This window comes from Rana temporaria, chromosome 3 (genome assembly GCF_905171775.1).
Source record: "Rana temporaria chromosome 3, aRanTem1.1, whole genome shotgun sequence".
Taxonomy (NCBI): Eukaryota; Metazoa; Chordata; class Amphibia; order Anura; family Ranidae; genus Rana; species Rana temporaria.
The window spans coordinates 166,920,385-167,208,742 of NC_053491.1; the positions used below are offsets into that span (position 1 = coordinate 166,920,385).

The 288,358-nt window shown below is 42.9% G+C and overlaps 2 protein-coding genes across 3 annotated transcripts; both read right to left on the bottom strand.

The window, feature by feature from the left end:
* Positions 1–120,891: 120,891 nt before the first annotated feature.
* Positions 120,892–202,489, bottom strand: CAV1 (caveolin 1). 2 transcript variants are annotated; one of them, XM_040343775.1, is made up of 4 exons: positions 202,389–202,489; positions 199,011–199,245; positions 169,491–169,655; positions 120,892–121,989 (listed from the first exon to the last, which is right to left on the bottom strand). In XM_040343775.1, exons 3-4 carry the CDS (start codon positions 169,587–169,589, stop codon positions 121,648–121,650), a joined length of 441 nt encoding a protein of 146 aa, XP_040199709.1. In that variant the 5' UTR covers positions 169,590–169,655; positions 199,011–199,245; positions 202,389–202,489; the 3' UTR covers positions 120,892–121,647. The 2 variants fall into 2 exon arrangements, with proteins under 2 accessions (XP_040199709.1, XP_040199708.1); XM_040343774.1 differs by lacking the exon at positions 199,011–199,245.
* Positions 202,490–217,241: 14,752 nt separating this feature from the next.
* On the bottom strand, positions 217,242–233,504 carry CAV2 (caveolin 2). Its single transcript, XM_040343776.1, has 3 exons — positions 233,302–233,504; positions 229,547–229,734; positions 217,242–217,552 (listed from the first exon to the last, which is right to left on the bottom strand). The coding sequence occupies exons 1-3, from the start codon at positions 233,446–233,448 to the stop codon at positions 217,402–217,404; spliced, it is 486 nt and encodes a 161-aa protein (XP_040199710.1). The 5' UTR covers positions 233,449–233,504; the 3' UTR covers positions 217,242–217,401.
* Between the last annotated feature and the right edge of the window lie 54,854 nt (positions 233,505–288,358).

A 288,358-nucleotide genomic window follows, 5' to 3' on the forward strand; every position in this document is an offset into this window, starting at 1 on the left:
TCACCTCCGTCACTCCTGAATCATTATTCTCACTGACTTCCTGGTTTGCGGTGCGCATTCATTCTTGCTACATCACGGCCTAATGGGAACTATAGTTCCCATTAGGCTTAGCCTCCATGCCTGTGAGGGATAAGAGAGCATCTTCACGCAGGGCTGTAGTCATAGGGAGGGGGTGAGCACATTCTGCTTTCCACCATGCAAAACGGCTCAGATGCTGGTGGAAAGCAAGAAGAGGAGTGACAGGAAATGGCATTTTCAAACCTGGATTACTGTATTTTGGAGGTCAAAAGGAAAAACGAGGTAAGTGATATTTAAATGCTCTAGCTTACAGCAATCAATTGATCTAATAAAAAACGAACCTTTAGTGTTCCTTTAATGCCAAATAAGTTCAATTTTGGTCTCATCTAACCACAGCACTTTCTCCCAATCCTTCTCTGAATAATTTAGATGTTCATTGGCATGACTGTACATGTGCCTTCTTGAGGAGGGGGACTCACTGTGGTTGGACGAAGAAAAATGCTGAATATAACCCTAAGAACACCATCCCTACAGTCAAGCACAGAGGTGGAAACATTGGGGTAGATTCACGTAGAATGGCGTTACTTTGTGCGGGCGTAACGTATCCTATTTACATTACGCCTCTGCAACTTTTACAGGCAAGTGCCGTATTCTTAAAAGAAAGTTGCGGCGGCGTAGCGTAAATAGGCCGGCGTAAGCCCGCCTAATTCAAATTGTGAAGAGGTGGGCGTGTGTTATGTAAATCAACCCTGACCCGACGTGATTGACGTTTTTCACGAACGGCGCATGCGCCGTCTGTGGAATTTCCCAGTGTGCATTGCTCCAAAGTACGCCGCAAGGACGTCATTGGTTTCGACGTGAACGTAAATGACGTCCAGCCCCATTCACAGACAACTTACGCAAACGACGTAAATTTTTCAAATTTCGTTGCGGGAACGGCGGCCATACTTAACATTGGTGCGCCGCATATACGCCTCATATAGCAGGGGTAACTTTACGCCGGGAAAAGCCTAACGTAAATGGCGTAAATGTACTGCGTTGGTCGGGCGTACGTTCGTGAATTCGCGTATCTAGCTGATTTACATATTCTAGGCGTAAATCAGCGTACACGCCCCTAGCGGCCAGCGTAAATATGTAGTTAAGATCCGACCGGCCAGACTCAGAGATATGATGGCGTATCTGGAGATACGCCGTCGTATCTCCTTTGTGAATCTACCCCATTATGTTTTGAGGCAATTTCTCTGCTAAAAGTACAGACTGACTTTGCCGCATTGAGGGACCAATGGATGGGGCCATGTATTGTAAAATCTTGGATGAGAGCCTTCTTCCCTCAGAACAGAACACTGAAGAAAAAAAATGATATGTGCATATACCGGTAATTTTTAACTGGCTATCTATCTGGCTCTTTGGATTTTTATAACTCTAGGCAATTTGCTTATTTTTTTCATAGGCTCTTTTTAAATTGCTGAATTGAATTGCTGAATTGTTTGGATAGGAAAAAGATAATATAAAAGGAATAGGATAGGAATTGGATAGGAATAAGATAATATAAAATGAAAATGCAAAAGAAGAAAAATTAGGAAAATTATTACTTGTTTTGTTTTATATGGAATTTAAAAGATAACTACATTTCATGTTTACCTTGTGGCAATTAAACTTATCTAAATAAAAGTAATTTTGTATATTGCAGTAGGATACACATTTCTTGTTCTTTATGCAGCTAATGTGACAGCTCACACAATGAAAAATCTGAGATAAACGTAAAGCTGAAATATCTTCTAATTTCAGCGACACATACTCTTGAACTGTCAAGTCAATTTATAAGTTAAAAACCTGAATATATACAGTATTCTGCACTTAAGGCAAAGCATTTCTTACTCTCAATCATTCAAAGTTACAGTCATCAGAAATCACTATTTAGTAGATGTGTGGAAATATTTAAGGATAAACACATTTGTACTTCTTATTATGGTACTTTAGTTAATTAACATAATGCTGGCTCAGCTAATATTAAATCATAACATAACTGCCCTATGTGTGCTTTAAATACATTTTTGCTGATATCCAAGATTTGTTTTCTGTAACATCGTCAGACCTGACTGTGTCTGCAAATGTAGATGAAGCAGCTTTAGAGTAAAATGGTATTGATCTTTTCCTAGCAGCTGCCATAAATGACTCAAACTTTTATTTTTATTTGATAACAGCTCTAAGTGGGAGCAATGTGTTGGTAGGCATTCCCTTGTGCAGTACTAGGGAGCTGTTGAACTGCCATCACAGGTTCAGATAGGATGACAACATTTTTAAATTAAGCTGTGCAGGACTAATAATGTTGAAGTTGATACTTTTTAAGGTGTAGTTTGGCTGAAGAAACTAATACATTATGAAATTGACATAGAATAGCATATATAATTGGAAAATAGAGAAAACTAAAGTTTCGTTTTTTTACCCAATGACAACTTATTTTGTAGTTTGTGCAAAGAGCAATGGGAAAACGCAAGCTACAATATGCCAAAGCATTCATTCAGATTTTAGCTTCCAGTGGCAAAATCCTTACCTGATACATAGCCCAATGGTCAACCAAAGGAGCCCACCCAGGAGGTTGACAATGCTGCTGCTAATTGTGTGGCACTATCTTAGCATTGTCAACCTACAAGAGGAAGTTATGTTACTAGCAGCATCTCCAGGTAAGAAACTAAATTAAAACGAATTCACAAAAATAATTAGTTTAGAGTGTATTTAAGGCAAACCTTTGTTTGTTTTAGATAAAGTAGGGAGGAGTCAAACCCTCTATCAATTTTGCAGCCTGTGTCCCACTGGAGAGATTTCCCCTCACTTCCCACGTTGGCAACGCAATAGAAAATTAGATGACTAAGTTAGAGACCTGGGATTTTTCCTCACCTTTCTCTATGGTGACTATTCTAAGCTTTTGGAACACCCATCACTTTTGGTCTCTGTAACAATGGTCAGTAGGACAAACCAAGCATCCAACCCTTCTCTACTCCCCCCTCACCCCAAGGAGCCATTACAGGATTATTACACAAGGGATGTAGACACCACAAAGGCTGCTTATACACTTCCTGGTATTCAAGGAGTAAATCAAGCTCACGGCTGCTGTGTTTTGGCAGATTTACAAAAACAATTTCAAGTATTCGAAAACAGTAAAAACATCCATGAGGCTGAATATATGTCATGTTTGTTCAAGTGGCCTAACAAGGTGAGTAGAAAGAGAAAACGATTTTACTATACATACTGTACAATATAACTATCACCACTTCAGATCATCTTTGCAAACAAACACTATAGTAGCTAAACAGGAACAGAATTATTCTCACAGCATAAGAACTGGACTAAACCACCGTAAATTATATATATATTGTAATTGAATGTGACAGCAAACAGATCTACTTCTTCCTTGTCAGAGAACTATGACAGCAAGCTCAAAAATTCAATGATGCCTCCCTTGAGTTCAGTCCTATATAAGACAGAACAGAACAGCTGTTTTACTGTTCCTAAGTTAGAAAGTAAAGTCATTGTACCGTGCATTGGTGTTACTTCAGAAACACCTATTGGGAAATTCACTAATAGGCTGTTTACTTTGCAAAGGCATGTTCCTCTAGCTTAGTAAATGTGGTGAAAATTCACTTAGCGAAGAATACCAATAAAACAAGACAAAAACAACTTATTCTTTAAGCTGTGTGAATATTCTCTTGCAAAGGGGAAATCCTATGCAAAGTGAACAGACTTTTTAGCTTTCATAAATCAGCCTCTAAAGTTAAGCCACAAACAGACCGGTCTGTCAAAAGAACATACCTATGGATTAAGACCCAAATAACATAAAATGGACATTTCTGCCCTTTATGAAGCATTTTCTTAACTGTGAAATCCGTTTTGTCAGTCACAAAGCCCCTCATAAAACATAATTTAAAAGATTCAACCTGTTTTTTATCTTTTCATAAAAATAAAAAAAATGCAGGGACCCTGGCCTAAGTAGGAGAATCCCTAGCTTTAATTTAGTGTTGCAGCTAGGCTGTAGTCAGCCCAAGCCTAGATTGTTACAGTTCTTCTTTTGCTGGGTTTCCCAAAGCTTAGGCGAAGGCCCCGTACACACGACCAGTTTCCTCGGCAGAATTCAGCTTCCGACCGAGTTTCTGGCTGAATTCTGCCGAGGAAACTGGTCGTGTGTACACTTTCGGCCGAGGAAGCCGACGAGGAGCTCGACGAGGTAATAGAGAACATGTTCTCTATTTCCTCGTTGTTCTATGGGAGCTCTCGTCCCGCCGAGCTCCTCGGCGGCTTCAGGGCTGAACTGGCCGAGGAACTCGATGTGTTTGGCACGTCGAGTTCCTCGGCCGTGTGTACGAGGCCTAATGTTTACTTCTGCCTGATGCAGGGGAGTTTTCATAATAGATAGAGCAAAAAGGTACAATAACATTGAGTTAGGACTATTTATGTCTCTATGGCAAATCACCAGGAGATATATTGTCAGTGGGAGGGAGGGGATTTGAGTGAGGGGATTAAAAACTTGGGGTGACCTTCCGGAAAGGTCCTTGCCTCATGGGCCCTTCCTAGAAGAGGGAATGTGTGGATGGACTAGGTTTTCCAGTCCTGGTGCTTGGTGAGGAGGAAGCTAAGAGAAAGCCTGTGTTATATGCGATCTTGCTGGAGGATACATCCAAAGTGGTTTAGGAAAATGGGTGTCTATATGAAGTATCCTAAGAAAAGACATCATTGCTGAAGAGTTTCCTAGAGAGCTGAATATACAAATATGCTGCGATAAGCATCGCAGGAAGTCAGAGCTGTTCATTCTAAAGGTATTTGCGCTGCTTGGAAAAAAGAAATGTTCCTGGACTGCCGCACTCGCGATTTATTGAAACAAAATGAACAAAGGATAAAATCCAAAGCTGTATAACATTGAAAAAATTCATGCAACACTGCAATCAATGGTAGAAAATGGACATAGGGGACAAAAAAGCTAACATGTTTCATATCATGGATAGATGCTTAGTCATAGCTGTATTTGTGCTGCTTGGAGATGTTTTACAGTCTAAAGATTACAGATTTCTGGTTTTGGTATAAAGGCCCTTGTCTCAGTATGGGCTGTGATTAAAAGCCTGGAGTTACATTTTGCCTTGAGTTTTTTCTGCCTTAGTGAACACTCTTTTAAGTGTTTCTTTCACACCACAACGAGTCAAGCTTTTCACCCTGTGGTTTGAAATGCTAGCCCACCGAGCCATCTGGGGATCATCATTTGCCTCTGTATGGGGGGTTCTAGGCTAACATACAGTTCTCTGAATGGCACTCATTCAGAACAAGCTGTAGGGCAGCCACTTGGCACCAGATCCAGAAGCTATTGGCGAACATTGTAGATGTGACGCCTACTAAATTGATATTCAGCTTCCACAGGAATTGGCCAGGTATGGAACTATGCAAAAAAAAATCACACACGACTGACCAGAAACATTTGCAATCTGCCATGAGCACAACTCTTTTGAAACATCTAAAAGTGAAGAAATACATTAAGAAAAAAATTGTAGGAATGCTGTGAGAATAGGAACACATAACAAACATAGTGTGATTTTCTAAATTTTGACTGCAAAAGTGGAAATATGATTTAAGTATTTGAAATCAAATATCCTTTATAACCTTTACCAACAAACAGAAGATATATTGTGAGTATATTACAAAATATAACCACAAACATACTGAACACAGCAATGCTGGAAATGATTTAATAAAAGGGCACTAAACACATCTTCATGTTGTATTGATTATTTACTGCTACCATTACCAACCTTGAGCCTATTAAGGATGCTCTACATGGTTGGATTTTGATAAATAGTCCCATCAGCAATCACGATAAAGTATTTAATTAAAAGAATGAAAAATATTTTAAAGGCACTTCTACATCATAATTCTTCAGGCTTATTACTTTCTTTGCTATTTTTGCAGACAGTATAACTGCAGCACGCTCATTAACAAGAAGACATTATCAAAGGACCTCTTCTAATTTTAAATTGAATTCTAAATTGCTAAATTCTCATACTGACATCTACAAATGATTGTTCATCTAATTGCCTGGACTATTTTAGCATTTTTGTTAGCATCTACTTAATGCCTGAAGTAAAAATCTATTATTCAGTTTCATTTATTTTAATCCGTTGAATTATACTCAATATCACAAAGATGTATATAACTACAAATGCTTTGTTATTCAGGTAGCACACATCATTTCTGATTGTTAAAGGACACATCCTGTATTATTATTATGCAACACTTAAAACACTTTTGAGGGGGCATGAAGTTAACTCTGGGTAAGCTTCCTCTGAATTTATTTATTGTCCTTATAAGTTCCATTGTTGGCACTTCTATATATTAGGTAAGGTGCGTGCATTGCATATATGCTTTATGAATGCATGCAATTAAAAACTAAAAGGCTAGGTAGCTGGCAATATAAAAAAGTTAGCAGTAACAGCGTTCATATTTCTCACAGTAACAGCTTCCCTAAAAATGTTACAAATGAGTTTCATTATTTTCTCCAAACTGGCTGGTGGGCTGAACTTTGGAATATTCTATGTTATGTTCTTGCTGCAATTTGCATCTTGCTAGGTTTAATCTGATTGAGTTACTTGTCATATTCTGCTTTGCTGTGGATGGACCTAAGGCTTGCATGCAAACGTGTTATTTCCAATTACATATTTAGTAAATGTACAAACCTAGCCTTTTCAGTGGAGGACTGTCATATTCTGGTCCAAAGATACTATGCAAAGAAGATCCATTGTATTGAGCATTGTTTAGCAGTTTTACCTAACTGAAAGGAAGACTCAACTTGATATCCGCCATATGATTATCTAGTTATCTAAGATCAAATACAGTAAATGATAGACATGTGCACACTGAAATATTTTGTTTTGGAATTTCGTTTTCATCCGAAAAATAAATTTATTTAGTTACTCCCGAAATTCGTTTTTATTCATTTTGTTTTTCGTAAAGAAAAGCATTCGTCCAAAAATCAAAATTGATTAAGGTCGAATCTGTCATTGAAGGCCTATGGTGTCTGTCGAATGTTCTAAGAAGATTCGACGAAATCTTAAAAAAAAAAAAAAAAAAAGAAGATTTGACTGAATCTTAAAAAAAAAAAAAAAAGAAGATTCAACAGAATCTTTAAAAAAAATTGAAAATTTGACGGAGCAACGAAACTGTACGGTACCGCAATCGTACATTTCCGGTCGAATGTTCCGCCTACAAGCTATAGAAGAATTCTAATGTTGTATGACTAATAATAATTATATTTATTAATTATTATTACTAGTCAACCAACATTAGAATATAGCATATGGGCAGAGCATTTCACCATAAATGTCCGCTTGCTGCGACCGTATGTTTTTAGCTACTTCGTCGAATCTTCATATCTCTCTATGTCAAATCTTTTCTCTCTATGTCGAATATTTTCTCTCTATGTCGACTCTTCTTCATGACTCTATAATGTTGAATCTTTTCTCTCAATGTCAAATCTTTTCTCTTGATGTAGAATAATATTGGACTTATAGAGTTAAGGTTAGGCACATTCGACCGCAACGAAAATAAAGCATTTGTTTATGTCGGATCTTTTGTTTTTCGTTTTCTGTGCTTTCGTTATCATTTGTTAAAACAATAACGAAAATACTTGAAATTCGTACGAAAATGCATTCGGAAGAAAAGGAATGCACATGTCTAGTAAATGATCATATGTTAACATATTTCTCAACTTTATCCCTTAAGTATTTCAAACACGGGATATTTTAGGATTTCTCTCAATGGGAGCAGCTATGCCAATTATTATACAGTGCTAATTTACTGTCCCTAATTGAATCACCTGTGCAAAGATAAAGGATCTTTGAAAACATGACCTACTGGGGGGGGGGGGGGGGGTTTAAAGATTAGAGGTGAGAAATATTGTTTTATTCAATGACCATGAACAGATACATCCCAGATAGCAAGAATAATTTTAACAAAGAAAGAGTAAAGGAGGACGCCCTCCTTTCCTCTTTCTTTGTTTTAAGGGCACCCATTGTTCTGAGGAGGGCAGCAAGACCACAGGCATTTCATCTGTTATCCAGAGGGATGGTTGCACCACTTATCTATAGACTGGCCCCCAAGCACAGCAGATTGTGTTGTGTTGAGCAAGAATAACTTGCCACACATTAGTGGCAGTGTTGAATTGTAAGACTGTTAGCTTGCTTCACATTTTCACTGGCAAGTTGTACACTTGCAGGGCACTTGAAGCACAAGTTCTAGTTGACACTTTTTCAATTTGTAGCAAATTTGCATGGTAAGTGTCTAGCAAGAGCAAAGTTGCAGTGGTGAGTCTACAGCAAGTCACAGTGACCCCTATGGGATGACTATTGCACAACACAACTGAACCAGAATTAGCAGCAGACTTGATCTGGAGTCATGCAATGCGGACTTGCTGCAATTGTGCAACAAACTTGTGAAGCCTGGCAAGTCTAGCAATAGCTTAGCAAGTCATTTTCAAACTTGCAGCTCAATTGCTTGCTATCTGGGATTGATCATGATCAGCAGTTAAATGTGGCTTACTCTGTCTCTTAAAGCCTCTGAGATTACTGTGCCAGGTACACACTATTAGGACCAAGAACAAAATGTATAGGGTGTATTTTTTAAAGCAGTTGTTACCCTTTATTTTTACCTGGCAATTCTGTCAGTAACACACTAATGGCCCCTACACACGATCCGAATATCGTACGAAAACTGTCGTCCGAGGAAGAATCGTACGATAATCAGATCATTAGTACAAAGCTGATCACGACAATTTATCCAATATTATTTGATCGGACAAGCACGAAAATGTTCCTCGTTTGATACCAGATCGATTTTACGTCCAAAAATACAATACAAATACATTACAACACATGACATCACTTCCGGTGATCTGTCGTCCGATTTTCGGATCGGGTGAGAGGTTGATTTACTAAAACTGGAAAATGTAAAAGCTGGTGCAGCTGACCATGGTAATCAACCAGCTTCTAACTTCAGTTGTTCAATTAAGCTTTGATAAAAAAAAAAACCTGGAAGATGATATGTAGAGCTGCACCAATTTTTGCACTCTTCAGTTTTAGTAAATGAATCCCTGACTGTCCAGGGTGTTTTGCTTTGCAGAGGAAGCTTAGATCTCTGTAGTGTATTAATGCTTTTACTAAACAGGATAGAACTGCACATATAACTGTGAGATATACAACACACACAAGCCAATTATCCTTTCTAGCAAAATAAGCATGTACAATATGTAAACTAAGCAGTTACTCAACTTCCATTGATGAAGCTATCTCACAGAGTCTTCTTCATGTGTCTTTGCTCAGAGTCCAACAGCCTTCAACATGTTGTTCCTTTGCCTCCCAAAACAACTCTGTCCTTTGTCTGACCACATGCCTGTTTGAAGTTCTCTCCTCCCCTAACTTCCTCTACATCATATCCTGTAAAGAACTTCCTCTGCTTGGCACATTAAACCAGTCTGACTTGTTCATTTGTATATCAATAGGGAGAGCCTAACTTCTTAAAACCACCACATGTTCTTAAAGCAGGGGTGCCAAACCTTTTGAAGAGTGAGGGTCACTTAAGCAACTTGGTAACCAGTCGCGGACCACAATAAGCGGAGCGGACAGATGACAGGTCACAGCTACTCTATAGACCCTCCGATCCGCCCAGATGGAAGGGTTCAAATGTTTTTCAGATTGGAGGTAGGCGGGCGTAAACGGACATCTGTCACTCTGTAGAGGTGAATTGAGGGTCCCATTAGGTCGGGCTGATCGTGTGAAAAGGGCTTAATGCCGCGTACCCACGATCGGATTTTCCATCAGAAAAAACCTTGGATGGTTTTTCCGACAGAATTCCGCTCAAGCTTGGCTTGCATATACACGGTCACACAAAAGTTTTCTCAATATTCGACCATCAAGAACGCGGTGATGTACAACACTATGACGAGCCGAGAAAATTAAGTTCAATGCTTCCGAGTATGCGTCGAATTGTTTCCGAACATGCATCGGAATTTTTCATGTCGGAATTGCTACAGACGATCAGAATTTCTGATTGGAATTTTTTCAGTCGGAAAATTTGAGAACCAGCTCTTAAATTTTTGTTGGCGGAAATTCCGATAGGAAAAGTCCGATGGACCCTACACACGGTCGGAATTTCCGACCAAAAGCTCACATTGGACTTTTTTTGTCGTAAATTCCGACCGTGTGTGCGGGGCATAAGGCCTGATTCACACCTATGCATTTTTAGTGCTTTTTTCATTGGAAACCATGTTAAATGGACTGTAGTGCAAATCTGCAAAATGCAAAAAGGACTAAAAATGCATAGGTGTGAATCAGGCCTAAGACTGCTTTCACACCGATGTGCTGCGGTTTACCCACACCGCGAGTGCAGCTGTGTCCATCCTGCGGGTTAGCTGAATTTTGCCATAGACTCCGCTCATAGCAACACACCAGGGTGACAATGCTCTGTTCTGTTACTCTGTTCTGTATCTATGGAGCAGCGGTGTTGTAACCTTAAGGTAGAAAGTGTGTTAGGATGACAGAACACCCCCCTCATCATCTTTAAAACATAGAGGGTTGTTCTGTAGTCTACAAAAGAGCCATGGGCAGGTTTGATTGGTTGGAATTTTAGTGCAGCAGTGCGCAGGAAGCTAAGAGGAGTATTTCTGGCAGGATGAACATGTATTTTTATATACTTGGAGCCAAAACAAGATGGAATGTGACACATTCTAGAGATGCACTGATTTTTATATTTTTTTATTAGAAATACGATTTAAGACATGAATGTAACAAAAGCAACATTCTGCATTCAGACAAAACAACAGCAATTGGAACTTAACAAAGGGAACTAATGCTGTCAAAAGCTCTACTCTTTGCTTTTTACTTCTTTGGAGGCTGCAAACAAAGTGGGTCTAATACAAAAATGTAATGGCTAACCATGACTTTTTCAGTGCCCACAGAACAATTTAATGTCAATAGACAGTTTATTTCTATTAGTACTATGCATTATATTGTAATAATTTGAGCTTGTGAAGACATCTGTCAGCTTTGCAAAGATATATTTTTCCTCGTCTCCTGAACCTTGCTGACCACATTGTATTTGTGTGCCAAACAGCAGGATAATATTGTACATGTGCACATCAATGTATGACATACAAGAGGAACTTTAGTGTTTTGTTAAAAGCAGAAATATGACCAAGTATGTGATCTGTCTGTGTGCTGTGACTGTGTGTAGCTTCTAGGTGAGTGGAAGCCAGGCGTGCGGTCTATATATGCTGTAACTGATTGTACGGCTGGTTCTTGTGTTTGTCACAAATGTGCATACTGGGTTGATGCATATGTCACAAATGTTTCTGCCAGGCAGATGCTGGTACCGACCAGTCCCAAAATCTTGTTTTTGCAAGTTAAGGGTTTTTAAAAAGTTATCTTAGCAAAGACGTTTTTCTTGTGATAATGTGTTTATCACTGTGGCCCACAATATTGCTTACTCATTCATCTAAATAAGATCATCCCACACATAACTTACATTTCTGATTTTAGTGAATATTGTTCAGTTGAATCACCCATTGGATGCTGGTATCTCTCAAGACCATTATTGGCGATGTCTCCATGTTATAGTTCTTGACTCATTTTTCTAGCTGTGGGTGGGGGGTCCTACTGCATTATTAACAATGTAAAAATTCTAGCAGAGCCTGGGAAAACAGTTGGAGGAAAGCTACAGACTTGTGAGTTTTATACACAGTATGTAAACTATATGGATTAGAGCAGTGTTGCTCAACTCCAGTCCTTAAGGTGCCCCAACAGGTCATGTTTTCAGGATTTCCCTCAGATGAAATAGCTGTGGTAATTACTAAGGCAGTGAAACTGATCAAATCACTTGTGCAAAATAATGGAAAACATGACCTGTTGGCGCGCCTTAAGAAATGGAGTTGAGAAACACTGGATTAGAGCACATCCATACTGTTTCTCAAATTCTTTTGCATAGTGCAGGTCAGTGACCAGGCCTGAGTCTGTTACATTACTCCAACTATGTATGCCTGTCATATATTGGCATTATATGTCATTTAACAGGTGTTATAAGTAAGTAAGTAAGTAAGTGGCATTTTCTGCAGTAGGGAATGGCCAGAGTGGGATTGCTTTTACACTGTTGGACAGTTTTCAACTTGTATTACAATCTATGCAAACCAAGAACCAGTGTTTTTATGCAAACGTTTATTAGATATATGCAATGATGCATAGTAGTGTGCAAAGGGTTAATGTAGATTTTTTTTCCACTTACTGCCACTTCAAGAGAAAGTCCAGTGGCAGCCTTCACACCAGAGTCTGCCTAGTAAGTTCTAGTGAGTTAAGCAGTTATAGGTGGGGGCAGGGGCCATTTGTTTCTTACTGATGTATGGTGAGGGGACACACTGGATACCCTTTTCTGCCATTGTGCTATGTGCTGGGTGTCCAGTGTGCTCCAGTGCCTTTAAAGAGGGATGGGCTACCTCTAGGCTCACCTGCCCTCTATTTAATCATTAGAATGCGTGTGCTTCCATTGTGGAGACATATATAATTTGAAGTGGCTCTGCAGCTTACGCATGCGTTTGCAAATGTGTGCTAACTAAACCCCCTTTTTAACCCAAACAGGGGTTTTCTTTTACTTTCACTTTCAATGATAATGGTAAACAGGACAAAAGAAGAGCAACAATGTTAAAATAAAAATAACAATGGCCCAGATTCACAAAGCACTTACGCCGACATATAACAAGTTACGCCAACGTAAGTGCAAATGTGCGCCGTCGTAACTGTGCGCCCGACCCACAAACAGATATTCGCCTAAAAACAGGTTACACCCGCTGACGTATCTTGCTTACGCCGGCGTAGGGTGGGTGCACATTTAGGCTGGGTGCATGTTGCCACTCCCATTGATTAGCCATTCAAACATGCAAATGAGGGAAATGCGGTGATTCACGAACCTGCTTGCGCCCGACGCAGGCTACGTGAGGTGCGCGTAAGTTGTACGTCCAGCGTAAAGTTATTCCCCATAAAGAAGGTGCAACCCAGCAGCAGACATGCAAAGATCTGCACCAGGGAACACAAGCCGGCGTATTTTACGTTGGACGTGTGTCTAGCTGGGCGTAGGTTACATTAACGAGGTACGCAGTGATCCGGCGTAGTTTAGGCAGTTGTTCCGACGTGGTTGTGAGCAGGGGCATGTGTCCACGTCACGGTGCATGCGCAGTTCGTAACTGTTTGGCACTCGGCCCATCATTTGCATTAGTCATGCCCACTTCCACCTACGCCGGCCTGCGCCCTCGAAACCTACGCCACGCTGACGCAGCGTTGGGGGCAATAGCTTGCTGAATGCAATGCTTGCCTCTCCGCGCTACGTTGGTGCGGCGTACGGCGTTTGTGCTACGGCGGCGTAATGTGCGCCCACACTCTGTGAATCTGGGCCAATATCTTTTACTTTCTGCTATAATAAATATTTCAGTGTTTAAAAAACAAAAAACAATGTTTTCCTCAGTTTAGGCCGATTTGTATTCTTCTACATATTTTTGGTACAAGAAATCGCAATACGCGTATATTGATTGGTTTGCGCAAAAGTTATAACGTCTACAAAATAGGGGATAGATTTATGGCATTTTTATTATTATTATTTTTTTACTAGTAATGGCGGCAATCAGCGTTTTTTTTTTTATCGAGACTGCGATACTGCGGCAGACAAATTGGACACTTTTGAGACATTTTTGGGACCAGCTAAATTTATACAGCGATCAGTGCTTTAAAAAAATGCACTGATTACTGTATAAATGTCACTGGCAGGGAAGGGGTTAACACTAGGTGGCAATTAAGGGGTTAACCGTGTTTCCTAGGTGTGTTCTAACTGTGGGGGAGATGGGACTGACTAGGGGAGGAGAGAGATCGGTGTTCCTACTTAGTAGGAACACATGATCTGTCTCCTCTCCCTTGACAGAATCGGGATTTGTGTGTTTACAGATCCCGGTTCTACCTCTGTCAACAAAGGGATTTTGGATGCCTGTCGGTCATCGCACCTACCGGGCACTCGCATCGGCTCCGGAGACAAGCCTCTTGCGCGCGCCGCCGGAGGCGTCTTAAAGCTACGTACAGCTACGATGGTTCGCGCAGGGGAGCCAACCTGCCGCAGTATAATTGTGGTGGCTGGTCCGGAAGCGGTTAATGGGGAGGAGAACAGCAGTGAAAACAGCGTTCTAATCCCTCTCCACCCAAAACTAAAAAAAGTTTTGCCTCTAGTTAAACTTTAAATAGATGTTCCGCCCCAAAAAAACAGCATTAAAAGCCAGCAGCTACACATACTGCAGCTGCTGGCTTTTAATAAATGGACACTTACCTGTCCTGGAGTCCAGCAATTTCGACACGCTGTCGGGTGCTCCGCCGCCATTGCGGGTATGGGAACCTGGCAGTGTAGCCTTTGGGCTTCATGCCGGGAACCCTACTGTGCATGCACGAGGCCCTGCTCCTCTCTCCTATTGGCCCGGTGGCCGGGGGAGGAGGAGGGAGCCCGGCGGTGACGTCACAGCTCCACGGCAGGAAATCCCGGAAGGTATCCTGGCCCCCCCCTCAGGTGCCAATTGTGGCACACCTGAGGGGGGGAATAAGATGAGCGGAAGTTCCACTTTTGGGTGGAACTTCGCTTTAAGTCATACAGGCAGTGCACATAACAGATGCCTAAACATAACAAGGTGAAGTAATGTAATGGAGGCTGCATGTTACGAGGTGAAACTATGTGTATGCCTGGCATTTTTTAATGCATAATGTGAGCTCAGCTTATTACAAGAGAATACAACATTAAAATTATGATACTTGTTAGTCTATAAATGTGAGCAGGTAACAAAGTTATGGAAAATATGCAAATATAGGTTGATAGAAATATCTATTCTTCATGGAGAGCGTTAAAAAGGATATTTCTCTGAAGACAACAGCAAGTTATTTTGTTTCTGACATACCCTCCTTCCATAAGGAGATAAACATTCCGAATATCTCAGCAAACCTTATACGGATAAATGATTTCATGTTGCAATACGGGGTGATATATGTACACAGTGCACCTTTTATGACACCCATTATGTTTTTTTCCAAGGAGTAGAAGTTCCTTTTTAAATGATTTACTTCTTTCTTAATGTAAGTCATACTAATATATCTTTAAGTATAGCGAACCTCTGTCCTAAGCAGATACATCACTGTGCTAACATAACCATGCTTGCTTTACATTAACCCTTGTGACTAGGCTGCTTGAAAGACAAGATATATGATCCCTACTCATGGTCTCATCTACTATTTACTGACCATTTTTTCCGTTCCTTCATTGTGCATCACAGGCTCTGACAGTCTTTAACGCTAGATTCACATGCATGATTTACTTACATTGTTAATACCTACAAACTGACTTTATTAAATTTGGCCACAATCCAAACATTTGGCATTTCCAGCATTAATACAGTGCGGACCACACAAAGAATATCTTTAACCTTTATTGATTGCCTCAGGTTGATGCATAGAATTAAATGTCTGCATTACTGATGCGTAGGGGATCACTTTTTCATTCTTTCATCCACCATTGCTTCAACATCAATCACATATCCCAAATAGTCCATTCTTCTGCTGTTTTACTGCTCACTCATATTGACCTCTTTTTAGCCAAGACAGAATATCTTCTTCTTGAACGCAGTCAATTATCCCATCTGGGACATTGATGTTCTGCCAATGAGCTCATTAAACATTATTGAGGTGCATTTATCTATCTTGGTTTAGAATTACTTTTTATGAAGCCTTTTATAAACTTCTCATTAGATCATATATTCAGATAAAATGCCAAAGAGATAGTTAGAATGAAGCATGAGAAGATAGCTAAGGATATATGTCAGTGACCTTTGGATTCTTCATCTTTTTAATGCACTGATAATGTAGCTGAATATGATGTAATGTGCTGGATTTGATGTGTGTACTATACAAAACAGTCCTCAGTGGTAGGGGAATGGTCTTTCAATTTTACATACAACATCAAATGAAAAGGATGCTCTCATTAAACATTTGACAAGCTCCAAGAGGACTATATATTTGGGGAGTTTTGGTTCTGTCATGCGAAAAACAAACAATTGCCATTGGCACCAGAAGGTGGAGAATGCTATTATGCTTCTGCTTTCAACATTCAGTATTTTATCAAGCAATAATCCATTGTTTCATTGAGCAACATCAATTACCATGACTAGAGTTGAGCAGACACCTGGATGTTCGGGTTCGGGTCCGAACCCGTACTTTAAAAAAAAAGTTTGGGTTCGGGAACCCGAACCCGAACTCCGAACCCCATTGTAGTCAATGGGACACGGACTTTTAGAAAAAAAAAATGAGCGGAGGCCCCCGCAAATTCAATAACCAGACCCTTTAGGTCTGGTATGGATATTAAGGGGAACCCCACCGTCAATTTAAAAATAAAATGACGTGCGGTTCCCCCTAAATATCCATAACCAGACCCGTTATCCGAGCACGTTGACCTGGCCGGCCGCAGAAAAGAGGGGGGGACAGAGTGCGCCCCCCCCTCTCCTGAACCGCACCAGGCCACATGCCCTCAACATGGGGAGGATGTCCCCATGTTGATGGGGACAAGGGTCTCATCCCCACAACCCTTGCCCGGTGGTTGTGGGGGTATGCGGGCGGGAGGCTTATCAGAATCTGGAAGACCCCTTTAACAAAGGGGACCCCCAGATCCTGACCCCCCCCCTGTGTGAAATGGTAATGGGGTACACTGTACCCCTACCATTTCACGAAGGAAGTGTAAATTCTTGTAAAAAAAAAACACACACCTTAGAATAAAGTCCTTTATTAATAAAAAAAAAAGAAAAAAACTCCAGCGGTGATAATCCACTTGTTCCCGGCTTCCTGCTCCAACGTTGTCCTGATCCAGCGACGGGTGCGGGTGATCTCCAGCGATGAGAAGATCCAGCGACGGATGCGGGTGATCTCCAGCGATGAGAAGATCTATCCATCCAGAGAGCAGCATCGCCGACCTCCTCTAACCGCTGGACACAGCCCAGCGAATGACGTGCTGAAGCTGTGACATTACTTATATAGGGGAGGCAGGGCCACCCGTCACGTGACCCCGCACCCTCTGACGTACCCTCTGCTACGTTACTGGGGAAGCCCAGGAAGAGGGAAGACTGGGCTTACCCAGTGACGTAGCAGAGGGTACGTGAGAGGGTGCGGGGTCACGTGACAGGTGGCCCTGCCTTCCCTATATAAGTAATGTCACAGCTTCAGCGCGTCATTCGCTGGGCTGTGTCCAGCGGTGAGAGGAGGTTGGCGATGCTGCGCTCTGGATGGATGGATCTTCTCATCGCTGGAGATCACCCGCATCCGTCGCTGGATCTTCTCATCGCTGGAGATCACCCGTCGTTGGTTTAGGACAACGTTGGAGCAGGAAGTCGGGAACGAGTGGATTATCACCGCTGGAGTTTTTTTCTTTTATTAATAAAGTACTTTATTCTACGGTGTGTGTGTGTTTTTTTTTACAAGAATTTACACTTCCTTCGTGAAATGGTAGGGGTACAGTGTACCCCATTACCATTTCACACAGGGGGGGGTCAGGATCTGGGGGTCCCCTTTGTTAAAGGGGTCTTCCAGATTCTGATAAGCCTCCCGCCCGCATACCCCCACAACTATCGGGCAAGGGTTGTGGGGATGAGACCCTTGTCCCCATCAACATGGGGACATCCTCCCCATGTTGAGGGCATGTGGCCTGGTGCAGTTCAGGAGAGGGGGGGCCGCACTCTGTCCCCCCCTCTTTTCTGCGGCCGGCCAGGTCAACGTGCTCGGATAACGGGTCTGGTTATGGATATTTAGGGGGAACCGCACGTCTTTTTTTTTAAATTGATGGCGGGGTTCCCCTTAATATCCATACCAGACCTAAAGGGTCTGGTTATTGAAATTGCCGGGACCTCCGCACATTTTTTTCCCCGAACTCCGAACCTGGACCCGTACTTTTTCCAATTATTCGGGTTCGGGTTCGGGAAAAACCCAAAGTCCGTACCAAACCCGAACTTTACAGTTCGGGTTCGCTCAACTCTAACCATGACCAATATGGAAGCTGATATGGGTTTTCCAAAGTGTATGCCCAGCAAAATGTTATTTCTAAGTTTTGGATACAGTGGGGAAGGAATACTTCCGCACTTCTTATCTGACTGACAAAGACTGGAAGTAAGAGTAGCTCTCCAGCAGCAATACAGGCGAAAATATTTTTTTGTTAACAGGACAGGGAATAAGGGTAAACGCCCCTTAGGCCTCGTACAGACGAGCGGATCTGTCCGATATAAATGGTCCGCGGACCGTTTTCATCGGACATGTCCGCTGGGATCATTTGGTCTGATGGCTGTACACACCATCAGACCAAATTTCCCACGGACAGACGACGCGGTGACGACGCGGTGACGTGGCGGTGACGTGGCGGCAACGATGACGCGGCGACGTGCGCGAACCCGGAAGTTCAATGCTTCCACGCATGCGTCGAATCACTTCAACGTCATTTGCGGGTTCTCGGGCCAGCGGACATGTCCGATGAGTCATACTGACCATCGGACATGTCCAGTGGACATGGTTCCAGCGGACATGTTTCTTAGCATGCTAAGAAACATTTGTCCGCTGGAAACCTGTCCGGTCAGCTGGAAAATTGTCCGGTCGGCCCTACACACCACCGAACATGTCCGCGGAAACTGGTCCACCGGACCAGTTTCAGCGGACATGTTCGGTCGTGTGTACGAGGCCTAACAGATGCCTGGATAGCAGTAGAAACCCAACAGGAGTTATAATCGTTCCTCATTCATTTAAAACTAGAAACATTTTTTTTGGTTTTACATACACTTTAAAGATATATGACACCTATATTAACCATCTTGATAGAACAGGACTGTTGATAGATACTAAATTATATCTTGATGCCTCGTACACATGACCAGTTTTCCTGTCTGGAAAACTTCCATGACAGCTTTTGGCCAGGAAATCTGGCCGTGTGTATGCTCCATGGCAGTTTCCCGACAGGAAAAAAGAGAGCTGGTTCTCTTTTTTTCCCTGCCGGGATTTGCGGCGGTTTTAAAACCCAGCAGTTTTCCTATGGGAAACATTGCTGTGGAGCATACACACGGCCGGGATTCCCAGCCAAAGCTCTCACCGCAGTTTTCCCAATAAGAAAACCTCTCGTGTGTACAGGGGTAAAGTTACCAAGCAGGTTCTCGTTTTCCCCCTGGGATTCCCAACGGACTTTTTACCGCCGGGAATACCGGTCGTGTGTACTGGGTTTTAACATTTGCTGATCACAAATGCCTAGATACTATATTTCTTTTGCAAAAAGAAGTACCTGCAGAGAGTAAAGTATATACTTGTGCTGCTGCCTCTGCTGCAAAACACCATTCCATTAAAAGAAATTCTCCGCCAACCCAAGTTACTCTGTACACATATGGTGGTCATGCCCCAAACTTTGCTTTCTAGCCCAGAATTTTTGGATTGCTTCAAACCTTATTCAATTTGATAGTCCCTAGGGGTGCATGAATGACCCTCCTGGCCACATAAATGTTTCTGCTAGCAAAACAAACGATAGCTAGACCTGGAAGAAAATACTCAGTTTCCTAATCATTGATGCTGATTAATGAAAAGTTTTCGTGCATCCTTAAAGTGGTTGTAAACCCTTATGTATACCCAGTGAAGTGAACAGCCTTAGGTGATACACAGAGATGATACATGTCCTCCTACATAGGTTTTACTTGTTTATCTGCAGTCTTCTGTTAAAATCTTTCTTTGTCTGTCAGGAGCACAGAGAAGAGGGTAGAGAGGGCAAATAGGCTGCAGTAACAGTGTGTGAGAGCTAATTGGAGGAAGTGCACAAGCCCCCATCCACACAGCAGAAGAACTGTGTTCTGAGTAGACAAACTGTCTGCTGAGCCCCCCCCCCCCATACACATTTGTCTCATGTGTCAAGAAAACTTCTCAGAAGTGACTCATTCTGATAACAGAGGAACGAAGCACCAGTGAGAAAAGACTCTTAGAGCTATGGTGAGAGATAAGTAAACACTAAAGATATACATGTGCTTTGTTGTTTACAACAACATTAATGATTCGCAGTCTATGGGCCAGATTCTCTAAGATCCTGCGGTGGCGTCGCGTAAGCTATTTACACTACGCCGCCCCAACTTACAGGAGCAAGTGCTGTATTCCCCAAACACTTGCTCCGTAGTTTGCGGCGGCGTAGTGTAAAAGGCCCGGCGTATCCCCGCGTAATTCAAAGGGGGCGACTTGTATTTACATTAAGCGCGCCCCCGTACCGAGCAAACTGCGCACGCGCAAAAATAGTCCAGTGCGCATGCTCCAGTTCTCGACGGAAAACGTCAATGACGCCGACGTGTGCGTCATTGACGTAAAGTCGTATTCAAGAACAACTTAGGAAAACAACGTACCCGACGGGAAAAGACGACGCGGCCCCTGACGCCATACTTAACATGGCATACGGCGGACTGGCGTAAGGTTACCCCTCAAATAGCAGGGGTAACCTTACGCTTACGCAAACGACGTAAGCGATGGCTACGCGGCGCGAATTCGTTCGGGAATCGGTGTATCAGGCTCATTTGCATAAACAAATGAGACCTGAACGTAAACGCCACCTAGCGGTCAGCGTTGTATTGCATTTAGGATCTGACGATGTAATTGATTTACACCAGTCGGATCCTCGCCTAAATCCGTCGTATCTTGTTTTGTGAATACAAAACAATGATACGACGGCGGGAAATTCGAATTACGCCGGTGTATCAGTAGATACTCCGGCGTAACTCTTCTGAGAATCTGACCCTATATTCTTTAAAACATGGGAACCTTGGCTTATCTGTGCTCTATATTCCTTGAACCTCTCTAGCCTGAGCATCCTAAAAATAATTTGCTCTGCTCTCCTGACCCAAGTCTTTGGAAGATATATTTAAATATACCCCTATTCCTCTTTTTTCCTAGCTTTCCACTCCTCCTTATCCCTCCTTATCCTGTTTTTTTATTCTGGCTTTAACGACTGCTAGAGCAATCCAACCTGGTTGCAAACTGTAAATAGGTAATGCATGATACTATTGGTGATCATTTTGTGCAAACAACATTTTATTGCTTTATATATTCATCCTTGTTCTAGTAAATATAAATACTCTGTCCATTTGCTTTAGCCCCTGTGTGGGCAAACTGTTTGTTATCTCACAGTAGTGATGTAGGATGACTGGGTTGAACTACTGAAAGCAGAAGGCACAGGAGACTGATACTGTTCAAAATGTGGGTTTTAGGAGAGATTTCTGTTTTCCTTATTGGAGTTGTGTTCAGTGGCAGAGAGAGGTGAGATTTTCTTTATTCTTTGATGGCACAGCTATTTTCAGCAAGTTATTTTACTGTATAGAGACACTTTACAGTTTTGTTAAACTTTGACAAGTTCTACAAATGTTGCTCTAGACTTGCTTGTAACTTGAAAAAACACAAAAAGCAGTTTGAGCTGTCAGTTGTCAAAAATCGAATTTTAGACTTACTAATATTAATTACTGCTAATTTCCTATTAATTCATTTTTAACTGGAAGGATTTACATATACACATTCAGAGTGGTTTAAAAAAAATATATTGGTATTGTGTTTTTTCTGTATTTTTCCTGTCTGGTTCCAAAGGGGAACATTGTAGAAATAAATGTAATTTCTTCAGTGACCAAAAGAAAGTTGTCACTTCTTTTCGAAGTTCTTGTCTATCCTAATAGTGTCTCCATCTCTTCTCCTAGATGTTTTGCAGCGACATGTTTGACATATGTCTCTTATAGGATTTCCATGTAGCTGATTCAGCTTTTAACCTCCCTGGCGGTCTTCCCGAGACTGACACGGGGTTAGATTTTCTTGCTACTATCGGTAACCCCGTGTCAGTCACGGGCTTGCCTCGCTAGATCCACAGGCACTTTTTACTTACCTTGTCCCTGGATCCAGCGATGCCACCGCGCTGTGTGAGCGAGCGGGACCTCGCTCGATTCACATAGTGCCTCCGTGTGCCGCCGATCTCCGTTCCCTGCGACGTTACGACGCACGGGGACGGAGAACGGCGCCAAATTCAAAAACGTAAACAAACACTATACACACAGTATACTGTAATCTTATAGATTACAGTACTGTATGTAAAAAAAACACACCCCCCCTGTCCCTAGTGGTCTGCCCAGTGTCCTGCATGTCATTTTATATAATAAAAACCTTTTTTTCTCCCTGCAAACTGTAGATTGTCCATAGCAACCAAAAGTGTCCCTTTATGTCAAAAATAGTTTTAGATCAGCTAAAAAACAGCGATAATAAATTATAATCACTTGCAGAATTGTGCGATAGCGATTTGTGGGGAAATTCGTCATAAAAAAATAAAAGTAATGACAGCGACAATTCTGCAACTGAGCAAATTTCAGTGATTTTGATTTGATTACATTATTGAATAATTTTTATTATAATTATATTATTATTTGTTATAATTATTTATAATTATTTATTATATTATAATTTATAATTTTGTTTTTAAAAAAATGTAATACACGGGATGCCTATTAGAATCTTGTTTGGTCAGATTTAAGTGAGTTATTTCTAAAAATTACAGACCTACAATATAAAACGCCAAATTTCCTTGCAAATAATGGTACCGCTTTTAGCATGTTTTTTCTGAAAGAATCATACCGCCAGGGAGGTTAATCACTGCAATAGAAACAGAGAACATTTGCCAGATCAGAAGCTGTGGGTGGCTTTTTGACTTCTAAATGATACTTGGGCACTACATGTCATTGCCATTGAAAAGCAGGTATAATTACTTTTGGAATTACTGCCAGCATGGGTTTGAGGTGATTACTGTGTGCTTAATGGGTTCAAGTTGATGCAGAATTTTGGTAAATTTTACCAGCCCAAATTCTTTGTAACCATAATGTACTACATGGCCTTTGAACAGCTAGCCTGTGGGGTTCAAAAATGGGAGTTTTTCTATGTACCGGAAGTCATTTATCAATGTGTGTTGAAGTCGTTTAGTTAGAGCTGACATCTTATGTAGTGCAAGTTAGTCTTGTGCTAAACAGTGCTTTGCTGCATTGTGCTCAATTATTGTCCATTGCAATGTGGTAGGCTACATACCGTGACTTGCAAATGTATTCACCCCCCTGGGGTTTTTACATATTTTGTTACATTACAGCCTTTAGTTTTTTTTTTATCTGAATTATATGTGATGGATCAGAACACAATAGTCTAAGTTGGTGAGGTAAAATTAGAAAAATATATACATACAACAATTTTTAAGAAATAAAAAACTGATAATTGCCATGTGCGTATGTATTCATCCCCTTTGTTATGAAGCCCATAAAAGGCTCTGGTGCAACCAATTACCTTCAGAAGTCACATAATTAGTGAAATGATGTCCACCTGTGTGCAATCTAAGTGTCACATGATCTGTCATTACATATACACACCTTTTGGAAAGTCCCCAAAGGCTGCAACGCCTCAGAAAGAGGGACCACTGATCAAACACTGCCATGAAGACCAATGAACTCTCCAAACAAGTAAGGGACAATGTTGTTGAGAAGTCAAAGTCAGGGTTAGGTTATAAAAAAAATCTAAATCTATGATGATCCCTAGGAGCACTATCAAATCTATCATAACCAAATGGAAAGAACATGGCACAACAGCAAACCTGACAAGAGACGGCCGCACACCAAAACTCACGGACCGGGAAAAGAGGGCATTAATCACAGAAGCAGCACAGAGACCTAAGGTAACCCTGGAGAAGCTGCAGAGTTCCACAGTAGAGATGGGAGTATCTGTACATAGGATGACAATAAGCCGTGCGCTCCATAGAGTTGGGCTTTATGGCAGAGTAGCCAGAAGAAAGCAATTACTTTCAGCAAAAAGCAAAATGGCACCTTTTGAGTTTGCAAAAGGGCATGTGGAAGACTCCCAAACTGTATGGAGGAAGGTGCTCTGGTCTGATGAGACTAAAATTGAACTTTTTGACCATCAAAGAAAATGCTATGTCTGGCGCAAACCTAACACATCACATCACCCAAAGAACACCATCCCCAGTGAAACATGGTGGTGGCAGCATCATGCTGTGGGGATTTTTTTCAGCAGTCGGGACTTGGAAACTGGTCAGAGTTGAGGGAAAGATAGATGGTGCTAAATACAGGGATATTCTGGAGAAAAACCTGTACCACTGTGTGTGATTTGAGGCTAGGATGGAGGTTCACCTTCCAGCACAACAATGACCCCAAAAAACTGCTAAAGCAACACTTGAGTGGTTTAAGGGGAAACATGTAAATGTGTTGAAATGGCCTAGTCAATTCCCAGACCTCAATCCAATAGAACATCTGTGGTCAGACTTAAAGATTGCTGTTCACAAGCGCAAACCATCCAACTTGAAGGAGCTGAAGCAGTTTTGCAAGGAGGAATAGGCAAAAATCCCAATGGTAAAATGTGGCAAGCTCATAGAAACTTATCCAAAGCGACTTGGAGCTGTGATAGCTGCAAAAGGTGGCTCTACAGTATTGACTTTAGAGGGGTGATTAGTTATGCACATTGACTTTTTCTGTTATTTTGTACTATTTGTTGTTTCTTCACAATAAACAAAATCTTCAAAGTTGTGGGCATGTTCTGTAAATTAAATGATGCAAATCCTCAAACAATCCATGTTAATTCCTGGTTGTGAGGCAACAAAACACAAAAAATGCCAAAGGGGTGAATACTTTTGCAAGGCACTGTATCTTCATCTAATTTCCTGAGCTCACAGTTTTGAGACCCATCATTTCTTTTTTGGACTACCTTTTTGTGTATGTCTGCAACAACTGCCATTGCTGTTAACCTACTGGGCACCCTTGTAGTCTTTTTTTTAATTCAATTTAATTTTATTTTATTTTATTTTATTTCACATTTAACCATTATTAAAATTTTTGCTACATAAAAAAAATCATTGGGGTTTAATGTTTATCTTATTAGAGGAGATTTATTTTTTCATTTTCTTTTGCTGGGGTCTTTTATTTTCTATCCCTGGCATACATTTGTTAATGACACTGGCAAAGCTGCTCTTTGCTTGCAGCATGTAAAAGCATACTTGTGCAATAAAATAGTGTGCACATATATATTCTCCCTATTACTATCGCTGTCATTAAATGTAGACAATTCCCTTTATTAAAAATGTCAGGTAATCCTAAAGGGAAAGTCAAAGATTTGTGAAGGTATTAGGGGGAAAGCTGGTTTTGTAGGACAAATCGAACATTGAGCCGCATCATCTAGAGACATTTGCTTTCTCTTTCTCAGAGTGGTCATACAATACCGCCACATCATGCACAGAAGTTAGGCTGCATTAGTCGGTCGTTCGGCGTTTTTTTCAGCGTTTTTTTCCGGCATTTTGTCGCGCATATTCATGCTTATTTGCGCGTTTGCATACAGCATTGTCCGAAGTTTTTGTACTTTGACGTTTTTTATTTTAGCCAATAGGAAAAACTATCATCTTTTCATCACTTGTTGCTATGTTGGTAGATTTTTTTAATCTTCTGCATGGGCGACAAGTTCTATTGATTAAATCGACGAAACGCCCGTAGCAAACGCCCGTTGTCGCGCAAGTCGCTTGAATCGAGCGTTTCCATTACTTTCTATGGGAAATGGAAACGCTCAAATACGCCCAAACCGCCCGATACGCGCGACAAAAAAGGGTCCGGAACTTTTTTTGGCTACAGGCGATGGGCGTCAGGCGCATCAGCGTTCAGATGTGAACCATCCCCATAGACTTTCATGTATTTTGGTCCCTCTGGCGTTTGTGAGCGTCGCGCTACAGGCGACAAAACGCCTAGGTGTGAATGGGCTCTTAGTCAGGAGTAGGGATGGGCTATCTGTTTGAGTCGAACATGAGTTCGACTCGAACATTGCCTGTTCGCCATTTGCTGAACAGCGAACAATTTGGGGTGTTTGCGGCAAATTCGAAAAGCCGCGGAACACCCTTTAAAAGTCTATGGGAGAAATCTAAAGTGCTAATTTTAAAGGTTTAAAAACTGAAGTTTTTTCGGGAGCAGTGATTTTAATAATGCTTAAGCTAAATCAATAAAAGTGAAATGTCCCTTTAAATTTCATACCTGGGAGGTGTCTATAGTATGCCTGTAAAGTAGTGCATGTTTCCCGTGCAGTTCCCGTTGCATCAGAGGGGGCGGAGTCACTGTACACATCACTGGGAAACCCTGGCCTTTCCCCTTGTGTGAGAGGGGGACGGGATCACGTGACGGGTGGCCCCGCCCTCAGCTACATAAGAGCTGTCAGCTGGTGCCGCGTCATTGGCCAGGTGGAGGCAGGATCGTGTGTGTGTTCATCGCTGGAGATCACCCATCGCTGGAGAACGAGAATTGGATTACATTGCTGGAGATTGAGGATGGATTTATTGGATTACATCGCTGGAATCTCTTTTTTATTTTTATTTTTTTAATAAAGGACTTGTCCCAAGCTGTCTCCTGTGGTTTTTAACATTTTGACACTTTTTTGACACTTTTCTGTGAAATGGTAGGGGTACAGCACCAATTCACATAGGTGAAGGGCCAGGATCTGGAGGTCCCCTTTGTTAAAGAGGGCTTCCAGATTCCGATAAGCCCCTGCCCGCACACCCCCACAACCACCGGGCAAGGGTTGTGGGGATGAGGCCCTTGTCCCCATCAACATGGGGACATCCTCCACATGTTGAGGGCATGTGGCCAGGTTGCATGCTTGGATAAGGGACCCCCACACATTTGTTTTTAATTACTTTTATTGACTTTTATCTGTATTGCCTGTGTCTTGTGAAGCTAGTTCCTTCATCGATATGGTTCCTGCCTCGACTGCGCAGGCGCAGTAGGAGGCCACGTAAATCTCCGACCCTCAACAGCTGATTGTCAGCTTAGACAAGCTCGCTCCCGCTGCCTGAAGCCTGCTTATACACTAGTACACGCCGCTCTAAACAGCAAGGGGCGGATGTGATATTGAGCAGTGCTTTTTTGATTGGTTATCCACGCCGCTCTATACAGCAAGGGGCTGTATCACATCCGCCCCTTGCTGTAAAGAGCGGCGTGGATAACCAATCAAAAAATCACTGGCCAATACCACATCCGCCCCTTGCTGTGTAGAGCGGCGTGTATAGAGTGTATAATCAGCCATCGGGAGCGAGCGTGTCTACAGCTGATGAACAGCTGTTCCCGCTCGGAGGTTTCCGTCAGCTCGGGAACCATATCGATGGTAGGAACCAGCTCGCCAGAACACCGGGACCCGACAATTCATTATAGCCACGAGTAGTTTTGAATGACTTTTTTTCTTTTAAAAATGTCATTTTGTGCAGGGACTGTTATAAACACGGGAAACATGCACTACTTTACAGGCATACTATAGACACTCCCCAGGTAAGAAATTTAAAGGAATATTTCACTTTTATTATTAAAACCACTGCTCCCGAAAAAACGTCAGTTTCTAAAACTTTTTTTTTGCATTGATACATGTTCCCTGGGGCAGGACCTGGGTCCCCAAACACTTTTTATGACACTAACTTGCATATTAACCTTTAAAATTAGTACTTTTGATTTTTCATGTTCGTGTCCCATAGACTTTAACATGTTCACATGTTCGAAAAACTTTTTTGCCTGTTTGCATGTTCTGGATGTGAACCGAACCGGTGGGGGTGTTCGGCTCATCCCTAGTCAGGAGCAGAGCAACCAGTTGTCTGCAAAGGATGCTAATACACCCTCTTCTGCCTCCTCCTCTTTTTCTGCTAATTCCATCATAGTCTCACAAGCTGCCAAAGACAAATCAGTGGAATTGTTGGATCACATGATCCACGATCTTGGTCATGCACTAGCAATCTATTGAGGATGAGGAAGATAGCACCAGGATGATGGGGGGGGGGGGGGTTATCAGACAGGGAACAGCAAGAAGTAGTGATGTTCATGTAGTTAAAACTTACTGCCATGTGGGCTCCAGCAATGAGCAGAGGGTGGATAATAAGATGGCATACTGTCTGTCTGTACCATTGACTGGAGAGGAGAAAAGTTTTAAGGGAGGAAAAAAACAGCAGGGAGGTTTTGTCCAAGAGCAGCTTGTGGAGAACTGGAAGGAGCAATCATCCTAATCAATCTGATGGGACTACCGTACAGATACAGGCCACTTCTGTCCCCAGAGAAAGTTCACAGAGCTCTGCAGTCTGGTCATTTTTTTATAAATCTTCTACCAACAGAATTGCTGTGACCTGAAGCCTCTGCATACAATGCATCAGTAATTGCAACGAAATTGTCTCATATTCCCCAAGTGCACCAGAACATATGCAACATTGCAGGCTAACCACTGTCATGCTACAGTATGTTGCACCTATTATCCCTGCTGGCAGCTCTCCAGGCCCAGATAGCAAGGAGGCTGACCCCAAACCACCCTGCACTAACCTGGAGATCCTTTTTCAAGTCAGAAGGGTTTATGGCCACTTTAGACAGTCATAACTGGTAAGTGATAGCCTGGAAGAAATGCAAGGCTTTAATAAGCCAACCACCTCATTAGCACATGCTGTAACTCAATATTGGCCCTGCTGCATGCACAATAACTTCAATGAGTACCATTATGGTAAGAGGACAAGCTCTGTCTTTTCACCACAACATTGGTTCATCATTCAGGGTGCATGCAGCATTTTGGGGCCTTTTAAAGAGACCAAAATGGAAAGCCACTATGGGGTGGGGATTAGTGATACAATTCCTCTCATGTTCCTCATGGAGCACTTAGTCTTTGATCTGATAGACCAGGCTCTGGGGGCACAGAAGTATGTGTAAGCGGAATACTTTGTCTATTGTTTTCATGTTAAAAAGAGATAGCAGGAGGCATAGAAGAAGACGAAGGTAGAAAAGCAGGAGGGTTGGGGTGCTGCCAGGGAGGAGGAGGAGAAGGAAGTGGGGCAGGCTTCAAGCGGGACATTTCACTCACTTTTTTGTGAAAAAATTGGTCCTTTGTGTTCACATTCCTGTGCAAGGATCCCTGTATTTATAGCGAATATCTATCAAACAGAGATACAACTATTGGGTGACTACCCTATTAGATCGAACTGGAGCCCAAATGTTGTACTTTGAAGAGGTGCTGCGCAAGAACACAAGATCTGCATTTCCTAGTGGCAGGATATCCTCTGTTGATCATAATGCCTTTAATCCTAAAGCAAGGGTGGCCAGCTCCACTTTTAGAGATTTTTTTAAATCACACTGGTCTGGCAGGCCACAGGCAGCACTTACAAACTTAGCTTGGACAATGTGATTGATGACCAAATGGTATAGGACTGATGCACACACTCTCAGGCCGCGTACACATGGTCGGTCAAAACCAATGGAAACGGACTGAAGGACCGTTTCATCGGCACAAACCGATGGTGTGTGGGCCCCATCGGTCAGTTATCCTTCGGTCAATAATTTTAGAACTTGCTTTAAAATTGAACCGATGGACGCCTAACCGATATGTCAAAACCGACGGTTAGTATGCAAAAGCATCGGTTAAAAACCCGTGCATGCTCAGAATCAAGTCGACGCATGCTTGGAAGCATTAAACTTAATTTTTCTCAGTTTTTTTAACTGATGGTGTGTAGGCACATCAGACCATCAGTCAGCTTAATCGGTTAACCAATGAGAACGGTCCTTCAGACCGTTCTCATCGGATGGACCGACCGTGTGTACGCGGCCTCAGAGGTGAGGACCAAATGGCCTATTGGGTGGTAAGACTGGACCACTGACCAGAATAATACAAAGTATACTCTGCAGCATCTGGCTAGCCCCACAGTCAATATGCCTGCCAGAGAGGGGAATCCCGACAATTGATAGTGTGAACTGTGTCAAAATTAACCTTGGATTACCATTGAGTACAAAACCCCACCTGCTGATAATACAGACTAAGGGCCAGATTCAGAAAGACTTACGGTGACGTATCTACAGATACGCAGCGCAAGTGTACAGATGCGCCGTCGTATGTATGCGCCTTATTCTCAATACTAGATACGCCTAAATTCTGGCTTAATACGACCAACGTAAGTCTCCTACGCCGTCGTATCTTGGGTGCATATTTACGCTGGCCGCTAGGGGGCGCTTCCGTTGATTTACGCGTTGAATATGTAAATGATCTACATACGCCGATTCACGAACGTACTTACGCCTGTCGATGTAATCTACGCCATTTACGTAAGGCGTTTTTCCGGCGTAACGATAAACCACCAAATAGCTGGTCTAAGTCATGTTAGGGTATGGACGTCGGAACTGCCGTCGGATTTTACGTTGTTTACATAAGCCGTACGTGAATGGGATTGGGCATAGGTTACGTTTACGTCGTTGCCATTGAGCCGTCGTATCTTAGGGCGTAAATTTGACGTGATTCTGAGCATGCGAGCGCATGCGCCGTTCGTTCGGAAATTCATTTACATGGGGTCACGGCTAATTTTAATACAACACGCCCACTACCTTCATAATTCGAATTAGAGGGGCTTACGCCGGCCCATTTACGCTACGCCGCCGTGACTTAGGGAGCAAGTGCTTTGTGAATACTGTACTTGCCTCTCTATGTTACGTCGGCGTAGCGCATATGAGCTGCGCTACGCCGGCACAAAGATACGGGATGTACCTGAATCTGGCTATTTGTTTTTAAATGTCATCCAGCTCCCCCTCCCCCAAAAAACAAATTGATACATGCCACCATTTTCAGCTTCTGCTACCTCTTCTTACCTATTTTGGTGCTCTGACAGTGGCATATACATCAGACGGAACACACAGCTCACCCCTAATTCTAATATACGCTACAGGGTAAATCCTGTGTTGTGCATCATGTTGGCAGCATATTCTGGTGTTCCAGCATGCAAAAATATGTGTGACTATTGTCTCTCTATTTATACACTGTAGTGCTAATTTCAATAGAAAACTGTCCTATCTCATATATTATGGCCTACCAAGCTGCCTACACACTGTCCATCCACTGTACAAGGTTTGTGACTATTCACTCCCAGATAAAATACACTAATGTTTATTTCAAGATAAAACCTGCCTTGTCTCTCCTTCTTAAAATGCTGCTTAACCAAGCTGCTTACACACTGTTTATCCACTATTCTTCTCATGTCAACCTGGTTGTGGCATATAAGGACCCTCTCTGTCTGTGTGGCATTTTAAAAGTAGCCCTTTTTTGATAATAACTTGCCTTCTATAATTTTGAGTTGAGTTTTATGCTAAGTTTGAGATTTTGGATTTCAAGCATGATTCAACGAATCCCCATGATGAGATAATCTACTTTAACAAGGAAGTCACCAATCACTGTGAAGAGACTGTAAAGAGACCTTCAGAGAAGAATTTGGACATAATAGTGATGTTGCTGGCTGCACTACATGTCTTCATCATGACCAGGAAGGGAATTCCACAACAGCAAAACAGCAAAAGTTTCCATTTAGCCAAGGTCAAGGTCTTGCATCATGAATTCATTATTTTTGAATATTTTTTTGGGGACCCCCCAGGTGGAAACACTTTCAATTTCTTTATCAAACCTACTCTTCCACTGAGAGAAGGTTCTGGTTCTCCTATTTATGTACAGGTTTAGTGCAATACAGGCATACCCCACTTTTAAATAAACAATGGGGTTTATTTACTAAAGCTGAAAAGTGCAGAATCAGGCTCACTTCTGCATATAAACCAATGAGCTTCCAGGTTTTATTACCAAAGCTTAATTGAATAAGCTGGGGTTAGAAGCTCATTGGTTTTTATACAGAAGTGAGCCTGAATTTGCACTTTCCAGCTTTAATAAATAAACCCAATTGTGTACTTAAAAGTGGGGTATGCCTGCAGGCCCGGCCTTTGGGGTGTGCGAGCTGTGGGCAACAGGGGCGCCATGGGCAACAGGGGCGCATCCAGAGGCGTACTAAGGGGGGGGGCGCACCGGCCCAGGGTACCACACACTGGGGGGGTGTCAGACCGGTACCCCCCTCCGCGATTGTATTACACCCGTGGTGGCAGCGCCGCGGGTTTTGGCAACGGCACACTGGCACAGGCAGGGAGAGACGAGCTATCTACATTGGTGAGGGGGAGGGGGTGTGCGGGGGGGGGTTGTGCAGGGTGACACCACTGCACCTACCATCCCCTCCTCTTGCGGCCATGGCCGCCTGTCTGTTCGATCCCGGATGTCACACAGGCGCAGCCTAGTGAAGCTGCCTCCCCCTCCTCTCTGTTTATGTGTAAACAGGGGGAGGGGACCTGCTGTGCATGTGCTGCCACACTGATCGGAGGTACTGAAGGGGGGGCTGCACTGAACGGGGGGGCTACACTGAAGGGGGAGCTGCACTGAACGAGGGGGGGCTACACTGAAGGGGGGGCTGCACTGAACGGGGGGCTGCACTGAACGAGGGGGGCTACACTGAACGAGGATGGCTACACTGAACGGGGTGAGGCGACACTGAATGGGAGGGGGCTACTCTGAAGGGGGGCTACTCTGAACGGGGGGCTACTCTGAACGGGGGGCTACTCTGAAGGGGGGTCTGCCCTGAACGGGAGGTCTACATTGAAAGGGTGGATACACTGAAGGGGAGTTTCTGCACTGAAGGGGGGTCTGTGTAACATGCAGGGGGTCCAGAGCTGTAGGGTTCTGTGTAATGTAAAGGGGTCCAGTGATGCAGGTGCTGTGTAATGTAAAGGGGTCCAGAGGTGCAGGGTGCTGTATAATGTAAAGGGGTCCAGAGCTGTAGGGTTCTGTGTAATGTAAAGGGGTCCAGAGATGCAGGGTGCTGTGTAATGTAAAGTTAAATTAAAACAAATGATTTGTTACAAATATTTTTTTCCTCTTTGTGTATGTTTAGGTGACCAGGGGGCAAGGGGTGAAGATGGGGGCGCCACAGGATTAGCTCGCACAGGGTGCCTTAACACCTAAGGCCGGCCCTTTATGCCTGTATACTGTTTGGGGAGAGTCATGTCTCAAAAACGTTGCTCTTGTTTGCACAATCCCCTCTCCTACACCAGCATCCTAAAGATCAACATTTTTGCACCATAAAATACCAGCACTTGGTTCCCGGAATCAATTATTTCAGGCTAAACATAAAATGACGAAATATAGATAAACGTATCTTCTTTATAATGTATTTGTGCTACAAATTCCAATTAACATTCACATCACTGAAGCCGATTTTAAACTCACAGCAAAAGTCATCGAAAAGGTTGAAGTGACAGAATACCAATATTGTGTCAGTTATATTATCTAGAGCATTCTAAATTTCACCGTTATTTGTTGCATTATTTATGTAAATGGATAATCATTTATCCAAGGATTTTGCAGCTTGTCAGTCTCTATGTAAAGCACACCATTCACAAATACAGTTATTATAAATACATGCCCTAATCTCCTCTCAGTGTGATTTTAAACACAATTTATCACCCAAAAGACCACTTGCCCGTAAAACAGTTCACTAATTAGATAGAGGAACAAGCTTCTGTAAAGTCTGGCAGTGTCTGAACTACTATGTATTGCTGAATTCATTGTGGTGATGGCAGCTTTAAATAATGCGCCAAAGAAGCCAAGCACATAGCAGCCCCTGGTCCAATACATTCTACTGCTATACTGACAGAGGGCCAGATTCTCAAAAGAGTTACGCCGGTGTATCTACAGAAACACCGGCGTAATTCGAAATTCCCGCCGGCGTATCATTGTTTTGTATTCGCAAAACAAGATACGCCGTAATTAGGCTTGGATCCGACTGGTGTAAGTCACTTACACCGTCAGATCCTAAATGCAATACAACGCTGACCGCTAGGTGGCGTTTACGTTCAGGTCTCATTTGACTATGCAAATGAGCCTGATACGCCGATTCCCGAACAAATTTGCGCTGCGTCGTCGTTTACGTCGTTTCCGTAAGCGTAAGGTTACCCCTGCAATATGAGGGGTAACCTAACGCCAGTCCGCCGTATGCCATGTTAAGTATGGCGTTGGGTCCGCGTCGTCTTTTTCCGTCGGTTACGTTGTTTTACTAAGTCGTTCTTGAATACGACTTTACGTCAATGACGCTCACGTCGGCGTCATTGACGTTTTCCGTCGTGAGCTGGAGCATGCGCACTGGGCTATTTTTCAGCCCGGCGCATGCGCAGTTCAATCGGCGCGGGGCGCGCTTAATTTGAATACAAGCCGCCCCCTTTGAATTACGCGGCCATACGCCAGGCTATTTACACTACGCCGCCGCAAATTAAGCAAGTGCTTTGCGAATACGGCACTTGCTCAAGTAATTTGCGGCGACGTGGTGAAAATGGATTACGCTACGCTACGCCCAAATGTATGTGAATCTGGGCCAAAGATTATAATAAAAGAAAAAACATATATTTTTCCATTATAATTTCTCAAAGCAAAAGCAAGTATAACAAGAAAACCATTAACACTCATTATTTTAGTCTATTTTACATCCAGTTTTAACAGTACAACTTTAATTTTGTACAGTATACACTACAAAGATTTTAATCAATCGTTTTTACATCTTCATAGCTTATACTATTCAGAAGAATGCTGTTTTGTCCTTTCTCAAACTGGTTTCTGAGTGGGAGAGTCAGCATTCATTTCAACACCTGGTGGCATCTCAGTGGTGACTGCCACCAAACTGCCACCCTTTGCTTGCTATTCCATCCACTGACACCAACAATGGGGCATAATTCCTGTCAATGACACCAACAATGGGGCACTATTCCTTCCATTGATACAAATGATGGGACACTATTCCTCCCACTGACACCAACAATGGGGCGCAGTTCCCCCCACTGACACTAATGATGGAGCACTATATCTCCCACTGACACCAACAATTGGGCACTATGCCTTCTATTGATACCAATGATTGGGCACTATTCCTCCCACTGACACTGATGGGGCATTGTCTATTCCCATCGGACGCTAGAACATTTTCTACTCTCACTGGCTCTAGTCTAGCCCCCCCTAAAGTCTGAAGGACAGTAAACCGGCATTTTGTTTAGAAAGCTTGTTGACCCCTGTTTTAGAAGTAGGCATGATGGCAGGTGCAGTTAGCTTGCCTGCCACTAGATGGCTCTATTGCCATTACTGCAAGGTAAAGGAAATAGTTAAAAGTAGATGTTAGCTCCCCATTTAGAGAAATTCTTCCACTAGTGATGGGATCTGGTTGCATGCCCATCTGGGTAGAGCTTTAGAATAAACACTGGGAGACACGCATACTAATGGGAGAACTTTGTTCCCCCTGACCATCAGCTGTGCATCCTGTGACTTGGTGAGGGAAAGTCCAGCTGTGGACTTGGTATACATGGGTATATTATCCCAATACCGTGGTGCTCCCAAGGAAAGTAATGGAAGAGAGGGAAGATAGTTTAACTAAAAGATGCGTGCTGGTGCTCTGCATTGAAGTGACTGCTGCAGAATTTTTAGCCTTGCATGTGGCGTTTCGCACTGAACATTCTGTTAATATGTCAAATGTGATATGTCATGGAAAGTATTGTAAAGATGAAAAGTTTCCATAAAGTGTTGGAAATGCATTCATGTGTGGACATTCCTTTTATTCTGAATATTAAGGCCTCAGGCCAGGGATGTTTTGAGCAGGCCTCTGGCCAGAAGTATGACACAATATGACACAATATGGCGGAACGTCACTCTTAACAACATGTGAGTGATTATACTATCCGAGAGGGTGGGGACTTGCACAGTTTGGTGTTAATTCCTGCTCAATCAGCTGTCCCCTTACAAGGAAGCCTTAGGGAATATCTTACCAAAAAACAAAACTCCCTAGGAATGCCTAAAGTTTGACTGTTTCTCAGGGCAGACTTCTGCGAAAGGCAGGGAGCCAATCACACAAGGAAGAAATGAGACTCCAGGGGGCACTCTGTTGACCAGGCATAGGCAAAATTTCAGAGGTTGAGATCTACTGGGACATGTAGGATATCAAAGATCCCTGTGAGAGGGGGGAGGGGGAAGGGGGATAGTGCCACTCTAAAAAAATAAAACTGTTAGCCCACAATAGTGTCTTCTTACCCCCTTCACATCAACCCCCTCACACAGTAAGGTACTCTGCCACCCCACAGTAAGGTCCACTACTCCGATGCCCCTCCATACAAGCTTCTGGGGTATCTGTCTAGCCATCTGTGCAGTGTTGGCTGAGCTACTTGGGGTTCACCTCTGGTCTCAATGACCCAGTATCTGCTCCTGTGCGGCAAGTAGGTGGCATATTTTTCCCTCTGGGAATATCCCTACTAAGGAGGAGCGGTGGCATTCTGTAAGCTTCTGGTTGTGTGCTGCAGCTTGCAATCTCCACCAGGGGCTGTTAGGTTTGGTCCCCACAGGCTCCCAGGACTTTCCAAGTAAGGCTGGACCATGCTCCTCTACCCTCTAACTCCCAAGACAGCGGGTGCAGGAGGAGGATGTGTGCACTGAGTAAAATGGACAGATTTACTGGTCCACGTAGAAAACACCTGTGTGCCTGTGTGTAGTGCCAGACCTCAGAGTCTAAGAGCGACTGCTAAACTGCACACACACACTCACATCTCTGTACCAATCTCCCCGGGATAAAGCAGCAGCTAGGGAGTAAAAAGAAACTGCAGGGTATACACTGCACTGCAAGCTTCATCTTCTTACAGGATCATCTTCGACACGCCCGAATACCAGCTTAGCCAGCTGGTGATTGGTTGCTAAGACTGCCCATCATTCTAACAACCAATCCCCTGCTGGCTAACTTGATCGGTTAAGCAAGGCAGCTCCCGCTCCTGCCCTCTGTCCAGTACTGTGCTGCCTCCCCGCATTGCTCTGCAGTGGAGATGAGAGTAAAGGAGGCACAGCGGGAGGATTGGCAAAGCAGAAACATGTTAATGATCTACCCATCAGCTGCCCGCCATTGACTGGTAGATCACAATCAACGGGTTGCTGACCCCCCGCTGTAGACCAACTATGCACAGATTGCCTTCTGGATGACATTGCAAGAAAAAGTAAAGAGAGAAAGAGCCTGAAAGTAAACATATTTTGCAATATTTTCTCTTTAGATTGCCCCCATTGCTCTTGGCTTCCTAAATTGTGGGCACAACATTTATTTGTAAGCAAATGTTTTATAGCAATAGAAAAAAAAAAGGATTTATGACAGCTTAAAAAAAATATTAAGCTTAAATAAATATTTTTTGATGGAATAGAAAAATAATGAAATTGCTCTTCAGTTCACCGACAATTTGCATCACTCATAGACTGACAGCAGCATTTCATCTAAAATGATTGCACCCTTCATCAGGTTAAATATATGATGCCATCCTCATGCAAATTTTGTTTAATCTAGAAGACTAAAGTATATAGAAAGTTTGTGATGTGCATTGCCTACTGCAGCTGCAGTATTTTTTGCAGTTTTTCCATGTGTCTTTTTTATACTTTTTTTTGTCAGCATGCATATTATTAATTAGCATTTTACACTAATGCCCCGTCCACACGATCTGATATTCCATAGGGACAAACTCCGACTGATTTTTCTGACGGAATTCCACTCAAGCTGTCTTGCATACAGTACACACTGTCATTCCAAATTCTAACCGTCCAAAACGTGGTGACGTACAACACTACGACAAGCAGAGAAAAATGAAGTTCAATGCTTCCGAGCATGCGTCGACTTGATTCTGAGCATGCATGTTTTTTTCTCCGTCGGAGTTCCATACAGATGAACAGAATTTCCATCGGAAAAAAAGAGAACATGTTCTCTTTCCAAGTCTGTCGGAATTTCTGATGGAAAAACTCAGATGGGGCACACACATGGTCGGAATATCCGATGAAAAAATTCCGTCTGACTTTTTCCATCGTGTGTACAAGGCATTACATGAACATGAACATGAACCACAGCAACGTATTATAAATTATTTTTAAAAAATTGCATTAAATGGAAAGCCCTTAATAAGCGTTAAATGTTTGGTCTAAGAGCAGTGTCTACTTCTTGCATGTGTAGTCTTTCTTCCTTCACACTCCTATTATCTAAGGTCAAGGCATTTTTTTGGGGGATTATTCAGAAAACCAAGACACCTACAGGAAGCTCAAGCAAACATGGAAAGAGGATGCAGACTACATGCAGATAATGCTTCTGGTAGGAAATGAACAAATAAGTGCACTTTAAGACAGTCTTATCCTATCCTTTTTGCACCTTTGCCCAGACCTAACCTATCCTCTCCCTCATACTTGCTCCTGCACTATCCTAGTCACACCACGCCCTTAGGAAACAATGGTCTCACTAATATCCTGGCCACACCTACGTTCTCAGAAAACAGCTCCATAGAAGTCTATAGCAGGGATATGCAATTAGTGGACCTCCAGCTGTTGCAGAACTACAAGTCCCATTAGGCATAGCAAGACTCTGACAGCCACAAGCATGACACCCAGAGGCAGTTGCATGATGGGACTTGTAGTTTTGCAACAGCTGGAGGTCCGCTAATTGCAGATCCCTGGTCTATAGGGTTCTAATATGCTGGTGTAGCCAGGACAGTCAGTCTTGCAGCATTGGATGTTAAAGCGGGGGTTCACCCAAAAAAAACATTTTTTTTAATTGCATCTAGCAGATCCAGCATGTTAAGGACATTACATTTCGGCTTTTTTTTTTTTTTTTTCTCGGTACATACCTTTATATCCTGATGTTGTCCAGGGCTTCCGGGTTCCGATGACTGCTTGACTGGGCGTTCCTATCCTTCCGTACGATGATTGACGTCTTGTGAAACAGGTGACCTGTCGCACAACGCGCGTCACCAGACGTCGGGAAAGAGCCGAGCTGCGAGTCGGCACTATACGGCGCCTGCGCAATCAGCTCTACACGGCGGGCGCAGGCGCCGTATAGTGCCGACTCTTAGCTCGGGTATTTCTGGAAATCTGGTGACGCGCGTTGTGCGACAGGTCACCTGTTTCACAAGCCGTCAATCATCCAACGAAAGAATAGGAACGCCCAGTCCCGCAAGCATCGGAAGCCTGAAGCAGGGATATTAACGCCCAGTCCCTGAGTCGTCAGAACGCGGAAGCCCTGGACAAAATCCGGATATAAAGGTAAGTACAGAGCAAAAAAAAAAAAAAAATGCCGAAATGTAATGTCCTTACTATTGTACTTTTTAATGTAAAAAAAAGTTTTTAGGGTGAACCTCCACTTTAACAAACCCTGGAGGCCACAGGTGTAGAATCCAGATAAGTATGCATCTGGGGTACAAAACAAAGACACCATAAGGACACGTGCACTTATCCCTTATATCAAACACATCAGTGCCACATGCCATTAATTAGTCAACAGGAAACCACTATGCATGACTATGCTTTACCTTAGATATTAATTATTCTATTTTCTTCCATGGCTCAGTTTTGCATTAAACAATATCACAATACTGTATAGTGTAAAGAGCCACAAGCCAGTTCTATGTTAAGGTTCTAGCACTGAACATTGTATATTGCTGTTTTGTAGCAAATCCATCAATACTTAATACACAAAGGTTCAAGTCTGACATCTAGTGTTGTATTTTGGTACTTCTGCTAGTAGCAAAGTGTTGTATTGTGCTAATTTAAATCAGTGCTGTAGAGTTAGAATTTAGGTGATATTCAATAATGGCTAACTTAAACACAGAAGAGGGCATGTGTGATTACATGGGGAAGTTCAAGTTGCAAAATGACAAACTGTGACAGACGGGATGTGGCCTCCATAAGTGCATTTTAGTGTGAATTTTTTAAAACATAATCACTTGACAAGTGGTGGAGCCTGTGTATTAAGTTTTTTTAATTTGTGAGGAAGTATGATGTGTAAAGTGTAAGTTCTGGTTATAAGCAATAGTAGAAGCAGATACAAAATATGTAAAGTAGTTAGTACTGGATCAGAGTTACTGATTAGTAATTGCTTGTATATTGCTTTCCCTGGGTAGACTGTATATGCATGTAGACTGCCCAAGGTAAAGCTCACATGTAATGATGATCCTCCATGTTTGAAAAAATGTAAATCTAAAGAAGGAAATGGGTGAGTTTGCCACCTCCACTTTACCTACTTGTTATACAGTATTTAAAAAATAAATAAAAAATAGCTTGGAATTCTGCTTTAAAGTGTATTTCTACTTTTGCAGTCAATGTGAGATAACACCTACGTTATATTTGTTACATATCCCTATTAACATAACATACTAAAAATAAATACAGTGAAACCTTGGATTATGTGCATAATCCGTTCCAGGAGAATGCTTGTAATCCAAAGCACTCGCATATCAAAGCGAGTATCCCCATAGAAGTCAATGGAAACAAAGATAATTTTCTTCTATGGCATGCAATACCACATTTAGCAAGAGGTGGGGGGGGGGGGGGCGCTGGAGAGTCTCGTAAATACTCGGCTCTCAGTGTCACTTGCGCCCCGCACCTCTGGCCAAATGCGGTACTGAACACCCCATTAGCTTGAATTATGCTCGTTTTGCGAGACAACACTCACAAACCGAGTCAGGATTTTAAAAGAAAGTTGCTAGTTTTTTCAAAATGCTCATTAACCACTTAAGACCTGGATCAAAATGCAGGTAAAGGACCAGGCCCCTTTTTGCGATTCGGCACTGCGTCGCTTTAACTGACAATTGCGCGGTCGTGCGACGTGGCTCCCAAACAAAATTGGCGTCCTTTTTTTCCCACAAATAGAGCTTTCTTTTGGTGGTATTTGATCTGCGGTTTTTATTTTTTGCGCTATAAAAAATGCAATATTTTTTACTTGTTGCTATAATAAAAATCCCCCAAAAATATATAAAAAAACGATTTTTTTCCTCAGTTTAGGCCGATACGTATTCTTCTACCTATTTTTGGTAAAAAAAAATCGCAATAAGCGTTTATCGATTGGTTTGCGCAAAATTTATAGCGTTTACAAAATAGGGGATAGTTTTATTGCATTTTTAGTAATTCTTTTTTTTACTACTAATGGCGGCGATCAGCGATTTTTTTCATGACTGCGACATTATGGCGGACACATCGGACAATTTTGACACATTTTTGGGACCATTGTCATTTTCACAGCAAAAAATGCATTAAAAATGCATTGTTTATTTTGAAAATGACAATTGCAGTTTGGGAGTTAACCACAAGGGGGCGCTGAAGGAGTTAAGTGTGACCTCACCTGTGTTTACAACTGTAGAGGGGTGTGGCTGTAGGTCTGACGTCATTAATTGTGATTCCCTATATAAGGGAACACACGATCGATGACGGCGCCACAGTGAAGAACGGGGAAGCCGTGTTTACACACAGCTCTCCCCGTTCTTCAGCTCCGGGGACCGATCGCGGGACTCCAGCGGCGATCGGGTCTGCGACCCACAGCTGGGCATTATACAATCACGTACAGGTACGTGATTGTGCCCAGCCGTGCCATTCTGCCGGCGTATATCGGCGTTAGGCGGTCCTTAAGTGGTTAACCGCATTACTCGCAAACCAAGGTTCCACTGTAAATAAATAAATAAATAATAGTTGCTTCAGAACATGCGCTCTTTGCATTTGCTGTGACTCCTGTGGGCATGCGCAGGAGGGACGTCATCGCAGCTTGGCTATTCAAGCGGCCGGAGCCCACAAGCGTGGATGAAAGACTGAGGGAATGCATACTAGCACATTACAGGGGGAACTTTACTACAACTTAAGGTAAAAAAAAACAAAACATTTGCCTTTACAACCACTTTATTTGTTTCTTACTTGCTTAATGGGTTAAAGCTAATCTCCATGTTTCATTTAAAGGTATTATTCACCTTTACCAAAAACCTGCTTATGCAGATAAGGGATGTCTGTAGATAGCATCATGGGCCCCTGGGCAAAGTAATGCTATGGGGCCCCTACAAGGTTGCCCCAATTTACGCACCTACTCTCAAGAATGGAAGTACAATATTTATACTTTACAGCGTGTCACTTGTCACCGTCCCCTGTTACCAAATTCAATGTGCCACTTGCCACCTTCACCTGTCAACAAATTCAGCGTGTCAATTGCCACCCATCCCCTGCCACCAGATTCAGCGTGTCACTTGCCACCTGCCACCAAATTCAGTGTGTCACTTGCCACCATCACCTGTCACCAGATTCAGCATGTCAATTGCCACCCGTCCCCTGCCACCAAATTCAGTGTGTCGCTTGCCACCCGTCCCCTGCCACCAGATTCAGCGTGTGACTTGCCACTGTCACCAGATTCAGCATGTCTGGAAGTGGGGGGGAGAAAGAGGGAGGAGAAGGAAGGAGGGAGAGAAGGTGGGGGAAGGAAGGGGAGAGAAGGAAGAGGGAGAAGGAGGGGGAGGGAGGAGAAGGAGGGGGGGAGGAGAAGAAAGGGAGAGGAAGGAGGAGGAGGAGGGAGAAGGAAGGGGTGGAGAGAGAGAAGGAAGGGGTAGAGAGAGAAAAGGAAGGGGGACAGAGAGAGAGAGCGAAGGAAGGGGGAGAGAGAGAGAAGGAAGGGGGAGAGGAGGATGGGGGGAGAGAAGGATGGGGGGAGAGAAGGATGGGGGGAGAGAAGGATGGGGGGAGAGAAGGAAGAGGGGAGAGAAGGAGGGGGGAGAGAAGGAGGGGGGAGTGAGAGGGGGGGAGAGAGGTGGGAGAAAGAGAAGGAGAGAAGGGAGAGAGAGGGAGAGAAGGAAGAGGGGAGACAAGGAAGAGGGGAGAGAAGGAGGGGGAGAGAAGGCGGGGGGAGAGAAGGAAGGTGGGGGAGAGAAGGAAGAGGGAAGAGAAGGAGGGGAGAGAAAGGAGGGGGGAGAAGGAGGGGGAGAAGGAAGTGGGGAGAGAAGGAAGAGGGGAGAGGGAGGGAGGTGGGGGGGAGAGAAGGAAGAGGGGAGAGAAATAAGAGGGGAGAGAAGGAGGGGGGAAGGAAGAGGGGAGAGAAGGGGGGGAGAGAAGGAAGAGGGGAGAGAAGGAGGGGAGAGAAAGAAGAGGGGAGAGGAGGGGGGAGAAGGAAGAGGGGAGAGAAGGAGGGGGAGAAGGAAGAGGGAAGAGAAGGAAGAGGGGGGGAGGAGGGGGGATTAGGGGGGTCGGGTCACAGTGCTCACTTACTTGAATGGTCCCCAGGGGCTCTCAGTCAGTGACTTCTCTCATTGTAGTCTTTGGCTCCTTAATCTTCCTGCCCCCTCATCCCCTTCACAGAAGTAGCGGCACACATGCAGGGAGAGAGGGGCGGGAGAAGGGATGTGTGTCATGCTGGAGGGTACAGGACGGAGCAGCGTGGAGATCCCTTCCAGGACGGCCAAACCTCCTGAGCCGCTTGTCACTGCACACTGAGCAGTGAGCATGGAGCGGCTCAGCAGCCATGGAAGGGGGGGAGGAGAGGAGAAGCTGGATTGAACTACAGGTTTCCTGGCCATTCCCAGGTGTGCTGCGGATGTTCCGCGAGCGACGGAAGGTGCTTCTGAACTTTCTGGTGCTGCTGTGGAGATCCTTAGTTAGCTGGTATCTTCGGCGGTGATGTGGAGCTGTACACCGCTGAAGATACCAGCTAACTAAGGCTCTCCACAGCAGCACCAGAAACACCTTCCTCCACTCGTGGGACATCCGCAGCACACCCGGGAATGGCAAGGAATAAATGCACCCTACCAAGCTCCCTCCCTCACTTCTTTCCTCCTATAGAGCGGCCGACTACTCATTTGCATTCAGCGCACATCGAGCGCATCAACCGACACTTCCCTGGCTAAAGCTTGTCCAGCTCTGATGGGGCCCCAGATGAACGTGGGGCCCCCGGGCTGTGCCCAGGGGTGCCCGCTCAGAAAGACGGCCCTGCTGTAGATAAAATTCACCATCACAGGATGCACTTTGTCTCCCCTGATGCAGTATAAAAGTTCACTCCTGTGATAGTGGAGGTGAACAGTTACAGCTTGGCCTATATTAGCAACATCCTGTGAGTTTTCCATCCAGGCTTTATAAAGTATGTTAATTGCCTATACCTTTATTAAGGGCATTACTCAACTTTCGCCAAAGCTGCACAGTTTGTTTCTATCTACAGGCACCCACAGTTTGCTGGTAAAAGTGAATTAACCTTTTAACTTTAAAAAGTTTGTTTGGACAAAGTTGGTCCAAACTAAATGCACATTAGAAAAGAGAGCTGAAAAATATATTAGACAGTTGTCACCACCATCTGTGGACTAAGGGTATACCAAAAGGCCAGTTCCTAAGATAGAGGAGGAGCTGTACAAATGTAACCATCTTTATGAAGCAGCCAATAGGTTTGAAACTAAGAAATCTTATATAGAGGCACTGAAAGTTGGTAGAAAAACTCTTCTAGCAGAGAAAGAGAGAGAGAGAGAGAGAGAGAGAGAGAGAGAGAGAGAGAGAGAGAGGGGGGGGATAATGAGGAAGAAACCCCCATCTCAGGGTCATCTTTAATGTTGATTGGACCCTGGGCAAAAAAATTCTAGCCCCCCCCCCCCCCATGCAATTTTGCTCTCCACCTGCTCTGAGACATACAATAAATATCATCTAGACATAAAGTTAAAATCAGTTTACTGTATCAGATCAGGCAGTGATTGTGATTGGTTGCCAGAGGTTACAGCATATCATTACCACTTACTCACTTACTGACTGGTTGCTAGAGGTTACAGCACACATTACGGCTCACTGATTAGTTGCTAGAGGTTACAGCACATGATTTCTTCTTGTTGATTCATTGCTAGCGATTACTGTACAGTAATACCCATATTGAATATAGTGGTACCCTCCAAAGCCTGGTCTTTACCTGGGTCCCTACATTGAGAGACATACTGGTGCAAAGTTTCATTCAAGATAAAAGGCCCCTTTATGAACTATTCTAATGGGAAAAGGGCTTTAGACGATGCAGAAGGTGATATTCCACATACTAAAGACAGCATGAGGATTAAAAAGACTTTTAGTTTTGACCCACATTAAAAGCAATACAAGATAATAGATATTCTCACCTGTAACAACACACATGTTATCTATTTACTTGAATGTAGTTATCGGTATGCAATTTATGTGGGATGCACTTAGCGCACATTAGCAAAGATAGCTGAAGAACATATTAGAAACATTCTCAAAGGGAAAATGGACCACAGTGTTCCACCACACTTTAAATTGTGCCAGAATTGCAATCCAAAAAATCTAAACATTTTGACCATTCAAAAAGTGACTCCGAAATGGAGGGGAGGGGATATGATATCCCTGTTAGAACATAAAGAAGGGGAAAGGATATACTGGTTAGGTACTTTGTCTTCCAGGGATTTGATTGTAAATTTTAACATTAATTGTTTTTTTTATAATGCTGTGACGCTGAAGTTTGTGTACATTTTATTACTTCGATTAGGGATCCGAGTTGGGTCCTCCTAAGAATAGTTTTAGTCTTGTCCTATTTTATCATGTTTTTATTTTATTGTATACATTGTTTTATATAACTTGTAAAAATGATGACTAATATTAAAAATGTGTGGAAACAAATAACTTGTACAAAAGTACAGTACATACATTTCATACATAATACAATAATTGATATAAAAATACATTAAATAAATAACAGTCCATGACAACATATATAGCCACATAGAGGTTGGGCATAACCACGCAATAGGTGAAGTATAAAATGTAAATAGATCATAGAAGTACTGGTTGATCAGAATGGGTCCCATAAACGCATATAGCTACATCTTTGTAAGCCCGACGCGGCGTTTCGTGTATATGAAAAACACTCATCAGGGGCGGATGTAGTGGGATATCTGGAATACAGATTTGATTAGTGGTCTTAACTGTATTTACATTACCACTTTGACATACTATGTAAGTAACCAGAATTGACTTACTACCTCTTTTTTGGTGGATCCAATTTTAATACCTTGATCACTAATCAAATCTGTATTCCAGATATCCCACTACATCCGCCCCTGATGAGTGTTTTTCATATACACGAAACGCCGCGTCGGGCTTACAAAGATGTAGCTATACGCGTTTATGGGACCCATTCTGATCAACCAGTACTTCTATGATCTATTTACATTTTATACTTCACCTATTGCGTGGTTATGCCCAACCTCTATGTGGCTATATATGTTGTCATGGACTGTTATTTATTTAATGTATTTTTATATCAATTATTGTATTATGTATGAAATGTATGTTCTGTACTTTTGTACAAGTTATTTGTTTCTACCAAATATTCTACTTTCTCAATACATGAACATTTCATCTATGGCTTGTTTCATTACTTTGTCCCCATTCAGCCCACTGTTTCATTTAAAGTCCCAAATTCCCTTTGTTGCAATTTTCCGCATACGGGATGGAGATATAGTATGGATGTAATCTCATATAAAGTCCAAGACACAAGGATGGAGATACATCACATACGTATTCTCATTTAAAGTCCCAAACACCTTCGGGTGGTCCCCCCCTTTTTTCTAATATTAAAAATGTGTGCCCTATTCCTTTTTCTTGAAATCCGTCCTCTTTGCCATTGTGTAATATGTCCCTTGACGTTTTAGTAAAGGGACAGGTTTGTCTATTTTGAGTTATGAAAGGAGTTTGAAGGGGTGAAGACTATGTGTGGTAATATGGGGAAGGTTTACTAGAAGGAAATGGAGGGTAATAATATTCCAGTGGTTATGGGACTCCTACCCCCTGCTGAAGAAGGACCAAATAGCCTTTGAAATGCGTTGGATTGCTGGTGGAATTGAGGGAGAAAGCAGCATTTCTACTTGGCGATCTATCACCGAGTGCAGGCCTTGGGCAGGAATTATCAGTGAAGTTGTATCCCTTTAAATGCTTGTGACAAAGAAGGTTTTTTGTAAGTAGGATTCACTTAATAATAAAGTAAAAAATAATAAGAATTTGTTGCGCTATAGATCTTTGATATCAGTTGGTTCAATAAGATATCAGCAGCCAGCACAATATTGAAGGAAGTCAATAACAAGATATATATGGTAAGTGTGCAGCGGTTTAAATTCCAAAAGGACAATCCAGGAACAAAAGATCAATAGTGGTTCAATCTGCGATATGCTTCACCAGCACCCGACACTGCAGCCGCTTACCCAGTGATTCTCCAGTGATGCTCTAGTCTCCACTCAGTCTCCAGCAAGGAACGAAACCCCCATGATGCGTAAGAGGGTGCAGGGTCACCCGTCCACGTCATTGGTTAACCCCCGGCTTTCCCCAAGAAATCCGGGGGTTACCCAATGACGTGGACGGGTGACCCCGCCCCCTCCTACGTGTTGAGAGAGATAGCCAGGAGACAGGCATCACTTACATCATGAAAGGAGATTTTTCAAGTAGGCTTGCACTGGATTTTCAAAAATAATTATTGCTTTACATTGTATTACTGTTACAATGCTGATAGACTTTGAAACTTCTTTAACCACTTCAGCCCGGACCAGGCCACTTTTTGCGATTCGGCACTAAGTCGCTTTAACTGACAATTGCGCAGTCGTGCAACGTGGCTCCCAAACAAAATTGGCATCCTTTTTTTCCCACAAATAGAGCTTTCTTTTGGTGGTATTTGATCACCTCTGTGGTTTTTATTTTTTGCGCTATAAACAAAAATAGAGCGACAATTTTGAAAAAAAAACAATATTTTTTAAATTTTGCTATAATAAATATCCCCCAAAAATATATAAAAAAAACATATTTTTTCCTCAGTTTAGGCCAAAATGTATTCTCCTTCATATTTTTGGTAAAAGAAATTGGGGACGTACAAGTACGTCCTTTTGCCTGCCCGTGCCATGCTGCAGACGTATATCTGCCTGCGGCGGGCGGCAAGCGGTTAAACACCAATCAGGTTTTGTGCTTTAATTTGCAGCACAATAACACCAAGCTAATTTAAGATACACCTGTAAAAAAAAAAAGTAAAAATTTATAGCAATTACAAATTCAACTTTTTAAAACTTCCAGTCTCACAGTTCAATCAGAATGGCACAGACTATGGGATAGTCTACCATCATCAAGGAAAAGTGAAGCAGTCCTCATCAAATTTGTTTCTTGAATTTTAACATTTAGCATACATAAGTACATATGGTGGCAGCAAAATAAAATATCACATACAGTTGTGCTCATAAGTTTACATACCCTGGCAGAATTTATGATTTCTTGCCCATTTTTCAGAGAATATGAATGATAACCCAAATACTATTTCTTTCACTCATGGTTAGTGTTTGGCTGAAGCCATTTATTATCAGTCAACTGTGTTTACTCTTTTTAAGTCACAATTTACAGGAACTGGAGGCTTTTTGCCAAGAGGACTGGGTAGCTTTACCTTCTGAGAAGATAAAGAGCCTCAGCCACAAATACCACAAAAGACTTCAAGCCGTCATTGATGTTAAAGAAGGAAATACACAGTATTAAGAACTGGGGTATGTAAACTTTTGATCAGGGTAATTTGGGTAGTTTCTGTTCTGTTTATGATTTAAAGAGTAAACACAGTTGATTGATAATAAATGGCTTCAGCCAAACACTAACCATGAGTGAAAGAAATGTTTTTGTGTTATCGTTCATATTCTCTGAAAAATGGCCAGGAAATCATAACGGCCAGGGTATGTAAACTTATGAGCACAACTGTATGGTAATAATATTGATTTGTAGTTCCAACATAAACTAAAAGTAGTTTAACTAAAACAATTTTAGCTTGGATCTAACTACTCAAAATATTATGTCATACATTCTATAAGAAAGGATAAAACCAAAGTCCAGGTTTCTATAAGATGACCTCAGATAAAAAAAAAGGTCTTAATTATTATCAAGAGTATAGTTTTTAAATAGAAAAAACAAATAAAAAATATTATAGAATCTAAAATCTTTTACTACATTTTCGAACTGTACAATTGGTATAATAATAACCAAGGAAATAAAAGTTCTGCTTGGGAAGCAGTCCTATGAAGCACACCACTCCCTCCTCTCCACATTCTTATGGGTCACTAGTTTGTTTTTTATATATATACATATATATGTATATTTGTTGGAAGGTATCACTTTCAGGCAGCACGGTTTTTTCCTCCTAAGGCCCCGTACACACGACCAAACATGTCTGCTGAAACTGGTCCGCAGGGGGATTTAACTGGCAGGCCCGCCCACGTCGCCGCGTCATCGTCGCGGCGACACCGCGGACACGCCCCGCGTATTGTTTATGCGCAGATTTCTGTACGATGGTTAGTATGGCCAACGTACAGAAATCCCCGGGTCGGGCATGTACGGTGAAAACGGTCCGGCGGACCGCTTTCATCGTACATGTTTGGTCGTCTGTACACGGCCTAACAGTCATTCTTTTCTGAAGAAAACTTTGGCCTCCTAGGAAAGGATGTACTAGAGAGTGTCACCTACCCCTTTTCACCTGACACTGAATAAGTGTAGTGTGTGTACTTTACTTTTCTGATATCCCACTAGCCATATTACTATTTATGCCAGCACTCATTGGTTTATCTGTTGTTGGCCAGCGTACCGCTACTCCCCACATTTTTACCTTTATGAACTGCTATTATTTTAATCTGCCATACCACTACCCAATAAATGAGTCAGCGTTTCAGTATTAAAAAACTAGGGCTAGCTTGGAAATTGCTTACAGTTCATTCCATATCTAGAAATTTTGTTTGTGCATGCAAACAGCCTAGTATTGGAAGCCTGAGGTTTATACTTGTAGCAGGTACTTCTCCAGACTGATTTAATCTATCTGTCTGCTGCAGCAGCGTGGGCTTTTTCACCCCCTTTCTCTCTTCACACACAGGCACTCAGGACTGCTTGTCTGTAAACTCTCTATTGGAAGAGCCTGAGCCAATCATGAGACAGCAGCAAAGGACTGTGGGAGAGGAGATAAAAAGCCAGAGGAACTAGGCCAGAGCCTCTTTTTGCCTGCACCCTATCAGGAGAGCATCTGCACTCTATGTGTTGTGTGGAATCGCGGCCTACCAAGGGGCACACAGCCTGCAACTCCAGCCCAGAGGAACAGATTGTGCATGCAGCTCCAGCCCAGAGGAACAGATTGTTCATGCAGCTTCAGCCCAGAGGAACAGATTGTTCATGCAGCTCCAGCCCAAAGGAACAGATTGTTCATGCAGCTCCAGCCCAGAGGAACAGATTGTTCATGCAGCTCCAGCCCAGAGGAACAGATTATCCATGCTAAAGAAGGACACCCTGCAACAGCTCAAGGACTGAATGCCACTGCGACACACCTGCATCTAAAATCGATCACTCAGGGGAGGACCGCTGACTGTGTACAGGATTTGGTGAGGGGGCTTTGCCCAGGAACCTTTAATGTTTTTCATAGAATACCACATCCAAATATTGTCCTCAGAGCTCCTACATTGCCGGTGAAGATAATAAAATGCAAATTTTTGCTTCCAGAACATTGCCACTGTTTCTCTTAAAGGGGACACTCCATGGGTATTGAGATTATTTCGCTGGGTGTGTACTAGAGGTGTCGTAGGCCGGTCTGGGGTTCCCCTTTAGCCACAGAATCACACACACACCAAAAGTTATTGGGGAGTCTATTTAATCTGTACATATTGTTACCTATTGCTTTTGTTGTTTTCCTATTGTTCCTGACTGTTTTCTTTAAACTGTTTCAATTAAGTCTTGGGTACATATACAGGTCCTGGTTGACTAATGTTAACCTGAATTTTACTTTTCTTCAAGTAAACTACAAGAAGAACTGTGCTGTGTATTCCTGCTGAGTTATTCCATTACTCACTATGCTAGGTGTGCCAGAGGGGCTGGGACAGTTCATTGGCGTTGAAAGGCAGAGTAACGGACTAAACAAACTAAAGCAGCTCTCTCGGGGTCTGCTACATACTCATTCTAGGGACATCCATCAATAGGGTGTCAACCAGTCCAAGTTTCAAATCTCCACTGCCACAATGTCATGAGGGAAAGGGTAGGCAAATTATTTTAAATGACATGCCACTATGGAAATGGAGAGGACAATGTACAATGATTGTTTAATTTATATTCCTTCACAATCCATCTCTTCTTTTCCTCTGTATACATATTGCCAGTTATCTTTACACACTTTATTGCTGAACTTAATAGCAAGTGAGAGGGTTTAGGGGTTCAGGATACCCCAAATAATACAAAAGAGGGCATGTACTCTGAAGTAGCAATAGTAGTAGCAGTATGGACTTTAGGAGCAGACAGGCAGATCTATGACCCTGTAAGTGCAATCGCGGTCTTTTGTTTAGGTTGCACTGGATCTCTCTCTCTAATAAATGTGTTTGTTGATCATTTGATAGCAGTGAAATATACCTTGATCTGTGGGCAATTAATTATTCTTGCAATGTCCAGACAGTAGCTTCTACTAACCAGCTCCTCAACGACACTCTGAAGATTTTTTACAGATGCTCCCACTTGGCTGCCATCTTCATGTCCAGCTTCCTCTGGGTAACACCATCCAGCAGAGCAGCTAATGTCCAGAGCCCCAGTACGTTAACTCAGGCCAATGCTAGGCCCAAGTAGAGATCCTGTTAAACACATATCCTCTCTCTAGGCACAAACTCAGAGCTGGAGAGAGCCCTGGAAAGGCTCCCCAAATGTTTATCTTCTCCCAATCCATACATCTGGATAAGGACTACATAGAATGGTTGAGTCGGATACACACTGTGCTTCCCAAAACGTCCTCCATTGTAACAGCCAGAAGCAACCACTCAGCAGAGTCTAGAACAGTGGTTCTCAACCTTATAGTGCCGTGACCCCTTGATAAAATTTCCCAAGTTGTGGGGACCCCTAACAGTAAAATTATTTTAGTAGTGTGGGTTGTCAGCACCCAAGGCAAGACAAGGATTTTCCGCCCCTAACCCATGGATATTTAGCACTTGCTGAGTCCCTTCCACTCATACAGTATTAAAACCCCTTATGGTACATTTTAGGATGTACCACTCTTTCTCTGTTCTCCTTTCTTTCTCATTTAATTCCCTCTATCCTAATTTATTGTTTTTTCCCCATCCCTCTCTCTAACCATGTTTCTTGTTCTTTCTCTCCATTTTTCTTTATTCCTCCCCCTTCCATGTTGTAGCGCTCACCCCCAAAGGAGGCGCTGGTTATAGATTGGGATGGCGTGTTACCTCTGTGAGCGTCTAGGGGTAGATGATGAGAGCAACAATGATGGAATGTCCAAACAGCAGGTGTCTTTTCCTGTGCTTTATTTTACCCAACACGGTAAACAATAAACTTGAGGTAGACAGCAAAGATGGATGAGGAGGAGAAATAGCAGATTCAGGTTCAGTAATACAGAAGCAGTCCTGCTTCCCACAACACTTTTACTTTCGTCGCCACTCCAGCCGAAGTGGGTATAGTGTACCTGGACAGGCCTCTCACACCGACCTGGCAGCCAGGGTATCACTCGGAACTTTGAGGAAAACGAGTCTCTGCCACAGACCCTTTCCTAGGACGTAGATAATGGAGAAAAATCCTCTTCAGTAGTATTTGTGCCTGAATCTCCCTCAGGTAGTTCTCACTTAGGTCACCAACTGACAGGTGGCTGACATCCAACCTTTCAGTGTCCGGTTACATTGATCCCCGATGGATTGTCGAGGCCCTATTGGATTGCCTGCCTCTCTTGGCTATCCTCAGGCTGACTCCCCACCGAACAGCACTCTCGCTTGGGATCTTTTCCTCATAATTTGGGGACCCAGGCGATCACTGGGGCCCCGCCACAACTTCAGACGCTCCGGGCCAACATGGTCCCGGAACCAGGAACACCGCACGGCACGCGCACCCCGGCCTGGTAGGCAATCTCGCCCGGGGCCGTGATGTGCCCAATGGCGTCTGCTCCAGAAGTACCCTCTCCCAGCATGCCCCACGAGGGAAAACCCCTCCTGATTGGCTGCTGGCAAGAGGCACCCGGGCCTGGACTCCACTGGCGCCCCCTGCTGCTCCGGGGTGGTATAGCACCCCAGCAACAACAGAATGAGCCCACAGTACAGGCCAGCTGAAACAGAGACCCAATTTAGACAAATCAACTGGATGAGAGCTAACTAACTCTCTCCATCCCCCTTAAATTTAAAATAGCACCGGTACTGAAAGTACACAGGCGCTACACATGTATTCTATATTTTTTTCCTTCTCTTACTCCTTGGTGGGGGGGTCGGGGAATGGGATGAGTGGCAGTGCTGGGGGGAGTTCTGATCAGCCAACATAGGTGCTCTTCATCAAGGTCATCTTCTGATCTGAGAACTGTAGTGGGGACTTTTAATAGCAACTATAATCACAGGTAGTGTTACTCACAGTGTCTCCGAGGACTTTGTGGTGTCTCACAGCAGTGACACCTATGCCAAAATCGGAGGTCTCCTCCAGCCCCTCCCACTTCACATTCCTCACCAGTTAACTGACCTCTAGTCTCAGTCTCACAGCCATGGCGTGAATTGAAGAGGCTGAGTGGGCGGAACAGTTCAGCTGGGTGCCCACAGGTTCCAGGGATAGTCCAAAAAGGCTGGGAGGGCGGTGCGAGCTTCAGGAACAGCCCAGGATTTGGTGACCCCTGGTAAATCATAATTTGACCCCCAAGGGGGTCCAGACCCCCAGGTTGAGAACCACTGGTCTAGAAAAAGGTAATCAACAGCTCAGGCTGGTTACAGCCTAGCAACAACATACACCACATTTAGCTAGGGACACAACTGCATAGGGAAGGATCCCTACATTTTCTTTTTAGAAGGCCTTTGACAGTCTCAGATATATCCATTCAAAAGTCGCATGTACCAGGCCAGCAATTAGCCTAATATTTGGAACCAGGAGCTCCAATGGATTTTCTAGCACATTGTTTTTTCAACCAGGGTTCCTCCAAAGGATGCTAGGGGTTCCATGAGTAATGAGCATATTCTGCCCACTGACACCATTGATTTTTTTTTTAGCTATCTGTAAGGCCGCGTACACACGGTCGATCCAAACCGGTGAGAATGGTCCAACGGACCGTTTTCATCGGTTCACCGCTGAAATGGCCTGATGGTCTGATGTGCGTACACACCATCAGTTCAAAAACCGATCAGGTCAGAACGCGGTGACGTAAAACACACAACGTGCTGAAAAAAACGAAGTTCAATGCTTCCAAGCATGCGTCGACTTGATTCTGAGCATGCGCGGGTTTTGAAATTATGCTTTTGTGTACTAACCATCGGTTTGAACCTATCGGGGCAGCGGCCCATCGGTTTGATTTTAAAGCAAGTTCTAAAATTTTTGACCGAAGGACAACGGACCGATGGGCCGTACACACGGACCGATGAAACTGGACTTCAGTCCGTTTTCATCGGTTTGGACCGACCGTGTGTACGCGGCCTAAGGGGCTAATTCTACCCAATGCCCACAAGTGTAAAGAACATTCTTCCCACTGACCCTTACACTATTGTATAATGAGTTGTAAATATAGTATTGTTTAGCAGGTGTTCCTTGAGACCGGAAAGTTATTTCAGGGGTTCCTCTGTGTTAAAAAGGTTTGGAAAGGCTGAACGCATAATGTTCCTGATGTGCATTGTATAAAAAGCCTCACTAGTCAGGGTAAAATAATAGAGGCTTCAGATGCTCAGCAGCCCCAAGAGAAGCGGATCCTGTCTCATAAGCACAACAGATTGCCTGTCACCTGCCACATTAAGGTAGCCCTACAAGGTTTAAACAAGAACAATTAACTCAATCGTTTATTAAAGTTGAAGTTTAGACAACTGAAAAAGGGGAACTATTATCCATTCTAACTGCTCAGGTTGCATTGGGAATAGGAAACAAGAAACCTTATTAGCTGATCTTCACTTTTGATCAAGTTTTATCAAATAAATTCACTTTTTCTAGGATTTGTTCCGATGAATTAATGCTATAAATGACATGTTGTCTTTATCATTGAAAGTGCTTATTTCATATCACGCTGCTGGTTATTTGTTTCTGGCAATAGCTCTTTCTTTGTCAGACTTCTTTGCCTCACTTTTCATAAATCAAGCCTATGTTACAGCATGGCAATTAAAAGAAAATCATTCACTTTTAATATAGATATCCAGTAGATGGCAGCATTTACGTAACAATCAGTTTACAATGTAACTAGTAAAATATTGACTTTCCTAAAAACATGTGGATACTTGTATCTTTTGTAGGTTTTTTCGCTAAGCACTTTAAGGATTAGTATATTTATGTGTGTTTTGTTATTATACTGAAAACAGGTCTAGGCAAATCATTATATAAAAACATTGGTTCTGATACAGTACTATCTGTAGTATTATTAATATTCTTAGTATTAATATTACCAATAATTCACCAAATTTTTATAGCACCAACATATTAGATTTGCAACCCCCCCCCCCAAAAAAAAACATACATTAACAAACACGAATATTGCTGGTATATATACATAAGATATTGTTAATATGAGAAAATATGCTTATGGATCTTATGCAAACAAACAAAACAAAAAAACAATAACTATCCTTATGTACCATTAATACTGCACAAGATAAATTGTAACCTACCCATGATTTAAAAAAAATATAAATATACATAAGTAAAAACATTGGGCCAGATGCACAGAAGAATTACGCCGGCGTATCTATTGATACGCCGCGTAATTTCAAAGTTCCCGCGTCGTATCTTTGTTTTGTATCTACAAAACAAGATACGACTGCATCTGGGCTCGATCCGACTGGCGTTCATCTTAGTACGCCGTCGGATCTAAGGTGCATTTTTCCGCCGGCCGCTAGGTGGCGTTTCCGTCGAATTCCGCTTCGAGTATGCAAATTGGCTAGATACGGCGATCCACGAATGTACGTCCGGCCGGCGCATTTTTTATGTCGTTTTTCCGGCGTATAGTTACCCCTGCTATATGAGGCGTATCCTATGTTAAGTATGGCCGTCGTTCCCACGTCAAATTTTGAAAATGTTAAGTCGTTTGCGTAAGTCATTCGCGAATAGGGCTTTGCGTAGAATGACGTCACCGTCGTAAACATTGGCTTGTTCCGGTTTAATTTTGAGCATGCGCACGGGGATACCCCCACGGACGGCGCATGCGCAGTTGAAAAAAAACATAATTTACGTTGGGTCAAGACGCATTTACATAAAACACGCCCCCATCACATCCATTTAAATTGCGCGCCCTTACGCCGCCAAAGATACACTACGCCACCGTAACTTACAGCGCGCATTCTTTGAGGATACAAAAAAAAGTAAGTTACGGCGGCGTAGTGTATCTTAGATATGCTACGCCCGACGAAAATATGCGCCAGGGTACGTGGATCTGGCCCATTCACATTAGTCCATGCCCCAAAGAAGCTTACAATCTATCATGCCTTCCAACCTCACGCAACAAGACTGGCTATACATACTTAAAAGACTGACTTCAAGACTGTGGGCCAATGGGTGATCTCCAGTTTGCATTACTTTTTTTTTATCATGTTCTAAAATAATCTAGGGTATGCTTGCCGGTTTTTATTTTTTTTATTTATTATTGGGGCCCAAATAAGTTCTCCTCACTTATAGGCTATTACTTCAGTTGGCATGTTGGTCTGCTAACAGTGACTATACAAACAACATTGGTGACCTTGCCAAACACATTCTACAGGAGCAGACAAATGCAGTTTTGTGAGGATTAGACAAAACAAGGATTTTTGATTTCAATGCAGAGAGATGTACATACAAAGGCTCGGATTCACGTAGCACTTACGCCGTCGTATCTACAGATACCCAGCGTAAATGTGTGCCGTCGTATCTATGCGCAATGCCCATAGAACTAGATACGCCTGAAAATAGGCTTCACCTGACCGATGTAAGTTTCCTACGCCGTCGTATCGTGGGCGCATATTTGCGCTGGCCGCAAGGGGCGCTTCCATTGATTTACGAATCGAATATGCAAATGAGGGAGATACGCCGATTCACAAACGTACTTGCACCCGGCGCATTCATATACACAGTTTACGTAAGTCGTATGTCCGGCGTAAAGTTAAGCCTCATAAAGCAGGGGTAAGTCATGTTAAGGTATGGACCAGGGAACGGCCGTCGGATTTTACGTTGTTTACGTAGTAGTACGTGAATAGGGCTGGGCGTAGGTTACGTTACGTCATAGGCAGTGATTCGACGTATCTTATGGTGAGCATGCGCACTGGGATGCGTCCACGGTACGGCGCATGTGCTGTTCGTTCGGCCCATCATTTGCCATCATTTTCCATCATGGGGTCACGCTTCATTTAAATGGATCACGCCCACCTTCCAGCTACTTTGAATTAGGCGGGCTTACGCCGACGAAATTACGTTATGCTGGCGCAACGTTGGGAGCATTTGCATTGTGAATTCGGTGCTTGGCTCTCTGCTTTACGTCGGCGTAGCGCATATGAGATGCGCTATGCCCACCTAAAAATGCGCCGATCTACCTGAATCCGGCCCAAAATATTTAGGGTGTCTAAACCTTGACTGTGTTGGATAATTTATTTTAATCATGGCCCTTTTAGGAGGTAGGTCTTGAGGTACAAAGCAGGAGACCTCTAGCTCTTGCTGACAGGGCTGGTGCAAGGATTTTTGACACCCTAGGCGTAAACTAATTTTGCCGCCCCATTGACTCCACCCCTGACTCCAGCCTCTTTGCCCTGCCCATGTGACAGAAGGCGCCGCTATACAGGAAGCATTGGCTCTGCTTCCTCTAGCGCTGGCTCCAGTGCTGTGCTGCAACTCTAATTACACTACCAGTCGGACTGAGTTAGTTACATGCTGCAGCCTGCAGAGCATACAAACTCAGAGGGAAACCAGCTGCCGTGTGCCCCTAGGCAGCAGTGCGCCCTAGATGACTGCATGGTTTGCCTAGTTTTAGCACCGGCCCTGGGTGCTGAAACATGGTTTGTGTAAATCCCTTGTAAGATGCCCTGATACTCTGATGCCCTGATGTTCAATCATTATCCAATGTGCTAAATGCACATCCAATGTGCTAAAAGGTTCGACAAAATCCAGGCGCCCGGTCGCAATTGCGACTAGAATTAGCGACCTGGCGCCCGGGGAAGCTTAGGCCTGCAGAAGGCCGCAAAGCCATGTCCTCAATTACCGACCGGCGCGGCCCCGACGCGATCACGCGGCGGGAGAGGTGGGGGTGCATGGAGACACAGGATACCCCATCCTGTGTCTCCATGCTCCCCCACCTCCCCCGCTGTGCGCCATCTTGTGGTGGCTGTTGGCATTAAAAAGTAAACCAGCAATTCTAATGAAGCGTCCACAGTATTTTCACTGCCATCTCCTTCCCTCTAATTAGAGCCCCCAAACATTATATATATTTTTTATTCTAACAGCCTAGAGAATAAAATGGCGGTCGTTGCAATACTTTCTGTCACACCGCATTTGCGCAGCAGTCTTACAAGCACACTTTTTTTAGGGGAAAGATACACTTTTTTTAATAAAAAAAAAATACAACAGTATTGATAACTAAATTGATACCCAAATTGATACCCAACATGTCACGCTTCAAAATTGCGTCCGCTCGTGGCATGGCGACAAACTTTTACCCTTTAAAATCTTCATAGGCAACGTTTAAAAAATTCTACAGGTTGCATGTTTTGAGTTACAGAGGAGGTCTAGGGCTAGAATTATTGCTCTCACTCTACCAATCACGGCGATACCTCACATGTGTGGTTTGAATACAGTTTACATATGCGGGCGCTACTCACATATGCGTTCGCTTCTGCGCGCAAGCTCGGCGCGACGGGGCGTGTTTTCTGGCTCCTACATTTTTTAACTGGCTCCTAGATTCCAAGCAAATTTGTCAAACCTTGAATTAACACTTGTAAGTGGGAAGAATATAATGTAATGTAATGTACAGTAGCTAGATCGCACTATTTTCCTTCTTAAACTGAATCGACAAATCCTATAAACATTTTATATATTAAGCGCCGTCCTCTATTTCTTCCTAACATAGCAGAAATGCTTAAAATATAGGTCACTCTTTATATATATTTTTCCTTTTTTTCATACAATATGTACAAAATAATAATGCACTGTGTTATGCCTCTCTTTCATATCGGGAATTTATTTTATTCTTCAAAGAGTGGAGGGTGTTCTGGGCCAGGTTTCCCATGAATATGACCTATATATATTTGGCTTTTTAAGAGGCTATTGAATATGTCTGTATGAAATTACAAGGACATGGTTATACAATAAATAGTGCAATCCTCAAGCCTGGATAAACAGTAAGGTTTTATGCTGACTGGAACGCATACAGAGAACAGAAAGCCGGGCCTTTGAGAAAGTCTTCATTCTGTACTCATGGTGAGAACACGGGAGGACACAGTTGAGTGCCATTGATTTATGAGCTATTACTTGTGATCTCTTCACTCTTCTTATATTGTTTTCTTACCTGCTGTAGTGTCTCATGCAGTGAACATTTACTGAATCAAAGAATCTTCGCATGCAATGCAACAGTATTTTGCTAAATGCACAGCTAGCTTTTAAGAGGGTCAAAGAAGGTGCCTCTCTACCAATATTATACAAAGATTTCATTCAAATAATAAAATAGCACAAACATAAAAAAATATATGTATGGAAGCATTGATTAAAAAAAATAAAATAATATAGATTCGATTTCAAATAGTTACCAAAAAAAAGCATCTTAAAATAAATGTGAAGGAGTTAAATCTCCAGTGTTCTCCAGAGCGTTTGCCATAATCAGGGAGGAGCAAATGTTTACTTTGTGGGGCGTTCATCAAACTAGCATGAAGCTTTAATAGGGGAGCAGGGTCCTGGACTGCGTTCAAAATGCACTGCATTTGCGATCTGCAGCAAGTGTCTGTTTAAACTTAATGACAACCCAAATTCAGGTCGCAAACGCAGTGCCTTTGTCTACATCGGATTACATGGTACAGTATTACCATGTCATCCGTTTGTTGTGCATTTTTTACAGTAGTGCATACACTGGGGTGGATTCAGGTAGGGGCGCGCACTACTACGGAGGCGCAGCGTACCGTTTTTACATTACGCCTCCGTAAATTACCTGCGCTACGCTTCATTCACGAAGCAGTAGCTCCGTAATTTGCGTGTGCGCTCCGGAAAACTGCCCGGCGTAAGCGCGCATAATTTAAATGATCCCGTAGGGGGCGTGGATCATTTAAATTAGGCGCGTTCCCGCGCCGAACGTAGTGCGCATGCTCCGTCGGGAAACTTTCCCGACGTGCATTGCGGTAAATGACGTCGCAAGGACGTCATTGGCTTCAACGTGAACGTAAATGGCGTCCAGCGCCATTCACGATTCACTTACGCAAACAACGTAATTTTTAAAAATCGTGACGCGGGAACGACGGGTATACTTAGCATTACGCAGAAACCGACGAACGCAAACAACGTAAAATGCGAACGCAGGGCGCGCGTACGGTTGTGAATCGGCATGAGTATGCAATTTGCATACTCTACGCTGACCACTACGGGAATGCCACCTAGCGGCCATCGTAAGAATGCAGCCTGCGATACGACGGCATAAGAGCCTTATGCCAGTCATATCTTAGGCTGCAGTCGGCGTATCAAGCTTTCTGAATACAGAAAAGTCGATACGCCGGCGCAACTAAGCAATTGCGCTGCGTATCTATGGATACGCAGACGCAATTGCTTACTGAATCTACCCCACTACTTTTAGTGCAGTCGTCCTCTGCGATTCAAATGAATGGGCTGAAATCCCATTGCACCGAAATTGCATGTGAATCGCACAAGAACACACAGCCTATGCGATTCTTAATGTGAACCGGCCATTAAGAAACAGCACAATTCTCAAGGACAGTGTCAAGGACACCGTCTTATGGAATAATATTTTACTTTCTTATAGATTTTTTTAACTGTTACATTATTGTTTGGAGTAAATACAGCAGCAGCACCCAAATCTGATTCATTACAACTTGAAAAAAGGCTTTATTTATATATTAAAGCTCAAAAGCTTCCTCTTTCACAGTACCACACTGCATTGTTTATTAAAATGTCAAAACAGGATGCACGAAAAACCTTCAAAACCGACAATCCTACAACTCCCTATCTCCATATCAATCTACATTCAGAAAAAAGAATTCAAGTATATGTTTGGTAGGTCACGTCAGCATGCGAGTACTTAAATAAGCAGCATATAAAAAGGGCTCTGCAGTGTGGACTTTTTTAACATATCTGCTGCTGACAGCACCATTGTGGCCCCTCATCCTCTGCCTGCTGTGTATTAGCCATGGTAAAAGTACCAGCTATTTCTGTACCAAATACATGATAAAACACATGACTATGCATCAAAGAGTGCAATAGGAGCAGCACAAGTTATGTACTCCTCCTTCTCCTGGGCACATAGCAGTCACTTTTTTATGTGCTGCTAATACACCAAATTCCTCCTCCTTCTATCCCTAAAGGGCAGATAGCAGACCTTGTTTGGGCCTTCTAATGTGACCTTTTCAACCTACTCCTCAAGGTTGCATAGAAGCCACTTTTTAAGAGCTGCTAATTCACCAAGTTTCTCTTCTTCTCCCTTATGGGTATGCATTTTAGCCATATCTGTAGACTCCTACTGCAGCCTTTTCCTCCATCTCCTCTTCTTCTAATTCTACTATACCTCCAATTCTCCATCAGTTGGCTATGAGGATTAGGCAGAACTTTTGGGATACTATCAACAGGGTTGGTCCATTGAACTCTGAGGTGCTGCAGTCTCTAGTGGAGGAGTATCTGTCTTAGGAGGTAATAGAGGGAACAGGGACCGGAGGATAGAGTGGTAGCGGCTGCTATTACCACATACACCAATGACTATCGCCCAGAAAAGGATTTTTTTAAATATGGACTTTCTCGGTACTGATGACACAGATACAGTAAAAAATTCATTTATTTTACATAAAATAATACAAAGTTTAAAAACAGAACCATATCAATCAACCTCACACTGGTTACAGCAGTATATTATTAACAGAAAACCGTATAGTATCTGTTGTTGTGAGGCGAGATCAAAGGAAACCTCTACCGGTTTCACGGAAAGACCGCTTCTTCAGGAGGTAATCTGTATAATGAATAACATAATATCAAAACTAGCAAAAAAAAAAATGAAAAATGGTAACAAGACAACATTAATAAGTTGCAAGAGATCAGGTGTGCAAAATCATACAGGTCTGCTTACCAGTAGAGGGCCAAGGACCACCATGGAGCTCGCCGAGTAATAAAAGGGTTAGAGTAATGGTGATGAGGGTTGGGGTGTTAACTGTGAGGAGGAGGCTTGGTGGTACTTGAGGTGAGCAGAAGGTGGAAATTGGTGGGAGGCTCCAAAGGGGGATTTACCCCTTCCTAATACCAGAAGAAAATCTAGGGGATCTAGTGCCACCATCCCAAAGAGATGCAAACATGACCCACTTTAATGATGTGATGTGTGACAACCTTCTTGACAATGTTACTGAAGGTGCAAGAATGCACTGGAGGCATAGCTGCAGGGAGTAAACCTATGCCCATAGGTTGACCACCCTTCCACAATGCAGACAGGAAAGCAGGCAATAACAAATGGAGGGGGTAAATGTTCTGGTTGCGGAGAAGGGCAGGCAGCACCAGGAAGCTATATTTAATTTTCTTTTACTTTGAACTCTAATCTTTTCAGGTCTTCGGCAGCTTTCACGTGTTCAATGCACAGGCAAAGCTGTTCTATGTTTGCAGGTCACGGTAAACGAAGTAAGCGCCATATACAGTATCATATACAGTATTTATCACCCCTATTGTCATAGCTGTCATTAAATTTCAGGAAGGCCTAAAGTCAGAGGAAAAGGTTCTGCATGAGGAGGTAATATTTTTTGTTTCTTAGCAGGAACAGCATTGTAACCTGGGTACTCCCTTAAAAAAAGAAAATAAGAAAGTCCTAAGTCTATTCACCACCTTGTCCCTGTGAAAGAATTAAAAAGATTTCCTAGCCTTTAAAGCCCTGTACACACGATCGGGAATCCCGTCAGGAAAAAAAAACATTGGTATTCCCGAAGGGATTCCTGGCAGGCTTGACTTGAAAAGCCGTGTATACACACGGCCACACAAAATCCCACATCTTGCTACACCCCACACTAACCTTGTATGCTAACGCACATGCGTTGAAGTGTTATCGAGCATGCATGGTTTTTCACCCATACAGACGACCAGTTTTCTCGGCAGGAAACACTCTGCCAGGAAACCTGACGAGAAAATAGAGAGCAGGTTCTCTATTTTCCCATTGGGATTCACGTCTGTTTTCCTGATGGGAAAACTGCTAGGGAGCATACACACGGCCGGGATTCCAGGCCAAAAGCTCTCCTGGCAGTTTCCCCTCGGAAAACCGGTCATGTGTATGAAGCTTCACAGTGCAAGGGGAAAGCAGGCAGCAGAAAATGGAGGGGGTAAATTCAACAGCCAGAGGGAAGGGCAGGCAGTAGCAAAAAATGTAATTGTAGAATCCTATAAAAAATGCTGCCTGCTCTTTCACAAATCTTCATTTTTGGTCAGAAATATCATAAAGATGGAGTGGACACCTTTGGAGAACTGGGTTTTCTTCTACCCCACCAATGATAAATGGTGAGGAAGGTAGGCAACTGTCAGACAACTCTATTTTTAATTCTACCAGGTGAAGAGCAGCCATTTGCTTGCAAGCACTGCTATTGCACCCTTTTACTCCTCCTCCTTGGTGTTTATACTAGCCATTTCTATGGAATTCTAATGTAGCATTTTCCTTCTCCTTTTGGGCACATAGCAGCCATGATGTTGAGCCTGTTAATGTGTGCTTCTCTTTCTTCTTCTCCTCCACAGATTTGTATATCAATAATTTCTATGGACTCCTAATGCAAGCTTTTTCAACTCCTCCTGAAGGGTGCATAGCAGCTATTTTGTATTGGACTGCTAATGTGCCCTTTTTTAGTGGACTGTGCTACACCATAGTAGCAGGTGCCCAGCTGCCATTATTTGGACCAGAAGGTTCTCAGCCAGCACCATTATTTTACACAGAAGATCATACCTGCCATCTACCAGCACATGGAATGCTATGAGACTGCAGAAGGCAAAGGAGAAATATAAGGAGGAGGAGTGATGGGGTGCTGATGGTTAGGAAAAGGAAAAGTGTTGGGGTGCTGGCAGTGAGAAGGAGGACATTTTTGTGGAGGCTTCAGGGGAGTGGGGGTGTTTCACTCCTCCCTGATATAAGGGGAAAACTTGTTAGGGGATCGACTACCATCATCCGAGAGTGGGTCTAAAACAACCCACTTTGAGGCTGGGGTGCAAATAAACTATTTGTTTGCCGCATTTACTAATACAAGTGGAACACTAAGGACATAGGCTGACTGCCCTTTTGCAGTGTTAGTTTTGTTTGACACTTGTTGCTGACCCAGACAAAGCTGCCCTTTGTGTGCAGTACATCATTGTATACAGTACTTGTACAGTATAGTTGTGCACCAAAGCACCCCTCCCCCCATTTTTCAAAGATGCCATTAAAGTTAGTCAATTGATTCATTTATTTTTACTTTTTCACTTGTTTCCTTTGCAAGGCCACCCCTGCATTGTTAAAGTAAACAAGCAAGCAAGAACAACTATGCAACCTGGGTGCCACCTTTTAAAAAATGAATGTCCCTATACGAAATAAAAATGGGCTTCTTGCAAGATAAGGCCACCAGCTCAGACACTGGCCTCACAAGGACAATGATAGCTACAAGGGGTTCTCTTGGTATTATCTGGTGTAAAAGCAAGTTATTGATTTGAACTCAACTACTTCCTTTTTTTGCCAATGTGGAGGAGGAAATTCATAAGATGAATGAAGTTGTTATGCCTCATACACACGATCGCGATTCCCGAAGAGAAAAGTGCGATGTGAGCTTTTTGTCGCAAATTCTGACTGTGTGTATGCTCCATCGCACTTTTTCTGTCAGAATTCCTGACAAGAAAAAAATGAGAGCAGGATCTCAAATTTCGTGACAGGAAAAATTCCTATCGGGAATCGTGATCGTCGGTATGCAATTATAACGTGAAAAACCCTGCGCATGATAAGAATCAAGCAGAAGAGCCAAACTGCCTATCGAACTTCATTGATCTTGGCTCGTCATACGTGTTGTACGTCACCACCTTCTTGATGGTCAGAATTTCATCCAAGATTAGTGTGACCGTGTGTATGCAAGGCAAATTTCAGCTGTTTGCCTGCTGGAAAAAAAACCTCTGTTTTCTTGTCGGAAATCACGATCATGTGTGCGAGGCATAAGTCTCACTCTAGGAACCCAATGAAAGAGAACGGGAAATAATAATTAACACCTAAATCAAAGAAGATATTTATTTTTGTAAGTCCATTAAACAAAAAGTGTTTATCCAGTATTGGTTTGAAAAAAAAATATACGGTTGATCAATAAAAATCAAAATGTGAATAATTTAATGGAAGCTAGTCAAGAAGCTACAGTAATTGAAAGGTCAGCTGAGGTGGAAGCTGCTACAAAGCACCAACATGGGAGAGTCAGATAAATAAAATGAAAATGTTTAAAGTCCATTGTCTTGCAGAAAATAAATATAACACTGGATTGGCAGAGTATATCCACTTGTACGTGAGAATAGAGAAAGGAATGACTCTAATGTGGTAAAAAGGCTATTTCTGAAGCGTAGAGAGAACCAGATCACAGAAAAAATAATAATTTTTGGACACTGAGGGAGGTGTGACTCATAGGAGGAAAGAGGCACAGAGTCTAAACACACACACTAGGAGCTAGATTCACGTAGGACTTACGCCGACGTATCTCGAGATACGCCGCGTAAGTCAAAATGTGCGCCGTCGTATCTGTGCGCCGTACCCACAGAACTAGATACGCCTGAAAATAGGCTTCTTCCGACCGACGTAACTTTCCGACGACGGCGTATCGTAGGCACATATTTACGCTGGACGCATGTTGCGCTCCCATATTATTTTCTATTTAAATATGCAAATGAGCAAAATACGGCGATTCACGAGCGTACATGCGCCCGACGCAGGCTACGCGCGGTGCGCGTAAGTTGTACGTCCGGCCTAAAGTTACCCCTTATAAAGCAGGGGTAACTCAGCAACAGACGTGCACAGGTCAGCTGGAGAGCAGCTACAGCAGCACCGTTATGAACGAGCTGAGCAACCCCACTTGCAGGACAACACATTAGTATGCCAACATGCCAGGGGCAGCCATGGTCATAGCACTACTACTGTGTCCGCCGGCACGTAGGAGGGCACGGGAGAGCATATACCGAACGCGCCTGAACGTCTTTGGCATGGGTGATTCTGAGGTGTTTCGCATCTTCAGATTCAGCCCTGATGCCATCCTGGAATTAGCCACAACCCTGCATGATGACATCACCAGCAAGACACAACGCACACATGCAGTGCAGCCACTGGTCAAGGTACACATACATACCCGTGCAGTGGTGGAACGCACATTTGCCCTCCTGAAGTCCTGTTTCCGATGCCTGAATACGTATGGGGGGGGCCCTGTTGTATTTCCCCAACTTTGTGTGCCAGATCATCGGTGCATGTTGCGTGCTGCACAACTACGCCATGAGAAAGGGCCTGGAGATTGATATACGTAATGACCTGACACCCCAACCACCCAGTCCCCCCCTAACCAAAGCTACCCCATCTGCCGAGGGAAGAGCAGTCAGGAGTTGCCTCGTGGAACGCATTTTTGAACGTTAAACACACACATTCATCATGGCACAAGGAGAATGCACGCATGCACACCACTGTAGTCCCTAGCTCACACACACCACATCCACCTCACATTGGTTTAGCCCAAGTCCACCATGCAGGACTTAGGAGCAGCAACGCCACGCCAAGGCAACAAGAATGTTGCTGACCATTCATACCACATTCACACGGTCGTGGGGATAACTTCTCCCCGACGACCCAGGGTGACACCCCTTGCTGGCAAGAATGTCACCCCCACATTCACACACCAGTCACACTGTAGCCTGCACTCCTCACCGTGTGCAGGAACTTAAAACAAAAAAAAAGGGTTCATGCCATTGGCAGCCATGGCATGCCCTTATCTGAGGATGGCACATCCTTCTGTGGATGTAATTTAAAAAAATTAAACAAATCATAATCTGAGCAAATAAAAGAAAAAGCTCATACTCTGAGCAAAATCCCCCAAAAAAGAGCACTCATCTGCTCTGTCGTGGGCCAAGCCTGGTGCCACGGTTGCCACGGCTCTGGCTCCTCAGTTGTCTGGAGGAAGCCTCGGCTTGGGGGGGTGGGGAATTAGGAGGAGCATCATCCCCTGCTCTGTCACTCCTGGCAGGTGGTGGCTGCCTGCCCTCCATTGCAACGGCGAGGCGGGTGAGCACCGTGTTTGTATGAGCAAGCATTCTCAGCTTGCGGGTGGTGTTGTGGTGCTGGTGCCGCCTGGTCTGCCTCCCCTCCACCTCCACAGCAGCAGTGTTGGCCTCTACAGCCACTGCCAACCTCCTCACCTCCGCCGTGAGGACTGCTGTTGCGGCCTGCTGCTCCCCCATGCAGGACACCATGGCAAAGCAGTTTCCGCTCACATCCTGCAGGCTGTCAGAGATGGAGTTGCTCTGACCAGCCTGCTGGGTGAGGGACTGCTGCACAGACTGGGCCAAAGAGGCCAGGCTATCTGCTACACGCCGCAGGTCACCCACCATAGCACCGATATGGTGGGTCTGCCGGGGCCTGCTCCCTCTGCAGCCCTTCTTGGAGGGCTCCAGGTACACCCCTGGTCTTCTGAAGAGCCTTCCTGGGGGAAGGAGAGGCTTGGGCCCGTCCAGACGGGCTAGACCTGGAGGGGGAAGACCGGGAGGGGGTAGACTGGGAGGGGGTTCCCCTGGAAGGGGTTCCACTGGATGGGATTCCCCTGGATGGGGTAGACCGGGAGGGGGTAGACCTGATGGGCGGGGAGGTGGCTGAGGGTTCTGGGATGGTGGAATCCTCCTCATAATATATACAGTCCTCCTGGTGGAGATTCACTGACTCCTCAACAACAACCTCTAGCGGAGAGGTATGGACACTCCCCTCCACCAATATGACTGTACTTCCCAGGGGGTCAGACTGAGCAACAGGATGTTCCGGGGATGGCATGGGTCGAACACCGGCCGACGATGGCCCAGCTCCCTCCAGCACATCTGTGGATGACACAAAACATTCACATGTTGGTGGACCCACACACTTGTCACATGTTCCCTTCCACCCCCTCACATGCTACACACCAAATGGAGGATAAAACACACTTGCCTGTCCCCAAGTCCAGATCAGTGGAGTCATAGCCCTCAACGCTTTCCACCTGCTCCTGCGAAAGACACCTGGCGACAATCTCCTCCTCAGGTGTCAAATGCAGAGATGAGGTTGGTCCTCCTCCCGTGCCCCTGGCATGCTTCTTCATGAGGGCCAACTTGTCACGGACCCGACGTCTCATGTCATTGATTTTTTCTGGATGTCATCAGACGTCCGGGTCTCATTGCCAATAGCATTCACATCGAGGGTGATCTTGGCAAGAATCTCCCTCTTATGTGCCTTGGTGGTCTTACCACTGTGGGCACCATGCAGGTAGGCATCGTATTTCGTGATTGCCGCCAACACGATATTAGTCTCCTCAGGATTGAAGTTTCTCTTCCTCTTCTTATCCTTGCCCACTTTAGGAGGTGCCATCTCTCTACAAAAGTACCTTGCTTCAAGGGGGGAAACAAGCAAACGGATGTACTTTTGCGCCGGACGGGCATATGTCTGGGCATATTTATGCACTCGGCGTAAGCCAGGAAGTTGCGCCGGCATAGTTGTGAGCATGCACACACGGGTGCGGTCACACTTCCGCGTCACTGCGCATGCTCCGTACATCACTGCTTCACGTCCGGAACATCATTTGCATGGGGTCACACCCACTTCCTCCTACGCCGGGTTACGCCATTGAAATTTAAGCCACGCCGACGCAGCGTGGGGAGCACTGGCTTCCAGAATTCCATGGTTGACTCTCTGCGCAACGCCGACGTAGCATATATTCGTTACGCTACTGCCGCCTAACTATGCGCCGAGGTATGTGAATCTAGCTCCATATCTTTACCAGAGCACACCTCAAACAGCGATGGACTTCACCTGTGGATGTATCAGGCTATGGCATACCTGTGCCGATGGCAACGGAACAAAAATAGAATCAGAGCATGCTAGTTATTAGACAAGCAAAATCTGCTTTAGACCCCTTTCACACTGAGGAGTTTTTCAGGCGTTTTAGCGCTAAAAATAGAGCCTAAATACCGCCTGAAAAACTCCTGCCCTGCAGTCTCAGTGTGAAAGCCTGAGTGCTTTCACACTGAGGCGATGCTAGCAGGATCTTTGAAGCGATAAGAGGAGCGGTATGTTTACTGCTCCTCCACCGCTCCTTCCCATTGAAAACAATGGGACACCGCGGCTATACCACCGGCAATGCGCCTCTGCAGAGGCGCATTGCCGGCGGTATTAACCCTTTTTTGGCCGCTAGCAGGGGTTAAATCCGCACCGCTAGCGGCCGAATACCCCTGCAAATCCACTGCAATTCCGATGGTATAGTGCTGCTAAAAATAGCAGCGCTATACCGCCACCACACCTCCCGACCCAGTGTGAAAAGGGACCTTACTGTTTGCCTGTGACACAGATTAAGAGGCGTGAGAGGTCAAACAAGATAGAAAGGATAGGAATCCTAGCTTTGATAGTGCTGAGAGCCATATGCTGGTCCAGACCCAGCCATTTCTCTACCCTCCACTTCTACTTTTTATGTCTATAATTTTTTACAATATTTGTTTTTCTCCTAAGTAGACATGTGCATTCGTTTTCGTCCGTATGCATTTTCGTCCGAATTTCAGGTATACAGATACTCTAGTTGGAGCGCAGCAAAGAGCCACATGCAAAGTATTGCATCAAAAACTGTAATTGCACGCCGCTGTTTAACAGGGGCAGAAAAATTGGGCCTTAGCCACTTGTGGCAGTGCCCAGAACCAACAATGTTCTTACAAGCTATCAGCAAGATCATTGAGGAGGAAAAGGATATTCAGTCAGCATAACAGGATAGTCACTCAGCATCAGCATAGAAAGTCTCTAAGGGATCTGACATTTCAAAAAAAATATTCAGTTAAATCAGCATCAGGTGCTTGGTAGCTGGTGGTGATCCAAGCCTGATTAATTTTTATGAAGGTCAGTCGATCGACAGAGTCGGTGGAGAGGCGCACCCTGTGATCGGTCACAAAGCCTCCAGCAGCACTGAATGTGCGTTCTGAAAGAACGCTGGATGCAGGACAAGCCAGTAGCTCAATTGCGTACTGTGCAAGCTCTGGCCAGTGATCCATCCTCAAGACCCAGTAAGCCAGAGGATTTTCGGTGGGAAAGGTGTGCAAGTCTGATCTTGCCCCTAGGTATTCCCGCACCATGTAAAAAGAGACGCTGGCGATGGTTGCTGGAACCGGTCATACCTTGGGGCTGCGGACTAAAAAATTGTCTGAACGCATCGGTCAGATAGCCACCTTCTCCACCGCTCCTTCTGTGACTCACCGAAGCCTCAGCAACACCTTGTCCAGAACCAGGATTTGGTAACCCCCCAGTCTCTGGGAACGCGTTACACAGACCTTTCTGCAAGGCCTCCAGAAGATGTTTCATCCTCTGGTCCCTCTGTGCCGGCAAGATGAGGTCCGCAACCTTATTCTTGTAACGTGGATCAAGGAGAGTTGCCAGCCAGTAATGACCCCTCTCCTTGATAGCACGAATACGAGGATCCTTACGCAGGCTTTGCAGGATCAGGGAGGCCATGCAGCATAGGTTTGCTGAGGCATTCGTGCAGACTCCTCTGGGTCACTGAGAACGACAGGATCCGCAGCCACCTGATCCCAGCCACGTACAAGTCCATGGGTTCCTTGGGACTGTAATTGATCCCTTGAAGACTGCTGCTGATCCTGATTGCAAGGCTCCACCCCTATGCTGACACAATCCTCCTCCTCCTCCTCCTCCTCCTCTTCCTCTGTGTTAGGCGGGCAAGCAGGACCACTGTCTGGATAAAGGGGGCCTTGAGAGGTAAGGAAGTCCTCCTCTTCCTCCCTCTGTTCTGCCTCAAGGGCCCTGTTTATTATTCCATGCAGCGTGTGCTCCAACATGTGAATAAGAGGGACAGTCTCACTGATGCATGCACTGTCACTGCTCCCCATCCTCGTGGCCTCCTCAAATGGTGACAGGACAGTGCATGCATCCCTGATCAAGGCCCACTGGCGTGGGGAAAAAAAACAAGCTCCCCTGACCCAGTTCTGCTGCCCAATTTGCACAGATACTCATTGATGGCCCTCTGCTGCGTGTGCAGCCGCTGCAGCATGGCCAACGTAGAGTTCCACCTGGTGGGCATGTCACAGATTAGGCAGTTCTTGGGCAGGTTGTATTCCCTTTAGAGGTCTGCCAGCCGAGCACTGGCATTATATTACCTTCGGAAATGCACACAGACTTTCCTGGCCTGCTTCAGGACATCCGGTAAGCCCGGGTACCTGCCCAAGAACCGCTGCACCACCAAATTAAGGACATGAGCAAAACAGGGCACATGGGTCAGTTGTCCCTGTTGCAGGGCGGAGAGGAGGTTGGTGCCATTGTCGCAAACCACCATTCCTGGCTTAAGCTGACGTGGCGTCAACCACCTCTGAGCCTGCCCCTGCAGAGCTGACAGAACCTCTGCCCCAGTGTGGCTCCTGTCTCCCAAGCACACCAGCTCAAGCACCGCATGGCATCTCTTTGCCTGCGTGCCTGCGTACCTGCGTAGCCCCTTGAACGCCTACGGAAAACCGCTGGTTTCGAGGACACATCAGCACAGGAAGAGGCCACAGAGGAAGAAGAAGAGGAGGGGGTGGAAGAGAGAGGGGTGTCACAACCAGTAGTAGCATTTTGGAGGCGTGGTTGTGGAACAACCTCCAACACTACTGTACCTTGTCCTGGGTCCTTCCCAGCTGCCAGCAGAGTCACCCAATGCGCCGTGTAAGATAGGTAACGTCCCTGTACATGCCTGCTGGACCATGAGTCAGTGGTAATATGCACCTTACCACTGACCGCCCTGTCCAGCAAGGCATGGACATTGCCTTCCACATGCCAGTAGAGAGCCGGAATCAGCTTCCATGAGAAAAAGTGGCGTTTGGGAACTTGCCACTGAGGTACCGCACATTCCACAAACTCACGGAAGGGGGCAGAATCTACCAACTGAAAAGGCAGCAGTTGAAGTGCTAGCATTCAACCGCTGGGCTAGGCTAATAGTAAGTTATTAAAAATGAGTTGTAGTAGCAATAGTAATAACCATAACAATATTTTATATTATGATATAATTGTTTGTACTTCTGCACACATTTACAATTACCTTAATACAAACTTTTTCAAGAAGTGTATATTTTTTTAGCAGAATTCAAAACAACTCTAGGATTTTTTAAGCCTGTGGAAGATAGATACTAGGCCTACAGGGTGTAGTTTAGTCTTGGCATGAAAAAAGCCTTCCAGTGTTTACAATTGTCAAGTGATCTGGTGTGATTGGTCACAGTGATTACATGGTACCGGCAGTGGCCGGGTAAAGTGATCTGTCATCGGCTGTGTGCAAAGTGTGTTCTGGGAGGACATCATATGACATCCACCCAGAACGAAAAAGGCCCCGCCTGGCCATCATTTAACTATAGCCCAGGCGGGAACTAGTTCAAATATATGCCAAACCTGAAGGGTCCATACCGTGACCTGGGACTGGGAGAGCATAGATCATGTCCATGTAAGGTCAATGACATCACACAGGTGACCCCACCCCTGTGTATATAGCAGCTGTCATCCACCAGAGCTGTCATTAGTGGTTGAGCAGTTGTCAAGTGCACAAGTGTGCCGACAAGTGCCATTTTTTTTTTCAGTGGGCCAGAGTGAGATGGGCAATTTGATTTATGTGGATCAGTATCAATTATTTTCAAACTGTGTTTGTGTTTTTTTTTTGTTCACTTTCTTTGTAAATGAGTAGGGGTACTGTATGCGCTGTTTTTTTTATTTTATTTGGTACATGCTCCCCAGGACAGGGCACAGCCTTCTACGCTATTTGTTTAACAATCTCACCTATTAGTCCAGTAAGTGGCTAGAATGGTTTTTAACATTTTGTTCCCTTTGACTTCAATAGGGTTTGAATTCAGCAACTGAAATGTAGTTATGTTCGCCGAACCTTCCCCCAACCTAACTCGGGTATGTTTAGCTCATCACTACTAGCCAGGGTAACCAGGATTTTGAAGGGCAGCAAATCTACACTTTCTAAACAATTTCCTTTTACTGTGCTGCTAAGGACTCCCATGACAGGAGTCTTTCTCGATTGTGAAGTATAGATGGCTGGGCTTTATTGTCCTTCTGGTTGTTTCCAGGGTTTGTCCTCAATATACGCTCATATGGGTGTTAATAAATGGCAGAAAAGAAGGAATATAGTGTAATTCTGCTTATTTAATCCAATAAAACATATAATATCCACTCACATGTTAAAACGCTGTAAAACATCGACTTGTCTTGTACATCGACTTTCGTCTCACCGGAGGGACGGTCCACTGACGCGTTTCGTCCCTCCCTCCCACGAGACATTATTAAAGGATCCTTTGATAACGTCTTGTGGGAGGGATGAAACGCATTAGTGACCACGTGTGGTGATGTCATTTCTGGCCAGTCAGACGCACGTTGATAACGTCTCGTGGAAGGGACTAAAGGCGTCAGCTGACCGCAGTTGGTGACGTAATTTCCGGCCAGTGAGACGCAAGTTGATGTACGCTTCCCGCTTCCAGTTTTTTATGTTTTACTGCGTGTTTTAACATGTGAGTGGATATCATATGTTTTATTGGATTAAATGAACAGAATTATGCTATAGTCCTTTTTTCTGACATTTATTAACACCAATTTGAGCGTAAATTGATGACAACTTGGGAAACAGACAGAAATACAACAAAGCCCAGCCATCTGTATTTCACAAGTGAGAAAGACTCCTGTCATGATAGTCCTTAGCAGCTGGTGAGTGAGTGGGCACACAGGAGGGGAGAATGGATCGCACTCAATATTTGTTTCAGCACTTGCCACTTTTTTTTTGCACAATGGAAATCAGAATTTGCACTATGGAGATTGAGAAAGCTTTATGAACTTCGTGTGGACTTGTATTAATTGTCTTTTATTGAATTGTATTGATTTTGTAAGTTACAATATGTTGCACAATGGTTAAACAACTGTAATGTAGTTATATGAGTTTAATACACACTGAATTTTGTTATTGGGTATCCCTCTTACACTGATCTTCACAATTTAAAGGCATAGTCATCTTATAAGAGCAGTCACCTAAATTTTGCACTTATTTTGGTTACTGGTAATTTACACTTATTCCTTAGCGCAGAAATTTATATTGGTGTATATACACATACACAATTATATGCTTATCGATTCATTGCAAATTCCTTTTACGGCATAGCCTTGAACCATTTATTGTTCACCATGTTCATCACTGACTGCTCAAACATTCTCAGGGAAAAAAAAAGTGAAGTGGAATGCAAGAAATTAACTTTATGATTTCAAAAGATCAACTGCTTTTTTGGTAGCCATTTGCCGTATAATTCTCCAAGAAAGTCTTGAAAGACAACCTTGCTATATTTTCAGCTTAGTTCATATGGTCCTATATTTCACATCTGGAAAGAAATTCCCCAATAAGAGGTCCCAACCTTTTTTTTCTTCCTTTGCCTTAGAACATCACTAATCCTAAGAATTTTACTTAATGTGCAGAGGAGGGAAGTACACTTTTTCAGGGCCCACAAGGGGTGTGTTGATCACATTCTTCTTTCCTGGAGTCAGTAATGTCCGTTTTGGCCACTGTTTTTGGGTGTAATGAATTTTCCAGTCTCTGCTGTCCCATTCGCGTTCCCATTCAGCTACAGCCAGTAAACTCTGACAAAACAGACTTTCTGTAAAGTCTTAACAATATTCGCAAATAGAAATAAAACATTTTTGCTTCAATTTAATTTTATAACACCAATAAAATCCTTATAGATATTTAGATACTATCAATATAGCATACAAATTATGTCACTCAAAATCTATGGGTGATATCAAAATTCTGAATAAATAAAATCATAACAAACAAAATACATAGAAGATTACTTCTAGTTGTTGTGTTGCAACATCTTTGCTGATTATTGTGATAGATATACAGTAGAGCTAACTCTTTATCTGAACCTAATATAAAGACAGGAGATTATGGCCCAGGAGTCACAAGTGCTGCACAACCTTCCCATAGAAGGCAATGGCTGTATGCAAGCACACGACAGTATTTCTGTGTGCGAATGGACATCTGTGTTTATGCAAGTACCAGTGTATGTATGCATACAGCCATTGCTTTCTATGGGCTACTGTACGTAGCACCTTTAGCAGGTAGCTGTGTGTAGAGTCTTAAAATAATTGATGGCTACTTAGAAAGCAGCAGCTCTTGGGACATCAAACATTTTTGTCAGGAGAACATAATGTACAATCAAATCTTACTAAGTGCAACAGTCAGGGTTATATAATGTACAGCACATCCTACAGAGTGCAGGGGACAGGATCATATCTGCAGTATGCACTTTGTAGAATAATTGGTGTAGTATTCCCTTATATTAATAGTCAGTGAAGAAGTGTGTAGGCAGATTGCCTACTGTTTTCATGTTAGCCAGACTAGTGTGGCTGCCCAGGTTAAGGGGAGAAGAGGTTAATTCTAAAGTGTGTAGAATATGGGATGCTATCCTTGGAAGTGCATGCAACACTACACACAAGTGGCTCATCTCTGAGTTAGGGGATTGCTTTAATGTTTGACTTTCACATGATCACAGCCCTTGTCTCGTCTTGGCACTAATGATCATGCCTTCAGGCAAGGTGTTATCTATGTGCTATAACAACTGGCCATGCTTGCCGCCTGGCATAGAGCAGAAGAACCTACCCTGGGGGAGGCCTTCTGTGTGACCCTCACTTGACATCTAATGAGTTAATGGGGAACATATGGAGGAGATGTCATCTGTCTATCACAACACTCACCCTACCCTTACAAGTGTCTCTTAATCTGGTGCTTGGAGGAGAAAGGTCTTTACATTGGTGGCCACTGTATTTCCCCTTCATTAAGATTATTGTCACTGGTTACTTTCACAAGATAAAAGAGACTTTGCTGCTCCCACAGCACTGGCTTTAGCTCTGTTGCATGATGTCAGTGCTGAGGCTATGCAGCCACGTTAAGATGGAAAATTCCTCTATGCAGTACTCCCTGCTAGCTGGCAAGTAGTCTTTTGGTCTAGGGGTTCTTTTACATTGGTGTTCAGTGGTAAAGGCAACTTACATTGGCCTTCAAAGGCTCATGCCGCGTACACACGATCGTTTTTCGGGTTCTAAAAAATTACGTTAAAAACGATCGTGTGTGGGCTTCAGAGCATTTTTCACGATCTAAAAAATGGCCATTAAAAATTTCGAACATGTTCGATTTTTTCACAAAGTTTTTAACGTTGTCGTTTTTAAGGTTGTAAAAAATGGTCGTGTGTGGGCTTTAACGACGTGAAAAAAACACGCATGCTCAGAAGCAAGTTATGAGATGGGAGCGCTTGTTCTGGTAAAACTAGCACTCGTAATGGAGTAAGAACATTCATCACGCTGTAACAGACAGAAAAGCGCGAATTGTCTTTTACTAACACAAAATCAGCTAAAGCAGCCCAAAGGGTGGCGCCATCCGAATGGAACTTCCCCGTCATATTTGTTGTACGTCACCGCTCTTAGCTAGAGCAATTTTTTTCACGATCGTGTGTAGGCAAGGCCGTTTTAATGATCGGGTTGAAAAAAACTTTGTTTCGACCCTTAAAAACTTCATTTTTTAGAACCCGAAAAACAGTTGTGTGTACGCTGCATAAGAGTCTCTTTATGTTGTTGGTCAGTGGTAAAGAGCTAGTTTATATTGGTGTTCAGTGTAGTGCCCCCTTACATTGCTGGTCAGTGGTGAAGTGCCCCTGATGTTGTTGGTCAGTAGGTATTACTGAATCTGCCAAGGATTGGATCACAAACAGTTTTTCTAAAACTTGCTCAAAGTTTGGAAACTTTGCCGAGAACCCCATTGAAGTTTATAATGGCTGAATGTTGTCATTCAGTTTTGGTAGTTTGTAGGGCTAATAAGCAGGCTTTTGTCAAACAAAACGTATGGGAAGCTAGGCTTTGTGATGGGAACATGTACCAATGCCAAAATAAAATAAAAAAATAGTAAAAATAAAATAGAAAAAAGAATCGATTCCTACACTGATTTGTCAGCTTTCCTGATAGCTCCCACACACACCAACAATATGGTTGCTGTCAGCCCATCCTTTTATAGAAAGTGGGTTGGATTATTTATTCCTTCAAATTATTGCCTCTTGTAACTAAGTTGATCAGGGGCAAAGGATATGCACAACATTATAGGTGGTTCCTTATTATTGAAACCAAACCTGCAAGGTTTTATGTCAAAAGTTCATGAATATTAAACTTAGGTGCTCCCAAAGATTTGTCATGAACCCATGGCAGCAGTGAACCTGAACATCGTGCATAGTGGTTGAAGTTGAACTGCCCCCTTATGTTAGCGGTCAGTAATGAAGTGTCACCTTACATTGATGGCCAGTGGTGATGTTGTTAGTCAAAGGTGAAGTACCCACATTGTTGGTCATTGTTGTGTCCCCTTACATTGATAGTGAATGGGGACCCCCCCTTACATTGGTGGTCAATGATGAACTGCCCCTTTATGCGTGTTTGGTTAGTTGGTAAAGGGTCTGACTGATTCCAAACATCTTTACAGGTGTACTTGTTAAGCTAATTTCCAAAATCCCTGCACTTTCCCTCATCATTGTTTCGTAAGCTGACCACACACAAGTCATTTTTTTTCGTTCAACCTACTGGTTGAACAAAAGAAAATGACTTGTTCCTCCATATACATCGGGGAATCCCTTCGACTGAGCCTTTGTATTTTGACAGAAGGGAGATTTTCTTACTGTCAGAATACATTCATCTGCACTGCCGGTTATAGCCAGCAGCACTAATCTAGGGACATTTTCCAACAGGCTAGTTGTACAGTTTGCTCTCTTTGCACAGGAAATTATATCAACAGTGCAGCTGTCCGGCCACCTGACAGGCCAGGTGACAGATGCACGCCGTTGGGGTCAGGAGTGCACTGCTAAGGTAGTGGACCATGCGGCTGACTGCCGCAGATGGGGTTCTGGGTGGTTCAGGAAAGCAGGTTCTCTGGAGCACCTACACGAGTCACACTGGGATCTAGAGCATGAGTATCCACAGGGTGCGGAATCTAAGAGCCAGCAGGTGTTCACCAGAGCCCCTAGTGGTGGGGATAGACTTCGCTGAAACTGGCTCCAGGTCCCGGCCCCCAGGGTCTCCCAGCTCACGCTGACAGTAGGCTACTGAAGGATAGAGAGGAAGCAGCAGACCGTGACAACAAGGGATAGTCAGGAAATAAGCCAAAAGGTCGGGGCAATGAACAGACAGGGGTAGTCAAAGAACATGCCAAACTTCAGGGTATGAAGCAGACAAGGATAGTCAAGAAGAAGCCAAGGACTGTAAACAGAATCAGACATAGAGCACACGGCAAGACACACCCAGGAGCCAAACACACATTGATCAGCGAGGCTGGCTTGCAATGCACAGGTTAATATAGTGTTTCCAGTTATAGGCTGGTAGAGCCATGTTTGAAGGAAGATTACTTAAACAGACAGGTGTGGGAGTGCAGGCTCTAAGGCTGATACACAACCAGAAGAAAGCAGAGAGACAGGGCATGAATGTATTACTGAAGATTCATGACAGCAGCAGCTTGCACATTCATTGTTCTCATACTATGGAAATGTCAGCTTTCAGGAATGCGATAATGTTAAAGCGGTAAAAAATTAAGTCAGCAGCTACAAACACTGTAGCTGCTGACTTTTAATAAGCACACTTACCTGTCCAAGGTGCCCGTGATGTTGGCCGCCCGAGGCTGATCCATCCCTCGGACCGAGTCCCGGCGGCGCCATCCTCACTAAGGGAAACAGGCAGTAAAGCCTTGCGGCTTCACTGCCCATTTCCTACTGCGCATGTGCGAGTTGCGCAGCACTTTGTGAATCGACGGCTGTCTCCTGGGACACACACAAGGTCCCAAAAGACATCGCTCCCCATTTACCAGGAGGCAGCGCGAGGAGAAGAAGAGAGAAGACCACCACGGAAGAGGAAGTGGCAGATTAGGACGATCTGCCTAGCAACAGCCATTTGTTGTAAGTATAAAAAAAAATAATAATAATTTTGTAGCCTTTTTGGCAATTTTTTTTGGACCTCCGCTTTAAAAAAGAATCAACCCAGGTGGATATTCTGGAAGACTAGATAACATTCATTAACAAAACCAACTCATTAGCTTATGCTCAATTCCAGAAACAATTTATAATTTTCAAAAAGTAACTCCAGGAAACAGAAAAATTCAAAGAAAAGTGAAATTTGAGGAGTTGAAGCATAAGCCTATTATTATAGCCAATGCATATATTAGATTTATTTTCATTGTAGCAAATGTTTTGCAGGAAAAAAAACAGTTATTAAAAGTTTCTTGATAGGTACTACTTCTGTCATGGATGAGTGAGCAGCTGCATGTTTTGCATAATTTTAATGTAACAAATATATTGACAAGTGGATAGAAATACTAGACACAAGTTAACAGACTATGTTACTGAAACACTTGATGTGAACAGTGTCTCTTATAACTTTATTATTGCAGCTGGAGGTTGCTTTAAAACGATTTATATAATTTGTTTTGGTACCCAACCCCAACGCAATGTGTTTCTTTCCATTTTCTCTTCCAGGTTACATCTACAATTGAGTGCAAGGCTTTTCTGCTTATCACAGGGTGTAACACTCCACAGCCATGGAAAATGATGTCCTCCTGGTGGGAAGGAATTACTGGACAAACACTTATCTTCTGTAATAAACGTCCTCTGGTTAATCAGAAAACTATTCATTTAATATTTCAAGTTAATACATTAAAAAAGTAATGCACTAGCAACTTGGAAAGCAGGTCAGATTTTGCAGTTTGATATTTTTTTAGCAGACAGGGAATAATATGGCGGTCATTGCAACTTTTTATCTTGCACGGTATTTGCTCAATAATTTTTCAAACGCCTTTTTTTGTAAAAAAAATGGTTTCATGATATAAAAAATAACAAAACAGTAAAGTTAGCCTAATTTTTTTGTAAAATATGAAAGATGATGTTACGCTGAGAAAATATATACCTAACATGTCATGCTTTAAAATTGCGTACACAATTGCGCCAAACTTTGTTACTTAAAAATCTCCATAGGCGACGCTTTAAAAATGTTACAGGTTACCAGTTTAGAGTTACAGAGGAGTTCTAGTGCTAGAATTGTTGCACATGCTCTAACGCACGCGACGACACCTCACATGTGTGGTTTGAACGACGTTTACATATGTGGGCAGGACTTATGTGTGCATTCGCTTCTGAGCGCGAGTTACCGGGGACAGGGGCATTTACATTTTTTTTTACACTTTTTTTTTTTTTGATCGCTTTTATTCCTTTTACAAGGAATGTAAACATCCCTTGTAATAGGAATAGTGTGTGACAGGTCCTCTTTAAGGAGATATGCGGGGTCAATAAGACCCCACATCTCTCCTCCAGGCTGGAAAGAATAAGATTGTGAAAAAATATTCACAGATCTCATTCTTACTAGCCGCAATTGCGGTTTGTTTACTTATGGGTACCTGGGCGTGACGTCATCACATCGCACCCGGGCCTCCGACGGTCATAGAGATGACTGGTGACCCTCTGGTCACCAGTCATCTCTATGCCTCCCATCCGGCGCACAGCGATCATCTCTCTGGGCCCCCGATGGCACGGGAGAGCCCGGAGAAGCACCGGATGGTGGCGGGAGGGGGGGGAGTCCCCTCCCACTGCCTATAAGAACGATCAAGCGACGGAACCGCCGCTATGGTCATTCTTATGGTGCGCAGGATCGCCGCCAGAACAAAATGATATCTCAATGATGCCTCTAGGTGCAGACATCATTCAGATAGTATCGCACAAAGTACAGGATGTCATATGACGTCCACCTGGGATAAGAGATCCCCCTTTTTGGACGTCATATGACGGTGTGCGGTTTTGAAGTGGTTAAATAAGAACTCCAAGCGGCTACATCTGTTCTGTTTCAAATGGCGCTTTATGCATTTACAGTCAGTTTCGACCGCATGGTCACCTGCTGACTTGGCACTATCCACAGGCAGCTTAAATCTTCAATAAGACAAAGAAGTTGAATCCACAGCAATTTCCATCCAGCTAATTATACTACAGAGGGTGTTTTTCCGCTTTTAAGAAGACAATACATTTCCTGACCCCTGTCTCTGTGAAAAACTAATACTGGCTGAGGCAACATGGAAGAAGTGGTGAGGGTCTAGCTAAGATGAAACTAACTAGCCCTAAACAGGAGTTAAGGACAGATCAAGATTCCAAAATTACATTAACCACTTGCTTACTGGGCACTTAAACCCCCCTCCTGCTCAGACCAATTTTCAGCTTTCAGCGCTGGCGCATTTTGAATGACAATTGCTCGGTCATACAACACTGTACCCAAATTACATTTTTATCATTTTTTTTCCCCACAAATAGAGCTTTCTTTTGGCAGTATTTGATCACCTCTGCGGTTTTTATTTTTTGTTAAAAAAAAATACTGATTTATTTTTTTTAATTATATTTTTTTATGTTTTGTTATAAAATTTTGCATAAGGGTAATTTTTCTCCTTCATTTATGTACGCTGATGAGGCTGCACTGATAGGCACTGATAGGCGGCACTGGTGGGCACCGATAAGGCGGCACTGGTGGGCACTGATAGGTGGCACTGATGGGCATTGATAGGTGGCACTGGTGGGCACTGACAAGTGTCACTAAAAGGTGGTATTGAAAGATGGCACTGATAGCTGGCAGTGATGGGCACTGATGGGTGGCAGTGATGGGCACTGATGGGTGGCAGTAATGGGCACTGATGGGTGGCAGTAATGGGCACTGATAGGCAGCACTGCTAGGTGGCACTGAGGAGGCATTGATAGGTGGCACTGGTGGGCATTGATAGGTGGTACTGGTGGGCACTGTGAGCAATTGCAGGTGGCACTAGCAGGGGCTACTGGCGGCACACGAGGCAGATGTGCCTCCTTCCTCTTGATGTCCCTTGCACATTAAAATGATTACCAATTTTTGTTTACATCACGTGATCAGCTGACATTGGCTGACAGCTGATCATGTGGTAAGGGGCCAGGACCAGCCCCTTACTCAGATCCGTGATCACCCGAGTCTCAGCGACTCGGGTGATCACAGCGAGCGCCGCGTGCACCCTGCAGGGGCGCACGGAGAGAGCGCAAAGGGGAGGACATATATTGACGTCCTCCCCAGCATTTGGGGTCCGCACTCTACCCACCATTTGGCTATGGCGTGGGTGCCAAGTGGTTAAACAAGTTGCAGTGGTCAAAAAAAACACCACTGGATGTCCACATACTACAGAAATATTATAACCTCACGCAAATTAACACAAGACATGAAATTCATAAAAGTGTTGCAGAATAACATGATCGCTTCTAGTTATACTATACTATAGTATACTATATTAGTTATATATTAAATAAAATGTAATCTGTGATTACAGTCAAAACGATAGAGGAGAGTTAGATAAAAAAAAACTGTCAGGTTTTTATTGCTTTCTGTGTCTCTGATAGTTCAATTTTAATTCTCTTTTTGCTCTGTTGATCATTGTCACCAAGTCAGACAGTAATGGAAAATCCAATATTTCGAGTTGTCACTAGAACAAGAGATGAGAGAAAACCTTCCAATGGGGATATCTACTCAAGTGAGGAGAATTCCCCTCATTGTATTGAGATTTTGTCCAGGATAAGAAGTAAAGATAAATATCCCCAATGGGACACAGACACAAAAAACATAAATATACTGACTGATGATCCATCTCTTCCCCACTCTCTCCGAAACATTAAAACGGTTTCACTATATGTACACCTTAATGTGGACCTGAAGACAATACATTCACTATGTTATTGGAAACATTTATTAATGTTAACTGTTCCTTGGCAGTTTCTTGAAAGATTAACATTTTCTTTTGAATTCCTCCTAAGAAATGGCAGTGCACTTCCTGGTATGGGGGGGTTCCTGTACTCCTATACCTACAGCCTTATTATTGTATATTTGCAGTGTGAGGCAATGTTGCCTCTGACTGGAAGTCCCAGGAGATTTGGGGTGAGATTTTGGAGATTTGGTGATGTTACTACACTTCTGCTTACTGTTCTCCTTGCTGGAGGCTTTGACATGAGGAAGCAAAGGCCTGCCTCTTCCAAGATGGCTGCCTACAAACTGACACAGTGCAGGAAAAAAACATAGTAATTCAGTAATGATGAAATATCAGCTGCAGGGAGACCAACGGCATTACTGGTGACTGACGAATCCTTTTTCACCTGTCTGCTTTTTCTGAGCACAGCTGGTAGAGTTCAGTTAAGAGTATATAAGCATTTATAATTTTTATGCATATTATTTACTCGTAGAAGTCCCCCCTGGGTAAATAGCTAAAATCCCTGACACTGCAGCTGGCCTCCATCATCTTGGATGTGATTTCAGCAGCCCCAGCAGACTCTGACCCCTTTCACTCTGGTGCTGTGGGCACCTTTGCGGTAAAGTGATGATCAATTTAGCGGTGCTTTACCGCTGTTTAACCTATAATAGTGATAGTTATACATAACATTCAGCTTTTGCTAAACGGGCAAATCTTCAGGCATTCGCCCAATCATGTGAACAGCCATGGTTTGGTCCTCGCTTGTGTTCAGACCAGACCTTAGGCTCATCCTCAACCAACACATACAGTGCTTATGGTTTTTATTTATTGTCACAGAACCAAAATACAATTTATTTTTTTCAGACAGTTTAAAAGAATGTATTTATCTTCACTTTTTCATATATATATACTCAGTTGGTAAGTCATTAGGGACAACTGCTTGGTAACCATTATTTGCAGCAAGGGCTGCGGAAATTAACATTAATCACATGAAGACCAGGCTGTTTCTGGAACTTTTTGTTTAAAAGTTTAAATCAGTATTTTTTGCTAGAAAATTACTTAAAATCTAACATTATAAATATTGTTTTAGCAGAAACCCTAGAGAATAAAATGGTGATCGTTGCAATATTTTATGTCACACAGTATTTTTTGGACAAAGGTACACTTTAATGAATAATAAAACCAAAAAAAATATATTTACCCCACTTTTTTTGTATAATGCAAAAGATGTTACGTTGAGTAAATAGATACCTAACATGTCATGCTTTAAAATTGTCCACGCTCTTGGAATGGTGACAAACTACAGTACTTTAAAATGTCAATAGGCAACACTTTAAACATTTTTACAGATTATCTGTTTAGAAGTAGAGAGGAGAATGCATTAGAATTATTGCTCTAGCTCTAACATTTGCGGCTATACCTCACATGCGTTGTTTGAAAACTGTTTACATATGCCTGCATGACTTATGTATGCGTTCACTTCTATGCACGAGCACAGAGGCATAGGGCGATTTAAAAAAAATATCATATCTATTTAATTTTTTATTTTTACACTGTTCCTTTATTTATTTTTTGATCACTTTTATTCCTATTACAAGGAATGTAAACATCCCTTGTAATAGAAATAAGAATGACAGATATGCTTTATATAAATCTCTCATTTACCTTTAAAAGTAAAAGATAAAAAAATAATTACTTTTGCTTTAAAGTGGTTGTAAGACAAAAGCATAATGAATTACTTACCTTAGATCAAAGCCCCTGCAGCGGTCCTCATAACTCCCCTCCGGCCAGCCACATCTCTCCCGGGGGTTACTTCTGGGTATTGCGGCTCCCTCGGTGTGCTTGGCCAGGGCCGTAATGACATCAATCCCTCGCATGCGCACTGGAGCCACCGTTAACGGCACACAGACTGTGTGTATAACAATGACGTATGTTCTATCTACAGTCAAGTTGGATGCCACCAGCACCGACAGCTCTTTCCAATTACCAGTTTACATTGAAGTACATACCGGGCCCAAAGAACATGGGAGCAGATGCCCTATCAAGTCGCCCAGGGTTGGCCCCTATATCTGAAAGAAATGTCTGGGAAGAGGGCCCTGGCCCTGGTTTGGGGCCCTGTGTGCTACAGCCGCAGTTGTTAAAGATAAAGTGGCCTTTTCTGAGACACGGCTCGTGGACTGCATGGGTAGTGGTCCAGAAGCTGTAACTGATATGTTCGCTTACCCTGCTACACTGGGGTCATTTGAAAGATGAACCATAGCCCCCCAGCGAATGATTAAAAGTCATAAGTCTAACCCTTTTATCAGGCCTTTGTACAGAGCAGTGAGTGCTAAAGATCCAGAGATGTCGAAGAAGTCCCTGCCCACTGAGCATGGTCCTTTCCTGAGGGATTGGGAAAAATTTGAGATAGACAAAGGACTACTCTATCGTGTGGTATTGTATCATGACCACCCTGGGAGTAGTCAATTAGTGCTCCCAGAATGCTTCCGCAAGATGGTGTTCAAGAGTCTGCATGACTATCATGGCCATCTGGGGCTGGAAAAGACTTATGGTCTCATCCAAGGCCGATTTTACTGGCCTAAAATTAGAGAAACATTGTCGATCTTTGCAGACGTTGCCTTTGATGTCTTCAGAGGAAAGCTCTGCCAGTCCATGCTGCCCTAATGAAGCACTTACAAAGTTCAGGTCCCAGGTATCAGGTCTGTATCGACTTTCTATGTATTGACCAAAATTCCAGAGGGACGGGAAATGTATTAGTGGAGACCGATCACTTTACTCGGTACGCCCAATCTTTCCTTACCAAAGATCAAAAGGCAGTAACGGTTGCTTGAGTGCTTTGGGAGAAATATTTTATCCACTATGGCCTCCCCCATACAATACACTCCGATCAGAGTCGGTTTTTTTAGAGCAAGTTGATCAAGAAATTGCTCCAGCTGCTAAAAGTTCACAAGAGTCGGACTACACCTTATCACCCTGAAGGTGATGCTTTTCCTGAAAGATTTAACAGGACCTTGCTTGATATGCTAGGCCTCCTACAGGCTGATGACAAATGTACCTGGAGTCGTAGGGTTGAAGCCATGGTTCATTCATAAAACAGTACAAGGCATGAGAGCACCGGGTTTTCCCCTTACTTTTTAATGTTTGGAAGAGAGCCCAGATTACCAATTGACCTTCTACTAGGGGTCTCCACTGATGGGATCAGTCACCAAAGCCACTAACAATATGTGGCTGGATTGAGACATAACCTTAAGTCTGGTTACCGCCTGTCTGAAGAAAATGTGGCCAAAATTAATGAAGAAACAAACAATGGTTTGATCTTTGGGTGAGATACCGAGACTTCAATATGGGCGTAGAGTATTACTACGAAACCTCGGTGCAACGGGAAAGCATAAATTAGCTGAAAGATGAGGAATGAAATCTTCACAGTGGTGGATAAGTTACCTGGGATCCCTGTATACAAGAAAAAGGGGCCAGAAGGATGAATAAAAGCTTGGCATCGCAATCATTTACTGCCCCTTCCTCAGGTCAGTGATGAGAAAATCACAGATGACACTCCAGTGAATGACCAACCTTCTATTCAGGCAAATGCCTCATCTGATCTTCCTGATGTCAGTGAGAGTGACTGGAATGTGATCCCTGATGTTGCCAGCACCAACATTCCTTCTCCTTCCCCAGAGACGGTAGATCCTGGGTCTCCAGAATTTGTGCCCCAGTCAGTGCCTACATTCAGTCAGAGGCCTAGTTCTGACTCACAACCAGTTCCATTCCTTCCCATGACTCCAAGTCCTAGTTCAGGGCCTGGGAGCACAAGTTTACCTGAAAGAGAAGTATGAAGAGGAGAATGAGCTAGGCATCCCCCACCCATCTTGACTTATGATAGTTTGGGGGATCCCAGATTCATTACTCAGCCTCACTTGCATCATGCCTGGGTAGGAGCAGTTTTTAATATGGTCAATATGTTGCCAGTTTTTGCTTCACCTGGAATGATTTACTAACTTGCCTTCTCCCTCAGCAACAGATTGTAATAGAGAGAGGATCAGCGTTGCTTCTTTGTTGGGATGTTTGCATATATACAGTATCTCACAAAAGTTAATACATGCTCACATTTTTGTAAATATTTTATTATATCTTTTCATGCGACAACACTGAAGAAATTACACTTTGCTACAATGTAAAGTAGTGAGTGTACAGCTTGTATAACAGTGTAAATTTGCTGTTCCCTCAAAATAACTCCACACGCCATTAATGTCTAAACAGCTGGCAACAAAAGGGAGTACACCCCTACACATATGCTGGAGCCCTGTTCTAGGTGGAGGCACTGACAATTATGTATTCAAAGTCCATTCTTCCTTTAGCCCAGGGATGCCCAACCTTTTGAAGAACGAGGGCCACTTAAGTGACTTTGTAACCGGTCGCGGGCCACAATGTGTGAAGTAGGGGCGGATGACAGGTCCGTGTCCACTCTGCATATGGAGAGCGGACATGGACACAGCCCACTTTACCCTATGGGCCCTTCAATCCGATCCGCCTAGGTGAAAGGGGGTGGATGCCTTCTGTTTTTTTTAGCGGATAGGATTGGAGGTAGGCAGTGCACCTGCGGATCAGTTTGAAAGCAGCCCAGTAACTACTGCAGAACAGATATGCCCTTATTTGGTATCACTCTGCCTGTGACAGGAGCCAGCGCTATACCGGAAGCATCGGCTTATGTTGCTCTGCTCCGCAGCCTCCTGCTTTCTCTGCTTCATTAACACGAATGCGCAATCCACGATCTGGGCTTGCCAACCAGCCATCCCAGAGCAGTAGGTTGCAGGCCACATCAGAGAGATCTGTGGGCCACATGTGGCCCCGGCCACTGGTTGGGCACCCCTGCTTTAGCCTGTTTGGAGAGGTCAACTTCATATGACCCCCCCCCCCAATAACAGGGCTACATAAATATAAAAAATAACTTTTAATGGTAAATTTAACAGACCATGGGGAACCAAATACTATAAGGTTAGGGTTTACATACAATCTTAACTGAATTTAGCCAATGCTTGACAATTGTCTCTACAAAGATAGGCACATTGCCTAGCTCAGAGAAAAAGCATATTCAACATTATTATTTTTTCTATTGAGACTTCAGACATGTAGCCATCACCACTAACAAATTTCTGTCTCTGTGCCAACTATTGAGTGCCCCCTCCTCTGTTGGCTGGCTATGTGTGTATGCTTTACTTGCTATACTTCATATTCTGTGCATCCTGACACTGCCTCTACCCTATCCTCCCCTTTCATGTCTGACTGTGTCTCTGGTAGAGTAACTATCAGACACTTTGTGCACTTTGCTTGCTGTGCTCGATACTGATGTGATTTTCAAGGATTGAGCAGTCCGCCACTATCCCCCATAGCCTCTTTTTTATTATTTAGCAGCTTGGGGCTGTTCCATTGACATTTGTGAGTTTTGTGCATGAGTGAATACTGAGGTCACTCAGTAGTCACTGGTACATTCATTGCTTGGCATTCTATATTGTTTTATGACATACTGTAGGGGGGTTATTTGCAAAAGGCAAATCCACTTTGCACTACAAGTGCAAACTACAAGTGCAAAGTGCACTTAAAATAGCACTGAAAGTGCACTTGAAAGTGCAGTCGCTGTAGATCCGATGGGGACATGCAAGGAAAATAAAAAACAGCATTTTAGCTTGCACATGATTGGATAATAAAATCAGCAGAGCTTCACCTCATTTCAGATCTACCCCTCAGATTTACAGCGACTGCACTTCCAAGTGAACTTTCAGTGCAATTTCTGTTTACAAAAGTTTATTGTAAAGTTCAGTTTAGAGAAAAAAAAACACATATGGTGGTTTACAGTTAGATACAGACGATGATTAAGACAAATATTTTAACAGGGTTGATGATTGAGAAAGGAATATAAAATAGACATATATTGCATATGAAGATATTGCATAGTGTTGGAGAAATATGTTGCTCAGTAGGATAATACTAGTTAAGGCACATCAAGGAATGAATAAGGCATAGTTAATTGTACGGTGGGGTGTTCCAACATGACCATTTTGTGTTGTATACTTGAATACTGTCATTAAGCGTATGATACACCCTCTCGGATAACTTGACCGATTCCATTCTTTCCAGAACCTGTGACCAGGAGACTACATTGGATCTCCAGTTGAGTGCAACCATCCATTGAATTGAACTACACAATGAATGAAATAGTCTGGTGGAATGGGTGGGGATTCCCGGTATTTTGTCATATAAAATACATATTTGAGGGGTGGGGGTGAAAGTATGACCTGAAGAGTTTATGAATCTGGTAACTGCATGGTTCCAGATATGTTTCAGGAGAGGGCAGCTCCAGAAGGTGTGTATTAGGGTGACTGGTTCTGTGCAGCCTCTAAAACAGTTTGGGGAGATTGATTGATAAAATGTGTGTAACTTGGATGGCGTAAGATACCATCTAGTGAAAAGTTTCATTGGGGTTTCTCTGAAGGAGATGGCCTTGTTGCATGTTTTTAGATTTTCTGCCATGGAGTACCAGGTGTCAGTGGTAATGGTAATATTTAGATCATTTTCCCAGTGAAGCATTTGATTAGATTTGTCTTGAAGATTAAGGGAATTGAGGTAAGAGTATAGGCGGGAAATCATCCCTCTATCTCTGGAAGATGAAATGCATATCCTTTCAAAGACTGTGTTTGTGGAGGGGATAGTGAGAGAGAAGTATTGGACATAGAAGGCTCTAATCTTTTCATAGTTTTCAAGTTCTGATGGGGGGAAGCTTTTTTCTTTCTGGATTGTTGTAAATGGCTTAAATACCCATTTATTCATAAGTGAGGAGAGTGTGGTAAGATTGTTTTGGATCCAAAGGGAAAATTCTTGCCTGTTGTCGAAAGCAGGCTTGAATCTAGGGTCCCCCAGGAAGGAGGTGAGGGGGGAGATGGGTGAGGAAAGGAGGTATGTATCTCTGATTTTTAACCAGAGTTGGATCAAGTGTGCCACTATTAAATTAAGTTTAGAGAGCTTCTTATATGTAATGTTATTGGACCATATTGTCCCTTGGAGATGGAAAGGGAGGATAGAGATTGTCTCAAATCTCTTCCATGGTAGGTCATTTGAAGGAGGGAACCATTGGGAGATCTGAGTTAATTTGGTAGCTAGGTAATAATGCCAGAGATTTGGAAGTCCCAGCCCACCCATAGTTTGGGTACGGTGTAGAAGGGCATAACCATACCTTGGTTTTTTGTCCGCCCATATAAATTTATTTATTGTCCTTTGTAAGCCCTCTATCTTAGATTTGGGGACAATTATAGGGAGGGAGCGAAAGTAATAGAGTATTTTAGGGATTATAGTCATCCTAACCGCACAGATTCTGCCCAAAAAGGAGATATGGTATGATGACCAGGATTTCAGGAGGCCCTCAATCCGAGCTATGATGTAGGGAAGGTTGGCTTTATAGAGGAGTGTGTGAGAGGGTGTAATGTTAATTCCTAAGTATTTAAATGAGTGGGAGCACCAGATAAAAGGGAAGTTATGTTGTAATAGGGTTTGTACATCAGGAGGAATGTTAAGCGAAAGGGCAGAGCATTTATTGGTGTTTATTTTAAGGCCCGAGATAACATGAAAAGTCTTTAAAGTGTCAAGGAGAACTGGAATGGACAGCGAGGGTTCTGTTATGAAGACCAGGGCGTCGTCTGCGTATAAACTAATTTTAAATTCTAGATCTTTTTTGGTATATCCCCGGATATCTTTATTATTCCTAATGGCGTGTGCCAATGGCTCGATGGCCAGGGCAAAAAGGAGTGGGGACAATGGGCAGCCTTGTCTTGTACCTCTGCCTAGTGGGAAGAATTCCGAATTGTTACCCGGGATCTTTATACGAGTCTGGGGAGAATGATATAAGGCGTTAAAGCCTTGTAGAAATTGGTCTGAAATTCCAAATCTAGGGAGTAAGTCATTCAAATAGGACCAGCTGACGCTGTCGAAGGCTTTGTGGATATCTAGACTCAATAGGCAAGCCTGTCTGGAGTTCAAATTGGCGTCTTGGATAATGTTTGTCACCAGTCTAATATTGTCAACAATTTGTCTGCCTGGTATAAACCCAGTTTGGTCAGGGTGAATGAGGGGAGTTATGACTTTAGCCAATCTATCTGCGAGCAATCTACCAAATATTTTTAGATCGTTATTTAGGACTGATATGGGGCGATAGTTTTGAGGAAGGGTATGATCTTTGTCAGGTTTGGGGATTAATGAGAGATTCGCCAAAAGCATCTCCTCAGGGAAGTTGTTTCCCATAAGAATGTGATTGAAAAGATTAGTTAGGTTGGGAGATAGAAGGGGGGAGAATTTTTTATAATAGGAGGATGTGAATCCATCCGGGCCAGGGGTCGTGGATGTTTTGAGAGTTTTAATGATCTGAGAGATCTCCTCTGTAGTACAGGGCCTATTTAGAGAGTCTATTTGATTTTGATTCAAGGAAGGGAGATGGAGGCTATCCAACCAAGCTTTGGATTGGGGATTTGGTCTACCACCTGAATCAGAAAGTAGATCCTTGTAAAATGATGTGAAAATTTTTAAGACCTCTTGGGGGTGTGAGATGAGGTTTCCCTTGTTGTCTTTCAGTTTATATATATGGGTAGGGTTACCATCCTGTTTTAGTTTTTTGGCAAACATGGTTGATGGGGAATTACTGTGCAATAAAAATTTGGCTTTAGAGAATCTTAAGGACCTTTCAGTGTTGGCAGATAGGATTAAGTCGAGCTCTCGACGTTTCGTTTGTATTTGATCAGTAATGTCTTGGGATGTAGAATGTTGCAGTTTTTGGTATAGTTGGTTCAAATCATTTGTTAGCGTTTTGATTCCCGTTAATCTTTCCTTGTTTTTGGCTGCCGCAATTTGGATAATATGGCCCCTCAGGACCGCTTTATGAGCAACCCAAAGGGAGGTAGGAGGGGTGTGCTCATTAATGTTCTCTGAGAAGTAATTCTCGATATGGTTGGTGACCAAGTTCTTAATGTTAGGGTCTGTCAGAAGCGAGTCATTAAGACGCCAGTTGTATATAGAGGGGACAAGACCTATGTGGGAAGTTTCAAAAGAGGATATGTCGTGATCTGACCAAGGGCATGGATGTATCTGTGCCTGTGATGAGTTGGCCAGAAGAATTGGGGTGCAAAATATGTAGTCCAGCCTGGCGTAGCAGTCGTGAGGATGTGAGTAGTGTGTAAAAGATTTGATGCCCGTGTTATGTGCTCTCCAAGAGTCGATGAGCTGGAATTTGTTAATGAGTTTATTAATTGTTTTAGAGAATGCTTTAGAGGTGGGGGAAACCTTGCTCCTGTCTAGGGCAGGGTGTGCAGCCAGGTTGAAATCTCCACCAAGAATAACATGAGGGGCTTGGAATCTATCAAGTGTGAAATGTCAATCAAGATATTAAAGTGTATGTGATCAAAGTCAATTAATCAAATAATCAATAATCCAAGTGAAAGGAAAAAACAGGAGCGTGACGCCCCGGGCGGTGAATAAGATCTGGCTCCAATATGGATAAAATGCAACTTGCTGACCCTTACCACAAACGAAGGTCCCAACGGACCTAGTCAAGCTGGAATCGCTGAGTGTATTGAAGAAAAGGACTAGTCAGTGTAGAAGGTCCCTCCCGAGGTCATAAATCCATAATAAAGCAACCAGAAAAAAAAGAAAACTCATATAGTGTAAATCAGAGCATAGGATCCATCAGGATCAGTCAAAGCATAGGGAACATACACAGTGAGCAGCAATGGAGTATCTCGGCCGATGTTGGAGCAGAAGATGCAGTAAATCCAAAATATAAGGGGAGGAAAGAGAACTCACATGGCGTGATATCGTACAGATATTTAATAAAAGAAATAGTATCACTTACAGTTGGGTACAGAAATGTCAGCAGAGAGAAAAAGCCGGCCGGCGTAACAAAACAAATCCTCAGTTTGCGGTGACGTCAGCACGTCGCCTCCCTACGTTTCGTCTGCTCTTAGACGTGGTCACGGGAATGAGGAGACGTTCTGCGTCACCGCATAAATACGAAAAAAGGGCGGGGAATCAGTCAGACAACAGTCTCTGAAGATCACCCGTCCGCCATCTTACTTGAGGGCTACAGTCAGGGAAACAGATATTATTGCATATAAGAGAACCTAAGCTGTTATAGGAACGTATCCTAACACCGGAACCCTGGATATTATCTCTTCAAGGGACCGTGAAGGGAATACTAAATATGCAACACTCAAAAAAAATATATATATAAATAAACAAAAAAAGGGGGATGGTTTAAAGACGGTAATGTACATCCTCAGAGACTGATGTCCGTCCGGCCAGCGCCATGACAACATTATTATAAAATGCAAACAGAAGATATATAATCAAAGAGGACATGATAACAGTCCAAACACTGCCAGAAAAAGCTGACACATGTCCTCTGACTCTGGTGCTTCATTCAGTAACCTAAATAGCACCATCATTAATAACTATTAATGATATTGTAAATGATATAAGTACAGTAAGACAAGTGTAAACGGACCATTGCTTGCCAACAATGACCCAGTTAAAAAAAAAAAACTGCAAAAAATTGGACTGCCAAAAATTGAAAATATGCAGTATTTCATAAAAAACATATATAAAACGTGTGAAACATATTATATTATTAAAAAGCATATAAAAAAGGTTAAAAAAAGGACTAAAAATATTCAGATATGTAAAACCAATGAGGTGGGTGTCCTGCACCTAAGCGTTATCGATGAAACAATTAACGTCCACCTCTATATTCATACCATAAGGTTCATAACATTTTAATTGGTGAATCCACTTCATCTCAGATCTTGAGATACTCCTCACCAAATCACTCCCTCTCCAGTGTGCCTGAAATTTTTCAATACCTAAGAAGATAGTCCCCACAGGATCCTTATTGTGAACCAACAAATAATGTTTGGACACAGAATGATTAGGGAAACCATTGCAGATGTTCGTGAGGTGTTCATTCAAACGTATGTGGAGGGGACGTTTCGTCCTTCCCACATATTGGAGTCCGCAAGGACATTGAAGTAGGTATACCACTCCCACCGTAGAACAGGTGATGAATGTTTCTATTGGGAACCTCTTATTTGAATGTCTGGAGCCAAAGCTGGTTGTTTTCTTAGAGATTTGACGATTGACCGCACAAACATTACATTTGCCACATTTGAAAAAACCCACAAGACCAGATAAAAACATGGAAGGGATCCTGGGTGGATCCAGGACATTAGGGGCCAGCTTATCCTTCAAGGATGCTGAACCCCTAAAGATGACACGGGGTTTGTCTGGTAATATTGCACCCAAAATCTTATCACTCTTGAGCACATGCCAATGTTTACTGATGATATGTTTAACATTGGCATGTTGACAGCAATAATCTGTCACAAAAGGAGTTTTGTAACTACCACTTTGATCATCTCGGGGTTTAATACGGAGTAAATCTTCACGATTAGTTTTGGTCACCAAATCCAAAGTGTCAATCAAGGAACCACGATCATAACCCTTTTCAACAAAGCGTTCAGTAAGGACCTTAGCCTGATCAAGGAAAACGTTATGTTTGCTACAGTTCCTTTTCAAACGAAGGAATTGCCCCTTGGGCACAGCTCTAAGCCAAGTGACATGATGACAACTGTCACTTGGTATAAAGGCATTTCTGTCAGTACTCTTAAAGTAGGTGGCAGTGGTGAAAACATCAGTGTCTGCAGAAATGGTAAGATCCAAAAAATTAATCTTTTGCTTACTGGCCTCATATTTAAGTATAATCCCCCTGTTGTTGGTATTGAGGAATGTCATGAAGGTGGACAACTCATTCTCAGACCCTGTCCAAAGGAGGAGGATGTCGTCTATGTACCGTGCCCATAACCGAATATGGGGCCTAGTACCAACACAGACGACATCCTCCTCCCATTTGGCCATAAATAGATTGGCCAGACTAGGGGCATATTTGGCCCCCATCGCCACTCCCTTATCCTGCCTGTAATACTGGCCATCATGCCAAAAAAAGTTGTGAGATGCGGCATAATGCAGTAACTCCATGATGAAAGAGATTTGAGCAGTCGGAAGACCTGAGTCTCTTTCAAGAAAAAATGAGACAGCTTCCAATCCTAGATCGTGTGGGATCACCGTGTACAAGGAAGTGACATCTGCAGTCACCAGCCATAAATCTGGTGTAGGTTGAATATCAGACAACAGATTAATGACCTGTCTGGTGTCCTTTAGATAGGAAGGCATATTTTTCACCAGAGGCTGGAGAAAGAAGTCGATGTATTTGCCCACCCGGGACGTCACGGAATCAATTCCGCTTACTATAGGGCGTCCCGGGGGGCAAACGGGGTCTTTATGTATCTTAGGAAGGTAATACATTATAGGCACCCGAGGAGCCTTAGGAACCAAAAATGCTTTTTCCTTTTTATTCAAAATGTTAAGACGAAAGCCTTTAGTTACAATCTTCACCAAAGCTTTTTTATATCTGTCTCCCGGATTGAGGGGGAGACGGGTATAAGTATCACCATCATCTAGGATACGTCTCATTTCCAATAAATAGTCGTCTTTGTTTAAGACTACAATACCACCCCCTTTGTCCGCAGGACGGATGACAAGATTCTTGTTGGCGCACAAGGACTTAATACCCTCCTCCAAACTTAATTTGCATCTTACTTTCTTGGTATTCAGACTGTCTAAATCTTTGAGTGTAAGATCTCTAAAGACTTTTAAAGACGCCGGAAGATGACCCGGTGGGTTATAAGTAGACGCATTGGCCAAACCTGAATGGACATAATTGGAAGTCATAGTGGTTGATGGATTAAAAGGGTTTGAGGAGACATAACGCTGAATGTTTAGTTTCCGAATAAATTTATGAACATCCATATATGCTCTAAATTTATTGATGTTTTTTGGAGGGGCATATTTCAAACCCTTATCAAGGACGTATAGTTCTGAACTAGACAAAACATGGGAACTGAGGTTAAAAATGCCGGCCCCTGTTACGTTTTCGGCCTTTTTGGGCTTAGTATGTTTGCCCCCTCGGCTCCCTCTTTTAGTTCGGCCATTCTTTTTGTTCCCTGGCCAGCCTTGTGAAAACCCCAATTAGATTGAGTCAAATTAGAATAGCTGGGATACCCCAGTTCAAAAGGGGCTGGGGATACAGTTTGGCTGGTAGAGGGCTCATTAGAAAAATTATGACTCTCAATGTTCTCTAAATTTCCCAATGGAAGAAAGCTGTTGTGGGTAAGCACATTATAATCTGGCTCAAAGGTTCCAGTATAGTGCACTACCTCATTGTCAGTGTATCTCTGTGTCACATTTGGGTGAAGGCCTAAATTATATGTGTTAGAATGTCCCAAATCGTGAGAGATTGGTTGTCCACCAACAAAGTTTGGTGGATAACCTGGGGGCGGAACATTAAAGGTACCCCGACCCCGTGGGTCAACAGTAGTTGGTCTCCCCAAAGTGCCTTGTCCCCATGGCTGACCATAGTACGAAGGTGGTGGGCCAAATGGTCCACGCTGGTTACCCCTCCCTCTCCCCAGATTGGGGGCATAAGGTGCTGTCTGTTTTTTGGGTCTCTGGTGTCCTTTAGGGGTATTGTTAGGATTAGTGCGACCTATACCTCCTCGCCCCTGAGGCACATTGGACCCACTATTGGTATTGCTGTTTGAATACCTCAGTTCCCATGTTTTGTCTAGTTCAGAACTATACGTCCTTGATAAGGGTTTGAAATATGCCCCTCCAAAAAACATCAATAAATTTAGAGCATATATGGATGTTCATAAATTTATTCGGAAACTAAACATTCAGCGTTATGTCTCCTCAAACCCTTTTAATCCATCAACCACTATGACTTCCAATTATGTCCATTCAGGTTTGGCCAATGCGTCTACTTATAACCCACCGGGTCATCTTCCGGCGTCTTTAAAAGTCTTTAGAGATCTTACACTCAAAGATTTAGACAGTCTGAATACCAAGAAAGTAAGATGCAAATTAAGTTTGGAGGAGGGTATTAAGTCCTTGTGCGCCAACAAGAATCTTGTCATCCGTCCTGCGGACAAAGGGGGTGGTATTGTAGTCTTAAACAAAGACGACTATTTATTGGAAATGAGACGTATCCTAGATGATGGTGATACTTATACCCGTCTCCCCCTCAATCCGGGAGACAGATATAAAAAAGCTTTGGTGAAGATTGTAACTAAAGGCTTTCGTCTTAACATTTTGAATAAAAAGGAAAAAGCATTTTTGGTTCCTAAGGCTCCTCGGGTGCCTATAATGTATTACCTTCCTAAGATACATAAAGACCCCGTTTGCCCCCCGGGACGCCCTATAGTAAGCGGAATTGATTCCGTGACGTCCCGGGTGGGCAAATACATCGACTTCTTTCTCCAGCCTCTGGTGAAAAATATGCCTTCCTATCTAAAGGACACCAGACAGGTCATTAATCTGTTGTCTGATATTCAACCTACACCAGATTTATGGCTGGTGACTGCAGATGTCACTTCCTTGTACACGGTGATCCCACACGATCTAGGATTGGAAGCTGTCTCATTTTTTCTTGAAAGAGACTCAGGTCTTCCGACTGCTCAAATCTCTTTCATCATGGAGTTACTGCATTATGCCGCATCTCACAACTTTTTTTGGCATGATGGCCAGTATTACAGGCAGGATAAGGGAGTGGCGATGGGGGCCAAATATGCCCCTAGTCTGGCCAATCTATTTATGGCCAAATGGGAGGAGGATGTCGTCTGTGTTGGTACTAGGCCCCATATTCGGTTATGGGCACGGTACATAGACGACATCCTCCTCCTTTGGACAGGGTCTGAGAATGAGTTGTCCACCTTCATGACATTCCTCAATACCAACAACAGGGGGATTATACTTAAATATGAGGCCAGTAAGCAAAAGATTAATTTTTTGGATCTTACCATTTCTGCAGACACTGATGTTTTCACCACTGCCACCTACTTTAAGAGTACTGACAGAAATGCCTTTATACCAAGTGACAGTTGTCATCATGTCACTTGGCTTAGAGCTGTGCCCAAGGGGCAATTCCTTCGTTTGAAAAGGAACTGTAGCAAACATAACGTTTTCCTTGATCAGGCTAAGGTCCTTACTGAACGCTTTGTTGAAAAGGGTTATGATCGTGGTTCCTTGATTGACACTTTGGATTTGGTGACCAAAACTAATCGTGAAGATTTACTCCGTATTAAACCCCGAGATGATCAAAGTGGTAGTTACAAAACTCCTTTTGTGACAGATTATTGCTGTCAACATGCCAATGTTAAACATATCATCAGTAAACATTGGCATGTGCTCAAGAGTGATAAGATTTTGGGTGCAATATTACCAGACAAACCCCGTGTCATCTTTAGGGGTTCAGCATCCTTGAAGGATAAGCTGGCCCCTAATGTCCTGGATCCACCCAGGATCCCTTCCATGTTTTTATCTGGTCTTGTGGGTTTTTTCAAATGTGGCAAATGTAATGTTTGTGCGGTCAATCGTCAAATCTCTAAGAAAACAACCAGCTTTGGCTCCAGACATTCAAATAAGAGGTTCCCAATAGAAACATTCATCACCTGTTCTACGGTGGGAGTGGTATACCTACTTCAATGTCCTTGCGGACTCCAATATGTGGGAAGGACGAAACGTCCCCTCCACATACGTTTGAATGAACACCTCACGAACATCTGCAATGGTTTCCCTAATCATTCTGTGTCCAAACATTATTTGTTGGTTCACAATAAGGATCCTGTGGGGACTATCTTCTTAGGTATTGAAAAATTTCAGGCACACTGGAGAGGGAGTGATTTGGTGAGGAGTATCTCAAGATCTGAGATGAAGTGGATTCACCAATTAAAATGTTATGAACCTTATGGTATGAATATAGAGGTGGACGTTAATTGTTTCATCGATAACGCTTAGGTGCAGGACACCCACCTCATTGGTTTTACATATCTGAATATTTTTAGTCCTTTTTTTAACCTTTTTTATATGCTTTTTAATAATATAATATGTTTCACACGTTTTATATATGTTTTTTATGAAATACTGCATATTTTCAATTTTTGGCAGTCCAATTTTTTGCAGTTTTTTTTTTTTAACTGGGTCATTGTTGGCAAGCAATGGTCCGTTTACACTTGTCTTACTGTACTTATATCATTTACAATATCATTAATAGTTATTAATGATGGTGCTATTTAGGTTACTGAATGAAGCACCAGAGTCAGAGGACATGTGTCAGCTTTTTCTGGCAGTGTTTGGACTGTTATCATGTCCTCTTTGATTATATATCTTCTGTTTGCATTTTATAATAATGTTGTCATGGCGCTGGCCGGACGGACATCAGTCTCTGAGGATGTACATTACCGTCTTTAAACCATCCCCCTTTTTTTGTTTATTTATATATATATTTTTTTTGAGTGTTGCATATTTAGTATTCCCTTCACGGTCCCTTGAAGAGATAATATCCAGGGTTCCGGTGTTAGGATACGTTCCTATAACAGCTTAGGTTCTCTTATATGCAATAATATCTGTTTCCCTGACTGTAGCCCTCAAGTAAGATGGCGGACGGGTGATCTTCAGAGACTGTTGTCTGACTGATTCCCCGCCCTTTTTTCGTATTTATGCGGTGACGCAGAACGTCTCCTCATTCCCGTGACCACGTCTAAGAGCAGACGAAACGTAGGGAGGCGACGTGCTGACGTCACCGCAAACTGAGGATTTGTTTTGTTACGCCGGCCGGCTTTTTCTCTCTGCTGACATTTCTGTACCCAACTGTAAGTGATACTATTTCTTTTATTAAATATCTGTACGATATCACGCCATGTGAGTTCTCTTTCCTCCCCTTATATTTTGGATTTACTGCATCTTCTGCTCCAACATCGGCCGAGATACTCCATTGCTGCTCACTGTGTATGTTCCCTATGCTTTGACTGATCCTGATGGATCCTATGCTCTGATTTACACTATATGAGTTTTCTTTTTTTTCTGGTTGCTTTATTATGGATTTATGACCTCGGGAGGGACCTTCTACACTGACTAGTCCTTTTCTTCAATACACTCAGCGATTCCAGCTTGACTAGGTCCGTTGGGACCTTCGTTTGTGGTAAGGGTCAGCAAGTTGCATTTTATCCATATTGGAGCCAGATCTTATTCACCGCCCGGGGCGTCACGCTCCTGTTTTTTCCTTTCACTTGGATTATTGATTATTTGATTAATTGACTTTGATCACATACACTTTAATATCTTGATTGACATTTCACATCAGCCTTTTGTCAACTGGAGGCCTTCAATTATTATTTTCTAAGCGCTACTCCACATTTTTTGTATAAGATTTTATGTTAGTATAACATTTTTGAGTTAGCAGCTGGTTCACTATTGTATTTAATTTTATTGGTAAGCGCACTTTTTTCCCTTTTTTCACATTTACTGTCCGTATACACACTTAGTGCAGCTACTTGGTGTTTGCAATTAGCACTATTACTATAGCCCTTATGGATATCTTTACTTTCAGAGCCACTCGTGTGGTCAATTCAGAGGGGGTATTTGAGACCTTTAAAGAGGGCGATAATGATTTGGGTGGCCTCTTCATGAGGCTAAAAAATCTAACCATTGCAGAGCTTCATACCCAGTGGGACGTGGTATTTTTGGATGCCTATATCAAACAGGAAATGGTCCCCAGAAGTTTGAGATGGGAAATTGCCCCCCAAAAAGGTGACACTGACTTGGAGGGGTGGTTTAAGCATTTTAATGATTCTGGTCTGAATTTACTTAAATTCTTAGGAGACCGCAAAACCACTAAACTCAAAAGACTGGATGATGAGATTATTCTTATCAAGGAGAAGTTAACCCCTTTCATGTCTAGTGAGGAATATACAGCTAAATCACAAAGTCTCCTTAAGATTCTTGAAAAAGAGGAAAGGGAGCAAAAAATCAAAAAAAAGAAGAAATTCAACAGAGACTTTGGAGATTACCATAGTAATACTGTCTTTGAGTGGCAAAAGAAACTATTGGCTGAGGCCACTGCTTCTCTGAATCCAGCAATGGAAATTACCCCTGTGTATTCTGTGTCAAACAGCAATACCAATAGTGGGTCCAATGTGCCTCAGGGGCGAGGAGGTATAGGTCGCACTAATCCTAACAATACCCCTAAAGGACACCAGAGACCCAAAAAACAGACAGCACCTTATGCCCCCAATCTGGGGAGAGGGAGGGGTAACCAGCGTGGACCATTTGGCCCACCACCTTCGTACTATGGTCAGCCATGGGGACAAGGCACTTTGGGGAGACCAACTACTGTTGACCCACGGGGTCGGGGTACCTTTAATGTTCCGCCCCCAGGTTATCCACCAAACTTTGTTGGTGGACAACCAATCTCTCACGATTTGGGACATTCTAACACATATAATTTAGGCCTTCACCCAAATGTGACACAGAGATACACTGACAATGAGGTAGTGCACTATACTGGAACCTTTGAGCCAGATTATAATGTGCTTACCCACAACAGCTTTCTTCCATTGGGAAATTTAGAGAACATTGAGAGTCATAATTTTTCTAATGAGCCCTCTACCAGCCAAACTGTATCCCCAGCCCCTTTTGAACTGGGGTATCCCAGCTATTCTAATTTGACTCAATCTAATTGGGGTTTTCACAAGGCTGGCCAGGGAACAAAAAGAATGGCCGAACTAAAAGAGGGAGCCGAGGGGGCAAACATACTAAGCCCAAAAAGGCCGAAAACGTAACAGGGGCCGGCATTTTTAACCTCAGTTCCCATGTTTTGTCTAGTTCAGAACTATACGTCCTTGATAAGGGTTTGAAATATGCCCCTCCAAAAAACATCAATAAATTTAGAGCATATATGGATGTTCATAAATTTATTCGGAAACTAAACATTCAGCGTTATGTCTCCTCAAACCCTTTTAATCCATCAACCACTATGACTTCCAATTATGTCCATTCAGGTTTGGCCAATGCGTCTACTTATAACCCACCGGGTCATCTTCCGGCGTCTTTAAAAGTCTTTAGAGATCTTACACTCAAAGATTTAGACAGTCTGAATACCAAGAAAGTAAGATGCAAATTAAGTTTGGAGGAGGGTATTAAGTCCTTGTGCGCCAACAAGAATCTTGTCATCCGTCCTGCGGACAAAGGGGGTGGTATTGTAGTCTTAAACAAAGACGACTATTTATTGGAAATGAGACGGATCCTAGATGATGGTGATACTTATACCCGTCTCCCCCTCAATCCGGGAGACAGATATAAAAAAGCTTTGGTGAAGATTGTAACTAAAGGCTTTCGTCTTAACATTTTGAATAAAAAGGAAAAAGCATTTTTGGTTCCTAAGGCTCCTCGGGTGCCTATAATGTATTACCTTCCTAAGATACATAAAGACCCCGTTTGCCCCCCGGGACGCCCTATAGTAAGCGGAATTGATTCCGTGACGTCCCGGGTGGGCAAATACATCGACTTCTTTCTCCAGCCTCTGGTGAAAAATATGCCTTCCTATCTAAAGGACACCAGACAGGTCATTAATCTGTTGTCTGATATTCAACCTACACCAGATTTATGGCTGGTGACTGCAGATGTCACTTCCTTGTACACGGTGATCCCACACGATCTAGGATTGGAAGCTGTCTCATTTTTTCTTGAAAGAGACTCAGGTCTTCCGACTGCTCAAATCTCTTTCATCATGGAGTTACTGCATTATGCCGCATCTCACAACTTTTTTTGGCATGATGGCCAGTATTACAGGCAGGATAAGGGAGTGGCGATGGGGGCCAAATATGCCCCTAGTCTGGCCAATCTATTTATGGCCAAATGGGAGGAGGATGTCGTCTGTGTTGGTACTAGGCCCCATATTCGGTTATGGGCACGGTACATAGACGACATCCTCCTCCTTTGGACAGGGTCTGAGAATGAGTTGTCCACCTTCATGACATTCCTCAATACCAACAACAGGGGGATTATACTTAAATATGAGGCCAGTAAGCAAAAGATTAATTTTTTGGATCTTACCATTTCTGCAGACACTGATGTTTTCACCACTGCCACCTACTTTAAGAGTACTGACAGAAATGCCTTTATACCAAGTGACAGTTGTCATCATGTCACTTGGCTTAGAGCTGTGCCCAAGGGGCAATTCCTTCGTTTGAAAAGGAACTGTAGCAAACATAACGTTTTCCTTGATCAGGCTAAGGTCCTTACTGAACGCTTTGTTGAAAAGGGTTATGATCGTGGTTCCTTGATTGACACTTTGGATTTGGTGACCAAAACTAATCGTGAAGATTTACTCCGTATTAAACCCCGAGATGATCAAAGTGGTAGTTACAAAACTCCTTTTGTGACAGATTATTGCTGTCAACATGCCAATGTTAAACATATCATCAGTAAACATTGGCATGTGCTCAAGAGTGATAAGATTTTGGGTGCAATATTACCAGACAAACCCCGTGTCATCTTTAGGGGTTCAGCATCCTTGAAGGATAAGCTGGCCCCTAATGTCCTGGATCCACCCAGGATCCCTTCCATGTTTTTATCTGGTCTTGTGGGTTTTTTCAAATGTGGCAAATGTAATGTTTGTGCGGTCAATCGTCAAATCTCTAAGAAAACAACCAGCTTTGGCTCCAGACATTCAAATAAGAGGTTCCCAATAGAAACATTCATCACCTGTTCTACGGTGGGAGTGGTATACCTACTTCAATGTCCTTGCGGACTCCAATATGTGGGAAGGACGAAACGTCCCCTCCACATACGTTTGAATGAACACCTCACGAACATCTGCAATGGTTTCCCTAATCATTCTGTGTCCAAACATTATTTGTTGGTTCACAATAAGGATCCTGTGGGGACTATCTTCTTAGGTATTGAAAAATTTCAGGCACACTGGAGAGGGAGTGATTTGGTGAGGAGTATCTCAAGATCTGAGATGAAGTGGATTCACCAATTAAAATGTTATGAACCTTATGGTATGAATATAGAGGTGGACGTTAATTGTTTCATCGATAACGCTTAGGTGCAGGACACCCACCTCATTGGTTTTACATATCTGAATATTTTTAGTCCTTTTTTTAACCTTTTTTATATGCTTTTTAATAATATAATATGTTTCACACGTTTTATATATGTTTTTTATGAAATACTGCATATTTTCAATTTTTGGCAGTCCAATTTTTTGCAGTTTTTTTTTTTTAACTGGGTCATTGTTGGCAAGCAATGGTCCGTTTACACTTGTCTTACTGTACTTATATCATTTACAATATCATTAATAGTTATTAATGATGGTGCTATTTAGGTTACTGAATGAAGCACCAGAGTCAGAGGACATGTGTCAGCTTTTTCTGGCAGTGTTTGGACTGTTATCATGTCCTCTTTGATTATATATCTTCTGTTTGCATTTTATAATAATGTTGTCATGGCGCTGGCCGGACGGACATCAGTCTCTGAGGATGTACATTACCGTCTTTAAACCATCCCCCTTTTTTTGTTTATTTATATATATATTTTTTTTGAGTGTTGCATATTTAGTATTCCCTTCACGGTCCCTTGAAGAGATAATATCCAGGGTTCCGGTGTTAGGATACGTTCCTATAACAGCTTAGGTTCTCTTATATGCAATAATATCTGTTTCCCTGACTGTAGCCCTCAAGTAAGATGGCGGACGGGTGATCTTCAGAGACTGTTGTCTGACTGATTCCCCGCCCTTTTTTCGTATTTATGCGGTGACGCAGAACGTCTCCTCATTCCCGTGACCACGTCTAAGAGCAGACGAAACGTAGGGAGGCGACGTGCTGACGTCACCGCAAACTGAGGATTTGTTTTGTTACGCCGGCCGGCTTTTTCTCTCTGCTGACATTTCTGTACCCAACTGTAAGTGATACTATTTCTTTTATTAAATATCTGTACGATATCACGCCATGTGAGTTCTCTTTCCTCCCCTTATATTTTGGATTTACTGCATCTTCTGCTCCAACATCGGCCGAGATACTCCATTGCTGCTCACTGTGTATGTTCCCTATGCTTTGACTGATCCTGATGGATCCTATGCTCTGATTTACACTATATGAGTTTTCTTTTTTTTCTGGTTGCTTTATTATGGATTTATGACCTCGGGAGGGACCTTCTACACTGACTAGTCCTTTTCTTCAATACACTCAGCGATTCCAGCTTGACTAGGTCCGTTGGGACCTTCGTTTGTGGTAAGGGTCAGCAAGTTGCATTTTATCCATATTGGAGCCAGATCTTATTCACCGCCCGGGGCGTCACGCTCCTGTTTTTTCCTTTCACTTGGATTATTGATTATTTGATTAATTGACTTTGATCACATACACTTTAATATCTTGATTGACATTTCACATCAGCCTTTTGTCAACTGGAGGCCTTCAATTATTATTTTCTAAGCGCTACTCCACATTTTTTGTATAAGATTTTATGTTAGTATAACATTTTTGAGTTAGCAGCTGGTTCACTATTGTATTTAATTTTATTGGTAAGCGCACTTTTTTCCCTTTTTTCAAATCTATCAAGTGTGTCGAAGAACTTGGAGAAGAAAGTTGTTTGTGCGTCGTTTGGAGCATAAACCGATGCAATTGTGATTGCTCTGTTGTTGATGGTGCCCTTGAGAATAATGAAACGGCTGTCTGGATCCTTAAAAATGTGTTGAATGTCAAAGACAATTGTGTTTTTAATAAATATCGCTACACCTCTGGTTTTATTAGTGAAGGTTGTGTAGTAATGTTGATTATATGACCTATTAAAGAAGGTGGGGTGTTTAGAAGTGGCAAAATGGGTTTCTTGAAGAAGAATTATGTCCGCACCTAATCTTTTGTAATGTTGGAATGCTTTTTTCCTTTTGTGGGGGGAGTTAAAACCTTGTGTGTTATGGGATATAATTCTAAGACCCATGGAAAATTATTACAGGAAATATCAACTGAAAACATATCCTCATTGTGTACAACCAAGGGGAAAGGCCACAGTCGCAGCCGAGCCCAGATATGGGCACCAACAGGAGTGCGGTCCCTTGCCCCAAGAGAATCTGAAACCACCTAGAACAATCAAGGACATTGATGAGCAAAGTACCATATAGAGAGCTGAGGCAACAATAGTAATATAATGCAAGGATATACATGTCTTGTAAAAAGTAAACCACGTTGAACAAAAGATGATTTTTGCAAGCCTCTAAGGGGCGTATCACAGAACTATTGATAAACTTATAACTTGTGGGGACAGAAAAGGTTCTGTCACTAAAACAAATGTCAAAAAGGAACAAAAGGAAGGACAGGAAGTCCTTATCCCAACAGCCAAACGGGGGACACCCCATAGCAGGATGGGGTATCAGCCGGGTGTAACTGTAGGGGTGGGGTCAATCTAGCGGTGGCGGATGCGTCGGGCATTTTGATATCTTGTGAATGGTGCCATAAGATTAAACTATGTGTTACAAAGGGGTTGCCTATTGCATCATCTTATGTTAAAGAAAATGGAGTATAAGTTTCAATAAAGATAGTTGCATTAGAACGAGGAGAACTAGACTCAGCAACTAGACTCAAGACTCAGCATTAAAGTTACAATAAATTCTCAGGTAACCATAGCAATGTTTCTGCTAATGAATATATACAACATCCAGACCAAAGATGGGAGTTATAAATTTCTGTCTCTGTGTGGAATCAAACAGTATAAACAAGCTGATTATAAACCTGAGGAATCCCCAGAGGAGAGACAGTCGGTATGCTGGAAGATATATCTGATAACATTCAATTGTCTCTTGTGAGCAGCGCCATCATGAGAATTGTAGACTATGGCACCATTATTTCAGGGAGAGAGGAAACCTCTCTGGGTCCCCAAGTCAAATTTGAAAGTTGCATTGGAGCATATTATTGAGGGTTTAGATGTGATAGGGAGGTGGAGTTGAGGGGCAAAAGCCATCCGATCCAATTATATGAACAGTACTTTGCTCCCCATCATGTCGAGTACCTATATAGGTGACTGTGTACTATCACCCTCAAATAGAATCGTGTAATCCAAACAGAAGGGGTTTGAAAAGTTCCCAGGAGGGTAGGTGCTGTGCTGGAAACAGCGTTTGAGAAATCAAAAAAAAAAGAGTCAAGGAATCAGAAATGCATTGCATCATACACGGTATAGTTAGAAGCGTTGGTTCTGCAGGGAATGAATTAATCTTCTCTGATCCCTCGTACTGCGTCTGGAAGACGGGGTGGACCATATTGGGGAGGGCCTGGGTGTAGTAGGAGGGCGTATTTGAGGTTCTTGAGCCAGCAGGCCCAATTTTATGAGCAGCTCTTTACCCTCAATCACATTGTATACTGTGTATGTGGAACCGTTATGCGGGATCGTCAATTTAAATGGAAATCCCCATCTATACTTGATCCTGGCCGCCTGCAATACATTTGTTACCTCCTTCATCCTGCGCCTCCTATCCAGGGTAGCAGGGGATATGTCTGGGTATATTTGAATCCTCTTACCCTCCATTGTGAGGTTAGGTGTATTCCTAGAGGCACGCATAATGTCTTCTTTTACCAGAAAGTCTCTCATATGCATGATGATGTCTCTGGGGGGGTTGTCAGCAGGGGGTTTAGGACGGAGCGCCCTATGTATCCTGTCACATGAGAAGGCAGATGGTGGTCTGTCTGGCAGGAGGCCATGGAAAAACCTTGTGACTGCAGGCATTAGGTCTATGACTGTTTCAGGGACTCCGCGCAGCCTAATGTTATGGCGGCGGTTTCTGTTGTCAAGGTCCTCGACCTGTGCCTGCATAAACGCAAAGTTGTCGGCCAGATTTTCAAAATCTTTTCTAAGGTCGTTGTGGGCTAGGGAAAGCTCATCATGCTTTGTCTCTAGTAAGTCAGTGCGGTTACCAATATTAGCTATCTCCTGCGATAGGGCTGCTGTTGAGCTATGAACCTCCTTTTCTATTTTGTCAACCAGCTTGTTGAAAATATTGGTCAGACTGGCATCAAGGTCTGCCTTGGATAGTGGGGTCTCGTACTCACTGTACTGATGTGCAGATGGGTCCGGTGAGGGAGAGGAATCCCCGCAGACCTGTGCCTGTATTCCCACGTGCTGTCCGGCGCCATCTTGGGACACCTTGCTGTGTCTTTGCTCCATGTCAATGGGGAAGTTCGTTAGGCAGTGGTTAGAGCGCCGATTCCCCTTTTTCCTCGCTGATGGCATGCACCGGGTGTTCCCTCAGGGATGTTGCGTGAAATCGCCGCTGAAAAAGCTGCTTAGCCCTGGGTAATCCGCCCGATGGGTCCGAGACCGACGGAGCTTGGCTCAGGCGAGTCTTCCCAGCATCGCGCCGCGCATGCGCCCCCTTTCAGTGCAATTTCAAGTGCACTTTGCACTTGTAGTTTGCACTTGTAGCGCAAAGTGGATTTGCCTTTCGTAAATAACCCCCATAGTGTCTTTGGGCTATGAAGATGACTGTGTGAATTACTTTTTCCTGGTATGTGCTTGCGTGCAGCCTTTTGTTATACTGCAAACTGCTTCTGTGTACGTCTTATTAGCAGTTCTGTTTGACCTCAAGAATTGTTAGGTTTAGACCTTAAAAATCGTACTCTTGTTACAAAGTATTATACAAGTCTCCACTGCCTTCCTACTCAGTATATGCTTCCCACATTGCGCCCCTTTGCATTATTTACCCACTCTGCAAACCATGGCATGGGCACAAGAAGGCATATGCAGACACCATAATTGAAAACTGATTTTTACAATAGTAGTGGATCATCCCAGCAATAGCCCAAGAAAGTGGCCACTGTTGTAGGCAAGAAAAATATAGCACATGCTCATTACCTCCAAAAAATACAGCACTAGCACCTGGCCAACACTCATAACAACCAATTGCACATGTCTATATTTGCACCATTAGTGTCCCAAATTTGACAGTATTGTGGGTAAATAGAAGCAACACTACTGAGGTTGATTTCCTATTACTGGAGAGTTCAAAATCTGGTGCAGCTGTGCATGGTAGCTTCTAACTTCAGCTTGTTCAATTAATCTTTGACCCCAAAAAAATGGAAAGTGGATGGTTTCTATGCAGAGATACACTAGATTTTGCACTCTCCAGTTTTAGTAAATCAACCTCTACTGTTCCATTGCTTCTGTGCAAGAGCACCCAGATTTGACCCTGTGTCTAAATACACTCACTTTTATTATTTACATTACATGAAAGCCCAATTGAAGCCTCATACCTTTTTAACTCTATTTCAGTACCCCACGTGTTATTATGTCTGACTTTTACTTGAAATGCCTTAAACCAGTAGTCAAGTCTGCATTGTGATTTTTTACCTACAGGTAAGCTTATACTAAAGCTTACCTTTGGGTAAAATGAATATCTCCTAAATGTGCTCTGTTTAGGAGATATTCAGTCTTTTTGCAGCCAGTGACGTCACCGGCGCATACTCTCTGAAGGAAAGGTATACCTGTGTCCCGTTCCTTCAGATTGCTGTGCTGTGGCTCAGGGCTCTTATGCACATGCACGGGAGTGATGTCATTCCTGCTCGGCAAATCAAGCTGCCGGGGCCCGCAAACCCCGAAAGAAAACTCGGTGAAGATGGACGCCCTGTCAGCGGTGACAGCGCACTGAGGAAGGGCTTCGTTCTAAGGTAAGTATTTCATAATGTGCTAGTATGTGATGCACACTAGCACATTATGCAATTGCCTTGCAGGAGATTTTTTTGTGTAATGGCTGCATTTTATTACTGTTTTAAAATAGTGAAAATGCTGCTTCCTTTCATCCAACTCCAGTGTTTTATGCTGATGTAGCTGTGTAACAGTCACACCCCTCATCACAAGTGTACAACTATATTACATAAAAGGGGAGGCGTGTAAGGTCTGTTACTCAATGCTGATTACACTATTTAAAAAGCTAGCCCTGCACCCAGCCTATAGGATGAAAAAATAACAGATTCCTGCATCCACATTATACAGCACAGATGGATGAATTTCCCACCGCGGGAAACGCTTGTCAGAATAACAAAGCAGTGGCTGCATATGATTGGACGCAGCCATTATCCAATTAATAATATTTTGTCTGGCTCCTGGATTTTTAAACTGAAGGATATCAGGTGGGAGAGTGTTGGGGACCAACCAAAATTTATTTAGCATATGGGCAGCTTTTTTTCTGATTCCTACATACTTGCACATTTATATTTAAAGTGGATGTAACCCCATTCTCATCTTTTCTAAACTACTGCCATTGTGGTTATCTATAAGGATGTACATGCCTCCTGCTTGTATAATTACCTGTCAAATGTATCCCCTCTGTCTGTTATGAGACCCGAAAAACTGCAGATTCTGTGAGTGGGTCTGTTGTCTGCAGCTCGATGGGTGGAGTCGTGATGTCAGTATACTCCCCGCCCACCTCTACACACCCCTTGTCAACATGCATTTTTCTCCTGTGTATTTCTGAACTTCTGCTATGATCAGTAACATCCAGTCAAAACCCAGAAAAGTCACCACATGACTTCAGCATGCCCAATCATGCTGAGGTGTGGAGCAGCCAATCCTGGGAGCGCTGGAGAAGAAAAGAGGAGGGGATCTGAAGTACACAGAGTGCCTATCTCAGGCTTGTGCATGAGATACAGTATGTAAATCATCTGTCACTCACAGCAAGGGGAAGAACTGACTCCTATTTCTCTGTGTCAGTTTTTATCTCACTGAAAAAAGATAAGAGGATTGCTCAGAGTTGGATTAACTCTTAGTGGCTAGACTGGGTACAGATGACATGAAATCCTATACTGTACAATGTGCAAGCCTTATTTAAAAAAAAAATGTGTTTACATCCACTTTAAGCATGCACAGCAGCTCCAACAGGAAATTATAGGTACGACTATAAAAATTAGAGGTGGTTAACACAGTATCTATCTGACTGCTTATATATTTCTGAGATTTCAGCTTTAACACCGCCATTCAGAATTAATTATTCAAGAAAAAAATGTACCGCACATATTACATATATATATTTTTTGCTCACCTTTGGAATTTCTTTTTAGTTTGTTGTTTTTTTAGCTTGGTTTTGTAATTTTCTTTTCTAAAACCTTTTATTATAGCTTCATCCTGTTCCAAAATAGATGGATTTTCCAATTATGGTCTGTTCTATAAAGATTCCTTTATGCCTCTGGGTAACATTACCCTTGATGATTAGAGACTTCTTAGACTCTCTAGTAACAAAGCCAAGTTCTGCTTCACAAAGATTGTCTTAGAGATTTTGTTTGAATCCGGTCCTTCCACATTACTTGTTCTTCTCCGGAGTCTGGTCTCAATCTTTTGCAGTTTGTTTTATATGAAAGGAACAAACATTTTATTGGGCTTATTTTGGCAAATACATGTATTACTTCTTAAGAGCTATAGAATGTTTCTAAGTATTGCTGGGCTGCCTAAACTGGCACCTGCTTAACATTTGCTATGCATGACACTCATGCAGTGTTATAAACAGCCTTTTACAATAATGCACACTGTGACTGCCTGATCAGTTTGCCTTTTTCCCGTCTTTTAAGTTTTTGTATTGACCATATTAAAAATAATTAGGTAAAAAAATCAAAGGACAGGATGAGATATGCCAAGGATATGGAATAAATTATAAAGTACTGGTAGATAGAAAATATAAAGATAGTTGAATCATATATTCAAGCAATACGTGGGGTAGATATTTTGTTCTGTCACAATACTACTTTAAAGTGGTAAAGGAAAAATTGATAAATCATGTTGAATATTTATAGTTAAATCTAAAGTCTAGCTTTACTGTTTTAATAACTGAAAGAATACTCAAATAATTGTTATACTGACATGTACTGTACTTAATATTGTTCTGTGTTATAATAATAAAACTTGTATGAAATATGACCACATGTCATTCATAGTGGGCTCTCTGGGGGCATCTTCACCATATCTTAATATTACCTATTACTAGATACATTGGCCTGGATTCAGGTAGATCGGCGCATCTTTCTGCCGGCGTAGCGCATCTCATATGCGATACGCCAACGTAACACAGAGAGGCAAGCAGAGTATTCACAAAGCACATGCTACCTACGTTGCGCAGCGTAACGTAAATTATTTGGCGTAAGCCCACCTAATTCAAAGTAGGTGGACGGTGGGCGTGATCCATTTAAATGAACTTTGACCCAATGCAAATGATGGGCCGAATGAACGGCGCATGCGCCGTTTCATAGACGCTTCCCAGTGTGCATGCTCAGAATCACATCAGAACGAATGCCTAAGATACGTCGAATCACTGAATGTAACCTACGTACGCCTTGCGTAAACAGCGTATATTTCTGCGACGGGCGCAAGTACGTTCGTGAATCGGCGTATCTCCCTCATTTGCATATTTGCAATGAGGCAGCCAGCGTAAATATGCGCCCAAGATACGCCGGCGTAGGAAAGTTACATCGGTCGGAGGAAGCCTATTTTCAGGCGTATCTAGTTCTATGGGCACGGCGCATAGATACGACGGCGCACATTTACACTTACGTGGCGTATCTCGAGATAAGCCTCGTAAGTGTTACGTGAATCCAGGCCATTTTTGGTATCTTACCCCCCAGGTCCTTTTGAATTACAAATTATAATAAATTCTGATATATCATAATGAGGCAGTCTTAGTGCTAAAAAAAAATGATATAGTAATCATTCACACAAAATTAAAAATGAAATTTATTATAGTAAGAAACATTGTGGCGTGTGTAGCACATGCCAACATTGTGCTGGTCAGTGGACATGCTTAAAGTGGCATTATTAAATAGAATCTATGCCTTTTTGCTGGATATATACATTTTTATTGTCCTTATACTCACAAAAGATGCCCTAATTACTGTGTCACCAGTGAGAGTAACACAGACAGAATAAACTTTAATTCAAAAGATAATTTAACTATTAATGCTATTAATACTAATAATGGGTAAGAAAAAAACAACAAACGCAATGAAGATTTTCTTTATGTGAATGATTTATTATTTTAAGATAAAAAAAATACAATTCAAGGTTGTAAGCAGTGCTCCTACTGCACAGTTGTAGAACAGGGATAATTAGCCTAGGTTCACACCCCTGCGTTGGTGCAGACACTGTAGCCCATGCATTTGAATAAGCTGCTGTACCTGTGGGAAACACAGGGCCCAAACCCTTTTTCCAAAATGCACCAACAGGGCAGCCACACCGAACCGTATAGTGTTGTGGCAGCATGCGATAAATGGTACCCCTAAATAGCAGCACGTTTTGTCTTGGGGGTCTGGTACCAGTGCGTTTATGCACTAGTTCAAAACCCCGAATGCATTAAGATAAAAAACCTTCTGCCTATACAACCCCTTTAAGTTAAAAGGGGTTTGTAAAGTCTTGTTTTGTTCTTTCTTTAAATAACAAACATGTTATACTTACCTCTTCTGTGCAAGGGTTTTACGCAAAGTGGCCCAGAACCTCCTCTTCTGGGTTCCCCCAGCAGCGCTCCTGGCTCCTCCCCGTATCGAGTGCCCCGAGAAGCGATTTCCCTGGGGGCACTTGTGCGGGTACACTACCATGTCTTACTGCTGCATCCATTGACACAGACAGCAGGACTCGCCCACCCCAGGCTCCCGCATCATTGTATTTGATTGACAGCAGCGGATACCAATGGCTGCGCTGCTATCAATCTATCCAATCAGGACCCGAGACACCGGCTGGAGCTGGTGTGCTCTTCCCAGTTGCTGGAAAGACCATTGTTCAGGTAAGTAAAAGTGGGGCTCTGGGGGGCTGCTGCATCACAGGAGGTTTTTCACCTAATGCATAGAATGCATTAGGGTGAAAAACCTTGAGGGTTTACAACCTCTTTAAGGTCTTTAAACTACTGATTTTAAGAGTCCCATCAGTTACTTTTCAGATGTTATTTTATCAAAGCTGAACATTTTATTCTGACTTCTCAACTATGTGAAGTACAGTGAGAACTCTGCTACATTTCCATAAACGTAGAATCAGTTCCATGCTTTGCCTTGCACTTAACGCTTTGGAAGAACTTGGAAGGTTATTCAATTATCTAAACCTTTTGTTAACATTACTCACCAACCAATCACAACATGACCATCTTGTACTTGTCTTTGTATACTGTGAATTATTGAAGAACTCATATCCCTCAGGAACAAATGGTGCTGACATTTCTTTAATTAAACCACGGCAAGTTTCACACATTTATCAAATAGTGTACACTGAAACGCGTTGATCCTTTTATTGTGCACATCTTTAGTTTGTAAATTACATGCAATGTGAGTTATACAATTTTGGTATGTTTACATCAATTGAGTCTGCATGTTCATTACACTGAATTAAAAAAAAATAAAAGTACATTACAAAGAAATTTTGCAGAGCACCTGTTTTATTTTGATAATTTATTTAAAGTTTCTAAGACTGGTGTTCACAGACATACAGGTTAACAGTAAAACACAGCAAGCATTTTTTGACTGGCAGTTAGATGTAGACAGGATTTTTCGGCATAGAAAACCTTTAGTAAAACATCCCCATTATGTTTTATCTGTTAAAGGACTCTTTCATTAAAAGAAAAATAGCTTTCTTATATTCTTATATACAAAATACAAAAAGTCAATTTGAAATGTCATCTAATCTGTAATTTAGCCTCATTCCAATTTTGCCAGGAATATATATATATTTTTTTAAATAAAAAAATATAATATCACAGTTTAAATTCACACAATATTGCATTCGGAGTTGGCAAAGATCGATATAAAAATGAATAATCCGTTCAGACAAATAATTAAACTTCTGTACCACATCCCTAAATTTGATGTATCAAAACTATATTAATAGTGTAGGTATGGGACTTTTAAGGCACAGCATTTTTGATTAAAAATACAATTTATTCAAATTTAAAAAAAAATGATAATATTCAGTCCATATTATAACAGACTACAAAAAAAAACAATTGCATAAAACCAATCGATCGATATTTGTAGTAATTGCGTATAGTAGTCTTTACAGCTCAAGGCGTTTCTCGGACAAGGTCCTCTTCATAAGGATTTATCAATATAGACTTTCTATAACTGCCATCTAAATAGAAATTGTATTCTCATGTTTAATAATTTTTTGACACTTTTTCACGTGGTGATTTAGTTTATATTATTTACATGTTTTATATATGTTTATATGATTTATGAACACAGCGCTACAAATTTCTTATTTAAATGTTTGCATATATATATCATACCTTTCAAGTAGCAGCTTTAGGAATATATATATTTTGAGTAAATATATTTGCATTTATTTTTCCTGTGCGCAGTGGTGGTTTGAGAAGGTAAAGGGTCGCGTATACTATCTTTAACCAGAGTTTCACATCTAAATAGAATGACAAACTTTTAATAATATCATAATACAATAAAAATGTATATAACACATTATACAACGGTATTCCCTCAGGGATAGAGATGCAAGGGTCCAGACACACATACATATACTAACCACCCACAGGGTCCCCAAACATCCCGGTGCACTTGCCGGACGTTAAAAAGGTCCTGCAAGCAGCATCTTTGCAGCGCTTTAGGAGCGGTGTATAAACTAATGGGCAGCACCGCCAAATCGCCTGCAAAGTGCTGTGGGAGCGCCACTTTTAACCCTTTAACCCTTTATTCAGGGGTTAAAAGTGCCCCGCTAGTGGCTGAAAAGTGCCACTAAAATGACAGTAATGGCCGCTAAAAAAAAAAAGCGGCACTTTACCGCTGACGCCCCCAATGCCCGAGTGTGAATGTGCCCTTTAATATAATCTTTGTAATATATGAAAGCTACTTAGAAGAAGTACAATAAATAGGACTATTTTGGAGGTTAGAAGAGGAGGGAAAGAGGGGGAGAGGGAACCTTTGGGGACTTTGTGGGTGGTTAATATATATGTGTGTGTGTGTCTGTGTGTGTGTGTGTGTGTGTGTGTGTGTATCTGGGCCCTTGAATATCCATCCCTGAAGTAATACCATATTGATAGCTTCTGATGAAGAGGACTTTGTCCGAGAAACGTGTTTCTATAAGACTACTGTATGCAATTACTACAAATATCGATCGATTGGTTTTATACAATTGTTTTTTTTATTGTAGTCTGTTATAATATGGACTGAATATTGTACAATTTTATTAAATGTGAATACATTTTATTTTTTATCAAAAATGCTATGCCTTAAAAGTCCCATACATACACTATTAATATAGTTTTGATACAAAAAAACAAACAAATAAAATGTCAAATGTTTATATTTATTAAACATACAGAAAAATGTATATGTGAGATTAAAAAGCACATTTTAAATGCTTTATTGCTGATCTTTATTTATATCTTATTGTAAACAGGTGTGTAAGATGTATACAACTTTTTTTGCATGGATTTCAACTACTTTTTGTTGACATACAGTTGTATTTAGTGGTATGTGATCTGTGAAGTTAAATACACAGTTGTTTCACAGAAGAACTGTTCCATAAACATACACTATTACCTCTGATAAGTGTGTGACTGTTTATGCACTGAGCAGACATTTATCTTTCCTTGAGATAACGGCAGTAATCACCAAAAAATTTTGTTTGGACAATGATTTTATTTGAAAAGTTGGCCATAGGGTGACTACAGAGATTGCAGAGAAATATAGTAGAAAGGAACACCAAAACCAAAAGATGAGAGAGTCCAAGATACTTTTAATTGTTCACAATTCAATCACATAAAACAGCTAGATACTCATTGTTGTTTGCCACTAAAATGACAGTAATGGCCGCTAAAAAAAAAAAGCGGCACTTTACCGCTGACGCCCCCAATGCCCGAGTGTGAATGTGCCCTTTAATATAATCTTTGTAATATATGAAAGCTACTTAGAAGAAGTACAATAAATAGGACTATTTTGGAGGTTAGAAGAGGAGGGAAAGAGGGGGAGAGGGAACCTTTGGGGACTTTGTGGGTGGTTAATATATATGTGTGTGTGTGTCTGTGTGTGTGTGTGTGTGTGTGTATCTGGGCCCTTGAATATCCATCCCTGAAGTAATACCATATTGATAGCTTCTGATGAAGAGGACTTTGTCCGAGAAACGTGTTTCTATAAGACTACTGTATGCAATTACTACAAATATCGATCGATTGGTTTTATACAATTGTTTTTTTTATTGTAGTCTGTTATAATATGGACTGAATATTGTACAATTTTATTAAATGTGAATACATTTTATTTTTTATCAAAAATGCTATGCCTTAAAAGTCCCATACATACACTATTAATATAGTTTTGATACAAAAAAACAAACAAATAAAATGTCAAATGTTTATATTTATTAAACATACAGAAAAATGTATATGTGAGATTAAAAAGCACATTTTAAATGCTTTATTGCTGATCTTTATTTATATCTTATTGTAAACAGGTGTGTAAGATGTATACAACTTTTTTTGCATGGATTTCAACTACTTTTTGTTGACATACAGTTGTATTTAGTGGTATGTGATCTGTGAAGTTAAATACACAGTTGTTTCACAGAAGAACTGTTCCATAAACATACACTATTACCTCTGATAAGTGTGTGACTGTTTATGCACTGAGCAGACATTTATCTTTCCTTGAGATAACGGCAGTAATCACCAAAAAATTTTGTTTGGACAATGATTTTATTTGAAAAGTTGGCCATAGGGTGACTACAGAGATTGCAGAGAAATATAGTAGAAAGGAACACCAAAACCAAAAGATGAGAGAGTCCAAGATACTTTTAATTGTTCACAATTCAATCACATAAAACAGCTAGATACTCATTGTTGTTTGCCAGCCACCTGACCAAAGCAAGTGAGCTCATTTGAAAGTCTTCTTTGGCTTTATTGCATGAATATGTTTTGAAGTCTCAGCACCCTTCCAATATGTCTTTACTGAGATTGCAGAGCAATCATTGATATATGATCATTTCCTAATATGGCAGTTATCAGACTGATTAGGCAACAATCATTTCATGTCTATGGGTGTTTCATCAATAGAGCCAAAAAATATAAGTTTAATTGTGATATCAAATGCATGCCATTTTAGGTTTCTACTAAATCATACTAATATAACCACTGAAAACTTCAAAGAGACCATGTACAGACCTAAATGCTAAAGAAAAGCATGCATGAGCACAAACTAGCTGTGCATTGGGAGATAATTGCTTCCAAAAGAGTTATCAGAGACAGGTATATTGCTTTATGTCAGATTCTCTTTAACGGTAGTTTTACTGGGACAAAAAAAACCCTTATCTACTTAGATCTCATCTGTGAAGCAACAAATATGTCTTACGCTAAAGTCCTACACAGAGACCCCCTTTTTCATTGCTGTTTTCAGTGTTTGAGGACTGACCTCGCACTAGTAGCACAGAAGGTCTCTGCGTTTTATGGTCACAGTATAATACCTGATTTTACCAGGAGGCAATGCTTTAGATGAAATTTTAAATGCTTCAGCTGAAGTCCTAAATTACATTTTCCATCCCTGGTGAAATCAGAATGCTAAGTTGAAGATGAGGTATGACGAGATTTGTCTGTGTTACTGCACAGAGGAGTTCCAAGACAATAATGTTACAAGAAAATTTACTTCGAAAGTTCTTTTAATGTCATTTGGCTATAGATAATCCTTAAAAAAAAGCTAATTGATTACAGGAATATAATACCTAATTTATATTATATGTATTCTAAAGCCCAACTATGATCTAATGTGTTTAATACAAGCAGTGCATCTCTACAGGTCACATTTTTATACTGCTACTTTAGACCCCATTCACACCTTCGCGTTTTGTCGCATGTAGCGCGACGCGAACAAACGCCAGAGGGACGAAAAGCAATGAAAGTCAATGGGGATGGTTCACATCTGAACGCTGATGCGCCTGACGCGCATCGCCTGTAGTCAAAAGAAGTTCTGGACCCTTTTCTGTCGCGCAATACGCGCGATATGCGCGTATTTGAGCGTTTTTGGTTTTCCATTGAAATCAATGTAAAACGCCAGATACGCGCGTATTGCGCGACAACAAGCGTTTGCTACAGGCGTTTTGTCAATAGAACTTGTCGCCCAGGCAGAAGATTTAAAAAATCTACCAACATAGCAACAAGTGATGAAAAGATGATAGTTTTTCCTATTGGCTAAAAAAAAAACGTCTAAGTACAAAAACGTCGGACAACGCTGTATGCAAACGCGCATATTAGCATGAATACGCGCGAAAAAAACGCCTAAAAAAAACGCCGGAAAACGACGCTATTGCCTACGCCTAGGTGTGAATGCAGCCTTAGAGTGCCCACTGGCAACATTTCATGAAAATCATTCTCTACAGCAGAAGTGTACAAGGTAGTGCAGCTGAACCATCTCTGTGATATTACATCACATGGTCATGCATAGAGAGTGCATAGGAGAGTTCCTTGCACTTGGCAGGCTTCCTGCACAACTATTCTGTGAATGGCAAATTATTTTTTTGGTGCCTCACCTGGGGAACATGCAAGGGCAGAAAGGGTTTCACATAGTTGCGTGGTTGGATCCAAATTTGGGGTTAATTTGTTCCACTGATTCAACTCAGACCCTTACCTATATAGCTATGCCGCTGATTGATTACCAGCTTCAAAACAGCACACTGATTATTCTTTTGTAAATTGTCAAAAGCATAATATACTTGGATAGTTTATTCATTCTTGGCAAGTCCGGTATTATTAAAAGCAGTGCCATATACATATTTTATTTTATAGTGTGAGAAACATGCAAAAATAACAATAAACTATATATATATATATATATATATATATATATATATATATATATATATATATATATATATATATATATATATATATATATATATATATATATATATATATATATATATATATATTGATTAATAAACACATTATATCCAAAACATCAAGCTATGTCTGAGCTAGACAAAAGTAGACAAATTAGAGTTTTATATTTAAAATTAAATTGAGCCACATACACAAAAAGTTGTCTAAACCAATTAAACTAATCAACGTAGGATCAATTGAGCAATCGTATAGTATTTAAAATAATTTTAGATAAATGCTTTACAGTGTCTAATCTTTCTAGTAAAACATACATATTTTGAAAATCATATGACATTTTTCAAGAAAAGAAAAAAAAACACAGAAGGAACCATTAACCATTAAATGTCTAGACATTGGGGGGGGGGGGTTAATAAAGCTGCTGTGCCACTTTTCTGAGGTTAATCTCTCTGGTTCATGCATTCAAATTCATGAAACATATATGATACTTTTGGTTCTGACAGTGGCTCATGCGCCAAATTCAGGTAGTACTAAACTGTGGCACTTTTATATTGTGGCGCAATGAATATGCCAAACTCAAAATAATATACAGAGAGCTCACACTCTATTGATTTTGCTAAAGTGTCTCACATACAGGCATACCCCACTTTTAAGTACACAATGGGGTTTATTTACTAAAGCTGGAAAGTGCAAAATCAGGCTCACTTCTGCATAGAAACCAATGAGCTTCCAGCTTTTATTACCAAAGCTTAATTGAACAAGCTGGGGTTTGAAGCTCATTGTGTTTTTATGCAGAAGTGAACCTGATTTTGCACTCTACATCTTTAGTAAATAAACCCCATTGTGTACTTAAAATGGGAGGTATGCCAGTACGTTCTAAAAATGGTGCAGCATGTGCTAAAGTCAAATACAAGTTCTAGACAGGTACATAAATTTGGTGCATACTGCACCAATTTTAGAAGGCATGAGAGACACTTTCACAAAATCTGTCTGCGGCAGTCTTTATGAATTCTTGGGATTGTCTCCTTCAGAAAAAGTAAGTGGCAGTGATGTATTATCAGATCTGACACAGATTGGGCCTATTAGTAAATTAAGTATCTAATGATCTTGCTTTATTACAGAAAGGCATCTAGAACCATAAAACAGTTTTTTTAATTAAATGCAACTTGTCTTTGGCAATTCAACATTATGCCCTTTATTGATGAAATAGTGTTTGGTACTTTTTCATATTTTTAAAAACTTAGCTTTAATAAACGCCATTTGCTTAATGTCCATTAAAACAATACAAATGCTTTAACAAAAAAGAACAGACTTTCATCAGAATCCATGAAATGTTAAAAAAAGAATGTTCGTGATAAGTGGTTACATTTACACATTTGCTATTTACTGAAAACTCTTGCTATTACAGTAGGCATAGAAATAATCAAGCTTCTCCGTTAAACTGAGCTACAGAGCTTCCGTTAAATACATTTACGGTATATACATTTGACAAAACTGCAAGCATCTCTCAGTATGTTTGCGTTTGTTGCTTTTGAAATAAAAAATGTGAACTGTCTCAGCTGTAGTCTATTAACATTCTTTTACAGACCTGCATCAGCTTGAGAAATGAACCAAATAATACAATCTTCATCAGTTCGTTGTTAATCAGATACCTGCCCACCTATTGCTTGCATCCTTTTAATTATAACATGTAAGCAATTTGTGGATAGAAAAGCAAAAATACAGTATTTCACAAAGAGACAACAAAACGGCATGTAGCTGGTAACAGAAAAAATGTATTTTATCACAAAACAAACACTCCTTTATACTTAAATCTTCTAAAAGGGTAAAGATTTTGCCCCAGGATACATACTCTAGTTACTGATCCTGTGTCAGTGCTCATAAAATATTGACACATTTCTGACATATAACTCTGTTTGGATGTCACCTATACTTCTTTGCGTACAGTAATTCGAACAAAGCTGAACACCTTGCCAATGGCTTCAAACAATGGATCACAGAATGTGTGGATGCAGATGGAGTAGACTCGGCTAATGCACTGAATTTCAATCAAGTAGCTTTTTATGCATGGAACTACAGCCCAGATGTGGAGGAATGAAAGGATGGCAAAATAAATGCCCCAAATAAGTGACAATGGTATTCCAAAGATTGCAGACAGTAAGCGGTAGAACCAGTATTTAGTCACTGTGAATGTAGTGAAGCTTGCTTTCCAAATCCCATCAAAACTATGGGTTCCCTCAGGTTCAGCTATCACATCTTCAAACTCAATCTGAAATAAAACAAAGAAAACAAATTAAATGTAATACCAATTTTACTAAAGCAGAACTATTGCATATACATCCATGGTAATGTTATTTATATTATCATATGGATGAAAAACACATGTTGGTACTACTATTGTAATACATGAATCTACCAGGAACAAGCTTTAACATGAACATTAATTATGCTCTACTTATCTATTTTATCTGTTCATTGGAAACTTCTTGTCTTAAGCTTGTACTATATGGTATGGAACTTCAAGCCTGATCTTATCCAACTGTTTAGTATGAGTAACAAGAACTTATATCGTTCATATTTTTTTCTCTAGGAAGGACATCAACTGAAAATCCACATGTAGTGAACTATTTATTGCATAAAACATTCTTCTCAACCACACCAACTATTTCTCCCCCTATTACCAAAGATCCAGCATTGTTTATTCCCACTGGGCACAGTCCGGCCCCTATAACGTCTGAAGGACAGCAAACTGGCCTTTTCTTTAGAATGCTCGGAGACCCCAAAGTATTGAAAGGTGACTCAGGCCTCGTACACACGACCGAGGAACTCGACGGGCGAAACACATCGTTTTGCTCGTCGAGTTCCTTGTTAGGCTGCCAAGGAACTTGATGTGCCGATTTTCTCCATTCCCGTCGAGGAAAAAGAGAACATGCTCTCTTTTTGGCTCGACGAGTTCCTCGACAGTTTCCTCGTCGAAAAATGTACACACGACCGGTTTCCTCGGCAAAAAAAAAAAACAGCAAGTTTCTTGCTGGTTTTTGCCGAGAAACTCGGTCATTTAGAAATGTTGTGTAGGTCTTCATGGGACTAATGAAAATATTATAGACAAAAATTGTAAACTCACGAAGGAAATGAAAAGAGGAGGATGAAGGAAAATATATACCTTTATAGTGAGATATACTTACAAGTTGGTCCAAGACTCTAAACAAACACACATACATACACACACCTATAGAACACCATACATTTTTAGGAAACACAATATTTACTGAGTATTTACCCTTCCTTTGTCGTTGGTGATTAACACTTTAACTTTTTTCACAACACCTTAGCAAATACAATTTAGTTGATAATGATAACACTTCCAAACTCTTCATATTGTGTTCTTACACTTTCACATTATTTTCTATGCTGATGACTATTTCAAAGGTTACAGAATTGCATTTCAAAATTATACTGCGGGAAATCATTAAAAATGGCATTGCCATAATCATCTACAAAAGTTAGACTCATCTGATATTAAATAAGTAAATCTGTATAGCAAATAGAATTGCAAATAACCCGGTTGCACATGTGGGAACTACTTTTCGCTTGCAAATGACTTTCTATCCAATTTTAAAGTTACATCTCAGATAGAATGCTTCAGAATTTACATATATATTTTCCTCCCATCAAATCCTTAGTTTGATAATATTTTTCATGATGATTTACTGAAATGAGTATCCTTCAGTTAGTTAACGAAGATGGTCTAAGGGCCTCACCTCAATCAGCATAGGTAGTAACTCATATGTAATCAGAATAAGACGGCACATTTTGCCCATCAGCAATACAAGGCATCTCAGTAAAAATTATTTAAGTTTGATAGAGTGGGTGAGCAATATAAAACAAGCTGTTATATTGGGTAAGGGAGCTGTCATTTCCTGGGAATGACATCAAAGGAATTCTTAGATGAATTATTCCTCGGAATTGCTACTGATGTTTTATTAGTAAGAAACCTTTACATATTTCAATTTATTAAAAAGCCTAATAACATTCAAACATGTCGAACCCTCTGACATGCTATCTGCATTTTAATATCCAGTTAATGGAATCGAGAAAGTTAATTCCAAAATAAATAAAAACTTTTATTTACATGTACATGGTTTAACGGAGTGTCCATTCAATTATTCATGCATATAAATTATTTAGTAACAAAGTTATCAGAGTAATTCACTAAATAAAATGGTGGCTCTGGACGCCATTGTACATCCAGTGCATTAACAAAATACATTGCCCTATAAAATGGCAGCTTTATAAGTGCACAATATCTTGTGACTACAGGATAGGGAAAAATTAGAGGATTTGTAGAGTCTCTTACTTAGTCTACAATAAAAACATCAGTGGAAGTACCTTTGCTCCAAGATGGGAAAATTGATACAACAAAGAACTAAAGGGTAGGGGCAGGGTTCAATCCAGCTGTATGTAGATTCAAATCATTCCAATTGCATTAACTCAGTGACATGACATGAACCCAACTTGACTTAGCTAAAGCAATATTCTGCTCCCATAGAAAATGAACCCCAGTGTGTCTGGTATTGCATAACATCATAAAATATAATAACGTACGAATTTAGAATGGTGTGGTGAGAGAACCACTGTCAGGTTTTTACTACTGTCTTTGGGCCAGATTCACGTAGAAGTGCGAGGGCGTAACGTATCGTAGATATGTTACACCGCCGCAAGTTTTCATCGCAAGTGCCTGATTCACGAAGCACTTGCAATGAAAACCTACGCCGGCGGCCTCCGGCGTAAGCCCGCGTAATTCAAAGGGGCGTGTGCCATTTAAATTAGGCGCGCTCCCGCGCCGGACCTACTGCGCATGCTCCGTTTCGAAATTCCCGCCGTGCTTTGCGCGGAGTAACGTCATTTTTTCGAAAGGCGACGTGCGTAGCGTACTTCCGTATTCCCGGACGTCTTACCTAAGAATTTTTTTTTTTAATTTTGAGGCGGGAACGACGGCCATACTTTACCATGGGCTGTGTAAAGTTAGGGCAGCTAAAACGACGACTAACTTTGCGACGGGAAACTAGACTAGCAGCGACGTAGCGAACGCGAAAAAACGTTGTGGATCGCCGTAAGTACTAATTTGCATACCCGACGCTGGTTTAAGACGCAAACTCCCCCCAGCGGTGGCCGAGGTATTGCATCCTAAGGTCCGACAGTGTAATTCAATTACACCTGTCGGATCTTAGGGCTAACTATGCGTAATTGATTCTATGAATCAGTCGCATAGTTAGGAAGCCCCTAAAACAGAGATACGCTGTCGTATCAGGAGATACGCTGTCGTATCTCTTTTGTGAATCTGGCCCTATGTTCCCATCAGGGAGATTCTCTCTCTAACTTTCCTGATCACCAATGCTAACAGGGAATTAAAGTCAGTAAGGTTGAATCCAAAATTTTGAGTTACCACCAAACCAGGAATAGTGGGGAAATCTTACATTAGAAAGCTATATGCTGTTGACAGTACATGAAGGGAACTATCTCTCCCCTGTGAGACAATGGGGTTGATTTACTGAAGGAAAATAAGTTGTTCAGTTTGCAAGGGATTTTTCTATAGCTTAGTGAATGAGGTGAAAATTCACTTTGCAAAAGAAAACCCAATCATGTGCAAGGAAAACATTTTTCGCTTGCACAGGATTGAATGATGGAAGTCAACAGAATTTTACTTCATTCACTAAGCAATGCTCTCGCACAGAGAACAGCCTATTGCTGACAGCAGTTCTAACCGTCTCCTACTCTATCCAAAGTGAAAATAAGTTTTCGATTTGGATTTACTTTAACCACCTCAACACTTTCACCCCCTTCCTGCCCAAGCCCTTTTTTAGCTTTCAGCGCTGTCACAATTTGAATGACAATTGCGCGGTTATGCTACACTTTACCCAAATGAAATGTTAATAATTTTTTCCCCACAAATAGAGCTTTCCATTGGTGGTATTTGATCACCTCTGCGGTTTTTATTTTTTTTCGCTATAAACAAAAGAAGAGCGACAATTTAAAAAAAAAGCAATATTTTTTTAGTTTTTGCTATAATAAATATCAAAATATTTAAATATATATAAAAAAAGTTATTTTTTCCTCATACGTATTCTTCTACATATTTTTGGTAAAAAAAATCACAATAAGCGTATATTGATTGGTTTGCACAAAAGTTATAGTGGCTACAAAATAGGGGATAGTTTTATAGCATTTTTATTTTTTTATTTTTTTTACTAGTAATGGCGGGGATCAGTGATTTTTATCGTGACTGTGATATTGCGGCGGACACACCGGACACTTTTGACACTATTTTGGGACCATTCACATTTATACAGTGAACAGTGCTATAAATGTGCACTGATTACTGTGAAAATGTGACCGGCAGGGAAGGGGTTAACACTAGGGGGCGATCAAGGGGTTAAATGTGTACCCTAGTGAGTGATTCTAACTGTATGGGGAGGGGACTGACTGGGGGAGGTGACCGATCTGTGTCACTATGCACAAGGGATACAGCATCGGTCTCCTCTCCCTGACAGGACGTGGATCTCTGTGTTTACACACAGAGAACCATGGTCCTGCTCAGTTACTGGGCAATCGTGGGTGCCCGGCTGACATTGCGGCCGCCGGGCACGCGCACGGGGTTCCCAGTAACGCAGCGGGTGCGTGCGCGCCAGCGGGTGTGTGCGCGCCAGCGGCGGCGCGCACGCCCCCCCTAGTGGCTCAGCAAGGTGAGGACGTCATATGACGTCCTCTCAGAACAAGAGAAATTGACGGTGGCCGGTAGTAAAGTGGTTAAACTTGACAGAACCATGTGGGGAAAAAAGTACAAATTTTGATGCCGTGATGAAGTTATTCCATACACATAAAGCGCAATACGCTGACTTGAGTGGTGCTTACATGGTGTTTCTCAGTGTAACACAAATCTAGAAATACTACACTTTAACTATTATTTGTAGTAAAATGGGCATTGTTTCTTTTTGTACATTTTGATAACTACATCTACTTGTGCTTTATGGCAAACTAATAGTTTATGCTGACCTTTTTGAGTAAATTATCTTATCAATAAACTTACCAACCTCTGTCACTGGGCATAAAAAAATTAGGCTCCACAAACTAAATAATGGAACTTTGCCACAAAACTATAAGGTCTGTGGAAGAACAGCATTATAAGCAATCATACCAGGAGGAAGTTCATTGTTTATCTCTTTCAGAACAATCCCTGGCTATTGATGAAACAAAATCTCAAGCAGAGGCTTTAGAATTTAGCCTTCCACCCCATTTTGTATATATTTGCAGACCCGAGGACTTTGTAGTTCTATTATCTAATATTAATCAGAATTTAAATATGGTGCAGGCTATGTCTGTTCTTTCTTCTGGGGATGTAATACAAAGATAAAAAAACAAACACTCAGCTGGAACATTATCATGAATTTGAATTTAATTATGCAAGCCAAGACATTTTGCTGTGCTGTTGAGCTTTAATATATACGGATCAAAGGTGATAAAGAGATACCATGGTGTCAATGCTTTTTATGCAAATCACAGGCCAAAATCCAACCAGAATCAGTATTTTTCAGTTCTAAAATGTATTCGTGGTCGGTGATCCCTAATTAGCTTTCAGGCCACTTGTTTCTTACAGTTTTAGCTGATGATACTAGTAGTTACCTCTCAGCAGGTGATTAGTACATGTATCTAGGAACCCTTGCTGAATTTTATTATACATCAGAGTAAAAAATATATTGTGTATTAAAAAGAAGAATATGGCTTGTGCAAATATATGGGATGGCAGCTCAAGATTAAGGCCTCGTACACACAACCGAGTTTCTCAGCAAAAACCAGCAAGAAACTTGCTGGGAGAATTTTTTTTGCCGAGGAAACCGGTCGTGTGTACATTTTTCGACGAGGAAACCATCGAGGAACTCGACAAGCCAAAAAGAGAGCATGTTCTCTATTTCCTTGACGGGAATGGAGAAAATTGGCTTGTCGAGTTCCTCGACAGCCTAACAAGGAAATCGACGAGGAGAACGATGTGTTTCGCCCGTCGAGTTTCTCAGTCGTGTGTACAAGGCTTAAGGCTACCAAGACCTTTGGTCAAGAAACAGACATGAAATCAGACGTCTCATTTAATGTCTGTTTCTTGACCAAAGTTCTTGGTAGCCTTAATCTTGAGCTGCCATCCCATATATGTGCCAAAGCCATATTATTCTTTTTAATAGGCAATATATTTTTTACTATGTATGTATGTATAATAACATTTATAGTATTTTATATTTCTGGTTTTGGAGTTATTTTGTTTGATGTGTCCAGAATAGTTCCTACTCCATTGGAGGCTATGTCTATGTTGTGTTTAGACTGGGATGATGGCACCCTCACAACTCTCTACCATATACATGCTTGTTGAATTAAATATATGTATTAAAACCTGAAGCAAAAGAGAGTTTGTTTAAATTATGTAACTTCATTAACATATTTAGCTATATTACCAAAGTTTGTAAGATATTTCTTGGGCCACTTACTAAAATCAGACTAAAACAGTCTTATATACCATGTTCCATTAGGACAAAATGTCAGAAGTAATGCAGCTAAATGTTTCCTCTATTTGATAATCACATCTCAGACCTACACTCCAGTTACAACTGAAATCAAAGCCTACAAAAAATATAGCCCACCTGTCCATTTTTTTTTTTTTTATCCAGGCACCATATCCTTCTAGTAGCAACCTGGTAATCTGGGAACATGCCTGCTTTGGATGTCAAATTCAAGTTGGCTCCTTAGGGCAGGTGCTTTTTTTTATTAATTGAGGAGTATGAGTTAAAGGTATGGATGGACCATAAAACTTCTGTTCTCTCTTCGCCTGAGGTGGTCTGTGAAATCTGAAGCTGTAGCATAAAACACTCATATTTAGGTCATGTGCATCTTTAAAAAAATTCCCAGCTAAAAACCTTGTTTTAGACATATGCTATGGCATGATGCCAGAATGGTGTGCAGCACCCTGCTCCCAAAGATGGGGGCGCTATTCCAAATTTAGTTGGGCCCAGACCTGTTAAATTGTGTATACATTTTCCTCTGTTCTGGCTGTGGTACTGCCTGGTAGTATTTTTCCTTTGTTGCCTGTGGGTAACGTTGCCACTTCAGGCCCATGTTGAAATGCAGGTGTACCATGGTGTATTGAGTGTTCCTCCTTGGCAGCAGTACGGTGTGAGTGGTGAGGAGGGGATACTTAAGGGGCAGACGCTGTTTTTCGGGGTCCTTCGCCTCGTGGCCCTCCTGGCCCTGGGTTTCCTCGGCAAAAAAGCTCTCCCACCAAGTTTCTTGATGGATTCTGCCGAGGAAACCGGTCGTGTGTACGAGGCCTATGGAATCTTTTTGGTAAATTTAAGTTTGCAAGAAAAAGTGAAAGAAGGTCAACCGCAATTTGCTTTCATGGAGGGTTTTCAAATATTTATCAAAAAAAGATATCCCAGTAATTCATAACACCATAGAAAGCCCATTCAAAGGGGAAAGCTGATAACATTTAATACATCATAAAACCTCTAATTTACTGTTAAATTATAAAATAGATGTTCATTCCTATCTGCTTGATATTAGTAAAAGTCTACTCATAGTCATGGGTTAGCAATCTGCCCTGACTCTCCAGTTCCATAAATTCCCACTCACATATCTGGCCTGCATCCCAAAATAAATACCAGGGCCTGGGAAAACTGTCAGACTACCTAATATCACTTCACAATATGTACTGAAAGAGAACCAAACTCAAGTTTTACTTCATTCTATGTTAGTTATACATATGAAAGAATAGGCGTTAGAACATTTTATTTATCTAGAATTCCCCCTATTATCAGTTTTCTTTTTCTTTAAAGCTCCTGATTATGTGTAACTCCACTGCTCCTTAAATTATGGCAATAAGGCCCTTTTCTCAAGTTTGACTGCGAAAGTGGAAATACACTTTAGGTCAAGTTGCAGAGCGTTTCCTGCATTATCCCTAAAATGTTACCACAACAAACTCTTTCATCTTTGGTATACCCTCAAAGGCCTCTCTTAAAAGTCTAGAGCAGGGGTGTCAAACTCCATTTCCTTGCAGGCCACATCAGCATTATGGTTCCCCTCAAATGGTCGGTTGTATCAGCACCCTGCCCCCCTTACATCAGATGTTAAGAGCCCCCCCACCATCAGAAGTCGAGCATCCCCCCCACTATCCCTTACAGCAATGCATCCACTTGCCTTGTGCTGCTACCAGGAGGGCTGGACAGAGAAGTGCAGGATCTGGTGGGGGAGTCCTATCTCTCTGCTGCTGACTGCTGAGACCAGGTGGGGGTGGAGACAAGGGGGGGACCACATGAAATGGCCTGAAGGGCTGGATTCGGCCCGCGGGCCTTGTGTTTAACACCTGTGGTCTAGAAGGTTGCCAGGGTGCATTGTTTCTTACTAAAATACTGGGCTGATCATGTCATCACAATAATTTCACACATTTCATTTCAGTGCCCCAGTCCAAACCCCAAAATACATCTAGAATCGTGCTCTGTAATAGATTTAAAGACTTGATTGTAAATGTCATGTTAACAAAACACTCAAAGGAGAACTGGATCAAAATTAATATGGAAAAAAAAATCTTTCCCTCCAAATTAGGGTATAGTTTATGCTAGACATTCACGTCTTTGTCAGCTAGTGTACGCAAATCACAGGGCTTACTTTTAACAGCCAAACACTGGGATGTAGCTGGCCACCAGTATAAAACAAAAGTGTTTGTTTAACTTGCATTCCCTTTGCTCACAAATGCCAACATCTCCTTCTAGAACACTTTTGGACTGCATCTGCTAAGCTATTCAATGCAACTTAAAGGAAAAACACACTAAAATCTATATATTTAAATACTACATTGTATTCATTTTTTTAAAGAAAAATTGGAAAGAAAAAAAAAATATCTAAATTTGCAGCCTGCAGTCAAATGCCAAAAAATCTAATTATACTTCCTTGCAATCATGAGAACTGTACACTGTGTACAGAACAACCCAGAAATCGCACTCTCCGGTCATGTAATCATTTAGAACTTGGGAAGAAATTTAAAGCAACAGTGGTCATTAAAGTGAATCCAACCCTGAAAACAAAAAATGAAAAATATTGCAGCTTACCAGTTACCTGTCACCAACCACCTTCAGAACATTTTCAGCAAGTACAGAAATACCTGTTGGTCTTGCTAGAAACTAAATGTACTTGTCACATCTTGTGAGCTGCAAAATCAGCATAAACAATGTTATCATTCTTTTGTAAAACTGCTACTCCCATCATTCACTACATAATGGAGATAAACAAAGGCAGTCATATTTGAAGTCCAGCCTATGCAATAACCATGGCTGCTTCCATAGATGCCATGGAGAAGTGAGTGCATAGGCGTGCGCAAGAGGTGTGCCTGGGTACACCTTAATCCTGGGGTTGGCAAACCATCATTGGTCGAGCGGGTGACAGGAAAACCACAATACTTCCTTGCTGACCCTCATAACCTGGACAGGAAAAGCCTTGAGGGTGAAATTTTGTGGAACTGATCTGTATTTTCCTCCTGCAGCAGCCGAAAGTGGGCTTCTCCTTATCTCCCTCTCGTCGACATTCAGCTGCCACTGTAGGAATATACAGGGGATAGGAACCAATATATGCCACCCCCAGCACCCCTCCTGTCCCTGTTACTCTTCTTACTGTTGCCTGGGTCCCCTTGTGTGCTCCCTGGCTCCCGCTTCATCCCATTATTTCAGGATGGAGTGTGGGGAAGAGGCCGGTAAATATGCCAAACGCATATGTGTGAGCTTTGGGGTGCACACCCTAATGCAATAGGCTGCACTCACCTATGAGTGAGTGTAAAGCCTGGTACACACTATTCACTTTTTTGCATTCAACTGTCAGCTCGGGTAGGTGCCACTGTAATAACGATTCGACTTTAGTACAGCGATCTCCCCCACTGAACTGTTGTGTTCTGACAAGGGGCCCCCTTCACCCTTTATTCCCCCCCACCCCCACCAGAACACTCAGATCAACACTCTCTGCCATTGTCTGAGAGCGCTGATCGGGAGTTGGTCGGCTGCTGGTTTTCCAGCATGCTCACCCGACAGAAGCCGGTCAAGCGGCCGACTTCTGTTGGATAGGGTGCCATACACATGAGCTGAATGTCAGACGATATTTATTCTGCAGCATTTGGGCCTGTGTGTATGGGGCTTTACCAAGAAGTTACAGGAAGTTTGTTATTCATAGCATTACCAGAACAAAATAAGGGAAAACGCCTGAAAAAATATGCTTATGCAGTTTTTTGGGTTTAGATATGAATTAAGTTTACTGTAGTGAATCCTCCATCACTGGTAAAATACTTGTCCTATGTCTATAGGCGTGGTGACAATGTTGGGTATGATGACAGCACCGGGATTGCATATTCCCACTTAGCACTTTTTTTTTAGGAAGTTGCTGCAATGACATGTCCCAGTAACAACAGAAGCAGGAAAGAATTTTCAATGATGTTTGCTAAATTCCAACGAGTTGATTTACTAAAGGCAAAAAGGCTGTTCATTTTGCAAGGGAATTTTTGCTTTTTATGGGGAATTTTTCCTTAGCTTATTAAATTAGGTGAAGATCTGCTGTCTTCAATCATCTACTTATGTTTGGGTAAGAATGTAGTTTCTTGAAATGTTCCTTGCAATATGATTGGGATTTCTTAGCAAAGTGATCTTTCACCAAGTTGACTAAGTTCAAGAGGGGATCTGCCCTGGTTAAAAATAATTAAAAGTCATCATACACATACTGTAGCTGCTGACTTTTAATATTAGGGCACTTCCCTGTCCAGGGAGTCCGCAATGTCAGCACCCCAGCAGATCTTCAGATCGACTCCTGGGTGCTGCCGCCACCATTTCTGGTAAGGGAACCCAGCAGTGAAGCCTTTTCAGCTTTCGGCTTCACAGCTGGTTTCCTACTGTGCATGTGTGAAGCGCGCTGTGTTTTTTCAATTGGCCTGTCGACGGGGGAAGGAGGAGGGGGGGGCAAACTTCTGGGAGATTGCGCCCCATCAAAAATAGGTTACCGTTCCCCCCTCCCCCCTGAAAGGTGCCAAATGTAGCACCGGAGGGGGGAGGAAGCATAAAAGCAGAAGTTTCACTTTTGGGTGGAACTCCACTTTAAGGTAAAATTCCTTTGCAAAGTGAACACCATATTTGCCTTTAGTAAATCAACTTCCTGGTATCCAATCATGTGCAAGGGAGAATACATTTTTTTTTAAATAGAACATAAATGGATATTCAAAGCATGCAAAGGGGTGTATTTACTAAAGACATATAGGCTGTGCACTTTGCAATCACAGTTGCACTTATATTCCTCAGAGCTTAGTGAACATGGTAAAACTCTGTTGGTTTCCATAATCCAATCATGTGCAAGCAAAAATGCCTTTTTTTTTTTTTGTTTCCTTGCATCTGATTGTGTATTCTTTACAAAGTGAATCTTTACCGAATTCACTAAGCTCTGGTGGAAAGTAAGTGCAACTGCACTTCCACAGTCTATTTGCCTTTAGTAAATCCACCCCACAGCTTCGCTAATTTCTTACCATTTACGTAGCAAAATTAAAATGCAGAATAACTACAGTATATACATTAACAACTAGGCCTGTCTTAACAACATCCTAGCAATGTCCTGGGAGTATTTCAGTCAGGCTTCAGGACGTACGTAATGGCCTACAGTTACACCTACAGCAAGGGCATTATTCAACTATAGTCCCAAATTTATGTTGTATTGTCCCAGGCAACCATGAGAAAACGTAAGTTCTTCTGTGAACAATATATATTTTCTCTACCACTATTTTTTGATAAAGCAAAATCTTTTACCCTTGGGGGAATATGGCTGACAATGCGATGCTCCCCCAGGATTTGAAGGACACCAATTAGTGATTACATGGCCCTCTGTATCAGGCTGGGTTCACACTGGAAAACGCAGCGGCTCACAGCAGGAGTCCGGTGCGTCTCCATTCACCATTTCAGGTGCGATTTCAGCCAAAAATTTTGGTCTGAATTCGGACCTGAAACATTTCCACCGGAGCCGCAGCGGAGGTGTGTGAACCAGCTCCATAGAGAGCCGGTCACATTGGGAATGGGAATTGGATGAGGGGAAACGCGCATTCAATTTGCAATAGTGTGAACCCAGCCAGTCTTTTTTTTGCAGCATAAGATGTCCACTCTTCTCCCAGCCACCACACATCTACAACAGGCAAACCTCTCTCCCAATGCTCTCTCTAACTGAGACAGAGCTCACCAATCACCAGACTCTCAGCCTGTTGGACCCTTTAAGAGGTGAAATATGTCTTCCTCTAGGAGTGTATACACTCCTAGAGGAAGACATATTTCACCTCTTAAAGGGTCCCAATATCTACTGAACAGGAAATGATGGGAAATCTCATCAGAAGACATTTATTTTTTAGGCTCTTCAATACAGGTCTGTATCTATCAGTTTGTTGAGGACAAAGAAAAAATAAAGAGGCTTTTCATTATGAAAAAAAAACAAGTACTGGCATACTCCACTTTTAAGTACACAATGGGGTTTATTTCCTAAAGATGTAGAGTGCAAAATCAGGTTCACTTCTGCATAGAAACTAATGAGCTTCTAACCCCAGCTTGTTCAATTAAGCTTTGGTAATAAAACCTAGAAGCTGATTGGTTTCTATGCAGAAGTGAGCCTGATTTTGTACTTTGCAACTTTAGTAAATAAACCCCATTGTGTACTTAAAAGTGGGGTATGCCTGTAGCTGTATAATGAATACTGTAGCTGTTGACTTTTAATAAAACACTTACCTGTCCAGGGATCTCACCTAGTTCTTCTGTACTCTTTGGGTTCCCGGCATCTTAACTGTGGGCATCCGGCTGTGCTGCTTGCGGCTTCATGCACACGTGCGGCACTTTGTGAATTCCACCGGCTCAAGTAGACATGGGGAGGGAGGGGAAAAGGAGAACTAGGCAATCCAAGCAGACGTGGGAGCCGGTACCTGTGAAAACCAGGTACTCACCCCCCCTAAAAAAAATGATATGCCAAATGTGGCAGAGGTGGGGGAGAGGAGGACTAAGGCTCCATGCACACTGAAGCTGATAAACTGCAGTTTATTGGTGTTTTGGCTTTCTTTTTTAAAGCCCATAAACTGAACTCTATGTTAGCCTATGTGCCCATGCACACCTGGGCGTTTTTTTAGTGTTAATGAGCTTTGGAGTTTATTGTCTTTTTTCTGAACGCCCGAAATTTGCGTTCAAAGTGCTAAACGCTAAAAAACGCAAAACGCTGAAAAACGCCGAAAAACTCAAAAACGCAGAGGCCAGCGTTTTTTAGCGTTTAAGAAAAAAAAGGCTACACTGAAAAACGCTGATTAAAGCTATTGCAAAACCGCTAAAAAACGTTGAAAGGCTTCCTGCAAAGCTACTGGCGTTTTTTAATAGCTTTTATCAGCTTCAGTGTGCATGAAGCCTAAAAATGGAAATTCCACTTTTGGTTGAAGTTCTGCTTTAACTGGAGTTTTTATATGAACTTTTTATTTTGGAACACAGAATATGTATAACTGATATTTTGTTAACATATCTCTGTATAGCTGAAGATATGTTATACATACATGCCAACATGCTGGAGAGAAAGGCATGATTCTAATATTCTCATGACACACTGGGTTATTTATTGCTATACTAGATTAGGCAGTTACTGACAGTCCTCCCATCCCGCTGAAACATTGTCTGTGATCTCTGAAGTGCCAAATTCATTTCTTATCATTCTGCAATGGGGGGAAAGGAACACATTCACCTTAAGCTGTTATGGAATGTTCTTCCTTTCTATTCTAGATTAAAAGTTTATCAGCAGACGAAATTCCTCAAATGTTGTCATAAATAACATTTTTCTTAGCAACATTACACAACAGTAATAGGAGAGCACTCTGAATTTGATAATAAGAATCCTTAAAAATATAAAATTCTGCCAATCTATAGAAGTAAAACAATCACAAACACTAAGCTATATACCCGACAGAAACACCACATTTTCTGATCACAGTCCCACGTTTGTAAAAATCATGACTTTACTATATTATAGTAGTGGGACATATATGTGGAATGTGGAAACCTTGCAAGAAGATCTGAACAAATTAATGGTGTGGGCAACGACATGGCAAATAAGTTTTAACCTGCCTGGCGGTGTTCCCGAGTCTGACTTGGGGTTAGATTTTCCTGCTGCGAGCGGTAACCCCGAGTCAGACTCGGGCTTGCCTCGCTAGATCCACAGGCAAAGTTACTTACCTTGTCCCTGGATCCAGCGATGCCACCGCGCTGTGTGAGCGAGCAGGACCTCGCTCGATTCACACAGTGCCTCCGTGTGACGCCGATCTCCGTTCCCTGCGACGTTACGACGCACGGGGACGGAGAACGGCGCCAAATTCAAAAAAGTAAACAAACACTATACATACAGTATACTGTAATCTTATAGATTACAGTACTGTATGTAAAAAAAACACACACCCCTTGTCCCTAGTGGTCTGTCCTGTGTCATGCATGTCATTTTATATAATAAAAACGTTTCTTTCTCCCTGCAAACTGTAGATTGTCCATAGCAACCAAAAGTGTCCCTTTATGTCAAAAATAGTTTTAGATCAGCTAAAAAACAGCGATAATAAATTATAATCACTTGCAGAATTGTGCGATAGCGATTTGTGGGGAAATTCGTCATAAAACAAAAAAAATAATGACAGCAACAATTCTGCAACTGAGCAAATTTCAGTGATTTTGATTTGATTACATTATTGAATAATTTTTATTATAATTATATTATTATTTGTTATAATTATTTATAATTATTTATTATATTATAATTTATAATTTTGTTTTTAAAAAAATTTCATACCCGGGATGCCTATTAGAAGCTTGTTTGGTCAGATTTAAGTGAGTTATTTCTAAAAATGACAGACCTACAATATAAAACGCCAAATTTCCTTGCAAATAATGGTACCGCTTTCAGCATGTTTTTTCTGAAAGAATCATACCGCCAGGGAGGTTAATGTAGAAAAATGAAAAATAATGCATTTGGGTGGCAAAAATATAAATGCTATTTACTCACTAGGGGGGAGAAGCTGTGGGGGAATCTAGGATGGAAAAGGACCTGGGGGGTCCTAGTAGACGACAGGCTCAGCAATGGCATGCAATGCCAAGCTGCTACAAGCAAAGCAAACAGAATATTGTCATGCATTAAAAAGGGGATTCCCTCCAGAGATAAAACGATAATTCTCCCAATCTACAAGACTCTGGTCCGGCCACACCTGGAATATGCTGTCCAGTTCTGGGCACCAGTCCTCAGAAAGGATATGCTGTGACTCAAGAGAGTCAAGAGAAGGGCAACAAAACTAATAAAGGGAATGGAGGACTTTAGTTATGAGGAAAGGTTATGAGCACTTAACTTCTTCTCTCTGGAGAAGAGACGCTTGAGAGGGGATAAGATTTCAATGTACAAATACTGTAACTCCACCCCTTTTACCTATGCTATTTTTGTTTGTATAAACATTTTGAGTTTGCAGCTATCAACTTACTGTATTAGATAAGCGCACTGTTTTTTCCACGTTATCACAAATACTGTACTGGTGACCCCACAATAGGGATAAAATGTTTCCACGAAAGAGAATTTAATAAGACACGTGGCCATTCACTAAAATTAGAAGAGAAGCAGTTTGACCTTAAACTACATAGAGGGTTCTTTACTGTAACAGCTGTTAGGATGTGGAATTCTCTTCCACAGGCAGTGGTTTTCACAGGAAGCATCAATAATTTCAAAAACTATTAGATAGGCACCTGAATGACCACAACATACAGGGATATACAATGTAATACTGACATATAAACACACACATTGGTTGGACTTGATGGACCTGTGTTTTTTTTCAACCTCACCTACTATGTTACTATGTGAAAACAGATGGCTGTCTTTAGATTTTTCTCAGAAATAAATGTATTGCCTTACAAAAGCTTCTCTAGTTAACTAAGAAATAATTTGTTCCTACCGAGTCTACAGTAACAGTGGCAGTGATCCGCTACCTTTATCTCATTTGTTGTAGGGTGAGCAGAGGGGTGTATCCTGGCCAGCTAACCTAGAGCTTCCAACTTGCTTGGCATTTCACAAGCTTGTTAGCCAGATTCAAGATTAAGGGCCAGATTCACATAGAAGTGCGGTGGCGTAACGTATGTCATTTACGTTACACAGCCGCAAGTTTTAAGCGCAAGTGCTTCACAAAGCACTTGCCTGTAAACTTGCGGCGGCGTAGCGTAAATCCGTCCGGCGCAAGCCCGCCTAATTCAAATGGGGCGTGTATCATTTAAATTAGGCGCGTTCCCGCGCCGAACGTACTGCGCATGCTCCGTTTTGAAATTTCCCGCTGTGCTTTGCGCGAAATGACGTCGCACCGACGTAATCTTTTGAACGGCGACGTGCGTTACGTCCTTTCCTATTCACGGACGACTTTTTTTTTAAATTCTACGTGGGAACGACGGCCATACTTTAACATGGGCAGTCTAAATATAAGCCACGAAATAGCAGTTGTAACTTTACGCCGGGAAAAGCCGACTAGCGACGACGTAAGAGAATGCGACGAACGCGCGTACCTTCGTGGATCGCCGTAAACAGCTAATTAGCATACCCGACGCGGAAAACGACGCAAACTCCTCCCAGCGGGCGCCGAAGTATTACACCTACGATCCGAAGGCGTACGAAGCCGTACGCCTGTCGGATGGAAGCCAAAAGCCGTCGTATCTTGGTTTGAGGATTCAAACTAAAGATACGACACGGCAAATTTGAAAATACGCCGGAGTATCAGTAGATACGCCGGCGTATTTCTACTGTGAATCTGGCCCTAAGTAATTAACAGCAACATAAATTCCACATTAATCTAGATTTCTGCAATGATGTAACTATTACATCATTCACCAAATTTGGTCTTACACTTAGCGATGTCACAAGGAACCATTATGCTGCTGATATTGTGTAAGCATGGGCAAGGAAAATATTGGTACATTAAATGATCTTACAATTTTTATTTTTAAAACAACCTTTTTTTTTAAATGGGTGTTTTTGTTAACTCCCCAGAAAACACATGACTTCCTTTTTTCTGGTCAACGAGGGTACTGAAACACCTGTGCCTATCGACATCAGACACAGGTGCTTTTGGAGGCGCTGCTATTATTTTGGAATCCCTCTCTATATAGTGATATTAGAAATCAAATTAAAGCATAAAGTAAAAGGAAAAGAAAATCCCAAATTTTGGGTTGTCCCCAGAAAAGTAATAGCGAGGAAATATTTCAACAGGGACAGTAGTTCCAATGACCTGGGGGTGCCCACGGAATTCCCTTATTTGTAAGGATTTCGTCTCATTTCCTGTTTGGCTATGGGACAGGAAGTGAAGGGAAATCTCAGCAATGGGACACAGATGGCGGAAAAAAATCTGACAGGGGTTTTAACCCTCCCTTACTCTAGCCAAAATTAGAAAAAAAAGATTCCCTTATAGTTTGTTAAACCCCTGCCCCCCCCCCCCCCCCTCCCCGGCACTATGGAGAGCACTATGGTGAATGTTATGACCGTGTTTCCCCGAAAAATAAGCCTGGGTCTTATATTAATTTTGGCAACAAAAGACACAGTAGGGCTTATTTTCGGGGTAGGTCTTACCATGTAATGTACAGTCTTCACTCTCCCTGTCTGACAGGAATCCCCAGTGTGAACCGAGTCAAAATGCTTGGAAAATCCTATAATCAAGTCTATTACAGTAGTATACAAGGTACAATGTGTGTGTTTCTTTAATATAATTGTGCCAAATACCTTCATTATAGCGCCGTTTTGCGGTTCTGTGACCCACTGGAGCTTTCTTTCTTACAATTATATTACAGAAACACACACATTGTACATTATATACTACTGCAATAGAGTGAATTATAAGATTTAACAAGCATTTTAAACTAGGGCTTATTTTCGGGTTAGGGCTTATATTGCCACCCTCCTGGAAAATAATGCTAGGTCTTATTTTCGGGGTAAATATGGTAGCAAATGCATGTCAGATGTTGGCAAATTCTCACCAGAACAATCTGTAGGTGGATGCTTTGCAAATACACACATGGCTATAAAATTGTAGATTGTTCTGAGAGCCATGAGGAATATTTTGTTCCTAAACTGGAACATGTGAGCTTTTTTCCCCTCCAACAACTACCTAGATTGCAAGAGCAAGTACGTTTTACACTTTTACCCACTTTGTACTGGCAAGGTATTAAAATATTTGGAAATAGTTTTAAGAGCCGCGGTTCACACTTCCGCGGCACGACTTCAGAGGCGACCTGCAAAACGACTTCTGTATAGAAGTCAATGCAGGTCGCCCCGAGCCGCCCCCGAAGTCGTGCAAGAACCTTTTTCTAAGTCGGAGCGACTTGCGACGCTCCTATTAGAACGGTTCCATTGCATTGAATGGGACGCGAATCGTCAGGCGGCTCAGCCGCCTGACGAGTCGCCCCAGTGTGAACCGGCTCTTAGGGTATGCATATGCTATAAAGTCATTGGAGAGAAGTTATTATAAGATACATTTTGGACAGGTATACTCTCAATATGTTTAAACACATGAAATACTTTTCTGATGGTTACAAACCTGGCCTATTTTTTTAAGTATTTTCCTAGTTCAAGTCATTTTTTTAAAACAGGATACTTAAAAAGGTATATGGTTAACAATTTAAAATTTTCTTGGCTTAGCCAAATTCCACCGTCTCGGATTTGTATTTTGTAAATACCCTTATGATGTAACATTTTTTTTATAAAATACCTTCATGTACAATATTCACCATACCTAGTCAAAAACGCGAGCCCTACTAGAACTAGTCACAATATATACGTTTACCCATATGAGGTATGTTATTACATACTTGTGATGAGATTAGATTAGGCTGTTGGTTGCTATAACAACATAGCTACATTACAGACTGCTTTTATCATCCACAGTCATCAAACAACCAAAAAATGTGTATGAGAACATTACTTCCATATATGTGTAACAAAACCCCGACAAAATGCAGTTTTAGAAATGTTCAACATATACAATGTGGATGATTTACTAAATGAGCGAAGCATGTTCGCTTTGCAGGGGAATTTTCATTTACTTTACAGCTTAGTGAATAAGGTTAAAGTGTTACTAAACCCACAACAGTAAAATCAGTCTTCTTTTACTGCCACCAATCCATCTCACGATAGTTCAAAGCCTTGGAGGCACTCTGTTCATGCTCAGTTTGGTGTATATTGCTTGAGTTTTTTTGTTGAGAGGGTGCATGTGATCATCACAGGGCTAATCAGCACTGTCCAGACAGAGGGTCAGGGGTCCTACAGCATCGTAGGACAGTCAGAGGAGAATGAAAACTCCTCCTACAAGCTTTAACCAGTGCTCGGTTGGACACTGATAGAAGTCACAAGACTGCAATATACTGCTAATGAGAAAAGGTATTTAGCAGTTTATATTTACTAAGATAATTGAATTTCCATGTTCTGTGTACTGTCTGTGGGAGACCAGATATAATGAATGCAGGGTCCAAGGTTTAGTAACACCTAAAAGCGGAGTTTCAGTCATTTTTGTGTTTATTGTGTGTTTAACCCTTGCTTCTCCCCCTCTTCTCTCTGACGCTGGCATCACAAGTGTGACAGTTTGCGGCTTAAGAGCTGGGTGCACACTGCGCATGCACGAGTCGCGCTGTGCCTCTTCAATGGCCGTGCAATCTTCTGGGACCTGTGATGTGTCTCAGAAGATTGCAGTAAGGGAGAGAAGAACTTCTGGCTTGAGTCACCTAGGCAGCCTGGGCGGAAGTAGGAGCTGGGTATTTGTCAAAACTATGGTACCCATTCCCCCCCCCCAAAAAAAATGACATGCCAAATGTGGCATGTAAGGGGGTGAGGAATTCCTTAAAGCAGGGGTAGGCAACCTGTGGCACTCCAGCTGTTGCAGAACTACAATTGTAACTGCAAAACTGCCAACCCCATCATGCCTCTGGGAGTAATTGTACCTGCCAACCTTGCAATGCCTCATGTAGTTCCAGAACTGCTGGAGCGCCAAACGTTGGCTACCCCTGCCTTAAAGTATAAGTTCACCTTAAAAGAAAATCTGTACCTGAGGCTGGCAATCACCCCAAGGCTTTGTTTCTTTTTCTCCCCCGCTGACAGGATGGGCTAGATGTGTTCTGATTGGTAGGCGTCGTCCATGTGACAGCGCAGACCAATTAGAGTGCCTCCTATACGCATCTTCATGTTTGAGAGATTAAGCCGTGGGGATTTTAAATGCCCGGACCGGTGAAGTGGCCTCCCGATGTCTCCCAGCGAGTGATCACCGGCCTCAGGTACAGCGGGACTGGGAGGGGAGGGGGTCCAGTGTAACTTCACTGTACAGATTTTATGTAAAGGTGAACTTACACTTTTAAGCCTTGTACACGCGATCAGTCCATCCGATGAGAACGGTCTGATGGACCGTTTTCATCGGTTAACTGATGAAGCTGACTGATGGTCCATCGTGCCTACACACCATCGGTTAAATAACCGATCGTGTCAGAACGCGGTGGCGTAAAACACAACGACGTGCTGAAAAAAAACGAAGTTCAATGTTTCCAAGCATGCGTCGACTTGATTCTGAGCATGCGTGGGTTTTTTACCGATGGTCGTGCCTACTAACGATCGTTTTTGTCCTATCGGTTAGCAATCCATCAGTTAAATTTAAAACAAGTTGGCTTTTTTTTAACCGATGGTTAAATAACCTATGGGGACCACACACGATTGGTTTTGACCGATGAAAACGGTCCATCAGACCGTTGTCCTCTGTTTAACCTATCATGTGTACGAGGCCTAAAGCAGAACTTCAATTTTTGGGTGGAACTTCGCTTTAAGTTGTGCTAATTTCTATCATCCAATCATGTACAAGTATAAATCCTATTTTTTATTTTATTTTCCTTGCACATTATTGGGTTTTCTTTGTAAAGTGAATTTCCATCACATTCAATATTCCTTGCAAAGTAAACAGCCTGTTGCCTTTGGTAAATCAACCCAACAGACTCGTAATCGGATACTGCCCAATGGGTGAAGATGGTGAATTTTGTCATTTTGCCCCCCTTTGTTAACAGCAGATCCAACTAGAACTGTGTCCACTCCAAAATCCTTTTTAATTTACAACAAATGAATGTAGATAATTTTGAATAAACATTTTATTTTATTTATCAGCTTAATTGGCTGTCTATAATTAATACAAGCAAGCCTTTCTCCTTTGAAGACCATACTTTCCTTGTAAAGCCAATTGTTGCAGAATTCTATTTGGGATCGAATGTAAAACTGACATTCTTGAGCTAAAACTGTTTTTCATTAGATGTTTCCCATAAACGGATCGTATTATTTCTATAGTGAGTTTAGTTCTGGCCATTGCTTTGCCTTTTGCTTCCAAGTAAAAAAAAAAAAAAGAAAAGATCCAGTACATTTGCCTGCAGCTGCCTAACAGTTGTTTGGGAAAAGTCTGCTCATACAACTGAAGCTCTGCAGAAAATTGGAATAAGTAGGTGTAAGTGATTAAAAATAGCAAATGAGTCATCTTCAAGGAAAACTATAGCTAAGACACATGCTGACATATGTGAAAGAGCTACTTGTTTCACGTACAAATCAACACGGACCAATCTATAGAAATGAGACCGCAATGAATTAGGCTTCATATGGCAGGCAATGATTTGTAGTCATTTTCTGATTTCTGAGCTTACGAAGTTCTATTCTGTATGCAGCCTGGTTATAGGAATTTCTAGGTCATACTGAAAGAATGTCCCATACTGCAAAGTGTAAGACATCAGTCTCCAGGAAAGGTATTCTGTACTTGTCGCCTGTCCGTGTTTCTGAGAATGAGGAGAGGTTTATCTTATGATTGCGTGGGTCTGGGTGAGGCTTATCCTATGCAATTAGTGTTCCTTCACTCAAATGGTGCAGAGAAGTGCTAGAAAGTGTTACTAAACCCAGGACCCTGCATTCACTATATCTGGTCTTCCTATACGTGTGCGCACTGCTGTGTCTGGGCACACCCTAATCACCCCCGTGTGGTGCAGATACCCCCTGTTTTGACCCATGATAGATCCTTAACCAAAGCCCCCTAAAGGAGCTGCTAAAAAAATTGTAAAAAAAAATGGCCGTATATACTCGAGTATAAGCAGAGGCACCTAATTTTACCACAAAAAAATGGGAAAAACGTATTGACTCAAGTATAAGCCTAGGGTGAAAAATGCAGCAGCTACTGGTACAGTAAATTTATTTAGTGTTCTAAGCAACCAGCATCCAGTATTTGACCTGGTCAGACTTATCCCCTCAATTCCTCTGCAATATAAGTCAGAGGCATGTGCGGACATGGTACAGGGGGTCAGAGGCATGTGCGGACAAGGTACAGGGGGTCAGAGGCATGTGCGGGCATGGTACAGGGGGTCAGAGGCATGTTCGGACATGGTACAGACGTCAGAGGCATGTGCGGACATGGTACAGGGGTCAGAGGCATGTGCGGACATAGTACAGGGGGTCAGAGGCATGTGCGGACATGGTCAGGGGGTCAGAGGCATGTGCGGACATGGTACAGGGGGTCAGAGACATGTGCGGACATAGTACAGGGGGTCAGAGGCATGTGCGGACATGGTCAGGGGGTCAGAGGCATGTGCGGACATGGTACAGGGGGTCAGAGGCATGTGCGGACATGGTACAGGGGTCAGAGGCATGTGCGGACATGGTACAGGGGTCAGAGGCATATACTCGAGAATAAGCAGAGGCACCTAATTTTACCACAAAAAACTGGGAAAACGTATTGACTCAAGTTTAAGCCTAGGGTAAAAAATGCAGCAGCTACTGGTACGGTAAATTTATTTAGTGTTCTAAGCAACCAGCATTCAGTATTTGACCTGGTCAGACTTATCCCCTCAATTCCTCTGCAATATAAGTCAGAGGCATGTGCGGACATGGTACAGGGGGTCAGAGGCATGTGCGGGCATGGTACAGGCATCAGAGGCATGTGCGGATATGGTACAGGGGGTCAGAGGCATGTTTGGACATGGTACAGGGGTCAGAGGCATGTTCGGACATGGTACAGGGGTCAAAAGCATGTTCGGACATGGTACAGGTGTCAGAGGCATGTGCGGATATGGTACAGGGGTCAGAGGCATGTGCGGACATGGGACAGGGGTCAGAGGCATGTGCGGACATGGTACAGGGGTCAGAGGCATGTGCGGACATGGTACAGGGGTCAGAGGCATGTGCGGACATGGTACAGGGGGTCAGAGGCATGTTCGGACATGGTACAGGGGTCAAAAGCATGTTCGGACATGGTACAGGTGTCAGAGGCATGTGCGGATATGGTACAGGGGTCAGAGGCATGTGCGGACATGGTACAGAAATCAGAGGCATGTGCGGACATGGTACAGGGGTCAGAGGCATGTGCGGACATGGTACAGGGGTCAGAGGCATGTGCGGACATGGTACAGGGGGTCAGAGGCATGTTCGGACATGGTACAGGGGTCAAAAGCATGTTCGGACATGGTAAAGGGGTCAGAGGCATGTGCGGATATGGTACAGGGGTCAGAGGCATGTGCGGACATGGGACAGGGGTCAGAGGCATGTGCGGACATGGTACAGGGGTCAGAGGCATGTGCGGACATGGTACAGGGGTCAAAAGCATGTTCGGACATGGTACAGGGGTCAGAGGCATGTGCGGATATGGTACAGGGGGTCAGAGGCATGTGCGGACATGGTACAGAAATCAGAGGCATGTGCGGACATGGTACAGGGGTCAGAGGCATGTGCGGACATGGTACAGGGGTCAGAGGCATGTGCGGACATGGTACAGGGGGTCAGAGGCATGTTCGGACATGGTACAGGGGTCAAAAGCATTTTCGGACATGGTAAAGGGGTCAGAGGCATGTGCGGATATGGTACAGGGGTCAGAGGCATGTGCGGACATGGGACAGGGGTCAGAGGCATGTGCGGACATGGTACAGGGGTCAGAGGCATGTGCGGACATGGTACAGGGGTCAAAAGCATGTTCGGACATGGTAAAGGGGTCAGAGGCATGTGCGGATATGGTACAGGGGTCAGAGGCATGTGCGGATATGGTACAGGGGTCAGAGGCCTACTGATACCATTCACTGCCCTACTGACAAGTCCATGTTTTAATACATTTGGGGTGCACACCCTAATGTAATAGGCTGTGCAAACCTATGGAACTGCTAAATACCTTTTCTCACCAGCAGGACATAGCTATCTTATGGCTTCTATCAGTGGATGAGTTTTCATTCTCCTCTGAATGTCCTCTGAGGCTGCAGAACCCCCGACCCTCTGTCTGGACAGTGCTGATTGGCCCTGTGCTGATCACATGCACCCTCATCCCAAATAAAAAAAAACTCTAGCAATGCACACCAAACCGAGCATGTGCAGAGTGTCCCCAAGGCTCTGTTCTATCAGGAGATGGATTGGGGACTGTGGAAGAAGGAGGGGGGCGATCAGAGAAGACCAGATCAAACAGCCTTTTTACACAATACAGAGGATTAACCCCTTAGGTTCCACAGTGAGTATAACAAGCATTCTTTACTGCATATACACACTGATTTTACTATTCTTGGCTTAGTAACACTTTAATGTGGTATTAAACTTAAAGCATACATTTATTATATTGCAGCTTAGCAATTGTTAAATGTGATAGCTGCATTCATTTTCTTTCTTTTATTTTCACCTGCTGATTTGGTCAGTAAGTCTGTTGTTTTCTCAACAATACAAGCTGTCCTGGAGATGTATAAGTTAGAGGGTTGAGACAAACCATTTACCACTGACAGGGGTACTTACAATGATCTGCTTCTGATTATTTATGCAAACCTTTATTCCCAAATCTGAGAGATGATTGGAGGAAAGCCCCCCCCCCCCCCCCCCACACACACACACAACACCGGAACAAAGCTGAGGTTGCTGATCATTTGGAGCTCCCTCCTCTGTCACCATTGTTCTCTTGGTGTGCAGAAAAAAGTGTCACTTAGGGTTGATTTACTAAAGGCTAGTACATGAGCAGAAGCTCTGCTGACTTCCATTATCCAATCACGTGCAAGCAAAAATGCTGTTTTTTTCTATTTTCCTTACATGTGATTGGGTGTTCTTTGCAAAGTGAAGCTTTACCTAATTTAATAAGCTCTGAAGCAACTACACTTGCAACTGCACCTTGCAAAGTGCACAATCTATTTGCCTTCAGTAAATCAACCCCTTAGTGCTCTTAATTGAGACAAATACACACCACAGAGGGATATGCTTTGTTCATTTTTTCATATTTCATGTCTGAGGTTTACAACCACTTTAAGCACTAGGGGCCCGCGCTGTAGTCGAATGGCGGCTACAGCGCAGACCCCAATTGCCAGGAGGACCCTTACCACGTGATCAGCTGTCAGCCAATGACAGCTAATCACGTGATCTAAACAAAGCTTGGTGATAGTATTTTTTTCTCCTCGCGCTGACAGCATGAGGAGAAAAAAAAGACGATCACCGGCTGCTGTGTAAGGGACATAATTTCCCAGTGGATAAGGCAATTCTGCCTCATTAGTGCACACAAGTACTGCCTGCCAGTGCTCCCTGCCAGTGCCCACAGTGACCACCAGTGCCACCTGTCAGTGCCAATCAGTACCACCTATCAATAACCATCACTGCCACAGTGCCACCTATCAATGCCCACCAGTGCTGATCAGTGCCCATCATTGCCACCCATCAGTGCCCATCACTGCCACCTATCAGTGCCACCTATCAATGCCACCTATTAGTGCCAATTCTCAGTGCCCACCAGTGCCACCTATCAGTGCCCATCAGTGCAGCCCATTGGTGCCCATCAGTGCCGCCTATCGGTGCCCATCAGTGTAGCCTCATCAGCGTACATCAATGAAGGAGAAAAATTACCCGTTTGTAGAATTTTATAACAAAATATAAATCTTTTTTTTGAATTTTTTTTTTATTCGGTCTTTTTTATTCTTTTTAACAAAAAATAAAACCCGCAGAGGTGATCAAATACCGCCAAAAGAAAGCTCTATTTGTGGGGAAAAAATGATAAAAATGTTATTTGGGTACAGTGTTGTATGACAGCGCAATTGTCATTCAAAAAGTGAGAGTGCTGAAAGCTGAAAATTGGTCTGGGCAGGAGGGGGCTTTAAGCGCCCAGTAAGCAAGTTATTAAAGGGGTGTTCCAGTCATTTTTAATGTTTATTAAAAGTCAGCAGCTACAAAAAGTGTAGCTGCTGGCTTTTAATAAACATACACTCCCCCCCTCTCCGGCCGGCGTCTTCATTCTAAGTGTGGGCACCTGGCCGTGACAGCTTTCGGCTTCAAGGCCGGGCACCCACTGCACATGCGCGAGCGGCGCTGCGCCATCCGATTGGACAGGCGATCGCCTATCTACCTCGGGGTAGATATGCAGAGCATGCAGCGTGCGCTGGCTTACCTTCTCCTGGATCCAGCGATGTCACCACGCTGTGTGAGCGAGCGGGACCTCGCTCGATTCACACAGCGTCCTCCTGTGCCGCCGATCTCCGTTCCCTGCGACGTTACGACGCACGGGAGCGGAGATCGGCGCCAAATTCAAAAAAGTAAACAAACACTATACATACAGTACTGTAATCTTATAGATTACAGTACTGTATGTAAAAAATACACACCCCCCTTGTCCCTAGTGGTCTGCCCAGTGCCCTACATGTTCTTTTATATAATAAAAACCTTTTTTTCTGCCTGAAAACTGTAGATTGTCCATAGCAACCAAAAGTGTCTTTTTATGTCAAAAATGGTTTTAGATCAGCTAGAAAACAGCGATAATAAATTATAATCACTTGCAGAATTGTGCGATAGCGATTTGCGGGGAAATTCGTCATAAAAAAAAAAATAATGACAGCAACAATTCTGCAACTAAGCAAATTTCAGTGATTTTGAGTTGATTACATTATTGAATAATTTTTATTTTAATTATATTATTACTTGCTATAATTATTTATAATTATTTATTATATTATAATTTAAAATTTAGTTTTTAAAAAAATGTCATACCCGGGATGCCTATTAGATTCTTGTTTGGACAGATTTAAGTGAGTTATTCCTAAAAATCACAGGCCTACAGTATAAAACACCAAATTTCCTTGCAAATAATTGTACCGCTTTCAGCATGTTTTTTCAGACAGAATCATACCGCCAGGGAGGTTAAGCGAAGTTCCACTTTTGGGTGGAACTCCGCTTTAAGGTATATATATATATATATATATATATATATATATATATATGTGTGTGTATATATGAAATAGGTCACTGTTAAAAGAACATTTTTATTAAAGATGAACATTAATAAAAAGGATTTTTTCAGCTGACTGATGGTCCGTCGCGCCTACACACCATCGGTTCAAAAAACGATTGTGTCAGAACGCAGTGACGTAAAACACAACGACGTGCTGAAAAAAAAGAAGTTCAATGCTTCCAAGCATGCGTCGACTTGATTCTGAGCATGCACAGGTTTTTTTAACCGATGGGGAAAAAACGATCGTTAGTACGCACAACCATCGGTTAAAAAAACCTGCGCATGCTCAGAATCAAGTCGACGCATGCTTGGAAGCATTGAACTTCTTTTTTTTCAGCACGTCATTGTGTTTTACGTCACCGCGTTCTGACACGATCGTTTTTTGAACCGATGGTGTGTAGGCGCGACGGACCATCAGTCAGCTGAAAAAATCCTTTTTATTAATGTTCATCTTTAATAAAAATGTTCTTTTAACAGTTTTAAAACAAGTTGGCTTCTTTTAACCGATGGTTAACTTACCGATGGCGCTCACACACGATCGGTTTTGACCGATTAAAACGGTCCATCAGACCATTCTCATCGGTTTAACGGATCGTGTGTGGGCGGCATTAGAGTCACTGCTCAGCAAGGACCAGTGGGACGGTAGTTGAGAAATATGAGAAATACTGTCTGGATATAGGACAAGAAGAACATGACATAACAAGATCAGGACATTGGCAGCACATATAACAGTTCAGCCCAAATACCGGCGTTACCCACAAAGGAAAAGCGAAATTCTCTCACTGCAAAATGAAAAAAACAAAAACATTAATTATTCCTTCCTAAAAAATGCTTCCCTCTTCGGGGCTTAGTTACACTGTCAGTGTTGTGCTGTCACCGCTAGAACAGCCATAATTATTGCCCATCAAATTGTGTATAAATATAACAATTCTTATTATTTTGCCAACGTCTATAGGAAAGCATGCCAACTATACATAAAATATGAACATTAAAATAGGAGAAAAAAGTATTTTTTCGCCTCGTTTGCATGCTTGCTCGGGCTGCTAGTGACTTTTTAGCTGGTAATTTGGGAGATGTGGAATTTAAGTAGAGAGTGGGAAGCTGACAATACAGAATCTAGGATCCATTGTCCCAGGCGCAGGCCTGTTTACTTATTTAGCAAATATTTGTACCCAATGTCACACTTGTGCAGCAGCTCGTTTGGGAAGAATGTGTCTAATGAGGAGGACAAACTTTTCTGCAGGTAATGTTTGCCTGTGAAATGTGTTGTACTTCAAGCACGGTCGGCATTGTGGTGTTATAGTTGTTAATAACCTGAGAGGAGTCCAGTCCTTGCTACCTAGAACTTCTTGTAACCATACAGATGTGCTCACGTTCTTCCACTAGTGTTACGGAAAGTTTTCATGACTCGCTTACATGTCAGATTCCATCAAGAGTCTAACTTTCACATATGTATTCTCTTTCCATAGACTTGTGACAGTTGCTTTAAATGGTATGCAGAAGCCCTTTAATCACAGGACAGGAAAAAAAAGCTATCTAGAATAGATGCTAAGAGTAACAACATACAGGGCCGGTGCTACCACTAGGCAAACTAGGCAGCACCCTAGGGCGCCCTGCTGTCTAGGGCACCTGGCCACTGGTGTTCCTACTATCTTCTCTCTGCGGCAAACAACTGAGGCCCCGTACACACGACCAGTTTCCTCGGCAGAATTCAGCTTCCGACCGAGTTTCTGGCTGAATTCTGCCGAGAAACCCAGCCGTGTGTACAATTTCGCTGAGGAAGCCGACGAGGACCTCGGCGAGGAAATAGAGAACATGTTCTCTATTTCCTCGTTGTTCTATGGGAGAACTCGGCCCGCCGAGCTCCTCGGCGGCTTCAGGGCTGAACTGGCCGAGGAACTCGATGTGTTTGGCACGTTGAGTTCCTCGGCCGTGTGTACCGGGCCTAAGTCTCAGGCTGCATTCACACCTGAGCGTTTTGTCGCCTGAAGCGCGACGCTCAAATACGCTAGAGGGGAAAAGGCGGTTTGGTCATTTTTGAGCGTTTCCATTACCCATAGAAGGTAATGGAAACGCTCAATTCAAGCGACTTGCGCGACAACGAGCGTTTGCTACGTGCATTTTGTCGCTTTAATCAATAGAACATTTCACCCAGGCAGAAGATGAAAAAAATCTACCAACATAGCAACAAGTGATGAAAAGATGATAATTTTTCCTATTGACTAAAATAAAAAACGTCGAAGTACTAGCTCATTATGCCTTTCTCTTGCAGGTGTTTTAAAAAAAATTATCATGAGGGTTTACTTCCTCTTTAAAGCAGAACTAAACCCTCCTTTTTACAGCCAAGGAAGCTGCCTTCATAGCCTCGGGTTGATCTGCTGTTGTCATGGCACTGCACATGTGACCAGTTGTGACACCATCCATTTGATGGCTTGATAATTCGGTTGCGAGTGCAAGCAACTGTGAAGCCTCGTACACACGACCAAGGAACTCGACGGGCGAAACACATCGTTTTCCTCGTCAAGTTCCTTGTTAGGCTGTCGAGGAACTCGACAAGGCAAGTTTCTCCATTCCCGTCGAGGAAATAGAGAACTTGCTCTCTTTTTGGCTCGTCGAGTATCTCGAAAGTTTCCTCGACGAAAATGTACACACGACCAGTTACCTCGGCAAAAAAATATCTCCCAGCAAGTTTCTTGCTGGTTTTTGCCGAGAAACTCGGTCGTGTGTACGAGGCCTGACAGTTATTTTCAGAAACAATTAAATCAGAGAGCTTAGTTTAGATTTAAATGTTGTGGTTGTATTTTTTCTTATTTTATTTATTTTTCACATGGTGATCCAGCAAGTAAGGCCCCTTTCACATGGGCGCTCTGATCAGGTCTGCCTGTTAGTTTTTCAGGTGAACCTGATTGGAGCCTCCATTCATCCCTATGGGGCAGTGGATGTCAGTGGTGTCATGTCCGCTGACACCCGCTGCTATCCGATTCTGTCCATGAAATCCAGATGGATGGAAACCCTATTTTCCATCCGTCTGGAGTATCAAAATGAGTATCAAAATGGGCAGAGGCCCGTTTTCATCCAATTTTCCCATAGAGGAGAACGGGGCTTCTCTGAGAAGAAAAGAATGGTTGCACTCCAAAGCAATAGACAGAAAACAAGACAGAGGAGCCCAAACCCAGGAGGTGACGCGTTTCACACTGACCTCTTCTTCAAAGACTGGTTTTGGTCTTGTTGGCTGTCTATTGCTATTTTGGAATAAAATTGTTGGAACGTTTCTTTAGTTTGTGCAGCCGTTCTTTTCTTCTAATTTGATCACCGGTGGTGAGCCGTTTGTACCCAGCGCACCCTGACTACAATGATTGCTCACCTGGACCAGCATTTTCCTTGTTTGAAAGGTCCATCTCTGCACATGGAGCAGAGATGGACCTGTCATCACCTGCTCAGTGGGGATCAGCGGGGTTATCCCCCCTGCTGAGCAAATCAGAGTCCCCTGGGCAGAAAGCCCATGTGAAAGGACCCTAAGTCTGTTACTTGCAAATTCCTTTAGCAGATCAAGCTATCCAGGAAATGTGCCAGTTAGAGGGTTGAGACTAACCATTTAGGGCTGATTCCCCCATCAACACAGACAATCAACAAAGGTCTTCTCCTGTCAGAGGGGCGGGGACAGGTGGGGGAAGCTGTCTCCACGGGAAAAGACAGTGATTATTGCTAGCGGCTACAGCAGCCACTAGCCACTGGCATGCTGGTTGTACCCAAGTTGATCAACTTGGTACATTCAGCTTGCCCATTAACGGTTCAAATCCCGGCTGGTTCATGCTGAATAGGGATAAGCCGAACACCCCACCGGTTCAATGACCCTGCTCCCTCTGACGCGTCACGGGAAACCCGTGTTGCGCAAGAGGGGGCAGGGTCACCTGTACACGAAATTGGGTTACCCCGGGCTTTCTCCTTGTGTCAGAGAGGGTCATGATGTGACGTGTGTCCCCCCTTAGCTATAAAAGAGCTGTCAACCCGGCAGAGCGTCATTCGGCAGGGCGCCTCTTATGAGGCGGCATCGTTCCTAGCAGCGGGTTTTTTTTTCCCCTGGATCGCTCGAGACAGGATTACATCATTGGAACTTTTTTTTTCTTTTTAAACTGTCTTCTGTGGTTTTAAACATTTTGCCACTTTTTTTGTGAAATGGTAGGGGTAGAAAAATGGGTACCCCGTTACCAATTCACATAGGGGGAGGCGGGATCTGGAATTCCCCTTTGTTAAAGGGGGCTTCCAGATTCCGATAAGCCCCCGCCAGCAAACCCCCACAACCACCGGGAAAGGGTTGTGGGGATGAGGCCCCATGTTGAGGGCATGTGGCCTGGTACGGTTCAGGAGGGGGGGCACTCTCTCATCCCCCCCCTCTTTTCCTGCGGCCTGCCAGGTTGCGTACTCGGATAAGGGTCTGGTATGGATATTTGGGGAAACCCCACGCCATTTTTTTTATTTTGGTGCGAGGCTCCTCTTAAAATCCATACCAGACTCAGAGTGCTTTTCACACTAACGCGACTTCAAATTCACGCAATTTTTCCACGATTTTGCTGCGATGCATCCATTTTAACTGTGGGCAGCTGAAGCTGCTGCCTGTTCACTTCCTGGATTTACACAGACACACACCTTCAGCTCTGCAGCTTTCATTGGCCCTCTTATGACTCATCCCTTCGTTCCTGTCAAACTCTCACGAGAGTGAGAGAGAGAGAGCAGTGCATGATGTCAAAAGCCTAGGCTTTTTACCAGACAAGAAACAGGAAGTAGGCTGTATAAGGTATTTACTGACAGAAAAACAAAAATGTTTTACTATCCAACGCTAAAACAACAAGGGCAGAAGATTTAATAGATGGAAAGATGAAAAAAATTACTGAAGTTACGCTTTAAGTATACATATTTTTTACATAAGCTGTTCAAAATGTTCAGTGAAATGTGTGAGAGATGTGATTAAAGTGTTGTTTTTCTTTTTCTGTGGTACTGGCAAGGCCGCTCCGAGCAAATACACTCTAAATGAGTAACGAGCAACCCACAAACTCATTCCTTTCCACCCAACACATTTCCTAGGATGTGTAATGGAAAATGAGTAGTAGTAGAGAGCAGACCAATGGGACAGGAAAAGGAGAATATGGCTGTCATATAGTCATAAAGTTCAGGAATCAGTTTTAAGTACATGATCTCAATGTGTGATAGATATATATATAGATATATACATATATATCTAAATATATATACGTACATAGGGCCAATCAATTTATTTTCTCTATTTTTTTAATGTTAAAGTTACAAAAAAAAAAAATAGGTTTTGGATAGTGTAGCAAGAGGTTCAGCCCGCTGTCAGTTTAGTTTCTGGTTGTCTGGGTTTTTCATTTGCAATATTGTAGCCAATATGTTAAATGTTCAGTAGTCACTAGTCATTACTATTAAAGAGGAAGTAAACCCTCTGAGGCCTCGTACACACTACCGAGGAACTCGACGGGCGAAACACATCGTTTTGCTCGTCAAGTTCCTTGTGAGGCTGTCAAGGAACTCGGCGAGCCAATTTTCTCCATTCCCGTTGAGGAAAAAAGAGAACATGCTCTCTTTTTGGCTCGACGAGTTCCTCAACAGTTTCCTCGTCAAAAATGTACACACGACCGGTTTCCTCGGCAAAAAAAAAAAACCCAGCAAGTTTCTTGCTGGTTTTTGTCATGAAACTCGGTTATGTGTACAAGGCCTGAAAGTTTTCCTAAAAAAAACACCCTGCAAGAGAAAGGTATTATGAGCTAGTCTGCATAGCATACTAGCTCATTATGAATTACTTACCTGAGGTTGAAGCCCCCCTCAGTGACCCTCGTTCCTCTTCTCCGCTGCCGCCGTGATCCCCGGAGTGACTTCCAGGTATCGCTGCTCCGCCACTGTGACTGGCTGGAGCAGCAATGACGGGCATGCACATGGGAGCCGTCAGGGACGGCACGGTCGCATTCATTACCGGCACGCTCAGTGTGCCTGCGCAATTGTCTACGACGCACATGCACCGTAGACATCGGTGCAGTCTTTTCTGCAAATATCTCCTTAACCGTGTAGGTTTAGGAGACATTTGTAGCACCTACAGGTAAGCCTTAATCTAGGCTTACCTGTAGGGCCAAGTGGTCTGTAAGGGTTTCCAACCACTTTAACTGGGAAGGTGTAATCTTTGTAATATTTCATTTTATATTAAAGTGTGTGTAAAGACAATACATTTGTGGGGTTGGAAAGTGTAGGGAAGAGTTAGGCCGTGTACAGACGACCAAACAAGTACGATAAAAGCGGTCCGCCGGACCGTTTTCACTGTACATGTCTGGCCGGGGCTTTCTGTACGATGGCTGTACTAACCACCGTACAGAAATCCACGCGTAAACAATACGCGGAGCGCGTCCGCGGTGTCGCCGCGTCGATGACGCGGCGACGGGGGCGGGCCTGCCAGTTAAATGCTTCCACGCATGCGTCGAAGTCATTCGACGCATGCGAGGGATGGCCGGCGCTCGGACATGTACGGTAGGTCTGTACAAACGACCGAACATGTCCGAGCGGGCAGGATTCCAGCGGACTGTTTTAAAACAAGTCCAGGAATATTTGCCCGCTGGGAAAAGGCCCGGCGGGCAAATGTTTGCTGGAATCCTGCACGCTCGGGCCTACACACGACCGAACATGTCTGCTGAAACTGGCCCGCGGACCAGTTTCAGCAGACATGTTTGGTCGTGTGTATGGGGCCTAAGAAGCTGTTTTTGCTGTCTTGGTCCCCAGTTGTGTTAATCATTGTCACAGCGGCAGAAAGTAATGAGAAACTCAAAATGTTTTTGAGTTGTCACTAGAGCAAAAGGTGAAGCTAAATATTTCTGTGGGGACACCTGTCCCAGTGACAACCATCTAAAAGGGGAATCCCCTTTTTTAGTTTTGGATGGGGTGGAGAGGGATTAGACCCCCTGTCAGATTGTTATTGCTGCCTGTTTCCCCGTTAAGGAGATTCCTCTTTACCGTTCTCATTGAAAGTGAAAGTAAAAGAAAATCCCAAATTTTGGGTTGTCCAATTAATAGAGGGGACATCTTCCAATGGGGACCCTAGTTCTGGTGACCTGGGGACCTTCATTTGCAGGGATTTCCTCTCACTTCCTGTTTGGCTATGGGACAGGAAGTGAAGTGAAATCTCTGCAATGAGACGCAGATGGTGAAAAAAAAAATCCTACAGATGTTATAGGCCTCCCTTGCTCTATCCAACATAGAAAAAGTTCTAGTTCTACTTTAAGATCCTGGTGGCTGGAAAGATAATGGGAGCATGTTTGCATGAACGCCATAAGATATAATAATATAGTTATGGCTGCAATGATACACAGATAATTGGAACCACAATGCTGTTGGTTTATAAGGAAAGATATGTATTTTATAATGGGAAACAATGACCACATATTCAGGCCAGCTCTCCGTCAGGGTGTATTTATGTATTTTAGCTGAAGTTAATGATAGGTATTGTGTATTTCAATTTGATTAAAGACAGGGGATTCCAATTGTAAATATACTGCAATTACCGCTTGATTCCAGTCCTCATTTTCTTAACCTCCCTGGCGGTATGATTCTGTCTGGAATTACGTACCAAAAGCGGTACAATTATTTGCAAGAAAATTTGGCGTTTTATACTGTAGGCCTGCAATTCTTAGGAATAACTCATTTAAATCTGACCAAACAAGAGTCTAGTAGGCATCCCGAGTATGAATTTTTTTTAAAAACAAAATTATAAATTATAATATAATAAATAATTATAAATAATTACAACAAATAATAATATAATTATAATAAAACTTATTCAATAATGTAATCAACTCAAAATCACTGAAACTTGCTCAGTTGCATAATTGTCGCACAATTCTGCAAGTGATTATAATTTATTATCGCTGTTTTCTAGCTGCTCTAAAACCATTTTTTACATAAAGGGACACTTTTGGTTGCTATGGACAATCTACAGTTTGCAGGCAGAAAGAACAGTTTTTATTATATAAAAGAACATGTAGGGCACTGGGCAGACCACTAAGGACAAGGGGGGGGGGGGGGTATTTTTTACATACAGTACTGTAATCTATAAGATTACAGTATACTGTATGTATTGTGTTTGTTTACCTTTTTGAATTTGGCGCCGTTCTCGCAGGGAACGGAGATCGGCGGCACACGGGGACACTGTGAATCGAGCGAGGAGGACCCGCTCGCTCACACAGCGGGGTGGCATCGCTGGATCCAGGGACAAGGTAAGTAAACCAAGCCTGTGGATTCAGCGAGAAGGTAAGCCGCGCCGCAGCACGCTCTGCACATCTACCCCGAGCGTGACTCGGGGATACCGATCCTGGCATGAAAAAAACACCCTGAGTCACGCTCGGGGATACCGCCAAGGAGGCTACAGGCGGGGGTTGACCCAAAAGTGAACCTCCGCTTTTCGAAACCCTCCCCCCCTCCGGTGTCACATTTGACACCTTTCAGGGGGGAGGAGGTGCAGATACCTGTATAAAAAATATATTTGCACCACTTCCCTGTATATACTCCAGTGGGAGTCCGGCCCCTCCGTGTCACCCCCTCCCCCCCCCCCCCCAGTTGTGTTCTGGGAAACACTCGGCTCCCAGAACACAATGGGGACCAGTGGAAACGGCGCAGCGCGACTCCCATTCGCAGTAGGGAACCGGGCAGTGAAGCACTTAATTTCCCGATTCCCTCACCGAGAATGGCGTTGGGGGAAGCCGAAAGCTGAGCTACCACTCGGCATCGGCTGCCGACATCGTGGGCGACCTGGAAAGGTAAGTGTCCATTTTTTAAAAGTCAGCAGCTGTAAGATTTGTAGCTGCTGGCTTTTGAAAAAAAAAATTCAGGTGAACCCCCGCTTTAAGGCTGGAATTTAGGTATGGGATTTTATAGCATAGTTTCATTGGTCCAGCTTGGATCAATGGAAGTATACGTATTCAATACATACCTGATCCCTGTGGATGATGAAAATCACGGTTGTGGCCTCCCCTGTTGAGTGGCCACCCTGCTGCATAGTAATCACAGGGGATGTTCCTCTCAGCATGGGTGCTGCTCAAAGAACACCTCATATGTTTCTCAATGGATGGAGGGTGTTCTTTTATTGGAGGAGGTGGAAATTGGGATGTCCAATCAGAGAATGCTTTGTATTAATTGCGGAAATACAAAGCATTCTCTGAATGGCTCCTATGCTTAGTGGGTTATTTTGCAGCAGGGCAGCCACGTGGTATGATGTAAAAGACAGCGAGGATTATCCTCTTCCACAGGGATCGGCCAGATATGGAATATGCATACTTACATGTAACTCGGCTATAAAGTCCACACCTGTAAGTCAGCTTGAAGCATTCATAAGCCTTTATGACTGTGGGGAATGTGTACTGGAAAAATGTGCAGGAAGACATTGTTAAACTCTGCTTTTGAAAATGCTAGCTATCTGGCATACTGATTATCTGGTCTCCATAAACCCGGAGTCACTGTCTAGAACAAGTTTTAGGAATTCTTATTATAGACATATAGGGCCAGATCCTTGTAGCGCGGCGCATTGTTGTGGCCGGCCTAGCGTATCTCTGATACACTACACCGCCGTAACTTACAGCGTATTTTCATTATCCTCAGAAGTATCCAGAAGTTGCGCCGTAGGTTACGGCGGCGTAGTGTAAATACGTTGTGACCCGACGTAAATGACGTTTTTTTTTAACGGCCCATGCGTCGTCCATAAGGTTATCCCAGTGCGCATGCTCGAAATTAAACCGGAACAAGCCAATGCTTACGACGGTGACGTCATTCTACACAAATCCCTATTCGCGAACGACTTACGCAAACAATGTAAAAAATTCAAAATTCTACGTGGGAACGACGGCCATACTTAACATAGGATACGCCTCATATAGCAGGGGTAACTATACGCCGGAAAAAGCCGAACGCAAACGACGTAAAAAAATGCGCCGGCCGGACATACGTTCATGGATCGCCGTATCTAGCTAATTTGCATTTTCGACACGGAATTCGACGGAAACGCCACCTAGCGGCCAGCGGAAAAATGCACCTAAGATCCGACGGCGTACTAAGATGTACGCCTGTTGGATCAAGCCCAGATGCAGTCGTATCTTGTTTTGTGGATACAAAACAAAGATACGACGCAGGAAATTTGAAATTACGCGGCGTATCAATAGATACGCCGGCGTAATTCTTCTGTGGATCTGGCCCATACTGTATAAAGTGCCAACAATTTACACAATACTTTACACCAGAGGTGTTACCTTGCGGGCGTGCTCCCGAGTCCAGCATTTTCCGTCCATAGACACGAATGCCGGACTCGGCCCCCCCCCCCAACAGCCACGTCTTTGAATTTGATTGACAGCAGCGGGAGCCAATGGCTGCGCTGCTTTCAATCTATCCAATCAAGAGCTGAGAACCCCGGGCAGAGGGACGGCATGTCCCCGGCGTGGGAAATTCCAGGGCTCAGGCAAGGAAAACGGGGGGGGGGGGGCTGGAGGTGAAAAAACACAAGCCTTTACAACCCCTTTAAGGCAGAGGTGATAACCACTAAGCTACTGTTCTGCCCTGACTTCACTTGTTGTATGTTTGTTCTGGGACAAATTAATAAAGCCATAGATGGCCAGGCAACCAGCATCTTTGAAAGGAGGTCAGCAATGGGAGCCCACATGTTTCTCAGTCCAGGACTGCATTTATATATTTTAATTGTTTTAAATAAATTGTCCAGCATTAAAAAAAATAAAAACTTTCTGCTCTACTTACTTCCTCTTTAGAGATGCCACTGCAGACCATTCAACAATTAAGTGTCAGTAATTAATAAAGTGGAACTTTAGTCAGAAAAGTAAGTCCTGCTAGATTGCTTCAGACTAGCAATCTCAGCGTTCCAGGAATATTAGGCCCCTTTCACACTGAGGAGTTTTTCAGGCAGTTTAGCGCTAAAAAAAGCGCCTAAATACCACCTGAAAAACTCCTGCCCTCAGTGTGAAAGACCAAGTGCTTTCACACTGAGGTGGTGCGCTAGCAGGACCGCTCCAAAAGTCCTGCTAGCCGCATCTTTGGAGCGGTGTGTTTACTGCTCCTCCACTGCTCCTTCCTATTGAAAACAATGGGACACCGTTGCTATACCGCCGGCAATGCGCATTGCTGGCAGTATTAACCCTTTTTCAGCCGCTAGCGGGGGTTAAAACCGCACCGCTAGTGGCCGAAAACCGACGCAATTCCGCGACAATTCCGACGGTATAGTGCCGCTAAAAATAGCGCCGCTATACCGTCAGCGCACTTCCCGCCCCAGTGTGAAAGGGGCCTAACTGTTTTAAAACAATTAAATCGATGGGTTTAGTTCCCAGGGGCTCTGGGCTTCAGCAAAATGGCAGCCTCCAGCAATAAAAAGCAGGAGCAATTCTGGAGGCAATTTACAGCACACACTAGGTTTGGTAGCATAATTATGTGAAATGTATGTTCCTTGCTAAAGAAATGTTATCAAGTTGTTATGTGTAAAGTTGCATTTTAATTTTAACGTCAGGAGGACTGGGGGGGGGGGGAGTAGGGTTGCCACCTCATCCCTTTAAACCCGAACACATGTTAATTACACAGGTTTAGTGGCCGATTAAGAAGGTAATAAAACCCACTTGGTGCCTTATCTGCATTAAATTCACCTCAGAACCTGTGTAATTCATATGTGTTCGGGTTTAAAGGGATGAGGTGGCAACCCTAGGGGGAAGGGGTGTAGTATGGAGTTGGGTGCAATCAGTGAATTAGTCAGTTCCTCTGTGGACCAATGAGATGCTTGAGGCGCGGTTCACATATATGCGAATCGGATGTGTTCTGTAACCACATCTGATTCTCATTACATGTGAATCGGACCGTCTTGCAATAGAGCTGGTTTACACAAGTCCGTGGTGGCTGCGGTCTATTTCTGAAAATGGTCCTGTGTGATTTTGGGCCCGGTTTAGGTGCAAATTCAAAATCGCACCTGAACTGGTAAACAAAACCGCACCGAACACCGGACTGCAAACCGCAGCCAGACATGTGTGAGCCCAGCCTGACTGTAATTGTGCCACGCAAGGAATGTATTTGGCTTGTGGTGTCGGTTCTAGGTAAGTGACCTGATGGTACCTTCACTTGTCTGAATACTGATGAGGTTGAACATTGAGTTGTTTGATTGTATGGTAACATGTTATATTTTATGTGTCTAAATGACCGGGAAGTGACACACAGCAGAGAGACGGCTTGTATAAAGGATGAGGAGAAAATGTCAGACCAGAGAGAAAAGATAAACGTTCAGTAAAAAGAAGGGATAAACACAGGAGACAGGAAGAGATGATGAGGTGTGAATGAGGGAGATCCAGAGGGCAGGACACAGCTATGCAGGAAAAGGAAGAGCGCTAATGGATCAAAAAGAGGCAGGGAAACATTGTACTTATTATATAAAGACTGTATAACAAGAGGCAGGCACCAGGCAGACTGATACATTGTATATCTTTGCTCCTGAGTCCTAAAAAGTGTATCTAAACCAAGAACAAACATGTCATATATTGCAGCTTTGCAGACCTTAGATGTGGTAGCTGTATTTTTACCTGAAAAAAAAAAAAATCCCCTCAGCTATCAGCTGCATAAGAACCGAGGGCACTTACCTGTTTGTGTCCAAGGGTGACACTCACTGTTCTTTATTTATGGATGAGCAGTGTTGTCACTATAGGCTGCTCCTGATATGGATCATGGAACATCTTCCCCTTCCTCCATAACATGGGGAAAAGGGGGGGGGTTGTGTAGTTCACAGAGGTGACATGGTCTGGGCTGATAACACTGCTCGCTAATTTAGTCACGTGAAGGCAGAATGTACAAGAAGTTACAAGCTCACTGGATTTGTAGCAGGGTCAATTGTTTTTTTTTTCTTTTTAATTCTCCCACAGAAATCACAAAACACTTTCAAAGGATGTTTAACAGATCAAAGGGTAGTAAATAAAAGAAATTCGTTGTTGGGGTTAACATACAAAGAGGAATTCACTGAAGCAACATTGACAGTTTTCCGGCACTATGGCTCTTTAAAATGGCCAGATTCAAAAATCCTTACCGCCTGTTTTGGTAACTTTGCTGATACATATGGCAGATTTGAGTCGTTTTTAAAGCGGAACTTTAGTAATTATTTCATCTTTCCATCTATTAAATCTTCTGCCCTTGTTGTTTTAATTTTGGACAGTCAGCCCAGGTTCACACTGGGTGCGATTTCATTCGATTTGAGATGCGATTTCACATGTGAAATCGCATCTCAAATGCCGCCAATTGTCGGCAATGGCGCCGTCCTAATCGGTGCGACGCCGCATCTGCGGCGCTGCACCGATTTCAAAAAGTAGTTCTTGTACTACTTTTTGCAATTTCGGGCCGCGATTTACATAGACATCTGTGCAGAAACCTGCACAGATGTCTCTTAAATCGCGGCCGAAATCGGGACTGCCGGCGGGAGTGAAATCGTGCGAGTTCAGCTGAACTCGCACGGCTTCACTCCCGCAGCCCAGTGTGAACCAGGGCTAAAACATATTTTTTTTTCTGCCAGTAAATATCTTATACAGCCCACTTCCTGTTTCTTGGCTGAAAAAATGCCTAGGTGTATGACAATATGCACATCTCTCTCTCTCTCTCTCTCTCTCTCTCTCTCTCTCTCGTGAGAGTTTTCCAGGGATGGGGGGTGAGTCATAAGAGGGCCAATGAGAGCTGCAGAGCTGGAGGTGTGTCTGTGTAAATCCAGGAAGTAAACAAGCAACAGCTTCAGCTGCCCACAGTTAAAAATGTTGCAGCCAGACTCAGTGGAGGGAGGTTTGGCAAGTTCAGAATCACAGTATATATAAAATAATATGCAAAGTGGTGGGAAACTTCAGAATGGCAAAGATGTTTTTATTACAAATGATGTGAGCAGACTGCAGTTCCTCTTTGATTGGGCTACTTTTACAAAGTGGAGCTTTTAATGCATTAATTCAAAAAGAATTGCCCTTAGTTTATAGATAATAAATATAGAAGACCTACTTTAACTTAAAGTATTTGTTAACACCCCCCCCCCCCCCAAAAAAAAAAAAATTATATCCTGGTCTGTTAGATTAAACAGCACAGTGCTTGTGCGATGTAATCTGCACATTGGGCGTTTTATATTAAAGGGGTTGTAAAGGAAAAAAAAATCCCTTTACCTTAGTGCAGTCCTCCTTTACTTGCCTCATCCTTCCATTTTGCTTTTAAATGTCCTTATTTCTTCTGAGAAATCCTCACTTCATGTTCTTCTGTCTGTAACTACAAACAGTCTTGAGGGGGGGAAGGGGCAAGCAGGAGTGTCATGACGCCCACTAACACACAGCTCCTTTATCTGCAAAGTAGAGAGCGTCCTGACACTCCTGCTCGCCCCCTCAAAAGGCTTTCTCCACACCAGGGAGAGAGCCTCGCATTACTGCATGTAGTTACAGACAGAAGAACAGGAAGTGAGGATTTCTCAGAAGAAATAAGGACATTTAAAAGCAAAATCGAAGGATGAGGTAAGTGAAGGAGGACTGCACTAAGGTAAAAGAAGATATTTAGGGATTTTTTTTTTCCCTTTACAACCCCTTTAAAATACCACTCTGCAACTGCATGCAGGTGCCATCAATGGGCACTATTAGCAAGCAGAATGCCTGCAGGGAGTTGAAATTGCGACACCATGAAGTGAAGCATCATAACGGCAGCAATGTAAACAGACTTGAGCGGCCACCATGCCCACTTGTTGGTAGGCGGTTGGGACCTGTTTTTACTACCACTTGTCACCTGTGTGAATGAGGCCTTACTATTGGAAGTTGGCAATGATTCTTTAGCGAAACTATAAAATGTCCTATTGTCTTATTGAGAAAGGTAGCAATTGCCATAATCTAACCTGATTTGCTGTGCACAAGAAGTGATACAATAATGCATCTAGGCAAACACTTATGATCTACACTATGGGGCTGATTTACAACAATTGGGCCTACAAAAACCTAGAGTAGTTCTCCTCTGCAACCAGCCAGATGACTTAGTTCATTTAGGAGAATCATTCTGATTGGTCGTTATGGGTAACTCTTTTGCTTTAATTTTATTAGCTCGTGTTTTTGTAACCCAGCCCCATAACCTTCAAGTGGAGTGGGAGGAACAATGCCTTCCTTTACATTGTGGCCATTTGGGAGTGACACTGAACTCGCGTTTCCTAACAAAGAACATTTGTTAAAGGAAACACAAAAAAAAAACAGCTTTTACCTGGAGCATCATTTGGATGACTTTCCAAGTTCTAGCAAAAAACAGGAACCCCAGGCCCATCCCTTTAAAAGCTGAATCCATTTGTAAATCTTATTTGATATTTCTGTGGAAACTTGTCGCAGTATTACACCTTCACCTAATCATGATGACCCCCTAACTTTCTAAAGCCTTGTTCACACCAGCATAGCTCCTCATAGCCCTACACAATGCACTTTCTAGGGGCTTGTTCACACCAATCTGCACGCTAACATTTATGCACGCTGATGTGCGTTGTGTCTTCTTCACATAATCAGAATGATGATGTACCCCCAACTTTCTAAGGGTTGTGTTTTGTAGGGATGATGAGGGGTAACACTGGTGAGAATGAGCCCTAAAAACAAAATCCATTGTGTAGGGATAGTGAGGGGTAATGCTGGTGTGAATAAGCCCTAAGAAAGTATGTTGTGTAGGGATGGTGAGGGGTAACACTGGTGTAAATAAGCCCTAAGAAAGTATGTTGTGTAGGGATGGTGAGGGGTAACGCTGGTGTGAATAAGCCCTAAGAAAGTGTGTTGTGTAGGGATGGTGAGGGGTAATGCTGGTGTGAATAAGCCTTAAGAAAGTGTGTTGTGTAGGTATGGTGAGGGGTAATGCTGGTGCGAATAAGCCCTAAGAAAGTGTGTTGTGTACGGATTGGTGAGGGGTAATGCTGGTGTGAATAATCCCTAAGAAAGTGTGTTGTGTAGGGATAGTGAGGGGTAACGCTGGTATGAATAAGCCCTAAAAAAGTGTGTTGTGTAAGGATGGTGAGGGGTAATGCTGGTGTGAATAAGCCCTAAGAAAGTGTGTTGTGTAGGGATGGTGAGGGGTAACACTGGTGTGAATAATCCCTAAGAAAGTGTGTTGTGTAGGGATGGTGAGGGGTAACGCTGGTATGAATAAGCCCTAAAAAAGTGTGTGTTGTGTAAGGATGGTGAGGGGTAATGCTGGTGTGAATAAGCCCTAAGAAAGTGTGTTGTGTAGGGATGGTGAGGGGTAACACTGGTGTGAATAAGCCCTAAGAAAGTGTGTTGTGTAGGGATAGTGAGGGGTAACACTGGTGTGAATGAGCCCTAAGAAAGTGTGTTGTGTAGGGATAGTGAGGGGTAACACTGGTGTGAATGAGCCCTAAGAAAGTGTGTTGTGTAGGGATAGTGAGGGGTAACGCTGGTGTGAATAAGCCCTAAGAAAGTGTGTTGTGTAGGGATGGTGAGGGGGGCGTGTTTTATGTTAATGGGGCTTGACCCCAAGTTTTTTACGTTTTTACGTTACTGCGCATGCGCCGGGCGCCTACATTTCCCAGTGTGCATTGCGGCTAAGTACGCCGCACGGGCCTATTGATTTCGACGTGTACGTAAACGACTTAAATCGCTATTCGCGGACGACTTACGCAAACGACGTAAACATTTTGAATCTCGCGGCGGGAACGGCGGCCAAACTTTAACATTGTTATTCCATCTAATAGATGGAATAACTTTAGGCCTGATAATGCCTAACGTAAACGGCGTAAAAGTAATGCGTCGGCCGGGCGTACGTTCGTGAATCGGCGTATCAACTCATGTACATAATCTACGCCGACCGCAATGGAAGCGCCACCTAGCGGTCATCCGAAATATTGCAATCTAAGATAGGACGGCGCAAGCCGTCGTATCTTAGATATGTTTAAGTGTATCTCTGTTTGAGCATACGCTTAAACATAAGTCGGCATAGATTCTGAGTTAGGTCGGCTTATCTACTGATAAGCCGGCCTAACTCTTACTGAATCTACCTATATGCCTCCAGCAGGTTGCAGCGTTCCGCGGTGACATGCAGTATGCTGCGCTGAACTTACGTTTTACACACTGCAGCACAACATTATAGGAAACCATTATTTTCTATGGGGTTGATTTACTTGAGATTGCAAAATCTGGTGCAGTTGTGCATGGTAGCCAATCAGCTTCTAACTTCAGCTTGTTCAATACATTTTTTGATCATAAACCTGGAAGCTGATTGGTTTCAACAAAAATTGCACTCCCCAATCTTAGTAAATCAACCCCCATGGGGGAAATTTAATAAAACTGGTACACACCGAATCTGGTATAGCTGTGCTTAGTAACCAATCAGCTTCTAACTTCAGCTAACATTTGACAATAAAAGCTGGAAGCTGATTGGACACTATGCACAGATTGTGTGTGCACCAGTTTTAGTAAATCCCCCCCATGTGTCCCTGCAGTGATCTCTGCAGATCAATGTATTTCATAGATATGATGTGAATGAGCCCTAAGATGGCAAAGAGGGTCTCCTTTGTATCACAAAGTATGTAGGCAAGGGACACACCCTGGCCTCGCCTCCCGTTACACGGGCCAGAAGAATCTGCAACAAATTCCTGCTTATATCCACAAGTGCTTTTATCACTTTTTGTAGCAGTTTTCAAAGTAACAGCACACTCTGAGATCTACACATCAGATCAAAGACAGGACAGAGCGAGCTAGTTCCAAAAGAAGAACAGTCCATCCAAATAAGGGACAGATAGGAGCAGTGATTCTATTTTATCTCCAGCATGTCCTCTATGACATCTGTACACATCTACGGATCTCGCTAAAACTGGCCTTACAATCTCCTTTAGATTTACAAAAATATGAGGACAAGCCTAAAAGATTTATACAATAACTAACACATTTGCATGCTCATGAACTATATAATTGATGTTAGATCTGGGAGATTGTACAATCAGATTGTATAGTGTATGGTAACCTTTAAACTGGCCATACATTATACAATTTTCTTATTTCATTTCCTTTAGATTTACCTTCAACTATGTAGCAAGGGCCTATCATATTGCAAACAAATTGAAGTGTTTGACCTCATATTATATGGTTTTTGGTCATTCTAAAGCAGGGGTCTCAAACTGGCAGCCCTCCAGCTGTTGCAAAACTACAAGTCCCATCATGCCTCTGTCTGTGGGAGTCAGGCTTGTAACTGCCAGCCTTGCAATGCCTCATGGGATTTGTAGTTTTGCAACAGCCGGAGGGCCGTCAGTTTGAGACCCTTGATCTAAAGGCACATTGTACAAGAAAATTGTAGAATGTATGGCCAGCCTTAGGCCCCTTTCACACGGGGCGGATCAGTGAACCTCTGCTTGCTCAGCGGGGATCGCTCCGTTGATCCCCGCTGAGCCGGCGGATGACAGGGCGGTCCCCGCACACTGTGCAGAGATCGCCCTGTCTTTTCTCCGCTCTCCCCTATAGGGGGATCGGATTAACATGGACCGTGTGTCCGATGCGCCAGACGGATGAAAAAGTAGGTTTTTCCTCCGTCACACTTTGGCAGATCGGAGTGGGTCGGATGTCAGCGGGCATGTCACCGCTGACATCCGCGGCTCCATAGAGGAGCACGGAGCGCCCGTTCAGGTCCGCCAAAAAAACTGTCAGGCGGATCTGAACGGGCCGCCCGTGTGAAAGAGCCCTTAGGGTTCATGCACACAGACAGCCATACAACCCGCTATACGCAGCCATACCCCTGTAAATGCCAATGCTTCTGATGTATTTCCTAAACGCAGATGTTTCATGCTCAGGAAATACATTGGATGTGCATTACACAGGTAAACATGGATGCCAAGAAGCATTGACACTTACAAAAGTACACTTGCATACAGCCATTCACTTTCACAGCAAGCTGTACGCGGCACGTGCCACTCCCGGGCACGGCAAAGCACGATAAGCATAAAATAATGCCTATAAACTCTCTGTGCACACCAACCTTTAAGCTCACCACACATATTACAATCTGATTGTACCATCTTTTTTTTTTAGAACTATGTGGCACAAGCGTTTGCCTGATTGGATAGAAATTGGATAGGTTAGGTAGGTCTTGAGGCTACATAGTTTTTATTTATTACAGGTACTTATGTTTTGGTCAATATTAGTTGATTGTACAATCAGATTGTAACATGTATGGTGAACTTTAGCTCTGGACGTGCACATCACTTATATTAACAAGTCATTTTCCTATGCAAGGCATTCTAACAGTTCAATCATCAGCAGGAAACATTGGAAATAAATACATAGAAATAATAAATAGGATAGAGATAAATAAATATAAACAAATACATAGAGCAGAGATCTCCAAACTACGACCCTTCAGCTGCTGAAGAACTACACGTCCCATGAGGCATTGTAAAACTCTTACATTTACAGACATGACTAGGCATGATGGGAATTGTAGTTCCTGAACAACTGGAGGGCCATAGTTCGGAGACCCCTGACATAGAGTATGGAAGAAAAAAAAAACTGAAATGAATAAACAGGATAGAAATAAATACATAGAAGTAACAAACAGGATAGAAATAAATACATAGAAGTAACAAACAGCATAGAAATAAATACCTAGAAATAATAAACAGGATAAGCATAAACAAATAGAAATAAATACATAGAAATAATAAACTGAATAGAGATACATAAATGGAAATAAAGACATAGACGTAACATAACATAAACGTCACAGGTTGGACTTGATGGACTTTTTTTTCGACCTCACCAACTATGTAACTATATAGTAAACAGAATAGACATAAAGAAATAGGAAAGAATACAAAGAATATAAATAAATACATATACATAATAAACAGAATAGAGATAAAGGAATAGAAAAGAATACATAAAACAGAAACAAATACATATAAATAATAAACAGAATAGAGATAAAGAATTATAAATAAATACATATAAATAATAAACAGAATAGAGATAAAGAAATAGAAAAAAATACATAGAATATAACCAAATACATAGAAATAATAAACAAAATAGAGATAAAAAAAATAGAAAAGAATACATAGAATAAAAACAAATACATAGACATAATAAACAGAATAGAGATAAAGAATTAGAAAAGAATACATAGAATAAAAACAAATACATAGAAATAATAAACAGAATAGAGATAAAGAAATAGAAAAAAGAATACATAGAATATAAATAAATACATAGACATAATAAACTGAATAGAGATAAAGAAATAGAAAAGAATACATCGAATATAAATACATAGAAGAGATGAGTGGGTGGCATTCCCCAATGACAGCTGTCCTCAGGTGCTGTCACCATGTCCCCTCCTCCCCTCCCCCCTCCTCCTCCCTGGCTCACCTTGACCACATCATCATTGAGGTGTTTGGGGTCCCTGTTGACCAGGTCGATCTCCTTGGTGAGGACATCATGAGCTATCTTCTCGTTGTCGTCTCCCATGACTTTGTTGTTGGGTTTGTAGATGTTGCCTTGATGTCGGATGATGGGGGTCGTGTAGAGAACACCCTGGGGTGTAGAGAAGTGGAGAAGAAGAGAAGGGAAAAGGGCGATTTTTAGCAGTGTGTGACCATAGATGGGCAGAGCAGAGCAGAGCTGTCAGATGGAGCAGAAGAAAGTTGTCTAGCAGTGTACAAGTAAGGCTTGGTTTATAAGAGGAGCCCATGCACCACACCACACCCCTCTGTACCAGAGCACTCTTCTCTCCAGCAGGGGTCATCACATCGGGAATATTCCTCATTCCTCGGGGATTCCTCATCTCCCCCCACCCCCTCGCCCCCTCCCGGACAGGCAATCCCTGTCACACCCAGCCCGGGGCCATGGACAGCGAGGACTTTCCAGGACCACACCCGGCCGGAGGAGACCTCTGCTGTCCTCCACGTTGTCAGCGCTCCCTTCTCATCATCACATGTACTCTGTACATCGCTCTACACTCCATCGTCACATCGCAGCTCCTCATATACAGCGAGGAGTTCTCTGCTCCAGTCACAAGTTTTCTGCTTTGCAATGATACAGTGACATGATTGCACCCTCCGTGTGTAAACTCACAGCTTTCATCTCTACTTCCCGAATTCTCACATTTCTCTCCAAATGGAAAAGACAGCTTTTTTTTTTTATATATAGAAAATTACTCAGACCCTCCCAAACATAAATATTATATTTTTAAGCAGAGGCAGTATAGAAGGCAGTGATGGGTTTTAGCTTTTATATATATATATATATGCATATCAGCGTTTTTGTAAACTCCTGTTATTAGCATTTTTTTTATGGTTCTAAAAGCTAAACAGTGTTATCCTATAGGGGGTTATTTATGAAAGGCAAATCCACTACAAGTGCAAAGTGCATTTGAAATTGCACTGAAAGTACACTTGGAAGTGCAGTTGCTGTAGATCGAGGGGGACATGCAAGGAAAGTAAAAAAAACAGCATTTTAGCTTTCACATGATTGGATGATAAAACCAGCAGAGCTTCCCCTCATTTCAGATCTACCCCCCAGATTTACAGGAACTGCACTTCCAAGTGCAATTTCAGTGCAATTTCATGTGCACTTTGCACTTGTATAGGTAGATTCACAAAGAGTTAGGCCGACTTATCAGTAGATAAGCCGACCTAACTCTGAATCTACGCCGGCGTTTGTTTAAGTGTATTCTCTAACAGAGATACACTTAAACAAAGCTAAGATAGGCCGGCTTGCACCGTTCTATCTTAGCTTGCAATGTTTCTGTTGGCCGCTAGATGGCGCTTCCATTGCGGCCGGCGTAGATTATGTAAATGAGGGAATACGCCGATTCACGAACGTACGCCAGGCCTACGCCGTCGATTAACGTCGTTTCCGTAAGGCCTTAGGCGGCCTAAAGTTATTCCACCTATGAGGTGGAATAACAATGTTAAAGTATGGCCGCCGTTCCCGCCGCAAGGTTCGAACTTTTTACGTCGTTTGCGTAAGTCGTCCGTGAATCGGGATTTACGTTGTTTACGTCCGCGTCGAAATCAATAGGCCCGTACGGCATACTTAGCCGCAATGCGCACTGGGAAATGTAGTCGCCCGGCGCATGCGCAGTGTCAAAAAACGTCAAAAAACATGAGGTCAAGCCTCATTTCCATACAACACGCCCCCCTCCAAGTCATTTGAATTAGGCGCCCTTACGCCCGCTCGTTTTAGGCTACACCGCCGTAGATTAGCAGGTAAGTAGTTTGTGAATCACTACTAGCCTAACTAATTTACGGCGGTGTAGCCTAAAAAAGCTAGGCTAGGCCGCCCTAAAGTTAGGCCAATCTACGTGAATCTACCTAGTAGTTTTCACTTGTAGTGCAAAGTGGATTTGCCTTTCGTAAATAACCCCCATGTATCCATGCTATTAGCTATTCAGCATTTAGGAGCAGAAAAAAAAAGTTTTTGTAGAGTTTCTTGGAGTGTTTTTCCAGCAGAAATGCTCCTAAACACTGCTAAATGCTCTTAAAGGGGAGTTCCAGCCTTTTTTTATGTTTATTAAAAGTCAGGAGCTACAAAAAGCGTAGCTGCTGGCTTTTAATAAACATACACTTACCTGTTCCACGGTCCAGCGACGTGCCGCCGGGAGCTTCGTTCCAGGTCCCCCCTTCACCGCTGGCGCCTCCATTGTAACTGTGGGCACCCGGCCGTGACAGCTTTCGGCTTCACTGCCGGGCACTCACTGCGCATGTGCAAACAGCGCAGAGCTCACTGAGTGGACAGGCGATCGCCTGGGACCTGTCACGTGTCCCAGGTGATTGCCTACAGGGAGGGGCCGCTAAAAGGCGATATGACGTATCGCCTTAGTGGTCCCTGGGTGGAAGGAGGAAGTGGGACAAAAATGCAATAAAACTATCTCCTATTTTGTAAACGCTATAAATTTTGCGCAAACCAACCGAGAAACGCTTATTGCAGTTTTTTTTTTACCAAAAATAGGTAGAAGAATACGTATCGGCCTAAACTGAGGAAAAAATATTTTTTTTATATCTTTTTGGGGGATATTTTTTATAGCAAAAAGTAAAAAATATTGTTTTTTTTTCAAAATTGTCGCTCTATTTTTGTTTATAGCGCAAAAAATAAAAACCGCAGAGGTGATGAAATACCACCAAAAGAAAGCTCTATTTGTAGGAAAAAAAAGGACGCCAATTTTGTTTGGGAGCCACATTGCACAACCGCGCAATTGTCAGTTAAAGCGACGCAGTGCCGAATCGCAAAAACTGGCCAGGTCCATTACCTGCATAAAGGTTCGGGTCTTAAGTGGTTAAAAACCCTTTTCCCCTCCATTTTTTTTTTATATAAAGGTACTGCAAAAATGCTAATAAATCGCTAACGCTCCTAAATGCACCTAAAACGCTACTACAAAAAGCAATTTTTATCCAGTGTTTTTTTCCAGCATTTTTTTTAAGCATAAAGTCTTAAAAATAACAAACATGTTATACTTACCTGCTCTGTGTAGTGGTTTTTCACAGAGCAGCCCAGATTCTCCTCTTCTTGGGTCCCTCTTCTCTGCTCCTGGCCCCTCCCTCCTGTTGAGTGCCCCCACAGCAAGCAACTTGCTATGGGGACACCCAACCCGAGCCACAGTTCTCTGTGTCCATTCAGACACGGACCTGCACCCCGCCCCGCCCCCTTTCTCTCCTCATTGGCTCACTGACTTTGGTTGACAGCTGCGGGAGCCAATGGTGCCACGTTCCTGTCTCAGCCAGTGAGGAGTGGAGTCCCAAATGGCCGAAGCCAATGCACTCTAGATGGGGCTCAGGTAAGTATTAGGGGGGCTGCTGCACACAGAAGGCTTTTAATCTTAAAGAGGTTGTAAAGGTGCATTCTATGCATTAAGGTGAAAAAACATCCGAATATTAGCAGCCCCCCAACCCCCCGTTTACTTACCTGAGCCCTCGAAAGTCCTGCGTCATAAACGCACGGCTTGTCGGCTCATTCATTGGATGATTGATAGCAGCGTAGCCATTGGCTCCTGCTGCTGTCAATCAAATCAATGATGAGGCTCACCGGGGGCTATAGCTATATAACTATATCACGAGAACGCGCCCGCAAGCTAACCCCCTTGGGAGAGCGCCTCCCAGAACGGAGGTTAGCTGATGCAGGGAGGAGCCGAGACAGCCGCCGAGGGACCCCAGAAGATGTGGATCGGATCCACTCTGTGCAAAACAAGCGGCACAGTGGAGGTACGTATGATATGTTTGTTATTTTATTTTTTTTAAAAGGAATCTTTACAACCCCTTTAATGCATAGAATGCATAAAGATAAAAAAATATTCACTGGATCAACTTTACCTATAAATGTTAGTATGCAGTTATATTATGTGCATTTAGGAAAGAATCCAGGTCTTTTTAAAGCAATCTACTGAGCTGGCCAAAACCAGCTCTTGAGGGAGTCTATTTCACATTTTCAGAGCTCTTACTGCGAAGAAACCGTTCCGTATTTGGAGATTGAATCTATTTTCCTCCCCTTTTTAACATAACAGATGATGTTATGCCAAGTAAATAGATACCTAACATGCAGGGCCATTTGAAGGAATTTGGGGGCCCCAGGTAAAATGGCAAAATGGGGGTCCCCAAGCACCACCCCCCCCCCGCACGCAAAGCCTACGTTAGAGCTACACTCATTTTTTACACCCATGTTCTTACTCCTCCCCCCCTCTCTAGTCCCTATGTTTTTCTATTCTCACCTCCCCTTCTTCTCTGTAGGCTGCTGCTGTAGCATGGCCGAGCTCCTCTTCCTCCTGTCAGTCCGGTGTTCTATCACTACGGGTCCCCTATCAGATAGTGCCCAGGCCGTAGCGGGTACCGCGCGGTACAGGAGATTCAGTTTCCTGTGTTCCCGGTAGGACTGAAAGAAAGTGAGCACTTAGTGTGCACTTCCTGTGAGTCCGGCCGGGAACAGGAAACTAAATCTCCTGTACCACGCGCGGTACCTGGCCAGACTGACAGGACTCCAGGAGGAAGGAAGAGGAGCTTGGCCACGCTACAGCCTGGGAAGGGGAAGTTGGGGGCCCCAGGCCAGCTCGGGGGCCCCAAGCAATTGTTTGTTTTGCCTGTCCTGTAGCGACGGGCCTGCTAACATGTTATGCTTTAGAATTGCGTGTGCCTGTGGGACAGCACCAAACTGTAGTACATAAAAATCTTTATAGATGACACTTTAAAAACCTTTACAGGCAGAGGCGGCTCTTTAATTAGGCAAATTAGGTGGTCGCCTTAGGCCTCGCATTCACAGGGGCCTCGCGGCCACCTAATTTGCCTCTGCTAAATCACTGTGTGATAGATCCATGCAACTTTCTGCAGCCATTTTTATTTGCTTGAATTTTTTTTACCTATTATGGCCATGGTGGGGCCCCCGTGTCTAAGCTTTGCTTAAGGCCTCACAAAGCCTAGAGCCGCCTCTGTTTACAGGTTACCAGTTTAGAGTTACACAGGAGGTCTGGCACTAGAATTATTGCTCTCACTCTGACGCTTGAGGCAATACCTCACATGTGGGAAACAGAATCAAAACAATCCATCCACATCAAACAGCCACAGATACACTGGATGCCATAAACGCAGCCCTGCTACAGTCAGCCGATTTAGTAGCACCGAAACGCAAAGCCTGCATCCGAAAAAGAAAGTCTGGCTGGTTCAACAACCAGCTGTCGCTTCTGAAGCAAGAGCGCAGAAGGGCAGAAGCCGCCTGGAAAAGAAGCCCTGCAGAGGATAACCTCATCATCTACAAGGCAATAACAACACGATATCATAAAGAAATCTTCAAAGCCAAGAAACATCATTTTTCTATGGCGATTAACAGCGCCCTAAACCGCCCCCGCGAACTCTTCAAGATGGTCACCCAGACCATGAATCCAGGATGTCTTGAAGTCCCCAACTCAGACACCCAAGAGTTCTGTAATGAACTATCGGATTTCTTCATCAACAAAATTGAAAGAATCCGGGAAAGCATCTTGCAAAACAATACCCCCCTCAACCCCACCGTCAATCAACCACAAAACACCCACAGAAACGCTCTACAATCAACAAAGTTCACTCTGGAACCGATCTCCATCGATACCACAAAAAATATCATTGGTGCTTTGCGGAACAGCACATTGCCCAATGATATCATCCCCACCAAACTGCTGAAGGAATGTGCCGACATCCTGGCACCACCCATCACACAGCTTATAAACCAGTCATTTAAAGTGGTTGTAAACCCACTATTTGGACTTTTACCTACAGGTAAGCCTATAACAAGGCTTACCTGTAGGTAAGGAGAATATCTCCTAAACCTGCACGGTTTAGGAGATATTCCCCCCGCAATGCGGGCGGCGCATGCGCAGGGGGGAATCCACGGCTGAAGGACCGGCATCCGCCGGACCCTGCCGATTTTAAATCTCCCGCGCGCACGCGCGGGAGTGACGTCATCGCCGCTCCAGCCAATCACAGCGCTGGAGCGGCGATACCCGGAAGACACGCCGGAGCAAGATGACATCCTGCTCGGCGTGGACCAGGTAAGTGGTACACACCTCGTTCCGAGGTAAGTATTTCATAATAGGCTAGTATGCGGTGCATACTAGCCTATTATGCCTTTTGCATTGCAGGTTTGGGGGAAAAAAAAAAAGTTTATGCGGTTTACAGTGCCATCCCTGTTGAAAGAGGGCACAATCCAGCCCATCTTGAAAAAACCTAACCTGGATCCCAAGGACCCAACTCACCGCCGTCCCATAACAGGCCAAAATGTTCTCTCCAAGATAATGAAGAAAGTAGTGGTACAACAGCTGCAACAGCATCTAGATACCCACAATCTACTGGATCCATTACAATCAGGCTTCCGTCCCGGACACGGAACAGAAACGGCCTTACTCAAAATATGGGATGATGCCCTTGAGGCCGCAGACGAAGGAGAATCTTGTCTCCTGGTTCTGCTGGACCTAAGCGCAGCCTTTGACACGGTAGACCACAAACTGTTACTGATGCGACTAGCCAAGGTAGCAGAAGTCGCAGAAGGTGATTTACCATGGTTTTCTTCCTTTCTTGAAAACCGATCACAAACAGTTAAATTGGGTTCTTTCACGTCGGAAAAGCGCACGGTGTCATGTGGAGTCCCCCAAGGATCCCCCCTGTCACCGGTGCTTTTCAACATCTATCTTCGCCCTCTCTTTGATATTATCAGTAGCCAAGAACTACTCTATCACTCTTATGCAGACGATACGCAACTGTATTTTCGCATCTGCAACAAAAAGGATCATCATCCCAGTTTAGAGAAATGTCTCTCTTTGATAGAAAACTGGATGACAAAGAGTTATCTTAAACTCAACAGTTCAAAAACAGAACTCCTTATGTTTCACGCCAGCCGAAAGAGTCAACTGGCAACAACCTGGACACCCCCGCCCATTCTGGGCCAAATCATCACCCTTAGCTCCAAAGTCAAAAGTCTCGGGGTCATCTTCGACACCTTCATGACAATGGACGCACAAATAGGGTCAGTAGTCAGCGGAGCGCACCATCTATTGCGCCTACTACGCAGACTTATTCCATTTATCCCCAAAGAAGACGTAGCAGTCGTGGTGGGAACTATCGTGAATTCCAGACTGGACTATGCTAACGCCCTGTACCTCGGACTCCCAAAGTACCAAATCTCCCGTCTGCAAGTCGTTCAGAATACGGCCGCCAGACTGGTGACTGGGGGAAAAAAATGGGAATCAATCTCACCTTCACTGAGAACCCTTCACTGGCTGCCAGTAAAAGACAGAATTGCATTTAAAGCACTCTGCCTGACACATAAGTGCATCCATGGGAAGGCTCCGCAATATCTTTGCGACAAGATAGAACCTCACAATTCGAATTGCGTTCTGCGATCCACCGACCAAAATCTGGTCAGGGTACCAAAAACCAAATACAAGTCCAAAGGAGAAAGAAGGTTTGCTTTTCAGGGTCCTAGACTATGGAACGCTTTACCAACCAGCATTCGGTTGGAGGAAAACCACCTGACTTTCAGAAGACAGATCAAAACTCTGCTCTTTTGATGTCATGAGACACGAACAACTAGCGCCCAGAAGCGATTCAGTTCGCATGCGCCGCGCTTTATAAGTTTTTCATTCATTCATTCATTCATTCATTCATTCATTCATGTGTGGTGCAAACACCGTTCACATATGCATGTGGAACTTGCGTATGCATTTGCACGCATAGGCCTAGAGGGCGGGGCGAGGGCACTTTTAATTTATTTAAATTGTATAATTTTTTTTTAAACGTTTTACACCTTTTAATTTTTCTTAGCACTTTTATTGTTTTCACAAGGGATGGACAACATCCCTTAACGGCTTCCCGGCCGCCGGCCGTCATTTTGACGTCCTCGGGTTTGAGCAGTGATATCTGAATGATGCGTGCAGTTACAGACATCATTCAGATATCTTTCACCTGGCGATTCCCTACACCATAAGAACCATCATAGCAGCTGTTCAGCCACTTGATTGTTCTTACGGGCGTTGAGACGGGACGTCCCCCCTCCCGCCGACCTTGTGGCTTGCCGCTGCCATCGGCGAACCGGAGAAGGAATCCGCCAGCCCCGGATCCCGCCCATAGAGATTTCCGGCAGACCAGATGTCCCAGATGTCACCAGCACTATCATCATCTGGGCTGTTTTTTTGCCGGTCTTTGGGTGCCCATCATCTTGAGTGTGGGAAGGCAGCTGTGACTTTCTACTGGCTCACATCTGGCTCCACACTGTACATGCACCAGTAATGCTTCTGAATGGAGCTGCAGCATCCAGGACCTATGACGTTTCCTAGGAGGTTCTGGGCAGGGAGAGAGGGTGCCGAACTTCCGTTCGGATCTCCTAGGCAATACAAGTGGGAGCGGGGTAACTATCAAAACTAGGTACCCACTCCCTGAATTTTTTTTTTTTCTATTAATGGTGGAGATAGGGGGAGGAGTAAAATAAGTGAACTTACGGTTTTATGTGAGGTTCTGCTTTAGGTTGGCTTTAGAAAGTCCTTATTTTAAATTCAACTAGCAGTAGGGTTGCCATCTGTCCAGAATTCACCTGAACAGTCTGGGTTTTCAACCATGTGTCCAGTTTTCAGTCTGCCTGAAAACCGGTCACATTATTAATACCATACTGTGGCTTTCTAAGATAGCCGGAGAGAGAATTGGGTATTCTCCTCCCTCCAGCTTACAGGAGGCAATAGAGAGCCGGCACAGCTCAGTGTCAGTGCAGGAATGCAGGGGAGTAAAGACTGGAGAGAGGAAGGAGTGGTGTGTTGTTTCCAGTTTTTGATTTGTGAGTACAGGGGGGAGGGGACAACATTGATGCGTGGAGGGACACCTGGGGGCACCTGATGTAAGGGGGACTCTGATGGGGGCGCCGATCTAGGGGGGACACTGATGGTGGCACCTAATGTAAGGAGGAACACTGATGATTCACCTGGTGTAAGGGGGAGTCTGATGTGGCACCTGATGTAAAGAGGGACACTAATGTGGCACCTGATGTAACAAGGGACTCTAATGGGGCACCTTATGTAAGAGGGGCGCTAATGTGGCACCTGATGTAAGAAGGTACTCTGATGGAGAGACTAGCTGTAAAGGGGACTCTGATGTGGCACTTGATCATGTAAGAGGGGACTCTGATGTGGAACATAATGTAAGAGGGGACTCTGATGGGGCACCTGATGTAAGGGGGATTCTGATGGGGTTCCTGATCTGAGGAGGGACTCTGATGGGGAACTTGATGTAAGAGGGACTCTCATGGGGCACCTGATGTAAGGGGGGACTCTGATAGGGGCATCTGATGCAGGGGGCACTCTGATGGGGACACCTGACATAAGAAGGGACCAGCTTTAAGCAGGGCTTTGATAGAAGCACCTGATATAAGGAGGGACCCTGATGGAGACACCAGCTGTAAGCGGGTCTCTGATAGGGGCACCTGATGTAAGGAGGATTCCGATGGGGACAGCTAGGGTTGCCACCTTTGTTTTTTATTTGTTTTGCATACTACAAAAAAAATGTTGCATGCCAGTAAAGTGTTTGAGTTTGGCTTTAATAAAAGGTGGCTACTCTAACTAGCAGGTTGAACAAAAATAGATAATGATGAACAGATTCCTCCTTCCCCTAAGTGAGGTGGCTGGAGGAATCCCCTCTTCCCCCCACCAGGACAGCGGGGTCCTGTACTGTCAGAATACATTGATAAACAGCTACCGATTGACAAAAGATTTCCAACCCTTCTAACAATCAACTACTTCTGAACAGGGATGGCCACCCACTAATCAAAATTGAGTCAGTCCTTGCCGAACTGGCCAATATTCAATCTATCTATGGCCATCTTTACTGAATATGTCGTTCACCTTATGAGAATATAAGTTCACCTTTTAAGAATAAATAATGAATCCATATATTTTTGCAGAAAAAATGTGTATTTATTAATGTTTCCTGCAGGAACCTGCAAATCGTACCCGTGATCAGCAGATTAGGGATACAATGTCAGGATCCTGCAGACAAGTCCTGCAGCTTTCAGCTCGTACCTCCAATACAGGCTGACTATTTACAAGCTGCAAGGCATGTGAATGAACTACAAGAGTGATCATCAGCAAATTATTAATTATGACAGTGAGTATGGGGAGAAAATCCACAGCCTGTTGTCACACTGAGGCAGGGAGCTGGGGGAGAGGCTGCAGGAGCTCAAACAGGTAGAATGCTACACCCTAAATACGGGTGGAACATGTAACATGTTCTAAAACGGGAACTTAACCTTTAGCCCGGGTTCACACTGCCCCCGACTTCAAAGTCATGCCACTTCCGCGCAACTTTGAAATAGGACACTAGCACGACTTTGGCACAACTTGCATGGGACTTCATTAACAGAAGTCAATGCAAGTCGTACCAAAGTCAGACCAAAAGTAGTGCTGGAACCTTTTTCTAATTTGGAGTCGCAAAGTCGCACCGTTTAGAACAGTTCCATTGCACAGAATGGGGTCCAACTGGGGTCTGACTTCTGATGCGACAAGTGCTCCAAAGTCAGAGCGATTGTCCCATCAGTGTGAACCGGGCCTTAGAGCTGAATTCCAGGTACGGCAGTAATTTGGTTACATTGCTCCAAGCTTGGACTAATGTAAATATATATGTGTCACACCTGTGGGATCTCTGGGGAAGCTGGAAAAAACGATTGTGATTGCGGTTAGCTTCCACAATACATGCCGGGCTGTTGCTCTTGTGCATTGTGAATAAAGGAGGCCCACTGTTTGGCACAGGCTCTATTCTGGGAATTCTTTGCATTCCCTTATAGAATGCAAAGCATTTTCTGATTGGACAAGGTGGATAAGCAGAGCGGTGATGTCACAATTTCTACCTCATCAGAGAACACTTTGCATTCTCTTAATTAGGGTTGTCCCGATACCACTTTTTTAGGACCGAGTACAAGTACCGATACTTTTTTTCAAGTAGTCGCCGATACCGAATACCAATACTTTTTTTTAAATGTCATGTGACAGTTTTCAAACCACAATACAGACTAAGGATATTTTCTTTAGAATTATGAAGAACTCTAACTCAAGACATTATAAAAGAATAAAAATGAGTAAAAATGAATAAAAATGTTTTGTTTGCTTGTCACGCAGTAGTAAAAAACTCAAAGAATTATCATAGAACATGTTGATAAATACAAAAAAAGTATTCTATTCAGGCATCGGGAGCATTTGCGCGAGTACAAGTACTCCCGCAAATACTCGGTATCGGTCCCGATACCGATACTAGTATCGGTATCTGGACAACCCTACTCTTAATGAATGCAAAGCATTTTCTGATTGGACAAGGTGGATAAGCTTGGCGGTGATGTCACAATTTCCACCTCATCAGAGAACACTTTGCATTCACTGAGAAACTGGAAAATGTTCTGAGAATGATGCTCGTGCAAAGTGAGGGACCTCCTGTGTAGAGTTCGGTACGGACTTTGGGTTTTTCCCGAACCCGGACCCAAACCCGAATAATTGGAAAAAGTTTGGGTCCGGGTTCGGAGTTCGGGAAAAAAAAATGCGCGGAGGTCCCCGCAAATTCAATAACCAGACCCTTTAGGTCTGGTATGGATATTAAGGGGAACCCTGCCGTCAATTTAAAAAAAAAAAATGACGTGCGGTTCCCCCTAAATATCCATAACCAGACCCGTTATCCGAGCACGTTGACCTGGCCGGCCGCAGAAAAGAGTGCAGCCCCCCCCTCTCCGCACCCGTCGCTGGCCCGCATACCCCCACAACCACCAGGCAAGGGTTGTGGGGATGAGACCCTTGTCCCCATCAACATGGGGACAAGGTGCTTTGGGGGGCACCACAAAGCACCCTCCCAATGTTGAGGGCATGTGGCCTGGTGCAGTTCAGGAAAGGGGGGGCACACTCTGTCCCCCACCTCTTTTCTGCGGCCGGCCAGGTCAAGGTGCTCGGATAACGGGTCTGGTTATGGATATTTAGGGGGAACCGCACATAATTTTTTTTTTTAATTGACGGCGGAGTTCCCCTTAATATCCATACCAGACCTAAAGGGTCTGGTTATTGAATTTGCGGGGACCTCTGCGCATTTTTTTTTCTAAAAGTCAGTGTCCCATTGAATATGTCCCGTGTCCCATTGGGGAGATTGCCCTTCGCTTCCTGTCCTCTAGCCACAAGAGGAAGTGAGAGGAAATTTCTCCAAAGTGATAGAATCTCTGTTTCTCACCAGAACTGGTACCCCCATTGTAATTTTTACCCACTATTCCCGCTCTGGTAACAAACCATAATTTGGGGTTTTCTTTCACTTTTACGCTTAATGATAATGGTATACAGGAACCACAAAAGAGTGGCAGAGGCTCAGACAGTAATGAAAACCCGACAGGTGTTCTAATACCTCTTCACTCCATCCAAAACTAAAAATAGATTTGCCTTTAGCTGTGCTATGGTGGCACTCGTAGGAGAGGAGGAGCCGAGAGTGCCGGCGAGGGACCCCAGAAGAGGAAGTAAGGTGCCGCTCTGTGCAATAGCATTGCACAGAGCAGGTAAGTATACCATGGTTATTATTTTAGGAAAAATATATCTTGCACAGTTGCTTTCACTCCCAAAGCACCCTGTGAATGAGCCCTATAGAAGTTATCACATCCCCTGCAGGACACAGATAAAACATATTTTCCATGCATCAGTACAATGTTGCTATTTACTGAATTCTAAGTAAACCTACATAGGGACTGCTACCTCCTGAAAATGCTGGTTGCTTGGCTCTTGTGCAGGATAATTGACTGTACTTTGTGAGTCATTGATGTTTAATAATCACACAGTCAGAAGGGTCAGAGTGAAGTCAGTCCTTGTCTGCATACTTGTTCTGACAGAAAGTGAGGAATCGAGAGAATGAGAAGTTAACAATGGCAACATTCCCTAGTGCTTTTTCTTTTTGTCAAAGGACTCATTCACATGAGTGACCAGGGATAGTAAAAGCAGGTGGTTGAGCCATGGTTTTATCAACCTTAACCACCCTGTACACATGCCGTGGCAAAAATGAGATGGCATGCTGCTTTTGGCAGATGACAACATTGCTGAACACAACCTATTCAAGAGATTGGGGACATACATGCAAAAAAAGAATAAAAGAAAAAAGCCATGCAGATCTTAGGCCCCATACACACGTCCGAGGAACTCGACGGGCAAAACACATCGTTTTGCTCGTCGAGTTCCTTGTGAAGCCGCCGAGGATCTCGGCGAGCCAAGTTTCCTCATTGACTAACGAGGAAATAGAGAACATGTTCTCTATTTGGCCCGACAAGATCCTCGAGCCCTTAAGAGGTCCTTTTACCAGAGACCAGTATTTCTCAACCTGGCGCCCTGGAGTGCCATCTAGGTCTGCTAGGGGTGCCATGCTGCTTCCAGTATTTTTGCTCAACAACATGCAATTCCATGGTCCAGCCACCAGTACAATGGAAATGCATGATGCTAATTCTGGGCAGCCCCAGCATTCAGAAGCGGAGGGAAGTCTGCCTTCATTTAAACCTGATCCACCTCCCAGCTGTAGCAATTCTGCCACAGTTTTGCTATAGTGAAGATTGAAAGGTACTACTCTGATGTGAAAGGGCGAGGGGGGGAACCAAGACATTAATGTAAAAAGGGGGTAAGCGAGGACTCGGATGCTTCATAAGGACTGGAAACATTGGTGGTGTGACAGCTCTACCCAAGCTCTAAAAGGGATATGTGGATAGAAACTTTTGTTTTAGAGGCCGTACCCATAAGAGATGGTGGTGATATTACACCTGAACACAAAATGGAAGAAGTTTTCACTTGAGAACATTTTTCATTATCTGTGTGAGTTTATAATTTTTTATTTTAATTTATGGGCACTTTTGTTTTTAACACTTACAATTGTTCACCGCACATATATGTTCGTGTCTTCACCTGTGTATGGCACGAGTGGCATTAATTATTACAAGAAAGTGGTGAATATGTATGATAAATAGCACTTTGTGGCACAATGATTTGTGGCACAATTCAGCACAGAGTTGTTTATATTAGCGCACATAGGCGTACGCACAGGGTGTGTCGGGTGTGCCTGGGCACACCCTAATCACCTCATGCGCATTAGCATTATCAAGGGGCAGAACCAGGTGGGTGGTTGGGGGTGCCAGTGGCCAGTGCAAATGCCACCATTATATTAAAGGCTAGGCTCAACTTTAGGAACACATTACACCCGTATTTAGGGTGTAACGTAATATGGTCCCAGTCAACTGTCTCCCATCACCAGAGCTTCCTTCCTGTGACAGCACGTGGCATTGATGTGTGTTTAAACTTTGGGGTGCACACTCTAATGCAATAGGTTGCGCACACCTATGTTAGCGCAGCATACTTTATACTTTTAGCTATTTATACTTTCAAAGGGTCCCAAGACTAAAAAAGGATAAGAAACGCTGCCATAGACAAAGTACCTCTAGGTACCTGCTTACATCCTCGCTTTGTCTTCATAGAAACCAGGGGCCAGATTCACAGAAGAAATACGCCGGAGTATCTACTGATACTCCGGCGTACTTTCAAATTTGCTGCGTCGTATCTTTAGTTTGAATCCTCAAACCAAGATACGACGGCTTTTGGCTTCGATCCGACAGGCGTACGTACGCCTTCAGATCGTAGGTGTAATACTTTGGCGCCCGCTGGGTGGAGTTTGCGTTGTTTTCCGCGTCAGGTATGCTAATTAGCTTTTCCGGCGATTCACAAATGTACGCGCGGCCATCGCATTTTCTTACGTCGTCGCTAGTCGGCTTTTCCCGGCGTATAGTTAAAGCTGCTGTTTCGTGGCGTATAGATAGACCTGCCATGTTAAAGTATGGCTGTCGTTCCCGTGTTGAATTTTGATTTTTTTTTGTTTTTGCGTAAGTCGTCCGTGAATAGGAAAGGACGTAACTCACGTCTACGTTCAAAAAATTACGTCGGTGCAACGTCATTTCGCGCAAAGCACGACTGGAATTTTTAAAACGGAGCATGCGCAGTAGGTTCGGCGCGGGAACGCGCCTAATTTAAATGATCCACGCCCCCTACCCGGATCATTTGAATTAGGCGGGCTTGCGCCGGAGGGATTTACGCTACGCCGCCCCAACTTTACAGGCAAGTGCTTTGTGAATCAAGCACTTGTCCGTAAAACTTGTGGCGGCGTAACATAAATGCGATACGTTACACCGCCGCAGATGTACCTGAATCTGGCCCCAGTTTTAGTTAGGTTACCGACTGACAGGTGGCTAACCTCCAACCTTTCAGTGTCTGGTTACCTTGATCCCCGATGGATTGTCAAGGCCCTATTGGATCGCCAGCCTCTCTTGGCTCCCCTCAGGCGGACTCCCCATCGAACAGCTAACTTGCTTGGGATATTCTCAGAATTGGGGACCCAGTCGATTACTAGGGCCCCGCCACAGCTTTAAATGTTCCGGGCCAACATGGTCCCGGAACCAGGAACACCTTGTGGCACGATTGGCTGCTGGCAAATAGCACCCCAGCCTGGACTCCACTGGTGCCACCGGTCGCCCCGGGGTGGTACAACACCCCAGCAACAACAGAATGAGCCCACAGCACAGCCCAGCTGAAGCAGAGAGCCTAACAAATAATTACAACTAGAATCAGAGTCAATTACACTCTGATTATCCCTTAACTTTTAATAGCACCGGTACTTGGAAGTACACAGGTGCTACACCTTGCTCCATAACTTCTGCCTTACTTCCTGAACATGCTTTAGGTCATGACACAGGAAGGAGTTGACCAGCTGAGGGTAGATGATGCAGAGTGTGTTTTAATGAGATCAGCTGATCAACTCCTTCCTGTGCCATGACCTAAAGTATGTTCAGGAAGTAAAGCTGAAGTAATGGAGCAGTGTTTTAAACATCCATGAAGAGAGTGGGACAACCATGGGTAGAATAAATAGAAAGCTGTTTTATTTTTGAAAAAGAAATACATTAATGCTATATTGGTACATAGGCTAAGGAAAGATCCAGACTTTGCAGTTGGGATCCCTCCACATGAATAGATTGACAACTGTCTCAGCCTCTCAGTCACGGCTCTTTGCTCAGAGTGGGGGGGGGGGACCAAGCAATCAGCGACTCTTGATGCTGCATCCACCTAGGTGAATATAAGGTTTTTCTTTGTTTTTTTTTAACCCTATACTTCTCTTTTAATCACTTTCTGAATATGCAGCTTCTTAATCTTTTAATCCTTGCCTATATTCTAGTTTATTGTTCATGTTCCATGACTACTGCCCCTTTTTTCCACTTTCAGGGTGGCTCCTTTCTCTTGCAGCATTTTATGGAGCCACCCTTGTATGTAGGAACTAGAGTTGTATCTCCCTATACTATGTGCATCGATAAAAACACACAACCCCATAGCTCAGGATGGCAAGGCACTCACTTGACTTCCATCCCTTCTCCAAGATAACAGACTCACTGGAGACTGCACTGTCCACTGTTAACTCTTTTTAACAGTGAAGACCAGAGGTTCAGGAAGGCAGCACTGAGAGTGTAGGAACCTGCAACGTGTAAAGTATTGAAGTGCAAGTGCTGGGGTGCGAATACTAACCATAGCTTACTGCCAAAAGATTATTTTATTGTGCTCATTGTGTCCAATGTGTGCAAAGGGTTGTACCAATGTTGACTGGAAGATACAGGAACAGAGTTAGGAGATTCAGGACCAATTGGTGACCAGTCCGAGTAAACTTTTTTTTTTTTAATATGTAATTTCAAGAATGTTGGGAAGTTATTTCCAAGCTTTCTGCAAAATATCAGCATGTCTGTTTACTCTCATCAAGCTCCTATCCACTTGTTAACGTTATGAGGAATGTAACATTTCCAGTCACTCTGAAATCTGCACCAAGTACTGAAAACAATGTAGTAAAGCATCCTCAGATGGTGCAATAAATCCTTCCAGGTTGGATGAATAGGAGAGAACACTAAAGCCTAATTGCAGTCTTGTATTAGGCCTGGTTCTCACCTATGCATTTTTTTGTGAATTTTCAGTTTTGCAGAAACAAACAACAGTCCATTTAACATGGTTTTCTATGAATGTAGTTTACATCTGTGCATTTTATGGAAAGGGGAAGGGTTTTTTTCCCTGGTTTTTGGTTCCATAGACTTCAATGGTTTAAAGATGTGGATGGAAAAATGCAAAATGCAAAATGCACCTGCATAGGTGTGAATCAGGCCTTACATTTTAGTTTAAAAGTGAACCCACAATCACCTAAAATGTACTTAGTTGAAAAACTTTTCTATCCCCTATTCTAAAGTAATACTTCCAATCCATTGCATTTATATACAGAATTAATAAAATATTAAGGACAGTATTACGTAATCGTAAAGGTTGCATTTGAACATGTAAAAGCTCACTTTTGCATTGTGTCAAATGGACTTTATGATAAAGCACTGTATATATTTTATATATAGCATACAGAATATATTATTATATATAATGAGATCCAAGCAAAGCATCACACTGAAAATATAGGCTGATACTTGTTTTCAATTATCAATAGAAAATGAAGGCATTTTCTTTGATACTTGGAATTTCCTCAGGCCTCTACACATACAGTCTATAATAAATGACTCAAATTAGGATTGTGTTGCGAAGATCCTTTGATTTTGCTCAAAAGAATTTTCAGTTTAAAGGGGTTGTAAAGGTTTGTTTTTTTATTTTCTAAATAGGTTCCTTTAAGCTAGTGCATTGTTGGTTCACTTACCTTTTCCTTCCATTTCCCTTCTAAATGTTTTTTTTTAATTTCTCACTTCCTGTTCCTCCTCAGTAAGCTTGCCCTATCATCCGAGCTGTTCTGGCTGGGGGTTAGTCAGCGTGCTTGCCCCCTCCCTTGGGACTACATCCCTGCGGGGAGACGATGTGAGTCTCCCTGCAGGGATATTGTCCCAATGAGGGGGTGAGCATGCTGACTAACCCGTAGCCAGAACGTCTTGGATAATGGGGCATGCTTTGCAAAGCATTGCAACCTTAATCAGTGGATCTTGGGTACAATGCACAGACTCCTGCAGACTATTCCCCTAGCCCCAGATCTGTACTCATGTATAGACCTTCAGTCATTGAGCTGGAGGAATGAATCAATAGACCAGAAGTGCAATGAAGTCCCCCTATTGAGAGCTATCAGTCCCTTTGCGGCGGTGGCCGATGGGACTTGTAGTCTTTCATGCACAGATTCATGGGAATGTATGACACAGATGTGCAGGTAGAGCCACACACAGTCGTGCCGAATTAAATAAAAAATAGAATGCTGGAAGGAGAAGAACAACACTATTCAGGTAAAGGGGGGGGGGGGGCAGTTTGAGGTTTGGGGGTTGAGTACCATGTTTCATGTTACACCTTAAATATGTGTGTACCGTGAAATGCTCTGAAAGGTGGAATTAGCGTTTAACCAAGGTCAGGGAAGTTGATGCATAGAATGACAGGAAAAGGGGGAAGGCAGTCTCTAGCCCCCCTTTTCCTCATGGGAAAGCGACGGATTTAATGGTTCCAGGTTTCCCCAGGGGAGCAGTTTGCTCCCTCAGGAAAATTGGCGGGCTTTTTTGCCCTGCAGTTGACCTCTCACTGCAGGGGAATTTGGCGGGCTCATTGCCCGACAGATGACCTTTAGATTCTGGGGTAGTAAGCCCGGGAAAACCCAGTTTGAACTGGTCAGAACCAACCTGGTTCTGGGCTATTTAAACAGGGTTCCGTTAGCTCGGGCTCAGAAGACTTAGGAGCTGTGGTGTTCCCCCCCCCCCTTTTTATAATTTTGTCGCTGTGTTTATTATGTGGTAGTGTCACCTTTGTTTTTAAAATAAAAATACAAAAATTTATTATTTATCAACAAAGGGGGACTAGCTATATATTTATATTATATTTATTATATATGTTATTATAATAATATTATTATTAGCTTATGCTATTGTCTTGGTGTAAAGCTGGGTAGTTTTATTGGCAGCCTGAGCCGTAGTGGCTAGGTTAGCTTTAAGGCTTATTTGAAGGCTTATTTATTTATGAAAATATGTGAAAATATTTATTTATTTACCATTTGAAACCAATATTAAACACTCGCGGCCTTTAACATCCAACAGTTGTCCGATGTCTCTTATTTCATTTTAAAGGATTAAGGGTATGTTCCGTCTGCTTTCCCATGCAGCTGAACCTAGTATCAGAAAGGCACGCATGCTCCCATGCAGAATATCTACACTAAAAACGTTATTGTGACTGACCGGATTACTTCAAGACAAATGAAAAATATCCTGAAAATCTGTCTAAAAATAATATATGGGGAAGTAAAGGAATACGCTTTCAACATAGTAAAGCTGTTTTTATAAATATACAGCATTATAGTGAAACAAGTTTTAGCTTGGTTAATAAGTCATTTGTGTTCGTTAGTATTAAAACAAATATTTCTGTCCTACTTTCTCTTACAAAAGTGCTATTATTTTGCAGGCATTAAAATCCCCTCTTCATGTCTTCACAAGTATGCAGTATTTGGCAGACAATGCTATTCTGCAGTGGCAGCCACCCTCTCTGGCACAGTCCTACATAAAGACTCAGCCTGACACTGAAAAAGAATTGCAGGAAGCCAACACCTAGTTCATGGCTAGAGAGGCATTCCTCCTTTGGGGTCCCAGAACGGTGGCAGGCCCCCTTATAAGTACAATGAGGTCATTATGCATGGAGCAATGAATTAATATACACACTGTAATGCATTGGGGGTTATTTACTAAAGAAAAATCCACTTTGCACTACAAGTGCAAAGTGCACTTGAAATTGCACTAAAAGTCGCAGTCGCTGTAGATCCGAGGGGGACATGCAAGGAGGATAAAAAACAGCATTTTGACTTGTACATGATTGAATGATAAAGTCAGCAGAGCTTCCCCTCATTTCAGATCTACCCCTCAGATTTACAGTGACTGCACTTCCAAGTGCACTTTCACCCCCAATGTGTTACTGGTAACCAATCACAAGGCCAGATTTTAGAAGTCAGAGTGAAATAGTAGGGATGTCAGTAATGTCAATTGGCAACTAGGAATATTTACAGTGGAACTAAACCCATTAAATGAAGTGTTTTCCAAATCAGTAACATTCAAGGCATGCCATGAATAACTGTCACTGTTGCTGGGGTTTTCAACTGAACTGTCAAGCTATCAAATGGCTGGTATTATAACTGATCACATGCGCAGCACCATGGTCCCGTATTCTCAACTGGTCATCTGGCCAGTAAGTCTGTTATTTTATAACTTCCTTTAACAGACCAAGCTGTCCAGCAAAAGTAATAGAGGGTTGAGAAAAAAACAATTTAGCACTGAGAGGGGTGCTTACACATGTCAGCTTTCATTTATGTATGTAAAACCTTTATCCCAAACTTTTGCAGTAACTATTTCTCGCTCCATAAGACGCACCTGACTTTAAGATCCACCTAGGTTTTAGAGGAGAAAAACAAGAAAAAAAATATTCTGATCCAAATGGTGTACTAAAATATGTGCCCATGAAATGCAGCCTGACCAGTGCCAATTAAATGCAACCTTACCAGCCCCATGAAATGCAGCTGGACCTGTGCCCATTGAATGCACCATTAAATGAAGCATGACCTGTGCCCATTGAATGCACCATTAAATGAAGCCTGACTTGTGCCCATTAAATGCACCATTAAATGCAGCCTGACCTGTGCCCATTGAATGCACCATTAAATGAAGCCTGACCTGTGCCCATTGAATGCACCATTAAATGAAGCCTGACCTGTGCCCATTGAATGCACCATTAAATGCAGCCTGACCTGTGCCCATTGAATGCACCATTAAATGAAGCCTGACCTGTGCCCATTGAATGCACCATTAAATGCAGCCTGACCTGTGCCCATTGAATGCACCATTAAATGAAGCCTGACCTGTGCCCATTGAATGCACCATTAAATGAAGCCTGACCTGTGCCCATTGAATGCACCATTAAATGCAGCCTGACCTTTACCTATTAAAAATGCAGCCTGACCTGTGCCCATTAAAAATACAGCCTGACCTGTGCCTGGCGACTGGCGAGGACGTCATGACATCCGTCTGTCTCTCAGATAGAAGACAGAGCAGCAGGAGCATACGGCCGCTGGGACTGCTCTGTATTCTGTGAGTGACAGGCTTAGCCAGGCGATTGGGAGACAGCCACCCGCTATTGTGACATGGTGGCGGCGGGGAGCGAGAGGCCTGGTCAGTATTCGCTTCATATGAAGCACCGACATTTCCCCCCATTTTCGGGGCAGGGAGTGCGTCTTATGGAATGACAAATACGGTAATTAAATAGTGTTAACTGGAGTTGGACTTTCATTTTTTTGTTAAGTCCATCTAAATCTGGTAGTGTATCTAACACTATCATCTCCCCAGACTGATAAGGCTTCTGTCCAAAGATATCTCCATTTCTCCTCCATCCAGAGTGAAGACACCCTATGGGCTATTTTACACAAACTTTGAATTCTAACGCAGCCTTTAAAGAGCATTAACCCTGCTATAATATTAATGAGCATTTTGGTTGCACAAACATCAAGCAATGCTCCGCAAATGCCATGTGAGATGTTTGTTTTTATTTTTTACAAGGCTAAGAGGGGAAATGATTGCTGTGCAACCGCACCCTTAATGTCCTGTTAACACCATAATGTGTTTACAGTCTGTTTATGGCGCCTTTTTTTTTGGCACATTTGAATAGAAGTGAATGGGGGCATTTGCAAAGTATCAATGTCTGCCGAACTTTGCAGGCAGCATTCGTTTTGATTCACATCAATACAAGGTAATACTAATGCTGGCTCGATTTTCCTCTTATGTGATCCCTGTCTGGCTGTCTCTGCTTCTTCTCTTCTCTGTGTGCCACCATAGGAAGCTGTTTCCTATAGTGGCCCACCTGCAGGCTTGATCCTGAGCCGGGCTTTGTGCGTCCATTGACATGCACAGCGTGGCTTGGGCCCGTCCCCCACGCACTTCCTTCAAGATTTGATTGACAGCAGCAGGAGCCACTGTACTCAGCCAAGTCTGTGAGAGAAGTGAGAGGGAAGCACAGCACCGAATCGATACAGGACTCAAGTATTTAGGGATGGGGGTGCAGATTTTGAAAGGCTTTTTACCTTAATGCAGTGGTCATCAACCCTGTCCGCAGGGCCCACTAACAGGCCAGGTTTTATGTATTACCTTGGGGAGATGCAGAGTAGAATACTGAAATGCAGCAAATGATATCACCTGTGATGTATTTCAGTTATCTTGCAAACCTGGCCTGTTAGTGTGCCCTGAGGACAGGGTTGATGACCCCTGCCTTAATGCATACCATGTATTGTAAGGTAAAATAAACGTTTGACTTTATAACCACTTTAACAATTTAGGTGTTCAGGAAGTAAGACATTACCCAACAATATTTTTCAATGTCTGTGTGAAAAAGACCTAAGGAATGTTACTGGCAGGATCACCAGATGAAAATAAAGAAAAAACAATAAAAAATAAAACAAATGCACTGATCTTAAAGTTTAACCTTTGTTGAGGAAACATTCCCCTCAGGGTGATCAATGTACATTACAAGGATTTTAATATATTTTTCTGCCGATGGCAACCTGTTTCTGCTCTGAAGAAAAAGCTGTCTGTGTCAATGTGCAGGGTGTATCTAAATGAGACTACCTTTTTTATTATTGATCAGCTGATGAACTTGCAGGGATCTAATGAGGAAATTGCAGGGTTGCAATCTCTTTAGAAGTGATTAACCCTTTGGGAGTAACTCACCAAAAATAAAAAATGTATTGCAGAGGATGCCTAAAATCTGACTTATATAGTAATGCATTAGTGAGCCAATCATATAAAATTACATTTCTGTGTATAGAACTCTTCCAGGTTGTCATATTACATTGAATTTTACAAAACAAAAAGTGTTGCATATTAAAGTGATACTAAACCTTCTTGTTTTTATTTAAAATAACAAACATGTCATACTTATGTACACTCTAATTACCCCTAAAATTTGGTCAGCACCGGTACTTAGAAGTAACCCGGCGCTACACTTACCTGCTCTGTGCAATAGTATTGCACAGAGCAGCTCAATCCTCCTCTTCTCGGGTCTTTCACTGGCGCTCTTGGCAGCAAGCAGCTTGCTATAGGGGCACGAATGTGTGTTCACTCCTGAACCAGGCCTGTGTTTAAGACACACAGAGCAAGGCTTGGCCATGCCCCCCGCTCCCTCCTCCCCTCCCACCACTGTCTCTAAGCCAATAAGGAGTGAGAGAGCTGAGAGAGCCTCGCTCTCGTGCACATCACTGGGTCAAGATCGGGCTCAGGTCGGTAAAAGGGGGGCTGGGAGGGGGGGAGGGATGAGCTGCACTCAGAAGGTTTTTTTTACCTTCATACATAGAATGCAAAAACCTGCCTTACAATCTTTAAAATGGAAAATACATTTTTAAAGGATAAGTTTACCATTTAACAAAAAATAATAAATACAATTTTTTGTTTTGGGCACCAGCATTTAGCAGATCACTGGTACCATACAGGACTCCTACAGTCATATTACTGCAGACACTCACTGACAGGATAGCTGAATGAACTACCACAGCGCTCAACAGCACCATGGTAGTTCATTGATAACTACAAGCCAACAGCCACAAAGGCCACCAGGACTTGTAGTTTCTTATTCTTAGAGTGCATGACTGTCACTGGGGAGGGGGGAGAGGGGGAATGGCTGCAGCTGCTGGAACTAAAATATGGTTGTAACATGTTCCAAAAGGTAAACTTATCCTTTAACCTCTTGGCACCGACGGCACACAAATATGCGGCCTCTCTGTGGGTGGACCTTGGCGCCAAGTGGCCGCATATATGCGTACCACATTGCAAACACAGCTGTGTTGAGTGTGTGCGCCCTGCTCGATCCCAGCACAGTTACTGGCGGTTAACAAAAAGCTCCAGATTGCTGCTTTCATTCGGGAGCTTTCTGATCATGTGACCACCAATCATGATGGCTACATGATCTTAAACCCCGCCCTGCTTTCCAAGAATCAGAAACTCCTTAAAGGGCCGGGAGGTGCTTTAATGAGGAAATAGCTATTTGTTTGTCTGTGTCCATGTCCAAAGTGAAAATGAATAGGAGTGACTTTATAATTTTCAGGGTTCTAATAAGGAAAGTTGCAGTTTCTGCATCCCTTTACATGTGATTTCCCTTTGAGGGTATCTCACAGAAAATTACACATTTGTTGCAGGAGATGCCCGAAATCTGACTTGTATCTTGGTGCAGACTTCTGGGAAAATCAGTAAGCCAATCACACAAGCAGGAAATAACATTTCTGTGGGCATTCCATACTCCATCTGTGTACAGAACACTACCAGGTAGCCATATTGCATTTCATTTTACAGAAAATGACAGAGCTGCAGGTTGAAAAGGAAATGTAATTTTCAATAACATTCAATTGCAATATGAATTATGTAGCAATTGTATATGCTATGTTTTTTTTTTATTTACTAATTTTCTTCCTTTCTTAAAAGTGGAGTTACCATTAAGGGCAACCAGTCATATGCTGTACTTAAAAAAAACTATATACATAAAAATAAGTTATTTTACCCATAGCTGTTAGGTGATACCTATAATTTTCTACAGACACTAGGAAAATGAAGCCCAGACCCCGACAAGTAGTTGTGAGGAAAAGCTCTGATTTTACATTACGTATGTCTAGGACAGCATGTTTCCTTACTTCAGTTTTCATAAACCTTCACCCTGCCAATAACTAAATGACATAAATATATAGGTATCAGAGAAGACTGGATGTACTTTTCACTTGCCTTTATTTATGTGTCTTATGCACCAAACTTTATGAAATGTATCATATAGATTCCAGTGACAGCTGTTGGTTTTCCATAAGACACAAGGCTAACCTTTGTTTAATACTTCTCTTCATACTATGGAAATAGTGGAGGTACAGTCCAGAGGTCACAACAGTTTATTTGAAACAATACAGCCATTTTGTAAGCTAGGTGAGGTAGACTTACACTATTGCTATAACTAACATTCTGACATTCCTACTATAATTTGTAAGGGCTTTTCACACTGGAAAAATAAAATCTATTTAAACATCATGAAAGGTTGAAGCTCCACCTGGACTGTATGTAGATATCTGCTGTGGAACTTGACCCTTTGTTGATGCTGTATTATTCTTCTGCATTGTGGACTAGGTTAAGCTGAATTAATTAATGCAGAAGGACAACAGCCATCTTTAAGAAGACCACTTTGCAATGCTCATCTATAGAATGTCTCCAGTGCACGGGGCAGCCATCTTTGATGAGTCAAAATAATAGTGATTGGCTGATGCAACAGAGCAAGGAGAAGTAGGAACTGCGGCCTGGTGAGAGGAAAGGAGAAGAAAGCTGGTATGTGGGAAAGAGACTGAGCTGCTGATCAATAGAATGGATCCCAGCCATAGCTGACCGCAATCAGGTGAGAATTCAGGTAAGCAAAGAAACTGAGAACTTTCTCCTTAGGAGGGGGAGATTTTAATGTCTAGTGGGATCAGACAGTACTAGAGAGCACTTCCACCACTTGTAAGGAAGGAAAAGAGACACTATCTCAGTAGGATTGAAAGTGAGAGATCATCAGCAACTACTACCACAGCCAGACTTGAACTGGACTTTTTCTAAATCAGAGCATGTGCTGGAGACCCTAAAGCAGCTACCCTGGTACTGGTAAGAGACTACTTACATCATACAAGTTAATCTTTTGTCTGCTGGGAACTGGAGCAAACTGACTTAGTTGGGAACCTGGTTGGCTCCTGGAGGAGGCTTTCAGACTTTGGTGGAGTTGAGCAGCTGCATCGGTAGCTTCCCACTCCTCTGCAATTAAACCGATCAGATCACTTGACTTAATGACTTCTCAACAGAGACAGCCTTATGCCCCGTACACACGATCAGAGTTTCCATCGGAAGAAACTCAAACGGGTTTTTCTGACGAAATTCCGTTCAAGCTGTCTTGCATACACACACCAAATTCCGACCGTCAAAAACGCGGTGATGTACAACACTACAACGAGCATAGAAAATGAAATTCATTGCTTCCGAGGATGCGTTAAATTATTTACGAGCATGCATGTTTTTTTCTCCTTTGGAGTTCCATACAGACGAACGGAATTTACGATAGAAATGTTTTCCGTCGGAAAAAATGTTCTCTTTCTAAGTCCGTCGGAATTTCCGAGGGAAAAGTCAGATGGGGCATACACATGGTCGGAATATCCAATGAAAAAAATTCTGTTTGACTTTTTCCATTGGAAATTCCGATCGTGTGTACGAGGCATTAGGGGTTGACAATTTGTTGTATTTGTATTCTTTTTTTTTCCCTTTATCCAGCCAGGTTATCCAGCCAGTAACACACATCTTGTGTTAAGGTATCTTCAGTCCACTGAAGGAGCAGGGCGGGGACAAGGGGTGGGCAGGAGGGAAGGCTGCCCTGGGCACTGTGGTATCATGTGAGGTGGGGGGGCACCACAAGGAGATTGGGGAGGGGGATGTATGTTGGGAGGGGGAATTCGGGTGGCAGCAGGGGGTAAGAGTTGCTCTGGGAGAGGAGTGCTAGGAGTGGTGATTTAGAGGGATTTGTGTTGGGAAGAGGGATGGGGGGGGGGGGATTTTTGCTAGGAGGGGGGTTTGTGCTAGAATGGGGAAAGTGGAATTTGTCCAGGGAGGGGGGATCTGGAGTTTGGAGAGAGGACTTGTGCTTGAAGGGGAAATTTGAGGGAATAAAGGGAAAAAATAAAAAATAAAACAAATGTAGCTTCCCCACCTAAGAACTGGTGAGCTGTATTTAGAGCCGGTTCACACTGGGGCGACTCGTCAGGCGACTCAGCCGCCTGACAAGTCGCGTCCCATTCTACAGTATTCACCAGAACCATTCTAATAGGAGTGACCGACTTAGAAAAAGGTTCTTGTACGACTTCAGGGGAGACTCAGGGCGATTTGCATTGACTTCTATACAGAAGTCATTTTGCTAATCACCTCTGAAGTCGTCTTCAGGACGACTTGCCGAGTCGCCCCCCCAAAGTCGTGCCGCCCCAGTGTGAACCAGCTCTGTTTGTTTTTTGGGTTTAATACCACTTTAAACGAGAACCTGTGATTTCTTTTTTTTTTTTTTGAGTGCTGTAACTCTTTAGTGAGATGAACAAAAAATTCCATCAAAATATGGTTGTAATACATTTCCTTATGTGCAGGAAAACTATTCACAATGGAAAAGTGAGAAAGGAAGAACAACAAGAAACAATAAAAACTGACCTGACTCCCAAAGCAACTGAACAGAGTACATTGTTATTTCTCATGAAACTCTTTTCATTGTCGGAAGATGTCGGTGGCGTATATTGTTCAAGAAACTCATTCCAATAGGAAGGTAAACTTTATTTAGTACATATGAGTGGATGATGAAGTGTCACTTGGTGAACTTCAACTAGGTTCAGGGCTGGTCTTTGTGTTAAAGGACACAGTCCTGAAAAGTACTTGGTTATTCCTCTGCAAATAGTACATTTATGTTGATGCTGGTGCATTAAACGAAAAATTTGTAATTAACCACTTGCCGACCAGCGCACACACATATACGTCGGCAGAATGGCACAGGCGGGCAAATGGGTGTACAGGTACGTCCCTTGAAATTGGCCGCCAAGTGGGCCAGCAGGTAACGCAAACTCAATGTTCGCCAGCGGCTCGCGATTGTGAGACTGAGAGGCAGAACGGGGAGATGTAAACAAGGCTTTTCCCTGTTCTGCCTAGTGACGTGACAGGGATCTACTGCTCCCTGTCATCGGGAGCAGTGATCACTGTCATGTCAGTGGTAGCCCATCCCCCCCACCGTTAGAATCACTCCCTAGGACACACTTAACCCCTTGATCACCCCCCAGTGTTTAACCCCCTTCCCTGCTAGTGTCATTTACACAGTAATCAGTGCACTTTTATCGCACTGTTCGCTGTATAAATGACAATGTTCCCAAAATAGTGTCAAAAGTGTCCGATGTGTCTGCCATAATGTCGCAGTCATGATAAAAATCACAGATTGCCGCCATTACTAGCAAAAAATAAATATTTATAAAAATGCAATAAATCTATCCCCTATTTTGTAGACGCTATAACTTTTGCACAAACCAATCAATATTTGCTTATTGCTATTTTTTTACCAAAAATATGTAGAAGAATATATATTGGCCTGAGGACATTTTTTTTTTATATATATATATATATTTTTGGGGGATATTTATTATAGCAAAAAGTAAAATATATATATAGTTTTTAAATTGTGACTTTTCTTTTGTTTATAGCGCAAAAAAAAATCGCAGAGGTGATGAAATACCACCAAAAGAAAGCTCTATTTGTGGGTAAAAAAGGACATCAATTTTGTTTGGGTGCAACGTCGCACAACCGCGCAATTATCAGTTAATGCAACGCAGTGCCGAATTGCAAAAAGTGCTCTGGTCAGGAAGGGGGTAAATTCTTCTGGGGCTGAAGTGGTTAAACATACACTTCAGTCAGATTCTAAAATACGTACTGGGTCACCCAATCGATTGGTAATCAGTAATCAGGTTTTCTAGGAACACTAAAGCCTCGTACACACGCTCGGTTTTCTCGGCAAGAACCAGCAAGAAAACTGCTGGCAGAGCTTTCTTGCCGAGGAAACCGAGCGTGTGTACGAGGCTTTGAGGTTTCTCGTCGGGAAATCTGGCCATAATCTCGACGAGAAACCCGAGAGTGTGTATACTTATCTGTCGCCTCGGAAACCTGTACATGCCCGAATTGACTTTGACGCATGCACGGTAGCTTCCACGGCATAGGTAGGGTGAAGCAAGATGGCGGCGACAGCATCGAATGTGACGAGCGCATGCTCATTGTACGCAATGACGTCACCGCGTTCTTGCCTTTTAAAAGAACCGCGTGTGTACACTGGGGCGGCAAGAGATTCTTGCCAAGAATCTCGTTGGGAAAAACTATGTTTTTTTCCTGACGAGATTCTGTCCCGTGAGTACAAGACCTTAATCCATAGCCTGTTGTGTACAAAGTGTTTTTAGAACAGTAGTCCCCCAACACACCGAAGACCAGATTTGTGGTGCGCTGAATCTCGCACCACATGGTCCCTACCACAGCTGGCTCTGGTAGCTCTCCGTTCCCATATGAATTCCCGCTATGCAGCCTGGATTCTAACAGGCCATGGTCGGTACCTGTCCGTTGCCTGGGGGTTGGGGACCGCTGTTTTAGAAGATTCCTGTTATCTCTAAGTACTTCCATGTTAGTGTAAAGATATTGTTATACTGACCCTGTACTGGGTACTGCTGGAGTGAAGCAATAATGGATATATGCCTGAGATTTACATTTTATGTTACAGTGACCATGTCACTAACTAAAAACATCCCCAAAGAGGCTTACTGGAAAAATAAGATGGTGACTACTTACCTTTTTCTGCTGCCCACTTTGCAAGAAACCTTAGCTGAAATGTGTTGGAAAACCGACACTTCTGGGAGTGTCAATCTCCCCAGGCAGCCGAAACACCCGCTGATTCCTCCTTCCACCTTTTACGTCACTACTGTATTCAGCTGGAAAGGTATTCGCAATATTTTTTTTTTCCAGGTATGTAAGTTTGAGGATATTTTTAGGTAATAACAGGGTCACTTCAAAGAACTTCAGGCAACTATAAAAAGCAAATTATGGCAGGTGAATATTTTTCAGTGTAACTACTATAAAGTATTTATATATTTCTTAATACGAGTCCCCTTTTCTGTATTGCTACACTAAGGCCCCATACACACAACCAAGTTTCTCGGCAGAAATCAGCCAGAAACTCGGTCGGAGCTGAATTCTGCCGAGAACCCCGCGTGTGTACACTTTCGGCCGAGGAAGCCGACGAGTTCCTCGTCGAGCCAAATAGAAAACATGTTCTCTATTTCCTCGTTGTTCAATGAGGAAAGTTGGCTCGCCGAGATCCTCGGCGGCTTCACACAGAACTCGACGAGCAAAACGATGAGTTTTTCCCGTCGAGTTCCTCGGACGTGTGTACGGGGCCTGAGAGTAGGAAAGGGAAGACCAACATTAGGCTTTGATTTACTAAAGACAAAAAAGCTGTTTTCTTAGTAAAGGAATTTTCTTTTAGCATAGTGAGTGAAAGGAATCTCTGCTGATATCCATCAATCAAACGTATGCAACCATAAATACTGTTTTTTACATTTTCTTTGCATGTGATTGGATATTTTTTTTGCAAAGCAAAGTTTCACCCAATTTACTAAGCAAAGGGAAAATTACCTTACAAAGTGGACCTATTTTCCTTTAGTAATTCAACTCCTATCTCCTAAGAGTCAGTTGGGTACCCGTACATGTAATTTAATTGGGCAACCAATTATCTAGAGTTTCGTTTTAACTGACTGCCGCTATGCTATGTTTTATATGAGCTACCGGTATGTAGATATATTTGACATGTTGTTGAGATGCCTCCCACTTTCTCATGTGTTAAATGATGTTTGAAATATTAAAAGCAGCACAACATCAATAAAATATTATTATGGGTATATATTAGAATCTATGGAATTGTTCCTCTGCCTTTTTAGCCCATAGAAATATCTTCTGATGATCATCATTCTAACTCTAAATTATTCAAGGGTAAATGTCCTCTGTGAATGATAATGCGGGCAGTGTTTAACTTGAAGTCTGTGTGATGCGACATAAAAGCTAAATCAACCTTTTTATATTAAAAATGCAATAACTATCTTGAGAATTCGGCCACACTAACATAGCTAACTCGTCAGGATCACAAAACAGCATAATAATAATTCATTCAATGTACTGTGGTGTTGAGAAATATGATATACTATTTACAATGCTGGAACAAACCCTGCATGAAAACCACAAACCCACTAGCATACTAGCATCTTGAATTTTATGAGATGAAGCATGGGAACTGCCAATTAAGAAGTTAACCAATCAGAATAATGTATACACACCCATACAAATCACTGGTTTCCATCCTACCATAAGTTAGGCCAAGCCTTGTGTTACCAATGAAGCTCTAGGTATATGTTCAGCACCTATTGATGTGATACCTATGCCTGACACAGAAATGTCACACATGATCAGTCAGTCCTAAGGTTGTCTATGGTGGTTACATGCTAGACTTTAATTGGGCAAAAAACAATGTTAAAGTTTAGCAACCCATATGGAATCACCTTTTAATGAACTGATTATTTTAAACTCATAATAATGCATACTGTATTTATTGGGGTATTATTGGGGTATAACACTTTTTTAACCTGAAAATAGAGGGTAAACTGTGCCTGCGTGTTATACGCAGGGGGCCGTGGAACGTTTTTTTCCTGAAACTTCCCTCTTAAAGTTAGGGTGCGTGTTATATGCCTGTACGTGTTATACGCCGATAAATACAGTAATTATGATGGTATATGGCCTATTACTGTTCATAATATCTTATTCCTGGGAACTATTTCCTTTGTCATCCCTCTTAAAATGCCCAATATAAATATAATCAAATGCCAATTCAAACTTCGCATTCATGGGGATTGATTTACTAAAACTGAAGAGTGCAAAATCTGGTGCAGCTGTGCATGGTAGCCAATCAGCTTCTTACTTAAGCTTGCTCAATTAAGCTTTGATAAAAGAACCTGGAAGCCGATTGGTCTGTATGCAGAGCTGCACTGTCTTTAATAACAATGGACTGATCTGGCATCTGTTACAAGGTACAACTAACAATACCTCTTATTTGCTTCAAAAATATGTACTAGACCTGCCTGATCTTAAAAACCTCTTCTTTGCATCTGAACTTGATAGAGATTTGTCTCTAATGTATGCAAAATTAAAGGATCACACTCTTTTCTTTTGGGGAATAAGCAAAAAAAAAAAATGTTTGAACATCCTGCAAAACCTCAGACTTTGCTTGAACCAAGCATTTTTTTTTCTTGTTACTTATCCCCTCAACTAGCCATTTATGGCTAACCATGCTATGAGCATTCACAAGGAATTCTAAGTGTGCAGCCTAATTATCGTAATACTGTAATTTAGTACATCTACATTATTAAAAGCTAGTAAATGAATTAGTAATTGTATAAAAAAGGCCAGCTTATAATTTTGTTAAAGCTCAGCAGTATTATTTCAATTTGTGTCTGCATACTGTGAAACAACTCGCATTAGTCAAATTTTCTCCGTGTGGAAAAGGGAGAGGCAACACAGGATTCTTCAAAAATGCACTTTGAAGGTTTGCAGTGTAGAACAGCTTTTCCAGCACAACTCTGGGATTTTAACTTTCTGTGGAAGCTCTGCTTACAATTCTCCTATTCACAGAGCCCTGAGGTTAGGCTAGATGTGCATTTTACGGAACAGAAGTGACCTCACCATGTGGGTATGAACACACCTGTGCAAAACAAATGCCATTTCCTAAACTCCCTTTTTCGACTGCACATCAGCAAGCATAGGAGTGCCAAACAGAGCTCATGAAGAACAAATCCTTTGGTAGGGAAGCCAAGTTACATTCCATTCTCTACTCCCCCCAAGCAAACATTTTATTACATAAACATATTTTTAAGGAGTTAACATCCCCATGTCAAGGCTATCAGCTCAAAATGGGTTGCACAGGGTAGTGCCATTTAGAATTCCTCTATCTCACGTTTCTAGTTTGACAGTCTGTAAATCATCTCATCACATGACCCACTGTACTTTTTAACATGTGGCAGGTACACATGTAATAAATACAGACCCTTAACGTTTTACAAAGTACATTACTATTTGAGCCTACTGCCTGAGCTAGAAGAAAGAGACCACTCTGAGCACTCCTACCTCTTCATCTATGTATTTGCCACCAGACATGCTGTCCTTCAGTTGCCAGGAGCTCTGAATGAGATTTGAGGGAGGTATGATTTAAGGGATCTGAGGGAGGAAGATACAGCATTGTGTAAAGGAACAGCTAGGAAAGGAGGGGAAGGAGGTGGCTGCGAGCATGATTGTTGCTGGCCCACTTCCAATGTTTGTTCTGCTTGGTTTTGGCATTGATGACAGCCCCGTTGAGCTCAGACACATCCCCAGGGCTCGAAAAACATCAGAACAAAATAAGGTGATCCACAAAACTTTTCCTCCAACGTAAAACTTTGCTTTACCTGTACATTACTATGCTCTTGTTAGTATTGGATTGCTTAAGCAGAATAGATGCCATTGTGCATTTTCCGCACATTTGCACTAAGCATATACGATTTATTTGAATAAAGCAGGGTATTGAGCAGTTAGAGGATTACTGAATGTGGTATAAGATCATGGGTTATAAAGAGGACAGTTTTTACTAAAGGATAAGAAGAACGGGTGAGGTGAGACACAAAATACGACTTCAAACACTTTCTCTGACTCAAGAGACAACACATAGGATTAAGTAACAAATGGACCTGACAAATTAGAATTATTTTCTTCGTTACAAGCTTGTCTACTAACATAACTGATGGCATCAGTAAGTTTGAATGTATGAAGTATCTAAGATTCACGGAGCTGGAGTGTTAAGTATGGTATTTATATTTTTTCATTTTGAGCTGAGCAGTTACATTTTTCCATCATTTAAAAATCGGTCCTCCGGGTCACAGGAACTAGTGTCCTCATTGAAAGATTTGGAAGATTTCCCCTATATTACTTTTCTGAAGACAACCCAAAATGTAGGATTTTCTTTAACAGTTTTTTAAATGATAATGGTGAACAGGACAAATAGAGAGGTTGAATCTCCTAATGGGGGCACAGATAGCAATACAATCCCACTAGGTTTTCTAATCCATCCCCATTTTTTGCAAAACGAAAAAAAAAGAGAAAAAGGCAAGGAACTCAATTTAATAACTAGAAAACTTTTTATTTTTTATTTATTATTTATGAATGGGCAGGTCGTGTATTAAAGTGTTTGTTATAAAGGAAAAGCGATACTGTAGTGATATCAACGTCTCTGCACACCCCAAATATACATTAATTGCAAAAATTCTTTGTTTCTGTTTTGTTTTTTTTAGCAGCAAAGAGTCTAAACTTATTATAATATAGGAATAGATTTTTATTGAAAAAAGTTTCATAAAGAAGACATTTGTTTGTATGAAAACATGAGGTCTGAAAATTGGGTTAAAACATATACATCATAATACAGCCATGTAAGTACACATAGAAACAACATAACATGATATAACTATTTTTAATCATACTAAAGATCCCAACGCGTTTCAACCTTCTCTCCCGGTGCAATCAAATCTATATTATAAGCATGCCGTCCTCTCTGTTCTATAACGCAATGTGTCCCTGTGTCTGTACAATATAAAAATATTATACCGTATATTAGAGCGTTCCCAGCGATCACATGACTCCTGGATCTCTCTCGTCTGTCCTCGCCTCCTCCCCGGCTGACGTCAGTGGTAGTGCTCAGCCCCGCCCACTATAGCTGTCAGCCGGACAGAGGAGAGAGCCGAGGAGTCACGTGAGCGTCAGGAGCTGCTCTGATATACGGTATAATGGGCATTTTTTTATACAGCACAGGTACATGGACACATAGCGTTATATAATAGAGAGGATGGAATGATCATCATATAGTGGGTTAACAACCACTTTAATTTATACCATAGGATATTTGTTCTTGGTGTTAGTGTGTATGTGTGTGTTTTATTTTTTTCTCATTACATTTTGCCATCTGCAATTGCAGTTTTGACTTTTTACAGACTTGAAAAACAGTGTTTTCAGAGGAACTGTTATTATTCTTCTACATGAGTCAGACTTGATCTGAAAAAGTCAAAGACAGGACCAAGGGCCATAATGTGAATGTCTGCTTACCTATGCTAAGATTACCATTCCTTGAATCACCCTGCAAATGCTTCACTAACTCTTTGCCTCAATATTTATTTAAATTGAAATGTCTAAACGTTCTTTTGTAGTTTTGGATAGAGTGGGAATGGTTACGACCCCTTTACGTTTTTTTTTTGTCTGAGTCCTTTCAAGAAGATTTGTCTTAAAGGAGTTTACATTTTTTTTTTAAATAACAAACATGTTATACTGACCTCCACTATGCAGCTTGTTTTGCACAGAGTGGCCCCGAACAGCATTTTCTGGGGTCCCACTGTGGCTGTGTTGGCTCCTCCCCGCTTCTGGTAACCCCCCTGGGAAGTGCTCTGCCAAGGGGGTTACCTTGTGGGCACGCTCAGCATCCATAGGCGGCTACTACAGAACTCGGCCCCGCCCCCCGGCGGCCTCGTCATTGGATTTGATTGACAGCAGCGCGAGCCAATGGCTGCGCTGCTATCAATCTATCCAATGAAGAGCCAAAAAGAGCTGAGAAGACAGGGGAGAGGAAGAGCCTGTTCACGACGCGGGACTTCCAGGGCTCATGTTAGTAACGGGGGGGCCACAAATCTTAAGATGTTTTTTCACCTTAATGCATAGGATGCATTAAGGTGAAAAAACATGGATGCATTAAGGTGAAAAAACATGAACCTTTACAACCCCTTTAATGCCTCTGCCCCATAGATACTGCAGTAAGTAAGATCTGATCCCTCCAAAGCGAGATGATATGTCCTCTTGGCCACTTGCCACCAGAACAAGTTTCATCGTTGGAAGATTTCCCCTCCCCTACTATTTCTTTGACAAGTCAAAAATGTTGGATTTGCCAACACCTTCTTTCTCCTTACTTTTTAAAACTGGAAAAAGTTATACATACACTTTAAGAGCTCTGTATTTGCGAACTGCAGTATTTCTGATGCTTGACAAACATGATTAAAGTCTATTTTGTGTTAAACAAGAATTGCTTTGAGTGTTCTACAGTCCTCGTCTAATACAAGACAATTTTAAGTATTCAATAACGCATTCTTACTGATTATAGTTTAATTGGGGTAAATTAACTCTGTTTCTGGTCTGTTTAAGTCTCCAGCTAGAAAGGGGTTAGGGAACATTCACAGAAATACTTACATTATTTTAAATCCGCACAAATGAAAGGCATGGAAAATGTAAGAAATCATGGCAACTGATGGTAAGCATTCCCGTAAACAGAGAAAAATATTTCCATGGGAACATATTCCAATATTCCATTCTTTTTCTGGGATGGTAACAATGTTTAATCTAGACAGCATATAGCTTTTAGCCTGCAAGTAAATGTATACTATTTAATGGTATATAACATAGAGAGGTCTCACTCTGTGTCATGCCAGGATAGCTTTTAATGCTTCTCGAGACATGGATATATAACACAGCAGAGTAGGTTTAAAACCATTTACATCGATGAATAAATAAACTGGCAACATGGTTATTTTAACAGAGCGTGTGAAATAATAAAACATAGTCTATATTATGAAGGGAGAGATCTGATCCGGTTAAATCTTGGCAGATCCTCAGCAATTGGTTATTTCTTTTTAGAACTGCTTGATAGGGAATCCTAAAAATAGCCGCTATTTAACTACAGATGTTCGAATTGATTTTTACCAAATAAGGCTGAGGGATAAAAGGTCATAAAAGACATGAGATTTATTATCCCAATACTCCTTGTAAAGCTTAACATAGCTGCAACATAATAATGATCTGCTAAGGATGTCGATATACTGAAGAGCTTTTCCCTGAATTAAGGTAGCGCCATTGTGAGGCCTCGTACACACGACCGAGAAACTCGACAGAATCCATCAAGAAACTTAGTGGGAGAGCTTTTTTGCCGAGGAAACCGGTCGTGTGTACGTTTTTCATCGAGGAACTCGACGAGGGAAAAAGAGAACAAGTTCTCTTTTTCCTCAACGGGAGTCTCAATTTCCTCGTCGAGTTCCTCGTCGGGCTGGTTTTTGCGAGAAACACGATGGTGTGTATGCTAAGAAACCCGCGCATGCTCAGAATAAAGTATGAGACGGGAGTAAAAGTAGCATTTGTAATGGAGATAACACATTTTTCACGCTGTAACAGACTGAAAAGTGCAAATCGTCTCCGACCAAACTTTTACTTAACACGCAGTAACATGAGATTAGCAAAAGCAGCCCCAAAGGCTGTGCCAGTGGAATCGAACTTCCCCTGCCATTGTATGTGTTGTACGTCACCGCGTTTGAGAACGAGGAGATTTTGTCTTGAGAGTGTGTACGCAAAGCAAGCTTGTCGAGTTCCTCCACAAGACTGACAGGGAACTCGTCGAGGAAAACGATGTGTCTTTTCCGACGAGTTTCTCGGTCGTGTGTACGAGGCCTTAGACAGAAAGACATTTACAAAATACAAGAACTTTTCCTTTTTGTACTGTTCTGGATGTCTCAATGGCCTCAAGCCATCCAGAAGATAGTTCAAAATGATCTAGGCCACATCTAGGTTTTAGATGTCATAGCTAATTTGAATTTTCACTCTTATTGTAAAATTGCTGCTTTGTTTTATTGTTCTGGAAATTGCATCTGGAGAAGTGAGACTCCTTGGCTGAAAAGGCAGAGCTTGAAGCAACAATAAATCATGCCACTGAAGTCTTAGAGAGATAAAAGAAGCTGATGTATGTTACAATTTATCAGCATTTGCCAGAATCTGAAACCACAGATTTGGACTCCTTGCAACTTTAAGGAACCCACCCAAAGTAAGGAATTTACTGTTGGTGAGAGGTTATTATGTCTCTGAACTTTCCCGGGTGACCTTCTCTTGCTGTTCATATTTTTTGTGCCTTTTGGATCTAACTTTATATGTTAGAACTTAGTGCAATAAGCTGAGCATTATACCTCGTACACACGACCAGTTTTCCCGTCGGGAAACTGCCGTGACAGCTTTTGGCCGGGAAAACTGTCCGTGTGTATGCTCCATGGAATTTTACCCGACAGGAAAACCGCCGGGTATTCCCGGCGGGAAAAATGAGAACATGTTCTCTTTTTTCCTGCCACGATTCCCGTCAGTCTTTTTTCCGGAGCAAAAGCTTGGCCGTGTGGAGCAAACACACGCCCGGGTTTCCCGGCCAAAGCTCTCATGGCAGTTTTCCTTCCCGGAAAACTGGACGTGTGTAGGGGGAAAAAGCTGCCGAGGTGGTTCTCGGCTTTCCCATTGGTAAAAAGTCCGCCGGGAAACACGATCGTGTGTACGAGGCATTCGAGTTTTGGTTGCAGAGGGTTATTTGCTCTAGGGATAATATCAATTATATAATTTTAGTGATATAGGGGTTTGTCTCAGAATTGAACAAAGATAACAAGATAAAAGTGAATAGCCCATTAAATGACAAAATAACAATACCAGCTTTTACTGCAGTATTCAGCTTCAGGGTAGAAATTGCCGTCTCAGTAGTTTTTCCTTGTGCTAAATATCCTCAGCCTTATAGGCAACCTCATTCACCCCACTTCTTCTAAGCCCAGATCATCCTGCTCCAGCCTGTGACTAGACAGTGAAAAGAGAAGCAGCACACTGATGAGTTTATTCCTTTTGTCACTGCTTTTTCCCCACTATCATCACCCTACTTGTGAGAACATGAACTGATTTGCTCATTAAACGGCTTCTTCCTCTCACAATCCAGGCCTGCTGTACAGCAACTGCAGGAAGCTGATATCAGTTCAAATTTAGCTACTTACAGTGCCTGTATGTAATACTTTTAAAGATGTATTAACAATTGTAGAGATTCATTTATGCTCGAAATTTATATCTGCCTAGAATTCAAGTTGTTTAATAATTGTTTTGGTGTGATAACCTGGTGTTTGGGTATACATTTTGTTGGTGCCATTAAAGGGGTTGTAAAGGTTTGTTTTTTATTTTCTAAATAGGTTCCTTTAAGCTAGTGCATTGTTGGTTCACTTACCTTTTCCTTCGATTTCCCTTCTAAATGTTTTTCTTTGTCTGAATTTTTCACTTCCTGTTTCTCCTCAGTAAGCTTGCCTCCATCATCCATGGGGGTTAGTCAGCCAGAAAAGCTTACTGAGGAGGAACAGGAAGTGAGAAATTCAGACAAAGAAAAAAAAAACATTTAGAAGGGAAATCAAAGGAAAAGGTTAATGAACCAACAATGTACTAGCTTAAAAGGAACCTATTTAGAAAATAAAAAACACACCTTTACAACCCCTTTAAGTCTCACAAATACTGTGCCCAACACATTTACAACAGAAAATAACCTGCTATCCTGTTCTGTTTTTTTTTGCTGCCTGTGGTCCATTGGGAAAATTTCACCACACTTCTTGTCCAGTTATAATGTTTTCACTCTGAGGCCTCGTACACACGACCGTTTTCCTCGACAGAATCCATCAAGAAACTTGGTGGCAGAGCTTTTTTGCCGAGGAAAATGGTCGTGTGTATGTTTTTCATCGAGAAAACTGTCCAGAAACTCGACCAGAAAAAAAGAGAACACGGGAGTCTCAATTTCCTCGTCATGTTCCTCGTCGGGCTGGTTTTCGACGAGAAACACGTTCGTGTGTGTGCTTAGAAACCCGCACATGCTCAGAAGGGTGGCGCCAGTGGAATAGAACTTCCCCTTTATAGTGCCGGCGTACGTGTTTTACGGCACCACTTTGAGAACGACAAGATTTTGTCTTGACAGTGTGTACGCAAAGAAAGCTTGTCAAGTTTCTCGACAAGCCTAACAAGGAACTCGTCAAGGAGTTCCTCGGTCGTGTGTACAAGGCCTCACAGAAAGTAAGGGGAAATTTTCAACAAGGCAAACTGTTTGGCCTATCTGATCTCGAAAACGATATTGATAGATTTATCTGTACTTCTAGGTCTAGAATTTCTGATGGCTGATGGTCAGTTGCTGCTTAATCTCTCTGTGTACCCTTTGCCTACTGCTAAGGCATCTTTCTAGTAATTGTCTCCTCTCACTTTTATTCACATGTGTTTTGGAGTCCAAGCCCACACATGTACATCCTCCTCTCTGCTGATTAGTCAAGCCTACTTTAAGAGGGCTCTAGTTGCCACAGACTGGATGTCTGTTGTTGAATTTATTTGGACATGTTTGGACACTGCACCTTCACCTTTAATGCCTTGAGGACGTTGCACAGCCAGCAGTGATACTGTGAGAAACTAAATACCAAAAATGAGCAGAAGAAAACAAACAAAAAAAGTGGTGGTTTTTATTTTTTATTCTGTTCAAGCTATGCTTTCATTTCAACAAGACCTTAAAGGGATTGTAAAGGTACATTTTTTTTCCTAAATAGCTTCATTTACCTTAGCGCAGTGCTCCTTCACTTACCTTCTTCTTCGATTTTGCTTTTAAATGTGCTTATTTCTTCTGAGAAAGGAAGATATTTAGGAAAACATTTTTTTTCCTTTTACAACCCCTTTAAAGGGGTTGTAAAGGTATTTTTTTCCCCTAAATAGATTCCTTTACCTTAGTGCAGTCCTCCTTCACTTATCTCATCCTTTGATTTTGCTTTTAAATGTCCTTATTTCTTCTGAGAAACCCTCACTTCCTGTTCTTCTGTCTGTAACTCCACACAGTAATGCGAGGCTTTCTCCCTGGTGTGGAGTGTCGTGCTCGCCCCCTGCCTTGGACTACAGGAGAGTCAGGACACCCACTAACACACAGCTCCTTTCTCTATCTGCAACGTAGAGAGCGTCCTGACTCTCCCGTAGTCCAAAGGAGGGGGCGAGCACAACACTCCACACCAGGGAGAAAGCCTTGCATTACTGGGTGGAGTTACAGACAGAAGAACAGGAAGTGAGGATTTCTCAGGAGAAATAAGGACATTTAAAAGCAAAATCAAAGGATGAGATAAGTGAAGGAGGACTGCACTAAGGTAAAGGAAGCTATTTAGGAAAAAAAATTTGTACCTTTACAACCCCTTTAAAGGGGTTGTAAGAGGAAAAAAAAATGTTTTCCTAAATAGCTTCCTGTACCTTAGTGCAGTCCTCCTTCACTTACCTCATCCTTCGATTTTGCTTTTAAATGTCCTTATTTCTCCTGAGAAATTCTCACTTCCTGTTCTTCTGTCTGTAACTACACACCGTAATGGGAGGCTTTCTTCCTGGTGTGGAGAAAGCCTCTTGAGGAGGCGAGCAGAAGGTTCAGGACGCCCACTAACACACAGCTCCTTTCTCTATCTGCAAAGTAGAGTGTCCTGACTTGCCTGCTCGCCCCCTCAAGAGGCTTTCTCCACACCAGGGGGAAAGCCTCGCATTACAGTGTGTAGTTACAGACAGAAGAACAGGAAGTGAGGATTTCTCAGAAGTAATAAGGACATTTAAAAGCAAAATCGAAGGATGAGGTAAGTAAAGGAGAACTGCACTAAGGTAAAGGAAGCTATTTAGGGCAAAAAATAAATTCCCTTACAACCCCTTTAAAGATTTGAGGTCTTAACTTCTGGTGTGCTAATATGAGATGATCCACAGGTCATTGTATATTACCAGGATGTGTTATGTGGGGGAGGGGTGGATTTCTCACTTTTTATACTGTGGATCACCTCATATTATGATAAACATAACATAACATATGATAAACATGTCCAAGCTAGATATGTAAATAACCTGTCACTCAAAGCAAGGAGAGAGGAAAGGACTTTTAATTTAGACAGGTTTTATCTGGAAGTCTGTTAATTTTCACTGAACAATAAAAGAGGATTGCTCAGAGCTGGATTAACTATGTGTGGCAAGACTGGGCACAGATGATAGGAAATCTTATTCTCTACATTGTGACATAAAAAAAAAATTGGGGTTTACATCCACTTATCATTCAGCTTATTGACCCTTTTTTAGGTTGCTGACTCTGTTTATTGTGGCTTGCTTTCTAGCTCTGCTTTGTATCATACCATACTTACTTATCTAGTGTGGACGACTGGCTTGTACATGATTATGCTTCGCCTGACTCCTTTGATGCTACAGTTGCTTGTTTGGTACTGATCTGGCCAAATTGTTTTCTCCTTGCCCAGCCCATATTCGGAAGCTGACACATTGTTCACAATTCCTAATCTGGCACATAGTACCTAGGGGTATAGATCATCTTATGAAGTTCACTGAAAAGCTGATAAAATCGAAGAACTTTGTAGTAGTTGCTGTTGAGTTTAAACAATGGATTGGCCCTCACAGAAATAAGTAGAAGAAAAACTGCATGTTGTGCTTGACCTTTTTTACCCTTCTAGCCTTACAATTTGTGTAATCATTCTGTAAACCAGCTGCCAAGATGTGACATGTTTTGTGCATGATCTGTTTTCCTGACTCGGGCAGAATCAGTCCATGCTTGCTGTAGGTATTCTTTTCTATGAAACTATGAAAGGTTTGACAGACTGTAACAACGTGACATTGTCTGTTCCCCCCATATTGGTTACAGGTATTTACACAAATGTATTACATGAATTGTTTGCATCTGTTTCTATGGCACTACAAGGAAATGTTGAAAACAACTCCAGGCAACTATGTGACTACCTTCACCAGTTTTCATTTAGTCAATTAGAATAAATCTACCTTCATCGAGTTTCCACTTGCCAATTTAATGTGAACCTTTACACATAATTTAGGTAAAAAAAAAAAAGACCAGAAGGAAATAGATGCAGGCGACTATGAATGCCTTTTCGAGTGCCTTAGGGGTTTTATGCCCCGGGAATGCTTGAAACTATTATGCAAAATAGAGATTTCAATGTCCGTATGCTTGTGACTGCCCCCTCCTCGGTCCTGTGTCTCGTTACCAGTCCATAACTTAGAAAGGTGGCCCTATATTGGCAGAAGAACTGATCTTTACATCATACAGTAAAACCTTGGATTGCAAGCACAATTCGTTCCGGAAGCATGCTTGTAATCCAAAGCACTTGTATATCAAAGCAAAGTTTCCCATAAGAAATAATGGAAACTCAAATGATTCGTTCCACAATCATTTATTCATAAGTCCTTCAGTCTATAGTCCATATTAAAAGATTATAGCAATGTGATAGGTTGTGTAACCATAAAACGTCCATCCACAAATGGAAGCCTCCACAAGGGGATTAGAAGCAAAATCCAGCAGGAGATACAGAGTATACAAGAGAAGAGAGGCGCCTCTAAGTGTAGCAATATGGTTACATTTAATGAAGGTACAACATTTAGCAACTCACATGGTTGATGATTACAAGAAACACATCTAAGTATGCAGGCATCCGGGGTAAAACGATCCACATAGACCGTCCTCCTCACTGTCGGCTCTCACCGCAGTCAGTCTACAATAGTGACAGAGAAGACTACCCTGCAGTAGAGCGATCTGAAAGCGAGGCTTTAACCACTCGTGGAAGGGACGACATCAATGGTGAAGTGGAGGATGGTCTATGTGGACAGCGTTACCCCAGATGCCTCTATACTTCTATACTTAGATGTGCTCGTTTTAATCGTCAACCATGTGACCATATTGCTACACTTAGAGGCGCCTCACTTCTACTTTATACTCAGTTGTGACATGACGCTACTCTTATATCAAGGCATCGCTTGTATATCAAGTCAAAATGTAATAAACATTTTAGCTCGTCTTGCAAAATGCTCTCAAACCAAGGTTTTACTGTATATTAAAGCCGTTTTGTATATAAAGCAATCTGTGTTTCAGGGATTTTGGGGCAATTTGGCAGCCATGGAAAGGCTTGTACAATTACCTGTAGGTGCCTACAGTTATTTGCTGCTGGCAGTTTATGCACCTCAATGTGGGTATTGGTACACCATAAATCTGAGATCAGAAATGTAACAAATAAAGTACCTGTTCTATTAATGGATGGGCAAGAGGAGGAGATCCTTAACTAGGCATACTGAAAAAAAGTGTGGAAATCAACAGTGTGGTGACATTCCCTAGTAGGTGCAGATGTGGAGAAGAATAGTTTCACAGTCTGCAGAATTGTAGGCTTACCTTTCCTATTTTATGCAGCCCAAGGGTAGAATCACCAAAACATGTGCATTGCAGATTTTTTTCAAAATAAAATGGATTCCATATACTGTATATGATCTAACTGTATATTAAAGGGTGTGTAAAGGATTTTTTTTCCTATCTTAATAGCTTCCTTTACCTTAATGCAGTGCTGTTTTCATGTCCTAATTGTTCGTTTTTGCTCTCAAGTTGCTGTAATTCTTCTCTGATTTTCCTGATTGTCTGTTTCCTGATAACCACAGTGCTGGGAGCTTTCTCTCTGTGGTCACTAATCAAGGAGGTGTGATTACTGTGTGTCTAAAACCCCTCAGCACCAATCAGTTTCGTTTTCCAAACCATCACTGCCCTGTATTGGCTCTGTACAGCAGAGAAGCAGGAAACAACATGCAAAAAATGAAACTAGAAGCTACAGGTGCATTATATGATTGATTTTTATCTATTTGTAATCGTTTTTAAAAGGAATCAGTTAACTATTATGTCTCTATACCCTGTAAATAGTCATTTAAGCAAAAAAAAAAATTTTTTTATTTACAACTCCTTTAAGCTGTTTGGCTGGAATTGCCCTTTAATCTTTCCACTGCTGTGGTTTAACCCCAATTTTGCAACTCCCATCTTCAGCTTTTATATTAAACCTTTATCTCATAAGGAGAAAAACTGCTTGCTGTAACTTCTTATAAAGTGTTAGTGGGCGTTCAGCTTTAATGTTAGTCAAATCCATCTAAATCTGCTAGTTTAAGGCTGACTATAGATTATGCAATTTTCCTTCCTTCATCCCAAGAAAATCAATCGCTTCCTCCATTAACACAGTCAGTGTTAATGGGGGGGAATACCTTTTGCTGCACTATTCTATTCATACAGCGCTATTCTATTCAGACAGCCACCGGCAGTGATCGCAGGAGAAAACTCAACAGGCTGAATTCACCGTCTCAGTTGTGTTGATTGCTCTCATTTAATGTGCAGTTACACTCGCTGTGACAGATTATACCTAAAATAGTCTCATCTGCAGGAATAAATGACAATGTATGAGCATCTTTAAGACTTTATATACAGATAGATGGACTTGCAACCATGCAGTGTGCAAGGATGTATATCCTGAACTGCTGATCGAAGCATAGCGGGCGTGTCTGCTCAGTTTATGCAGAGCAGATAGGGACAGACCCTGCTCTTCTCTATGGGCAGCTGGGTGTAAACGGATGCGATCTGCCCAAACGGAGTCCTCCTCCATTTTTTTTAGTGGACCTGATTGAACCCAGAGGTAGACAGGTGTAAAGTCCCTTCGCACCAGAGTGAAACTACAAATCCCATCATGCCGCTGCCACTAGGAGTCATACCTGTTCTTATCAGGGTCTTGCAATGTCTCATGGGAGTTGTAGTTTCACCACAGCTGGAAGGCCGAGGTTGCCTACCCCTGCTTTGCACCCACCAGTCCATAGGAATGCAGGGACCCTCCGATCAGGCCCGCTTGAAAACTGAATCGTGTGAATATGGCCCATAAAGTGACCACATCGGTCATAGTATGGTCAACTATGTTCCTGGTCTACCTATAATAAAAGTAAAGCTGGCCACGTTAGATTGTTATATCTTGTCTAGATTATATTATATACTATATATGTATATGTGTATATATATGTATAGTTATATGTATAGTTATTTTTATGCTTGTGTATAATAGAATCAAAACAAGTAGATGGAGTTGTATAAACAATGATTTGGTGAGCTGAAACATTTTTCATTGGATTAAGTAGATTGTAAGCCTAGCCACACATCTTTAAAGCACTTTTTTTTCTCCCCCTCCTGGTCGTTCCACTTTTTTTTCTTTTTTTATTAGAGATCTTTTTAACCAGTTTATCATACATGCAGCCAAAAGAACATTTTACAATTAGATTGTTGCCAGCTTAACACATTACTGACAAATCGAAATATGGACAAAAATGTATAATTAAAATGCTCAAATGATATAAACAAAATACTTCAATAAATTTATTTAAAATGTACAAGCATTCAGTGCATTTAGTCATTATACAAGAAAATATGTTTTATTAATTAATTATTAAAGAAATAGTGTTCTTGCTTGACCAATCAAAGTATACATAGCAAGTAAGCGATTTCATCTTGCTAATGTCAAATTGTAGAAAGCGGTAGAACTATTGTCTCATACATTTGTAACTTCTGCTTCCTTTGTGTCCTTAAAGATATGTATACAGGAATGCGAACTTAAATAGATCTGTAAATAGCTTTATATATAATGCACATCCAGTGACAGCTAATTAAAATGTGATGTGTCACTATCCCAAAACTAAAGTTTTTTTTTAACAAAATAAGTGAAGGCCCTATTAATGGCCTTCTTCCAAAATGCTAGTAGTCTGGATTCAATGCTTTGGAGTCACTGACCCAAAGATAGCACGAAGCAAGTTATGTCAGAACATGTAGTCTGCATACTTATCTGGGTCAGTGCTCTAGAATGCAGTCTGTTCCATTCATTACTGGCAGAATATGGGACTGATCTGGGTGACAGACATCCCAATATTTATCTCCAACCAGTCAAATAACACTATTGGCCTACACACAAAATAATTAGTGTAGCCTTAATGTAGCCATATAAAATTACATTTTTTTTGGGGGGGGGGGGGCAATTTTCTAGAGACTTCAGGAATATTACATCAATGAAATAAATAATATAAGATGGGACGTCCACCTAGGTATAATTTTGGCTTTGGTAATGGCTCTTAACCATACGTGAGTTTCAAGTTTATATAACATAGCTCAGGGCAGCCTCTCAGCATAGGCTCAGTAGCTGTATAAAAACCTATTGTATTACAAACCTTCCAAAAGCCAAAGGCCAAACAGGGATTGTTTTATGTATATATTTTTTATTTTTGGGGCTATTAACAAAGGTTCTTTGAGCAACCTTTTTATCAACTCAGGCCTCGTACACACAACCGTTTTCCTCAACAGAATCCATCAAGAAACTTGGTGCCGAGGAAAACGTCCGTGTGTATGTTTTTCATCGAGAAAACAAGTTCTCTTTTTCCTCGCTGGGAGTCTCAATTTCCTCGTCGGGCTGGTTTTTGACAAGAAACACGTTCATGTGTATGCTTAGAAACCCGCGCATGCTCAGAATAAAGTATGAGACGGGAGCGCACCTTCGGTAAAAGGAGATAGCACATTTTTCACGCTGTAACAGACTGAAAAGCGCAAATCGTTTCTTACCAAACTTTTACTTAACACGCAGTAACATGAGATTAGCAAAAGCAGCCCCAAGGGTTGTGTCAGTGGAAGCGAACTTCCCCTGCCGTCGTATGTGTTGTACGTCACCGCGTTTGAGAACAACGAGATTTTGTCTTGACAGTGTGTACGCAAAGAAATCTTGTCAAGTTTCTCTAACAAGGAACTCGACGAGGAAAATGATGTTTCATTTACGGCGAGTTCCTCGGTCGCGTGTACGAGGCCTCAGTGTGATAAACTGCAAATTTCTACATCTGATAATGGTTCACAATTTGATGAAAGTTAAGGGGGTCAAGGTTCAAAGCCTTAAAAATATTCAGAACATGTATTTTTTGCATTTAATATACTAAAACTGAAAATTCCTTGAAAAGAAAATATTTAAAAAGGGCTAGTAATACTCTTCCCCAGCCATTAAGTGTACTGATGGCTCACAGATCCTGAAGGACTCTAGATTGTGTTATTTAATTCCAGATATTATGGTCACCAAATCAATCTTCTAAAACTCTGCGATAGAAAACCACTTGGGTGTAGTTCTGCTTTAGCTATCTACAATCAAATATCAATTAGCAAGCTCTTAAGAATTGTGCGGAGATCTGGTTTTCTGCTTTTCATAAAGCTCTTGTATATCACCTCACAGGCAGTAAATGTTCCCAACATCAGGAGGTAGTGAGACAGACTTGCACCTATATTTCTAGTGGGATCTGAACTAGAACTGGAATGTACACATAGAAGTGTTAGGGCCATATTTCATGAACAGTACATATTCAGCAGGCTAGTGAAGTACTAAGCAGTATTTTAATTGACATTTGGCATATTCATGATATCTGAATTGTACAGAAAAGCCTAACTGTTGTCTACTCGCACGCTAACAGATGAAAAACACCGCCCCATACTTGCATATAAAGGGGCTATGAGGCTGTCTGTAACACCCTTCCATATCGCTTGTACAGATGGTAACACCATTAGACAGGTCTTCACAAATGGCATAACGATCCTGAAAATAAAACAAAACAAGTTATTATTATTATTTTTTATTTTATTTTTAGGTACCGTATTTTCTGGCGTATAAGATGACTTTCTAACCCCTTAAAATCTTCTTAAAAGTCGGGGGTCGTCTTATACGCCGGTAACCTAACCTTACCTTATCCCAGAATCGCGGCCGTACGATTTTTCAAAAGCCGCGCCTCCAACGTCTTCTGTTCCGTGATAGGCGGAAACAATCAGCTTCCCAGGAGGCACTGTGTTCAGTGTCCGCCTATCACGGAGGCCCTCTCGTCCTGTGTTTGGTGTCCGCCTATCACGGAGGCCCTCTCGTCCTCGGACGAGAAAGCCTCTGTGATAGGCGAACACTGAACACAGTGCCTCCTGGGAAGCGGAATGTTCTGTCTATCACGAAACAGAAGACGTAGGAGGCGCGGCTTTTGAAAAAACGTACGGCCGCGATTCGCATGTCTTAGGATAAGGTAAGGGCAGTCTGGTCATGTAATGGGGCACGGTCTGGTCATGTAATGGGGCACGGTCTGGTCATGTAATGGGGCACGGTCTGGTCATGTAATGGGGCACGGTCTGGTCATGTAATGGGGCACGGTCTGGTCATGTAATGGGGCACAGTCTGGCATGTAATGGGGCACAGTCTGGCATGTAATGGGGCACAGTCTGGCATGTAATGGGGCACAGTCTGGCATGTAATGGGGCACAGTCTGGCATGTAATGGGGCACAGTCTGGCATGTAGTGGCATAGTCTGGCATGTAATGGTGGCACCGTGAGGCGAGGCATGACTAGTAGGAAGGGGGTAGTCTTATACGGTGAGTATATCCCAAAACCAACATTTTGGCTGGAAAATTAGGGGGTCGTCTTATACGCCCAGTCGTCTTATACGCCGGCAAATACGGTACTTATATAGCACTGTAAATTTATGCAGCACTTTACATATACATTTTAGCAAAGAAAAGGTATTACAACCCATGGATAAAGAGTGCTGCACACCCCTGATAGTACTTGAAAAAAAGAGAAAATTACCCCTAGGGGCTTTGAGTTGCAGCAAATTATAAAGAATATACAAGTTGGTAAAAAAAATCACACAATAAATAACAAATACAAATTAAACAGTACTGTGTACATGTACATTCACATCAGTCCCTACCCTCAAGGAGCTTAGAATCTAAGGTCCCTAACTCACATTCATATACTAGGGCCAATTTTGGACAGAAGCCAATTAACCTATCAGCATTTCTTTAGAGTGTGGGAGGAAACCGGAGTACCCGGAGAAAACCAATGCAGGCACAGGGAGAACATGCAAACTCCAGGCAGGTGGTGTCGTGGTTGGGATTCGAACCAACGACCCTTTTTTCTGCTTCAGGGTCTGGAAAAATATAAGCAAATATCTAAATAAATAAAAAAAAAATTGTATTTCTATACTATGGAGGTATCTGTATGTTTATTTTTTGTTCAGACTGCCAGCTGATCGAAAGCAAAAAATATATATTTTTGAAAGTAAATTCTTAGGGCAATTGGTATGAAAATTCTCAGAACATTTGAATGCCGTTTGATAGATTCCGTTTGCTTTTAACATTTGATTTTGGAATGAATGGACTTTTCCAAATGAAAACCACATGCACTGTTAAGCCGTGTACACACGATAGGAATTTCCGATGAAAAAAGTCAGACAGAATTTTTTGAATGGATATTCCGACTGTGTGTATGCCCCATCTGAGTTTTTCCTTCGGAAATTCTGAAAGACATAGAAAGGAAACATGTTCTCTTTTTTTCCAATGGAAAAAATTTCTATCGGAAATTCCGTTCGTCTGTAGGGAACTCAGACGGAGAAAAAAAAACATGCATGCTCAGAATCAAGTCGACACATGCTCGGAAGCATTGAACTTCATTTTTCTTGGCTCGTCGTAGTGTTGTACGTCACTGCGTTCTTGATGGTCGGAATTTGGTGTGACAGTGTGTATGCAAGACAGGTTGAACGGAATTCCGTCTGAAAAATCTATCAGCGTTTATTCCGCCGGAAAATTCAGATCGTGTGTACAAGGCATTAAAAATTGGTTTGAGACATTTTAGACATCAACTGACAAAGGGAGGGGTTTCCTCTCACTCCCTTTTGTGTCTCATGCCGCGTACACACCATCACTTTTTGTGATGAAAAAAAACGACGTTTTTAAAAACGTCAATTTAAATGACTGTGTGTGGGGGAAAACGTTGTTCTATGTCTTGTGAAAAACGACAAAAAAAAATTGAAGCATGCTTCAATTTTTTGTGTCCTTTTTCAAAACGTCGTTTTTTGTTTCACAAAAAAATCACTGTGTGTAGCAAAAACGATGTTTAAAACAACGTTTTTAAACCCGTGCATGCCCAGAAGCTAGTTATGAAGCGAGCTTCAATGGAAAAAAGTGCTGAACGTAACCTCGCTTTGCTAGAGCATTGTGAAAAAAAAATTTTTTTCATCACATAAAGTGATGGTGTGTACGCGGCATGAGACACAGGAAGTTAAAGAGGTCTCTTCACTGGGTTGAAGTAAGCCGCTTGCTATGGGGGCCGCGCCTCTTGCTCCCACCTCGCTGGCTGTGATTGACAGCAGTTGGGGCCAATGGGGAGGGAGAGACCTGAGAGAGCCGCTGCTCTTGTGCTCATCGTTGGATCAAGATTGGGCTCAGGTGAGAATATTGGGGGGTTGGGGGAGCGCTGCTCTTGTGCTCATCATTGTTGGATCAAGATTGGGCTCAGGCGAGTAAAAGGGGGGCTGGGGGAAGTTTTTTTTACCCTAATGCAGAGAATGCATTAAGTTAAAAAAAAAACTTAAGCTCTACAACCACTTTAACAAGAATGGTCTTCTAATCTTTCTAATTCATTATGCTTTGATATTTAAATCCTATCGAACAGATTCTTCAGTCTACATATAATTATATCATTAAAAGCCCTTTCACACTGAAAGCACGGGGCGTCGGCAGTAAAGCGCTGCTATTTTTAGTGGTGCTTTACCGTTGTTAAGAGACGCTTTTTCGGGTGCTAGCGGCCGAATAAAGGGTTAAAGGTTTTTTCGCCACTGGTGCTTTGGCATCGCTGCCCATTGATTTCAATGGGCAAGGGCACTTTAGGTGATAGGGGTCTTAAGGAAACCTTCCTGAAACTGTCATACGGATTCAGCGGCTCTGTAACTAAACTTGCCGTATATCTGTTTCTTGTCAGTGGCACAAACGGTTACATTTATTTGCTCAATATCATCCAGCAACTGTCATTTTTAGCCAAAGGCCAGAAATGGTCCACATATTTCTCTCAGTGGATTTTTCCTTTTACTTGGATTCCTTTTACAGAAATGTTTCCCTAAACCAAGGGTATAAATTAGAAATCTGTTTTATAACCAGACTTCTGTAGGTTCAAACATAGGTCAGCGATAAGAAATAAAGCAAGCTATGCTCACTAATCATTTGTTGGGACTCATACCAGTTTTTGCATTTATTTACAGTATGCATGTCAGGAGCAACAAAAGTTGCAGTTTACATCATATTGATGAATATATGTTCTATATTGCAATTCACATATCTCGTGATCCTGAAAATGTGTGCCCATCATTCAGTTATTTGCAGTTTCTTTTCATATATTAAAGAAGTCCTGTTTCAATGCATGCCGTTGTCGAGAAGTGTGGTTGGACAGCTTCCCCGGCCCCTGCTGCTGTCCGACCACGCCGTTCATGTGTATGTGTTCATAGGGGAATCCCACACAGATCTACGGTTACATTGGGTCTGAAACCACTAATTATATGCTACATGAGGTCGTCTGCTGGACCAAAGATAGAAAGCTACAGTGACGTTGGATCAAGCACCAAGCTCTGTAATTGTAAGCAGCAGGGGAGAGGATTAAAGGTTTATCGCTATGGCTATGCATTAAGGTAAAAGACCTTCTGTGTGCAGCAGCCCCTCTAATACTTACCTGAGCCCATCTCGATCCAGCGATGTTGCACGAGAGACTCCGCTGTCTGGGACTCCCCCTCCTCATTGGCCGAGGCAGCAGCGAAGCCCCATTGGCTCCCGCTGCTGTCAAGCAAAGTCAGTGAGTCATAGAAGAGAGAAAAGGGGCTGGCCAGGCTGCGGCTCCATATCTGAACGGACACAGGGATCTGTGACTCAGCTCGGGTGCCCCCATAGCATGCTGCTTGCTGTGGCAGCACCTGACAGGAGGGAGAGACCAGGAGAACCAAAGAGGGACCCAAGAAGAGGAGGATCTTGGCTACTCTGTGTAAATCCACTACTCAGAGAAGGTAAGTATAACATGTTTGTTATTTAAAAAAAAAAAAAAAAAAAAGAAAAAAAAGAACAAGACTTTAGTATCACTTTAGTTCAGTGTTTTTCAATTCCTGTCCTCAAGGCGCCCCAACAGGTCATGTTTTCAGGATTTCCCTAAGATGAAACAGCTGTGGAAATTACTAAGGCAGTGAAACTGATCAAATCACCTGTGCAAAATAATGGAAAGCCTGAAAACATAACATGTTGGGGCGCTTTGAGGACTGAAGTTGAGAAACACTGCTATAGTTAACTGTAGCAGCCAATCAGAAGCTAGTTTTTTTTTAAAGCCTTATGTTTCATATTTAATGTATGGAATAATAACATTGGCTGCGATGGACAACTGCAAAGTCTAAATAGAATCAGTAAAGACTGTATTAAAGTAGACCTAGCATCAGATCTATTTTTCTCTAAAAGTGGCTTTGAAAATGTCCTGTGTGCATGAGGCCTTACAAGTATTTATTACCTCTCATGCCTTGTACACACGATCGTTTTTCCCGGCGGTCAAAAGTCTGCCGGGAAAACTGAGGCGAAAACCGAGAACCTGCTCGTTTGCTTTTTCCCTGTACACACGGTTCCCCACAGTAAAACTGCCATGACAGCTTTGGTCGGGAAAACCGTGTGTATGCTCCACTGCAGTGTTTCCCATAGGAAAACTGCCGAGCAAAAAAACGCAGAGAATCGCGGCGGTAAAAAAGAGAACAAGTTTGCAGTTGTTGGGAAAACTGCTATGGAGCATACACACGGCCGGTTTTCCCGACCAAACGCAAACATGGCAGTTTTCCCGTCGGGAAAAGCGATCGTGTGTACGAGGCATCAAACTATTTCCCCTAACAAGCTGATTTTCCCTCCAAAACAACAGAGCCATCTTTGTCCAGGCTTTATCCAGGGACAGCATGCTTGCTCAGAGAGTCCTCTGAGGTGGACATACCATTTGCTTAGACTTTGCCTATGGCCTTTGCTACTTAGGGGGCCATTTATACTAGATATGGGTTGATGGTTGTTGGGACCCATCTCAATGTCACATAGACCTGGACATGGCTCTCTTCAAATTAGCTATCAATTGAAATGCAGTGGTAGAAGTGTCCAAAAAAAACAGGTTTGAATAAGGGGTCCTTTTGTTGCTCTTTCTGCCACTGGACACCACCATGGAAATCCTGCTGCTATGTAGTTCTTAGTTGTGTTAACAAATATTGGATACAAATCAGTTCCTGCTACAGCCTTTCAGATTGTGATTTGCTACAAAACTCTAATGTTGCAGTCTGATCATAATGAGACTGTGTAAATGCTTCCTCCTCCCTGCAGCAGACTGATGACACGCTCTGTAGGTCTTGTGCACACTGGACGTTATAAAAAAGCCAGTAGCGTTAGCTGTAGAATGAGTTTTGCAGCGTTTTTTGCAATAGCTTTTTTTCTGAGCATTTTTAGCTTCTTTTTTTTTATTTTTTTTTTTAAACAAAACTATACTCCCACAACAGCTTATACAGTAGATCAAAAACGCTGAATAGTTAAGCTTTAATTAGAGTTAGGCCTCGTACACACGATCAGTCCATCCGATGAGAACAGTCTGAAGGACCGTTGTCATAGGTTAACCGATGAAGCTGACTGATGGTCCGTCGCGCCTACACACCATCAGTTAAAGAACCGATTGTGTCAGAACGTGGTGACGTAAAACACAACGACGTGCTGAAAAAAATTAAGTTCAATGCTTCCAAGCATGCGTCGAGTTGATTCTGAGCATGCGCAGGTTTTTAACCGATGCTTTTGCATACCAACGATCGGTTTTGACCTATCGGTTAGGCGTCCATCGGTTATATTTTAAAGCAAGTTCCTATTTTTTTAACCGAAGGTTAAATAACCTATGGGGCCCCCACACGATCGTTTTTGACCGATGAAAACCGTCCTTCAGACCATTGTCCTCTGGCTATCCTATCGTGTGTACAAGGCCTTAGAGTGTTTTTACAAGTGTTGAAAAACTCCTCTTCAAACCCACAAATTCTGGATTTTTTTTCCAGCCAGAAAACACCCCAGCCAAACAATGCTGATAACAGCCTACTGCCTTGTACACACGATCGGGTTTCCCGGCGGACTTTTTACCGCCGGGAAACCAGAGAACCGGCTCAGCAGCTTTTTCCCCCTACACATGGCCGGTTTTCCTTGCAGGAAACCTGCCATGAGAGCTTTGGCCACTGCAGGCTTTCCCCATAGTGAAACTGCTGAGAAAAATACCCGCGGAATCCCGGCAGGAAAATAGAAGACATGTAAAAAAAGAGGAAAAAAATGCGCTAAACCAAACATAAAATAGACAACAAAGCAGCTAGCACTGAAACAAACAAAGTAAAGTAAAATGGTAGAACAATAATGCAGCGCTAGAAGACATGCTCTCATTTTTCCTGCCGGGATTCCCGGCGGTTTTCCTGCCATGGAGCATACACACGGCCAGTTTTCCCGGCCAAAAGCTGTCTTTGCAGTTTTCCTGCCAGGAAAACCCATCGTGTGTACGAGGCATATGTGTACATGTATAGCTGCAGAAAAAATGACTGAAGCCAAAAACAGCAGCTGTAAAAACGTTGAGTGTGCATGAGGCCTTAATGATATAGGTAGCCCCTGTTGTTTATTGTTGTAGGTCACCGAAAAGTCCTCTTTACGGAGTTCTCATACAACAAATGAAACTAGTCAGGTTTACTGCTGCATACTGTTGCTGTGCTAAAAATCAGAAAATACCTTTAGATTACTATTAATGCCGGTCAACGCTGGGGCGGCTTAAAAGTCACCCGACTCTAAAGCCACCCCGTACAGCGTGACATCAGCGAGGCTTGCAAGTGACTTCTGTAATATAAGTCGCTCTGAAGTCACCCTCAAAGGATACAGGAACCTTTTTCTAAGTCAGAGCGGCTTGAGTCGCTCCAAATAGAATGGTTCCATTGCACTGCATTGATCGCGACTTGTCAGGCTGACTAAGTCGCCTGACAGGCCGCCTCAGTGTGAACTGAGCCTTACTGTAATCCCTTTCATCCAGAGCACATACAGTCCGCCTTGCAGGGTCAGGAGGGCAGATGCCCAAGTCTGAGCTATGTATATTTTTCTCTTTTGCATCCCATTGGAACTTCCAAGACAGGTTTAAATCTGATTGGTAGCTTTAAGAGACCTCTTAGGCCCCATACACACGAGAGAATTTATTCGCGGATACGGTCCAGCGGACCGTTTCCACGGATAAATCCTCTCAAAGATTTCCGCTGATTTCGATGGGATGGAGTGTACACACCATCGCATTGAAATCCGCGCGGAAATCCTCTGGCGATGACGTGTCGCGCCGTCGCCGCGATTATGACGCGGCGACGGGCGCGACGCTGTCATATAAGGAATTCCACGCATGCGTCAAATCATTACGACGCGTGCGGGGAATCCCTTTGGACGAATGGATCCGGTAAGTCTGTACAGACGAGCGGATCCATCCGTTGGAATGGATTCCAGCAGATGGATTTGTTGTGCATCACAGCAAATATCCGATCTGCTGGAATCCATCCCAGAGGAGATTTCTCCGCGGAAACAGATCCGCTGGCGTGTACACACCATAGGATCTATCCGCAGAAACCCATTTGCTGGGATTTATCTGCGGATGGATTCTATCGTGTGTACGGGGCCTTAGAATTGAGGCTCTCTGAAAGTGACAGGTAACAAAAAAGATGCCCCAGCATCACTAGCAGGCGTGTTCCAGGATCATCAGATTATCAACACAGGAGAATGTTAACTAGTCATCAATAGATGAATAAAAAGCTGAAGGGTGCACTCCGTGTGTACTTTTTATTTTTATTTTTTGTAATCTGTGTCCCATTTGGGAGATTTCCATTCACTTCTTGTGCCATAGACCCAACAGAAGGAAATATTTCCAAATTGAGGAAAACCCTCTCAGACATTTTTTCCACTCGCTTAGACATTCTCGTTTTGGTGATAACCTATCATTTTGGATTTCCCTCACTTTCAGTCCTGGTGACAATGGTCAACAGGTCAAAAAGAAAGAGGTGAACCCCGGGGACACAGATAGCACTACAAAGCTGGTATTAGATACACCTTACTCTTTCATTTGGCTGGAGTATACCTTCAATGGTTTTCCGCCAGTGGTGTACCTTTCAAACTGGATTGAAAGTTCATCTTAATGTAGAACTTAATTCTTCAAACCTAAACATTGCTGGCAGGTAGGTTTTTATTGATGGGACAGTGTACTGTATGTTTCTTCTGTAATAAAAGCTGTTCTGCCTGCCAATAATGTATCTAATAAATGTACACTGAGCTGTGCTTGCACAGCATGTGGTAAATTCACAACATGCCTTTGTACGGGAATGAATTACTTCATGCATGCATGTGCAGGGCAGCAGAAACCACAGGGCCCCATACAGGCCAATGCTTCAGTTATGAATGAACACAGTGGGTGATCTGTACTGATCACTTATTGTGTTCATTCAGGAAAGTGAATATGACAAACTTACATAGCTCTTCCCCCACTCTCAATCTTAAAGAATCATATTGTGTGCTTGCAGCTGCCAGTGGGAAGGAAAGGAGGGAATACATCAGCTCTGCAGGGGCAGGTGGGCACACAGGGGGCCAGGGCAGCAGGGGTAAAGTATGGTGCACAGGTAGGGTGATCGGTTAGGCGGGGGCAATTATTAGAACCAACCCTTTCTATGGCTCTCCCTGCAGCAGCTGAAAGCCAACATGAGGTGGGGGAGAAGAAGCTAGCTTTCAGCTGCTGCAGAGAGAGCCATACAGGGGATTGGTTTGCAATAATTGCTCCGCTGTGGTACCAATCACCCTGCCTGCTCATATCCGATTCACCTAGGCCCCCCTGCTGACCCGGGCCCAGTACAGGAGGACTGGTGGCACCCCCTCATCTACAGCGCTGCCATGTGCATATGAGTTAAATCATCCTGGTCAAGCCAATCACGATGGACATATAGATAAAGAGGTCAGCAGCCATGGAATGATAAGGGAGATTGTGATCATCACACCACGAAAGTGAGATGCTTTGGCAGGCAAGTCTGCTATAATGTTTGAATGTGCTGTGTATGTTTGTACATTGTAACAAAACCCCTGAGCACTGACAATGGAGATTAGCTCCCCTTATGTACCCCTATCACTCTCCTTGTGGCATTGACATATAAAGCTGCAGAGCCCAAATGAGACCCTTAGTATTCTGTCCCATGACTACGTCTAATCTCAGGGTCCATGTACTCAAAGACTACTCCTCACTGGTCACAGAAGCTTTAATTGGCAAATGTCACAGCACAGGTTGACTTAAAGGGTCCCTGTCACTGCCTATGAACATAAGAGAAAACAAAAATAACCTTATTTTTTTCCTGTATTACTCCCATGAGACACCATGTTTGTAGCAGAGATAAACAAGTGCAGATATGTTTGAGATCCAGGCCGGGTGGTAACAAAGGCCTCCTCCACAGATACAGTGGAGGGGTGAGTGTAGCCACATAGGAACAGGAATTGTGTTATTTGCAAGATTACGTGTGAAAAGGCATGTAAGGACTGGTAAACTACAATATATTTAATATTTCCTTTTTGGGTTTAAATACGTTCTAACTTTAGTAAATCATGTATTACTCTGTAGTGGAAGCTCTATGCATTACATTTAGGCCTCTTTCACGTGGCTGGTTACCTGCAGCCACTGGATTCCAATGGCAAGAATCAGTAAATTCTGGCGGCTGGAGTGACCAGAGCATGCGATTAGCAGCTGCTATTGATGGTCTGACATCTGCCGTTTGCATGTAACCGCACAGAGAGTAGATAGCTCCAGTTAGAAACAGATGTCTGAGCCTGGACCCAGCTGACTGCATCTAGACTCGGACATCCATCCCTAACCGCAGTTATCTGCTCTGTGTGCGGCTACATGCAAACAACAGCGGCCGCTGTCAGCCTGCTATTAGTATAAATAGGCAGAGTGGCTGCTGCTAATCGCATGCCCGGGTCATTCCAGCTGCAAGAATCTACTTATTATTGCCACTGAAATCTGGTGGCCACAAGTAACCGGCCATGTGAATACGGCATTAAAGGTTCATGTAGACAAGTGGTCTCCAAATTGTGGCCCAGGGGCCAGATGTGGTCCTTTGCTTGCCTTCATCGGGCCCTTGAGGCCCTGTTCCTCCCACTGATACAAGGCACTATTCATTCTACGGACGCTAAGGATAGGTTACTATTCCTTCCAGACACCAACAATGGGGCACAATTTCTCCCATTGACATCAATGATGGGGCACCATTTACCCCACTGACATCAACCATAGGGCACTACTCCTTCCACTGACACCAACCATGAGACACCATTTCTCCCACTGACATCAACGATAGGGCACTACTCCTTCCACTGACACCAACCATGAGGCACCATTTCTCCCACTGACATCAACCATGGGGCACTACTCCTCCCAATGACACCAATGTAGCACCATTTCTCTTATTGACATCAATGATGGGACACTACTACTTCCACTGACACCAACAATGGGGCACTATTTGTCTTACGGACATCAACGATGGGGCACTACTACTTCCACTGACACCAACAATGGGGCACCATATCTCTCACTGACTACAGGCGCTTTCAGTTTTTTTGGTCCCACTGACCACTAAGCCTTCTACTCCCACTGGCCACAGTTCAGCCCACTAAAGTCTGACGGACAGTAAACTGGCCCTTTGTGTAGAGAGTTCGGAGACCCCTGATGTAGACTAATAGCCAGATTCAGAGAGAGTTACTCTGAATCTGCGCCGTCGTAAATTTAAGTGTATTCTCAAATTGAGATACACTTAAATCTAGATCTAAATCTAAGTCTCCTACGCCGTCGTATCTTAACTGCATATTTACGCTGGTCGCTAGGGGCGTGTACGCTGATTTACGCTTAGAATATGTAAATCAGCGAGATACGCCTATTCACGAACGTACGCTTGCCAGTCGCAGTAAAGATACGCCGTTTACGTAAGGCGTTTTCAGGCCTAAAGTTATTCCACCAAAAAGATGGCGCAGCCAATGTTACGTATGGACGTCGGAACCGCGTCGAATTTTGAAAATTTTACGTTGTTTGCGTAAGTCGTCCGTGAATGGGGTTGGACATAATTTACGTTCCCGTCGAAACCAATAAGTCTTTGCGGCGTAAGTTGGAGCATGCGCACTGGGATACGTCCACGGCCGGCGCATGCGCCGTTCGTTCAAAACGTCATTTACGTGGAGGTCATGGTTTATTTACATAAAACACGCCCACCTCTTCACAATTTGAATTAGGCGGGCTTATGCCAGCCCATTTACACTACGCCGCAACTTAGGACGCAAGTGCTTTGTGAATTCAGCACTTGCCTCTCTAACTTATGGCGGCGTAGCGTAAATGAGATACGCTACGCCTGCCTAACGTTAGGCAGGTCTTACTGAATCTGGCTATATTACTTGAATATATTCAATCAGGCTGTATAAATACATAAAACAACTTGCAATAAGTGTATTTCTGCACCTTCAATGGGATTAGATCACACAGGATTCCACTATGGCATGACTTTGATAGGCCGTGTGTGTGGGCACATCTGGGCACTGCTGATAAATTGTGAACCACACTTTCTATGATAAATACTTACATTTTGGATAAGAATATTTTTTTAAGCAGAGCTACAATTTAAAAGACAATTATATAAAGAAAAGAAAATAGCGGAATTACCAGATGTGCAGGCAGCTGAGGATGGCGAAGACCAGTCCTATGACAAAGGCCAGTGGGATGGCCAGGAGCGCGGTGAGCACCTTGTAGACGAGGTATTTACTGATTTCATAGAGTGCCGTGCTGCAGATCCACACCTTATCGAAGCTGTGAGTGGTTTCTGGCTCTGCGATCACATCCTCAAAGCCGAGCTGGAAAAACACAAAAACAGACGCCAATTATTATTAGCTGAACTGAGACTTAAAGAAGAACTCCGGACAACATGTGTATTTTCCCCGCACTGCATTAACTGCTTGTTTTGTCCAGGGGTGCAAGGAAAAGGTGTACTTACCCGATCCTCCGGAAAACTGTGCTCCCCACATCCATCAGTGGGCTGTTCCTGACGTCCTCACATCCAGAGCCGGTCTATGGGCATGATGGCATCAGGAACAGTCGATTCGCAAGACTTCTGTAGTGTGGGGGGATGCAGGAGCAGCAGGGACCTGTCTTGCACTCAGAGAATTAAGTAAGTATATTGCTCAGGGCTGTATTAATGAGAGGGCACACCTGGGCACTGCCCAGGGGCCCCAGCTGCATGGAGGGCTCCTACCCTTTCCCCGAAGCAGCTGGTCCTTGAGCCCGGGCTGCCCCAAAATTGGGGCTGCCCCTCTACATCCCAGTTATCCCTCAGCACTCTGACCCCTTTACACCCTAGATATCCCCTACCTCCTACCTACTTGATTTCTGTTTACCTGCACTGTCTCCATTGTAGGGGCCCCAGAGCATTACTTTGCCCAGGGACCTACAATGCTATTAAGACGCCCCTGATATTGCTGCTCTGCAATCGAGCTGTTCTGTAACTATTGCACAAGCATTGCAGTCTTGGGTAACTGAACTACAAGGAGCAGCAGAACTGGGACCTGAATAACACACAAGTCTTGTAGTATTGGGCAAGTGGCAGCAACTGAGACCCAACTAATATACAATTATTGCCTGCCTGGCCAACTACACTACAAGTAGCAGCAGAACTGAGACCCAACTAATATACAATTATTGCCTGCCTGGCCAACTACACTACAAGTAGCAGCAGAACTGAGACCCAACTAATATACAAGCATTGCCTGCCTGGCCAACTACACTACAAGTAGCAGCAGAACTGAGACCCAACTAATATACAAGCATTGCCTGCCTGGCCAACCACACTACAAGTAGCAGCAGAACTGAGACCCAATGTACAAGCATTGCCTGCCTGGCCAACTACACTACAAGTAGCAGCAGAACTGAGACCCAATATACAAGCATTGCCTGCCTGGCCAACTACACTACAAGTAGCAGCAGAACTGAGACCCAACTAATATACAAGCATTGCTTGCCTGGCCAACTACACTACAAGTAGCAGCAGAACTGAGACCCAATATACAAGCATTGCCTGCCTGGCCAACTACACTACAAGTAGCAGCAGAACTGAGACCCAACTAATATACAAGCATTGCCTGCCTGGCCAACCACACTACAAGTAGCAGCAGAACTGAGACCCAATGTACAAGCATTGCCTGCCTGGCCAACTACACTACAAGTAGCAGCAGAACTGAGACCCAATATACAAGCATTGCCTGCCTGGCCAACTACACTACAAGTAGCAGCAGAACTGAGACCCAACTAATATACAATTATTGCCTGCCTGGCCAACTACACTACAAGTAGCAGCAGAACTGAGACCCAACTAATATACAATTATTGCCTGCCTGGCCAACTACACTACAAGTAGCAGCAGAACTGAGACCCAACTAATATACAAGCATTGCCTGCCTGGCCAACCACACTACAAGTAGCAGCAGAACTGAGACCCAATGTACAAGCATTGCCTGCCTGGCCAACTACACTACAAGTAGCAGCAGAACTGAGACCCAACTAATATACAAGCATTGCTTGCCTGGCCAACTACACTACAAGTAGCAGCAGAACTGAGACCCAATGTACAAGCATTGCCTGCCTGGCCAACTACACTACAAGTAGCAGCAGAACTAAGACCCAACTAATATACAATTATTGCCTGCCTGGCCAACTACACTACAAGTAGCAGCAGAACTGAGACCCAACTAATGTACAAGCATTACATGCCTAACCAACCACACTACAAGTAGCAGCAGAACTGAGACCCAATGTACAAGCATTGCCTGCCTGGCCAACTACACTACAAGTAGCAGCAGAACTGAGACCCAACTAATATACAAGCATTGCCTGCCTGACCAACTACACTACAAGTAGCAGCAGAACTGAGACTCAACTATTACACATGTATTAGAACCTTGGATAACTAAGCAGACCTGGGGCCCAACTAATACATAGGCTCTACAGGTTTGGGCAAGAGGACTACAAGTAGCAGCAGAACTGAGACTCAACTATTACAGCCTTGGATACCAGAACTACAAATGGCAGAACTGAGACTCAACTACTGCAGAAGAATCTTAGTTGTGGGCAACTGAACTACCAGCAAAACTGAGACACAATGTATACACAAGCATTACAGTTTAGGGAAAAGGACTACAAGTAGCAGCAGAACCGAGGCTCAACTATTACACACGTATTTCAGCCTTGGATAACTGAACGACAGAAGCAGAACTGAGTCTAACTATTGCAGAAGAATCTTAGGGACCACTGAACTACAAACACCAGCAGAACTGAGACCCAACGAATACACAAGCATTGCAGTTTTGGGAAGAGAACTACAAGCACCAGCAGAACTGAGACCCAAGGAATACACAAGCATTGCAGTTATGGGAAGAGAACTACAAGCACCAACAGAACTGAGACCCAATATATACACAAGCATTGCAGTTTTGTGAAGAAAACTACAAGCACCAGCAGAACTGAGACCCAATGAATACACAAGCATTGCAGTTTTGGGAATAGAACTACAAGCACCAGCAGAACTGAGACCCAATGAATGCACAAGCATTGCCGTTTTGGGAATAGAACTACAAGCACCAGCAGAACTGAGACCCAATGAATACACAAGCATTGCAGTTTTGGGAAGAGAACTACAAGCACCAGCAGAACTGAGACCCAATGAATACACAAGCATTGCAGTTTTGGGAAGAGAACTACAAGCACCAGCAGAACTGAGACCCAATGAATACACAAGCATTGCAGTTTTGGGAGGAGAACTACAAGTAGCAGCAGAACTGAGACCCAATGAGTGTTTCAGCCTTGGATGACTGAACTATAAACAGCAGAACTGAGACCCAACTAATATACAAGCAATAAAGTGTGGGGTAATTGAACTACAAGTAGCAGCCGAACTGAGCACCAGCCAATACAATACAATAGGTCACTCATACAAGTGGAGTACTACAAGTAGCAGCAGAACTGAGCACCCGCCAATACAATACTGTAGGTCACTCATACAAGTGGAGTACTACAAGTAGCAGCAGAACTGAGCACCAGCCAATACAATACTGTAGGTCACTCATACAAGTGGAGTACTACAAGTAGCAGCAGAACTGAGCAGCAGCCAATACAATACTGTAGGTCACTCATACAAGTGGAGTACTACAAGTAGCAGCAGAACTGAGCAGCAGCCTATACAATACTGTAGGTCACTCATACAAGTGGAGTACTACAAGTATCAGCAGACCTGGTAAACGAAAACTCACCATTACACAAGCATTGGAGTTTTGGGAAGACCAGCTATGACACTATTGTAGTAAATGACTAGTAGTCAGTGTACATCGGTGTGTAATGGAGTGCTAGCGGTGCGCCCAGTCCCCGGGACTTACCTTTAGGTGACTGTTGAGGTTGTTGGGGTCCCGGTCGCGCTGGTTGATCTCATAGGTCTTCTCGGTCAGCATCGGCATGTCTGATCGGTTGAAGTCATCTTCATCCATGAAGATCCGAGCATCGGCTTTCTCCTTCTCCAAGCCCATGGCGTATGGAGAGGATCCTGTGAGAGGAGAGAGGAGCGCAGTGTAGGGGACACGCCCAGCCGGAGAGGAGACTCTGGGCGGGAGGGGGCTCTGCTCACTGGAGTCACCAGCACTGCTTCATAGGGGGGCCCCCATACATGATACACCTGCCGGCCAGTCTATCAATAAAGCACATTCCCTGAACCTATCCGGTCCTACAATCTACAGTATCTCACAAAAGTGAGTACACCCCTCACATTTTTGTGAACATTTTATTATATCTTTTCATGTGACAACACTGAAGAAATTACACTTTGCTACAATGTAAAGTAGTGAGTGCACACCTTGTATAACAGTGTACATTTGCTGTCCCCTCAAAATAACTCAACACACAGCCATTAATATCTAAACCGCTGGCAACAAAAGTGAGTATGCCCCTAAGTGAAAATGTCCAAATTGGGCCCAAAGTGTCAATATTTTGTGTGGCCACCATTATTGTCCAGCACTGCCTTAAAGGGGTTGTAAAGCATCATATGCATTAAAGCGGTTGTAAACCCGCATGAAATTATTATTATTTTTTTTCTCCTGTAAGGCAAAAGTCATAATGAGCTAATATGCACCGCATATTAGCTCATTATGAAATACTTACCTCGGAACGAGGTGTGTAGCACTTGCCTGGTCCACGCCGAGCGAGATTTCATCTTGCCTCGGCGTGTCTTCCGGGTATCGCCGCTCCAGCGCTGTGATTGGCTGGAGCGGCGATGACGTCACTCCCGCGCGTGCGCGCGGGAGATTTAAAACTCGGCAAGGTCCGGCGGCTGCCGGTCCTTGCGCCGATCCCCCCTGCGCATGCGCCGCGGCGCATTGCGAGGGGAATATCTCCTAAACCGTGCAGGTTTAGGAGATATTCTCCTTACCTACAGGTAAGCCTTGTTATAGGCTTACCTGTAGGTAAAAGTAAAAAAAGTGGGTTTACAACCACTTTAAGGTGAAAAAACACCTTGCAGTCAGCGACCCCCCCCCCCGACCCACGTTTTACTGACCTGAGACCCAAATCTCCTTGGGCGCAATCCCGCGTTGCTTTCATGAGCTCTAGTCGGCTCTTCATTGGATGATTGATAGCAGCGCAGCCATTGGCTCTCGCTGCCGTCAATCAAATCAATGACGTAGCGCACCGGGGGTGGGGCCGAGTCATACACTTGGCAGCTATGGCCACCAAATTGTATCACACAGGAGCGCGCCCGCAAGGTAACCCCCTCAGGAGAGGGCTTCCCAGAAGGGGTTAGCTCCTGCGGGGAAAAGATGCGAGAGCTGCTGGGGGAACCCAGAAGAAGACGTTTGGGGCCACTCTTTACAAAACGAACTGCACAGTGGAAGTATGACATGTTTGTTTTTAAAAAAAATTATAAAAAAACAAACCCATAGTATCTCTTTAACCCTTTTAGGCATGGAATTCAGCAGAGCTTCATAGGTTGCCACTGGAGTCTCTTCCACTCATCCATGACGACATCACAGAGCTGGTGGATGTTGGAGACCTTGCGCTCCTCCACCTTCTGTTTTGAATGTGTCCCACGGATGCTCAATAGGGTTTAGGTCTGGAGACATGCTTGGCCAGTCCTTCACCTTTACCCTCAGCTTCTGTGGCAAGGCAGTGGTCATCTTGGAGGTGTGTTTGGGGTCGTTATCATGTTGGAATACTGCCCTGCGGGCCAGTCTCTGAAGGGAGGGGCTCATGCTCTGCTTCAGTATGTCACAGTACATGTTGGCGTTCCCTCAATGAACTGTAGCTCCCCAGTCCTGACAGCACTCCTGCAGCCCCAGACCATGACACTCCCACCACCATGCTTGACTGTAGGCAAGACACACTTGTATTTGTACTCCTCACATGGTTGCCGCCACGCATGCTTGACACCATATGAGTTTATCTTGGTCTCATCAGACCACAGGGCATGGTTCCAGTAATCCATGTCCTTAGTCTGCTTGTCTTCCGCAAACTGTTTGCGGGATTTCTTGTGAATTATCTTTAGAAGAGGCTTCCTTCTAGGATGACCAATTTGATGCAGTGTGCGTTTATCTTCTTATAGCCTAGGCCAGGGGTCCTCAAACTATGACCCTCCAGTTGTTTAGTAATTACAATTCTCATCATGCCTAGTCATGTCTGTGAATGTCAGAGTTTTACAATGCCTCATGGGACGTGTAGTTCCGCAACAGCTGGAGGGCCGTAGTTCGAAGATCCCTGGCCTAGGCCATCTTTATGCAGAGCAGCAATTATTTTTTTCAGATCCTCACAGAGAGTTCTTTGCCATGAGGTGCCATGTTAACCTTCCAGTGACCAGTATGAAAGTGAGAATGATAACACCAAATTTAACACACCTGCTCCCCATTCACACCTGAGATCTTGTAGCACTAAAGCCCCGTACACACGTCTGGATTTCCAACGGACGAATTTTAAAGCAAAGTGCATTGGCCGTGAACTTGGTATGCATACAGTGACGGCAGAACTTTTTCAGCCAACATACACAAAACAATGTGGTTTTTCAGCTCTTTAGCGCCACCCTTTGGGCAACTTATGCTAATGTTGTCCCTCTTTTTAGACTGCTATACACATCTACAGTGCCTTGAACAAGTATTACCACATTTTGTCATGTTGAAACCAAAAACATAAATGTATTTTAGCGCATTTCATTAGCAGCTGGTGTATTTTTTATTGGGGGGGGCGGCAAACAACCCCTCCCCGCCGCCGGTGGAGGGGCACTAGCACAACTGACACCCCGACACCCCCCCCACGCACGGCACGGCACGGCACTAACACCCCCTCAACCAACCGCTGTCCTTACCCTGGATGCGGGCGTAGAGAGCAGCGGTTGAAGCTGATGCGACCATCTTCCAGTGTGGCGGGCACGGGAACACTGTCCTCTACTGAAGCGGCTTCCTCTCTACTCCTCCCAGTGCTAGGCATCCAATAGGATAGCCGGACATTTTGGCCAATCGGGAAACGGGAAACGGGTTTCATACCTGCTTCACGATTGGCCAGGAGGAGGATCAGTGTTGCAACAGTGAATATTCATTCACTGTTGCAACACACCTGGGAGGGCTCCAGGCACATCCTCTGCGACCCAAGCTCACCCTATTTTGAAGCCTGATGCATAAAAAAAAAAACCTTGCCGCTGTAGTTCATGCACCCAGTGCACTGAAAGGGGCTGGACGCATAAATAGGGGACGGCCTTGGATAGATTCATGCTATGCATGCATCTATTCATTGCATATAGGGGGTGGCGAGGAGAGAGGGGGTCGCGTTTGGGCGCTCCACAATTAACAGGCCGCCACTGATGCAATTGTATTCAGCCCCCCTGAGTCAATACTTTGTAGAACCACCTTTTGCTGCAATTACAGCTGCAAATCTGGGGATGTCTTTACCTGCTTTGCACATCTACAGAGTGACATTTTTGCCCATTGTTCTTTGTAAAATAGCTCAAGTTCTGTTAGATTGGATGCAGAGCGTCTGCTAACAGCAAATTTCAAGTTTTGCCACAGATTCTCAATTGGATTTAGGTCTGGACTTAGGGAATTTCCGACCACAACTTTTTAGTCGGAAAATTTGAGAACCAGCTCTCAATTTTTTGTTGTCAGAAATTCCGACAGCAAATGTCTGATGGAACATACACACGGTCGGATTTTCCGACAACAAGCTCACATTGAACATTTGTTGTTAGAAATTCCGACTTTGTGTACGCGGGATAATAGTTGTCCTGTGGGCAGATTCTCCCTCCTGAGCTGTGGATCTCTGCAGTTCCTCCAGAGTTACCATGGGCCTCTTGGCTGCATCTCTGATTAAAGGAGAAGTCCAGCTTGGGCTTCACCTCTGGGGAACAGGAGTGCAATTCGTTTTGCACTCCTGTGACCCGTTTGCAGCGTAGAGCGGTCTTAAGTCCACTCTCCGCTGACGTCACTGCCATCAGTAGGGGCAGCGCGTCATCACGACTTACAAAGTAGAGATCCGCCAGCTGCCCTGATTGATGGCAATCTCAGCGAGCCGCTGAGACAACCTCTCCCCGCCCCTCCACTGCTCAGCACTCCAATGAACGTGGAGAAGCAGAGAGGAAAGAGGCTGACTGACAGTCAGCCTCTTTCGTCTCGGGGATCTGTGAAAACCTAGCCATCGGCCATGTTTGGTGGCTTGGTTCTCAGTGCACAGACGGCGGGGGACAGATGGAGCATCGGTCTGATGCTCCATCTACTGAGGTAAGTATAAATATGGGAAAAACTAAATTCCCATACTTCTTCTTTAAGGCTCTCCTTGCCCAGCCTGTCAGTTTAGGTGGATGACTATGTCTTGGTAGGTTTGCAGTTGTGCCATACTCTTTTCATTTTTGGATGATGGATTGAACAGTGCTCCCTGAGATGTTCAAAGCTGCCTTAGCTGATACCTGGAATGGGTCAGTGGGCGGAGTCAGCAGGCGGAGCGTCGAGCGAGTCCCAAAGGAAGTAAGCTGGCAGGGAGTGCAGAGTTCAGTGCGCAGCCACATCATCACTTGGGATCGGCGACCGGAGCCGTCACATTCGGTCGCGGAAGTGACGCTCCGTGTTGCCATCAGAGATGCCCATCTTGGTACACCCTGCACTCGGCCACAATATGCCAGCAACGGACATCTTGTTACACCCAGCCCATATAGTTTGGGCTGGGTTTAACAAGATGGCCCTGTTGCAGGCAGCCTTCCCTAATGGCATTTTAGTGCCTGGCCATCAGTGCCCATAAATGTCACCTAGGTTTTGGACTTGGCCCCTTAGTTCCAGTGAAGGAAACACTTAAAGTGGTTGTATACTGTAGGTTCGATTTTTTTTTCTTTTAAATATCAAACATCATATACTTACCTCCATCATATACTTGACCCTGATCCTGCTGTTCTGGGGTCCCACAGCAGCTGTCTTGGCTCCTCCCCGCTAAAGCTAATCCCCTCTGGGAAGCTCTGGGTTAGCTTGTGGGCGCGCTCCCGTGTCATACACTTGACTCAGTCCAGCCTCCCGGCTGCCACATCATTGGATGTGTTTGACAGCAGCAGAAGCCAATGGCTGCACTGCTATCAATCTATTTAATCAACGGCCAGACTCCGTGGACAAGAGGATGCCGGGGGAAGCACACAGCAGGTGAACAGGCTCTGGTAAGTAAAATGAGGGGGCTGGGGGGCCCATGACAGAGAGGTGTTTTTCACCTTAATGCGTCGCATAGGATGCATTAAGGTAAAAAAATACAAACCTTTACAACACCTTTAAGGCGTCAGCATACCAAGACATTTTGGACACTTTCATGCTCTCAACTTTGTGGGAACAGTTTAGGAATGGCCCCTTCCTGTTCCAGCATGACTGCGCACCAGTGCACAAAGCAAGGTCTATAAACACATGGATGAGCGAGTTTGGGGTGGAGGAACTTGACTAGCCTCATCCTGATAGAACACCCTTGGGATGAATTAGAGCACAGAGTGCTTGACCTCACAAATGCGCTTCTGGAAGAATGGTCAAACATTCCCATAGACACACTCCTAAACCTTGTGTACAGCCTTCCCAGAAGAGTTGAAGCTGTTATAGCTGCAAAGGGTGGGACAACTTAATATTGAACCGGACTAAGACTGGGATGCCATTAAAGTTAATGTGCGTGGAGCTGCGGTGGCTCAACGCGATTGGCACTGCGCTGACAAACCATTCACCTCTGCAGCTAGGGGTTCGGATCCCAGTCTCGGCTACATGTGAATTGAGTTTGGTGGTCTCAGCCCGGCTCCCGGTGGGTGTGCTATGCGAGGTAAGCCTGCGCTTAGTACGCCCACCCCCCTCCCACAAAAACCACCACACTTACACGCACTCGAAATTGGGTTAACATGCATGCACTTTGACCAACTTTTGTCTCTAAAAAGAGAGGCGAAGGACTAACCGGGCTGGTTGAGCGGGCTACATGCTCTCACTCCCTTATAGGGAGTTCCTCTGCCCCGTTGGGCTTCAAAGCAGAGCAGGTAGGGCGGGCTGTGTGGGAGGACCCCCGCCATTGCCACCCATGGAGAAAGGTGGCAGATTGCCTCTGGGGGAGGCCTGCCTACTCCCAACTCCTGCAGTCCGCCTCCTCTCTCGAGTACACACACAAAATACACTTTAAAAAAATAAATAAAGTTCATGTGCGTGTAAAGGCAGGTGTCCCAATACTTTTGATCTTATAGTGTATATATGATTTCTAGCTCCTACAGAACAGGGGGGTTAATGGGCTACATTTCGGCTTATTCATAGGAATGGTTGGAACACCTGCTATTTTTTTCTATATTTTTTCCAATCACTTGCTAATTTACACCAGATGCAATGAAATGCATTTTAATCACAGTATCAATGCATATGCCAGAAAAATGAAAGTATTTCAATGAGTCTAGTTTACACCATTGGGGTGCTCTACTGTCAGCTGCTAGTATCACACTGTTATGTATAATTATGTATGTCACTTCCTGACTCTGGGGTTGTTGGTAAAAGATCCTGAAAGGAGGAAGTGGGGAGAGAGAAGGTCTCAGCCACATGTCATGTCTATGATACTAATACCAGATCACAAACGACATTCTATGTTCTAATAGTTTAACTGCAGCTGCCCCTAGCTTCTTGAGTGTACAGCTGAATCCTTGTGACAATCTCTGTATCTCTGTCCTATTGCTATTTCACATGCACAGTGCCAGATAACTAGAACTGATTTCTGGGCTAGTTGGGTAATGGCTGGAGGGTCTCCTCATCACAGCAAGTTGAGGTATTTTATTACTATTTTATGACTTTTGTTATATGTCTTATTTAAAGTCCCATGGGTGAATTTTGTTTGTGTGTAAGTTTAAATATGTAGCGGGTGCCGCTCTGCCGGTCACAGCCCATGCTGATGTTACAAGAGAGTGATGCCTTGTAGCCAGCCCGGATTTTCATTGTCAGGTCCTGATTGGCCACACTCAGTGCCAATAAGAGAGGAGCTGAGGAAGTACTACAGGAACAGAGCATCTTGGGACATGTAGTCCTAAAAACAGGTGGCCCCATAGCAATCCCTGGTGGGAGACTACATACCCCAGCGAGACACAGCGAAACGCGTTAACATCACAATGCTGTCTTCTCCTGTGACGTGCTCTGTGTGGAGGGAGCTACGAGCGGTGGAACGCACGTGATTTTGAATGGCTGCACTGGCGGGGAATACAGGAACGACTGCGTGAAGTGGCATGTGGAAAAGTCGAATTTACCGGCTAACACTGTCAAGCTGTGGGATTCCTTCCCTTCCTATTGCTATCTGAGGGACAGCACGCCTACAACAATGGGGGATTGCCGTCACGCTAGATGATTGAAATGCCTGACACTGAGCTGTGAACCAGCGGGGTGGTAATGTATGACAACAATACACCTATTGAACTGGTGCTAGATATCGTTTGAATGCCACTGTCAGACTAACTGCCTTGAGCCGCATATCTCCTTGCATGCATGCATACAGCAAATCAGTGATGGAGGGATCATGCTACTAAGTGTTCAAACATTATTTGACTTAAAGGTTGTAAAGGTTTGTTTTTTATTTCCTAAATAGGTTCCTAGTACATTGTTGGTTCACTTATCTTTTTCTTCGATTTCCCTTCTAAAGGTTTTTTTTCCTTGTTTTCTTTGTCTGAATTTCTCACTTCCTGTTCCTCCTCAGTAAGCTGTTCAGTAAGCTGTTCTGGCTGACTAACCACCGCTCGGATGATGGTGGCAAGTTTACTGAGGAGGAACAGGAAGTGAGAAATTCAGACAAAGAAAAAAAACATTTAGAAGGGAAATAGAAGGAAAAGGTTAGTGAACCAACAATGCACTAGCTTAACCGCTTGCCGACCAGCCGCCGCAGCTATACGGCGGCAGGTAGGCTCTGCTGGGCGAGATCACGTAGATCTATGTCATCTCGCCGAGCAGCCAATAGCCCCCTGCTCGCCGCGGGCGCGATCACCGCCGGGGCACCCGCGATCGCTCGTTACAGAGCGAGAACCGGGAGCTGTGTGTGTCAGGGGGAGAAATGCCTGATTGTCTGTTCATACAATGTATGAACAGCGATCAGTCATTTCCCCTAGTCAGTCCACCCCCCCTACAGTTAGAACACACCCAGGGAACATACTTAACCCCTTCCCCGCCCCCTAGTGTTAACCCCTTCCTGCCAGTGGCATTTTTATAGTAATCAATGCATTTTTATAGCACTGATCGCTATAAAAATGCCAATGGTCCCAAAAATGTGTCAAAAGTGTCCAAAGTGTCCGCCATAATGTCGCAGTACCGATAAAAATCGCTGATCGCCGCCATTACTAGTAAAAAAATATTAATAAAAATTCCATAAAACTATCCCCTATTTTGTAAACGCTATAACTTTTGCGCAAACCAATCAATAAACGCTTATTGCAATTTTTTGATCAAATACCACCAAAATAAAGCTCTATTTGTGGGAAAAAAAGGACGCCAATTTTGTTTGGAAGCTACGTCGCACGACCGCGCAATTGTCAGTTAAAGCGACGCAGTGCCGAATCGCAAAAAGTGGCCTGGTCTTTGACCAGCAATATGGTCCGGGGCTTAAGTGGTTAAAGGAACCTCTTTTGAAAATAAAAAAACAAACTTTTACAACCCCTTTAATCAAGGATATATGAACTCGCTGCTGACCAATTAATGATGAGCATCTCTTTCCTCAACAAGAGATACACTATACATCTCAAGTGACATTAAAATTGTGATGAGAAGGATGAAATTACCAGGATGTATTTAAGATTTTTTATGATCAATGTAGCCTAATTGGATGGTTCCAGTGGTGCTGATGTCCTCTACATCCCCTTTTGTGTTGCATCTAAACAATGCCACTAATGGTCTTCAAGCCAAAACTTGTTCACAAACTGGACTGAATATCAGGAGCGTCTTCATAGCATCATGGGCCCCTGGGCAAAGTAATGCTCTGGGGCCCCTACAATGGAGACAGTGCAGGTAAACAGAAATCGAGTAGGTAGAAGGCAGGAGATATCTGGGATGTAGAGGGGTCAGAGTGCTGGGGGAATATCTGAGATGTAGAGGGGTCAGAGTGCTGGTGGGGATATCTGGGGTGTAGAGGGGTCAGAGTGCTGGGGGGATATCTGGGGTGTAGAGGGGTCAGAGTGCTGGGGGGATATCTGGGTGTAGAGGGGTCAGAGTGCTGGGGGGATATCTGAGATGTAGAGGGGTCAGAGTGCTGGTGGGGATATCTGGGGTGTAGAGGGGTCAGAGTGCTGGGGGGATATCTGGGGTGTAGAGGGGTCAGAGTGCTGGGGGGATATCTGGGGTGTAGAGGGGTCAGAGTGCTGGGGGGATATCTGGGGTGTAGAGGGGTCAGAGTGCTTGGGGGATATCTGGGTGTAGAGGGGTCAGAGTGCTGGGGGGATATCTGGGTGTAGAGGGGTCAGAGTGCTGTGCAGCTACAGGCATCATTCAGATATCACCGTCTTCAGCCGCCGATTCTGTGCTCAATAAGAATGATCAAAGCGGCCATCCTGCTGCTTGATCATTCTTATAGGCAGCGGGAGTGGACGTCCCCCCATCCCGCCGACATCCGGTGCTTCTCCGGGCTCTCCCGTGCCATCGGGGGCCCGGAGAGCGAATCGGCCGGCGCTGCCAGATGGTCACCAGTCATCTCTATGACCATCAGAGGCCCGGGCGCAACGTTATGATGTCACGCCCGGTACCCGGAAGTAAACAAAGCCGCAATTGCGGCTGTCGGCATGTGATCGTGATTTTTTTTCACCGATTTCATGCTTGTAAGCCTGGAGGAGAGATGTGGGGTCTTATTGACACCACATCTCTCCATAAAGAGGACCTGTCACAGTGATTCCTATTACAAGGGATGTTTACATTCCTTGTAATAGGAAAAAAAGTGATAAAAAAAAAAATAATGTAAAAATAAACAAATGAAGTAAAATAAAATTACAATTTTTTTTTTAAAACACCCCTGTCCCCGGTAGCTCGCAACCTGAAGCGAACACGCATACAAGTCCCGTCCACATATGTACACGCCATTCAAACCCCATATTTGAGGTATCGTCGCGTGCGTTAGAGCGTGTGCAACAATTCTAGCACTAGACCTCCTCTGTAACTCGAAAATAGTAACCTGTAAAATTTTAAAGCGTCGCCTATGGAGATTTTTAAGTACCGAAGTTTGGCGCCATTCCATGAGTGTGCGCAATTTTAAAGCGTGACATGGTAGGTATCTATTTACTCGGCGTAACATCATCTTTCACATTATACAAAAAAATTGGGCTAACTTTACTGTTTTGTTATTTTTTCATTCATGAAACAGTTTTTTTCCTAAAAAAAGGTGTTTGAAAAATTATTGTGCAAATACCGTGCGAGAAAAAGAGTTGCAATGACCACCATTTTATTCCCTAGGGTGTCTGCTAAAAAATATATATATATATATATATATATATATATATATATATATATTATATATATATATATATATAACGTTTGGGGGTTCTGATTAATTTTCTAGCAAAAAAAATTTGATTTTTACATGAAGGAGAGAAGTGCCAAAATAGGCCCGGTGGTCAAGTGGTTAAAAATCCCCCCTCCCCCACTAAGTTCTATAGTGAAATACAGTACTTAGAACTCCGTCTGACTCCATTCGTCTGACTGTTTACATGTTGAATTTTAAAAGCAGCAGTCTTCTGTCAGATTAGCAAACCTGTGAGATCAGCAGGCTTGCCGCTGCTTTTAAAATTCTAAGTGAAATCAAGTTCTAAGTACTATGGGCCAGATTCACAGCGGAGATACGACGGTGTATCTGCTGATACGCCGTCGTATCTCTCAGAGTATCTATGCGACTGATTCATAGAATCAGTTACCCATAGATAGCCCTAAGATCCGACAGGTGTAATTGTTTTACACTGTCGGATCTTAGGATGCAGTACCGCGGCCGCCGCTGGGGGGAGTTTGCGTCGTATTCCAGCGTCGGGTATGCAAATTAGCAGTTACGGCAATCCACGACGGATTTTCGCGTTCGGTACGTCATCGCTAGTATAGTTTCCCGTCGCAATTTTAGGCGTCGTTTGACCTGCCCTAACTTTAGACAGCACACGTATGTGCTGTTTAAAGTATGGCCGTCGTTCCCGCGTCGAAATGTAAATTTTTTTTTGTCTTGCGTAAAACGTCCGGGAATACGAAAGTACGCTACACACGTCACACGTCGTCGCCGTTCAAAAAATGACGTCACTTTGCGCAAAGCACGGCGGGAATTTCGAAATGTAGCATGCGCAGTAGGTCCGGCGCGGGAGCGCGCCTAATTTAAATGGCACACGCCCATTTGAATTACGCGGGCTTACACCGGAGGCCGCCAGCGTAGGTTTTCATTGCAAGTGCTTTGTGAATCAGGCACTTGCGATGAAAACTTGCGGCGGTGTAACGTATCAACGATACGTTACGCCGCCGCTAGTCTATGTGAATCTGGCCCAATATTTCACTATAGGACCTCAGTTTACTGTAATAAATAAGTGTAAAATGTAAAACTCCAGGGGGTGTACATAGATGTCTGCTTGTTCCCTTCTCACAGTATCCTTAGGGTGGAGAAGTGTGGAGCAAGATGGCGTTGATTCGTCACATTTGGTTACCCATCACGGTTTTAGTGTGCTGTTTTGTCGTAAAAGTGTTGGAACACATACGGCGGCGTCGCGCATGCGCAGTGCAAACATTTTCAGCAGAGCATCGCTTCCAGAGCAAGCTGTGATGGGTAGCCATATGTGACAAGACAAGGGGCGGATGCTTTTCTCAATACAGACCGGCTGAGATAGCAGGATTTTTTCACCCCCCCTGTTGCCGCGGCGTCGTCCCTGCACCCAATGCCGCCCGAGGCGTGGCCTTGTCAGGAATCTGGCCCTGGGAGGGATGGAATGCACTGAGGAATGAGTGCGAGTATGGACACTTCAGCCCAAGTGCCTGACACCAACAGACTCATGAACCTGTCTGAGATAGGTACATGCATTGGGCGCAAACACCATCACATTCTGTGTTGCGCCCCGATGGAGTGTAAAGGGTGTCCATGACAACTTATATGAATTCCCCAGAAAGTACCGTCGATTTTCGAGGCATTTTGGAATCAACCAAGTGTTCTTGAAAAAGCATTATGTCCTCAAGATGTATCATGTGGGAGACAATACTGGCAATTGTATAATGACCATATATTCTAGCAGATGCAATCAGCAGACAATTACCGTTTCTATAATGGCTGGTATCTGATCAGTGACTATAAGATACTGGAGTGGCTGGTGGTGACAACTTCTACCTCTACACGGGTGATTTTAAAGTGGTACAATCAAGAACAATACTTAACCAATATTATGGCTACCTATGTTCTATAATTACAAATGCATTACAATAAGCCTGATTTCCTGCACTCAATTCATAGTTTAACTATCATTCCTTCATGTTCAGAATATAGACATAATCACATTTACAGCTATTAAATCATCACATCAAAAACATGAACCTTAGCCAACAATATAAGGCTTTTTATATATAAACTTGCAAACCAAGGGCAAGTATGTTCATGTGAAGGTATTTAGTAAGGCAATAAACAGTATGCAAAGTGCGCTAACCCATATCAAGTAAAAGACGACAGAACTGCAATCATCTGACAGTTCTTCAGTGAGGTTTGATATGGGTCACCAATGCTAGTTGTACTACTTTATAAACTACTATTTATACAGCACTCTCTGCTACACCCTGCAGTGTTTCCTTCACACCAGTATTCCTTTTATAAAATGAAGGTTGTGCTGTGGAGCTTGTGTTCCGTCAGATTAGGTGACCCGGGAAGTGACAGTTAAGCCCTGTACACACGATCGGATATCTGATGGAATCTAATCCGATGTATTTTTTCATCGGATATCCGATGAAGCTGACTTGCCTACACACCATTGGTCAAAAATCCGACCATGTCCAACGCGGTGACGTAAAACACTACGACGTGCTGAGAAAAATTAAGTTCAGTGCTTCCGAGCATGCGTCGACTTGATTCTGAGCATTCGTGGATTTCTGACCGATGGACTTCCACACAGACGATCGTTTTTTTCTATCGTTTTTTTATGCATAGGAAAGTTTTAAAACATGTTCTATTTTTTTTCACCAATGGAAAACAAACCGATGGGGCCCACACAGGATCGGTTTGTCCGATGAAAACGGTCCATCTGTCTTTTTTCATCAGACAAACCCATCGTGTGTACAGGGCTTAAAGGGGTTGGAAAGGTAAAAAAAATTCCCTAAATAGCTTCCTTTACCTTAGTGCAGTCCTCCTTCACTTACCTCATCCTTCCATTTTGCTTTTAAATGTCCTTATTTCTTCTGGGAAATCCTCATTTCCTGTTCTTCTGTCTGAAACTACACACCGTAATGCAAGGCTTTCTTCCTGGTGTGGAGAAAGCCTCTTGAGGGGGGAGGGGGCAAGTCAGGACACTCTCTTCTTTGCAGATAGAGAAAGGAGCTGTGTGTTAGTGGGTGTCCTGACTCTCCTGCTCGCCCCCTCCCCCCTCAAGAGGCTTTCTCCACACCAGGGAGAAAGCTTTGCATTACGGTGTGTAGTTACAGACAGAAGAACAGGAAGTGAGGATTTCTCAATAGAAATAAGGACATTTAAAAGCAAAATCGAAGGATGAGGTAAGTGAAGGAGTACTGCACTAAGGTAAAGGAAGCTATTTAGGGAATTTTTTTTTTACCTTTACAACCCCTTTAAGCCTACAGTCTAAAGTGGTCAAGAGGACATCTTTTTACACCTTTTGAAATCTTGCATTTTACACTTATTTTGACCACTAAACTGAGCCTACATTGTGAAATACAGTATTTAGAAGTCTGTGACACTGTTTTGATGTTTAATTTTAAAAGCAGCGGTCTTCTGTCAGATCATGGGATGTGTGAGATCGGCAGGCTTGCCGGTGCTTTAAAAATTCAACATTAAGACAGTGTCACTGAGTTCTAAATACTGTATTTCATGATATAAGCTCAATTTAGTGGTAAAAATAAGTGTGAAATGCAATATTTCAGTGGGTGTAAAAAGATGTTCGTTTGGCGACTTCAGACTGTAGGCTTAGTGTGGCCGAGTGCAGAGTGTACCAAGAAGGCGGCGAAGGAACCTCACTTCCGTTAAGAAATTTGATGGGTCGCTTAATCTGACGGAACACCTGCAATGTTCTACAAAGTGTTTTCTGCCTAATGTTGCAGAGAGCCCTCCATGATTGGAGGAGAGGCTGATCACATGACTTTGACATGTGACCAGACTGTCTACTTGCTATCACTTTAAAAAAACAAAAACATTATTAACATAAATTGTGTCTTACTTGCTTTGGATTTTCCAAGCAAATGAAGTGCTAAAAACATTTATAAGGTCCACCACTGTGCTTTATAAATGTGTCACAGTAAGGCAATACCACTACTTTCATTAGGCCCTATTTCTGATTTGACTTCCCCTCTTACTATATATATATATATATATATATATATATATATATATATATATATATATATATATATATATATATATATATATATATATATATATACAGAAGGATAAACAAGAGCATCCAGCACCCATGTTATTCCAGGCAGTGTTGAACAGAACTCAATGTATCTTCTCAATGGTTCCCCTGCAGCGTTCTATGTGCTAACTGGCTTGGCACAAAGCCATACAAATGGGGAATTTGGGAGCATGCCTGTGTGTACTAAGCCATTAAGAACAATACAACGTTTCATCCTAACATTTGTGGAAGAAGTGCTCCCTTTAAAGCCCTATGTCTCAACTCTAAGGGGGCCTATTTATTTAAAAAAAATTGCTGTGCGAATAATCCCTCACAGTGAGTATTTGAAGGTTGTATTTTTTTTAAAATAACAAACATGTTAGTTACACTTACCTGCAATGGCTTTGCACAGAGCAGCCCCGAGCCCTTTCTTTCTGGGTTCCCCGCCGGCGGTCCTGGCTCCTTCCCCCTCCAAGTGCCCCCAATAGCAAGCCTCTTGCTATGGAGGCACTTGAGCAGGCTCGCTCCCGAGACATGCTCCTGTGAATGAACACTTTTCATTCACACCCAGAGAGTGACTTGGCCCCCCTGTTCTTTCCTCATTGGCTCACTGGCTGTGATTGACAGCAGCAGGAGCCAATGACTCCTGCTGCTGTATGAGCCAATGAGGAGAGAGAGACCCAGGAGAGCCGCTGCTCTCATGCACATCGCTGGATCAAAACAGGGCTTGGGTAAGCATAGGGGGGGGGCGAGCTGCACCCAGAAGATCTTTTACCTTAATGTATAGAATGCATTAAGGTAAAAAGCCTTCTGCCTTTAGAACCACTTTAATGTGTCTAATATGTGTATTTCTTGTGATCATTATCATTATCCAGTATCCATAATGTGGCATTTTCCTGATTGGGATATTTCAGGAAACTACTGCTTATTGACACTAGCTGGTGCTGGTAATCACTAAAAATACACGTCAGACATGTTATGGAGAATCTTCTATACTTTTTCTATAAATAGATCCCTTAAAGTGTAGATAGAATGTGGAAGGATTAGAACCCCTGTCAGGGCTTTATTGCTGTCTGTATGTACACCGGAGAGATTAAACCACACTATTCTTCCTGGTGCCCTTTGTCTCCGATATGGGAAGTATATAATTGATAAATTATAAGTCTGCACCAGTCAGGTGAAAATCAATTAAAAAAGTGGAAACACAAATATTATGAAAACCCAATAAAAATGGTGCGCTGTTGCTTTAAATAAACTAATCAGGATATGTGATTCAAAAACACATAAATCTAACACATTACCCAACAACAATCTTATGTGACATGAAGACTTATTTATTTAGATATAGGGCCATATTCTTAAATAAAGTAGGTGGGCGGCGCGTAAGCCATTTACACTCCGCCGCCCCAACCTACAGGAGCAAGTGCTGTATTCCCCAAACACTTGCTCCGTAGTTTGGGGCGGCGGAGTGTAATTGGCCCGGCGTATACCCGCGTATATCCAAGGGGGCGGCTTCTATTTAAATTAAGCGCGCCCCCGATTCTAACGAACTGCGCATGCGCCGGGCTTAAAATAGCCCAGTGCGCATGCTCCAGTTCTCGGTGTAAAACGTCAATGACGCCGACGTGTGCGTCATTGACGTAAAGTCGTATTCAAGAACGACTTAGTAAAACGACGTACCCGACGGGAAAACACGACGCGGACCCGACGCCATACTTAACATGGCCTACGTGGGACTGGCGTAAGGTTACCCCTCATATAGCAGGGGTAACCTTACGCCTACGCAAACAACGTAAGCGATGGTTACGTGACGCAAATTTGTTCGGGAATCGGCGTATCAGGCTCATTTGCATAAACAAATGAGACCTGAACGTAAACGCCAGCTAGCGGCCGGCGGAGTAATTACATTTAAGATCCGACAGTGTAAGTGACTTACACATGTCGGATCTTAAGCGTATCTATGCGAAAATGATTCTAAGAATCACTCGCATAGATACACTGAAGTGCCAAAAAAGAGAGATACGATGGAGTATCCTGAGATACTCCATTGTAACTTTACTCAGAATATGGCCCATAGCCATCAAATTAATAACTATATAATAAAATGCACAGACATCAAAGTCTTTAGTGTAAATCCCTAAAACCACATGCTGAGTGTCTGAATAAATAAATGTGCTTGTTCCATGTGTGACAGGAAGTCAGGTAAATCTGTGGGTGACAGACGGGACAATTGTTATTAGGCGTCGGCTACAAACGTAGCCAGAAAAGGCTAAAGGCCGTCGGAGGACTTCAGCTATTCAGAATGAGGCAATTAAGGCCTCTATAAGTAGTCCAGAGGATTACCACTAATTTGCTGCATCCTGAGTCTTTGTGAGTGAGGAGAGCAGTGCCAGAAAGTCTTCTGAGGAGGTGAGGAGAGGATTGATTTTTCTGTGTGATAAAAAATCAAAAGACTATTGTTTTTCTGCTGTATGACCAGCAGTGTCTGCCCAGCACTAGGCTGAGCCAGACTCCATAGATAGGTTCCTGTGTGGAAGGTAGACGCCCAAAGTGGCCAGGGTTTATTTTATGTTTGATTTTGTTTATGCTGTTTGGATGCTTGCACTTGTTTCCAGCAAGATGAAAGAATAAACCAAAATCTTTGTTTTCAACCGTCTTCGACTGCCTGTCTGTATAAATTCAGTGTGTGGTGAACCCATCCAAGGGGTCACACACCCCGCTACCGAGCTAACCCCTTACACATGCCAAAAGGAATTACTTCTTCCACATAGTGCCTTTCATATAGGACTTGAGTGTCCAAAAGTGTCAATCCACCACAGTGTGCAATGACTCTTCACTTTAATGTTTGACCTTAAATATTAGGTCACTTAGGACGCTTTAACAAAGTGTTGGTGCGACTCCACCTGTTACTAGCCACTTCACTCTTGAGGTCCCTTTAAGAGACCAATCCTCCATGTCTTCGCTGCTGGTATAGCTTAAAAGAAGAAGACAACATATATATAGTGCAACTCTGTATTTACTTACCCTTATTACTAAATAGATGCACTGACAAATAATAAAAAATCAAAATAACAGTAATCCCAATCCAAAAAATGGTGATTCTCACCCCACTTCTGGTTACTGCTGTACGTGGAAGTGACGTCACTGGCTCATCCTGACTTGTTGCTTCACTGGTCACGTGACTTCCTCAGGGTCAGAAATATTGTAAATATGCAATATTAAAAGAATTACAAAAGCCAAAGTGCAGTGCTCAATCTATAATAAAACAATCAATAAATTAAATAAATAGTCTAATTACAATGCACAGAAACAAAATGGGGTGTATATATATATATATATATATATATATATATATATATATATATATATATATATATATATATATATATATTTATATATTCTGATTATATGTGTAAGAGACTTGATGAGAGACAGTGTACTTTTAATTGTGGCACATTCCTTTTTGTAAATGTTCACTGATTTAATTTGGACATACTACGCTGTGTATAATATTAATCTTTTGCATATTACGTTTCACTATATGTAATATTGCTGAGAGAACATAGAGCCCTTTTGATGTGATATCTTGAGCTGATTGATTTGACATTACTAATGCCCTGTACACACGATCGGTTCATCTGATGAAAACGGACCGATGGATTTTTTTCATCAGATATCCGATGAAGCTGACTTTCATCAGTCTTGCCTACACACCATCAGTTAAAAACACATTTGTGTCAGAACGCGGTGACGTAAAACACAACGACGTGCTGAGAAAAATGAAGTTCAATGTTTCCGAGCATGCGTCGACTTGATTCTGAGCATGTGTGGATTTTTGACCGATGAATTTGCCCACAGACGATCGTTTTTTTCTATCGGTTTTTTAACCATCAGAAAATTTTAAAACAGGTTCTTTTTTTCACCAATGGGAAAAAAAAACGATGGGGCCCACACACGATCGGTTCGTCCGATGAAACTGGTCTATCGGATGAACCGATCGTGTGTACAGGGCATAAGAGTGTTGCCCGACTTCCCATTGATTTAGGGTCACTTTTATTCTGGTAAGCATTAAGACATATGAAATGTGATTGACACACAGAAGGTCCACAGCCTTTCATCATGTGTATTACACATATAATTATACTATATTTATCTCCCACATTGATTGAAACATCAGCTGCAGTGTAGCCTGCCAAGTTTTACCACAACACTGCGAATAAGTAGAAACAAAGTATCTTTTAGTTCTTTTATCAAAGGAAAGAACATCAGCTTGTAAATGAGGGAAATTTACCATTCAAAGACCAAACCTTTTCTGACATTTGTTGCTTACAAGTAAAAATCATTATTTTCTGCAAAAAATTACTTGGAACACCCAAACATGATATATATATATATATATATATATATATATATATATATATTAGCAGAGACCCTAGAGAATAAAATGGTGGTTGTTGTAGTATTTTATGTCACACCGTATTTGCACAGCGTTTTTTCAACACAATTTAAAAAAAAATACACTTTAATGAATAAAAAAACAAAAATGAAACAGTAAAGTTAGCCCAATTTTTTTGTATAATGTGAAAGAAGATGTTACACCGCGAGAATCTTGAGAGAATCGTGATCTTTATTCTAAGCAAAAAAAATATGATTCTCATTTTAGCCAGAATTGTGCAGTTGTGCTCACCATCCTCTGAAAATGTTAACAAACTTTTGGGTGTGTGAATAACCAGCTTCCCCACCTCCTGTAGTGGTTTCTTTCCCTGGCTTGTACACCAATACAGGACGTATTAGTCAGCAGAAGAAACCATAGCAAGCAGAGGGGTATGTGACCCTTCTGAGCAGCTGAATGCTTGCAGAGGATGGTTATGGTTAACAGTGAAGCTACGTTTTTTCAGGAAACAGGACACTGGAAATGTAGGTATAGTCTTTTTTTGCAGGTATGGTTTACATACAAGTAACTCAGATGCCCTGTACACACGACTGGTTTTCCTGACATGCCAAAACCCAACGTTTTTCCTGATGTGATTCCTCTCAAGCCTGCCTTGCATACACACGTTCAGTCAAAGAAATGCGCGACCAAAGCGCGGTGACGTCCAACACGTACAATGGCACTATAAAGGCGACGTTCCATTCAAATGGCGCCACCCTTTTTGCTGATCCTCGTGTTAGTAAACGTTTGGTGAGAGATGATTCGCGGGTTTTCAGCCTTGTGCTTTTCAGTCCGTTACAGCGTGACGAATGTGGTATCTCCATTACAAACGCTAGTTTTACCAGAACGAGCGCTCTCGTCTCATACTTGATTCTGAGCATGAACGTTTTTTCCCCCTCGGAAAAGCAAACACACGAGCGGTTTTCGCTGACGAGAAAAAGACTGACGGTAAACACAACGGGAAAAAATAGAGCAGGTTCTAATTTTTTTGCGGGCAATTTTCTCATCAAGAAAACTGCTATGGATCATACACATGACCGGTTTTCCCGAGCAATCTAAAAAATGGCAGTTTTCTCATCAGGAAAAACGGTCGTGTGTAAGGCCCCGTACACACGACCAGTTTCCTCGGCAGAATTCAGCTTCCGACCGAGTTTCTGGCTGAATTCTGCCGAGAAACCCGGCCATGTGTACACTTTTGGCCGAGGAAGCCGACGAGGAGCTCGACGAGGAAATAGAGAACATGTTCTCTATTTCCTCGTTGTTCTATGGGAGCTCTCGGCCCGCCGAGCTCCTCGGCGGCTTCAGGGCTGAACTGGCCGAGGAACTCGATGTGTTTGGCACGTCGAGTTCCTCGGCCGTGTGTACGGGGCCTATGAGGGTCACTTTAGGGTCCCTACTACACATGTAGTTCTAATGGTACATTTAAAAGGCTGTCTTTTTTTTCTTAGAATTCAATCCTTTATTATCGTATACAATACAGTTGACAATCACCACAAATAGCAGTTATACATGTCAAAGAACAGAGAGCATGAACATACATGGTCATAAAATAAAATAACAGAAAAAGAGCTGATAGTCCAGCCTTGCACAGTGAGAAGGCAAATGGGCAGGGGCTCAGGGCCTAGGTAATGACAATGAGCACAGCCGTAGAGGCATCCTGACCATGATATATATACGACCTAGAGCTAACTGCAGTGCGTAAAATACCATATAAACAATAGTAATTTATCAGTTTTATGGTTGCTTGGGAAGCAAAGCGACCCAGTGGCTAAGTGGGCCCAGACATGGAACTGTCAGGGGATGCCCACGCAGGCATCCGAGTACTGAGTACAGGTCAATGGGCTGCACTAATGGAAACAGGCACCAACATAGTGAAAAATATATATATGTTTATTAAGTTAAAGCACACGTGAAAAACAATCAATGGAAGCAAGCGTGACACAGCAACCAAAAACCACTAAGCAGGTAATGCAGGGATAAGGCATAAGCAAGTCCGAGGTCCAAGCCAGGGGTCAAGGATAGGAGAGAGCAGCGAAGTCCAAAATACAAGCCGGGGTCAATAAGCGACAGGATCCAGGGCAGGGAGCGAAGCAGGAACAGATGGGCAACAGGTCAGGCAGGGAACAGGCTGACAAGCAAATACTGAAGCCCTGAACTCCAGTTTAGGGCGGGCTTAAATACCTGTGCAAATCTGTATTGAGCGACACCTGCTGGAGGCCACCAGAACTGCACCCCTGTTACTGAAGAGAACAGTGCCACCAGCAGGTGACCAGAGTCATGACACAGATCATGACAGTTCCCCCCCCCAAGGGGTGGCCTCTGGACACCCCATTCTGCCCTTGCCCTGGTAGTGCATGTGGATGCAGAAGAGTCCCAAATAGTCCTTCGGTCCCAGCCCTTTAACCCATTGGGAGACCAGCCCCCCGAGTCCGGAAACGGAACCTGCATCCTACCACCACCAGGGTCTGGAAGTTGGTATCTAGAGGTGGAAACAGGCCAGGCAGCGAATTTAGGGTCATTAGGCTGGGAAAGTGACACATCGAACTGAAAGTCAGGCACGTCAGGCTGGGAGCCCGTACCCAGGACGTCGGGGCGGACAACAGGAACCAGGCCGCCAGACTGGGCCGCAGATGGTGGCAGATCAGCAGACGGTGGCAAATCAGTCTGGGCAGTAGACAGGAACCCCTCCGTCTGGGCAGCAGACAGGAACACCTCCGGCTGGGCAGCAGACAGGAACACCTCCGGCTGGGCAGCAGACAGGAACACCTCCGGCTGGGCAGCAGACAGGAACACCTCCGGCTGGGCAGAAGACAGGAACAACTCCGGCTGGGCAGAAGACAGGAACAACTCCGGCTGGGCAGAAGACAGGAACAACTCCGGCTGGGCAGAAGACAGGAACAACTCCGGCTGGGCAGAAGACAGGAACAACTCCGGCTGGGCAGAAGACAGGAACAACTCCGGCTGGGCAGAAGACAGGAACACCTCCGGCTGGGCAGAAGACAGGAACACCTCCGGCTGGGCAGAAGACAGGAACACCTCCGGCTGGGCAGCAGACAGGAACACCTCCGGCTGGGCAGCAGACAGGAACACCTCCGGCTGGGCAGCAGACAGGAACACCTCCGGCTGGGCAGCAGACAGGAACACCTCCGGCTGGGCAGCAGACAGGAACACCTCCGGCTGGGCAGCAGACAGGAACACCTCCGGCTGGGCAGCAGACAGGAACACCTCCGGCTGGGCAACAGACAGGAAAACCTCCGGCTGGGCAGAAAATAGGAACACCTCCGGCTGGGCAGAAAACAGGAACACCTCCGGCTGGGCAGCAGACAGGAACACCTCCGGCTGGGCAGCAGACAGGAACAACTCCGGCTGGGCAGCAGACAGGAACACCTCCGGCTGGGCAGCAGACAGGAACACCTCCGGCTGGGCAGCAGACAGGAACACCTCCGGCTGGGCAGCAGACAGGAACACCTTCGGCTGGGCAGCAGACAGGAACACCTCCGGCTGGGCAGCAGACTGGAACACCTCCGGCTGGGCAGCAGACAGGAACACCTCCGGCTGGGCAACTGGCACGTCAGGCTGGGCAACTGGCACGTCAGGCTGGGCAACTGGCACAACAAACTGGGCAACTGGCACGTCAGGCTGGGCAACTGGCACGTCAGGCTGGGCAACTGGCACGTCAGGCTGGGCAACTGGCACAACAAACTTGGCAACTGGCACGTCAGGCTGGGCAACTGGCACGTCAGGCTGGGCAACTGGCACAACAAACTTGGCAACTGGCACGTCAGGCTGGGCAACTGGCACGTCAGGCTGGGCAACTGGCACGTCAGGCTGGGCAACTGGCACGTCAGGCTGGGCAACTGGCACGTCAGGCTGGGCAACTGGCACGTCAGGCTGAGCAGATGGCACTGGAACAGGCTGAACAGACGGCACTGGAACAGGCTGAACAGACGGCACTGGAACAGGCTGAACAGATGGCACTGGAACAGGCTGAACAGATGGCACTGGAACAAGCTGAACAGATGGCACTGGAACAGGCTGGGCAGGTGGCACTGGAACAGGCTGAACAGATGGCACTGGAACAGGCTGGGCAGGTGGCACTGGAACAGACTGAAGCAGGTTGGCTGAAGTGGATGCAGATTGGGTTAGTGGCAGGATCGAGTGGGTTGGAAAAAACTTTTTCTTCTTCTTCTTTGGTTTCACCACTGGGGGTTTGTATATGGGTATAGGGTTGGAGGTAATGGATACGGCTGGTAGGGGTGAAGAGGATTTTGGTGGAACAAACGGAGGCAGTTGAGAAGCAGCAGAAGGGTTAAAGGCAGGGTAGGTGCAGCAGGAGGAAACAGGGGACTGGTACTTTGTTGTTAGCAGGGTGTATTGTTCAGCAAAAGTGGGAATTGGGGGTAAAGAAAAAGACATCCCAGCAGGTTGGTAACTAGAAATGGATGGTTGGAAGCTGGCAGGGGCTGAGTACAACAAACTGGACCAGGCTTGTAATAATGGCTGTACAAAATCAGATTTGCACCTGGCTTGTCTGACCAGAGACTGCACAGAATTAATGCATGCTGCAAGCACCTGTTGAGGACAAGCTGAGTACTGCTCATGAAAGAAGGCTGAATCATCCTCCAACAGCCACACCAAAGACTCTACCTGAGCTGCACTAAAAGGAGGTGTGTAATCGTCACGCCCAGTAGCAGCATCAGACTGAGCCAACTCTGTGCAGATCCGAATCAATGGCTGCACATCATCAAACAAAACACTGCCATGATCAATAAAAACATGAGCCATACGGATACATTCCAACAACTGCTCACTAGTGTATTCACTTAATTCCTGATAGCAGAAATCTCTGTCATCTGTTGCCAAGAGTGACAGGTACACAATCTCTTCTAGATGCATTTTTATAAAACCAAATGCCCAGAGCCAATTTCCCAAGTGCAGCCGACCTGTTTATATGGCTTCAGTATTATGTCAGGGGATGCCCACGCAGGCATCCGAGTACTGAGTACAGGTCAATGGGCTGCACTAATGGAAACAGGCACCAACATAGTGAAAAATATATATATGTTTATTAAGTTAAAGCACACGTGAAAAACAATCAATGGAAGCAAGCGTGACACAGCAACCAAAAACCACTAAGCAGGTAATGCAGGGATAAGGCATAAGCAAGTCCGAGGTCCAAGCCAGGGGTCAAGGATAGGAGAGAGCAGCGAAGTCCAAAATACAAGCCGGGGTCAATAAGCGACAGGATCCAGGGCAGGGAGCGAAGCAGGAACAGATGGGCAACAGGTCAGGCAGGGAACAGGCTGACAAGCAAATACTGAAGCCCTGAACTCCAGTTTAGGGCGGGCTTAAATACCTGTGCAAATCTGTATTGAGCGACACCTGCTGGAGGCCACCAGAACTGCACCCCTGTTACTGAAGAGAACAGTGCCACCAGCAGGTGACCAGAGTCATGACACAGATCATGACAGGAACACATGGAAGAGTAATGCGCAACAGGATATTCTCAGCATCTGACTAAGCAGCCCATGTTTGGGCAGGGGTTGTGGGGAGGGGGTAGGAGTAACAGGGGATATGGGGGGGGGGGGCAAGGGCCAGGAGGAAAGGGAAGAGAAGGGGAGGTATAGAGAAGAGCAATAACTAAGTACAGAATCAAGAAGGTTTGGAGAACAGGATAGTACACTTCGACTGGGAAACGGAATACACCCACCGGGTTCAAACGGACTGCGCCACTTCTTGGAGATAAGTGTCCATATATGTAAAGTGCTGAAAGGGTCTCCAGGTCTCAGGTGGCTTTTTTTTTCAAAAATAAGCTAATGGGAGGGATGTACTATTGGCATGTATGCTAAACAAATCCAAACATGTATACTTATGGAAAGGTATTTTATAAGAAAGTTGGATCATACAGGTATGCTGGACCAATCTATGGGTAACCTCAGAGACCTGACTGCTAAAGACAATTAAAATTAGGTTATTTCAGTTAACAGAACCTGTGGCCCAGAGTGCTCTGCTGTGCTCAGAATGCTTTGATGGTAGATTCCTCTACCACAGCCACCCACAGCCACCCACACATTAACGGGTAATTGCAGTTTACTGGCAATTTATTATTATGGTATACCCAACACCATTTAAAATGGTAATAAACCCCAAAACAGAAATGGTATCTATTGCAGCTTACCAATCCTTAACCACTTCCCCTATAGAGCAATTATTTTTATTTTTTTCGCACACATGTTTAAAATCAGCATTTTGGCTATGAAATTACTTGAACTCTTCAGAATAGTATATATTATAGAATACAGAGGTGGAATGAGCTTTTTCTACTATAATTGTTGATGCCCTGTACACACAATAGGAATTTCCTATGGACTAAAATCTGATGGAATTTTACATACATACGATCGATTTGTCCGATGAAAACAGTCCGACGGTGTAAAAAAATAGAACAGTGTTACATTTTTTCGATAGTAAATTCCGATTGTCTGTGTGGAACTCCATCAGAGAAAAATCCACGCATGCTCAGAATCAAGTCGACGCATGCTCGGAATTTTTTTTTCCGGCTCCTCGTAGTGTTTTACGTCACCGTGATTTGGCACGGTCGGAATTTAGTCTGATAGTGTGTATGCAAGACTGATGAAAGTCAGTTTCATCGGATTTCCGACGAAAAATCCATCAGAAATCCAATCATGTGTACACAGCATCAAATTCCGTTCAAGCTGTCTTCCATCAGTCTTGCATACACACTGTCAGACTAAATTCCGACCGTCCAAAACGCGGTGACGTAAAACACCACGATGACCCAAGAAAATGACGTTAAATGCTTCCGAGCATGCGTCGACTTGATTCTGAGCATGCATGTTTTTTTCTCCGTCGGAGTTCCACACAGATGATCGGAATTTCCCATAGAATTTTTTTCCATCAGAAAAAAATAAAACATGTTCTATTTTTTAAACTCTGACGGCCAAAAAATCCTATGGGGCCCACACAAGATAGGAATTTTTGATGAAAAAATTCCATCAGACTTTTTTCATCAGAAATTCCTATCGTGTCTACAAGGCATAAGAGTTTAATGCGGATCCCTTTTTTTTTCGGAACTGCAACTGTATTTGTAACATTATTGTAGAACATATTAAGTTGTTTATGGAACTTTTTTGTTAAAATTATGTCCATGGTACATTTTTTAAATTCTCAACACTGTTGATTCAATACTGCTAATTATTGAGCTTCTTCGCTTGTACCAGCATGAACAATAAATTATTATCTCTTCTGAAGTACTTGTGGAAACTTCTGACTTCTGTGGGTGTGGAACAATAATCCAGCATGAAGGATGTACAGAACAAACTCAGCAAATGTTACAAAGTGAACATTTGGAACAAAACTATTTTTTTTTCTTCTGTTCTTGCAGAATTGCTCAAACAGTAACAGTAAGCAATTTAACAATGGCAACACAGAGACAGAGTGTAGATACTTTGTTTCTGAAAGTAGCACAGAATAAATAACTATAACTGTATACAATCCATGGTATTTATAAAGACTGGTGGTGGCTCTGTCTGTACCCGGTGCTCCAATCCCTTGGAGCGGGATTGGAGCAACGGGTACAGACAGAGTCTGAAGTTTTAATACAAGTTTGGCGCTTGTGGATGTTTTATTCTACTTCACTACCTAAATGTGAGTTTTTTATCTGTTTTTTATTAAATGTATCCATTATATGGAGTCACGCTATGGTCTTTTTTTTCGTTCTTCCTAATGCTCCTATGATACATTGAGCCTTGCCATTTGGACGCATGAGGATCAGATCACACTCTCACCTGTATAGCTGACACTCTGAGGGGATACGAGTTCGGCACTCGTGGATAGGGATGAGCCGAACACCCCCCTGTTCGGTTCGCACCAGAACCTGCGAACAGACCAAAAGTTTGTGTGAACTTTAGAACCCTATTAAAGTCTATGGGACTCGAACGTTTGCTAATTTTAAAGGCTAATATGCAAGTTATTGTCCTAAAAAGTGTTTGGGGACCCAGGTCCTGCTCCTGGGGACATGTATCAATGCAAAAAAAGTTCTAAAAACTGCATTTTTTTCAGGAGCAGCGATTTTAAATGACTTTTTTTCCTTCAGAAATTACACTTTGTGCAGGGACAGTTCTAAGCGGGAAAACAAGTACTACTTTACAGGCATACTTTACACACCCCCTAGGTACGAAATGTAAAGGAATATTTCACTTTTATTGTTTCACCGTAAGCATTATTAAAATCACTGCTCCCGAAAAAACTGCCATTTTTTTAAAACTTTTTTTGCATTGATACATGTCCCCTGGGGCAGGACCCGGGTCCCTAAACACTTTTTAGGACAATAACTTGCATATAAGCCTTTAAAATTAGCACTTTAGATTTATCCCATAGACTTTTCCAGGGTGTTCTATGGCTTTTTCGAACTTGCCGCGAACACCCCAAATTGTTCGCTGTTCAGCAAACAGGCAATGTTCGAGTCGAACATGAGTTCGACTCAAACTCGAAGCTCATCCCTACTCGTGGATTTATGCCCGCTGTCCTTTCATTCATGTGAGTGCATTTTCTCAAATCTTTACCTGTTGGAGGTACCCTCACAGTGTCACGCTATATGCATTGCATATATCTTCTTTTTTCCATGACACACATTGGCCGCTGAGAGCTGTCTTAGGAGTCAGGCCACTCATTCAGCTGCGATCAGTATCTCTGTTAGCTGTTTGGACAAGCAGCCATGAGGTGAGCTGCCAGCACACTCAAAGTTGTCATCATTGAAGATATCATTTGTGCACGTTGCATTTTTGGTGGAGGTGTTTTATCTAGACACTGTTCTGTGGAGGAATTACTGGACTGCTAGATTTAATCCTTATTTATGGACAGGACTTATCACATGTGTGATTTTTGATAGTTTTGCACTTTTTTTTCACTTATTTTTTGCTAGTTTGGGTGTTTGTATATGTAGTAGCCATTTTACTATGTATTTTCACTGTTAAATCTTTACAGGATTATAGGTGTCTGTTCACTTTCATCTTTATTGTTCATTGTAGTATCATCCTTTTTTTTTTTTCTCTCTCACTGTTCAGTTCACCCACGATCCCTTTACTTCGCAATCACTGTATTAGTTTCACTGGTCCTCAAAAAGTGTCAAAAGTGTAAATTTGTGCCAGAATGTCCATCACAGTATCACAGTCCTGCTATTTGCCATTTTTACTAGTAAAAAAAAAATCCCATAGTTTGTGACTTTTGCAAACTACAAACCAATCAATATACGCCTATTGGGTTTTCTTTTTTTTACCAAAAAATGTGCGGAAAACATTTTTTTCCAATTTATTTATTGGATATGTTTTATAGCAGAAAGTAAAAAATAATGGGCCAGATTCACAAAAGAGATACGACGGCGTATCTCCTGATACGCCGTTGTATCTCCTGATACGCCGTCGTATCTCTGTGTTACGGCCGTCCTAACTATGCGACTGATTCATAGAATCAGTTACGCATAGCTAGCCCTAAGATCCGACAGGTGTAATTGAATTACACTGTCGGATCTTAAGGATGCAATTCTAGGCCGGCCGCTAGGTGGCGAGGCCATTGGGGTCGGCGTAGAATATGCAAATGACTAGTTACGGTGATCCCCAAACGTCCGCGCTGCCCGTCGATCTAACTTTACGCCATTTCCGTCGAGTTACGCCACGTAAAATTAGGACTGAGCCCTAGTTGTTCTAAGCCATGTTAAGTATGGCCGTCGTTTAAAATTTAAAAAACCACGTCGTTTGCATAAGTCGTGCGTGAATGGTGCTGGACGCCATTTATGTTAACGTCAAAACAAATGACGTCCATGCGACGTCATTTAGCGCAATGCACGTCGGGTAATTTACCTGACGGAGCATGCGCAGTACGTTCGGCGTGGGAACGCGCCTAATTTAAATGGTGCCCGCCCCATTTGAATTTGGCTGGCTTGCGCCGAGCGCATTTACGTTACACCGCCACAAGTTTACAGGTAAGAGTTTTGAGAATCAGGCACTTACGCTGTAAACCTGCGGCAGTGTAACGTAAATCAGATACGTTACGCTGCCGTGGAGCAACGTAATTGTATCTGAATCTGGCCCATTGTTTTTTTTTTCTAATTTTTCATTTATTTTGATATAAATCGCGGGCCAAAGCTCTTTTGGTCCTATTTATCCTATGGGTCCCTGCACTGCAGTCCTGTGACCCATATTCAGCCAACAGCAGGCTAAAGTCTGCTGTTGGCTGACGTCACTCAGCCAGTCCAGACTTTGGGGGGATCACGACTTGTTAGGATCCACCCAGATACCTGACTGGCAGCTGGCTCAGCCTTTCAGCACGCTATTGAGAGCCTGAGCTAGCTGATCCTGCCCCCTCCACAGTCCAATGTTGCAGTGAGCCCTGGAGGGACAGAACACAGAGCAAGTGACTGACAGTCACTAATGCTGTCTGAAAATTGTACATACAGTTTAAAAGCTTCTGCCAAGCACGTATTAAAAGACTAGTGTTTTTGCCATGTCATTCTCAAACTCACATTCACAAAGAACACCCTGCACATTGTACAATATTTTTTATTTTTTTTGCTTTGTTAAATATCCCCTATGATAATGTTCAGCTAATGCCTTTTTTGACTAAAGCTTGCCCATTAGCCTTGAAAATGGTCAGAATTTATAATCAAGCTTCCCTCTATAGATTTTAATAAAGTTTTCAGCCACATTTGGGTTTTGCAGATTTCAAGTAGGTTTCAACAAACCTTTCAAGAATTGAACCTGGACTGATCTGCTCATCCCTACCTGCCAGATGTCAGTCAGTGGAGCCAAGTGCACCAGCGGGGGACCCCAGAAAAGGAGGATCAATGCTGCTTTGTGCAAAACCATTGCACAGAGCAGGTAAGTAGGTAAGTATGACATGTTTGTTTTTTGTTTTTAAATATGCATTTATATTCACTTTACCAGCACACACACACAGCTATGTGCCCTTAGGCTACAGCCGTCTGAACTATAATTGCTCTCCTACTTGGCCATAATTTATCATGGCTGTGAGGCAGCTACTATATCAAAGCAAAGGAGGGTTTAGGTTATTTAGATACTTGTAAATTCGGAATTATACACTGCTGGTTTTTCACTATTCTGTAAGGAAAGCTACAAAAGTGTTTCTTTCAGTCCCTCCAAAGACTGAGATGCTGAAGCCCTGCACACACGACTGGGATTCCCGGCGGTATAAAGTCCTCCAGGAATCCGGACGGGAGAACCGAGAACCTGCACGGTAAGTTTCCCCGTGTACACACGCCTAGGTTTCCAGTCGGGAAAACTGCAGGGAGAGCTTTGGCCGGGGATCCCGGCCGTGTGTATGCTACCTCGCAGTGTTTCCCCATAGGAAAATAGAGAGCAGGTTTTCTATTTTCCCGCCATAATTTTTATCGGGAAAACTGCGAGGAAGCATACACGTGACTGGTTTTCCCAGTCAAAAGCTCTCCTGGCAGTTTTCCTGGCAGGAAAACTGGTCTTGTGTACGAGGCTTAAAGGTAGTAAAAGGATATAACCCAACAGGATATGTTCAGCTTAATTTGAGTTGCAAGATGGAGAAAAGTTGGTCCTGATTTCAAAATATTAAGCTGGTAGAAATTTGACTGGTTCAGTTGGGACTGACTGTCGTTCTGTCTGGCCATCCCTACTTGACAGACTTCTGTCAAAGGGACAATTTTTATTGATAAGTGAATGCTGCTATTTTCACACAAAAAAAACAGCGTATGGCCAGCTTTAGTTTATTTCCTACAATTTGGTAGTGAAGTTTCTTCTCTAATACTTCTCTGAAAGTGACTTAAAATGAGGTTTTGATTCATCCACCAGGATGTTAAACTCTAATGGTTGCTCCAAAATATACATAGTTACATAGTTGGTGAGGTTGAAAAAAAAACACAAGTCTATCCAGTCCAACCTGTGTGTGTGTGTGTGTTTGTATGTTAATAGTACATTGTATACCCCTGTGTGTTGTGGTCATTAAGGTACTCATCTAATAGTTTTTTGAAAGGATTGATGCTCCCTGCTCATACCACTGCTTATGGAAGAGAATTCCACATCCTTACTGCTCTTACAGTAAAGAACCCTCTATGCAGTTTAAGGTTAAACCGCTTCTCTTCTAATTTTAGTGAATGTCTGCTAGTCTTGTTAAATTTCCTTTCACTGAAGTTTTTTGCTAGGGTCACCAATACAGTATTTATACATTGATATCATGTCCCATCTCAAATGTCTCCTCTCCAGAGAGAATAAGTTCAGTGCTTGCAGTCTTTCCCCATAGCTGAGATTCTTCAGTCCCTTGATTAGCTTTGTTGCCCTTCTCCGTACTCTATCCAGTTCCAGCACACCCCCTCCTGAGGATTGGTGCCCAGAACGGCATACTCCAGGTGCTGGACCAGAGTCTTATAGAGCGGAAGAATTATCGTTTAAACTCTGGAGTGAATCCCCATGCTAATATTCTGTTGGCTTTGCTTGCAGCAGTTTGGAAATGCGTGCCATTGCTGAGACTGTCATCTACTAAGACCCCCAAGTCCTTTTCCATCCAAAATTCCCCCAGAAGTTCTCCCTCTAGCAAGTAAATTGCATTCATATTTTTGGCACCCAAATGTATTACTTTACATTTTTCAACATTAACCGGTTCCCGACCGTCTCACGTGTATTTACGGGGGCAGAATGGCTCCCCTGCGTGAAATCCCGTACGGGTACGAGGTACCTTTAAGAGCCGCCAGAGGGCGCGATCGCGTGCATGAGCGCCAGCATGGGGATTTGTGTGTGTAACCCCTAGTGTTAATCCCTTCACTACCAGTGTCATTTATACAGTAATCAGTGCATTTTTAGCACTGGTCGCTGTATAAATGTCAATGGTCCCAAAAATGTGTCCAATCTGTCTGTCACAACGTCGCAATACCACTAAAAATGGCAGATCACCGCCATTACTGGTAAAAATTTTTTTTTTACATATAAATGCCATAAAAATGCCATATATCATTCCCATAGTTTGTAGATGCTATAACTTTTGTGCAGACCAATCAATATACGCTTATTGCAATTTTTTTTACAAAAATATGCAGAAGAATATATATTGGCCTAAACTGATGAAGAAATAATTAAAAAAAAAAAAAAAATTTTGGGATATTTATTATAGCAAAAAGTAAAAAATATAGTTTTCTTTTCAAAATTGTCGCTCTTTTTTTTGTGTATAGCGCAAAAAATAAAAACCGCAGAGGTGATCAAATGGCACCAAAAGAAAGCTCTATTTGTGAGGAAAAAAAACGACACAAATTTTGTTTGGGTACAACATTGCATGACGGCGCAATTACCAGTTAAAGCGTCGCAGTGCCAAAAAGCGCTCTGGTAAGGAAGGGGGTAAAACCTTCCAGGCTGAAGTGGTTAAACATCATTTGCCATGTAGTTGTCCACCCCAATAATTTGTTTAGGTCTTCTTGCAAGGTTTCTACATCCTGCAGAGAAGTTATTGCCCTGCTTAGCTTTGTATCATCTGAAAATACTGAGATTGATCTGTATATGCCACCCTCCAGATCATTTATGAATAAATTAAATAGGATTGGTCCCAGGAAAGAACCCTGGGGGACCGCACTTTCCACACCAGACCAAGTACTCCTATTTATCACCACCCTTTGGACTCGCCCCTGTATCCAATTTTCAATCCATGTACTCACCCTATGGTCCATGCAAACATACCTTAGTTTGTACAGTTAACATTTGTGGGAAACTGTATTGAAATGCCTTTGCAAAATCCAGATGCACCACATCTACGAGCCTTCCTTTACCCAGATGGATAACAAACCAATACGTCTATATTTCTGAAAGGTTTAACCGGTCCGCAATCTTTTGTTTGATTTAAAAAAGCCACAGGAAATGTCTCTGTTACTTTTGCGTTTCCTTACTACGCATAGGCTATTTGTTGATCTTGATTTTGTAAATATCAGTCTGTAATTTACAGCAGCCAATAGCAATAACAACCAGATATAATTGCTCAGTTTATTGAAATCTGAATTTGATCTGAAATTTTGTTACGGTACATTGTACTCCATAATACATAAATTTTGTCCTTTTTTTAAATATCTAGGTAGCTCTAACTGTCTTCTGTTCTGGTGTGTGGTTATAGTGTCTGGACATATTACGTAAGGCACCTGGTAATTAATGAAGATAAAACTAAACTAGTCTAAGTTACTTAAGTGTATGGAACTCTAAGGTTATGTTCAGTAAGAATTTTCCCGTGATTCACTCCAAATGCTTATGTAAACTTATGTGCATGAGCAAAAACTGTGCAGTTTATCATTTGGTAGCAGTGATGCAACATGATACAATGCAGAGTGGAACATTTCTCAGTAGAGCTTAATGCAATGCAGATACCCAACTAATAAACATTAAAACTAAATTATAGCTGGTGGAGAAGCGTTCTCTTTGAGATAGTCCTTTGCTCTCATAGTGTTATAATAATCACTCCGTTTAATAATAAAATATTAGATTGTCATATTGTTTTCAGTTGAAAAGTTGAAAATCGTAATAAATTGGAGTTAACCTCCCTGGCGGTATGATTCTGTCTGGAATTACGTACCAAAAGCGGTACAATTATTTTGCAAGGAAATTTGGCGTTTTATACTGTAGGCCTGCAATTCTTAGGAATAACTCATTTAAATCTGACCAAACAAGAGTCTAGTAGGCATCCCGGGTATGAATTAAAAAAAAAAAAAAAATTATAAATTATAATATAATTAATTATAAATAATTATAACAAATAATAATATAATTATAATAAAAATTATTCAATAATGTAATCAACTCAAAATCACTGAAATTTGCTCAGTTGCAGAATTGTCGCTGTCATTACTTACATTTTTTATGACAAATTTCCCCACAAATCGCTATCGCACAATTCTGCAAGTGATTATAATTTATTATCACTGTTTTCTAGCTGCTCTAAAACCATTTTTGACATAAAGGGACACTTTTGGTTGCTATGGACAATCTACAGTTTGCACGGAGAAAGAACCGTTTTTATTATATAAAAGAACATGTAGGGCACTGGGCAGACCACTAGGGACAAAGGGGTGTGTATTTTCTACATACAGTACTGTAATCTATAAGATTACAGTATACTGTATGTAATGTGTTTGTTTACTTTTTTGAATTTGGCGCCGTTCTCTGCCCCCGTGCGTCGTAACGTTGCAGGGAACGGAGATCGGCGGCACAGGAGGACGCTGTGTGAATCGAGCGAGGACCCGCTCGCTCACACAGCGGGGATGCATCGCAGGATCCAGGGACAAGGTGAGTAACTTGTCTGTGGATTCAGCGAGCAGGTAAGCGGCGCCGCTGCACACTCTGCACATCTACCCCGAGCGTGACTCGGGGATACCGATAATAGCATTGAAAAACCACCCCGAGTCACGCTCGGGGATACCGCTAAGACAAATTAATTTAATGTTTTGCATCTATAATATTGACCATAACTGTGATTATGTCAAATTACCTGTTGGTAACAAATATTGTTTGTAAAAATTGAATCGAGAAAGAGAATAGTTCTTAAAAGAGCAGGAGAAAAAAAAAATAATAAGAAAAAATAAGAGTATAAGGGAAGGGAAAACATCAGGGTTCTGGAGACAAACATTATTTATAGACTATGATAAGAAAAATCCATGAGAGGGTGTCAATTACCTTGACGAGAGTACTCGATTGTCAAAGTTGTCTGGTATGCAATGTTTGATCTATGGTCTCCATAGATTGTCAAACTAGAGCGTCCATCTTAGCATGTATAAATGATTGGTTAATTCTGAGCTTGGTTTCTGCAATGTTTAAAAAAGGTGTTTTCCACGCGTTAGCTATTGTCTGCTACGCCACTGTCAAGAATATAAGGAATAGCTTAAAGCAGAGGTTCACACAAAAAGTGAACCTCCGCTTTTTGGATCCCTCCCCCTCTGTCACATTTGGCACCTTTCAGGGGGGTGCAGATACCTGTCTGAGACAGGTATTTGCACCACTTCCGGGTTCTGATCCTTGCTGGGAATCCAGCCTGTCACGTCACCCCCCCTCCCCGCTGTCTTCTGGGAAACACTGTTCCCAGGAGAGAGCGGGGACCAGTGACAGCGCGCCGCGATCCTCGCGCATGCGCAGTAGGGAAGCGGGCACTTCCTGATTCCCTCACCGAGGATGGCGGTGGAAGCAGCCGAGGACCAAGCGATTGCTCACCCTTGTCTGCTGACATCGCGGGCGCGCTGGACAGGTAAGTGTCCATTTTTTAAAAGTCAGCAGCTGCCGTATTTGTAGCTGCTGGCTTTTTTTAAAAAAATCGACGGAAACCTCCGCTTTAAATTGTTTATGTGTGAGAAATTTAGGAGAGCTGTTATCGGGTCTGGTATAATAGAGAAATCAAAATTTTTTGAGGCTATTAGAAAGACATTTTCCCAAAATGTATGTACAATTGGACAGTTACGCCAAATGTGCATATGTGTACCTTTTTTGAGAAAACATAGGCCTGAGTTGTCTTTTGCAAATTTAGCTATTCTAGCAGGAACCAAGTACCATTGTGTAAGTACCTTATATGATGTATCAACTGCCATTATGCCCCCTACACACGATTGGAAATTCCGACAGCAAAAGTCCGATGTGAGCTTTTGAACAGAAATTCCGACCGTGTGTATGCTCCATCGGACTTTTGCTGTCGGAATTTCTGCCAACAAAAGATTGAGAGCTGGTTCTCAAATTTTCAGACGGAAAAAATTCCTATCGGAAAATCCGATCGTCTGTAGCAATTCCGATACGCAAAATTCCGACGCAGGCTTGGAAACAATTTGATGCATGTTCGGAGCATTGAACTTCATTTTCTCGGCTCGTCGTAGTGTTGTACGTCACCGCGTTCTTGACGGGCGAAAGTTCAGAGAACTTTTGTGTGACCGGGTGTATGCAAACCAAGCTTGAGCGAAATTCCGTCAGAAAAACCATCCAAGGTTTTTCAGGCGGAAAATTCGATCGTGAGTATGGGGCATTAGGTTTGTTGAAGATTTAGTATAAAACCATATATTAGACCATACCTGAAGATCAATATTGCGATCAAGATCCTTTTTCCACTTAGCAACATATGTTGGTAAAATTGTATCTGATTTAGTGATCAGTTGAGAATAGATTATTGAAATGTGACTTTTAGCATGTGGATCCTTTAGACAAATGTGTTCAAATTGGGAAAGGGTGTTTATGGTATTGTTAATATTGAGGAGAGGAGCATAAAAAAATTGGATTGAAGATATCGGAATATTTCGGATTCGGGGAGCCTGAAAGATTTGCATAGTTCTGGGAAAGGACGTATTGATGTTGTTCATACAGCTGCATCTATATTACTGCATTTTGGCACTTTGTGGTGGGTCCAAGAAAAAAGGGGGAACGCACCTGGCGTTCAGAACTATTCATTATCTAACATTTCCTGAAAGGTTTTGATTAAAGTAGAATTTGCATCAAATTAATAATGAAAATGCTCAGTGGAGACAATAAAACTGGAGTTTTCTCAATCAGCAAACTGGTTTTGTGTAAATAGCTTCTTATTGCCAAGAAAGTTCCTTTAAACCAGGGGTGTCCAAACTTTTTTGAAAGAGGGCCAGATTTGATGAAGTGAACATGCGTGATGGCCGAAAATTTTGCCCGACATTCTTTGAACCATTAAAATTTGGTGTAAGTGTGTTCGTGGGAGTACTAAACACTGCCCAAAAAGAATTCTATATATATATATATATATATATATATATATATATATATATATATACATATATATATATATATATATATATATATATATATATATATATATATATATATATATATATATATATATATATATATCTATATCCTCTTTGGCCCCCAACAAATCCCAGAGGATGAGCTCAGGTTGTAAAAAAAATATATTTTCTCTTCTTTATCCCCTGAGAAATCTGGCCTTTATCTCTTCTGTGGCCCCAAGCTCCACTCAGGGCATAGATGAGATTTTTTTTTTAATATTCTTTCTGGCCCCCACTTGTAATTTTCCCTTGTTTGCCCTGATCTCTTCTGTGGTGCCCAAGCTCAGATCAAGGCAAGGATGAGCTTGTCTTTTAAAATTCTTATATTTATTTAAATATTCGCTTTATATCTGTTACAGTAGTAAACTTATCTTATCCCCTGAGAAATCCTCGAGTGCCTCTCACTGCAAGGACGACCTTGGACGAGCCCGCTAGGATGCTGACAGCACGCAGCGCCGCAGCCAATCATTGTCGCCAATCACAGGCACTGAGACACTGCGAGCTCTGCAGCTGTGGACCGGGAAATGACTCAGTCTCTGTTATTGGCGCTGCGTGCTGTCAGCTTCCCAACAGGCTTTGGAGCTTGGGGGCCACAAAAGTGATAAAAGCAAATTGCAACTGGGGGCCGTATAAAACCGGACCTTGGGCCGCAACTGGCCCGCGGGCCGGACTTTGAACATGCCTGCTTTAAACTTTCATGGACCTGCTTCAATAATACATTTACACTGAATGAATAGAATTTAGGCAACTGTCACATCTGTGACCACATAGCTTTGTTGATCATCAATGCCATGTTGTCAACATGTCAATATTGATATGGGGCCATATTCTGAGTAAGGATACGATGGAGTATCTCAGGATACTCCCTCGTAGCTCTCTTTTTTGGCCCGTGTATCTACGCGACTGATTCTTAGAATCATTTTCGCATAGATACACTTAAGATCCGCCATGTGTAAGTCACTTACACTGTGGGATCTTAAATGTAATTACTCCGCCCGCCGCTAGATGGCGTTTACGTTCAGGTCTCATTTGTTTATGCAAATGAGCCTGATACGCCGATTCCCGAACGAATTTGCGTCGCGTAACCGTCGCTAACGTCGTTTGCGTAAGCGTAAACTTACCCCTGCTATATGAGGGGTAAGTTTACGCAAGTCCCACGTAGGCCATGTTAAGTATGGCGTCGGGTCCGCGTCATGTTTTTCCGTCGGCTACGTCGTTTCCCTAAGTCGTTCTTGAATACAACTTTACATCAATGACGCACACGTCGGCGTCATTGACGTTTTACGCCGAGAACTGGAGCATGCGCACTGGGCTATTTTAAGCCCGGCGCATGCGCAGTTCGTTAGAATCGGGGGCACGCTTAATTTAAATAGAAGCCGCCCCCTTGGAGATACGCGTGGCTACGCCGGGCCATTTACACTCCGCCGCCCCAAACTACGGAGCAAGTGTTTGGGGAATACAGCACTTGCTCCTGTAGGTTGGGGCGGCGGAGTGTAAATGGCTTACGCGCCGCACGAGGGAAATATACGAGAATATGGCCCATGGTCATCATGTGGCTTTGTGTGACATCACTTTTTTTTTAAGCAAAGCCATGCCACACAGTGACAGAGGGGTAACATGACTTTGTTTATACACAAAGAAATGCCACACAGAGCAATGGGGAAGGTTTTTTTTAACCATATTTACCTAGCAGTGATGAATGGGGAAAAAAACAGCAGTTTTATTTTTATCAAGTAAAAAGAACAATAGGGTTGACAGATCTTTACTTTCATCAGGAACACTACATCTTCGTGTTATTTGTTGCCTAAATACATACAGCAGTCAAATAAATGAGTTTACGTATTTGTTTTATACTGCATACTGGTATTTTCTCCATTCAAGCCCACAAAATAGAGCAGGGGAAGGCAAATATTTGAATTACATACAGATCTAAGAGGGAGTGTTTGTTTCCGGTTAAGCGTTCATGATCTAATAAAATCTGAATGTTTCTCAAAGTAGCTAAAGTAATATAAAATGATTAACAACTGTTCAGGATGCACATGAACATGTGGTCCATAGGAAAATATTTTGTAGGGTGTGCATATTTTAATTTAATGGAAAGTAGCATTAACAGTAATAGAGGTCACTGCAACTAAAAATAATTATTCTTTAAAAAAAAACTCCTCTGTAAAGAAATGTAATGTTAGTAAAGGTTAGGAATAAAACAATGTTGACAGTACAACCATTGTAAGTTTTACTTTCTAATATAAGAAATCTGACATCCCAAATTAACCTTGTCTGTTTGGAGGGTAACACATGTCTCCCATCATCACCAGTACCACATCCCGGTCACTGGCCAAATAGCTGGACTGACCTAAAAAAATTGCAAATCAGGCAGAAGTAGACAGAAGGGGTTGCAAAAAGGGCAGACCCTACGGCCTCTTTCACACGAGGCGGACTCCGTCGCTACGAAGACCGCCAGCTCAGCTGGAGATCTCTCCACTGAGCACGCGGATGACAAGTCCCTCTCTGCTCACTGAGTGGGGAGGGGCTTGTGCAGCGCCGCTGTGTCCTATGGAGAGATCTGATGAAAACAGACAGTCCGTTTTCATCAGATCTCACCCGATCCGATCCGTCATGGACAGATGGGTAAGTAGCACCATACGTCTGATTTTGGCGGATCGGGTCGGATGTCACGGACATGTCTCCGCTGACATCCGAGGCTCCATAGGATTGCATGCAACAGGCGTTCAGGTCCACCGACAAAACTGACAGGCAGGCCTGAACGGTCTGACCGTGTGAAAGGGGCCTAAAACCTATGCTGCTGAAGTAGCTCACAGCCCCCCAGGAGGCACACTTTGGTATTTTTTTTCCTTTGGTGAAAATGGACCTTATCCTGTCATGGGCAGACTATGGGCCCCATGTGATTCAGCTGATAGTCAGTAAGTAATCGTCTCTGTAAAGTGATCCGTGATTGCCTTAGTGATGGGACAGCTTCATTTTAATAATTCCAGCACCCAGGATTTAGATCTCCAAGATGGAATTTACTTGCACTTGCAAGGATTTAATAGGGCCAGATTCACAAAAGGGATACGACGGCGTATCTCCTGATACGCGGTCGTATCCCTGTTTCTATCTATGCGACTGATTCATAGAATCAGTTACGCATAGATATCCCTAAGATCCGACAGGTGTAATAGTTTTACACTGTCGCATCTTAGGATGCAGTACCGCGGCCGCCGCTGGGGGGAGTTTGCGTCGTAAACCAGCGTCGGGTATGCAAATTAGGAGTTACGGCGGATCCCCAACGGATTTTCGCGTTCCCTACGTCGCCGCTAGTCTAGTTTCCCGTCGCAAAGTTAGTCGTCGTTTTAGGTGCCCTAACTTTAGTCAGCAAACGTATTGCTGTCTAAAGTATGGCCGCCGTTCCCGCGTCGAAATTTAAAATTTAACGTCGTTTGCGTAACACATCCGGGAATACGGAAGTACGCTACGCGCGTCGCTGTTCGAAAAAATGACGTCACGACGCGCAAAGCACAGCGGGAGTTAGGAAACGGAGCATGCGCAGTAGGTCCGGCGCGGGAGCGCGCCTAATTTAAATGACACACGCCCATTTGAATTGGCCCGCCTTACGCCGGAGGCCGTGGGCGTAGTTTTCATCACAAGTGCTTTGTGAATCAGGCACTTGCGATGAAAACTTGCGGCGGTGTAACGTATCTACGATACGTTACGCCGCCGCGATTCTACGTGAATCTGGCCCATAGTTCCTAATAAATGTAAAAACACTAGTTGGAAATCTCTAGCATGCTAAGAATGTTGTAATAAATATCAGCATGCACACGTGTCCTCACATTTATTGGCTGGGAATACAGAATGTAGAATTCAAAATCTAGAATGCATAAATAGACATCTATATTGGAATAACAATAAAATGATAGAAACTCATGAAAACACGTAATATGTCAGACATTGGAAATATTAGTAGTGAAAAGTCAAAGGAAATTTAACACTAACTGTGAAAAACAGAAGCATAGAAAAAAAAAAACATGTGGAACAAACATACAGTGGAAACATAGATATAGAGACATCTAAAGGAGGAGTAAGTCTTCATCAGACTATGAATTAAAGTGATATTAAAGTCTCAAGGTTTTAGGCATTTTTATTAAAAACAAATGTTTACTAGTAATGGCGGTGATCAGCGATTTTTATTGTGACTGCGACATTATGGCGGACACTTCGGACACTTTTGACGCTATTTTGGGACCATTGTGATTGATACAGCGATCAGTGCTATACAAATGCACTGATTACTGTAAACATTACACTGGCAGTGAAGGGTTAACCAGCAGGGGGTGCTGATTGGGTGCAGTGTGTCCTAGGGATGTGTTCTAACTGTAGGGGGGTGGGATACATGTGGGGGGGGATGGGATACATGTGACACGACACTGATCACCGCTCCCGATTACAGGAAGCTGTGATCAGTGTCCTGTCACTAGGAAGAATGGGGAAATACCTGTTTACATCAGCATTTCAATGCATAGGATTAAAAACGACAAAGTTAAAAACTACGCAAAAATTTAGAGCAATTTTTAATGGCCATTTTTAACGTCGCAAAAAATGCTCTGGAGCCCACACCGTTCTTCCTCTCCATGAGACAATCGCGGGTATCCCTGTGGACATTGAGTCCGCGGGACCCGTGGTTGGCCTAGAAAAAACATCGTTTTTTTCAATCCGATTATTGTTAAGCCTGCCTTGCCTTCACACGATCGTGAAAAAAAATGCTCTAGCAAAGCGCGGTGACGTACAACACGTACGACGGCACTATAAAGGGGAAGTTCCATTCGGATGGCGCCATCCTTGGGGCTGCTTTTGCTGATTTTGTGTTAGTAAAAGTTTGGTGAGAGACGATTCGTGCTTTTCAGTTACATCGTGATGAATGTGCTATCTCTATCTCGAATGCTAGTTTTGCCAGAACAAGTGCTCCCGTCTCATAACTTGCTTCTGAGCATGCATGTTTTTTTCACGTCGTTAAAGCCTACACACGATCATTTTTCACGACGTGAAAAAAACGTCAACGTGAAAAACGACACGAAAATTTAGAGCATGTTCTAAATTTTTAATGCCCATTTTTTACGTCGTGAAAAATGCTCTAGAGCCCACACACGATAGTTTTTAATGACATAAAAAAAAATGTAATTTTTAACATCGTGAAAAATGGTCGTGTGTATGCGGCATTATGAACTGTCAGAATTTTATTTTGAATTTGGAGCCACAATGTAAAAGTTGTGCCACAATGTAGAAGTTGAGCAAATTAGAACTACCTGGGTTTGGCACACGAGTCTGCTGTCAGAATCAATACTGTCACAGGTGTTTTTTGAATCAGACGCAACACATTAACAAAAGCAGTTGCTGCCAGAAAAGTGGCGCAACAGCTTAATTGAATTCTCCCCATTATCTGGTGCCCAATAAACACAATAGAGGTAATGAATAGTATATACAATGATACAACTTGCCATGAACTGCAGGTATTTTACCGATTGCCGTCCGGAAGATTTACCCCCCTTCATGACCAGGTAATGTTTTGCTTTTTGGCATTGCGTTACTATAACTTACAATTGCATGGTCATGCAACACTGTACCCAAATTAAATTTATATAATTCTTTTCACACAAATAGAGCTTTTTTTTGGTGGTATTTAATCGCCACTGAGTTTTTTTATTTTTACTATATATAGTATAATATATTTTACTTTCTTCTCTTTGCTTTGTGTGAAAGGTATAGGTATAGGGTCTACAAACTATATAATATACTGTATACTGTTTTTTTTATACTATTAATGGTGATGATCAGTGACTTATAGTGGGACTATGATAGTATGGCAGTCAATCAGACACTAACTGACACTTTTGACACTCTGTGGGAACCAGTGACACTGAGGCTGGGTTCACACTACTACACTACTTTCATCCTACTTTGCTCTGCTACATTGGTCCTACATTTATCCTACTTTCATGAACAGGATACTACTTTGGTCCGACTTCAATGATATTCAATGGGCCTGAAGTAGGATCAATGTAGGACCAAAAGTAGTACAGGGAGCATTTTCAAAGTCGGACCGACTTGTGTAGGACGCTACAAGACGCTCTCATAGGGAAACATTGAACACAGAGCAAAGTAGGATGAAAGTAGTGTAGTAGTGTGAACCCAGCCTAATACATATACTCTGTCACTTTACTAATGACACTTGCTGGGAAGGGGTTAACATCTGAATGTGGCTGAATGAAAAAAAAAAAAAAACACCTATGGCCAGCTTAAAGTTGACATTCTCTTATGCCTCGTACACAAGATCGTTTTTCACAACGAGAAAACTGCCATTTTTTATATTGGTCGAGAAAAGCGGTCGTGTGTATGCGCCCTAGCGGTTTTCTCTATGAAAAAACTGCCTGCAAAAAATTGAAACCAACTCTCTTTTTTTTCGTCGTGTTTCACGTCAGTCTTTTTCTCGTCCGAGGGAAAAAAACGTGCAATCTTGAAATCAAGTATGAGACGGGAGCGCTCTTTCTGGTAAAACTAGCGTTCAGAATGGAGATAGCACATTCGTCACGTTGTAACGGACTGAAAAGCACGAAGACTGAAAAACGCAAATCTCTTTTACCAAATTTTTATTAACACAAGGATCAGCAAAAGTAGCCCAAAAGGTGGCGCCATTTGAAAGTAACTTCCCCTTTATAGTGCCGACGTACGTGTTGTACATCACCGCGCTTTGGTCGGACGTTTTTTTGCATGAACGTGTTTGCAAGTCAGGCTGGAGAGGAATCACGTCGTGAAAAACGACAAGAAACATGATGGTGTGTACGCGGCATTAGATTTTGATGTTAGCTATGCTGAAATGCACAAACGAATGTATTGTTCTAGAGGTAGTAATGTATTGTTCTATAGGTAGTGGACCAAAAGGCTGAGAAGAAGAACACATACAAAAGATACATACCTAGAAGTAAAACCATACTCCTATCACTTCCCCAGACGTATTGCAGCCTAAAAACCAAACCTCCAACAATAGAGAAAAAGAGAGAATATTATAAAAGTAACAGGTGTCTAATCAAAAAGCTATTAGGTTTTAAATATCCAAATGTAAAATCTAAAACCTAGAGACTACAAAATTAGCAAAGGCTGAATATTAGCAAGCCCCAGAGTTAAAATGCAAGAACTGGAACATAATAAAGATATCAGATTTCCTTTGTTTAAATCAGGTCATTTGTATGCTGATAGGTTGGTGAAATGATTTTGTTACTGTGACTTGTACTCAATGGAATGGCTATGGTACTGCCCTTCCTTTTCCTTACAAACATGAGTGACAGGTCAGATAAATGAGATGCCTAATAAATGACCAAATGAAGGCCTACTGTAAATTTCCTGTATGTTAGATTAGTACTCATTGGGTGAGCAGGATTTTCTAAATGCATATTCTTCATAGAATTGTAAAGCAATACATGGAATAATAACTGTAATAAAAATTAAGCATTAAACTACAGGCAGCTTTAAAACACATAAAAGTAAACAGCTGTGTTCATTAGACATGGGCCAAACAGTGCCGATCCTGACCTCCCTGGGGCCCTAAGCAAAATGACATGGCACATTAAAAATGAGAAGCGGGGGGCGCTGACGACAGTGACATGTCACATTAAAGAAAGTTGAGAAGCGGGGGGTGTTCTGCTGTCGGAAATGACTCAGTCAGCGAGTTTAGAAGCAGGGTGAGTGGGCAAAAAATGACTTCTCACCAGACGGGGCCTCTAGTAATTTGGGGGGCCCTTCGCAGCTTTGCGGGGCCCTAAGCGGCTTGCATAGTGAGCCTATAGGGAGTATCGGCCCTGGGGCCAAACACCCCTCTGTTCAGTTTGCAGCAGAACTCCTGAACAGGGAGAAATGTTCTAACCCGAACGGCGAACCCCATTGAAGTCTATAGGAGCCGAATAGGAAAAATCCTATGAAATTTGTCCCATGATTGGCTGAGACATTTATCTCCCGCCGCTGTCAATCAGTCAGTCAGGTTAGATAGAAGGAGGGAAAGGGAACATTTTTAAAAATAGATGTAGTTAAAGCGGGGGTTCACCCTAAAAAAAATTCTTTATCTACCATACAAACGAGCATACTAGCGTCAGCTACAGTATGCCTTTTTTTTTTTGCGCTGTACTTACGGTGTAATCCGCAACTTTCGTTTCAGACTCCGGCTGGGAAATGGGCGTTCCTATGAAGAGTGGTACATGATTGACGTCCAGCTATGGCGCATCATGCCTTCCGAAAAAATCTGAAATAGGACGCGGACATATACGGCGCCTGTGCAGTCAGCCCTAGTCTGTGCGCAGGCGCCGTATAGCGACGTGAAGAGCCGAGTCCTACTCCGGCTACTTTCGGAACGTGTGACGTGCCATAGCTGGCCGTCAATCATGTTCCACTCTTCATAGGAACGCCTACTCCCCACGGGAGTCTGAAACGAAAGTTACGGATTAAACCGTAAGTACAGCGCAAAAAAAAAAAAAAGGCATACTGTAGCTGATGCTAGTATGCTAGTTTGGATGGTACAAAGTTGTGTTTTTGGGTGAACCTCCGCTTTAAGCTTTTGTCGCGGACACTGGCTGCAGGGACCTTTTCTGTCCACTTTTACCCTGTTATTTAGTATTGCTATATAAATCTTTTTGTTACATTTTTGAGAGACTGTTTTCTTGGATTTGCCCAAAAACTATTCTTGGTTGTTAATTCTGAAAAATACATGATCATTGAAAGAGCTGATCACATTGACCTACGGAGATGGACTGTCTGGTCACCTGGGCTGCCTTAAGTGCTGTGTTAATTAACACGTTAATTATATAGTTGTCTGCTATGTTGTTGCTCTATGGGAGGGGGAAGTATCTACGAGCCAGCCCTACCTCATTATCTAACCCCTTGTGTTAAAAGTGTATAAAAAGGCTGTATTCTGTCCTATTAACCATTCATGATTTTTACAAGCTATTATCGGCTAGACTTGTATTTAATGCAGCTATAATAATATATCTCTCCGATGGTCAGACTGGAGGAAGCGGTATTACCAACGGAAGCACTCAGCGGAGTGTGGGATAGGATCCGTCCCAGCTTTTATTCCACTTTAAGTGTAAAACTATGCCAGGGCTGTGCTGTCTGGCAATGCCATATCAATCTCAGGACTGGATGATAATGGACAGAAATACAAATCCTTTGGCAAGGAAAAACAGCTCCCAGATATAAATGTGTCTTTGTATTTGGCTGTTTGCCTGGAGTTCAGCCTAAATATGTAGTTATATGGTGTATAAAGCTACTTGAACTTTAAATGGCCAACATTTAGCTACCTGGCCATCTCTGTATTCTCTATTATTGCTAGCCTTTTCCAATCACGGGCAAGCACAAATCCTGCTTTTGTAAGTATTACTTACACATTATTGGATATTCTTTGCAAAGTGAATGTTCACTTCATTTCATTCACTAAGATAAGTACAAATTAATTTTGCAAAATGAAAATTCACTCTGAAAGTAAACATGCTCTACTCCTTCATTAAACCAACCCAGTGTATCTCTCTCACAATGTTTCAGTGGCACCCCCCAAGACAGGACCCCTAGTCAAACAACTTTCCTCCTCTCTGAGGAACAATCACATCTGGGCCTGACTCATCCAAGTTCTCTGGCACCTCATAAAACTGTAATTCTCTCCCCCTCTCTCTCTTTAAACATACTGAGCCGGATTCAAAGAGATTTGCGCATTTATTATGGAGGCGCAGGGCAACGATTTTGCCCTGCGCCCCCGCCATTTTTTTGTGCTGCCCTCGATTCACGGAGCATAAGCTTCGTAAATTGCACGGGCGCGCCGGCAAAATGCCCGGCGCAAGAGCACGCAATTTAAATGATCCCGTAGGGGGCGGGAAAAGCGTAGAGCGCATGCTCCGTCGGGAAAGTTTCCCGACGTGCATTGCGGCAAATGACGTCGCAAGGACGTCATTTGCTTCAAAGTGAACGTGAATGGCATCCAGCGTCATTCACGATTCACTTACGCAAACTACGTAAAATTCTAATTTCGCGACGCGGGAACGACGGGTATACGTAACATGGGCTGCTCCTGCTAATAGCAGGGGCAGCCTTGCGCGAAAACCGCCGTACGTAAACGACGTAAATTGCGTACGCAGGGCTCGCGCAACGTTGTGAATCGGTGTTAGTATGCAATTTGCATACTATACACTGAGCACAACGGGAACGCCACCTAGCGGCCATCGCTAGAATGCAGCCTAAGATATGCGGGCATAAGAGCCTTATGCCGCTCAGATCTTAGGCTGCAGTCGGCGTAACGAGGTTCCTGAATCAGGAGCACTCGTTACGCCGGGGCAAGTAAGCAATTGCGCTGTGTAACCTATGGTTACACAGGCGCAATTGCTTCTTGAATCCACCCCACTGTGTACAGTTGTGCTCATATGTTTACATACCCTGGCAGAATTTATGCTTTCCTGGCCATTTTTCAGAGAATATGAATAACACAAAAACATTTCTTTAACTCATGGTTAGTGTTTGGGTGAAGCCATGTGTTGTCAATCAACTAAGTTTACTATTTTTAAATCATAATGGCAACAGAAACTACCCAAATGACCCTGATCAAAAGTTTACATACCCTGGTGATTTTGGCCTGATAATATGCACACAAGTTGACACAAAGGGGTTGGAATGGCTATTAAAGGTAGCCATCCTCACCAGTGATCTGTTTGCTTGTAATTAGTGTGTGTATAAAAGGCGTTTCTGGACTCTTGACAGACCATTGCATCTTTCATCCAGTGCTGTACTGACGTTTCTAAATTCTGTTTTATAGGGAAAGCAAAATAATTGTCGAAGGATCTGCAGGAAAAGGTAGTCGAACTGTATAAAACAGGAAAGGGATATAAAAAGATATCCAAGGAATTGAGAATGCCAATCAGCAGTGTTTAAACTCTAATCAAGAAGTGGAAAATGAAGGGTTCTGTTGAAACCAAACCACGGTCAGGTAGACCAACTAAAATTTCAGCCACAACTGCCAGGAAAATTGTTCGGGATGCAAAGAAAAACACAGAAATAACTTCAGGTGAAATACAGGACTCTCTGAAAACATGTTGTGTGGCGAGATGCACAATAAGGAAGCACTTGAAGAAAGATGGGCTGCATGGTCGAGTCGCCAGAAGAAAGCCATTACTATGCAAATGCCACAAAGTATCCTGCTTACAATACTCCAAACAGCACAGAGACAAACCTCAAACCTTCTGGCACAAAGTCATTTGGAGTGATGAGACCAAAATTCAGCTTTTTGGCTACAACCATAAACGCTACATTTGGAGAGAAGTCAACAAGGCCTGTGATGAATGGTACAGAGGTGGATCACTGATGTTTTGGGGATGTGTGAGCTACAAAGGCACCGGAAAATTGGTCAAAGTTGTTGGCAAGATGAATGCAGTATGTTATCAAAAAATACTGGAGAAACATTTGCATTCATCAGCAAGGAAGCTGCACATGGGACATACTTGGACATTTCAACATGACAATGATCCAAAACACAAGGCCAAGTCAACCTGCCATTGGCTACAGCAGAATAAAGTGTCGGTTCTCGAGTGGCCATCTCAGTCTCCTGACCTCAATATCATTGAGTCACTCTTGGGAGATCTCAAATGTGCAGTTCATGCAAGACAGCCCAAGTATTTACAGGAACTGGAGGCTTTTTGCCAAGAGGAATGGGTAGCTTTACCATCTGATAAGATAAAGAGCCCCATTCACAAATACCACAAAAGACTTCCAGCTGTCATTAATGTTAAATGTACAAGGTATTAAGAACTGTAAACTTGTGATCAAGATCTTTTGGGTAATTTCTGTTGCCATTATAATTTAAAAAGAGTAAACACTAACCATGAATGAAAAAGTTTTTGTGTTATCATTCGTATTCTCTGAAAAATGGTCAAGAAATCATAAATTATGCCAGGGTATGTAAACTTATGAGCACAACTGTATATACTGTATATATTTTTTACAGTACTGTATATAAATATACATGAGACAAAAAGGTTTGCAGTTTTTGTCTAGTTGAAAGCTAAATAAACGTTATGTATGCTGCAATCCCGGGTTTTGGAACATTGCTACATATTGATCCTGGAAGGTAGGGCTCTGGTTGGGTGTATCAATTATAATTGTCATCTCCTGATTCACCAGAGCAGAGGAGCCTTAATTTTCACACACCTTGCTTTATCATGATAGTAAACATAGCAATACCTTGGGGAAAAAAGTTTCTGCTACCCACATTGATTATCTTGTTTTGGCCATGACAAAACAAGATTAGTGACAGTTACCCGCTAGCTTCTGTATGTAAACAAAGAGACCCGGGGATATTGGGTGACATCATTGACCAACTATGTTCATGACCATGTCTGGTCCACTATGTCAGCCAGCATCCCTGGCTGGCCTCTTTGTTTACAAACAGAAGCTAGTGGGGATCTGTCATCTTGCAGCAGTCATGCTACTATAGATAATTGACAGATCTCAATGTCAATGGCTGGCTATGATGTAAGCCTGCTCTGTGTTTTTTTTATATCTAAAACCGTCACTACTTTACAAATTTTAAAACAACAAGGCTGCCCTGTGTTTGTCCACACAGTTTTGGGGTGTTCAGACCTTATCATCATCACAATATGATCTGTCATTTAGCAGTGGTCTCTGTTTAGACTTCAGTGGGGTTTAGCGCTATGTTTGGGTTAAGCAGCTTTTTTGCTGGGTTAGTTGAATCTCCTGCGAAGTTTACCCAGTTTGCCATTCCTTATTTGTAGAGCAGCATAAAATAAGCCTTTTCAGTTTGAAATATGTTTTGTGACTCAGTATCTAAGCCTTCCTGGAGTCAGTACAGCATTCCTTATTCAACTAGGCATTGGTCTGGACAAGTCATTTACTAAATAATATTTTATTCCACTTGATTTTTGGTCTGAAACATTCTAAGTTAGTTCAAGAGTAGCCTTTTGTTTCAGTCTGCTGGGTTCCTTAACCACTTAAGACACGGACCATTATGCAGGTTAAGGACCTTGCCCCTTTTTGCAATTCGGCACTGCGTCGCTTTAACTGACAATTGCACCGTCGTGTGACGTGGTCCAAAATAAAATTGATGTCCTTTTTTCCCCTCAAATAGAGCTTTCTTTTGGTGGTATTTGATCACCTCTGCGGTTTTTATTTTTTGCGCTATAAACAAAAATAGAGTGTCATTTTTGAAAAAAAATCAATATTTTTTACTTTTTGCTAAAATAAATATCCCCAAAAAAGATAAAAAAAAACTATTTTTTTCCTCAGTTTAGGCCGATACGTATTCTTCTACCTATTTTTGGTAAAAACGATTGGTTTGCGCAAAATTTATAGCGTTTACAAAATAGGAGATAGTTTTATGGCATTTTTATTCAAAACAAATTTTTACTACTAATGGCGGCGATCATCGTTTTTTTTTTTCATGACTGTGACATTATGGCGGACACATTGGACAATTTTGACACATTTTTGGGTCCATTGTCATTTTCACAGCAAAAAGTGCTATAAAAATGCATTGATTATTGTGAAAATGACAATTGCAGTTTAGGAGTTAACAACTAGGGGGCGCTGTAGGGGTTAAGTGTGACCTCATGTGTGTTTCTAACTGTGGGGGGCGGGGCTGGACGTGTGACGTCACTGATCGTCTTTCCCTATATCAGGGAACAGACAATCAGTGACACTGCCACTGTGAAGAACGGGGAAGGTGTGTTTACAAACACCTCTCTGCGGCCGCGGTCACGGAGCTTCGGACCGGGTCACGCACGTGCGACCCACGGCTGGGCACTTAAAGAGGACGTACAGGTACGTGATTGTGCCCAGCCATGCCATTCTGCCGACGTATATCGCCGTTAGGCGGTCCTTAAGTGGTAAATCAGGCACAGATGTATCTTAAGAATCAACTATAATCTGCTGGATTCTCTACCAATAGCTTCCTTGTGTGCTTGAACTAGACATGTGCATTTGTTTTTGTCCGAATGCATTTTCGTTCGAATTTCGGTGTTGGGAAAACTGCAGTGAGAGCTTTGGCTGGGAATCCCGGCCGTGTGTATGCTTCACCGAAGTGTTTCCAATAGGGAAACTGACGGGAAAAAGACCACCGGGAATCGAGGCAGGAAAAAAGATAACATGTTCTCATTTTTCCTGCCGCGATTCCCGGCGGTTTTCCTGTCGGGTAAAACTGCCATGGAGCATACACATGGCATGCACATGGCCAGTTTTCCCGGCCAAAAGCTGTCATGACAGTTTTGCCGACGGGAAAACTGGTCATGTGTAGGAGGCATCAGTCCAGAGTCCTGCCAGATAAACTGCATGCATGCCCACTGATTGGACCCTAAAATGTGCAAGGGATCAAGACTAGGAGGACCATGAGTGGGTGTAACAGTTTAGGGAGCAATATCATCTTCATAGATGCTATTCTGTCCAGCCAAGATATTTAACACTTATGTCATTTGCTGTAAAATAGATGCATAGTTAGGGTGCATTTACACCTACAAATGCACACTGCCCACAATTAGCTGTGAAAGGCAGCCCCATTGGAAGCAAAGGCTGCTAGCTAATCATGGCCACTCGTATGTAATCAATCATGCAGAGATCACATGTGAATGATTGGTCATGGATGCAGGCAGTCTGCCCCCGCTGGGGTTCATGCATCTAATCGTATTCAAAACTTCATAAGATGATGTGATATAGACCCCTAAATAGAGGAGGTATTTTTTCTGTTTGTATACATACTGTTTACCCATTTTAGTCATCTCACTGACAATCTCATGTATAATCTTTTTGAAATAAAAAAACTTGTTTCTTACAAACTAACTTCTACTTACCTTTTTTGCTGCTAAAAAACCCTGTGGGGAACCTTTCAAAATCTATTTACCACTATTGGGGTGTGCAGCGTGTTCTTGACTCTCACATATGTGTTTTTCCATGATAGGAGGTCCAACAATAAGAAAAAAAATCTTTAATGCCCCGTACACACCATCACTTTATGTGATGAAAAAAAACGACATTTCCTGTGAAGTAAAAAATGACGTTTTTGAAACTTCAATTTTCAAAGACGAAGTTGCCTACACACCATCGTTTTTCTCACAATGTTCTAGCAAAGCGAGGTTACGTTCTCACCACTTTTTCCATTGAAGCTCGTTTCATAAGTAGCTTCTGGGCATGCGCGGGTGAAAAAACGTCGTTTTAAACAACGTTTTTTGCTACACACGGTCAATTTCTGTGAAGTAAAAGTTGACGTTTTGAAAAACGACACATAAAATTGAAGCATGCTTCAATTTTTTTTGGTTGTTTTTTAGAAGACATAAAACGACGTTTTCCCCCACACACGGTCAATTAAAGTGACGTTTTTAAAAACGTCATTTTTTTTCATCACATAAAGTGATGGTGTGTACGCGGCATTAGAGTCTGGAATTGTTCCTTTGTGAGTGTAACATTTAAAACCATAGACTTTGAGTCCTTAACACAGGCCTGTGATAGATCAGAAATCTTTAAGGATTTGGACAAGATTAGGAAGTGAGACTGTGGGATTAGTAAGAAATAACAAGACAGACTGTAGAATTACTAAAGAATAAGAAGACCGCAAACAGGCATACCTTGTGTTGGTAGCTAGCCAACTCTTTGCCCAAAATGTCCAGTTTGGACTTGATTATAAGAGCCAGGGGTTCACTCGCAAGCACAGATAGTATGGGGGAAGAGGGTAGCCCTCTGGTATGCCCCTAAGAATGGAAAAGTGTGGTTATATTAATCCTGTACATTCTACAAACACCCTGGAATTATTATACAGTGCCCTGATCCATAATATGAAGTGAGGACCAAATACCCATTTTACCAAGACAGACATTAAGGGAGAGGCAGGCCCCTTGTCTCCTTGTTTTGGTCAGATGTATCAGTTGAATTATCCATTTAATATTATCTGTGGCCTGGTACATAGGCATAAAGCCAACTTGTTCCTTCCCTTCCAGTTATAAAATACCCTCATTTAACCTTGTCTAAAAGATTTTGGCTTGGAGCTTGACATCCAAATTCAACGGAGAGATACTGAAGGTCTGAAGTTGTGTGATCTGTGTTTAGTTTAAGCAATGCACAAAAACTGGAAGTAAGTGTGTCAGAGCCCAGGCTATATCCTTTAGAAATTGATTAAAGAGATGTGTAAGGTGCAGAGTGAGTATCTCACTGAGCTTCCTTAGTACATTGCCATAAAACCATTGGGGTCTTGGAATTTGTTAATTCTGAGTTATTTTATTGCTCCTTGTACTTCTCTGGCAAAAAATTGGGGCATCAATTGCATCAAGAAACGACTAGGGAAGTGTAGGGAGGCGTATCTTAGACAGAAATGATTGCTTGGAGTTTGGGGTCATAAGAATCTTGAATTTTGAATCCAAACCCAATAGGTTAGCTATTTCTTGTTTTTTCTATTAAAGGGGTTGTAAAGGAAAACAGTTTTTTTTCATAATAAGCATCCATTACCTGCAGACATTCCTCTTTTCACTTCCTCATTGTTCGTTTTTGCTCAGAAGTTGCTCTATTTCTTCTCTGTTCTGTTCACTTCCTACTTGTCTGATTGTTACTCACCACCGTGAAGGGAGGCTTTACTGCGGTGGTCAGTGACGTGCTCGCCCCCTCCTGGGAACTACATCTGTGCCGCAGGACGCTCTCTACGTGTCAGGCCTCGTACTCACGACCAAACATGTCTGCTGAAACTGGTCCGCGGACCAGTTTCAGCGGACATGTTCGTTCGTGTGTAGGCAGTAACGTACAGAATTCCAGCAAACAATCGTCGGCCAGACCGTTTTCCAACGAACAACTGTTTCCTGGTCTTGCTTTAAAACAGTCTGCTGGAATCGTGTCCGTCAGACATGTTCGGTCGTCTGTACACAAAAGCAGCGTACAAAAACCCCGCGCATGCTCAGTCCAAATGAGGAGACGGGAGCGCTCGTTCAGGTAAAACTCGCGTTTCTTTGGGATATGGCACATTCGTCATTAGAAACCTTTTATTCTAGCAAGAGAACAATGTCTTAAAAAGGCGCACTAAACCACATTTTAAAGCCTCGTTTTATTAATTCTTCTCTTGCTAGAATAACCCCGTTCTCTTGCTGATGCAATTTCAATAGAGTTGTCCCATACTGAAATGTCACATTTCTTGCTTGTGATGTAATCCTTTAATAATGTTTTCTATGCCAGACGTGTGTTTTGGTTGGTGGTCCTCCATAATTTAGAGTAGTCATTTTTGTAAAGGAATGTTCATTTTGTTTTAATTTTTTTTTTTGTTTCTAGTTATGTCACCATTTAAACTATTTTTTTTTTACATGTTTTTTGAAAATTTTTTTTTTTTTTTGGTGTTTCATTAGAGAATATTAAACCATGTTGGCACACCAAATGTCCCCCCCCCCCCCCAAGGAGTGTGTCCTTTGTAAATTACCCATTGTATATTTATTAAAGGTTTGCTGCCTAATAATCCCCACAGTATATCAAACAATAGACATGTTTTCAAATGAAAGCAAAAGGCCTTTTATTCAGGCAAATGTCATCACAAAAAAATAAAAAGAACGGCAGCACTAGAATAGATAGCAAACTATATGCAAACTTGCATTTCCAACATGGTGAAGGATAAACTTCCAAGCCTCAGTAGCCAAACACAAAAATATGAAGCAGCAGCACACAAACAAAGGAACCCAAACTGTGGTAGTACAAACACGATGTCCTTTATGTGGAAGGAAATGGAAGGCAGAAAATCAACGTTTCCTCCTCTTTCCAGCCTTCCCTCCAGGCAGCCTTCCAGCGGATCGAACACGGGGTCTTGCAGGTGGGGTTGATGTGGCAGCAGGAGGATGGTGTTCCGCAAGCCGGGCCGGGTCACATAGCCCAGTGTCTGGGGTCAGCAGGCCCCTCTGCATCCACCAAAGGACCTGGTTCATCAGGGCCTTTGCCAGTCTTCTCTGGTCCTCCTCCCCTTCATTTAAATCATGGGCCAATGAGGCACTGAAGGCCTCTGTGGGGTTGAGGGGGGCCCTCATGATGGCGCTTGCCTCCTGGATCATGCGGAGGCTTGCCTCCTCCACAGGCCTCAACTGCCTCCTTCGGCCTGATGGCCTCACCTGGGGGGGAGAAGAC

Bases quoted from the DNA above. Each gene is read 5' to 3' on its own strand.
- CAV2 (XM_040343776.1), bottom strand. From the start codon at position 233,448: ATGGGCTTGGAGAAGGAGAAAGCCGATGCTCGGATCTTCATGGATGAA. The intron at 229,735-233,301 runs GTAAGTCCCGGG...GTGTTTTTCCAG, and splicing joins ACCTCAACAGTCACCTAAAG to CTCGGCTTTGAGGATGTGAT. The intron at 217,553-229,546 runs GTAATTCCGCTA...TTTTATTTTCAG, and splicing joins CTCAGCTGCCTGCACATCTG to GATCGTTATGCCATTTGTGA.
- CAV1 (XM_040343774.1), bottom strand. From the start codon at position 202,418: ATGTCTGGTGGCAAATACATAGATGAAGAG. The intron at 169,656-202,388 runs GTAGGAGTGCTC...TCTACACCCCAG, and splicing joins GCAAATACATAGATGAAGAG to GGTGTTCTCTACACGACCCC. The intron at 121,990-169,490 runs GTGAGCCAGGGA...GTTTTATTTCAG, and splicing joins TCAATGATGATGTGGTCAAG to ATTGAGTTTGAAGATGTGAT.